The sequence below is a fragment of the Sceloporus occidentalis genome, unplaced genomic scaffold (assembly GCF_023333645.1).
Source record: "Sceloporus occidentalis isolate IW3139 unplaced genomic scaffold, rSceOcc1.0.p SCAF_1, whole genome shotgun sequence".
Taxonomy (NCBI): Eukaryota; Metazoa; Chordata; class Lepidosauria; order Squamata; family Phrynosomatidae; genus Sceloporus; species Sceloporus occidentalis.
The window spans coordinates 136,524,598-136,812,955 of NW_028316981.1; the positions used below are offsets into that span (position 1 = coordinate 136,524,598).

At 43.3% G+C, this 288,358-nt stretch overlaps 7 protein-coding genes and 1 pseudogene across 10 annotated transcripts; 4 read left to right on the forward strand and 4 right to left on the reverse strand.

Moving 5' to 3' along the window:
• Nucleotides 1-537: 537 nt before the first annotated feature.
• On the reverse strand, nt 538-2,434 carry LOC149322254 (14-3-3 protein gamma-A-like; annotated as a pseudogene).
• Nucleotides 2,435-5,619: 3,185 nt separating this feature from the next.
• Nucleotides 5,620-11,908, forward strand: LOC149322255 (D-erythrulose reductase-like). Its single transcript, XM_089538037.1, has 8 exons — nt 5,620-5,733; nt 5,821-5,918; nt 7,555-7,709; nt 8,506-8,548; nt 8,907-9,006; nt 9,201-9,265; nt 10,042-10,159; nt 11,156-11,908. The coding sequence occupies exons 1-8, from the start codon at nt 5,679-5,681 to the stop codon at nt 11,257-11,259; spliced, it is 738 nt and encodes a 245-aa protein (XP_089394163.1). The 5' UTR covers nt 5,620-5,678; the 3' UTR covers nt 11,260-11,908.
• LOC149322256 (ras-related C3 botulinum toxin substrate 3) lies at nt 11,898-21,698 on the reverse strand. Of its 2 annotated transcripts, none has more exons than XM_089538060.1 (6): nt 21,638-21,698; nt 18,206-18,277; nt 14,047-14,164; nt 13,741-13,803; nt 13,231-13,390; nt 11,898-12,432 (listed from the first exon to the last, which is right to left on the reverse strand). In XM_089538060.1, exons 1-6 carry the CDS (start codon nt 21,649-21,651, stop codon nt 12,302-12,304), a joined length of 558 nt encoding a protein of 185 aa, XP_089394186.1. In that variant the 5' UTR covers nt 21,652-21,698; the 3' UTR covers nt 11,898-12,301. The 2 variants fall into 2 exon arrangements, with proteins under 2 accessions (XP_089394186.1, XP_089394176.1); XM_089538050.1 differs by having other exon boundaries at nt 21,617-21,696.
• A 2,618-nt stretch (nt 21,699-24,316) lies between these two features.
• Nucleotides 24,317-55,297, reverse strand: LOC149322257 (leucine-rich repeat-containing protein 45-like). Its single transcript, XM_089538074.1, has 17 exons — nt 54,785-55,297; nt 53,339-53,400; nt 51,776-51,846; nt 51,421-51,599; nt 49,435-49,563; nt 48,655-48,767; nt 41,907-41,965; nt 40,382-40,459; nt 37,999-38,134; nt 37,395-37,472; nt 36,989-37,100; nt 36,799-36,869; nt 36,386-36,478; nt 36,076-36,168; nt 33,488-33,661; nt 32,142-32,289; nt 24,317-28,190 (listed from the first exon to the last, which is right to left on the reverse strand). Exons 1-17 carry the CDS (start codon nt 55,020-55,022, stop codon nt 27,994-27,996), a joined length of 2,031 nt encoding a protein of 676 aa, XP_089394200.1. The 5' UTR covers nt 55,023-55,297; the 3' UTR covers nt 24,317-27,993.
• Nucleotides 55,298-57,450: 2,153 nt separating this feature from the next.
• On the forward strand, nt 57,451-74,520 carry LOC149322258 (centromere protein X-like). 2 transcript variants are annotated; one of them, XM_089538095.1, is made up of 5 exons: nt 62,861-66,204; nt 67,934-67,985; nt 69,962-70,015; nt 71,499-71,587; nt 71,791-74,520. In XM_089538095.1, the coding sequence occupies exons 1-5, from the start codon at nt 66,148-66,150 to the stop codon at nt 71,803-71,805; spliced, it is 267 nt and encodes an 88-aa protein (XP_089394221.1). In that variant the 5' UTR covers nt 62,861-66,147; the 3' UTR covers nt 71,806-74,520. The 2 variants fall into 2 exon arrangements, with proteins under 2 accessions (XP_089394211.1, XP_089394221.1); XM_089538085.1 differs by lacking the exons at nt 62,861-66,204; nt 71,499-71,587; nt 71,791-74,520 and adding exons at nt 57,451-57,583; nt 70,941-71,123.
• Nucleotides 74,521-88,610: 14,090 nt separating this feature from the next.
• On the reverse strand, nt 88,611-219,363 carry LOC149322259 (tether containing UBX domain for GLUT4-like). Of its 2 annotated transcripts, XM_089538108.1 has the most exons (16): nt 219,217-219,363; nt 216,197-216,252; nt 204,937-205,051; nt 188,062-188,162; nt 169,343-169,400; nt 167,435-167,508; nt 165,465-165,909; nt 158,913-159,052; nt 136,038-136,119; nt 134,663-134,729; nt 125,296-125,358; nt 125,011-125,063; nt 95,666-95,717; nt 92,119-92,188; nt 89,986-90,182; nt 88,611-88,770 (listed from the first exon to the last, which is right to left on the reverse strand). In XM_089538108.1, exons 1-16 carry the CDS (start codon nt 219,346-219,348, stop codon nt 88,757-88,759), a joined length of 1,719 nt encoding a protein of 572 aa, XP_089394234.1. In that variant the 5' UTR covers nt 219,349-219,363; the 3' UTR covers nt 88,611-88,756. The 2 variants fall into 2 exon arrangements, with proteins under 2 accessions (XP_089394234.1, XP_089394243.1); XM_089538117.1 differs by lacking the exons at nt 188,062-188,162; nt 204,937-205,051; nt 216,197-216,252; nt 219,217-219,363 and adding an exon at nt 175,681-175,772.
• A 24,959-nt stretch (nt 219,364-244,322) lies between these two features.
• Nucleotides 244,323-267,927, forward strand: LOC149322260 (palmitoleoyl-protein carboxylesterase NOTUM-like). The gene is made up of 11 exons (XM_089507909.1): nt 244,323-244,663; nt 246,628-246,680; nt 248,542-248,637; nt 252,973-253,033; nt 255,859-255,917; nt 259,035-259,137; nt 260,530-260,721; nt 261,200-261,300; nt 261,935-262,082; nt 263,445-263,492; nt 265,837-267,927. Exons 1-11 carry the CDS (start codon nt 244,323-244,325, stop codon nt 266,141-266,143), a joined length of 1,509 nt encoding a protein of 502 aa, XP_089364035.1. The 3' UTR covers nt 266,144-267,927.
• Nucleotides 267,928-285,105: 17,178 nt separating this feature from the next.
• Nucleotides 285,106-288,067, forward strand: LOC149322261 (myeloid-associated differentiation marker-like protein 2). Its single transcript, XM_089507920.1, has one exon. It carries the CDS (start codon nt 285,520-285,522, stop codon nt 286,423-286,425), a length of 906 nt encoding a protein of 301 aa, XP_089364046.1. The 5' UTR covers nt 285,106-285,519; the 3' UTR covers nt 286,426-288,067.
• The last annotated feature ends 291 nt before the right edge of the window (nt 288,068-288,358 follow it).

Sequence of the window (288,358 nt, forward strand, 5' to 3'; positions counted from 1 at the left end):
TTACAGTAATTCTTTTTCCAAATAGTCATTAAACTCCTAAGGTCTGCAAAAGCATTTTGCACTAAAGATAATGCAGTTGTTTTTAGCACTGGCTACTTAAGTTACAGTTAAATTTACAGTTTACCAGTGTTGGAATGCTTTCCGTGGTAGATGCCTAGTGAAAAATGCATACAACAAAGACACTGGCCTGACTACCTGCCAGTTCTAACTATTGCCAAAATGTTATCTGAAGTATGCCTTTCAACTGTCCTGAGGTGTGAAATGACATAAGATTAGGTCAGGATGGTGAGATGTGTTTCTCAACATGCTAGCACTATATGACATTCTGTAAGATTGCAACAGTAGAATTAAAATTGATCAGGAATGGGCTTTTATTTCTAGTGTGAGGTTAGTGATACCTGGGTCTATATTAGTCATGTAAGGAATGGATTTGGTACTTGGGTAGATGTAAAGCAAGTGCTAATGGAATCTGTTTCACTGCTAACTCATTGTTAGATCCTGTGGTTCTCTTCATTGTGCTGCTGTGTGTTCTGGCTCTTAGTCTTCAACCTCTCCCCTTTTGCGCTCCACCTCCTGTTGTTGGTCACCAGTCCACTGCACAACATTGTCCATCAAGTGCTCCATGATGACTGTGGATTCCTTGTAGAACTCCAGGCTGACAGTCTCCAAAGGCAACCTTAGCTATCTTGTTGCTTGCTTGGGAGTTGTTGAGAACCTCATAATAAAGGAGTAAGCCACAGCCATGATGAATCAGTTCCAAGTACCATTGACTGATTTCCTGAGCTTCCCCATAGGCTTGCATTGCAGACTTCACCCACATCTGACAGGGCCACCTCAGCCGAGTGGCAGTAGTTGTCTCATCTTCAGATAAAACGCCTGGCTTTCATAACCTCTCTCCCTGAAATGCTTTAGGAGTACATGATGTAGGAGACTAAGGTGCCATTCCCACTTGGCAGATAAAACGGATTATACTGGTGCGATTCTGATTCGGATTATGTTCCAAAACTAATCCAAATTTTTTCCATCGCTTCCATTACAAAAAGGGGCAAATTACCTCGATTTATTTAGACCGTTTTCGTTCCCATTTATTTTAAATCGCTATATTTTAAAGCAGATTAATTTGCTCCCCGTTCCCATCTGTGTCTGCAAGCTGTCAATCAAGCACGTAGGCTTCAGACGTCACAAGTGTCGTCACCTGATTTGAAACACTTTGACACCGTTTATTTTGCTCCCCATTCCCATTTCTGTTTGTTTGTTGTTGTTTTTTGGGCAGCCAATGAAAATCGGCTGCAAAGACTCTTCTGTGTCTCCCCAGATTCCCTTTGGGAAAGAGAGAAGAGAAGGCTCGATCCCTGCCTCAGATCCCTGGGTGACCAGGCTCTCCCGTGTCTCCCCAGATTCCCTTTGGGAAAGAGAGAAGGCTCGATTCCCCGCCTCAGATCCCTGGGCGTCCAGGCTCTCCTGTGTCTCCCCAGATTCCCTTTGGGAAAGACAGAAGAGAAGGCTCGATCTCCCCCTCAGATCCCTGGGCGTCCAGGCTCTCCTGTGCCTTCCCATAGTTCCTCTGGGAAAGAGAGAAGGAGCCTCCATTCCCCTAAATCCCTTTGCCTGCCCCATTGCTCCCTGGGTTGTCTGGGGGGCGATCAAGCAGGCATGTACTGCAAAGCCCATCTGCTGCTCAGACACTCAGGCAGAAGTGAAAAAAGAAAAAAACAATAGTTAAAATGGTGTTCAATGGCTCTCCTCATCCATCGGTCTATGAATGAGGAGCAGAGGGGAGGTTGCAATCCACTGGGATAAAGGCTATGCGAACGGAAGAAAATGGCGCTGGCGATGCAGAAAGAGAACAAAGAGGGTGACACCCCCAGGCCAGCCCCTTGAGCGCTGCTCCTCCCATCTCCAGGTTCCCAAATCAGACATCCCTTCGTTCCCATTCATTTTCCCCGAATCAGACTCAGGAGGCACAGGAAAACTCATTTTAAAACCACTGTTTTTTAAAACCGATTTATTGACCTATAATTCGGGTTTTCCTAAATAAATCGAATCAGATTTGAATCTCAATGGGAACGATTTCGGAACAATGCAGGTTGGATTCGCGCTCAAATGGAAACGATGCACCCATGATTCGCATCCAGACTCACGTTATAGGCCAGTGGGAATGACCCCTCAGAATTTCCCACCACTGTTTCCAGTTTCTTTTTTATGGTCTTATGATAGGCTTCAGCTTGTTCTTTCCAGCTTCCTACTCCAGAGAGTCCTTTAGATGCTGCCAAGAAGAGCAGAATGCCTATATTAAGAATTTATAGGCCTTAGAAAGCAGAGTCTTCTCTTCATGGGTTAATGGTTCTTTCCCTTCCATTACAAGCTGCCTCATAGCAGTGGCCATGTCCTTGTATCTGACACATTGTTATGCCAGCCGTGTGTGGCTCAACATGGACAGGGAGAGATCAGGAATTGCGCCCTGAGAAGAGATTGCCACATTTCTATAGAGTAATATGCTGCTTTTTATGTGGACATAGGATGGCTGCCGCTTCAAAATGTTCCAGAATTTTCCTGTTCCTCTGACCTTACTTTTCTGCTACACAGATAGATTTTACGCAAAATGAACATCTTGGCCGTTCTGAAGTACTGAAAGCCCACTGTAGCATCTGCACACAGTGCTGTGTTACGAAACAAAAAATGGCAGACCAACAAGGATATAATGCTCAGGTGTGGCCAGAAACTACAGGCAATGAGCATTTCCTGAGGAGACAAATTGCCCACAGTTAGTTCATAAAAGGCTGCTATGCTAACAGATAGTTACCGGTAACTAACAAAATACAAAGCAAGATGGTAGCTTTTACTTAACCACAGGTCACCAAAATGTCTCAAAACAAATAATATTGTATTAAAATATTTTCTATCCTGTTCTTCCTCCCTAGTGTGACGAGTGCTTTACCCAGGGGGGGGGGGGGGGAAACAATATAACAAACAGTAAATCTCACAGCAGCCAAGAAAAACAAACAAACCCTTACCTATCCTTCTAAACAAAAGCACTGAAGGAGGCATATAGATCTCCTAGAAAAGGAACTTTCAGAAGAGGTGGGCTGCTCAGGAGAAAAGTCTTCTCCCACATATTCTTGTTATAAACTTACAGCGCTTTATAAATAAAGGTTAATAATAATAATAATAATAATAATAATAATAATAATAATAAAAAATATCTGGAGGGACAGCAAGAAGGTCTTCAGTGGAAGAGCTAAATTCTCAAGCAAGATTATATGGAGTCCTTTGGGGAAAGTGGTGCAAAAGGATACGGAATAAAATACATTTATTTTTATTTAGAGACTTGTGGCCTGTTTTTCTTTTTTATAAATGTGTAAGGAAAAACCATTAATAAAATAGTATGACATTTGAGCAAGTCAATGACTTAAAAAGTAACAACTTCTCAGGTAAACATGGGAAAGTTGAGCCAGCATTTCACATAAGTAACTATATTCATTAGTACAGGAAATTTCCCCATATAAAACCAGTTGTAACTCCAGCATGCTAACTGGATTGGGGAGGCAGTCACTTGTGTATGGGGCTCACTGCATTATCACCAATAGTGCGTTATCACCAATAGTGCTATGACAATCCATCCAAACAGCTCTTACGGTAAAGAAAGTTTTTCCTAATGTTTCAGTGGCATCTCTTTTCTTGTATTTTAATGCATTGGTTCTTTTTCTAGTGTCTGGAGCAGCAGAAAACAAACTTGTTCCATGATCTATATTAAATATAGATAAACACAGAAAGATATTCAGATATAGAAAAATAGATATAAAATATGACATAAAGATAGCTACCATGTCACTGGCAGAGGCAAATAATGCAATGGCACTACACAGTGCATGTACATAAAGTTTGGTTGGACCTCAGACCTTGCTGGATCTGCTTTGCACAAAATGTAGACCTATGACTCCAATATCATCTTTTTTTCTTTTTCCTGTTTGATTTTTTTAAACATCTTTGCCTGTTGAAGAAGACAGTGGATCTTTGAAAACTTGCATCATGTATTTTGTGCATTTTGACTGGCCAATAAGTATCTTTATTTGTTGGCTTTGGATGTTATTGTACAGTATATAGAATATGCAAAAAGACTAGGTTACTTGTTTGACTGCTGAAGAGGGAATGGCACTGTGTCCCAGATCTCTCCATTGCTTCCAACAGATGGGTGGTCGTATTTAGTCCACAAATGAGAGCCAAGTTGTAGCTGTTGTTACCTGCCCTCAAGTTGACGACAACTCATTGTGACCCTGTGGATGAGGCATCTCCAAGCCCGTCCTCCACTGCTTTGCTTAGGTCTTGCAAATTCAGGATCTTGACCTCCCCAATTGAGTCTATCCATCTGGCCTGCAGTCTTCCTCTCATTCTACTACCGTCTATGTTTCCTAGCATCATTATATTTTCTAATGAGTCATGTCTTCTCATGATGTAAGTTTTGTCATCTTGGCTTCCAGGGAGAGAACAGGCTTGATCTGTTCTAGGATCCATTTATTTGTCTTTTTTGGCCATTCATAGTATCCTCAGCATGCTTCTCCAGCACCGCAATCTCAAACTAATTTATTTTCTTTCTGTCCCCTTTCTTTGCTGTCCATCTCTTGCATCCATACATGGTGATGGGGAATACAATGGCTTGGGCCATTCTGACTTTAGTGATGTTGCATATCTTTGTAGAAGCCAGCATTATTTGAGTGTTGGATTATGACTCTGGTGATCATGATTGCAATCCCCCACTTGACCATGAAAACCCATGGGGTGGCCTTGGACAGGTCACACTCTCTCAACCTCAGAGGATGGCCATGGCCAGCCCTCTCTGAAGAAACCTGCTACAAAATCCCTGTGATAGGGTCGCCTTAGGGTCACCATAAGTCAGAAAAACCTGAAGGCACACAACGCATACTTGTATGTAGAGAGATCTTGTAGCACCTTTGAGACTCCCTGAAAGAAAGGAGGCAGAATTCAAAGGTATAGCTGTGTTAGTCTATGGGATCAGTATGCAGAGAGACCTAGTAGCCCCTTTGAGACTCAAAGAAAGAAAGAAGTTGGCAGAATTCAAAGGTTTAGCAGCCATGTTAGTCTGCAGGATCAGTATGTAGAGAGATCTTATAGTGAAAGTAGGAACCTGACCCCTCCCTCATTACAATCAATAGTGAAAGATATTAATACTTTCTGCCAATCAAACCACTCCCTTCAACACCTAGACAGACTCAAAATAAAACGAGCCGACCAACATCTATGAGACTGAGGGAAGGTAGACTGGGTGCCCTTTGAGGCTCACTGAAAGCAAGAGGGTGGCAGGCAGTGAGTCCCAAAGGGGCTGCTGATCCCAGAGGGACAGGCCATGGCCTTGCATTCTGACCTGGGCCACTTGCATCTCTGGACTCCCCAGGATCTGGGAGACATTAGCGAGAGCGAGGGAAGGAAACAAGGGCCGGGGAAGCCCTTCCTCAGGGAAAGGAGCGGCCACGGGAGCCCTGCCGCTGGGCCCCTCTGTCCGAGGGAAAGAAAGGCAAGGCCAGACTGGAGCAGGGCCGCCATTTTGAGGCAAGAAAGCAGGCAGGGAGCCATTGGGGGCTGGCCTTGGCGCGTGGCGTCGGGGGAGCAGAGGCCACTAGCCCACGGCGCCCTCGAGCTCGGAGCCGCCTGGGCCTGGGGAGATGGAGGGCTGCTTCTTCTCGGGGCGCCGGGCCTTGGTGACGGGGGCGGGCAAAGGTAGGGCTCCCCGGGACTATGGCGCCGCCCGGGCCTTGGCCCTAGTCAGCAGCCTCCTCTGACCAGGCTCTCTCTCCTCCTCCGCAGGGATCGGGCGGGCGGCGGCGGCGAGGCTGAGCCGGGCGGGGGCCCAGGTGGTCGCCCTCAGCCGGACCCAGGAGGACCTGCTCCAGCTGCAGAAGGAGGTAGACACGGACACAGGCACAGCCCGGCTCCCAGGAGGCCTCCGTGCCACACCGCTTGCATACCATTTCCCATGCCTTTCTTTGGAGTGGGAAAGGATTTTGGACTTCAGCTCCCAGAATCCCAGGCTATTGGTCTACATGGCTGAGGCTTCTGGGAGATGGAGTCTCTTAAAGGGCACCGTTTGGAGACCACCTGCACTGCCTAGTCATTCAGAGAATCATAGACTTGGAGGAGGCCGCAGAGGCCATCTAATCCAACCCAGCGCCATGCACCCCCTTTTTTTGGCTGTCTAGAAAAGGGAGTTTCAGGTGACAAGCCACACCTGCTGAAATTCCCCTTCTACACAACCAGTGCTCCCCAAACTGTGCCCTTTAAGAGACTTTGGACTTCAGCTCCCAGAAGCCTCTGCCATGTTGGCCAATAGTCTGGGATTCTGGGAGTTCAAGTCCAAAATCCCTGAAAGGGCACGGTTTGGGGACCACTGCATTAAAGGGACAGGTATGTGTGTGGATCTTCAGTCCTCCTGTCAGCTTATGGCGACCCCATGGATTTCATGAGGTTTTCTCCGGCAAGGAAGACCCAAGAGCTGGTTTTGCCAGCTCCTTCCTCTGCAATATAGCCTATCTGATGGTATTCGTTGGCGGTTTCCCATACAATTACTAAGCAGGGCTGACCCTGCTTAGCTTTCAAGATCAGGCGGGATCTGATTCCTTTATGGCAGTGTTTCCAAACTTTGGTCCTCCAGATGTTTTGGACTTCAGCCCCCAGAATTATTATTATCATCATCATTTATTTGTATAGAGCCATAAATTTACATGGCCCTTTACAGTAACAATCAAGTCAAACTGTTAAAACATGCCAAAGTCGTACAATCTATAGATAATAAAATAAGTATGCAATAATTATAAATAAATTATACAGATAAAAGACAGTATTACAAATGCATCTGACATATCATCAGATATAAAATTCTAACATTCTAAAACCAAATCAATGTGAAGTTCCAAATGCCTTGGCTAACAGAAACAGTTCAGATTTAAAACTAGCAAGAGAAGAGGCTGTCCACAAATGTTCAGGGAGGCTATTCCAGAACTACGGTGCAGAATTCCTTACTGTTGGCCTAACAGGCTGGGGCTTATGGAAACTGATGTCCAAAACATCTGAAGCACCCGAGTTTGGGAATCACTGCCTTAGGACATAGAAATTTTTAATCTGGTGTGTGTCATATAGTGGTTTCAGCATTGGACTATGACTCTGGAGAGCAGGGTTTGAATTCAGGCTCAACCATGGAAACCCACTGGGTGACCTTGGACAAGTTACAGTCTCTCAGCTTCAGAGGATGGCCATGGCAAACCCCCTCTGAAGAAACCTGCCAAGAAAACCCTATGATAGGTTCGCCTTAGGGTCACGATAAGTCTGAAATTACTTGAAGGCAAACACCACTGCTACCACACCAAGCCTAGGGCTACCAGTGGCTACTCTAGTTGTGAAGTCTAAACATGCTACTCCCAGGATCAAAGGCAGTTGGTCTATTATTCACAAGTGGCAGAAGGATGGGAATAACTGTAGGAGAGTTATTTCCGTCATGTTAGCATAGTTTTCGTTTTTCATGCTATTTCTCGATTTTGCTTTTAGTGCCCTGGCATCCAGATACTATGCGTAGACCTTGGGGACTGGGATGCCACCGAGGCAGCGCTGAGCAAAGTGGAAGATATTGACCTGCTGGTGAATAATGCCGGTGTAGCACTGCTGCAGCCATTTCTTGAGGTGACCAAGGAAGCTTTTGACAGGTAATCCCTGACTCAGGTGTAAAAGGACAGGTGGAATCTGTGGTCAGTATTATAGCATGTATTACATTTGTCTACTCCACATCCCATGGACTCATACTTTGTCTGCTGGGCATACAGACACCCATGGTCATTCTGTAGCTTATGGAGCACAGGGAGGTTTCTAGCTTTGTCCCCATAGCCACAGGCAGAATGATTACATCACTGGCTGAAATAAACAGGGGTGCTCTGGAGGTCTCAGCAGATGATGCAGTAATTCTGTGTAGCCAGACATTTCTCTAATTGCCTCCCCCACTCCACCAGTCACAGGGCGAGCTGCAGTGGCTAAACAGTCCTGTGAAAGGGCTTTGGCCACAGAGGGTGGAAGACAATAATACATCCACAATGATGTTAAAAAAAACATACACAGGTGTATGATGCCTTTGTATACCACTAGCAGGATGCTAGTTACTGATTTCCAGCTCCAGAGGACTTTTGGGTCCCATCATAAAAGAGAAAAGTGACAAAAACTACCCTAAATCAGTGTTTAAATTTTAATCTCATTCTGCCAAAGTTGGCTCAGAAGCATAAACCACATGCTCTTCTCCTCCCCTAAGCGTCAGTCAGGGGGATGAATGTTTTATTCTAGCTACTTAATAATTACCATGATGATAGGTAAGTGCTAAGGGTGGTCGGCATGCTCAGGGCTTGGGTTGCACATTTTAGCCATTGTTACTGCATTTGGAGGGCTGTAGTGGCCTCCCAAACTGTTGTTGCTTACATTACTCAACATACTTAATCTGACATTGATTTTATATAGGTCTTTCAATGTCAATCTTCGGGCCGCACTGCAAGTTTCCCAGGTGAGAAGTAATCTGCATGGTGTTGGGAGGGCAGTGCTCACTCTTTAGCCACATGAATTCAAGCAAAAAGTTTCCATCAAGGCAGGTGTGGCCCTCCAGAAGTTGTAGTCCAACAACGTTTGTAGGGCCACACCTTCTTCATCCCTTCTAGGGTCATATTTTAGTGTCTGGGAATACTTACGGATGTAGTATTTACATCTCAATCCTGATAATGTTTACATAGAAGTAAACACTGTGCTCAGTCTAACTGATCCCTGCCTTCATAATACTGCACTTTAGATTTAATGCCTTTAAAATTCCAGTTTAAACTCCAAGGTTTAAGTCCCCCCACCCCCGTTTCTGATGTCATACATTTCAGATAGTTGCTCGGAAGCTGATTGCCAGGGGAGCACCTGGTGCCATCGTGAATGTCTCAAGCCAGGCCTCTCACCGGGCTCTGACTGATCACACCGTTTACTGTGAGTTTTATAAACCAAAAGAATTCCTCAAATAGTGGTGAAGACTGCAAATACTTTCAGATTAGTTTCAGTAGAGGCCTTTTATGAAGCCAGGCTTCTTCAAGATGGTGGCAGATGTGAGGGGGAGATTGGGGTATAGGAAGAGGAGTATGAGGCAGTAACCTAATGCATGAAAATACATTGTTTTATTGAAGGTTCGACCAAGAGTGCTTTGGACATGCTGACAAAGTCAATGGCTCTGGAACTAGGCCCCTATGGGGTAAGAACCCAAGGCTCATGAATCAGAAGGTAGCTACCTGGAGCAGGAAAGGCCTACTTCAGGGGTGGAGAAAGTAGAGCCCCCAAACATCCCAATTTAAAAAAACAAATTGGCTGGTTTTTTGCTTGGAAAGAGCCCCAAACCACATGCAAACACATATCTTTGTTTGCCTGCACCAAGGTCCTCAACACACATAAAATGAGGAAACACAAGGCAAAATAGATTGAAAATTGTATAAAATTGTAGGTAGAGGTGATAATCACTTCTGCATGTGGGAGATGGGAGGGGCAGCCTGCAGTGGGGCATATGGACAAAAAATGCCTCCCCCCAATATGGTTGCCCCCCCCCAGCTGACTACATGGGTGTGGGATGGGCAAAGGAGTAAACAAAATATGACAATATCTGAATCAAGGTACCCAGCTTCTTTTTAGACCAAGGTGGGAAAAATGGCACTCCACATCCTGTTGGACTGTAACTCTCAGCAGTCACAGTGAGATATCCAATCAGAAGTTATGGGGTTTGTAGTGTGTATCTGGATAGTGACACATTCTACAGCTGATGAGAGCCAAAGAAGCAGGTCAAACTGACTTTTTCCTCTGGAGTAGAAAGGTTGAGTAAGTCAGAGCTACATAAATCCCTCCAGGTCTGTTAGAAGGTAAAGTATCTTATCTGGTTTTTAAACTGGGATGGGTAGAATGTTGTAAAGCCAGAGTACAGGATCTCTTGCCATGATTGATAGACCTATATTCATTTTCTACTGCCCTATATTTTTCAAGATTCGTGTAAACAGTGTGAACCCCACTGTTGTCATGACTGACATGGGACGCCTTAACTGGACTGATCCCAAGAAAGCTGGACCGATGATTAACCGCATCCCACTGGGAAAATTTGCAGGTAATTTGGAGATCCTGCTTCCTGCACCACGGGGCAAAAGAGGGTCCCTGTAGACCAGGCTGAGGGAGGCCAAAATTGGCTTCTCTCAAGAGCATGGCAAGACTCAGAGCAAGGCCTATAGAGCTCTGCCTTGGATGTTGGGGGTTGAAGAACCTACATCTCTGCTATACAGAAGGCCTTTCCTTTCTCCTCCACTGAACAGGTGGCAGTCAGGGCAAAAGAGACAAACTAAAAGTTTTCTTCTTTCCTGATAAAGGTTTAATATGTATAGCTGTCTTGTGCACCATATGCACAGTTCTCCTGCAAGTGCTATACAACCTCAGATACTATAAAGGGTATTGGGGAAAGTAGTCAGTTGTGAAAATCACATAAATAATGAAAAACTTGACATTGGAAAAAATAATTTCATGCGAGGTCTTGTGAGAGACCTATTATCACCTCCCTGTCACTACAGGCTGATAGACTCCAGCAATTAGCCATTAAAGGTCCGAAACGCTGCAGAAATAATCCTGTTTGAGATTGCTTTACCTCCCCTGGCTCAGTGCTAGGAAATTCTGGTAACTGTAGCTTTGTGAGACATTTAGCCGCCCCTGTCAGAGGGCTCTAGTTCCATGATAAACTATAATTCCCAGGATTCCCTAGCACTGAGCCAGGGCAGTTAAAGCACTTTTAAACTGGATTCATTTTGGAGTGTGTTTTGGACCAAAGAAAGGTTTTTGGAGGGTTTTAAACAGGCTGGTTGGCCATCAATCAGGAATGCTTTGATTGTGTGTTCTTGCATAGCAGAGTTGAACTGGACGGTCCTTGTGGTCGCTTCCAACTCTGATTATGTGATTCCTGGTCATGGAGAACAGGCCTAGTCAGGGAGAGTAAAAAGGAAAAGTACCATCAGGATTATGGGGGTTTCTTCCCAACTGTAGAAGGCCTGGTGGAGCCAGCTGTTTTATTTGCCTCCAGACACTCTTTCAGCTGCCCTTGATGTGTCTGTCATTACAGAGATGGATGATGTGGTGAACAGCATCCTCTTCCTGCTGAGTGACCAGAGTGCCATGACAACAGGAGCCATGCTGCCCGTTGATGGGGGATTCCTTGCCTGTTGAAATATGATGTTGGCTCCCTGTGGAAGGCTATTCCCCTCAGTATGATTCATCCTTTCTAATCATCCTGAAAGTAGTAGTGAGAAATACTACTTCTAGAAAGTGGTCCATGTAGCAGGCGCTATTCCTTGTAACCATGGAAAGAGAGTATAGATGACAGAGCCTGCCTTCCCTCTCTTACTGATTGTAGACAAGCCACACTGCCTTACTTATGGAGAAATGTTTATTGTATAAAATAAGAGGTGTTCAGCTCATCACGCTACACAATGGTTTAAAAATTCGACCCATCTCCATTCCAACCCCTGCAAAGCTCTCCATGCTCCATTTCCCCAGTCCATTACATTTCACAAATGGAAGGGGTTGGCAATCATCCTCCTACCTGCATCTTCCCCCCCCCCCCCCGCCTTTTCTTTTCAAACATCTTACAGAAAGGCTCCTGCCAGGCAGCTCTGTTATGCCCAAGTTGGACAAGCTTCTCTTCCTCATCTTTGGGAGAGTTGATGGTCAAGTAAAATCAGCTCAGGAGCAGCACATGGGCAGGTGGTGCCCTGAAAAGCATAGGCAGCATTGGATGGCACAGAAGCTGCTCCGACTCAATTGTAGAGCATAAACTAGTGTCTTGTACAATAAAGCACCCATGGCTAGTTCTTCAGCCTGTGTCCAGTTTGTCTTTCCTGCCTCGAGTGGGGTTTCATTCTCTGCTTCCACCACAAAGCTCTAGCACCAATAGAAGTTAAATCAAGAAAGAGCTGGTCTTTCCATTTACGCGTTCCCTCCCCAGCACAGAGTCACAGGGAGCATGCTCCCTTCCCCCAATACAGTGCTCCACCCTGGAGGGTGGGACAGCATCGAGCTCCTTGTTTCTCCCATGCGGCTCTTTTTACATCAACACAGACGTTAAATCAAAGAGACATTTAAAAAAACACTGACTTCGTACATGATGAAGGGCCCCGCCCCACTCCCATTGCAGGACCACCCAGCAAACACTCCTTCCTCATATACCATGAAGAGGGAGACAACCACAATGTGCTTAACTCAGGTGCTCTCAGAAAACAGTGCACTTTTTGCCAGGCTTCTTTACAGGTGGAGGACAGAGCACAGCACGGATGGCTTCATCGAAGACGGTCTTGAGGCCTCGCTGTGTAAGGGCAGAGCATTCTAGGTACTTTACTGAACCTGTGGGAATAAGAGGAGATGGTGTGATTTAGTAAAGAATGGTTGATTCTCTCCACCCTCAGCCATCATCACTACCCAGGCACTTATTGGCCACTTTTTTTTTTAAAGCAAGGTACAGTTGGCCCTTGGTGTCTGCTGGGGTTTTGTTCCAGAACCCTCAACAGATACCAAAATCTGTGGATGTGCAAATCCCATTATATACAATCGTGTCCCGTATATAAAATGGCAAGGACCAGTGTGGTGTAATGGTTTAGGACACTGGGAGACCAGGGTTCAAAGCCTGGCTTAGCCACTGGGTGATCTTGGGTGAGTCGCACTCTCTCAGTCTCAGAGGATGGCTATGGCAAACGCCCTCTGAAGAAAGGCCAAGAAAATGCTATGACAGGTTTGTCTTAGGGTTGCCATAACTATTGACTGCCATAAATGTATGAAAACTATTTGAAGCTTCGCAACAACAACAACATGACAAAAATCAAGGTTTGCTTTCAGGAACTTAATTTCAAGTCATGGATAGTTGAATCGGTGGATAAAGAATCTGGATATGGAGGACCAACTGTACTAGTTGTCATGATAAGAGAAAATTGGAAATCACAGCATTTAATTACTATAGCTGCAGAGCATAGGCAGTGTTCTTTACATGTCCTGTGGGAATCATGCAGCTCTCCAACTGTTGTTCTTGTTGAACTGCAACTCCTATCAGCCCTTGCCAGCACAGCCAATGGTAAGAAATGATGGAAGTTGCATTCCAGCAACATCCAAAGGGCCTTGTGTTGCCTACCTCTTATCTTCAAGACTCACCAATTTCTCTAGCCATAGCTAGGCCTTGAGGGTACGTAATGGGAGCCAGCTTTTTGTCCCGCAGCCTCTCAATAGTGTCCTTGTCATCTCTCAGATCCAGTTTGGTGCCCACCAAGATGATTGGTGTATTGGGGCAGTGATGTCGGACTTCTGGATACCACTGATAATAGGAGAAACATGGAAGTGAATCCCCTTGGCTGTTGCCTTTGGGAGTTAGTACAATAGAGAAAAAAGCACTAGAGCCAAGTGGTCATTATAGGCTCTCTGCCTGACCAAAGCTAAGAGATATACTCAGAAAGGAAGTTTGATCTGGTCCAATTAATGCTCCCCACTGGCTTTTGCTACTCTTAATCCTCTTCAGAAGTTGTCACTCATCAGCTCTGGTGCAGAAGGAAGGACACCCTCTCTTTTTTGTAGCACAGCTTACTAACAGGAGCACCCCAGCATGCTCAAGTTCCTCTACTGATAAGAAATATTATTATATAATATTATATATGAGAGGCATGTTACCTTGGCTCGGACGTTTTCAAAGGAAGCTGGGCTCACCAGTGAGAAGCATATCAGGAACACATCCTGCAAGGAGAGGAGCATTTGCTTTCATATAAATTAAATCGGTATAGCAAACTCTCAGGCAGCTGAAAACTTCCAGCCCCTTCCCCATAATAGTCAAATGGGTTACTGCTCTTTGTATCCCAGTTGCTTTGATTTAGATCTCCTGCATGGCAGCGGGTTGGACTGGATGGCCCTTGTGGTCTCTTCCAACTCTATGATTCTCAATCCAAAAAGGGGAAAGGCACTTCTAATCTCAGCACTTACTGTCTGTGGATAGGAAAGAGGCCGCAGCCTGTCATAGTCTTCTTGTCCTGCTGTGTCCCACAGGCCCAGGTTTACCGGTTTTCCATCTACCATGACGTTGGCAGAATAGTTGTCAAACCTGGAGGGGAAAAAGATTCCTCTCAGCAATAGATCAACCCTCCTTCCATCACATACTAAATTCTCAAAGGTACTTAGTTTCATTCTAGACTAATTATGGCTGCTGTCACATTACAGAAATAAAACTGGTTGATACCACTTTAACTTCCATGGTTTAATGTTGTGAAATTCTCAGATTTGTAGTTTGGTGGGGCACCAGAGTTCTCTGATGGAGAAGACTAAATATCTTACAAAACTACAAATCCTAGAATTCTATCACCAGCCATCAAAGTTCTGTCAAACTGCTTTATTTGCGGTGCAGACATACCCTAGGTTACAGTACAGTCCTCTCTAGTTCTCTGCTCAGCCAGTAACTATTTACTGCTCCACATTTTAAGTGGGTTATCTCTTCAGTGATACACCACACTGACTCTTCAGAAAACCAGTGTGGTGTAGTGGTTAGACTAGGACCTCAAGAGTCCAAAGTTCAAATCCCTGCTCAGCCATTGGAAACCCAGTTGGTGATCTTTTAATAAGTCACACACTCTTGGCCTCACAGGAAGGCGATGGCAAATCCCCCCTGAACAAATCTTGCCAAGAAAACTCTAGGACAGGATCGCCCTAAGTCAGAGTCAGTTTGAAGGCACAGACTGACAATCCTTTAATTTTCTTAGTTTTGGTTATTTAGACCCTGAACATATTTAAATAACTTTTGTTGTATAAACTAAGAGGACTGAAATGTAGTAGAAACAAGCTATCAACCAAATTATTCAAAATATCTTTGTAGTGCTTACACTGCTTCTACAGTACTTCTTTCTGATTTCCTCTCATAATATTTTTCATATATATAATAGTGGAACAGCACTATATTTCACTATATAGAAATTAAGTGTCTTTTTTTAAAAAAGTAGAATGAGTACCCTAGAAAACAAGAACTGGTCAATAAGGGGCAATTAAGAGAGGCTATCCAAGGAGCAATTTACAGGCTGTTATCAGTAATCTTCCTGCCGAATGTATAAAAAGATAGATCCTGCAAGCAGGCGACAGTGGACAAAATCCTGTTGATTTACTACACTGGCAGTGGCACATTTTCTGGGGTAACAGAGCAATGGTGTAGGAAAGCAGATAGGGACCAGAATCCTGTTAGTGATGTCTGTGTGCATAACTGTGACTTATGCACACATGTCTTATTTTGGATAGAGCATAAGGTGCAATTTTGTAGCCATTTGCACAGTGTCCAAAAATCCTCTCCACAAAAAACTGTCAAGCTTTGGGAGGGCCATTGTTGCTGCTGCTGCTGACCACTGAGGAGGAGAGGAAGGCATTTCAGATTATGTAATGCTGAGTGAAAGGGATAGGAGGATGCACTCCTACTGTGAGCATTTCCCTCCCCTCTGAGCCAAGCTGAGACAGCCCTGCTGTCCCAAAAACTGCAACACTTTTTTTTTTTTAAAACCACTTTCAGAGCAGCTATCACTGCATGCCTTCTCAACTGCATGACCAGGGCACTCTCTTCCTGACTCTCTGTTAACCTCACCTTCCTGCCCTATACGCTACCCAGCACGCTTTTTTGTTATTTTATTTTTCACTTTTTTCACACAATTTCGAAGCTCAGTGACTGCAGGTTTGTTGTTGTTGTTTTTTTAAGACAAGAATGGGGGAGATAAAAGGGAACCAGGCCGCCTGGGAATAGCGAGGAGGCAGGGGAACGGGGGAGAGGAGGGAACACTGATGTCACACAACTGGTGATTTTGCAACTGCCCCAACAGTGATGTTTTGGGGACTTGCATGACTGTGAGACCAAAAATGGACACAGCAGTTACAGGTTGGGGCCAGAGCAGCTATGGGTTGGAGGTGTCGTATAATAACTATCACCAAAGCTGCTTTCTTCCTGGTCTAATCACAATTTAAAAGCCGTGTCATCTCCATAGTCTACCTTGCCTCCCTGCTGGTAAGCAGCAACAGAGCTTGACAGATACAGATGGGAGAGATTTAGGACAGGGCATCAAGAACAGCCTATTACACCCTGTCCCCCCCCCCCAAAAAAAAGAAGGATGTGAAAGGTATGCACCAAAATAAGGAGGCCCAGCATATTACATTCTACCTGATTTAATATTACATTTTGTTCCAAACCTGATGATTCCAAGCGGCCTCTTACTGTGATTCCTCACTTTCTTCATTGCCATCATACCTTTTTCGTTCTGCTGCTAGTGCCTGTACTGGCCCAGATAGGCCTCGCTTGTGTAGCATACCAAGACATTTCCAGCCTTTTACTTAATTGTCAGAAAAAAGATTGGCTAAATGTGACTTAATGGGAGTAAATATTACTGAAGGATTTTGGCCACAGGGTCAGGTGTTGCTGGGTGATGCAGTGGTACATTAAGTGCTGTGCGGAATCCTCCCCGCCCTTACTTCTCTTTCCATCTGACTGCAAGAAAGCAGTGCTAAAAAACTAAGCAGGTAGAAACAATTCTAGTTAACTGTACTTTGCATTCCTAGGAGTTATTCAATAACATACACAATAAAATAAACATTTTTTCGCTCCTGGGGCCTTCTAAGTGAAAGGATGATTAAAGCATATAAAATAGTTTGAGTCTTGTGAACATTTTCTAAAATGAAAATCTGTTTTGATACAATCCTGAAGAACATGTGGCCAGAATCCTCTTGGTTATTTATTCTGGTGAAACATTCTAACATAAGGGATAGTGGATCAGTTCACAGTGACAGCACAGTCAGGGGGAAAGGATAGAGGATAAATCCACCTCTGTTGCCATAGAAAGGTATCCTGCTGGCTCCCAAGTACCTCAGGAACAAGGTACTTTTTCCTTGACAGAGAAAAAGTCGTATCAATTTTATCTCTGCTGCCATGACCAACAGTAGCATAAATACAGGCATATCTCAGTCAACAAACCCTCTGACAAAAAAGCTCCTTTTTACAAAGTCTTTTTACAGGAGCCTAGTCTGTATTTACTTTCTATCTAGCTGGGAGTGTTTGTTTTTTGCAGCATTGGCATTGCAAGGACGATAAAGGAGGTCTGGAGAAAGACAGACCCTCAGTGTTGGGTTGTGGCTGTGTGTCTGCAGTAACCAATGCTATAAGGCTTGACCTGGGGAAAAATGAGATTCTTCTCTAGGTAGTCCTACTGCAATTGTGTGTTCTTCCATACAAAAGGCAAGGTAAACAACTGCCTCCAGAATCACATATTGAACAGGTGTGAAGTGCAAAAAGAAAGAAAAAGGAGAAAACAGATGAATCTGCTTCACCAGGTACCTTGGCATATTGAAAAAGCATAGATTTGTAAGTTTCACCACCAAAATGGAAATCGTAAGAAAAGTGGAGTCTATTGAAAGAAAAAATAATAATCCTGGGATGCATTTTGGAAGAAGCTTTCAAGTGGTCTGTAGAACATTTAAAATATTTTTGTTTACTTATGCAAGTCTTATGGACTTGGTTTTTTCATTTCACATGAGCATAATGTTACATTCTGAATAACAGGTTAGCTGAAACATGTTGAACTGCTCTTTTTTGAGGTGGAGGAACTTACCCCTGTTCTTTCTCTGTTATTTCTACCTCTGGTACCAAAATTTCTATTAAAGAAGTAAAGCGCAAGAACACACCTATTTTGTTAACTGAGGTTTATCTGTATAATGGCCACATATGTCTCAGCCATAATTATTCAGCAGTGCCAGGACTAATTAGAGCCACAATATTCCTGCTTCAAAATTCCACATATAAAACAACATGCAGGCTCCATACAGACCATCTCTTGCAGTGATTACATGAATAGTATACTTGCCCCCAAGAACAATGGTTCATCTTGACTTCCCAGCAGATGTATACATATTTGATATGTTTGCACAAAATAACTTTCCACATTGTTGAGTAGACTATTCCCAATGCAGGAATTATTTACATTTGAAGTATACCCCAAGAGTCCAATTCTCTCAATATCCAGAACCTCAACATCCCTATGTGGAAATTGTATAAGCCACAGAGCCCTTGTAGGAATCTTACTCTACATTATGTAACCTCAGACCCCTGCTCTGATCTCCCAATACTCACACAGTGGGAATGTACTCTCCGGGGAAGGCATTTGTTGTGTAGCTGATCAACAGACAGGTCTTCCCCACAGCCCTGAGAAAAAGCAAACAAATCCATTGTCACAACAGGATTCTGGATTGTGACTTGGAGGAGAAAACAAATATGCTCCTGCCCCCTGCATCTGTACTTCTTGATTATTTCTAAGTTTGAACTTTGACTGTGCCCTAGTAGACTACTACATTTTCATTTGGGTTTACAATGATCCTAGATGAAAGAGGTGTTACAAGAAGCTCTATGCTTTCCCAAGTCCTAAGTCACTGATCCAGGCCTACATTTCTGGGCATATTGGGATGCATATCTAGCAGGGATACCTGTCACAGTTGCACCATCCTCTTTAAGGCTGAATATAGAACCAGAAGTGACTTCTGTTTGTACTTTGGGATTTGTATAGGGTTTTAAGGGGCTATTTACTGTAAACCACTACTTTCTACAGCTTCTGTAGGAAGAGTGATTTGCCATTCACTATGACACCGTAGTGGTGAGTGGTTGCTGCTTTTGCCAAAAATGCCCCCCCCCACCATTAGTGTGTATGTGTTGTATACATGAACTGAAGGTTATAAAATGCCCCTAAGCATGCATCCCACACTGCCCACCCCTAATGTGTTGCCAGCACACTGACACCTCTTCCATTAATGACTTTATTTATTGTTCTTGGGCAGTGGTGTAGCAGAGCCAGGGCTCACAGGAGCAAAACATTAGGATTTTGTAATTACCAAAGACTATGATTTCATCTGCCACCCTGCTTCTACTCCGCATTTCCCCATGGGTTTAACATTATTTCCCAGTCTAGCTGAAGGGGAATGCATTTTCCAAACTACAATGTATTTTTATGACCCACACACAGAATTTTGCAGAACTTTGGACTTGAATGGGCAAGCCCCATTTGCCTCTTAGATGCTGTTTTTAGTAGAGGTGAAAACTGCAAGCTATTATCTGTTTTAAATAGACCAACACAGCTGCCTGCATTTTTGGACACTCCTTGGGGGTGTTGCTATAGAGACTGTCATGATCAGGTCTGGGAATTCAATATTTACCACTACCCTGCTGTTCCTGGGAGGGAAGCACACTTTATAGAATTGTGTGGCACCTTCAAAGACTAACAAACTCTATTTGGCATAAGCTTTTGCAGGCTGCAGCCCAGTTTATCAGATGCAAGCAGACTGCAGTCCATAAAAATCTATGCCAAACCAAAAGTGTTGGTCTTTAAGTTCCCACAAGAGTTTCTGTTGTTTCTGCTGCAGCAGACTACAACTATTGCTTCTTCTGGAAACCTTTTGTGGAGCTTCTTCCAACACACCTTTCATCCAGGTTCATCGTAAAGCCAAATTAAAATTTATTGGACTACTAGGGCATATTTTATTGGCAAACCAAAACAAGAGAGCATTGAGGGATCCCAACACTTTATAGTCACCCCCAGCAATATTTTGTGGGAGACAAATGCTGAACCGTTTCTTTGCATCACTCTCATTTCTGATTACTAACCGTTTCCTCATTGCACTGGGCATGGTTTTGACATTAATTTATTCCTTCCTTGGTTAAAGGCTGAAAGAGACTGAATGAGAAGCCAAGACTCACTCTTCTCAGAACCCTTTATGCTATAATAGCACCATAGCTAAGTCTATCTCCATGTTGGGTATGTTTAGCTTGAAGAAGAGATGCTTAAGAGGTGATATGATAGCCCTGTTTAAATATTTGAAGGGATGTCATATTGAGGAGGGATGAAGCTTGTTTTCTGCTGCTCCAGAGACTAGGACCCGGAGCAATGGATGCAAGCTGCAGGAAAAGAGATTCCACCTCAACATTAGGAGGAACTTCCTGACAGTAAGGACTGTTTGACAGTGGAACACACTCCCTCGGAGTGTAGTGAAGTCTCCTTCCTTAGTGGTTTTTAAACAGAGGCTGAATGGCTGTCTCTCGGGGATGCTTTGATTGTGAGTTCCTGCATGGCAGAATGGGGTTGGACTGGAGGGCCCTTGGGGTCTCTTCCAACTCTACGATTCTATGGTTGTGCAGGAAGAGGGTTTTCTCATACCCAGCAATGTTGGAATGAGGTACCTACACACAGAAACCCTAAGAAGTAACAGCCTCTTTAAAGCTGGGCAACCCAGCACCTTTTTATCAGCTAGCATTCATATATTGTTCTTTGAGTAGTCAAATGCCTCATGTACATTTTCTCAGTCGTCCTAGCCACTGTGCCCTCATCATTACCACCAGCTCCATGGTAAGGTAGGTCATAAGGCAGGTCAGTGTTATTGTGGAGCTTGAGAACCTGAAACTGAGGACGGAGGAGTTGGAGAAGGGTTTTCCTGGGGGGGGGGGGAATAAAGGAAAAAGGAGGAGGATGAGTGGATGGATGTAGATAGATAGGGTGGATGGATGGATATGAGGGGATAGATGTGCGTAAGGGGCACAGGCAAAGGAAAGCAGATGCCTATCACATTATGTTGTGTGCAGGAGCATCCGTCTCTTGCTCTGGCTCCAACCTGTTTCATCTCCCATAAAAGAAACAACAGGAGGGTTTCCCAGAAAACCCTAAAAGAAGAGCTGGGGAGCAGAGCAGCTGACAGTAGGTTTTACAGCATTTGGGGGTGGGGGGGGGCATCGTGGCAGCTTCATCGTTCATTCGACTGTCAGCCTCTCCTAGCTCCTAGCCTTTCAGGAGGCTCTCCCACAACCTGCTTCCCTTGACTCCAGAATGGGGCTTCTTTGTGGAGCCTTCCCTTCTCCTCTGCCCAGCCCTGTGCCATCTTGCCAGGCAGTCCTCCTCGAGGCCATGCATCCATCTTTCTTTCTCTCCCTCTTCCCAGGAGACAAGGAGGAGGAGGAGGCCAGAGAGAGAGAGAGAGAGAGAGAGAGAGCCTTCCGAAGGGGGAGCCCTGCCCTCCTCCTTCTGCCCCGATGCCCCCCTCGGGAGGCTCTCTCTCTCTGGGCTCCTTGCTGCAGTTCTGGGGCGGGGGGGGGCATGGTGGAGAAGGCAGCCCCAGGGCAGGCTCTGAGGGAGGGCTGCTGCCGGGAGAGGCAGAGGGCCAGAAGGGCCAGGCAACAATAGGGCTCGCCCCAGGGAGGGACCCCGCCCGCCCGCCCCGTCCTCCATGCCTCCGCCCTGAGCGCCAGGCAGCACTGACCCTGCTCCAGGCACAGCCTTGGCACAGCTCCGATTCCCTCCTCCATCCCCCTTCCGCAGAACGGCCCCCATTTTGAGTCAGGCCCCTTGTCAGAGCTGCCCTTCTCCTCTTCCTCCAGCCAGGGCTGCCTCCCCCCAGAGGTCCTCCATTTTGAGCGGGGCCGGGTTCAGCTCCCCCTCTCCTTGTCCTCCATCCGGGGGCTGCTCCTGGTGCCCCTGCCCCTCTGCCCCTCCCTGCCCCGACTCACCCGTCCCCCACGACCACGCACTTGATGGCCTGCATCTGCCTGGCCTTCTTCCCGGGACACGGATGCCGACCCTGGCCCGCCCCACGCAGCCCCGACCCTCCCAGCCGCAGCCGCAGCCGCAGCCTCCCAGGCGGAGTCCCTCCTGGCTCCCTCCCCGCTCAGCCGGACACCGAGCAGCAGCAGCAGCAGCAGCAGCAGCAGCAGCAGCAGGAGAAGAGCAGGGGACCAGGCAGGCAGACGCCCCGCTCGCTCGCTCGCTCGCCCGCTCGCCAGACCCACGCCCGCCACGCCACGCCCTCAGCTCCAGCTCCAGCTCCAGCTCCAGCAGCAGCCGTCTCTTAGCAACTCAGGCGCCCTTTGGGCACAGATGGGGCGGAGGGCACGCCATGGAGGAAGTCACGCTCCCCCTTCACACACCCTGACTATAGCCATCTAGCTACCCATGCTACCCATGCTATCTATCTATCTATCTATCTATCTATCTATCTATCTATCTATCTATCTATCTATCTTATCTATCCATCCATCCATTTATCAATCTCCATCCATCCATCCATCCTGTCTGTCTGTCTGTCCATCCATCCTATCTATCCACCTAATCTTTCTCCATCCATCCATCTATCCATCCATCCTATCTGTCTATTCAGTCTATCTGTCTGATCTTATCCATCCAATCTGTCTGTCCGTCCATCCATCCATCTCATTCCCCCCAGGAGGGACCCAAGGCAGCTCACAGATTAAAAACAAAATTCAAAACAATTGAAAACAATTAAGAATTCTGTGTGGTTTTACAAACACTGCAAAATCACACACAAAAGCAGATACAAATGTTAAGAGCATGACTCAAACCCATCTGCTCCATAAAGACACAAAACCCTCACCCCGATGGGAATGATCCTATCTTGAACTGCCCTGGCTCCACGCTCTGGGATTTGTAGCTTTGCGATCCATCCATCCACCTTTCTCTGCCAGGGAGCTCTAGTGCCCCAACAAACTACAGTTCGCAGAATAGCACAGCGTTCAGCCATGTCCATGAAAGTGATGTCAAACCAGATTATTTCTCCAGTGCAGAGGCAGCCTTAGTAGGCATGGAAGGCGGCATTTGCGGTCTCTCAGGGGAGGCTGTGCTAGCTGGAGACCTCACCAGGAGAGGGTCCGGGTTGAGGAGGAGCCAGGGCCAACATACCGGTTTACAAAGGGCTACTGGGGGCAGAGGGGTGTTTTCCTAGAAAGGGGATGTTGTTGTAGTTGTGTGCCGCTAAGTCATTTTGGCTTATGGCAACCTTTAGGAAAACCTACCACAGTGTTTTCTTGGCAAGTTTCTTCAGAGGGGGTTTGCCGTTGCCCTCCTCTGAGGCTGAGAGAGTGTGACAAGAAGGTGCTATTACCTCTGCCCTCCAAAGTAAGCTGCCAGCAAATACCAGTATTCCAACCATTAGACTTTTTAAAAAACCCACACATACACGTATTTCTGGAATGGCACAGATGGACTTGGAGGAGCCAACCTGGAAAGCTCCAGGTATATGGTCTGTGCTCTGGCCAGTAAGATCATAACTGGGGCAGTGGTAGCTAAAACCATGGATAACAGAAATCTCAAAAGTCAAAAGATCCTCCTGTGAACAGTCTGGTAGAAGCAGCTGGCAGACAGAGACACCCTTTCCTCACCCCTGAGGCCAATTCGCCTTTTAGACAAGCACACTACTTCACACAGGGAACTGCCAACACAAATTTCCATCTTTGCAATTGGTTCTGCCCACTTGGCTGGAAAATGCTCCAGAACAGGGAGTTGCCGGCCCTTGAAAATGCATTTACCAGCCCTGCTGATTGGGCTTGAGAATCTCCAGGGGAAAAATAAATATATGAGTAGAGAGGGAGGCCAATGACCAGACAAGATTTCTGGCATTTTTTGGGGTGTGATAACATGGGAGCTCTCTGAGGCTTTAGGATTCAAACAGGGCTTGCTAATCATGTTTAGTGTTCCATACTTGGTCCATGAGGTTGTACTTTGTACTCAGCAGTTGGCCCTACCAATAGGCACAAGGAGTCAACTGTCTCAGGCAGATTCCGGAGTGGTGGACAGATGTGTGTTTCCATACAGCCCAATCTATTGGCCTTTAAATTAGCTTGATGCTTTCAGTTGTTGCAGAAGCCACTGCCAGTATTAAATGCCAGTCTGGTCAGTTGGATTTTTGGCTGGCCCAGTTATTCTCCATCAGTCATAATGCAAGAGGTGGATTCTCTTTGAGAAGCTGACATTGTTTTCACCAAACTTGGTTGGGCTGTGACTGCAGAGATGCCCATTCAAAGACAATTTCAACTATGTGACTTTCAGAAAGTAATTATTTCTCATCAGGGTCACCATGCTGGGCAGACTCCTTCCAAGTATTTTAGACCAGTGCATCTCATGCCATCTGATGTGGGAGAAAGGCAATTTTCCCCTTCTAAATGTGCCATTAGCTACAACTTATTTTTTCTTTCTTTCCTGTAACTCTGCAGACCAGCAGCTAATGACTCACAGACCAGACTGGTCCAGGGGGACCACCATTTGAATAGCACTGTTTTAGACAAGACAATCATAGTTCCAGCCAACACTGGTTCTAATAATAATAATAATAATAAATAAAATCTTTATTTTCTATACCGCTTTTCCAATGAGATCAAAGCAGTTCACAAATTCGAGGAGAGAGTATACATCACATCATATCGCAATACAATTACAATTACAGATACATTTCCATAAAACATAATATAAAAACAGTTTAAAATATCACAATCGCAGGTTAAACATCTTGAGGTACACTTCGATTAGGGCATAACTTTTTCTATAAAGAGTCAGGAGGGTATGCTAGGTGGAAAAGATGGGTTTTCAACATCTTCTTGAAAGCATCCAGAGAGGAACTGAGTCGAATCTCTTCAGGGAGTTTATTCCAGCACATCGGAGCTATTGCTGTAAATGCTCGTTGGTGAGTTACAGCCAATCTCACCCTGGAGTACTCAAGTAAGTACTTTCCTGTTGTTCTGAGAGTGCGGGGCGGATTATGTAAGAAGAGGCGTTCCCTCAAGTAACTCGGGCCCAAGCCATATAGGGCTTTATAGATGATAACCAACACTTTGTATTGAGCCCGGAACACAGCAAGCTTGTATTCTGAACAACTAAATGCCCTCCTGTACCAACACTATAATATTATTTTTTAACTATTAAAGGTAACCACATAAATATAAACTTTAAGAAGTGTTTATGTGTGTGTGTAATTTATTCTTGAATGCATCCAAGAGTGCTGCACTCTGAAATTGCTTTGTACTTCTTCCCCCATTTGAAATGGTGCCCCTCTCTCTCGGCTTTAGTTTCCTCTCTGTAAAATTGAAAGAACTAATATACAAGACTGTGTGCCTACTTAAAGTATCTCCTCTCTAAAATTCTTTCAGTTTTCTCTATGCCAATACAAGGCAGGTTTTACTTGTGATTTGTAGACTGGCTCTTCCATTTCCTACACGTGTAATTGTGTACACTTTTCATGTACACATGAAAAAAAAGATAGTTTAAGAAGTATCTTTCATTTAAAAATGGCCTTATTTGCTTACAGTCACACAACAGCAACATTCAGGGTTGTTCTCAAGGTGAGAGAGGGCCTAAAATCACTTGTACCATCATGTAGGGAAATTTTTGAATCACTTTTTCTCAGATGCACATGACAAGACACCTAACTGGCACTGAGATTCCGTAAAATATTTAGTGCAAGCCAGACCTGGTTGCTGAGGTTGAAAAGTGCAGCACTGAAGACGGATGCTGATTTCCTGCCCTTTTCTATTATCTGCCCTAACAGTTGGACAAGCCTAAAAGGGAATAAAATTCTGCTTTCCCATCAAATCAGTCAAATCATATTAAGCTCAAGCACAGGGATGCTTGTTGTTTTAAAGCCCGGTTTAAAAAACCAAAAACTAGAAGCCTGGGGTGTTGTCTGTGTGTGTGGGAAGAAAGGTGTCCTTGCCATTGGGCAGTGGGTTGCAAACCCACTGATTGTTCCAGACAGGCATAAGCAAAGAGCACTCTCCAGAACCACACAAACAAAGCTCAGAACAGGCTGGTGTAGTTTTGTCCTCAACTGACTTTGCAGGACTCTTTTTCATTCCCCTGCTAGGCTGTAAAATTTCTATTACTAACAATGTTTTAATTTTTTTAATGATAACTGAAGCCAGGCTGGTGTAGTGGTTTGAGTGTTGTATTAGGACTCTGGGAGACCAGAGTGAAGATCTCTGGTCAGCCATGGAAACCCACTGGGTGATCTTGGGCAAGCCACACTCAACCTCAGAGGATGGCAATCACAAATCTTCTCTAAAGAGATCTTGGTTATGATAGGGTCAACGTAAGTCACAGCTGACTTGAAGGCACATAACAAGAACTGGGACAGTGCATTACTGAAGACAGACAGAAAAGATGTATACATCTGAAATTCCACCTTATGCATGATGAGATTCTATGAATTGTTGCTCCATGGTGAGAAGTACAACACTTCACAGTTGTGTTCTCACATACGAGAAAGAAGTCTCTCACTGATAACACATAAGTAAGCATGCCCTTGATTTTTGGGAAGCCTCTCTGTTCAACAAGCATTAGGCCAAAGGCTCTTGATACAGGAAGCCCTCCCTCCGCCGCTTCCATTTTCATTAGATGCTCCTTTGAATTTGGAAAGAAAGATGCTCTTTTGTAGATACCCACCTCAAACAAAAGAGAGACTATACAGATCTATTATCTTTCATCTTTTATAGGTACTGACAATGAAATATTTTTCCTTCTAAAGATACAATAACAGTGAGAAAAGTACTACTGCAGCAAGAATGTACTTCTGGCAACCAGACAGCAAGAACCAAACCAGGGAGGAAAACCACTCAGCCCATCTATAGCCACACTGTAACTGGACTGCTATATTTAATGTATTTGTTTTGCATATTTATTTACCTGCTTTCTAGGAGTCTCACTTTGAACTGTAGAATTTAAATTTTTGTTTTGTTTTGTTTTCATTGGGAAGAGTAGTTAGGATTTCTGAAATTGAAATTAGTCCCTGTTTGCTTCCCCATGCAATTTTTTGTGCAAATCTGAAATAGAACAAATGACTGTCTCACAGGTAATGTTGGTGAAACTTTTGGAAAAATTAAAATTAATTATAATTTAATTTTTTTTGACATAGAAATACTCACCCTATTATTTGAGGAAACCAGTGTTCCAAAGTAAAGAAGTGGGACTTTGCCTCCTCCAAATTAAAACACAGGGGAAGGGGGATCAAAATATACACATTTTCCTAATTTGAATGGAAAGGGATTAGACATTTAATATACTGTTGCCATTTTCATGCTCACAGCCTGCAGGGAGATAAGACATCAAAATCAGGATGATCTGTATATTAATCTGGTTCCTAGGCCACAGTGCCCCCCTCCCTCTTTCTACCAACTAAAAACCTGCTGCCAGTGAGAGGAGGTGGCTGTTTTCATTACCAAGATTTAGAAGGCCCCATGGGTGAATTAGCCACTTTTAGGCCAAGGAAATCATGCACTGTTGGCAGAGGCATGCTCACTTTAAAGGCATTTTCCCTCAGTAAACTTCAGCATTAGTGCTGCTTCCAAGGAGGGAAGACAAATGGTTTATTCTGCTTAAAGGGCTGCTAGTACAGGATCATGATATAAAAATGTTCTCCTTGCAGCCTTGTATCTTTATAATAAAGGTGGGCAACTGTTAGCCCTTCAGTCTGCTTTTGGATTGTGATTCCCAGAATTCCATACACTGGCTATTCTGGATAAGGCTGATGGGGGATGTTAGCCAAAAACATTAAGGCCCACATTTGTCTTTGTAATTACATGAGTAGTAGGGAGTAGGGTACTTATTTAATGTCATCTTGTGTAGTCCCGCTAGAGCAGGATCGCTGGCATGAGAAGTAGTGACATCATTTGAGAAAATGACTTTCTTTCACTTGTTATTGAGATGAGAGAGCTGAGCAGACTGAAGCATCCCCCTGCCCAGCCCAAATACACCAGAGATGTTACGTGTACCTAAGATGAAAGCCAATGTCTGTGATGTATAAAAACATTATCTTTGTAGTCCCTGTGAACAAACTTTTTTGTGTACTCCAATATGAAGGGGTAGCTTTACTCTGGGAGCTTGCAACATGGTTTTGGTGCACAACAGTGAAATGGTTTCTAAAACAAATGGGATTTCCTTCAGTGATGCCTCAGGCACAGCCTCAGGTAGCTGACAGTGGGGTATGTAGTGCAAGATCTCCCAGAGTCATAAGGGAATCAGATTCCATGATGCCCATGTGGTTCCACAGTCAGGATACAATTAGCATTCTGTGATTCCATGCCTTAAGATTTCTCAAGATTCCGTCTCAGCTTTTGGGGCCAACAGGGCCCAGTGAGGAACCTTGCACGTAGGCCATAATGGCGTTTTGAAGAAAGCTGACTCGCTGAGCTTCCTCCTCCCTCATTCGGGAGATCTCTGCCTCACGAACTCGCAGCTTCTCCTGCATGCTTGAGATTTCGCCCTCTTTGTCTAGCAGTGCCTCTCGGTGGTTACTGGACAGCACTACAAAGAAAAATTAAATATTATGTCTCTTTCAGACTTTTCTGGTTTCAGCATAGTGAAAAATGGAGAAGAGTGTATTTTACACAACAGTGAGAGAAAACTGTAACTCAATACTGTACACATCCATATGCCTTTCAGTGAAGAAGAAATCTAGGTTCATTCTCAGTCTAAAAGAGGGGTGGGAAATATGCAGCCTTTCAGATGCTTAGTTTTTGTGGGTTTTTCGGGCTATGTGGCAATGTTCTAGAAGAGTTTATTATTCCTGATGTTTCGCCAGCATCTGTGGTTGGCATCTTCAGAGAATGCTGACCTGGTAGAAAGTGGTGTGTGTGTGTATAGATATACATACTATTCTCTGAAGATGCCAGCCACAGATGCTGGCAAAACATTAGGAATAAACTCTTCTAGAGTATCGCCACATAACCTGAAAAACCCACAAAAAAGTAAGGATGCCAGCCATGAAAGCCTTCAACTTTTAGATGCTGTTGGACTGAAACTGCCACCAGCCTTATCCAGCACAACCAGTGGCAAAGGATTATGGGTGTCACAGTTCAACACACTGGAGTGAGCTCATATTCCTCATGCTTAAACCAAGAATGATGAGTGGGTAAACTGGGGAACTGGTTTCTTCTCTTGCTTACAAGGTCAGGGAAGTCTTTTAAAATGTTACTGGCCTCACTACAAATAAAATAAAATAAAATAAAAATCAGTGTAAAATCAATGGAACTTATTTTCAGTAAATGTGTGGGGCCAATTTATGGAAAACTCCAACTAAGTGTCCCACCAACCCAAGAGGCTAGACTGGTTAATACACAAGACAGGACTTTCACTATAGCAACACATCAGATGTGAAACTCTGTCCAAGGGGCTGTTAGACTGGAGTCATCATTGCTGAGCTCCAGCAGGTGATCAAAATTGAATTATTCCATCTGGCTTTTGGTGTTCTATTTTAAATTGAAAATCTGGCTTTTAAGCAATCTGTTTTAAAATAACATAAAAATGTATTTTGGGCCTCAAATTGGGAGAAAGGATATTAATCAATCAATTAAATAAACATTTTATGGTACATCATTTGGGAGGCCCTAATGGCCAGAAACATTATTAATAAATACAAACAATAATAATAATATAATAATAAAATTTTATTTATATACCGCCTTTCCAAAGATCAATGCGGTTTAACAACAAGGTTTAAAAACATCCACAATACAATAAAAAACCACAGTAAAAACAGGGTAAAACACAGTTACATTTTCACCCCAAAAAATAAAAAAATCTCAAGCCAGCTTCCAATGCTGTTGAGAGGGGAGGGGGGGAGTACTTCAGGGGTCAGGGGTGTGCCTGCTGGAACAAGTATGTCTTCAACCCCTTCTTGAATTGGTCCAGCGAGGCGGCCAATTGGAGCTCGCCGGGGAGCGAGTTCCAGAGCTTGGGGGCCGAGGTAGAAAAGGCCCTCTGGGTGGTGGTAATATATCTAGCCGGCTGACCTGAGTGTGCGAGGCAGATTGTATGGAGAGAAGCGGTCCTCCAAGTACCCTGGGCCCAAGCCATTTAGGGCTTTATAGATAATAACCAACACCTTGTATTGCGCCCGGAAGCGAATAGGCAGCCAATGGAGGTCTTTAAGGACCGGTGTTATATGACTGGTCCTGGAAGTACCAGTGACCAGTCTTGCCACCATATTCTGCACCAATTGCAGCTTCCGGGTATGGTACAAGGGTTGCCCCATGTAGAGCGCATTGCAGAAATCCAAACGAGAGGTTACCAGAGCATGTACTACTGTTTCAAGGTCCTCCCAGCCCAGATAGGGACGCAGCTGGCGTATCAACCGAAGCTGATAACATGTGCTCCTGACCGCCGCATCCACCTGTGGTGTAAGGTGGAGCGACGAGTCAAGGAGCACCCCCAGACTGTGAACAGAGTCTTTCACGGGAAGCGTGATCCTGTTCAGGACAGGTGGAAACACTGCCATCCCCGGGTCTGGAGAACCTATCACTAGCACTTCTGTTTTCTCTGGATTCAAAATGAGTCTGTTTTCCCTCACCCAGCCCATTACCGACTCCAGAAAGGCAACGAGAGGAGAGATGCCATCCCTGGTCACTGAATCAGTCGGAGACATAGAGAAGATTATTTGGGTGTCATCAGTGTACTGATAACCCCGCGCCCCATGTCTCCGGATGATCTCTCCCAGTGGTTTCATGTAGATGTTAAAAAGCATGGGGGACAGAATGGCTCCTTGAGGGACACCAGATGTAAGGGCCCTCTTATCGGAGCACACATCCCCCAGCTGCACCATCTGGAACCTTCCCGAGAGGTAGGAGCGGAACCACTGGAATGCAGTGCCCCTGATTCCTAACTCTCTCAGGCGCTCCAGAAGGATACCACGGTCAATGGCATCGAAAGCCGCCGAGATGTCCAAGAGCACTAACAGGGACACGCTACCCCTGTCCATGCCCAGACGAAGATCATCGACCAGGGAGACGATGGCAGTCTCAACCCCGTAGCCTGCCCGAAAGCCGGTTTGAAATGGATCTAGATAATCCGTCTCATCCAAGATCGATTGAAGCTGGATTGCAACCGCCCTCTCGATCACCTTCCCTAAAAATGGCAGTAGCGATACTGGCCGATAATTATTATGCATCAGGGGGTCGAGGGAAGGCTTTTTTAGCAATGGTTTTACAGTGGCCAATTTTAAGCTAGATGGAAATTGCCCGTCCCTCAGTGATGTATTAATTATGCGGTGTAACATAGAAGTTACTACCGTTCCCCCCTGAGCCGCTAGCCACGAGGGACAGGGATCGAGAGAGCAGGTTGTCTTCCTAACACTTCTAAGGATCTTGTCCACTTCCTCGGTACTAACAGACTCAAAATGATCCAGTACAATCAAGTCCATGGACGATCTGGAGACCTCTACTCTGGTATCTGCACTAATACTAGCATCAAGATCAGCCCTTATCCGAGAGATTTTATCCGCGAAGAAGTTGTTAAATTGGTCACAGCAGGCTTTAGATGGTTCTAAAATAGGGTTCGGGGCAGGGGGGAGCTGAGTAAGCTCCCTCACTACCCTGAACAGCTCTGCAATCTGTTTTAAAATAACATAAAAATGTATTTTGGGCCTCAAATTGGGAGAAAGGATATTAATCAATCAATTAAATAAACATTTTATGGTACATCATTTGGGAGGCCCTAATGGCCAGAAACATTATTAATAAATACAAACAAAGGATTGCAGCATTTTTATCATGCTGCTGCTTATGGAAATGGGCTGCAGGGCTCCTTGCATCTAGCTTCCCTCTTCTAAGGAGGCTGGGGAAAAAGAAGGCAGAAAGATGGCATGAGGACAGTCCCAACAAATGAGGCAATGAAAGGGATGCCTGCTGGAAACCATATGGCTCTATGAGCCTCCAGGTTATAGGACACATAAAATGAAACAGAAACACTGATATATGACAAGAGATGAATACTAATGGGTTGACTTGTAGACCAAGGAGTTTATTGCACTTGTTTTGTAATCTGATCTATGCATGGGATGGGTTTGGGCTGGAATGGGAGAGAACAGGTTTTATCATTCACGAAGTTGCTGCTGCACTGCCAGTCAACCATCACCTGTCCTGAGCCACACTTAGCCAGACAATTTTGCAAGGATACATACGCACAGCTTAGAAACCTAACTTTGTGGACTACAACTCTCTACATTCCTCAGCTGGCATGGCCAGTGGCTATACCAGCTGGGGAGTTCTGGGAACTGTCATTCCCAAAAGTGACTTCCCCACAAGCTCTGCACATACAGTGTGGGGCATCAAGTGGAGTATGTTGAGCAAGGATAAGGGTGCTTAATCGAGTCAGAATAAAATAGTAATTGGCACCAGATCTTCTTTGCTACTGGCTGACCAGAATATGGCCTTCAGCTTCTGAGAAAATAAAAAATGATTTCCTCCTCAACAAGTTTACCTTTCAGCTGTCGCTCCAGAGCTGCAATCTTTTCTCTCATTCCTTCTTGTGCTGTCCTCTCAGCCTCCAGGTGCCCAATCTGTTCCTGTAGCTCCACTCGCACTTTATTGACCTCCATTACTTTTTCGTGTTCCTTGCTGCTCAGCTCCTGCCATCCATAGCACATAGGGGAAAAACCATCAGTGGCCTATAGTCTGAAGAGGTAGGCCTACAGGTAGAGTCACAAGGATTATGACATCTACTACACTGGGGAAGGGGGGAGGAATAACTCTTGGTGGGTCAGTAAGCCAATTTTACCCTCTTCCTCTGGACATGTTAAGGGTGGTGCTACTCTCCCCCACCCCCACCCCCCATTACTAAACTGTTTCCAAGAGTGCAATTCTCTATTATTTTTATTAAAAATATTTGGAGGAACAGAAGGTGAGTGTGTCTCCAGAGTTTGAAAAAACAAGTGGTGATTCCATGCCTGTGCTATACTTTCATCAAATAATGGAGTCCCAACATATCTAATGTTTTCCCTATATTTTCTTTAACAGTATAGATATTAGAAGTTTGTGCACAATTAGAACTTATGACCAGAATCTGATGAAACAAAGTTCTCGTTCACCCATAATGCTGATATAGGATAAATTATATATATATATATATATATATATATATATATATATATATATTGCTATTACATGTAGTTTAACAAACTCTGCATTACTAAAAACCTGGATCACCAGGTATATCTTATTTGTTTACAAATATGGGTATGTAGATTTTAGGAAGCTTTTTTTAGCTAGTTCATTTTCATCCCACCTATCCTCAGAGTTGAAGACTTTATGCATTGTCCCTTACTTTTATCCTCAGAGTAACCTTGTGAGATAGTCACAGAAAGAGTTGGTTACTGATTGGTCTAAGGTCATTCAGAGAAATTCATAACTGATTATAGCTTTGAACCTTATTTTCTCAGGCCCAGTCTAACACTCGACCATTTCACCATGCTAGTTGTTGAGAAATTACCAAAAAAACCTTCCAGTAGTTAGAGAAGCTTTGCTGTCTTGCCCTGTCCTGTTTTTTCAAAGTAGTTTACCAGTTCCTGTTGTTGCAGAAATTAACTAACAAAATATTAATTCTGTACTCTTAATCTTTTATATATAGCTGGACTTCTGTATATATGAAAACAGAATTATTCAATCCTAGATATATTTACTCAGAACTAAGCTCCACTAAATTCGATGAGACTTCCTCCTAGCTAATTAGCATAGGACTGGAGCCCTAATCTGAGGGCAAAAATCAGGTGCTCTCGTTCTGGAGTATGCTCTGTTTCTCTCTCCTTTCAAGACAAAGTCTCCCTTTACCTGCTGAACCTCTTCCAACCGCCTTTTGAGTCCTTCCACCTGCAAGCTCAGCTGACTCTCCTTCGCATGGGCCTCAGCCACGGTTTGTTTCTGCTGCAGACAGCAATTGTGAGCCTCATCACGGGACTGCATCATCAGCCGCAGCTTCTCCTCCAGATGCTCCAATCGTTGTTGCTGTGAATTGCCCAAAAGACAGGGGAATGAAATTTAAAAATGTAACAGTGATATGAGCTATTCAGAGCTTTCACCCAGTTCATGAAATTTTAGAACAGTGGTAGGCAACCTTTTTGAGCCAGGGGCCGGGTTGCTGTCCCTCAGACAACTGGGGGGCCGAAGCCAAAAAATAAATAATTAAATAATTTTTTTAAAAAATTAATTAAATAAATAAACCAGGACAAATGTGGGACAAAATTTTCAAATGGAGGACACTTTTTTTTAAAAAAATGGAGGACACGCAAAAAAATTTGCTGATTTTTAAAAAAATGTTAATATAAATGCATGTTTCGGAGGCTTCTATAGACAATTGCCCCCTTGCCCGCCGCTTGCGCCCCTTGCCTGCTGCTTGCCTCCCCTTGCCCGCCTCCTCCTGATAGGCCAAAGGCCCCATGCCCTCACGCGAGAGGCCAAAGGCTCCGGCGGCAATCGGCGGCAGGACCAGGCTGGGGCCAGTCCCAAGGCCTTGCCGGGCCGCATCCGGCCCACGGGCCGCAGGTTGCCTACCCCTGTTTTAGAATCATAGAGTTGGAAGAGACCACAAGGGCCATTCAGTCCAACCCCCTGCCATGCAGGAAGTCTCAATCAAAGCATCCCTGACAGCCAGCCATCCAGCCTCTGTTTAAAGACCTCCAAGGAGGGAGACTCCACCACCCTCCGAGGGAGTGTGTTCCACTGTCGAACAGCCCTTACTGTCAGGAAGTTTCTCCTAATGTTGAGATGGAATCTCTTTTCCTGTAGCTTGAATCCATTGTTCTGGAGTAACAGAAAACAAGCTTGCTCCCTCCTCAATATGACATCCCTTCAAATATTTAAACAGGGCTGTCGTATTACCTCTTAATCTTCTCTTTTCCAGGCTAAACATCCCCAGCTTCCTAAGTCGTTCCTCATAGGACATCACTTCCAGACCCTTCACCATTTATTAAAATATTTATATCTGTCCCTTTATCTGAAGATCTCAGGGCAGCATACAATAAAACTAGAAATCTTAGTAGATTAATTGTATGAGTTTGAATCAATTGATTATTCAACTGATGTTAACTATTTATTTATTTATTCAGATCATGTGACTAGAAACAATACCTCTGAAGAAGAAAATCAGCTTTACATACATACATCAAAACAGAAAGCATTATCTAGGACTACAAGCTAAACATAACAGTGTGATGCAGCAGCCAAAGAGGCCAATGCAATACTAGGTTGCATCAACAGCAATACTGTGTACAGATTGAGGGAAGTAGTAGTGTCACTCTATTCTGCTTTGGCCAGACCTCATCTAGAATACTGTGTTCAGTTCTGAGCACTATAGGTCAAGAAGGATATTGACAAATTGGAACATGTCCAGAGAAGCACAACAAAAATAATCCAAGGTTTCAAAACCAATCTTTCTGAGAAACAACTAAGAAGCTGCGTATATTTAGCTTGGAGAACAGAAGACTGGGAGATAACATGATAACAATCTTTAAATATCTGAGGGGATGTCATGTAGATGATGGAGCAAGCTTATTTTCTTGTGTAACAGAGACTAGAACACAAACCAATGAACACGAACACAAGAAAATACAAGATTTCACCTAAACATTAGGAAGAACTTCTTTACTGTAAGAGCTGTTCAACAATACAGTGTTCTACCTCACAGAAGAGTTTACTCTCCTTCTTTGGAGATCTTTAAACAGAAGTCAGATGGGAGTGTTTACAGAGTGCTTTAGTTGTATATTTCTGCATGCCTAGGTGTTAAGACTAGATAGTAGATGGCCCTAGTAGCCCCTTCCAACTCTAAGATTCTATATATGTATGTGTGTGACCAAGCAAGAAAAATGATGAATGAATGAGAGAAGGGGGAATGCTTCTTTTTAAAATGGTGCACAGTGATTCTTATAAATTCAATTAGTTATTTGTTTATTTTACTCCAAAGAACTCAAGGTAGCATGTGTGATCTCCCCTTATTCTCACAACAACCCTATTAGGGAGGTTCCACTGGGAGAGAAAAATTGGGCCAACATCACCCAATGAGCTTCAGGGCTGTGTGGGGATAATGTCCTGGACTTGCTGCAACCATATAATGTTGACTTCCTTCCCAACTATACCTCTCTGCAAGAGATACACTGCTGTCTTCCATAGGCTACAAGTTAGAAGACAATGTAGGACTGCCAAAGAATTGTTGAGGTTTGTTCTAATGTCACGACACAGTGTATTCCCCCATTCCACATCACTTGGCTGCTACTAGTGTGGGTGAGTAAACATTATGAGGTGACATGAAGCATGTAGGAGAAAGAGGAGACCATGACATTTCCAGCAGCGGCTCTATACTTCTGACAACATGTAGCTCTCTGCCTCAAGAGATAAACTTCTTTGAACTGCCCAGTCATATTTACCTCTTCCAGTCTTGCTTGCTTCTTGGCTTTGATGAGCTCTTCCTCAACTTGGCCTCGCTCTACAAGGGCAGCAGCTTTCGCTCGACTTAGTTCCTAGTTACAAATCAAAATGTCACACAACAGCTTCAGGCCACAAGAAATGTACGGCATAGGCTTCTCCCACTATCTGGTCCAATAGGATGGTCATAACTCTAGAGATAATGAAGGACAGGAATTGCACATGTTCTTCTTGAAAAGGCTAACCTGGGCAAAAAACAGTTAATGATACAGTTCTGGTACTCTAAGACAAAACTGTTTTTGTCTCACTCACCTCCTCTAGCCCTGTGCGGGTGGCCTCCAGCCGCTGGATGCGTTCCTGCAGGGCACACTCACTTGCCTCCATGTGATGTGTCATATGATCTACCTACATGACAAACAACATTGGTCAGGAAAAACCCAACAGACCTCTGGTGTAACTTGCTGCTCACTACAGAAAAATTGAAGGCCTTAGTCCTTCATCTCAAAGTAACAGAATAAACAGAATCCTGTTGCACCAAGGATGGAGAGGCTCAAGCCATGGGGTTCCATCTGGCCCTTCAGCATCCCAGTCTGGTCTCTGGGCTTCCTCGGATGGTCACACTCCTTTCCCCATGACACTATTCTTTGGTGGCTTTTTCATTTTTGTGATAGACTTTCCCATTGTAAATGCTTAAGTCGCTTAAGGCCCTGCAGCCTTCTCCTCACCTCCTTCTGCCGAAGAGCCTCTGCATCCTCAAGAACCTGCTTGAACCTCCTCTTCTCCATCTGCAAGCGCTCTAAGTGAAAACAGAAAAGAAGACTACTCATGAGGGAAAACAGGAAAGAGGACTACCTTCCCCAGGGAATCCAGGCTCTAGCTTGGCAAGAACAGCTTAACATTCACAACCATGCTCACCTTCAGCCTGCACAGCCCTTAATTTCATTTCTGCTGTTGTGTGAGTCAGGTCTTCCTTCACCTGGAACAGCTGCTCCTGCTGGGTTTTGCATCTTCTTTCCAGTTCAGTTACCTAGAAGGAAGTCACTCTCATCACACAAGAGACAAGTGAAGGTTCTGAACACTGTACCTTGGAACAAGGTGGGAGCAGAGACGCCTATTCTACTCTGACGCTCTCCTACATTGTTTTAGTCTACAACTCCCATTATCCCAACCTGCATAACCAATGGGAATTGTAATCTCACACATATGGCTGGTGTGGAAACATTCAGGCAACACTGGTAATAGGGCAAGCTGGACTGTGTGGAGTTCTGAAGAAGAATCTCGAGTGAATTAAACATGAGGGATACTTGAACCATTATCCTACCTGATTCCTGAGCAGGAAATTTTTCTCATTGGCTACTGAAAGTTCACGCTGAAGTTTTGCCTCTCGATCAGCAGAATCCTGTAGATACAGAGAGTGGGAGGAATCAGTTCCTCCCATCCATCCCCCTCCCATTTTTCCATACATTAAGAGTAAGGAACCTATTTCAGTCTGAGGGATGAATTCAGCTGCAGAGAGGTTCAGCTGATTCAGCTGTAAAGGGATTAATTCAGCTGCACATCCCAGTCGTGTGTGGGGCCAAAAAAGTATGACTGAAACATTAGAATGTTCTAATTTAAAATGATCGATGCTTTTGTACAAGTATTTGACCATTTAGAATGGGGGGGATACCATACAGAAGCTGGGGAGCCAGTGAGTGGAGATGTCATAAGGAAGGAGGAGTAACCCTCTGGGGAAGGCTAGAGAGCCAGATTTAGCCTCAAAGCCTGAAGAATCCCTCCTTTCCTTAAGGACTTGGATAGAGTTTGAGCATTGCCTTCCAAACCATCCCCAGAAAAAGGCTCTTATTTTTAGATTTAATGCAGGGCCACAGATATCATACTCAATCACACACAGCCCCAGGCTTGCTGAAATCACTCAAACCTACTTTCTTGTGTTGCTGCATCTCCTTGGCCTGGTTCTCCACCAGCTCTGCCTGCTCCTGCTTGGCTGTGCTCAGCAACTCCCCCAGGTTGCACACCTTCTGTTCTGATAGAGCCAAAGCTGCCTCAGTCATCTGGAGCCTGCAAGGCAGACAGGGTCACCTCAGCCATTCTGAGGAGAGTGCTGAATCTGTGAGCTTTCTGTGTGATAACAGAAGGGGATGTAATACAGTAAGGCAAACCCAGCTCTTGAAGTAATCAGGTGCTGGAATCAGATGCTAATGGAGCCAAAAGTAAAAAACTGCCTTTGAGCTTTCCTTCTGCCTCCTTTCTATTCAGAAGCCACAGGCTGGGGTTACCAGGTTTTTTTTTTTTTTTTTTTTGGGGGGGGGGTATTCTCAAAATGAATCAACCCAGAATTAATACCCATTCCTTGTAGGCTTCGCTCTGTTTCCTAAAACAAGACACAGTTTCAATCTCTCAAAGCAGTATAGGCCAACTTTTTCAGCAAGCGTGCCACAGGTTAAATGCATGAGACTGAGTGAACTACAGTAGCAGTCTTTCACTTTTCCAGACCTACCATTCACTGTTAGCCTAAACACCCTCTTTTGGGAGTCCATTAATTCTTCCTTTAAAAAAAACAAACATCCCTCTGTGTGGTAATATGTGTAGCAATTGCAACCTTCCTGAAGTCAGGTAGCAACCCAAGAAGATCAATCACTATCTATACCTATCTATATAGCTTGGAATGGTTTTGTCTCCAACATGACTGAGGTGAGGAACAGAGAGTAGTGAAACAGAGAACCAACGAGAAGTGCAGAGCTTTGATTACATGCAGATCCACAGGCTCCTCATTAAGAAATGTCACTTATTTCTCTTGTTGAGACCAAGGATGATACTCATGCCATAGGCTGGACGTCTTCAACTTGAAGCAATCTAGTTATTCCTTAGTGGTTTTAGACATACTATATATTCATGTACATGATGTGATAAAATCATACAAAGCAAGACCTCTGCCTAATTTTCAAAAGCAGATAATATGCAATTTTTATATTTGCTTATATAATTGGGGAGGAAAAAAAGGGAGACATGGTATTTAATGGATGAATGATTGCTCTTCTTCTTGTCCATTAAATGGTGTGAAGTGTTTTAGATCTAGAAACTTCTTATGTTACATTTTAAATAGGTATGAACAGACCATGGGCAGTATATAAATGTAATAATGATTTAATACACTGTAAAACTATTCATTGTTTTATTATATATTTACGTACTGTCTCTCTCTTTGGATTTTATACAGTCCCTGAAGAAGGCCCATGGGAACATATACAGATTGAAAAGTGTTGGGCTTCTGAAAAGTGTTGAGCTTTTTAATCAGTAAATCATTCTTTCATTGAACACCTGGAGATATATTTTCATGTTTTTCCTCCTGATTTTATTAGGTGCTCTCCAGCTATTCCTTCCTTATATAATTGGAGAACTATTCCCCAGATATATGCTTTTTCCTTCTGTATGGACAGCAATATTGATTCAGATAGTAAGCCACATTGTTTAATCTGGAAGTAAGGAGCCAGTGGCTTTTCAGGAATTGCTGGATTAGAGCTTGTATCATTCCTGACTACTGGTGTGTTGCCTGGGTCTAATGAAACTTGGAAGCCAAAGCTTTGTTAACTTGATCAGCACATAAGGGAAATAATATTTACCACACTCATCATATGTGTATAATACTCTCTGTACAATCAAGGAATATTTCCCTATTCAAGTGCTGTATTCAGAGGCTGAGATAAACAAGCTACTGTCTTGATGTGAAGTCGAAGGCTTTAATGGCTGGTATCCATAGTTTGTGGTGGGTTTTTTGGGCTATGTGGCTATGTTCTAGAAGAGTTTATTCATGACGTTTCGCCAGCATCTGTGGCTGGCATCTTGACTTTAAATTCTTGCTTACTTCAAAATTGAACTAAAACAGCAGGGACAAATGCTTTAGGTAATACATTTGGGCAATTGTCATGAAGAAGTTGGAGCAACATTGTTTTCACACTAAATGTTAGGAAAAATTTCATTATGACTTGTTTGGCAGTGGAAGAGACTATTTCAAAAGGTGGTGAACTCTCCTTTGCTGGAGATTTTTAAGTAGAGATTGGATGGCTATCAGTCAGGGAAATTTTTTGGATTTTACTGTGGTTGGGGGATAAACATTTTGGACCCCTTCCAACCTTATGATTCACTCCCCTTATTCTATAATTAAACTCTTATTAATTTGAAATGCAAGGCTGAGCAATGCCCACATTTATACTGACTGGGACTCCACTGTTAGATTATACTGAGAATGAGAGTCTGGTTTCTTCAACCCCTTGTCCAGCCTGCTTCCAGAGGCTTGCTCCTCCTTACTTTGCTTTTAGAGAGTTCATCACAGAATGTCGCTCATTCAAAACCTCCTGCAGCTGCCCGACTCGTGCTGCTGATACCCTGCAGAGACAGCAGAAGGCAAAATCCAGGTACAAGATCAACCAGAAAATATCTGTCACGCCAAGAATGGGTAAGCAAGTGGCAAAGCTGTGCCAAAAGAGAAGTTGAGTATTGGTTGAAATGGGACAAATGTGACAAGTGTAGAGAAGATCTTTAAAATAATGGTGTACTTTTATGAACTGTTTTAAGCAGCACAACAGGTATTCCATTTACTACTATGACATACCATCTTGGACTATGGGTTGTCTTTAGCTTCTATGATTCATGATGCCATGAATCTAATTAACATATTTGCTGAGTTGGATTCAATGGCATCAATCCACTGATAAAACTATTTCTCTTTGTGGATCTGGGAGTGCGTGATTCCCCCTTTCCTCTGTGGCTATCATACACCCTCAACATCTGCTCCAGATGACTGAAAAACCCTTCAAAGCAAGGTTTGAGATAGTAAAGAGAACTACAGGGCACAGAAAAGGAGAGAAGATGCAAGTCTAACTGTGCCAAATAGTTTCTAAACCCATTTCTAAATCTATTTCATGTACTAATGCTAGATATGGAGTAGAGTACTGAAAAAATATATTCAGCGGACAAAGCTAGAGACTATGGTGAGAACGGAGAAATAGTTTTGCCTGAAGGTCTTCACATAAAGAGGAAGCACTTTAGAATGACTGGAATGAACTGACCTAATTTAGGCCAGTGGTGGATACTGTGTGGTCCTCTTGACATTTTGGAACTGCAGTTCTCACCATTGGTTATTCCAGCTCCTATCTTGGCTTTAATCCAATTATACTAGTCCCAATTAGAACTTGTTGTTGTGTGCCTTCAAGTCATTTCTAACTGATAGCAATCCTAAAGCGAACTTATGATGGGACTTCCTTGGCAAGATTTATTCAGAAGGGGTTTGCCTTTGTCTTCCTCTGAGGCTGAGAGAGTGTGACTCACCCAAGGTCACTCAGTGGGTTTTCCATGGCTGAGCAGAAATTTCAACTCTGAGCTTCTGAAATCGTAGTCCAACACTCAACCCACTACACCACGCTGGCTTTCCTCAACTAAAATAGGCCCAATGAATAAATTATTATATTATTAATCAACATATATGTCAATTCTGTTGATTCAACAAGTCTACTTCAGTTCGCATTAGTGACTGGATTTAGGTCCTAGAATGGTTAAGAAAAGCATGCACATGAAGTTGCATTGTGTAGCTTGCCCATATTATGACTCAGAGCATAATCTCATGTTTTCTGATATTATCAAATGGTTAGATTAGTGACAGAAAGTAAAAACTCAGCAAAATTTCAGTTTCTGATTTGCACTTTCACACTACACCTCAAACTACTGTTGATTTTACATGTCAAGAGCAAAGATGAGTCAAACTGGAACATATGCAATTATGACACCATTGTCTGGAAATAATCAGGGAGGCAATAGTAGGTTGCCCTTAACTCACCTATTGCTGCGGGTTATCTCTTCTCGCTGCTTGTCAATTGTATCCATCAGATCCAGGAACTGAAAGGTAGAATACAAAATTAACACCACAAACCTGAAATAAATGCACTCTTAGCATTGTGCTGGGACAGCATCACCATTAGCTAAAACAAAACTTTGCAGCTCAGCATAGAAAATGACCTACTGTTCTTCATAATCCTTCGGTTAATGTGTATATTTATATTAGATCTTCATCAGAGCCTTAGTCTAAGCCAGAAATTTTTTGAACTTTGTGAATATGTGAACTTTCCCCTTCATATTAATCTGGCATCAACACTGGAAGGAAGGTTAGATTAAAGTCAACTAGTCAGCTATGTGGTTGAGCAGAGGTTTGAACCTGTGTCTGTCCAGTTCATGTCCATGCTTTATGCACTATCCTACACTTGTTTGCTTGTTAGGGGAATGCTAGTGGCCACAGGGGTAAGCACCAAGGTCTTGAACAACAACCTGCAAGGTCTGTCAAGGCGAGAGGGGGGGGGGATACCTTAGGCAAATTAACTATTAGCAGGAATTAAGAGGAATTAACTTTTTTAGGGTTTCTCCAGAATGGGCAAATATGTTGGAAGGTTATGATATTTGTTACGATAGTTCTGTTTTTTAAACAAACAAACAACATTTCTGTTGTGAAGTCAGAGAAAGATGACAGAAACAGCTACTGGCAAAACATCAGGAATAAACTCTTCTAGAACATGGCTTCATAGCCTGAAAAACCACAAAAAAACTAACATTTCTGTTGGTGCAGACTATCTTCTGGCAAATCCTGACACTAGTAACAACCTTTTATGCTCATAGAATCATAGAATCGGAAGAGACTGCAAGGGCCATCCAGTCCAACCCCCTGCCATGCAGGAAATCCAATCAAAGCATCCCCAACAGATGGCCATCCAGCCTCTGTTTAAAGACCTCCAAGGAAGGAGAATCCACTACACTCCGAGGAAGTTTGTTCCACTGTCGAACAGCCCTTACTGTCAGTAAGTTCCTCCTAATGTTGAGGTGGAATCTCTTTTCCTGTAGCTTGCATCCATTGTTCCGGGTCCTGTTCTCTGGAGCAGCAGAAAACAAGCTTGCTCCCTCCTCAATATGACATCCTTTCACATATTTAAACAGGGCTATCATATCACCTCTTAACCTTCTCTTCTCCAGGCTAAACATCCCCAGCTCCCTGAGTCGTTCCTCATAGGGCAAGGTTTCCAGACCTTTCACCATTTTTGTCGCCCTCCTTTGGACACGCTCCAGTTTCTCAATGTCCTTTTTGAATTGTGGTGCCCAGAACTGGACACAATATTCCAGGTGGGGCCTGACCAGAGCAGAATACAATGGCAAAATTACTTCTCTTGATCTAGACACTATACTTTTATTGATGCAGCCTAAAATTGCATTGGCTTTTTTAGCTGCCACATCGCACTGTTGACTCATGTTCAATTTATTGTCTACTTGGACTCCTAGATCCCTTTCACATGTACTTTCATTCAGCCATGTGTCTCCCATCCTATATCTGTGCATTTCATTTTTCTGCCCTAAGTGCAGTACCTTACATTTCTCTGTGTTGAATTTCATTTTGTTAGCTTTGGCCCAGCTTTCTAGTCTATTCAGATCATTTTGAATATTGATCCTGTCCTCTGGAGTATTAGCTATTCCTCCTAATTTGGTGTCATCTGCAAATTTGATAAGTATGCTCCCAATTCTGTCATCCAGGTTATTGATAAAGATGTTGAATAGCACTGGGCCCAGGACAGAGCCCTGTGGGACCCCACTGGTCACTTCTCTCCAGGCTGAAAAAGAGCCACTGTTGAGCACCCTTTGGGTTCGGCCAGTCAACCAATTACAGATCCATTTAACAGTTTTACAAGCTTGTTTGCAAGTATGTCATGGGAAACCTTGTCAAAGGCCTTACTAAAATCAAGATATACTATATCCACAGCATTCCCTTCATCTACCAAGCTGGTAATTTTATCAATGAAAGAGATCAGATTTGTCTGGCATGACTTGTTTCTCTGAAACCTGTGTTGACTTTTTGTGATTATGGCATTGCCTTCTAGATGTTCACAGACTCTCTGTTTAATGATCTGCTCCAGAATCTTTCCTGGTATTGATGTCAGACTAACTGGACAATAATTGTTGGGATCCTCTTTTTTCCCCTTTTTGAAGATGGGGACAACGTTTGCCCTCCTCCAGTCTGCTGGGATTTCTCCTGTTTTCCAGGAGTTTTCAAATATGATTGCCAATGGCTCCGATATTACATTTGCCAGTTCTTTTAGTACCCTTGGATGTAGTTCATCTGGTCCTGGAGACTTAAATTCATTTAGATTAACAAGGTATTCTTCTACTATCTCTTTACTTATTCTGTGCTGAAATTCCCCTATTCTGTCCTCTGCACCATTATCCTCAGGTTGAGCACCCTTTGCCTTTTCTGAGAAGACTGAGGCAAAGAAGGTGTTGAGTAATTCTGCCTTTTCTCTGTCTTCTGTTAGCATTTTGCTATCTTCTCCACGCAGTGGCCCTACCGTTTCCTTCTTCTTCCTTTTGCTGCAGACATATCCAAAAAAGCCCTTTTTATTGTTCTTAACCTCTCTAGCAAGCCCGAGTTCATTCTGCGCTTTAGCTTTCCAGACTTTACCCCTACACATGCCTGCTATTTCTTTGAATTCCTTTTTTGTGATTTCCCCCTTTTTCCATTTCTTATACATGTTCCGTTTCAAACTTAGCTCGGTTGAAAGTTCCTTAGTTATCCATCCTGTTTTCTTGAGACACCTCCCATTTTTCTTTCTCACTGGAACTGTTTGAAATTGTGCCTTCAGTATCTGTCTTTTGAGAAACTCCCATCCGGCCTGAACTCCCTTCCCTTTTAGTATTTCTGACCACGGGATCACCCTCAATACTTCTCTAAGTTTACTGAAATCCGCTCTCCTAAAGTCTAGAATGCATGTTTGACTATGCCTGGCTTCTCCTTTCCATTGTATAACAAACTCCACGAGAACATGGTCACTTCCACCTAATGATCCCACCACTTGCACTCCATTAACCAAGTCATCCTTGTTGGTTAGGATCAGATCCAAAATAGCTGACCCCCTTGTTGCCTCTTCCACCTTTTGGACCATGAAATAGTCTTCCAGGCAAGTGAGGAATTTGCTAGACCTTGTGGATTTGGCTGAGTCTGACTTCCAGCAAATATCAGGGTAGTTGAAGTCGCCCATCACTACTACATCTCTCTTTTCTGACTGTGTGGTCATCTGTTCTAGAAAGATATCATCCAATTCCTCAGTCTGACTTGGGGGTCTGTAGTACACTCCCACCGTAACATCCTTGTTGTTTCCCTCCCCTTTGATTCTTATCCAGATGCTCTCCACCTGGCTTCCATGATTGATGTCCAGGATCTCTTCACTGGTGTAAAATATCTCTGACATATAGTGCTATTCCTCCTCCTTTCCTGTTTGGCCTATTTCTCTTAAAAAATTTATACCCCTCTATTTCCACATTCCAATCATGAGACTCATCCCACCAGGTTTCAGTGATGCCTATTATATCATATTTGCTTTGCTGTACTAGGAGTTCAAGTTCATCTTGCTTATTTCCCATGCTCTGTGCATTAGTGTAGAGGCATCGCAGACCACAAGTCCCATTTACTTGTTGCTTGTGCAAGTTTATTTGCCTCCCACTGTTGTGTCCTTGCTCTTTTTTTCTTGTTACCTCTATGTCTGTTTGACTATTTTCTCCAGCCCTTTCGCCTTCCTTAATACAGTGGACCCTTGTTATACGCTGGGGTTTGGTTCCAAGATCCCCCGTGTATAACAAAATCAGTGTATGCTCAAGTCCCATCAGATATAATGTCATAGCAAAATGGTGTCCCTTATAAAAAATGGAAAATCAAGGTAAATTTATACTTTTTTGGAACATTTTCAAACCGTGTATGCTTGAATCCGTGTATAAAGAATCCGTGTATAAGAAGGGCCGACTGTATTGTCTCCCTTCCCCACGGAACTCAGTTTAAAGCCCTCCTGATCAAGTTCTTGAGACTGTTGGCAAAGACATTTCTTCCAACTGGCGTGAGATGCAACCCGTCCGTTGCAAGAAGTCCCTCCTTATGGAACCGCAGCCCATGATCGAACAATCCAAACCGTTCTCGGCGGCACCATCTGCGGAGCCAGTTGTTCACATCCGCTATTTTCCTCTCCCTTCCTGGACCGTGCCCTTTGACTGGCAGAAGAGACGAGATGACAACCTGTACATCCATTCCTTTCAGCTTCCTACCAAGCACCTTGTAATCCCTTTTGATGTTCTGCAGGCTGTGTCTTGCAGTATTGTTGGTTCCCACGTGGACCAAAAGGAAGGGGTATTGGTCAGTAGGCTTGACCAGTCTTGTCAGCCTCTCTGTCACATCACGGATCTTTGCACCTGGAAGACAACACACCTCTCGAGACATCTTGTCAGGCCTACAAATCACTGCTTCTGTACCCCTCAGCAAGGAGTCCCCCACTACGACCACACGCCTCCTCCGAGGCTTAGCAGCGACTGTTCCCTCGGGTGGGACTCTCAGGCTCCCCTGCTCTGTCCCTGAAGTCTGTCCATGCTGCTCTTCTTCATCCTCCTTGATAAGGGAAAGAGCTTCGAATCGATTCTCTAGCTGCAAGTTCCCTGAACAATCCCTTCTTGGCCTACTTCTCTGTGTGACATTCCTCCAGCTGTCTGCCTCCTGTGTATGTCAAGTGACCTCCTCGGCTCCAGCATCTTCCTCTGCATGGTATTTGTCCAGGTTTGTTAGTTCTGTTGTATCCAGGAAATCCTCCTGCTCCCTAATATGCTGAAGTGTAGCTACTCTGGATTCCAACTGCTGCACTTTCTCCTCCAAGAGGGCTAACAATTTGCACTTGGGGCATGTGAAGTTCTCCACTTCTGTAGGCAAGAAAAGAAACATCCTACAAGTGTTGCAGGTGACTGCTGTGGTTCAGTCAGTGTCCATACTGGAAAGTCTTAGGAAATTACTAGAACAGGACTGTGGGCTTCCTCCTGAAAAAAAAAAATCCTCCAGAAAACACCAACGCTAAGCCCCTGATGTTTCAACAATTTGTGGCAGTGAGCTCAATCAATTCTGCCTCTGCTGTAGATTTCCTTGGATGAAAAAAAAATGAAATAAAAATAGAAATAAAATTTCTATTTAATGGCGTGCGGCTCTGGGAGAAGAAATAAAGAGCTAGTCTGCTAGCTCCGCCCCTAGTGGCTCACAGATGTGACTCACTGAAGATGTGACTACAAGCACACTCTTTCTAGAGTTTAAAAAACAATTAAACAGTCACCACTTACAATGGCTGCCCAGCTACCTCTCTCCTCCTCCTCTCTGTAGCAGGAACTGCTCACTCTTAAGCAGGTTTCTTTTTAATTTCTTTTTAATTCAAAGACATAACAGAATAAAATGTTCCCTTTACTTTACCTCCCTTTTTAGAATTAAAGTAATTTATTACATCAGCAAAATTTATATTTTATACTATAACTGTATAATGCTTTTTTTTAAAAAATAAACAATTTAGAGAGGAGGAAACTAGCCCTTCAAACCATATGACCATGCCCGGTTAAAAAACAAACAAACAAACTTGATGAGCCTTAGTGTGGGTCCAAGAAATTGCTACAAACATCCTCCCCAAAAGAATGGAATGAATGGATGTGGACGCCACAACAACCAGCAAACCTGGAAAAACCGAAGGAGCTATATTGTGAGAGCCTACTCTTCTTGAGACCAAGCTGAAAAGGCCCTTAAGTGGACTAATCCATGTCTTTTTGGGAGGTGAAGTTGCCCAGATTCTCAGGGGCACAGAGGGCATCTCCTACTTTTTCCCTCATCTCTGCTCCCTGGATGTAAGAGTGGAGACAGCAGGTTTAACAAGAACAGTCCTTCATATAGTAGACAGTACTAATGATTCCAGGCTCTCTCCCTTTTGATAGATTGTTTAAAGTGTAGAATCATAGAATAACAGAGTTGGAAGAGATCGCAAGGGCTCAAAGTACCTCCAACAGATGGCCATCCAGCTGCTGTTTAAAAACCTTCAAAGAAGGAGACTCCACCACTCTCTGAGGGAGTGTGTTCCACTGTCAAACAGCTCTTACTGTCAGGAAATTTTTCCTAATGCTGAGGTATAATCTCAACCTTGCCCCTCAAGGGGGAAGCTTGAGTACATACTATTGGAAAGACTGAAACTGAGCAATTGCCATCTCAGAGCTTTCTCCAACTGGACTATCCTCACATAGCACTGGGCGTTAATGGCCAGTGAGGAGAGGGAAGGACCCCACATAAATAAATAAATAAATGCTAGGCAGGCAAGAAAAGGTTACTGGATGCCCTTGCTCCATTGCTCTGTTCCTCTTGTGTCTCATAGGTCTCTCTATCCTTAACTGACCAGATCCTTAGATGATATTTTAAATAATTTCCATAGCTTCTTTTCCATCTTACTTGGAGACTACTTTTAAAGGATGTACATCTTGAAAGACAGCAAATAAGAAATTTCAATAAATTAAATAATATATCACTCCACCCATGATAAAGCATTACAGGCATTGTTCCTCCACACAGCAGCACTGAAATGAGGAGCCTCAAGAGGCAGTGAAGGCTGGCCAAGTACTTCATCGTGGTCATGTGGATGCCATGGCAACCAAGGATGCTCTGCTGGAGATGCCCTACATTTCCTCACAAATGCTGTTAAGTCAAACTTTAGGTAACCAACCTGTTTCGTTTTCTCCTCCTTCAAGCTCAACACCTCTTTACTGAGCACTTGGGTCATGTTACGACTCTTGTAGAGGATCGTCTGACGCTCTTGGTTATGTTCCATGGCTTGATCTGAGCCAGAAAGAGACAACCAACATTCAAACTCCACCAGATACTTTACATTCCATGGGGCTGTAATTGTACTGAGGTATTGCCACTTTTGACCCACAGCCACAGTCGGAAATTCAGCAATTACTAGCAGTAGTATGTGCTTCAAATGAGAGTATAACATTTAAAAGATGCTGCTGGGTCAAGACAAAATTCTGTTTGTTTCAGCATTCTGCTTACAACAGTGAACAGACAGATTTCTCTCTAGTTAAATCTAATGGCTCCTTTTTTCCCCTTATCACCCTCACCACTTTAATTTGTCTGCCACTTTTCTACATAAATGGTTCCAAAATACACCACAGAGCTAGAACAAAAGGACATTTTAATATGTCATTCCACTATCTAAAATAGCGTACAAACAGGCCATGAAGACAATTCTCCTCTTCCACTGTTGCTCCTCATTGTGCACTTTTCATTTGAGAAAATGTTTCAGCATACCAGTACAAACAAACACTTAGACCCCACAATATATATTCTCGGATTCAGAATCTCTTGGGAAATGCTATTTCCATTTTATTTGGTCTCACACTGGATGGCAACCTCTTGTCCACCCAACTGTACAGAAAAGAAGGTCTAATATAAGAACTAAGTTAAGGACTCAAAACACGTAGGAGCTGCCACAGTTGCTCACCCACAGCCTTCAGGATGTCACTGGGCACATTGTTCCCAGCCAGTTCCAGTTGTCGTAGTGCCCGGTTGCTATGCAGACAATTCAGGAGTGCACGCCCCCCCAGGAGCCCAATGTTATTCCAGCGCAGATCTAAGTGAGAAGCAAAAGCATTGCATGTCATACATGCTGTCAGTATAATACAAGGTCTGATTTCCCCAAGTTTGGGACATCAGCAATTGAAACTGGATTGCCTTTGGAGAGGGGCAGTATAAAAATATTTTAGAGAGGTCCTTTGCTTTACAGTAAGAATGGAACACTAATTTCATGCAAGATTTCCTCTCATGCCAAGTTTCTCATTTAGACTAGACAGAGAGAGAAATTGGTGAATTGTGGCAATTCATCATCTCAGAGTCTCTACGTTTGGGTAAAATTGGAGGTGTTAAAGTCCAATGATTTGGGAGCACAGGTGCAGTTTATACCACAGGATACTGTACTGAGCTAAAAAGCTGACTGATGAAACTGCAAATGAACAAAACCCATTTGGCAACAGGATTAAAGGAATTAAAGACAGAACGATCATCAGGAATCTCCAAAGCATGCAAGTGTGTACAGGTACACCCACTAACTGAACTTCCTCAATGGCTTTGTCCTTACAAATAATTGGAACAGGACAGAAAGGGACCTGTCTCTTCCCAGTTGATTAACAGTAATAGCACAGGAGATGCTTCAGTTACATTTGAGTAAAGCAGGATCATGTACGTGATGCTGACATAATTTATTCCCATGCCAAATTGTTTTCTCAGGGGTGGGAACACACAGCCTATAGGTAGCCCCCCAGTTGTTTATGCAGCCACCCAGTGCTGTTCTGCTGCTGCCATCACAATTGCAATGTCAAAGGTTCCGTTCTATTGTCAGTCAAATCTACAAAAAGCTGTTCCTCTCCCTGATCCAAAGACCTATATCCCTTATGTTGTTCCCCCAGCAAAGCTTCGTTCTGAAGCAGTGGCCACTGCTGTTTTGCTTCCTTCTTGTTTCAGACAGGACATGCTGTGAGAAACTCCGCTCTGTGATGCAGGAAGATATTATGGCATGCTCTTGTACTATAGAGAGTCATTGTAATTACCAAGCAACCACATAGATGGCACAGTGACAGCTGAATTGCACTGGTCAGTGAAATGGCAGCAAGCTTGGCAATGTAGTGCTATCCAGTCAGTGCCAGGGAACTACAACAGCCTCTAAAAACTAGAAAGCTACCCACCCAGGGCAAAACTTGAATTTCTCTGATATACTATCCTAGAGTGTTGCTTCAAGTCTCTTGCCACTCAGTCTGAAAAGCAGATTTGTGTAAAGATACCTCAGAACCAGATTACCATGTGAGAGGAACACTTCCCCAGGCATTCCTTAGGGAAGCAAAGCAGAGCAAGCAATAAAGCTCAGCGGTTAAGGACATCATGGCAAGAACCACAAATCAGCCGCAGATTTTTGTGTTTCACTTGCCCTTACTTTGTTGGGTGATACTGACAGTGAGCAAATGTCAGGAAATATTGCCTTTTTGTGAGCTATAACTCCAGAATCTCTCAGTCAGCAAAGCCACTGTGCTTGGTGGGGCATTCTGGTAGCTGTAGTCCAATAAAATAACTTTTCTAAGTTCTGGGTAAATGTATACTCTTTTGCTACAGTGATACAATGAAGGACAATTGTCCAGTTGTCCCAAAACCATGTCCAGTTCTCCAAGTGCTGCCTAGATGCAACTAATGAGCCAACCACATGAGGATGAAAGTCAGGTTATCTGCAGATCACACACATGCATCAGATACAGATGAGTCCTTAAACTTCAGATAATTTCATCAAACTTTGGAATACAGAGAGTCATAGTTTACTAGGATGATGAAATTTCCAAGACATGCATCACTTCTGAATAAGGTGCACAGAGGAATGGGTGGGGAAAAGATATCTCATTGTGGGGACAAGTGGAGGAAAGGTATCTCATTGCTTGAAAAGTCTTACCCAGTTCCTGTAGACTGGAATTCCTTTTCAGTGCCATGGCTAGCTCTCCTGCCCCCTGGTGGTTGATCTGGTTATTGCGCAAATCCAGGCATTGGAGGTGGCTGTTGGCTGCAATGCCTTCACAGAATATGGCAAAGCTTTCTTCCCATATACCCAAGTTGTTCCACTCCAAAGTGAGACTATCAGACAACAAAGGCAAACAGTTCATGTTAAAGACAGAACCCAGCTATGAAGGAAAATTGGAAACTCATCTATCCTCACAAAAGGATAAAATACAAAGCATCCATACACACACTACCACCGTCATCAACATCCAAAAGCAGCTTCAACCCCTTAACAGATCTGTATTGCTCACCTCCCAATAGACTTGTTTTGCCGGAGAAGTTTCCCCAGAGCTTCTGCCCCCGCAGCTCGCAGGTTGTTTCCCTGAAAGTAATCAGTTTCCAGTCAGTGTCCTGCTCTGAGCCTCAAAAGTTATTTTAGTTATGTAGTTCTGCCCATTTCCAAAGCTCAAATAAGCTATTTTTGGACAATTTCCATAATCCTCCAGACAGCACAACCACTAGCCAAACTAGTTAAGGGATTTTGGGAGCTGTTATCCATAAAATTAATTTTTCCAAACTCTAATTTTGTTGAAAACTGTTTACCCAGGAACACACTACACTATACTACACTACAAACATGAGGTTGCTTTAAACGGGTTTTTATATCAGGCCTTCCTTCTAGGAACCTTGGGAATCAAGAGATTTGTAGATATGATATTGTGATTTTCCTCACAGAATTATATTTCAGGTTAAAACTTCTTTATGCATTTCCACTGTTTTTGAACTATTGTTATTCAGTTGCTTTAATTTCCCCCAATTTATGAACAGAGAGGCAAAATAGATCTTTAAAAATCAATACATAAATTGTCAGGATTCCTTTGGAGAGAAAACCATGGGTCCATCTACACTGTAGAAACTGCCATGGCTACATCCTACAGAACTCTGGGTTTTGTAGTTTTGTGAGACTCCATTCTGGCAGAGAAAGCTAAAGACCTTGTAAAACTACAAATCCCAGGATTTCATAGGCTGGAGCTACAGCACTTGAACTGGTATCAAGCTGCATTATTTCTACTGTAGATGCACCCCATTTCAGGTAAACTGTGGTGCAACTCTGTAACATCACCATGGACATAGATGCATTTCCATTTCCACAAACAAAATGAGAGCTCAGAGCCTTTGCAATGGTGCCTAGTTCCACATCACATACTTAGGACTGATAAACAGGTTAAATATACTGAAATTGTCAGATTTGAAAAACAATTAACTCGGTTTGTTAATTTGGATTTTCCTTTTTTTAAACTCATGTTTTGAATTATGTGGCTGCAAGACCAGAAACATTCCCTGAGCTGAGATTCTCAAAACCAGAGGACTTTTAAAAGTTTAGCTACAGCAGTGGCTCCATGGCTGTTATGTGCCTTCAGGCCCTCCAGAACAACAATAACAAAAAAGATTGCCCCTCAGCCCTCCAACTCTTTATATCTTTTTGTTCCCAAATGCAACCAATCTGTTTCCCAAGGAATGTGGGGGAACAATCACACAACATATTTTTGTCCTCAAACCATTTTAGGCCCAGAAGTAGCCTTTGACTTTCAACAGGAAGTGAACTGTAAACTCAAATTCCCCATAGGGTGAACGCAGAGCCATTTAATACTTGACAGTTGCCTACTTTTGGTCTTCAGGCTCTGACTAGCAGCTCTTGTATTATTATGTATGGTGGTGTTATTTGCCCTGGGAGAGACCTAACATGGTTATGAAGAAAATCACAATGCCCCCTCTGCTGCTCCTCTCCTCAGCCTGCTACCTATTTCCAAAAGCTGAAGTTTCATATTGGAATTTATTGGGCTTTTATGCTTGACGCAGAGCAGCAGACTCACCTTCAGGTCCAAAGATTTCACAACAGTGTTAGAACAAAGTCCATGGAGTAACAGCTTAGCTCCTGCAAGGAAAAAAGGAAGGCTAGCACATTCTTCTACCTGAAAGATTAATACAGTTGTCCCTCCGTATTCGCTAGGGTTAGGGGAACAAGACCCCCGTGAATATGGAAAAACCGCAAATAACAAAAACATTGTTTTAACCTGAGAGGACACCTCTCTAGGAATCTCTAGGTCCTCCAGTGCAACTCTGCGGTCAATGTCCAACATACATTGACCATAGAATGGCACTGGAGTAGTTACAAATGGTCTTTCAGTGCAACTTTTAGTTAAAGTTGACCACAGAGTTGCACTGGAGGACCTAGACAGTCTTAGAGAGAACATATTACTCAAATCTGTGAATAATCAAATCCGCAAATATCAAAGCCGCAAATATGGAGGGATGACTGTACTTTATTCATATTACACAAAGTGATATTCAGCATTACCTTATAACCTAATTTGTTTACTGTTACAGTGGAGCAGTTAACTTTTGAGGTGCTATAATTCTTTTTTGCTGCTTGATGTACTTGAACTAGCAGTGTTATTTCTCTGAAAATTATTTCCAGTGGTGGCCAGGGGCTCTGATTCAGTGGGGCAATAAATTAGTTCCAGGTTTTAATCCAAATTCATGCTAATGAATTCTAGTCCCCAAATAGCTTCAACACCTTAGCTAGCTCCTCAAATGAGTTATTCAGACAGTGAAAATAATCCAGGCAGAATCTGGGTTGAATCTTTTTGTTCATATGCATTTTGAATGAATCCAATTAAGTTTTGTCTTTTTTTTTTTGGGGGGGGGGGAGGGGGGGACTGCCAAAACTTAACCCAGGTTAATTGATGTCGGATTTCCCCCCGGTTTTTCTACAAGATTTGGATTCTTGGCTGTGTGTGGATAACTGATGTGAATAGATCTGGGATAGACCGGGATAAAACTGCATGCCTTGTGTGTGCTTCAAATACATTCACATCATCGACCCCATCTTTATTCAAGTGCTGACACTTGTGAGCAACCAAACTCACAGAGATGTGGTTGTATAGTGTGAACAACAAACCTGGAATGTGTGAGATTAGCTGCATAGTCATGCTTACCACAGCATGTGAATGACCCCTACAATTCAGATTAAAGCCTGGAGCAAATTCACAGCGCCCCCAACATGGGAGCCAAATACTGCCACTATTTATCCCTGATACAATGTCATAAGACTTTGCTCCATTTTAACAAACTGGTTGTATTTTAGAGGAGCCCTTTTGTACAGCCCACTAAAATATACTCTGTATGGTGACAAATTAAAAGTCAGCAACTAAAGGAGGAGTAAGAGGTCTAGAAGATAAGGCCATGAACTTTGGCTTTTGCTGTTTGCAAGGAACAGCACCAAACAAGAATAGCCTCATGAAGAGAGAGAATCCCACCTTCTTCACTCAGCATGCAATCACTCAGGGTTATCTCAGTGAACTGAAGCTCATTCTGCAAAAGCTTGCCCAGGGCGCCACAGGTATCCACAGAAAGGCTCTGCGTGGCAAAATCCAAGCGGCTTCTCCCCGTTGCTTCCTCCAAATGCTTCAGGATGCTTTCCTGAGGCTCAGCACCACTCTCTTTGCACAGCCTGGTGTAGGATCTACGGAAGTCATCCATCTCTATGGCAGGCATCAGCCTTACTCATGCCCCCCAGGTAGATGAGGAATTAAGAGGGATCCCAGCATGGAAAACCAGTAGAGGGTAGCCTGGTGAATAGGAACAGTCAGAGGTTAATGCTATGGCACACTCTCCCTTGTGTTTCCCCTTTGGAAATCGTGCTTCAAAAGTCTAAGAAAGCCCCACAGGAGGGCAGCAGTCAGGACAGCAGCCCACTCAAGTTCAGCCCATAGAAGAGGCCCGAAGGCAAGCAGTCAGCTTTGTTTCTGAGTGCTCACCAAGGTTGCTAGAAATAGAGCCTCACCCTCCAACTGCCGATTCCACCCTATGTTACTAAGGAAAATGGAGCATGACGGGTATTGTATTTCAAGTCTCTCTTAAAACCTATTAACTGGGAAATAAGGCATACTGGGAGCTGTAGTTCAGAGGCAACCGTGGGCATTTATTGGACAGTCCCTCTCTCTACTGAGTTCTCATTTTATACAGAGAAACTGAACAGGTTTGTGAACTTACGGTAAATAACAGACTGATTTAGTTAGTCTGAATTTTTAGAGTGAGAAACAAGACAGAAATCAAGGGCTAGAGTTGATGGATTCATTGCGATTAAAGAACTATTACAGATCTATCTGGTTCTGTTCTATGACATCATCATATTATGCCTTCACTGAAGCTGCGATCTTTAGTGGAATAAGGGACAAGCCTAGAAAATAAACATCTGACCAATCTAATGTGTGCACTTTCCTATCACGCTCTGTGCAGTGGCAAAATGTTCAAGTATAGGACACTGGTTCATCAGGACACAGGACACACCTGACAACAATATCTATTTTGTGTGTAGGTGTCAACAAATTTGTGTGTTAATTTAATTTTAAGTGGAGAGATGGAGCTTTTTTCCTTGGGTCCATGCAGCTGTTTATTAAGCCATTAGGATATCTGTGGTTTATGAAAATCTTGTGCACTTATACCATTTGAGACTATCAGACTTTGTATTTCTGCAGGCAAGAAAGCTATTTTATTTTATTATTAGCTACAATCTAACTATCTGAAAATTAAATAAAAGATGACTAAATCAGTGATTACAGCAAAGATATCAGCCATCACGGATCAGTCACTGTGAGAGTTTTTGTGTATCACCTCGCACCAGCAAACATAATTATTTCCAGTGCTAGGAATACATGCATTTATATAACATATCCAGGGGCGGCTGAGTTGGTCATACACCAAAACATAGTAACATTCAAAATCCACTAATAGAGTGATACCTTCATCAGACAAGGCTGTTGAAGATCATGCAGCGGGGGAAAGAAAATGAAAATGTTAGAGAGTCACAGTCCCACATTTTGTTAAGATGTCGTTTTTGTTTTTTAACATGTACACTTCTCCCTCCACGTTCTCTGGGGCTTGGGCACAGGACCCTGTGAATGTGGATAAGCCACAAATAACCAAAACACTGTGTTTTTACCTGAGAGAACACCTCTCTGCCTGGAATCTCTAGGTCCTCCAGTGCAACTCTGTGGTCAACTTCTGCTAAAGAGACACAGAGCATAGAACTGCACTGGAGGAGCTACAAAGGCCTACTGGAGTGTTCTTTCTAGGAATCTTTTAGATCCTTCTGTGTGACTTTTGGTTAAGGTTGACCATAGAGCTGCACTGGAGGACCTAGATATTCCTAGAGAGAACATATTAATAAAATATGTGAATAATCAAATCTGCAAAAGCCAAAGCTCCAAATATGGAGGGACAAGTGTATTTTATTATTTTAGCAGCTATCTATTTCAACTGTGTAATAATTTAATTCCTTCTTAATACACCTCTTTCCTATGTTTTTAATTGTATCGTCCTTTTAATATTGTGAAACCGCTCTGACTCCCAGTTCTGGGAAAGGAGTGGTATACCAATTAGTATAATAATAATAATAATATTAATAACTGTTGTTGTTAATAAGAGGGTCTGGAGTGGTATCAATGCAGACAGAGGACACTCCTCTCTTTGGCCACAAGGGCTCTGGGAAACAGATGTCCAAAACACACACTGCAGAAATAATCCAGTTTGAGACCGCTTCAACTGTCCTGGCTCAATGCTAGGGAATCCTGGGAACTGTAGTGTTGGGAGACATTGAGCCTTCTTCTCTGTCAGCGAGCTCACAACAAACTACAGTTCCCAGCATTCCCTAGCACTGAGCCAGGGCAGTTAAAGCGGTCTCAAACCGGATTATTTCTGGACGCAGCCAGAGTCATAAAACCCAGGTCGACAACAACGACATCTTGACAAAAGGTAGGCTTTTAGTCTCTAACTTCAGTTACTTACTGAGCCAGAGGAAGCGGGAAGCCAACTACAACTCCCAGAGTGCCCCGCGCGGGGGACAGGTGGAGGAAACCCCGCTCACCACCGGAAGTGACGGAAAATGACGGGCGAGAGCACAAGCGTATGAAAGAGAGAGAGTGAGGGAGGGGAGAGACTACATTTCCCGGCATGCTGTGCGTGAGCCTTCAACTGCGGCGGCGGCCGTTTCAGCGCCTCATCTGAACCAGCCTGACATGGAGGCCAGCGAAGAGAGCGTGAAGGGCTTCAAAAAGGTCGGCGGGGGCGGGAGGCAGAAAGCTCTGAGGGGGAGCGTTAAGAGTGGGGCAGAAGAGAAGGAAAGGACAGCCCTTCAAGCCATTGAGTCCCTGAAAGTCATAACAGGGACATGGGAGGGATGGTTGCAGCAGCTGCTGCGTGCTTTCAAGTCCAAGGACCCAAATGCATCTGAGGAAGTAGATAATAATACTAGATTATTATTATTATTATTATTATTATATTCCTTATATTATATTATTAATAATAATAATCTAGTATTATTATCTACTTCCTGGGATGCATTTGGGTCCTTGGACTTGAAAGCACACAACTACAACAACAACCATCTCTACACAATAATAATAATAATAATAATATCAATATCAAAAGCATCTGAGGAAGTAGACTTAACTTTAGGAAAGCTCATGCTGCCAATTTAATCCTATTTTAATATATTGTTTTTGTATGTTTTTAACTGTATGGCCTTTTTTAATGTTGTAAGCCGCCCTGAGTCCCAGTCTTGGGAGAAGGGCAGGATATGAATGTAATAATAATAATAATAATAATAATAGTATATTCCTTTCCGTCTCAAAGGTGCTAGAAGATTGTTGTGTGCCTTGAAGTCGTTTCTCACTTAGGGCCACCCTGAGGCGAACCTGCCGTGGAGTTTTCTTGCCCTTATCTGAGGCTGAGAGAGTGTGACTGGCCCAAGGTCACCCAGTGGGTTTCCATGGCTGAGCCAGGATTCGAACCCTGCTCTCCAGAGTCCAACGCTCAAACCCCTACCTCACACCGGCACTGTAAAGGGGTGGAGGGGGGACCCCCCTCATTCTAGTAGTGGGTTTGTGTGTGTGGAGAAGGACCATGAACTGGTCTTTGAGAGTGGAGAAGAGGTGGGGGGCTCAGGCAGGGCAAGCCCTAGGGCGGCTCTGCCTGTGGCAGGGTTAAAGGGAGCACCCCTGTGCCTTTTCCTGGGGCTTCAGTATATATGATGGTATGTACAGTATAGTGTATATATAGTATGTATGGGAATATATATATATATATATATATATATATATGAGTAAATATGGCCATAGCAGGGCGTGGAAAGGGCAGGGTCATCAGCTGCTCTCCTCTTCCTGGACATGTCCTCCATTTCAGTCATCTATCCAGGAGGAATTTTAAACTGTCTTCCATTCGGAGCCTGGCCAAGAAGCATGAATTTACATTTATATGAGTGTTATTAGCCTCTGTTTAAAAAATCTTCTCCATTTTTCTTGAATGTCCTACATTTTTGTGGCGCCATGTCTCATGCCCTAACTTCAAAGGACCAGATGTTCTAACTGCAAAGGAGGACAAGGCACTCCACAATGCAGGAAAAAATATAGGGCATTTCTAAATGAAAGTTAAAAACACTCCTAGAAATGTAAATTCATGCTGCTTGGTCAGGCTCAGAATGGAGGACAATTTGGAATTCCTCCTGGACAGAAGGCTGAAATGGAGGACGTAACCTGGGAAAGGATGACATCGGGCCACCCTGCTTATCCTCTTTTGCGGTTATTGTTAGTGTGGTTTGCGCAGCCTGCATAGGTTCACGTTGAAGCTTCATGCCAGGGTAGACACCAAGTAGCGTGTCATGGAGCCGTGTGGCTGTTCATGAATCTCCTTCGTTCCTTCTTGAAGCTGATAAAGCAGACTGAAACAGATATCTCTTCAAAGAGGCTCTTTAATCTTCAGTTGCTATATTTACAGAATGCAAAGCCGCTTTCACTATACATCCACCACCAAGTCTTCTGAGGCTTGTCCCTTATATACACTCATCATGCCATGCGGCCACTAAGCCTCTTCCTGCTGTGTCACCTTATTTCTTGTCCTCCAAGCAAGATGACTATGCATATTTTAATAATTGTATGGATGTCTGCTGTGAACCGCCCTGATGTTTCGAAGGGCGGTATACAAATAAAGTTTATTTATTTATTTTATTTTACAGTAGTTTGCAAGAACTCGACTAAAGGAAATAAAGGCTCTTTAATGAATAGCAATAACCTCCCTTAAAGGGTATAAATCAGGACCTTTTGTTTGAGATGTTGGTGGAGGGAGCACCAAGGAGGTGTACCTTCAAGCCTCCTGTCAATTTATAGCAACCCCATCTAGAGGGTTTTCTTAGGCAAGGAATATTCAGAGGTGGTTTTTGCCAGTTCCTTCTTCTGAAATACAGCCTACAGCACCTGGTATTTATTGGCAACCTCCCATCCAAGTACTCACCAGGGCTGATCCTGCTCAGCTTCCAAGATCAGATGGAAACTGCTTCCTTTAGGATATTTAGGCCTGTACCAAAAAGTACAAGGAGTAAGTGTAGTTCCAATTACAGTGCACCTGCATCATGCATTATACACTGGAAGAAGTGGTGCTGCGCGCCAGAAGAAACAATGACATGCACACCCATGGCAAGTGTGCACTGCCACAAACACTTGTAATGGGGCTCGAGCATATGCACTATTCCTTTTATGTTCAGCATTAAGCCTGCCTTTGCACTTCCACCTTTGACCTACCTTAGTACAGTGCGCCCTTCTTTTACGCGGGGTCCAGAACTGATCCCCCATGTAAAAGAACTGATCCCCTGTGTAAAAGAAGGGCGCACTGTACTAAGGTAGGTCAAAGGTGGAAGTACAAAGGCAGGCTTAATGCTGAACAATGACCACAGAAGAAATACATGAATTCAACCTAAACAATGAGGAAAGAGTTTACGTATCTAGGATCAATGAGGAAATTTAGATAGTTAAAAGAGTTTCCGTACTTAGGATCAAACATGGATCAGAATGGAAACTGCAGTCAAGAAATCAGAAGAAGACTAGGAGTGGGCAATTATGAAGGAACTAGACAAGATCCTAAAGAATAATGATATGTAAATAAACATTAAAGTTAGAATCATCCAAGCCACTGTATTCATCATCACCATGTATAGATACGAAAGCTGGATGGTGAAGAAAACAGATGGAAAGAGTATCATTTGAGATGTGGTGCTGGAGAAGAGTGCTGAGGAGACTATGGACAGCCAAAAAGATAAAGAAATGTGTTCTTGAAGACCAAGCCTGAAATATCCTTGGAAGCCCAGATGGTTGAATTGAGGCTGTCATACTTTGGCCACATCATGAGAAGGCATGAGTCACTAGAAAATACAATAATGCAAGGAAAGGTAGAGGGCAGCAGAAAATGAGGAAGACTGCATGCCAGATGGATAGACTCGATCAGAGGGGCCATGGGCCTGGATTTGCAGGATCTAACCAGAGTAGTGGAGGACAGGGAATTTTGGAGATGTCTCATCCACAGAGTCAACTAACAAAAAGGGAGGAAAACACTGGGTAAACTATACTAACAATTATAATGAATACAACCAAGGCGTATCGTTACTTGCAATATATATATATGTGTGTATGTGTGTAATAAATGTTAACTACAGCAGTGATAAAAAGTCTTGAAACAACAATCCACATAAAGCCGACTGTAGGAAATAACTCTTCTGTATCTTTTTGAATAATATCAATCTGCTATTCCATGCTTCCCAACCATAGGTCAGCTAGAATTAATAATGGTCACCAGGAACTTTGCAATTATTAATTCTAGCTGACCTATGGTTGGGAAGCATGGAATAGCAGATTGATATACTAATCCGGCATAGAATGTTTTTGCAATGCTGATGAAGACTTCTGTGAGTCGAAACGGGCACACATTACTCCGGAGGTAGCCGTCGATGTTAACCATTGAAGGACATTGCTACCATTGAAAAGTACACTGTTTATCTTCATGCTACCTATACTACCAGTGCTACAAATAATTCTTCTCATATGTTTTTGATTGGATATTTTGTGTGAAACAGCAGATTATTACTACTGCTGACACTCTGGAGACTCTACTCATATTTTTGGGACTATTATTCAAAAAGATACAGAAGAGTTATTTCCTACAGTCGGCTTTATGTGGATTGTTATTTCAAGACTTTTTATCACTGTTGTATTTAACATTTATTACACACACACACACACATTTTGCAAGTAATGATATGTCTTGGTTGTATTCATTATAATTGTTAGTATATACTGTAAGCCTTCTGCTTGTTTTGGTTTTCATCCACAGAGTTGCCATTAACTCAAGGGCAGTTAACAACAACAACAACAACAACCAAAGAGGTACCTGACTATATAATCTGGAGGGAGGGGAGAGATGAGGTGGTATTAGTGTTAAACCTACTCCATTGAAGCCAACCCTCTCTTGCCTAAAGGACTGTTAATGTCCTATGGCTGGATTTGTGAACAAGCCAAGGGTGCAGACCTACCATAATATTCTGCCTGCTTGAAGTTCAGTTTGCAGCCAGAAGTCAAAAGTTTTCATTTGCTATAGAAATCTGAGGCCGAGGAATATAGAAACCATGGTAATAATGAGTGTTGTAATAATGGGTGACTTCAGCTACTTTCATATTGCTTGGCTAAATGCTTGTCCATGGGTAGACAAGGAGGAGCATTTCTAGATACTGTATGTTAAATATGTGTTTCACAGATCAGTTGATGGAACTGACTACAGGGCTGTGCAAAATGGATTTGCTGTTGAAGTGATTGGAGATAGGGACCTTAGTAGGAACATGTATGTTGAATCTTGTACTTGAAAACTTCCAGTGTAATTGGGAAAGGAAGAGTCAACTGAGTTTCACATCCTCAGCACTTTATAAGTTTATTAAAGGAGATGAAATGGGTATAATAAATTAGGATTGGTAACAAGTATACAAGTGTAGTTGTTGAAGGCAAGAAGCCTTCATTAAAAAAAAATGGGGAGTCTTTAAAAAATGTGGAGGACACAAAAAAGTAGGAATTCTGGCAAAACAAGTGTAAGTTGTCCACAAGACAAGTAACTGTAAAAATAATCAAAAGAACATAGAAGCATACTGCTAAAAATACTTAGAACAAGTGAAACTTTTCTTTAAATAAATCAAAAGGAGGAACGAGGCAGGAAAGTGATTTATTGTTAAATGGTAAAGGTGTGAAATACTGTATTAGCTAAAGAAAGAGAGGAAGAGTGCACAGTAATTGAATTTCATGTATTAGTCTATATACTGTACTGTGGCAGATTCTGGACAGCAATTCACATGCAAGCCATTTTTGTAGGAGATGGTGCCTGAAGAACCAAGTGACAAGAGACAGTGTTTGAACCAAGAGAGTAAAAATGATTAATTCACTAGGCTCAGATGTTATACACATTTAAGACTTTTTAGAGCACTTAAAGGTGAAACAGTTGTACTTTAATAGTTGTATAAAAATATGTGCTTCCATTAATTTTTACAGTATTGCCATCAATGTACTTTGTGCCTTACAGAGGTACACTGGCAACACAAGTCACAATTTCCAAGGCACTTGCTGTCTAAAATAGTGGGGAAATGACCAAGGATCAGGATGGGTTAAGGGTAGCCAGGGAATAATGCAAGCACAGGTCATTATGTATACTTGATTTTAAAAAAAAGATCCAGGAGGAGAGTAAGGCTAGATGGCCTCACATATACCCTTTGTAAACTGCTAAAAAACATGATTCAGGTGTTGTTATTATTAACCATGTAGAAAAACAAGCTTTGCAGAATTGTTTCTGGGAGTGAAATGATGTCTCGCCAGTTGTTTGAAATTCTTTAGGAGTACTAACAAGTATGTGAATCGGATGATCTGCTAGACATATACAGTACTTGGATTTCCAGAAAAGCATTTGGTAAAGATTCTTGAATAAACTAAGCAGTCCTTGCTTAAGAAAACAGGTCCTTTTATGGCAGAGATAGTCAATCTGTTTCATTCCTGGTGGCTGTTGCAGTATTCGGTGGGATAACTCCCATTTCTGGTATATGGCACTCTAACGTGCTTGTCCCCCTACCCTCACACTCTGTCGTACAGACACATCCACAAGATATATAGTGTATTGTAAGCACAGTTCTTGCAAAGAAGGAAATAAGAGTCTCTCCACCAGGTTCTGAGCTGGGAATGGTGTTATTTGACTTGTTTATACATCATCTGGGATCAGGGTTGAGCAATGCATGAGCTCAGTCTGTAGATGGCATCAGAACATCATGGAAACTAAAGGGATTTCTTCAGTGTTGGTGAATAGGCAGCAAAATGGCAAATGTAATTCACTGCAAAATGATTGTTGTGTTCTTTCAGGTTGTTTCCAACTTATGGTGATGCTGAGGTATAGGGCAAAACAAACCTGGTTTTACATATGTATTGATAGGGTCTGAACTGATGGTGAGAGAGAAGATCTCTATGGTAGATAGTTTAATAAAAGATTAATTTGAGATATGTGATGGTCAGCAGTGAAAAAGGCCACGCCAATGCTAGAGATGATTATTATGAAAAAGGCTGAAAACAAAATAGCCCTGTTTTAATGCCCTTAGTAAAATCAGTGGCACTGCAGCTGCATTTAGAATAAAGCATAGAGTTCAAAAAGAGCATAGTAGGTGCAGAAAATGGTCAAAATGATTTAGGGAGTGAGAGTATTTTTCTTATGGCAAGAGGCTACAGCAGTTGAGGATCTTAGTAACAGAATGACTGGACAGACAAAATAGATAAAATTATGCAGTCTTGGATAAAATGGATAGAGGAAAAAGTTTTCTCCTCTCAGAATACATGATTTTGAGATGCTTCAGTAAAAATTGTTCTAAGGAGATTTGGGACAGCCAAATGAAAATACAGCCGCCCCTCCGTTTTCGTGGACTTGGGATCCACATCCCTCACTTATGTGTGAGCAGCAAATGGAGGGGGACAGAATGGGGTGTACACCTGTGGGTGCATGCTGCCATTCAGGCCAAAGGGGCTTGAATATTGGTGGTTTTTACAGGGGGGGTCCAGAACAGATCCCCTGCGAAAACGGAGGGGCAACTGTACTGCTTCATTTTGTACATAGTTAACATATAGAATTCACTGCCAGAAGATGTAGTGATGTCCACTAGTGTACAAAAATAAGTTAGAGAAATTTAGGATGTGTTTCTCAATGGCCATTGGTCATTATAGCTAAATGGAATTTCCCAGGTTTAGAAGCCACATGACTCTGAGTATTGGTTGGTTGGTAAGTTGGGCAATGAACATGGCAGGCTTTCTGTGTTCATGTTCTGCTTCTGGCAGCATCTGTTTCCCAATATGGGAGATAAGATGTGGGACTAAATGAGCTCATGATCTGATCCAGCAAAGCTCTGTCTTTCTGTATGATGTTTCCCTGTGGCTATTTTGTTATCTTGTTTAACTGTTTAAATGGCATATTTTTTAGCTTTCTTCTCCAAAATGGTTCGTAATTTACTTGAACCAAGCTTAAAGAAATGCATACATATGAATCTCTCATTCTCTCAGTCTTGCTTTTGGAAAGTACAGGTGTACATCAGTTAATAAATAGCAATAGCATTTATATTTCTGTACCACTTAATAGTGAATTCAGCACCCTGTATGTGGTTTACAATCTGTAAGTCAATTGCCCCCAGCAAGCTGGATCTAGGATCCCTTATTGTGGATGCATGGGCAGCAAAACAGAGAGAAAAGTGGACGAGCCTACCTTACCAGTTATCCCTAGCATGTTAAAAAAGCATAGAGCTATACATTTGACCATTAAAATGGAAATCATAAGAAAAGTGGAGGTGAGTGAAAGAGAAAGTAATCACTGGATGAATTTTGGAAGAACCTCTAAAGTGAGCTCGGGAAGGTTCAAAAATTTTTGTTCACTTATGCAAGGCCAACCTGACTTGTTTCATTTCACATGTACATATTGTTATGAATAAAAGGTTTGCTGAGATGTGTTGGTTTTTTTTGTGTGTGTGTGGTGTAGGAACCCATACCTATTCTTTGGAGGTGATCTCTAGCTCTGACCAACATTTCTGTTAAAGAAGTAATGCTTAAGAATTAATCTACTTGCTGAACTGTGGGTATACCTGTAAAATCTCTCTCTCTTTCTTCATGTGGAAGTTGGCTGCTAAATTAGTTATATTCAGCTGACAAAAGAAAAGAGTTTTTCCGGGCACTTCTAAATAGATGCAGTAGGTAGTGTTAGGGTCTAGTTAATTTTTTCCTTTTTTTTTTCTTTTCTTTTAGTATATCTAGAGTTGGGGTGGGCAATGAAATGAGTTATATTCTCAAATTCTACTTTTATTTACCTGTGTGACAAAGATGTAAACATGTAGGATTAGTTCATACATAGCAGCATATTTTTTTGTTTCTAAGTATGCAAAAATGATCTACAGGGTTATTTTCCATCATGCTTTGAGTCCCCATAGACGCCTTAGAATCATAGAATCGTAGAGTTGGAAGAGACCACAAGGGCCATCCAGTCCAACCTGCTGCCATGCAGGAACTCTCAAAGCATACCTGATTTGTTGGCTGACCAAAGAGAGAGCCTCTGTGTAGAAGTCAAGGGCAGCTGTCTTTTGTTCTCCCGGCAAGAAGGGGATGAAAGCAGCCATCTTGTCCCACAAAAACTTGGGACCCATGCAAGTTTGCATGTTACTCATCTTAGCAGAAAGGGCAGCCGAGGAGAAGAAGCGTCATCCAAAAATATCACTGTGTCTACCTCCCTTGTCAACTGGAGCAGAATGTATCTTGCCAGAAGATTTAGATGTAGACTCAACCACCAAGGAGATAGGAGTAGGGTGAGTGAAGAAATAAGCTGCTGTGTCAGGTTGAACCTTGTAAAGACCTTCTAACTTACCAGAATCAAAACAAAATTTTGCAAAAGAAAAAAAAAGAGACAGCTCTAAAATGCCCTCTGGGAGGTCAGGATTGCCCAAAAGCATGTCCCCAGACGTGTATAGGAGATACAGCAGCAGGTACAGGGAGAGTGTGGCCCTTCTAAGGTCTACTGAAGGATTACCGCAGCCCCATAGTCTTCCATGGTTGCCCACCCCTGAGCTAAAGGCTAAAGCCCATAAGCCATGCTGTTGTATGCAAAGGATGTCATTTTAAAAATGAAGATCCTACCTCAGTGTTTTCCAAACTTTAGTCCTCCAGATGTTTTGGACTTCAGCTCCCAGAAACTCTAGCCAGGTTGGCCAACTATCAGGAATTCTGGGAGTCCTAAGTCCTAAATATCTGAGGACTAAAGTTTGGGAAACACTGCAAGCTGAATGCATTTGAGATCAGCCCTGTTCAAGCATTTAAGTTCATAGTATTAGACATATCTAAGCAATATGATTTCAAAGGATTAAGGGGGAAGACTGTAGGTCAGCAGTGGAGCACAGTCTTTACAATAAAAAAGGTCCCATGTTGATCTCTGGCATCTTTGGTCTTCTTTTCTGACACTCTGAATTATATTGTACAATGCCTAATAATTACCCTGTACTCATGACCTACCTGCTAGATTTGCATTTGCCAGACTCCAGTTTTCTGAAGCATTCTCAGTGGTCCAAAACACACTGCAGTAATAATCCAGTTTGAACCTGCTTTACCTGCCCTTGGCTCAGTGCTAGGGAGTTCTAGAAACAGTAGTTTTGTGAGACATTGAGCCTTCTCTGTCAAAGAGTTTTGGTGCCACAATAAACTACAATTCCCAGGATTCTCTAGCACTGAGCCAGGGCAGGTAAAGTGGTCTGAAACTGGATTATTTCTGCAGTGTGTTTTGGACCTTAGATTCAGTTTTGGGAGTTAATCCTCTCTTTAGGTTATGTTGGTTCCGGGTTGCTGAGATTAAGAACAGAAAAACCAATTAAATTCCACATATATAAAAATAATAACGTCTCTGTTTAAAAGCTGTAAATGTAAACCTATAATGAGGTGCTGATCATATGCAAATTTATTTGCACATAATAGATGAGTCAACTAAAATGTTTTAATACACTGAGGTCTTCACTCCCATACATGGGTAATCTTTAGGAATATGGGAAGAGACCTGTTCTGTTGCTGTACCCAAGGAACAGAACTCATTGTTCTGATCCACACAGTCCCTTTTTTGATTGGTTGTTCTTGTTCCCAAAGACTAACAACTGCCATCCCACCATTCCTCAGGGGAATTCTGTCATAAATAGAGGCAAGAGCTGGTCTTTGCTGGAAAGAGTGTAGCTTTCAGAAGATGAGAAGGCTTGTGGATAAGGGTAGCAGTAGGAAAAATAAGGGTGGATGTTGAGGCCAATTATGTGGTCTCTGTGTAGGAATGGAAGATCGGCATCAGTATGTGTTGCCCTCCAGCTCAAAGAGAATGAAATGCAAAATTGGTAAGGTAATATATTTTATTTGACCAGATTCTTTTGATGTATCCCTACACCAACAGAAGTTGATCTCATTAAAGATATTGCTTTACCTATTTTATATCTCTTTGAAATGGAAGGACAGAGAGATTCACTTTTTCTCCATTAACACCCCTTGATGGATTCCCTTTCCGTGCAGGAGACCGTGAACAAAATGCTCCAGCTCCACTTCAAAGATGACAAAACACGAGGTAATTGCTTTCCCTTCTGTCTCAATAAAGAGGCCAATTCTTGCTGGAGATTTTTCCCAAATTTTACTGTAGAGATCAAGCCCTAGAACCTTAGAAGATCCTTCTGAACTGCAAGTGGTTCTAATTCCAGGGCTCCACAAGACTTCAATTGGTACCAAAAAGTGACGCACATTACTGTTCTAAGATAAATATTATTGTAGTAAATGATTCAGCAGAGAAGTTTCATCGTCCTTTTACTGATGGGTCCAGCATCTCCTTGCAGCAAATGCTAGAAGTGGGCCCCTAAACAACTAATTCATAGAATCATAGATTTAGAAGAGAGAATAAGGACCATCCCGTCTAACCTCCTGCTATGCAGGAATACACAAAGCAGTGGCATCACTAGGGGTGTGTTGACTGCATCAGGTGAGACCCTAAGGGGGTGACACCAGTGCTCCTCAGACATCTGCATTTTGGCAGAAATTTTTACCTTTAAATTACAATATCATACACACAGAATAAATGTGTTTACATATACATAGTTTCATATGGTTAAAGTGAAAATTTGATAAACGTGATGGCATTCACCTGTATCTCTTCAAAATGCTGAAGAGCTGGTGTGAGAGGGGTGATACCCGGTGGGAGAAGAAAGGAGAGGCCTCAGTGTTTTTTTCCATTAAAATTTCAAATTTTAATTTTAAATTTTTAAAAAAGTTTTAATTTTTTTAAAAAATCTTTAAAAATATCACATTTTACCAAATTTTCACTTTAACCGCATGAAATATATAAATTTAATTTTGCTAGCTGTTTATGTGACAACTATTACCATTACATTCAGTGATATATGGGAATTACATTTTATAAGTAAATGAGTACCAAAAATTACTAAGGATCCTGTATGGTGTGAGGGAGGAGGTCAATGGTGGGGGGGGGGGGTAACACTATGAGTACTGCTCTGGGTGATATCAACCCTAGTGAATCAGTGCACTTCTGACAGATGGCCAGGCAGCCTCTGTTTAAAAACCTCCAAAGAAGGAGACTCCACCACCCTCTGAAGGAGTGTGTTCCACTGTCAAACAGCTCTTATTATCAGGAAATTCTTCCTAATGTTTAGATGGCATCTCTTTAGCTTGAATCCATTGCTCCACTGTTCTCTGGAGCAGCAGAAACAAGCTTGCTCCATCCTTAATATGATGTCCCTTCAAATATTATTAAAGATGACTATCATGTCACCCCCTTAGCCTTCTCTTCCTCAGGCTAAACATACCCAGCTCCCTAAGCACTTCTCATAGGACATGGTTTCCAGACCTTTCACCATTTTGGTTGCCCTCCTCTAGACATAGTCCAGTTTGTCAATATCCTTCTTGAATTGTGGTGCCCAGAAATGGACACAATATCCCAGGTGAGGTCTAACCAAAGCAGAATAGAGTGGTACTTTTACTTCCCTCCATCTTATTCCTATTGATGCAGACTAGAATTGCATTTGCTTTCTTAGCAATTGCATCACTTTGCATGTTGTCCAGACTATCTCATGGCCAGTGTTCAAGATCCCTTTGGTTGGCTACAAGTTCTCAGCTGAAGTACCTACTCCCTTGACTCAGCAAGGCCAATGAAAGATGGATTCCCAAGGGTTATAGTGCAAAAGTGAACAAAGGAAATTAGTGTGAAGGGCTGACTATCTCTCATCCCTATAGCTGTGAGAACTGTGCAAGCAGGTTGATGGTAGGAAAATATACTCCCCTAGTGAAGCAGCATATCTTTTCCCAGCCTTAAACTGCCAAAAACAAAACTAGCTAGCAGAACATACTAAATACTAATTAACCCTTTCTGTGTCATGTTTGGTCATGATTCTAACAAGCACTTTAAAACCTACATGGCTGATGGCAGAGGACATGCTTACTGTAACTGCTTTCGGCTGTGGGCAGAGATAACTATGCTGTGGAAGAGACATTGTTGATCACTTGGCTCATGATAACTTTCCTCTCCTCTCTTCTCAGTCAGTGGTGATGCTGTCTTGTTGATGGCAGAAATACTTAAAGTATTTGTTCGAGGTAAGTTGTTATGGGATCCATCTTTTTTCCATGGAATGGCAGTCACAGATGGATGGCATGGTCTATGGAAGAGTGAGATTTAATGCACAATTCAGCATTCTATTTAGTTCCATTTTAATTTTTTGTTTAAGCAATGTCAGCCTTTCTGCAAGGTTAGAAACCAGTACCAACTAAAACCAGAACCTGGAATGGTCTAGAAGAGCTTCCAAGCTGCTCTGAGAACATTTCTAAAGAGTGGCGTATAAATACAATCAATCAATCATTGTCATTTGTCTTTACTCTTTTGAAGGAAAAAAATCCCACATTCTGAAACTCAGGGATAGAATCATATTGTTGGACTGCCTCTCCCAGCATTCCTCACCATTGGCTATGACAGCCGAGGTGCTGGTAATGAAAGTCAAGTAATATTTGGAGGACTGTATGATTTCCATTCTTTCTCTAGAACAGTGGTTCCCAACCTTTTCTATGTCCCACACCCCTAGGAAACGTTTGATTAATGTCCCCCCCACAAGTAATATCACATTTGAAGATGAAGTCCTAATTTCTAATTTTTGTACCATATACAGTTGACTCTCGGTATCCACAGATCCCATTGTTCTCGATGGTGGCACGTCCACACCATTAGGGACAATGGGACTTTGCCACCGGGCCACCCAAAGCCTGCCTTGTTGTTCTCACGGTGGGGGCAGCATGGGGCTGCCTCTTTTTCCTCCTCCGCCTCTGCCGCCACTCCCCCCTCCACGCGGGCTTGCCATCCGCCTGCAGATACGGAGGACCTACTGTACAATACTGCAGGTGAACAAATTTCACTTAAAAAAAACAATAAGCTTTTAACTCAATGCATAAAATGCAAATGTAAATTGAACAATTAGATTCTAATTTATTCAGAAAAAAATGAAAGTTGACTTGTGACTTGTCACTCTAGGATACAAGCTACTCTTTGTCACATCCTCTGAAATTCCTTCTTCCACCCCTGGGGGCTTGAGCATTCCAGGTTGGGAACTCCTCCCCTACATTGTTCACAGAATCTTTGTTAGTTGCAGAATTTGATTTCTGGTCCCAATTAAGTTTGCACATGTGTGTTTAATTATGCTTCCACCTGATTTTATGGCACTTAGGACTCATCTGATAGTTTAAATTTAGGATCTATTTCTTGGCAGCTCTGTGGCTCTTCATGCTTGGTTGGTTATGTGTACCATGCCCATACAGAGTTGGGCACACATGTTGTTTGGGATCATTGACTCTGGAGATCTTGTTCAGTCTTGAGTGAACCATACATACCAAGTGATGAGAGTCCAGCACTTCTTCCTAAGCATCAGTCTTAATGCTCTGGATGGGCAAATGTGTTACACATATGTACAAGGCTGATGAGAAGAAGCCCCCAAAATACCTTCCCTTCCTATTTCCTTTAAGACTCCACTCTTTCATAAAGACCTTTCTTGCTGTATCCCTGACAGCTTCTTTTGGTTTTTTGGTGTTGCAGAAGCAGCAGCGCGAGGATCACGACAAGCTCAGACGGAGGACCTGACCCAGGTGGATGTGGAGCATGTGGAAAAAGTGCTGCCACAGCTAGTATGTAAATCCCAACTCAAATTCCACAGCTAACAAGATAAGGTTGTGGGTGAAGGCAACTTAATCCCCTTCCTTCATGGGTATGTTGGCTTTCAATAATACCCTCAACTAGGCAATTCTAACTTAAGTAAGTCAGGTAATTAATGTGGAGATAGTGCCTTGGTGTTCACAATGTAAAAATTCTTTTTTTTTTTTTTTTACAGCTTCTGGACTTCTAGAAACTGCAGATCTTGCATTCCTGTTACCAGAAGAACTTTGGATTGACTGCTGCAGCAAAGTGGACCACAGCCTTTTAAACAGAATCTCTTCCAGAGTGACTGCGCTGACTAGAATGATAGTCTTAATCAGTGTTCCCTCTTCTTAGTTACCGCTATTTTTGCCATCTTTCATCCTAAGTGCCTGCTGGCTAATCGAATGTTGAAAGGGCTGGAATCTTTTCTTTTTTGTGATCAAACTGCCGAAGTCAATGGCACCTAGCCATCTGAGACTTTGCCCCATCCTTCTGCTTCCCATTCACAGCCAGGCAGAGCCTCCACTTTTCCGATGGGAGAAACAGGTGCCTTCCTGTAGGGGTGTGTGGAAAGAGTGAGTCTGCCTGGAAGCTTTCCCTGCCCTGTGGGCTCTCATCACCTCTGCAGGCGCTTTAAAGGCCGGCTTCAGGCTGTGTCTGCTGTCTGAGCTTTTAAACAGGAGCCGAGACCCAGGTCTGTGCCAACAGCAGGTACCTGATCTTTATTTTATAAATAAACAGTGCATGTCCCTCAACCTTTTCCAGCATTCCATTGGGGCCATGACATCAAAGAGTGCTTGGAACCTTTTAACCATTTGATATTCCCCTCAGAAGCTGCTTCCCTCTGCTATAAATTTGTTCTCACAAAGAAACTTCAATAAATCAAAAATAGTCTCTCTCCCTTTTGCAAGCTCCTTGTTGCAATTAATCATAGAAAGTCAAGTAGCTTCAAAGGGTTGTTTGGCCTTACCCCCAACCCACCCCCTCTTTTTAGGACGAAAGAAAAACTTTCAAAAACGGGCAGAATAACAAACAGCATGTGTGAGGATCCCACATCACGCAGGACCCGGCCCTTCTGTCAGCAGGGGAGAGGGAAGCTGTGAAATAGTAAACCTTACACATGGAAGAGGCAAGGCAGAACCCCACAACATGGCTGCATTGCAAAATAAAGGCTAGGCCTGCTGAGGACAAAGGAACAGCATCTTAAGGTACCTGCTCAGCAGTGCAGTACCTGTGTACTCAAAAGTGGAGTTTACTCCTACCTAGAGAGGCAGTATTGCTGTCACTCGGAAGTTAGTATGCAATGGACACCAGTAGTTTGCCAACATTGTTTCTAATGTACCAGTTGCTCCATGTTAATAATAGACAAAAGGACTTTATATGCTTTTTCTGACACACTCAGTGCTGGATATAGCTGTGAAGACACAGGAGGAAGATTAGATGGAATGCTACTGCTCCTCAGAGCAGACATCTGAAATACCATGGTTTGTAAATTGGTAGTTGGCACGAAGCATGTAAATGCTCTTTTTCTTTCCCTTCGTCAGCTTCAACCATAGGTTAGTATTTATTGGCACTAGTGCTAAACAGAGCTCCCATTTTAATGAGCTGAAAGCAGGACCTGAGGTAGCTTTGTAGGAGGGCCAAGGGGAAAACAGTTTAAAAAAATAACACCCTAAAACTGTTTGTTTAAACTTTATTTTTGTTTTGGTTTAAACAAGGTTTTTACCATTAATATGTAGGACTACAACAATATAGAACCAGATCAGAAAATTAAGTAGTTAAATGCAATTTAGAGGCTACGACCACTAGCTTAATTAATAATTGTTCTTTTAAAAAGTGCTCTTTTAAAGCAAGTTGATTTGATTAACTTACATTAACTGAAGAATTTGTTTCTGAATGACATTTTTTGTGTTATAAAATGAAGAGATTAAAAAGAAGCATCTGACACTGGATACTGGTCTAAGAGTGAAGAACTGCCAAAAATCTCTTAAAGTTAAAATGTTCAAATTCAAACAATGTTCAAATTCAAACAATCATTGTTCTTCCAGAAAGAGGGTTAGAAAATAGTAATAACAACCAGGCTTACTTACACACCTGCATACACATATATGGATAATCAATTAAAAAACCTGTTTTTTAACGAATGTCATTTGGTTTAAGCCAACCAGGTTTAAACCAGCCAATAAGCTTTATAGATACCTGTTAGCATCTGTGCAAACTTACAGTTATCCATAGAACACAGGGGCAAAGAAAGGGAAGGAAGAGCATGCATGCTATGGCTAATGGCTTCAATTGCAAAGTTTAGGAGACGGAAAGAAAATGTGGCCTGCAGTTTCCATCACAAAGAGGAAATGAGGCAACTGAACATGTGGTCTCTCAGCCATGCAAGGGATTGCTCTGAAGACAGGTATCACACACCCTTCACCTCTTCCCACCTGAAATACAAACAGAAAAGGACAGGTTGCTTACCTGTAACAGTATTTCTTCGAGTGGTCATCTGCGAATACATACAAACGGGTTTCACTGCGCCTGCGCAGTGCTGTTCGGAAACTTCTGGAATCACTGGGCAAAGTTTACTTTGCAATATATAGAAACTTTTTGGCGGTAACTCCGCCCACCCGTTATAAGGTCCCTGCCTTCCTGCTCTTTTCCCCAGTTCCGCAATTTTTCTGCCAAGCAGGCGATGGAAAGAGCCAATGAGAGCAGGACACTGAGGGGACGGACGGGTGGGATTTGTATGTATTCGCAGATGACCACTCGAAGAAATACTGTTACAGGTAAGCAACCTGTCCTTCTTCTTCGTGGTCTCTGCGAATCATACAAATGGGTTTAGACTGACAAGCTTAGGTATGCGGCGGAGGGAGTGTCCTGAAACCAAAGCTATGGTAAACCAAAGGTATATTTATTAAAACAATAAACACCTTGAACCATAAAGGGAGTCAGTCTTTTTGTTACTGTACGAACCAAACATAGCAACAACATTGCTAAACCTGAGAATGGGAGATAAGGTCGTGCAAGACCATCCCATTGAATTTGTGCAAATCAACCTTCAACAGAATGCAACTCAAAGGCATTATATACATAAATGCTGAAACACAACCATCAGTAGTGCAATCAATGCAACCCTGAAACCAACACAGCCCTCCCGAAAGCTGCTTCTCGGATGGCCCTGGTGTCCAGCCTATAGTGCTTTATAAAAGTCAATGGCTGGGACCAGACAGCAGTCTTACAGACATCCTCCAAGGGGATCCCCGACAGGAATGCAGAGGATGCCGACATTGACCTTGTGGAATGGGACCGAACCCTGCCCGGGAGAGGTTTGCCCAAAAGTTCATAGCAGAGGTGGATGGTACCAGCCACCCATTTAGAAAACCTCTGCGCAGACACAGGCAACCCCTTCTTCGGCTCCGAGTAGCATTGGAAAAGTCTCTCGGACCGACTGGAGGCAGCAGTTCTGTCCAAATAAAACGCCAATGCTCTCCTGACATCAAGAGAGTGCAGGCGTCGCTCCGCATCCGACGTCGGGTTGGATGCGAGGGTAGGCAGTACAATGTCCTGGCACATGTGGAAAGCAGACACTACCTTCGGCAAAAAAGTAATGTCTGTCTGGAGGACCACCTTGTCCTTGTGGAACCTCAAGAATGGTTGGTCCCTCCGTAAGGCACAGAGTTCGCCCACACGGCGGGCAGAGGTGATGGCCACAAGAAAGGCGGTCTTCCAAGTCAATAGTCTCAAGTCCGCTGTGGCCATCGGTTCAAAGGGCTTGGATTGGAGGGCGGACAGTACCGCCTCCAAACTCCAAGCCGGTGCCGGTACCGACACAGGAGGATACAGGTTGGCACATCCTTTAAGGAACCCCTTCACCAAGGGGTCTTTGAAGAAGGAAACCCTCCCCCCGAACTGATATTTGGCACAAATGGCAGACAAAATAGCACTTAATGGATGCGAGAGATAGCCCCTCATCCAAACGTGCCATCAAAAACTCCAGCACCACTGGAGTGGACACTTGAGCAGGAGACAAGCCTCTTTGGTCCAGGAAAAGGCCAAATTTTCTCCACTTGGAGGCATAGGACCGCTGGGTGGAAGGTTTCCTTGCAGCCAGGATCACCGTCCTTACCGCCTCTGGCAGGGCAGTCAGGGCTGTATCCTCCAGGCCACCAGCGGCAGGTTCTCGATGTCCGGGTGGAGGATCCTCCCGTCCTGGATCGACAGCAGGTCTGGACGAGGGTCGAGGCGGAGAAAGCATCTCCTGGAAAGGTGAAGAAGGGATGCAAGCCAGGGCTGTCTCGGCCACCACGGGGTGATCAGGATCGCATTCGAGCGGTCCGTTGTCATCTTGGACACTACCCTGATGATGAGAGGGAACGGAGGGAACGCGTAGAGAAGCTCCCCCGTCCAGAGGAAGGCGAATGCGTCTCCGAGGGATCCGTCCATCCCTTCCTGGAGCAGAACTGGGGACAATGGGTGTTCCACCTGGTCGCAAAGAGGTCGATCCGGGGGGTTCCCCACCGGTTGAAGAGGTCGCTGACCGTCTCGGGATGGAGCCTCCACTCGTGGCACACCGACGGAGATCTGCTGAGGCGGTCTGCCAGGTCGTTGTCCTCTCCCGGAAGGTGAATCGCCTGGAGGAGGATTTGTCTTTGGATGCACCAGTCCCAGATGCGGAGCGTAAGGTCGAGCAGGGTCTTGGATCTGGTGCCTCCTTGCTTGTTGATGTAATACATCACAGTGGTGTTGTCCGTCCTCAGGAGGACCACCTTGCCTGTGACGGCGAACTCGAACGCCCTCAATGCCTTCTCCACTGCCAGCATCTCCAGGGCGTTGATGGGGAGGAGCTTGTCTTGGGCGGACCACTTGTCCTTGACGACCAAGTCGACCAGGTGGGCGCCCCAGCCCTCCAGGGATGCATCGGTTGTGAGAGTCAGCTGCGACTGGGGCTGATGGAAGGGCATCCCGGTGCCGACGTTGTGGAAGTCCAACCACCATCTCAGGGAAGCCGCTACCGGTCTCGGTACCGTGAGCCACTTTGACGGGGGGTCCTCCATCGGAGAGAAGGCGGAGAGGAACCAGGATTGCAACGGTCGGAGGCGAAGCCTTGCCCAAGGCGTGACAAACGTCGTTGATGCCATGTGGCCCAGAGCGACTTGGACATCTCTGGCCCTCACCCTTCTGTAGGAGATGCAAGGCCTGAGCGACGCAGTCAAGGCCTGGAAACGGTCTGGAGGGAGAAAGGCGGAGCATCTTTTGGGGTCGAGAATGGCCCTGATGAACTTGACCTGCCTGGTTGGTGTGAAGTGGGATTTTTCCCTGTTGACAACCAGTCCGAGGGAGTCCAAGAGGTGCAGGGCGAATGAGACTGCCTCTTGCAGTTCGAGTTGTGACTCGGCGGCAAACAGCCAGTCGTCCAGATAAGGGAAGACCATGAAGCCCTTCTGATGAAGGTATGCCACCACCGGTGCCATGCACTTTGTGAAGACCCGAGGAGCCGTGGCCAAGCCGAAGGGAAGGATGTTGTAGCGGTACGAGGTGGAGCCGACCACGAAGGCGAGGAATCTCCGGTGGGACTCCCGGATCCTGACATGGAAATAAGCGTCCTTCAGGTCGACGGTCGCGAACCACAGGCCCTGGCGGAGCAGAGGCAGAATGGAAGCCAAGGTTACCATCCGAAAGCGACGGTATTCAAGGAACATGTTCAATTGTCTCAAGTCCAGGATGGGCCTGATGCCCCCATCCGCTTTCGGTACCGTAAAGTACCTAGAAAAGAAGGCTCTGGGACATTGGTCAGGTGGTGAAGGGGAGATGGCCCCTTTTTCAAGCAAGGTGCGCACTTCGTCGAGAAGGGTGTCCGAGGGGGGAGTGGACATGAAGGCTCCAGTTGGAGGGAGCTCTTGGAACTCGAGGGCATATCCCCTACGGACGATGTTGAGAACCCACGAGTCCGATGTTATTGAGGCCCAGGTGTTAGCGAAGGGCCTCAAAATGTCCAGAAAGAAGGGGGGTGAGAGGGAGACGAAGTGCGCTGCGTCCCTTCAGGCTCTCTTCTTCCCCTGGTCGGTGTCCTGCCGACGGGACTTGCGGTACCGAGGCGGGAAGTTACAGCGGCCAGAGGAGGAGGAAGACTGCGAGGGGTAGCGACGTCTCTGGGAGCCCTGCTGTTGGGACTGTCGATCCCGAGGGAAGGTCCCCTGTGACTGACCTTGCGGCTGCCACGGGCACTGACGCCTTCGAAATGGAGAAGCAGGTGCAGAGGACATGCCATGCTTCTTAGCTGCCGCCTTCATCCTGAACTTCCTGTTCAGGCGGTCGTCGGTCTCCGCATGGAAGAGTCCGGTCCCGTCGAGTGGCATGTCCTTGATGGCCGCCTTGACGGTCGGGTTGAGGTCCGAGGCCCTCAACCAGGCGTGTCGCCTTAGTGCCATGGAAGCAGACATGGCCCTCCCTGCGCAGTCAGCCATATTTCTGGAAGTGGTGATGAGCCAGCTTCCGATGGAGTGAGTCTCGTCCCTGACCTCGACCAGCTGCCTCTGGACGTCATCCGGGATGTCCGGGATGAGAGGGGAGATACGTTCCATGAGGGTTTGAACGTATGCCCCCATGCAGGCGGTGTAATTGCTGGCCTTTACCGCAAGGGCCGCTGCCGAGTAGGCCTTCTTGGCCAGGCCATCCACCTTTTTCGCCTCCCGATCGACGGGGGAGGTAGCCTGTTTCGGCACGAAGCTGTGTTGAGCTCCCTCAACAATAGCCGAATTGGGCCTGGGGTGGTCAGCCAACCAGGGACAGCTCGCCGGGGCGACTCTGTAGAGAGACTCCACCTTGCGGGACGAGGCAGACAGGTTGGCTGGAGAGTCCCAAGACCTTTGAACTATGGTCTGGAGAGATGGCAGCAGAGGAAGGCAGGGTGGTGTGGGCACCCGTCCATGAACCCGGCGTTCCACCGGATCCTGAGCATCATCGTCCGGGAAAGCAAGCTCGATGTCGAGGGCCCTGGCCATCTTCACGACGTGCTCACTAAAGGAACGGACGTCGTCCAATGGGGAAGAAGGTTCAGGATTGTGCATCCTCTGGGGCGACGCCGACACCGAGAGGACATCTTCTTCCTCGGATGGCACCTCGGACGGGGGCACGGGTTCGTCGTCGGAGTCCAAGTCAGAGGAGAGGACATCAACCACTGTGACTTGGGATCTCGGATGGAGCGAGATGGGATCAGCCGAAGAGCGTGGGCGCCGTCGAGGTGGGGATGGAGGCCTCTCGAACTCGGAGACGGCCGGAACCGAGCTGGCCGACGTGCCCTCCTGTGGGTCAGCTGGACGAGGGTTCAGTCTAGTGAACTCTCTGAGTGCCACTTCCTTCGTGACCGACATGAAGTACCGGCCCGACTGGGTGTCAAGGAACAGATCCGGTGCCTCTTGAGCACGGGGCGGCTGCCCGTCGTCCTCGTCCTCGGAATGGGGAAGCGACAGTGCTCCAGAAGGAAGGACAGGAGCGGTATCGTCGGTCTCGTGGACAAAGTCCATGGTGGGCTGAGGCGGTGGCGTGTCCGGTACCGGAGACCGCTGTACCTCCGGCGCAGTTTGCTCTGGATCAAGAGGAGCTGCCGGAGTGGAAGCGCGGGCCTTCTTAGAAGGAGAGCGCCTCTTGTCCTTCGCCTTAGACAAGTCGGTCCCGGCCTGCTCCTTGGAAGGCTTGGACTTTTTAGATCCAGGGTCACGACCTGCCTTGTCGTGATGCCTCTTCTTACCCGATCTCGGGGTCTCCTCCAACGGAAAGAAAGGATTTTCCGGGACGTCCAGGAGGACAGCAGTCGCTCCAGATGAAGAGGGCCTTGGGGACCTTGTCTTGTCCGAGGACGGGACATGGGTCGCTTCCGCAACCGAAGCCGACTCCCTCGGCTTGGAGGCGTGACGAGCTGCCTTGGATGCCTTAGAGGATGAAGGCAAGGCGAGTTGGACCTCCGTCCCGGTCCCTTTGCTTGCCTGCGAACCGTCCGGTTTCTTCGCAGATTTAGGCGCCGGCTCGGTACCCTCAGTCCCCGATGCTTTATGGGGGCGCTTGGAGGGTTTGTCGGTGGCACTGGGCGGTTTGGAGCCACGGGCCACATCGGAGGTGGTGGGAGGGACTGTCCCGGCCGGGACACACACCACGCTGGAAACGGTGGCCCTGGCGGATGTCACGCTGGATACGCTGGCCCTGGAAGATGAAGCCGGGGGCGCGGAGGGCGGGACGGATGAAGCATGAGAACCTCCCTCTTGTACCTTGCCCAGGGCGATCGCCGAGGTGAGCCGGGACTCACGGTTCTTCCGGGCCTGGGAAGAAAGGGACCTGCAGAGCGAGCAGGACTTGGTGTCATGGTCCTTGCCGAGGCAGAGAAGACAAGAAGAGTGCAGGTCCTGGACGGGCACCTTGCCCCCGCAGATGTCACACTTTTTGAAGGGTGCAGGCATCTTGAAAGGACGACACAGCCGAGGGAGAATCCGAGAACGAAGTCAACAGTCCGAAGTTCGAAGTTACCAGGGGCGGGAGACAAAGAATGGTCAAGAATACAGTCCGAGGTCAAAACGAAAGTGATTCCAAGCAAGCAAGAGCAAGCGAAAGTTCCCTGAAGCAGCTAGGGCGGCGGAAAAAAGGAACTGGGGAAAAGAGCGGGAAGGCAGGGGCCTTATAACGGGTGGGTGGAGTTACCGCCAAAAAGTTTCTATATGTTGCAAAGTAAACTTTGCCCAGTGATTCCAGAAGTTTCCGAACAGCACTGCGCAGGCGCAGTGAAACCCATTTGTATGATTCGCAGAGACCACGAAGAAGAATGATAATTATTATTATTATATTTGTATCCCGCTCTTTCCCCAGAATTGGGACTCAAGAGCGGCTTCACAACATTAAAAAAACAGTACAATTAAAAACATAGGAAAAATACATTAAAAATAAGTTAAATTATTACAACATAATAATGATCTTTGCTTTCCAAAAGTATGTACTCTCAAACAAATTCAGATAGTCAAACATTGTATGGCACTACAGAGCAAAAATAATCCAGAAAGAACCCACATTTCAAGAGGAGACCATTGTAAATATACTCTCAGAAATTGGCAGTCAGAAAGGGCTAAGGGATAGCAAAGTGCAAAGGATAGCAAAAAGCCAGTGGGCAAATCTTTTTTGGGGGAAATTTCTTGTCAGCCCCAAGTCTTTATATTCAGATATTGCGTGAATACAAAATCCACTCGGAGTAAGAAGAACAGTAATGCTGTGGTGGAAGTATTTCCTTTCCACCAACAAGTTTCCTTGTAGAAAGGAATTCAGAAAGCATTCACCAGTACCTTTCAGGAACACAATTCTTCCTTGATCCCAACTGGTTTTACAATAACCGACTCTATCCCTGTGCAGAATTGTGCTTGAGCCATAAACCCATGTGCAGAGCATCACACAGGTTCCCTCCTTCCTAGGAAAGGCACTGTTAACAGTAAGTGGCATAAGAGGGTACCTGGCAGCTTCAGCCACTTTGGCACTTTTCCAGATGGGGGCTTCCTTGCTTGTGGCTGGGGAGCTTCAAGCACTGTTGCTGTCTCTGAGTGCCTTGGTAATATATTCTCACCGGCTTCATTTGGCTCAGGTGGGGAATGATGTACAGGTTATGAACTTGGTGCAACAACCTGAGCTGCTACTGTTTTAGACAAGCAGCAGGGGGAAAAGATGTTTTATTGGTCTATCACTATGTCAGGATGACATAGGGTCTTGATGTGTCTGTCTATAAAGGGACAGATTTTGGAGAGCTTCCAGGGAGTGACTCTTAGGGCTAAAGTCCGGAAAGGAAGGACTTAGTTCTTGTGTAAATAAGTTAAAGAATTTTATTAAAGAGATATGGATTTGGTTTCAGACTGAGAAGGTTCTGCTATGTCCAGAGAGGGACATTTATACTTAAGAGTCCAGAAGGGAGGGACTTGGGACACATACAGAACTCTGTGATTAATTCATTCACTAGATTTATATCCTTTCGCCACCTATCTTTCAGGTAATGTATGTTGTTCTATCCCAGCTTTTCCCCCCACAAATGTCATGTAAGAGTTATTAAGGCTGAGCGATGGGTGACTGGCTCAAGATCATCCAGTGATCCTCCTAGCTGAGTGGAGAATTGAACTTTGAGCTCCCTATTCTGAGACCTACTGCAAATCACTAATTTGCCTTATATAGACCTATGGGGCCTAATAACAGTAAAAATATCTCATTACTCAGAACTTTAACAAGCACAGCTCCTAACTTCTCCAGAGTATTTCAGACTTGGTGCTTGATGTGTAGTGTTCATGACAATGATATCCGTAACTACCAGATAATCCAAGAATAAATCATGGGGGATTAATACTTTTAGGCCTAAGGCCAAGTACCACTCCCAATGAGCAGACCTATGGAGTCAGCTGCTGAATCTATGCTTACATTGACTTACTAGTTGATTCAGTGGGGGTGCTCAAAATCTAGAAATTAGATTGAGGCATTGGTCAGCCTGATTTTAAGTAGTTCTGTACAAAGGTACTTGAGAATAAAGTCTCATTAAACTCAGTAGGACTGCACAGGATTGTTAAATCTTGTCCTCTCACTAAGTTCTAATCTAACTGCAAAAAGAAAAATAATTTGGGTGCTGTACAGACCGGTGAAAGTGCCGGCCTGCATACGTACTAGGGTTGCCTTGGGGCGCTGCTTATATATGCCCCGCAACCCTAGTATGTAATCTGTATGTCAAAATGGTGGCGCCCAGTACACATGGGTACCGCCATGGAGCATTGCGGCGTCACAATGGCGCCACATAAAGAACCCAATTTTAAGGGTTTTTTTTGGCTCCACGGCAAGCCCCGCGGTCTGGAGGCTGCGGCTTCCCTGCAGAGCAAACTAGGGTGGCGGGAGACTGCCCGCTTTGGGCAGTCTGTATCCCGCCTTAGTTAATTAAATAAGTCTGGCATTTCAGAAAAAAAGTCCCATCTTTTTATTAGTGCTTGCCTCATAATACAGTGTATTCATCCTGCTGCATAAGCGGATGTCAGGGTGTACAGTGGGCCCTTGTTATATGCTGGGGTTTGGTTCCAGAGCCCACCATGAATAACAAAATCCATGGTTGCTCAAGTCCCATTAAATACAATGGCATAGTAATATGGTGTCCCTTATATAATATGGAAAATCAAGATTTCTTATTTGGAATTCATGCTTTTTGGAATATTTTCAAGCTGTGGATGCTTGAATCCGTGGATAAAAAATCCATGGATAAGGAGGGCTAACTACTTTGTTTTGTAAATTACCATGATTTTCATTATGAATAATTAGTGATGGGCTGTGACGTCTTCTTTTGTTCCCAGATGAAGTTAAACAGAGACTATGACAACATCTTTTAACAGCCTTAGCCTGGGAGTATATCAAAGCTTAAAGCCCTCTTTGAAGCATGAGCCTAATGCCCTGTACAGCTGGACCAGAAGCACGGCTTGCACACAGCAACTATGCTGGTTGCAAGATTTGGGGAACTGAAATCCCTATAAGTAACTTTTCCAAGCAAAGGCCAAAGGTTTACTATTTTCTGTGTAGCTATGAGGTATCAGATCACCTCGTGTATATCTGATGCATCTTTTCTCCTGGAAAAAAAATCTACTAGGTGTTACATATAGCACTATAAAAGCTGGCCACCATTCAGAGGAATTAATTAATTATTAAGAAAGTTAAAAAAGGAGAAGAGGTTGATGCATTGCCTCTGATCAATCAAAGAAATAAGGACCAGGAGAGAGTCTCTTTAACTCTCTTCTGATGCTTAAGAAAATGATACTCCAGCTGAATCAAGCAATCCAGTGTAAACCTAGCATTTGGTCATAAACCAGTGGGTGTGTTAGTGATGATGAAAAAAATACCTCTAAAGCAGGAACAAGTATGGCATGACCTTTCTGTTGATGCTGAACTGCAACTCCTATCAGTCCTACCTAGCACCGCCAGTGATTCAGAACAATGGAAGATGCAGTGCAACACTTTTTGGAGGGCCATATTTTCCCCAGTGCTGCTATTGTATATGCAAGTGATACCAGAGTTCTTCATTCTCCTGCTTCACATTTTTAGAAGTACCACCATCTAATAAACGTGGGTTAAAAACCCCCCTATACTTTAGGAACTTTATGGATGAAACCCAGAAATAAGAGTGAAATTTGGCCTTTATATTATGGAGCTTCTATCTCAAAGGCACGAGCTCTTTGCTGCTTCCCTCCACCACTTGTAATAAAAAATGCAGCAATAAAACAATATTCTGTGTTTTTAAAGAACACACACATGCCCCTTTCAGTTGGTGAAATCCATGTGCTTATGTGCCTAATCCAGCCTAATAGTAGAGTGTGTGTGTATGTTCTGTTTTAACAATTCAGCTAGAATGCCGGCTCCTCAGTTATATGACTGATCTCACAATATAAAGATACAAAGTGCTGATCACAGGGGGACAAACCCCCAGAAAGCACGTTTGGTTTCAACATTAACTATCCCAAAGGAAACAATTACAAACCTCCAGCCTAGAACACTGAAATAAAATGCCTGCCAACCTCCTAGACAGAAATAGGGACTACTGATGATCTATGCAGACTACATTCTTCCAGTTTACAGCAAGACTAGAATCAGCACTGTTGTACCACAGCCTGGAACCCGTTTTCACTTTATCTTCTCTGGCAGTCATGCAGATGGCAGCAATGTGTGTAAAGCAACTACAAGCAAAGTACCAGTCTCTATCTCCTGTTGTCTTCTACATTCTTCTTCCTTGGTGGCGCAGTTTGGGATGACATTAAATATCTGTTCTTTTCCTGTTTTAACTGCTTTCTGCTTCCTATGCTCAGAAGCCTTCCCCCCCTACCTTTACCCTCCCCCCACCCCTTCCAATTTTCTTCAAAGCGGCTGGAAGCATTTGGAAGTAATTAGACCTGAAGGGAAATGTTGGCCAGTCTGGGAGACAATGACAAGTGCCAGGAACCCTTGGTGCCCCATCCAGTCACTTTGAAGTTCATTCAGATGGTACAATGCTTTGTTTTCTTTGTTAGAAAAAGTGGGGGCAGGAGGGAAATGGGCCATGTCAGGGCCACTGAATAGAAAGCAGGTTACTCTGAACTGATAGAGAACCCGAACAGTGGGTGGAGGGAGGAATGCATGGTTCAGAGGGAGACTGACTGAAAGGCTTCTTCGAACCCCTCAGCTTTTAACACATTGCCAAGTTATGTACACTTATGGAAAACTTGTACAGTCAGCACCCATCAATGTGGTTTCACATTAGATAAATGCTAATTATACCATGTAAGTGTTTGATCATCTTGGCTCAGTCACAAAATAAAGGTGTAGCCAAATCAAGAATTGCCAGTTTTCTTCTAAAGCAGACTGATGCCCCTTCTTTTGCTTATTGTGAGAGTGTGTCAAAGACCCCAGGGCCTTTCAGCGCTATAGCTGGGTCTTTAATTAACAAATGGCAATTCATTACTAAGGGTTAATTTCCTCTCCTCTTGCCTGTAGAACTTGAAGGCAACACTAGTTAGGAATGCTGTACATTTATCATGTTCAAATGCACCCATGGATGTTCTCTAAGTATTGGTAGCGAATCAGGCTCTTAAAAACAGAAACAAGCACTGTGGTTTGAATTCAAAAGCTTCAGTATTGTTCTGTATTTAGTAGAGAGCAAGTCTGAGCTCTCTCTCCAAATGCATGTCTCAGTTTAGAGCAGACTGCATGCATCCAAAAGACAGTGCTACATCATTTAACAGTTGGGTGATCAGCCAGCAGATGTACCTTACTTCTAATGGAATGTGTGCAGTGGCATCGAGGCACAAATGAAAACAAGGCTCTAGTGACATGAGGCGAGATGGAATTCTTGGACCAGCACAAGATGAACCAAAGCAGAAGCATTTGCCAAATTGGGGGGCAGCATTTCTTTTTCTATAAATATTTACAGGTTTGACATTTCCTGGCACAGAAACTCGAAGGGAACAATAAACTGAGATTCTAACTGAGCAAAAGAAAAAGAAGCGGAAAGAGTACATGACTGCTATCAAATACTGTTTTAAATATTCTAAAGTGAAGATGGATATCTATTTGAGGTAATTTTATAAAATAAGCCTAAAATTTGATTTTATTAGACCATTGCCTCTTTTGAAATACAAGTAAAATGTATACACATATCCAGTATCTTACCTGAATTAGGCACCATATATTAAAAAAAAAAACCCCAACATGCAAGGGGTGATACTTCAGTGCATTATGTTATGGGAACTTCCCTTGATTAGTCAGTCCTGAGAAAAACATCATTTTAACAATAACAAAAACCTGGTTTAACCTGCAACCTGGTCTGTTTGCAGTACCATTGGCAAAAATACACATGTACACAAGGATTGCTGAAAACTTGTGTTGCTATAAAATCCAAATATCCAGTGCCTAGTTAGGGAAAGCACTTAGGGAGCTGAAGTAAGCATACAAAGTATATTGATACAACTCCAAATGGAAATATCAATTGAGATTAATTGCTGCGCAGATGGGTTGTTTTTGATACACACTGGAATAATGATGTCCTCAATTAGGAACCCATATTTTTCTTGTTTAGTAATGCTTTTTATATAATAAATGTTTTCATTGGTCTGAAAACTATTAGATATTGCCACAGTCCTGGCCTACTTGCAGTCTATGTTTCTCCCTTCCACACTGAAAATTTGACCCATGAGCTGGTTCTGGAATGAAGGAATGACTTTGTTGATATAAGAAAGCTTGCTACTCTTCTGGCAAACCAGTTGTCAGCATGTGGGATTGCTGGACTCTCTCAGGGAAAAGGAACTAGAGCCCTTTGAAACTGCAGCTAAGTAGTGGTTGGTTTGATATAGCTATCCCTCACCTCCTGAGCCAAGTCTGGGAACACAGGTGGCTGCAGCTGCCACTTTTTGTGGACATTACTGTCAGAGATCGGGGCTAAAGGGAGCCACCTTAGTGACAAGGAATAGTAGCAGTGGCTATCACCCAATTGTCACCAGCAATCACTGATGGTGATTGATAGGTGTTGGAGTAACTATGTTGATGTGACCTTTAAAGTCTAAAGGAGTATAGGAAAGCCCAGGAAAAAGATACAGGTAGAATAAAAAAATGAGTTCATATTATGAATACCCCCCCCCTCACTGATCTGAAATGAACAATCCAGGCAGTTAAAAAAAATCTGCTCCAGATTTAAATAAAGCAAAAATAAACCAGTGTGCAAATCAAAATGTAGTATAAAATGGCTGTTCACACTGTGACAAATGGCAAGAATCGGAGGGGGGGGAGCACTACAAAGCACTGTATATAATAGATGGTGGGCTGTTATTTCAGTGGAATCTCACTTTGGATTGGAACCTCAAAAGATGGTCTTTCCCACAGTATACTGCCTTCCTGTCTACATCTTCAATGAGAAGTCCATATTAATAAACTTCGGTAAGTGTATACCACTTACTTCTGTTGAGCATTTTAAAATGTTAAACATAATGAAAACTTTGAGAAGACATGGTTTTGGCTGAGACTGTCTAGAGCAATAAAGTAGAGACATGTGATTCTATTACCACAAACACTGGAAAAGCTAAACGGGAACCTCACAGAGTATTGACAGATTCTAAGTGTTCTATATTCAAATCAATCAGCAGTACATAAAAACTAGATAGTATTTTGAAATCCAGGATATGGAAAATGGAGTGTTAAGGCCTGATATGGAATGGCAGTGACTCATACTGGATGCAGGTGTTCATCTGCCTACATTTCACAGCCATGGGTGGCTAAAATAAAGGCATAGGGGGCTGAGCACACTGGCCATAAAGGCTGGCCTGTGGGTGGAGTCAGGGCATGGCACGCCCTGACTCTGCCCCCAGAGTGATGTGATGGCGTGTGCCACTCCTCATGGTGTCATGGTGCAGTGTCCACACGGCACAGCACCAGAGGAGCACCTTAAAGCCACGGTCCTGATCTGATGCAGCTGGAAGCCTTAGGGGCGGTCTGCACAGCCTCTGAGTAAGTGTGGCCCTAGAGCCATATGCGACAATCCAAAGACTATTTTTACTGACTTTGACCCTCCAGACTCCCTGGACTGCCCTTTTATTGGCACAAAACAAAAAGACGCCTACAAGAATTGCAACTGAACTTTTGAAAAGGTTGCAGGGTTCCCCACATCATTTGATATTTCAAAATCAGATTTCTAGTTATTTCTGGTCTAGAAAATGACATGGATGTGGCCACTAGGAAGAAATGGAACAAAGGAGAATGGGTCTCTACAGTTCAAGTGGCAGCTGCATGAGTCAGCATTTGGTAAGCTGTGCATCATGGGTAGTCTGATGCAAAATGCACAGTGGATGAAGCCTGCCAGCTGTACATCATGGGTAATCTGATGAAACATGCACAAAGGATGAAACCAGCCAGGTTTCAATAGTGCAAATCATGGCTGTCACATGACTCCCAGAGGACCACCTATAAAAGGAAGAGTGACAAAATGTCCATTGCTTGGTTGGTTGTTGAAGCACTTTGTTAGTCTGTATAGCACTGAGTAATCAAGACAGAGATGCCTGATACTCTGTATATCTTTGTAAATAGTTTGTAACAAAGATTAAACCCTCATTGAGTGAATCTTGCTGTCCTGCTATTTTTTTCTCCAAGTTGAAGTAGCAGTCTGTGTGAGAAGATTTTTCCTGTGCAGCTTGGAGTCACTCTTCCCAGAGACCATCTGCTGGGCGTTTCTGCCTAAGTGCTTCAACTCTATGTGTGTGGATGCTAAGACTTCGCGTATCTGCATACCCCAAAAGGTAGATAGGTGGATTTTTTTTGGGGGGGGGGGAGAGGGAGGGTGTAGCCTATGCAGCCCTTGAAGATTTTTGGGGAGAAAAATCAGCTTGCTCACTTCACATATTCTGAAACTATAGGAAAGCTGGGGGGTTGTTGCTTTATTGCACTGCCCAAATTTATAGCCAGAGTATAATTGTTCAGACAAAGCTTTTTTTGTCCATTCCCAATACAGCAGAATTGGCAAGAGGAAATGATGCACTGCAATTTTATTCTGAAAAAACAGTTGGCTTTTTTGGCATATTGTTCTATACAGTTCACAAAGGAAATGAGGCAACTGAACATGTGGCCTCTCAGCCACACAAGGGATTGCTCTGAAGACAGGTATCACACACCCTTCATCTCTTCCCACCTGAAATACAAACAGAAAACAACAATAATTATTATTATATTTGTATCCTGCTCTTTTCCCAGAATTGGAACTCACGAGGGGCTTCATAACATTTAAAAAACAGTACAATTAAAAACAGAGAAAAAAAATACATTAAAAAGAAGTTAAATTATTACCACAGTCACAGCTTTGGTAATCATCTTTGCTTTTCAAAAGTATGTACTCTCAAACAAATTCAGATAGTCAAACATTGTAGGGCACTACAGAGCAAAAATAATCCAGAAAGAACCCACATTTCAAGAGGAGACCATTGTAAATATACTTCCAGAAATTGGCAGTCAGAAAGGAAAAAGGGATAGCAAAGTGCAAAGGATAGCAAAAAGCCAGTGGGCAAATCTGTTGGGGGGGAAATTCTTTCTCACTTCAAGTCTTTATATTCAGATATTGTGTGAAAGCAAACTCCACTTGGAAGAAAAAGAATAGTAATGCTGTGGTGGAAGTATTCCCTTTCCACCAACGAGTTTCCCTGTAGAAAGGAATTCAGAAAGCATCCCCCAGTACCTTTCAGGAACACAATTCTTCCTTGATCCCAACTGGTTTTATATTAACAAACAAACTTCATTTATATACCGCTTCATACCGCTTCATAGGAGCCCTGGTGGCGCAGTGGTTAAATGCCTGTACTGCAGCCATTCACTCAAAACCACAAGGTTGCGAGCTCAAGACCAGCAAAAGGGCCCAAGCTCGACTCAGGCTTGCATCCTTCCGAGGTCGCTAAAATGAGTACCCAGACTGTTGGGGGCAAATTAGCTTACTTGCTAATTAGCTTACTTGCTGTTCACTGCTATGATCTTTGGAATAGCGGTATATAAATAAAACAAATTATTATTATTATTATTATTATTATTATTATTATTCATACCGCCTAAGCAGTGTCTAAGCGGTTTACAACTGTAAGCTAATTTGCCCGCAACAATCTGGGTACTCATTTTTAGCGACCTCCTCGAAAGGATGCAAGCCTGAGTCGAGCTTGAGCCCTTTTTCTGGTCTTGAACTCGCAACCTTATGGTTTTTGAGTAAGTGGCTGCAATACAGGCATTTAACCACTGCGCCACCAGGGCTCCTCTGTCCCTGTGCAGAATTGTGCTTGAGCCATAAACCCATGTGCAGAGCATCACACAGGTTCCTTCATTCCTAGGAAAGGCACTGTTAACAGTAAGTGGCATAAGAGGGTACCTGGCAGCTTCAGCCACTTTGGCACTTTTCCAGATGGGGGCCTCCTTGCTTGTGGCTGGGGAGCTTCAAGCACTGTTGCTGTCTCTGAGTGCCTTGGTAATATATTCTCACCGGCTTCATTAGGCTCAGGTGGGGAATGATGTACAGCTTGTGAACTTGGTGCAACAGCCTGAGCTACTACTGTTTTAGACAAGCGGCTGGGGAAAAGATAAATATGCAGATATTTGTACTGGTCTATCTCACTGCTTCATATTTTGAGCTTCACTGCAAAAGCTAAAGATCTATAGGTTTTACATTAAAAACATAAAACATCATCCAATGAGATGCTGACAGAGATGGGCCAGCATAGTAACAACCAATAGGAAGAGATCTGGTGCCAGCCAATCAGAGTGAAGGCTGGAGAAGATAAATAGGGCGGTTGCTGAAAGGGAAAGATAGACAGGGTCTTGCTGTGGCCAGAAAGGCACAGATTTTGGAGGGGTTCCAGGGAAGGACTCTTAGGGCTGTAGTCCAGAAAGGAAAGATTTAGTTCTTGTGTAAAACTCTAAGTGAAAGAGTTTTATTAAAGAGATAGGGATTTGGTTTCAGACCAAGAAGTTTCTGCTATGTCCAGAGAGGGACATTTATACTTAGAGTGCAGAAGGAAGGTACTCAGGACACATACAGAACTCTGGGAAAGGGAGATGCTGTAGTGTAATGTAATGTAATATAGTTTATTCGGTCTTTGACCAGTATAAGAATGTGTAATATGTGTAAAAGTATAATATCCTGTGGGATATCGGTAGTCTTGGTGGCTGTGGTAGGTTTAGGGAAGGAACCTAAAGATAAAGACAGTGTGAGGGTCCTGGATATAAGTTTGTGAATTGCAGGACAGAGTGTTGGGAAGTTAACTAAATCTGTAACTGAATAAAACTAAAAATAAACAATATCTGAAAATAACAAATATATATATACCATCTCAATAAGCAAAATATTGTTTAAACCTTCTGGTAAATAAAGTTTTATTTCTCTTTCAAATAGAGGCTTGTTTGACACTTGAATACTTACTATGCTACTACAAATTCAAACATACTTTGGGGTTAAAAATACAAGTGCTCATGACATTTATATGACAGCAGTGGGATAAAAAGGCCCAGAGTGCTGTCTTCAAAGAAACTTAGGCAGGTTACAGACCACCTGTTTGGGGCAGCCTGCACTTGCTCCTTTCCCCGCTGTATCGGGGCCTCAGCTGCCAGACCAGCAGCCTCTGAGGCCCCGATCCGCCGCTTTGCAGGCCGCGGGGAAGCGGCAAAAGGCCGCTTCCCCACGGCCTGGAAAGGGGTGTCCTTGGGGCTTCAAGCCCCAAGGACACCCAGCGATGGCAGGGGGAGGAGAAAGGGGCCGCTTGGCCCCTTTCTCCTTTGCGTCGCTGGGCGCAGCCATGTAAAGGCTGCGCCCAGCGACGCAAACCCCAGAAGGAGCTCCGTTTTGGAGCTCCTTCTTGCACCGTGGAAAGGGCGCTCTAGGCGCCCTCGCACAGCGCAAAGACGTCACATCCACGCCGTCATGACATCGTAATAGCAGCGGCCGTGTGGAACGGCCGCCACCATTTTGTACAGACTGGGTCTGTACTAGGGTTGAGGGCGTCAGGAAGTGACGCCCCATTCTAACCCTAATATGGACCTAGTCCGTATTTTCAGGCCCGTCTGTAACGGGCCATGGTGGTGGGAATTTAAGTGGTCATCACAGTTGGGGAGCTTCAAGCACTGTTGCTGTCTCTGAGTGCCTTGGTACTACTTTCTCACCGGCTTCATGTGGCTCGGGTGGGGAATTAAGTACAGGTTGTGATCTTGTCTTGATTTAGACAAGCGCCTGGGGAAAAAGATACTGTAAATATGTAGATCTTTATGTCAGGATGATACACCCCACTGCATCATATTTTGAGTTTCATTGCTAAAGCTAAAGAACTATGGGTTTGATATGAACAAAATACTTTTCAATTCCTATGAGACTGGGCCTTATGGTTGGCCTTCATCATTCAGTTAGGATATACAAAGCTTCAAATGTGCAAGCAAGATTTGGCAACTGCCAGCAGATTCTTCACCATGGAAGACAATCTCCTCCGTAACTTCAAAAAGAATTATGTCTGCTTACCTGGCTACTAGAATGTCAGCTTCAGAAGGGGACACTGCAGATTCCAGCAGATCCAGTCTCAGAAAATAATCTATAAACACACAAGAGTTCATGTTTGATAAATAAACTAACAATTATCCTCATAGGATACCTATAACAAAGTGCTTCAAAACAATGAAGCCTCCAAAGTCACCTCTGTTCTTTTTATGAAACCAATGACTCTTCAAGCAAGATTAATCCCTTGCAGACCATTTTTCCTAAGATGTGAAAGAATTATCTAAACTTCTGATACTATAGGCTTTAAAACCCACAACAGTTCATCCAGAGCCCACTTTGTGTACTGGCAGAGTGAAGATTATAACACTAACAAAAACAGACCTGCCAGACAAACAGAGATGGAGTCTCACCCTGCATGTATACAATTTTCTTATCATTTCGCTTGAGGATTTTATACTGTTGGCCATTTTCTAATAAACTGCACCATTCAATACTGTTAGATTTTATCTTCAACATGCAGCACAATTCTACTCTGATCTCCCCTGTAGACAAATAAAGCCTCCTCAGCTATGGTGGTTTGACTGGCTGTTGCAGTTAACTGTAACAGTATGTATCACACAAACACTTGTCCTCAGCCTGAAAGTGAATTGTGGCTGGAAGCAATTGTAAGTATCTGTATGAGTTTTATTAATGTCTGTTATATAATTGTTTGGTCTCAAACAACTAGATATGAACAGTAAGGGTACTTTTTCTACTTAAAAAAACAACCCTGAATTTTAAATAAAAAACTTAGTGCAAAAGCTTCTGTAATCTTGTACCAGCTGTATCTGATCCAGTTAAAAAGATATCAACCTATTTTTCAACACTAAGAGTCTTACTTATGTTAGCTAACATAATAATAATAAATAATAATATTTATTTGTATCCTGACGCTCCCTTATTGAGGATCAAGGCGGTAACAGCAAACCAAATACAAATATGTAAGTAAATAACAAAAACATTCCCTTTATTCCCCCAACCCTCCCTCCTTCACATATAAAATTAAAACAACAAAAACATATATCCACTGTAACAATTAATTAAATACAAATTAAGTCGCAGTAGCAGTATTGGGGCGGGAGAACTAGTTTGGGCGGGTAAATAGTTCTATTGTATTAGGAGGTCAGTCTGGAAAGGCCCACTGGAAGAGATCTGTTTTTATCGCCTTTTTGAAAGCGTCAGGAAATGTAATATGGCAGGTCATTCCAAATTTTTGGAGCGGCAGCTGAAAAGATCCTCTGGGAAGTCGCCATCAATCTAGTTTTGTTTGGCTGCAGCAGGTTCTTCCCAGAGGACCTGAGTGTGCAGGAAGGATTATATGGGAAGAGGCATTCTCTCAAGTAAACTGGACTCAAGCCATGTAGGGCTTTATAGGTAATAACCAACACCTTGTACTGTGCCCGGAAGCTAACAGGCAACCAATGTAAAGATTTCAAAAGTGGTGTAATGCAGTCGAATCTAGATTTTCCTACCATCAATCTGGCTGCCATATTTTGGACCAGTTGAAGCTTCTGAATGTGACACAAGGGTAGCCCCATATAGAGCGCGTTGCAGAAATCAAGACGAGAGTTTACCAGTGCATATACCACTGTTTCTAGGTCCCCCAATTCCAGGTAGGGTCGCAGCTGGTGTATCAGCCGAAGCTGATAATAGGCACTCCTGGCCGTCACATCTATCTGAGATGTCAGCTGGAGTGACGAGTCCAGGAGCACCTCAAAGATGCGAACACAGTTCTTTAGGGGAAGCGTGACCCTGTCCAGGACTGGTGAACATATCTCCGTGCCCGGAGTAGGGCTACCTATAGCAAGTACATGCGTTTTGTTTGGATTCAGGTCAAGTCTATTTTCCCTCATCCAGTTACTGACCTCAGATAGTCATTCAGGTGGGAGGTGCCATCCTTGGTCACTGAAGCAGTCTGAGACATAGAGAACCAAGTTTGGGTGTCATCGGTATACTAATAACACCCTGCCCCATGTCTCCGGATGATCTCACCCAGTGGCTTCATGTAAATGTTAAACAGAATGGGAGACAGAATGGCACCCTGAGGCATGCCAGATGTTAGCTCTCTTTTACAAGAGCAACTGCCTCCCAGGATCACCATCTGGAACCTACCCAAGAGGTAGGAATGGAGCCACTGGAAAGCAGAGTCCCCGATTCCTAACCCTCTCAGGCATTCCAGAAGGATACCATGGTCAATGGTACTGAAGGCCACTGAGAGGTCCAAGAGCACCACACTTTCCCTGTCAATGCCCAGACGGTGATCAATGACCAACGCAACCATGGCAGTCTCCACTCCGTATCCTGACCTGAGGCCAGTTTGAAATGGCTCAAGATAATCGATTTCATCCAAGACTGCTTGGAGTTGGTTAGCAACTGCCCTCTTGATCACCAAGCAACTTGTCTACGTCATCGGTACTCGTAGACTGAAACTGATCCAAAATTCCCTCATGAATGGAGTCGCCGGACGCCTCTCTTGTCGTTCCTGTACTAATATCGGTGTCTAAGTTGGCCCTTATCTGAGAGATTTTATCTCTCAGATTTAACTCCAGACATGGCTCCATTGGCTGCCAGTTTTTTTCCAGACACAACTGAAAGTGCTGGTTTTGACTTATAAAACCCTACACAGCTCAGGTCCAAGCCATCTGAAGGACTGTATCTTCCCATATAAGCCTGCCTGAGCTTTAAGATCTGCGGGGAAGCATTTCTCTCTATCTCACCTTCCTCACAGGTACAGCTGATGGAAACATGGGAGAAGACCTCTGTGTCTGCTTCTACATTTTGGAACGCCCTATGGTAGTTAGGAAGGCTCCTTCTTTGTTGTTCTTTTGGTGGTGGGTTAAGACCTTTCTTTTCTAATAAGCCTTTGGAAACTTTAACAAATAGGACTTCTATGGTTCTGCATTGTTTTTAATATATTTGAAAGTAAGATTTTAATTGGTTTTAATTTTGTTGTTATTTAATATGGTTTTAATTTTAAGCTTAATTTTGTATGTTTTTAACTACATATTTTTAATTCTATTTTCTGCATTTTGAACAGCCTGGGAGAAAGGCAGGATATAAATAAAGTAAGAGATGGATGGGTGGACGGATACAAACAATAACCAAGAATTAAAGCCTTTCCCATGGGAGGCACAGCTCTTCACCAAATCTTTTCAACTGTTCTTACCAAGCAAGTTGGAATATTTTGTGTATGCGTGTGTGTCATCAAGCCTATCTTTTAAATGGAGCTGTTGATGAACAGAAGTAATATTTCCACTTATTTCATCTTAAACTACAGCAGCTATATTCCTTATAGTCATTTTAAACTGGTTGTATATCAACTGTCTGTATGTCAAGTTGAAAGAATAGAATTTCATGGCATAATCTAAAATTCCTAGGCCATCAACTGTCTGCTAATTTATTCCAAATAAGTAGATCTAGGGCTAGCTGTCTTAGACACTAGGATTGACACCAGGGACATTGCTTCTTTTGATGCTTGTACAGCGGCTATGAAAACTCTTCTGAAAAGAAACCAGAGAAGTTAGCTACTCACCGTTGTGCTTCTCAGATCCAAAGTACACAATAGCAGCAGGGATGAGGTTAGCCTGTAATAGGAAAAATTCCAGGGTTAGAAGGAAACACAGGAAGAGTTGAAAATTGTTGTTGTTAGCTGCCTATGAATTGACCTCAACTCATGGCAACCCTGTGGATAAGACCTGTCTTTTCTAATGAGTCATGTCTTCTCATGATGTGACCAAAGTACAACAGCCTCAATTTAATCATCTTGGCTTCTAGGGAGACTTCAGGCTTGATCTGTTCAAGGATCCATTTGTTTGTCTTTTTGGCTGTCCATGGTATTCTCCAGCATTACATCTCAACAGAGCTGATTTTCTTTTTATCTACTTTTTTCACTGTCCAGCTCTCGCATTCATACATGGTGATAGGGAATACAATGGATTGGATGATTCTGACTTTACTGCTCAGTTTTATATCTTTAGAATCCTGTCCACTTCTTTCATCATTGCCCTTCCCATTCCTAGCCTTCTTCTTATTTCTTGACTACAGTCTCCTTTCTGATCAATGCTTGATCCAAGGTATGGGAAATATTTAACTATTTTGATTTCCTCATTGTTAAGGTTGAATTTAGATCCTCTGTGGTCACTATTTTTGTTTCCTTTATGTTCTGCAATGCCTTTGTATTTTCTTCCTTGGCCTTTCTTAGTAACTGTTCCAAGTTCATGCTGTTTTCCGCTATTAGTATGGTGTCATCTGCATAGCTTAGATTGCTGAGGAAATACATCTTTTCTAATCAGCAGAGGAATACAGAAGCACTGAAGAGAGAAGCTATCTTTTATAGCACAAGCTTCCAGCAGCAAAGGGAAGAAGAAACTAGAGAAAAGGGAAACAGGAACAAACCAAAACCATAAATGCCACTGTCCAATGACTAATGCGCAAGGACAAGAAAAACTACTATAATAATCAATGCAGAGAAAAAGTAGACAATAACAAAAAGGTAGAATGAGAGAACTCTTTCAAAAGGTCTGAGAACACAAAAGAAAGTTCAAGATAAGGGCAAGGATGATCTATGATCAAAAAAAGAACATACTACAAGCTCAAGAAGAAATAAAATGACAATGGAAGCAATACATAGAAGAGCTATATAAGTGAGATGAAAAAAATGAATGATACATGGAATGAAGTACCATACAAAGATGTACTGCAAATTCTAGAAAGCAAGGTGGAATCTGCAAAAGGAAAAATTGGAAAGTGCATTTCACCAGGAACAGGTGACATTCCAGTTGAATTGCTACAATTCATATAGACAGAATCAACTTTAGCATTAACTAAAATATGCCAACAAACATGGAAAACAAAATGGTGGCCAACAGACTGGAAACAATCAATAGACTATACATCCCCATCCACAAGAGGGAGACGTAAAAGACTGCAGCAACTATAGGACCACAGCATTAATTTTCCACCATGTTGAGAGAGAGAAATCATAGAGATACAAGCAGGATTTGGGAAAGGAAGAGGCACTAGGGATCACACTGCAAACATATGATGGTTAATGGAGTGCACCAAAGAATTCTAGAAAAAAATCAGCATGTACGTTAGGGACTACAGCAATGACTTTGACCACATAGACCATAAAAAGCTATGAAACACTCTTATAATATGGGAGGGCCAGTACATTTGATAGTCCTGATGAGAAATCTGTACTTAAAACAAGAGGCTACTGTTAGAACAGAATATAGTTCCCAATTGGCAAAGGGGTCAGACAATGATGAATTTTATATCCCTGCTTGTTCAATTTGTCACAGAAAATATCATACAAAGAGCAGGTTTAGACTCAGAAGGAGGAGGAGTGAAGATACTAGGAAGGAACATCTACAATCTAAGATACACGAATGACACTACTAGCGGAAAACATCATAGACCTGGAATAATTAGCAAGGTCAAAGAAGAAAGTGCAAAGGCAGGCTTACTGCTGAACATAAAGAAAACAAAAATAAGGACCATGGAGGATATACACAAATTCAACCTAGAGAATGAGGAAATCAAAATAGTTAAAGATTTCCTGTACCTTGGGTCAAACACTGATCAGAATCCAGTGATGGCGAACCTATGGCACGCATGCCAGAGGTGGCACTCAGAGCCCTCTCTGTGGGCACACATGCTGTTGCCCTAGCACAGAGTTTGCCAGAGTTTCTTACTAGAAAGCCAGAGGGATGTGGCACTTTGTAATAAATAAGTGGGGTCCGGGTTCAGTTTGGGCACTCGGTCTGTAAAAGGTTCTCCATCACTGGAATAGACTGAGTCAAGAAATAAGACTAGGAATGGGGATGGCAGCCATGAAAGAACTTGACAAATTCCTAAAGTATAAAGCTATACAAGTGAGCACCAAAGTTAGAATCGTCCAGGCCATTGTATTCCCCATCACTATGTATGGATGCTAGAGCTGGATAGCAACGAAAGCAAATGGGAAGAAAATAAACACATTTGAGATGTGGTGCTGGAGAAGAGTACTGAGGATGCTGTGGATGGTCAAAAACAAGCTTGAAATCTCCCAGGAAGCCAAGATGATGAAACTGAGGTTGTCATATTTTGGCTGTATCATGAGAACGATCTCCCATGCTATTTAACATTTACATGAAACCGCTGGGAGAGATCATCCGGAGACATGGGGCGCGGGGTTATCAGTACGCTGATGACACCCAGATCATTTTCTCTATGTCTCCGACTGATGCAGTGACCGAGGATGGCGTCTCTCCTCTCGTGGCCTGTTTGGAGTCAGTAATGGGCTGGATGAGGGAAAACCGACTAAAGCTAAATCCAGAGAAAACGGAGGTACTCGTGATAGGTTCCCCTGGTCCAGGAATGGCGGTGGTTCCACCTGTCCTGAACGGGGTCACGCTCCCCGTGAAGGACTCCGTGCGCAGTCTGGGGGTGCTTCTTGACTCGTCCCTCCACCTGACTGCTCAGGTGAATGCGACGGTCAAGAGCACCTGTTATCAGCTTCGGCTTCTTCGCCAGCTGCGCCCATACCTGACCCAGAGGGACCTTGAAACTGTGGTACATGCCCTGGTAACCTCGAGATTGGATTTCTGCAATGGGCTCTACATGGGACAGCCCTTGTACCTAACCCGGAAGCTTCAACTGGTGCAGAACATGGCTGCAAGGCTGGTCACTGGCACGTCCAGGGCCAGCCATATAACACCGGTTCTAAAAAACCTCCATTGGCTGCCCATTCGCTTCCGGGCGCAATACAAGGTGCTGGTAATGACCTATAAAGTCCTAAATGGCTTGGGCCCAGGTTACCTGAAGGACCGCCTCTCCCCATACATTCCGCCTCGCACCCTCAGAACATCTGGGCAGCAACTCCTTAGGGTTCCCGGGGCGAGGTTATCCTCCACTTCCAGGAGGTCTTTCTCCATCGCCGCCCCGGCCCTTTGGAACACGCTGCCCATAGAGCTCCGCTCAGTCACCTCCCTGGCCCAATTCAAGCGGGAGTTGAAGACCCACCTGTTTGGCATCGCATTCCCCGATTAGTCCTTATAAGCCCCCCCCGCCATATGACCGCACAGACAATGGGTAGCTAACCTGGGGGCATTTGTTGTTGTTTTTCTTTTTGTAGTTTGTATTTTTAATATTGTATATTGAAATTTTTTTTTATGTATCTTTTATCTGATGTGAACCGCCCTGATCTCTGGAAGGGCGGTATATAAATAAACCATTTATTATTATTATTATTATTTATTTATTAGAAAAAAAAATAATGCTAGGAAAGCTAGAAGGTAGTAGAAGAAGAACAAGAACTCATGGTAGATGGCTAAACTCAATCATGGAGCTCATGGGCCTGAATCTCCAGGATCTAAGCAGAGCAGTGGAGCAGAGTGGGGATTGGAGATGTCTCATCCACAGAGTTGCCATAAGTCAGGGTGGACTCGACAGCAGTTAACAACAACAACAACAAGAAAAAGTAGGACACTTTTGCTTGTCAACACATTGCTGCTCAAGAATATCAAGTCAAGCCTCCATACTGGCGACAAAGCCCCTTTCAATAAAACATTTCTTTTTTAGGTCTGTCTTCTATGGTGCTTTTGATAAATAAGTTGTTCCACTGGTCACTTTTCTGACAAAGAAAATTTCTAGATACAATTAACAACCAGGAATAGCTGATCATGGAAACTGACTAGATAGGAGGAGATCCTGGACTTATTCCTAAAATCTGGTGTGAAACAATCAAATTCAACACATACGGAAATGAAAAACTATGCAGAAAGTCCAATACTATACAGCCACATTTTACTTCAAGAGAAATTTGTCAGAAAAACAGTGATCAAGTTAACATTAATTAATTCAATTAATTTCTCTACTTGATGGTGAAAATGCTCATGGTGGCTAACAGCATGTAATTATATGATTATTTGCTATAGCATACTAAAATATATAACAATACAGTACATAAAAATCAACATATACAAAAATAAGGAAAACTGAAAAACAGGAGAAAGGGTAAATGTGTTTTGCACAGCTGGAGAGTAAAACCATAGTTATTACCATTTCAGAGAGAACGTATACCATAGATTAGGAAAGGTATCAAGTCCAAGGAGACGGTGGAGCCAAGGAAAGACAGGGAAGCCTATTTTAAAAGGTTTTGCCCAAATACAAATGAAAAGGAATATAAACCCCTGCAAAACACACATGAAGTGATAAAACACACATGCCCTCCATAACTGACTATACTGCTGAAGCTTAAAAAGTGCTTTTCATTGTCGAAAGCAAGAAACCAGACAGAAAGGCGGTTGAACCTTGAGATGAGAAAGGAGTAGAAGGATTAGATATGATGAAATCCTAGGATTAATTGACAAATTGTATTATTGTTATCTCTGTACATCTATATTATTTTAATTGTTGGAAGCCGCTTTGATTGTTTCTTACAAATAAGCGGAATATAAATAAAAGTTTTATTTTTATTTATTTTTTAAATTTAACTTTCTGGAACTGGTTGGAATATATTTGTGAGGTCTTAAAAAACACAAGTGTCAATCTGCCAATCTGTCCACAAGTATAAGAAACTGTTACTGAAATTGGTTTTGATAGAAGAGTCCTGCAAAGTAACCAGAACTCTACCTATTTTTAAAGAGCTTGGGAGTGAGGACAGTAAAATAACTTAAAATTCTTTCTCGGTAAAACTTGAGAATAAAGTTTGGAGAAAGAACAGCATACATCTTATATAAGGAAAACTTGCTCCAATGAACATTTGGAACTGTAAAAGAAGGTCAGCAGACATATAGATATAGATGATCCAGTAGATACTTTAATGGTTTACACTTGGTTTCAAAAAGGCTTATGATAAAATCCATCCATATTAAATAAAAATCAGCAGTAATTGAATAAGATGATCCATCCTCCCAGTGTTCTTAATTTGACTGCACACTGTCTTATAAAGGATTTATGTTTGGAAAAAGATACATGACATAAATAAAATCTTAAATATTCTGGAGTCAGGTGTGAACACCAAATTTGCCAGACTTGAGGATGATGCCAAATTATTCAGAATGGTGACACCCAAAGCTTCCAAAGAATATCATCAAACTAAATAGTGGGTGACAGCAGGCAAAAAAAATTACTCCAGCTTTTTTTATTTTTTTTAGCCAATCCATTTGCAAAATGACAGATTGTTCCCTGGATTTCACTGCTACATAACAGCCAAACCCAACTTCTTACTACCAAAGTGGAAATCCAACAGCATTTTGCTAAAAAAAATTGCATCAACAGAGTGATTCATGAACAAATGAAATTCAACACAGTAGAAAGCAATCCACACTGAAACAAAAACAAAACACACAATTTTATCCTTTCCATGTAGCTCCACCATCAATGTACTCAAAGGAGAACCTTTTGCTTTAGGTCTGATGCCAGACTGCTGGAATAGAGCAGGAAAGGATATATTATAACTCCTTGCAGGGCAAATACTACTGCTTCCTTTTATTGGAATGAATGATGTGTAACATCAAAAGACTGGAAGTGATCCAAATGTAACAGTAAATATTTGAACATTAAAGAGCAAACCTTACTGACCTATTCCCTATAGACTTGAAATGGGCAGATAACAGTTATAGAGACTGATAGAATGGGCATATATGCACACCAAGTGGCAGACTACATTTAGATCCCAGGAAAAGAAAATACAACCTCACCCCACTCCAATATAGCAGCACCTAGATTCACCTCTTAGATTCTACCAATCAGGTCTTTCATGGTGCCAGCTCAATATCCTAACAGCAGGGGTAAAATTTTATTAGCCTCTTTAAAATACTTCCTTTTTCAAGCAATGGGACTCAAAGTTGCCAGCTCCATCAGAAGCCAGTCACAAAGGCGGCTCTCCCTAAACTTTTTAATTAAAAAAGTACCAGGCACAGTTAAAACCCCCGAGAAACCTTACGAAAGCTTTGATGTCTCCACTGCCTTCATCTGAAGGGATCCTACTATGTAGGGAATGGATTTTTTTAAAAAAAGGAACCCTCCCCACCTCTTTACACACTATCCTTTTCACGCTAGCCATAAAGTTGGAAAATGAGGTTTTTGTAGTGTGTTAGTGTTGGAATTTTTTAATAACCTCCTCTCTCTTTTTTCCTCTCCTGCCCAATTATCGTGATGAATAATTAACATTCTGAAGGAGATAACTAAGCACAGCATCTCAGAGCTCAAAGCCCTTTAGTTCAAAGCCCTGCCCTTTTCTCTCCATTCCTCCAGTTGCTGCCACTAAAACTTCCTTGTCAATCAAGCTCTGGGCACACACATCAAAGCTTCATGTGGGAATGGCCCCAAGGGGTCAGAGAAAATTCATGGCAGGGCCTGTGAGTGAGGCACAAAGAAAGAGGGAGAGACAGAGCAGAGGAACACAGTCCAAGAATGAGACAGAAACATGCAGCACAAACTCTGTGACACACACACAGGGACCATGTCCTGATAAGAGCTGCTATCCTATTCTTACTCACAAGTTGACAAATAAGTCCATCGAGCTCCTCCTCCCCAACCAGTTCCCACCACTGGCAAGACATCAGTCCAAAGCAACTTTAATTGGAAGAGACTTAAAAGAATGAGATAGCAGCTTGTGAGCACACAAAATTCAGCTTCCTCCTCAAAGCCTACCCCCCCCCCAAAAAAAAAAACCTATCCTCATCCTGCCTTTCTGATTTCTACAATCTGGCCAATAAAAATTCTCCTCACAAGAGTTTATCCACCGCTCACCCCTTTTCTTTCAGACTAAGCACAACACATGCTTTTTTAATGTGCCTCTTTTCTATACAGTATATACTTCCCTGGAATCACAAAGATAACATATTAGTAATAGTCAAGGTAAGGAAAAACAAATTGCTCAGTAGGTCCCATAAATCCTCTAGCCCACCATAAAATCTGTGAAAGAAAACTTAATAGACATGTAAGACAGTTTTGGTCTTCTGGGTCAGGACACTTTTCCCCAGATGCAGGCTTTGGAACACATTTCTAGTTTAGAAATGTACAGATAAACCAACTTTCTTCCACTTTTGCTCCCCCATGCTCCCAATCCACCTTGCCAACAAATTCTGCACATCCTTAACATTGCTACGCACAGCATTGCTGGATCACATCATTATATCATTTTCATTCTTATTCCATCAGACATAATATTAAATGAAAAATTGAATATCCTCTGGTAGCAGCTGTTTCCAAGTTGTAAGTCACTTGCTACTGCCTCTCTGCGGTGGATTCCTTTGGCTTTTAAATGCTTGGCCTTGCTCCTTTTTCAGGACAGTGCATATAAGATGAAGAATCCTCTAGAACATTTGAAGATCACATTTGCATGTACCTTATATTTTCAAGTAATAGCCTGAGTCTTGAGCGTATAAAAACATTTCAAAAGTTCTAAAATCAAAGCCCAAGTTAAAGAACAAGCAGCATCAAAATCCATTTAAAAGCTAGATTTCAGAAATAACAGATGGTGCATAATATAGGAACTTGTATTTTTTGACACTTGAGCTGAGTCTGGTCCAGCAGAGTGCACCCCAACCCCATTTGTGAAAAACTAGGAGCAATCCTGCTACCAATAGGAGTTGAATCTCTCAAGCTGTATTCAAATATAAATGAGTATCTGTGAATTATTTTATATTGTTCAGCAAGATTATTTTAATTGTTTTTAATTTTTTATTGTAAAGTTTTTAACTGATTTTATCTGTGAGCCACCTAGGGTCACTTTCTGAGAGAAAGGTGACATCGAAATAAAACAAACAAACAAACAGTTGGGGCCTATTTGAAACAATTATTTATCCCTCTCCTACCCTGAAAAGTAGGGATGCGGTGGCTTAGTGGTAAAAGCCCAAGTGCTGCATGATGGGATGAACTCCTGTAACTAGTCCCAGCTTCTGTCAACCTAGCAGTCTGAAAGTATGCAAATGCAAGTAGATAAATATGTACCACTCTGATGAGAAGGTAACAGGATTCGGGGCAGTCATGCTGGCCACATGACCACCAGATTCGTCTTCGGACAACACTGGCTCTTTAGCTTAGTAATGGAGATGAGCACCACCCCCTACAGTCGGTTATTACTAGACGTTCATGTCAACAGACTACCTTTACCTTTTCCTCTACCCTGAGAAGTATATAGGGTGGGAAATAAATACTTCAATAAAGTATAGCTTACCTGATTAAGGAGGCAAAGGATGGAGAAGCCAGATGTGAAAAGCTGCAAAAGTGGAAGCTAAAAAGATCTAGTGTATTGGCTTGGTTAAAGAGGAAGAATTTGAGATAGCTTTATCATCACAGCGTGACAGCTTTCCCCTCTCTCTTCTCTGAATGGAACAGCAAATTGACAACAAAAGAAATTAACTTGACTTTGCTGGATCAAACTGGGGGTGCAGCCCATTCAAGGCTCTTTTTGAAATAGCAGGCAGCCAGGTGCCTTTGGAAGCTTATAAACCAAGGCATGGAATCAGGCTACCTATTGCAATGTTATTGTGGGCATTTCTGCAAGAAATTTTTGTTGTTGTTAACTGCCTTCAGATCGACCTGAACTCATGGTGACCTTGTGAATGAGACCTTGCTAAGACCCACCTATACTCTACTGCTCTCCTTAGGTCCTGCAGGTTCAGGATCACGAGGCTAGCGATCTGGTGTGCAGTCTTCCTTTCTTTTAACTGATTTCTACCTTTCCTAGCATTATTATCTTTTCTTTCTTTTCTTTTAAATAAAGTAATTTTATCATAGAAGATCAATCAAGACAATATACAAGCATTAAATAAGACCAAACTTGGCTATTCCACCAACAAACAACAATACAACAAAACAAACTAGAAGCTGTTTCAAAGGTCAAAATAAAAGTTAGAAGGAGAAGTTCAAGGTCTTCCATTACTGTCTTAGAGCAGCGGTTTCCAACCTTTGTTGGGCCGCAACCCCCTTTGGGGACGAAAGTCCCGTCCGCGGCCTCCCTGATCGGTTGGGAGGCTGGGAAGGGGCGGGACTTTTGGCCGCCTACAAACCCCAGTGGGCTTTGTGGCCAGAAGTCCCGCCCCTTCCCAGCCTCCCAACCAATTAAGGAGGCTGCCGAGGGAAAGGGGGCGGGACTTCTGGTTGCAAAGCCCGCTGGGGCTTGCAGTCCCGTCCCCTTCTCCCCACGGTTGCCTGGCAGCCCCGGGGAGAAGAGGAGGAGGCAGCCCGCCCATCCCTTCCTCCCCGTGGGTGCTTGCACGCACCCACCCTAAACCCACCCTTCACTATTCCTTTTCTGTTTCTGTTGACGACACTTCTATTCAACCGGTTCATCAAGCCCACAGTCTTGGCTTCATTTTTGACTCTTCTCTATCATTTATTCCCCAGATCCAGGCCACCGCCAAGGCCTGTAGATTCTTTCTCCACAACATTGCCAAGATCTGTCCATTCCTCTCAGCCTCTACTGCCAAGACTCTGGTCCATGCCCTAGTGGTTTCGCGACTAGATTATTGTAATCTCCTTCTGACAGGGCTTCCTCTTTCACACCTCCATCCTTTAATCTCTGTCCAGTATTCAGCTGCCTGTATTGTCACATCCGCTCGCCGCTTTGACCATGTTTCTCCTCTTTTCTCCTCCCTTCATTGGCTCCCCTTTCCCTTCCGCATCCGGTACAAGCTTTTGTTATTGACTTTCAAAGCCCTCCATGGATTGGCCCCTCCTTATTTATCTGACCTTCTTTCTCCTTACATTCCTACTTGCACCTTCCGCTCTGGTAGTCAATGTCTCCTGTCACAGTGTAGGACTACCACTGCCCCCTCCCGAATTCGTCCCTTCTCGCTTGCTGTCCCTTACTCCTGGAACCTTCTTCCCCCACATGCACACCTCATCACTTCTCTACCCAGTTTCAAAACTGAGTTAAAGACTATATTGTTTAGAGAAGCATTCCCAGAGGTGAGCCCCTCTCTGACCCAGGAAGCCTCCTTTTAAGCATCCATTAAGAAGCCAAGCCCCTCCTCCAGTCCATCTGCCTTTGTCCAGGCCTCGAAGGTGGAGAAGAACTGCTGGACCTGATCCCATTCCCCACCACCACTCCCTTCTCCTTTTGTGTCGTGTCTTCTTAGATTGTAAGCCTGAGGGCAGGGAACCGTCTAACTAAAAGATTGTATGTACAGCGCTGTGTAAATTTACAGCGCTATATAAATAAAAGTTAATAATAATAATAATAATAATAATAATAAATACTATTCAAAATGCATCATCCAGAGGGAGAGAAAGGCAAGCCAGCTGCATCAGGCCTTGCCTGGAAAAAAAAAGCCCTCTTTCCATCCATCATCAGAGGGAGAGAAAGGCAAGCCAGCTCCATCAGGCCTTGCCTGAAAAGAAGAGCCCTCCCTCCATCCACCATCATCCAGAAGGAGAGAAGGGCAGGTCAGCTCCATTAGGCCTAATCAGAGTAAGAAGAAGGGCCCTCCCTCCAGTCCATCTGCCGTGGTCTAGGCATCAGAGGGAGAGAAGATCTGCTGGACTTTTCTCCTTTCCCACTGCCATTCCCTTCTCCTTTTATGTCTTGTCTCCTTAGATTGTAAGCCTGAGGGTAGGGAAACGTCTAATTAACAATTTGTAAGCTGTTCTGATAGCCTTTTGGCTGAAGAGTGGGGTATAAGTAAATAAATATTATTATATTAAATGCATGATCCTCTTTCTGAGACCTGATATACTGGTTAAATTGGAAGGATGTCACAAGGCAAGACTAACTGTGCTATCCTGCACAGTTGCAAGGTGTGTGACTACCTTTTAGTCCAGGGAAAAAGAAAACCAGTTCCTAAACAGCAACGTCTGAAAAACATTATTCAGTGGTATAATTCTATGGATGGTCATCAGAAGAAAGTTCCACTGAATTCAATATGACTGCTAGCAAGCGTTGATAAGAATACCACAATATAGACTGAGAAACAAAGAATGGTGTCTAGAATGCTTAACATTTAAGGTAAACAGGAGACTCAAACTGTTGTTGTTGTGTACCACAAGTTGTTTCTGACTTATGGCAACCCTAAGGTGAACCTATAATGAATGGTGTTTTCTTGGCAAAATTTGTTCAGAGAAGGTTTGCCATTGCCTTCCCCTGAGGCTGAGAGTGTGTGATTTGCCCAAGGTTACCCAGTGGGTTTCATGGATGAGCAGGGAATCAAACCCTGATCTCTAGAGTCATAGTCCAGTGCTCAAACCATTATGCCATGCTGGCTTACAAACTACAAAATGGAAAAGTAGGAGTCTTGTTACATTACGACAAGTCTCAAAATTTAAAGATTTTTTAAAGTCTAAAAATAAGCTTAAATATTTTTTTAAAACCCAAGAAAAAAACAAAGCAAATACAAACTTAGGTATTGTGGAAATCAGTAATTTATTTCCAAAATTTATAAAGCAAATAGATAAGGGTGGCATCTTTTTGTTTTGTTTTTCTGGGAGGTGGCAGCATTTTTGAGGAGGGAGCAAGTTTGTTTTCTGCTGCTGCAGAAACTAGGACCCGGAGCAATGGATGCAAGATCCAGGAAAAGAGATTCCATGTCAACATTAGGAGGAACTTCCTGACAGTAAGGGCTGTTCGACAGTGGAACAAACTCCCTCGGAGTGTAGTGGAGTCTCCTTCCTTAGAGGTCTTTAAACAGAGGCTGGATGGCCATCTGTCAGGGATGCTTTGATTTAGATTTCCTGCACTGTAGGGGGTTGGACTGGATGGCCCTTGCAGTCTCTTCCAACTCTATGATTCTATGATTCATTTTGAGTCTCTTCTGTACCTGAAGGTTTGAAGCAGCTGAATACTTTGAGAAACAAATATAGTAGCAAAAGACAAAAGAGGGGAGAACTCCTGCATCTTTTAATAGTCGTGCAGAAGAGGGAATTTCATGGGGGTACCTTGCTGAGTCATGCAAAGTACCTCTACTGAAATTCCCTCATCTGAGCATCTGTTGAAGGTGCAGGAGCCCTTTTTGTTCATCTAACTATTTTAACTATCTGCTTGGGTTTTTTAAAAAAAAGTTTTATCCATTACAAACTTTCAGGTATATGACAGGCTCAAAGAATAATCAATCAAAAAGAACCTTCTGACTATGGATTACATATGGTCTGACAACTCTGTGCTTGCCACAACAGTTCCAGAGTACGTAACAACAACACTTTTAGATTGTAAGCCCGAGGGCAGGGATCCGTCTAACTAAAAAGATTGCATGTACAGCGCTGTGTAAATTTACAGCGCTTCATATATAAAGGTTAATAATAATAATAATAATAACAATAACAACAACAACAACAACACTAATATTGTGCCATTTTTCAAGGAAATTTCAAGCATTTCAGATAGCATTTCATATATAATGCTACTATAGCTGAATTGAGGCTTGCTTCAGACATGTCAAGGTATGCTCTGAACCAACTGTTGGAGAGCTCTGTCTTACGTCATGAAAGAACCAAGTGATGGAGACTTATCCTGTCGCATCTGAAATCATATTGCAGGTTGAATATCCCTTATCTGGAATTCCAAAATTCAAAATACTCCAAAACCCAAAATTGTCCAAATGGGTGGCTGAGATAATGACACCTTTGCTTTCTGATGGGTCAATGTACACAACCTTTGTTTCATGCAGAAAAAATATTTAAAAGATAATATATAAATTACCTTCAGGCTATATGTGTAAGGTATATACGAAACATGAATTAATTTAATTTTTAAACCTGTCCCATCTCCAGGGTATCTCATTATGTAAATAAAAATATTCCAAAATCTGAAAAAAATCCAAAATTCAAAACACTTCTGGTCCCAAGCATTTTGGATAAGGGAGTCTCAATTAATACTGTAGGTTAAAAAAAAAAGATTGAGATAGAGTAATTGCAATTATGAGAGTGAAAAAAGTTTAAAAAATTATGCCATCTAGATAAGCTTTATGTTCTGTCCATGGAGGACTCAAGTTACGATCACAGAATCATAGAAGAGATCACAAGGACTACCCAATCCAATCATAATGATCTCCCCCACCCCACCCCCGCTGATATAAATGGTGGTAACTAGCTGAAGCAATATTTCACTTAGAAATTTTCTTCCCTAACCACCAGGCACACTCCCAACATTAGTGCACACTAGTGCCACAAAAGGATGCTACGAAAGCCTGCAACTGAATGTAGTATTAGCTTGCTATATTTGTTCAGAGGCCCTGGGATCAGGAAGAGGCTGCTGTATTTGCAAGGATGGGCAGAAGAGGGGACTTGCAGCTGCTAAAGGGGGAAGCATTCTTTCCGTTACATGAGCTGAAATGATTAGAGTGCCACAGCTCCCCTGTTAGAGGTTTAAAGATTAGTAAGTAAATGCGTGCTTCAAAGGGGACATGGACATGAATGCAGAAATCCAAGCCACTACCATGAAATACCACACAGTTACCCCCACCACCCTTTCACCAAACATGGAAACCAGCACTTGGAAAATTTAATCGGGAAGCTAGTGGATCAAAAGCTTTTCTGACAAGAGGCAAAGACCATCTCCGGAACGGATATAAACACGAGAGACACGGTCAAAGGGACATTGCCTAAATGGCCTTGGCTCATTTAATACCCAAGAACAAAGCTTCCCAAGATGAGAAGCCTCTGATCAAACACAGAGGGAGCCTGAGGCAGCTGGAAGAGAGAGACTTTAAAGTCTGTTACCTTTATCAGATAAAGTTAGAAAGTGGAACATTTGCTCACAAAACAAAATACAATGAGTTTTGACCACTGAGTAGTAACAGTATTAGTACTGAAAGTGACTGGCATGGTCTGGATTTCCTGGATCACTTTAGGCCATAGGCCCATTTTCTTATCCCACTTTCAGTATTACATTGTATGGACAGCACATATTAGTGCATTAGGATTCATGCCCCTAATTATCTGTGCTAAAAGCATTTCAGACAGGAAACAGGTGAAAACTTTGCTACATGCACAGATACAGCAATCCCCTTGACCAAAGAACCTGCCATTCTCTCCCTTACCAATTAAAAAAATCTTGGTTCAGATATAACAGAAAATTGTGGCCAGGTTCCCATTATCTCTCAGCTGAACCATGTACCCTGTCATTGTGCCTGCTAATGGAAACGTGAATGAAAATCCTGTCCAGAAATATTCTATTTTGCTCCTACCTGCCTATCACTGTTGCTACCAAGTTTGCCCCTGCATTACCAATAGAGCAGCAGCCTTCATTTCATTAAATCTTTGTCAGCCTGGAGTCACAATCAGTTCTGCTTACAGCAAAGATATCAGACAGAAAAGAATATGAACGAGTCCACTATGCTCAGAAACAAATGCTTAGTGCGGTTGCATTTTTCACCCTTAGTGATAGACTGGGGATAGTTTTTGGCAACACTCAGAGAATATTAAAATACAATGGGGGTATATAGTCAGATGGAAGCATGTGGGGCCTCTTCATTTCCTTTGAAGATGGGACCACAGCTGGCTTGTGCCTTTTCCAGACTTTGGGGTCCTTACCTCCACTTGTTGCTGCTTCCATGCACACATTTCAGAGTTTTGTCAACTAGCCATCTCTAAATCCCTGAACTGAATCATGCCAGTGTGGATTCTTGAAGTGGAGGTGGGAGAAGAGGGAGAAAAGCATCTCCAAAAGGGCCAGTGAGCTCAGAAAAAAACACAAACATCTGGAGCTGTAGGACCCTTTGGCTGGAGCACTGCAGCAAAGAAGCCTGCAGTTGATCAGTTCTGCCCTCGAGAACACTTTAAAATAATTCACGGGACATGGGGAGAGTGAAGCCAGCACAAACAGCAATAACAAAATATCAAAGCAATGCCTTGAAGTCTTTATGGGTTCCAAAAACTCCATGTTGCTGCCAGTCTGCACATTTGCCCTCCTGTAAATAACACACACACACAGCTACTGCTTGCTTCACATGCAGCCCCTTCTTTCTAAAGCGGACAAGTTGACAACATTTGTTTTTCTGGCTTTGAGCCTATAGTTTGAGTCTCCCTCCTAACTTCCCTGTGGCTATCAGGTTTAACAGTGTTGTTTTCTAGATACCTTTTCAAATTTCTAAGGGGGAAGAAGCATGGGTAATTTGTTTGTTTAATAAGCCTGTATCCCACCTTTCTGCCAAAAAAGAGCCCTGTAATTCTGGCACTTGTCCACAGAACTCTTTAGAAATCTAGGACCCTGTTATGCCAGTTACTATGACAGAGATATTCCTTCATCCAAAGACAGTGAGCTGTCTCCATCTGAGGGAAAAACAAAATAACCCAAAAGATCCTGATCCACTCAACCTCATGATACAGTGATTCTTTTTTGCTTGCACTCAAAAGAATGGGATGAGTTTGCTGTATCCTCAGAATAAAGAAGTTTGGTTTACAGCCATTGCTGTGTTGTTCCCAAAGGGATAAAAAGACACAATGATAGGATCTATGGGATCACTTTACTTCATCCTAAGAATGCACCAACTTTGGGGCTTCAAAGAATTCTTCATCAGGATGACTAGCCAGGCAGCAAAATCTCAGGCAGAAAGAAAAAGCAAGTAAATGTTTTTGCTTATTTATGATAACATGTATTGTTGATAAGCTTATTTCAAGTATATATGTTGTCCTTAGGTAAATTCATTAGCTCTTTTGGTTTTTCCTACCATCTGTACGCCGATGACACCCAGTTGTATCTTTCCACCCCTGACCTTTCTCCAAGGCTTGAACAGCAAGTTTCGTCTTGTCTCACAGCTGTCTCGCAGTGGATGTGCCATCGGCGTTTGAAGCTCAACATGTCCAAGAAGGAGTTTCTTGTCTTTCCTCCTAAGCCCACCCTTCAACACTCATTTTCTGTCTCTGTGGACAACATTTCTATTCAACCAGTCCAGCAAGCTCGTAGTCTTGGTTTTATCTTTGATTCTTCTCTGTCGTGTATCCCTCAGATCCAGACCACAGCCAAGGCTTGCAGATTCTTTTTATACAATATTGCCAAAATCCGACCTTATCTCTCCACCTCTACTGCCAAGATCCTGGTCCATGCCCTAGTGGTCTCACAACTTGATTTCTGTAACATCCTCTTGGCTGAGTTTCCTCTTTCTCACCTCTGTCCTTTAATTTCTGTCCAGCATTCGGCTGCATGCATTATCACATCCGCCTACCGCTCTGACCATATCTCTTCTTTGTTGCATCCCTTCACTGGCTCCCCCTCCCTTTCCGTATTCAGTATAAGCTTCTGCTGTCGACGTTTAAAGCCCTCCATGGACTGCCCCCTCCTTATTTATCAGACCTTCTTTCTCCTCACCTTCCCACTCCGGCCCTCTGTTCTGGTAGTCAAGGTTGGCTGTCCCAGCCCAGGATTTTCTCTGCCCTATCTAGGATTTGCCACCTTTTACTTGCTGCCCCTCACTCCTGGAACCTTCTTCCCCCACAAGCAAGTGCCATCACTTCTTTAACCAGCTTCACAACAGAGTTGAAGACCATCCTGTTCAGAGGAGCATTCCCAGGCATTGCGTTATTATCATTTACTATTTGATGTTCTTTTTTGTTGCCTATTTTATTGAACCATTTCCTGTATTGCTATGTATTTTATATGTATTATCATATTATTTCTTAGATTGTACGCCAAGACAGGTTTACTCTTTTATATTTATTGTTTTTATGTACAGCGCTGTGCAAATCTACAGCACTATATAAATAAAGAACAACAACAACAACAATTGCAAATCACTTTGAGAACCACATTTACAAATTTCTCAATTCAGTAGGGCTACATTGCTAGATTTTTCAAAAATTAACTCCATATTTTTCTTCTTAAAATCCATCTGTAAGTATGTTTTCAACTTCTGTAAACAATTCAGCACCAGCAACACACATTTTCAGTCACATGCTCTGTGTTGTGTGCATGCACACATACACAATACTGCTAGCTTCCTTTTACTTTTTTGGGGGTGTGTGTGAAAAATACTGTTAACATTCTGAAGTCACTGCAATCCTATAGCAACATACCAGCACATCCTCTGTATTTTTACTTTTGAGTCTTTTACTTTGAGGGGCTATGGTCAGGTAAGCATGCATAGAATTGATCCCTCAAGTTAATTTTTAAAAAATCTTTCTGCATTAAATCTCTTAACTGAAATAAAGATCTTATATTCAGCTTTCTGTAATGAACAAGTGGTCTTGCTTTTGCTGGATCCAGGAAACAGACAGAGATCCTAGTGGAAATAGAGACAATTGCTGGAGGCAGATGACATATTGTGCTTCTGACAAGAATTAAAGTGTAAAGGAATCTGCATCGCCAGAACCTTTTAGTAGTACAGAAGACTGTAAATAAATGTTTATGTATATGAAGAATATGAAATGTATACGAATATGAATAAGTCATTTTATGAAGGCTTAGAATAACTTTAGTAGAAAGAGATGTGTAGACCCATTAAGGGAAGAAGGACATGGAATAATGTCATTTGTAGGGGATGTTAGGCAAGGGTGTTCCATCACCATATTACAGATCTGTCCAAGTAAGATATGCAGGCAGAGAGGAGATTATTATTATTATTATTATTATTATTATTATTATTATTATTATTATTATTGAAGCAGCAGTTCATCTAAATGACATTCCACCACATAGTAGCAGATGACATTTAAAGCAGCCTTCTCCACCTTGGCCAGAAGAGGGTATCTCACCCTCATTCCTGTCCATCAGCTAATGGAATCCTGCACAGATCTTCTGCAGTTTAGTTCTCATTTCATCCTCCTGCAATTATGAGGGCCATAAATGAAAGCATGGATTCTAAGGTTAGTTTCCAACTGCTATATTCTACATAGAAATACTGCTATGTTCTACAGATCTTGAAAAGGATACATTTTGGACTACCAACTCGCAAAATGCACCAGCCAGCATGACTGCTGGAGAATTCTGGAGATTATAGTAAAAACGAACACATTTTCCAAGCCATGGACTGTAAAACTCTTGTGATAATGTTCATATAAAACTATCATGATAATGTCCATATTGGCTTCTAGAGCCCTTACTCATACCGTTGTGCCTAGTCTTATTATTCCCATTTCAGAAACAACTGACACCACTATATTCTCCTCCAGTGTAAGCCAAGATTGAATGCACAGGCTTCCTTAACCTAATGCTCTATAGATATGCCAGAGAACAGAAATCACTAGAAAATACTTGAAAGGCACCAGGTTGAAGAAGGACTGGGTTAGCCATTTCTGTGCCTTGGCCCATGTAATGGCACTGCAGAAATGTCCAATCCCAGGACCAGACCTGAAGATCACATTATTTCAAGGTATAGTCCATTCATTCCAATAGGCATATTTTACCTGTGAGATAACATGTAGTACTTGATGATTCCACATGTTTGATCAGATGTGTTTGAAATATTAAGAATGGCAGAGCATCCCATTCAACAAAGCCAGTGTTTTCTTACCTATCTAGTACAAGGGCCCTTTGGGGAACTTTCAGTTCCAGTTCCTACATTAGTCATACTAAGCCTCCAAAGCAGCACTCCACCAATTACATATTCCACTCTAACATTCATGTATTTACTGCGCAGATGGGGAATACTTGAGAAGGTAAATGCAGAGTTCCCCACCTCACCAGCACTGGCCCTCACAAAGTTCCTGTAGAGACAGCTCTGATAACAAAATGCACAACTACACCTCCCAGCAAGACAGGGGCTTAGGCAAAACAGCTTGATTAGTACTAGCAGCCAATAAAAAGGGCATCCAACAATAAGAGAGTTGCCAAGGACATGAAAGCTGGAGCAACGTCCGTACGCATTTCTTGCCAGAAAAGAAAGCCCCCCTTCAGGCTCTGCCAAGCTGTCAGATCTTCAGTGGCAGGGAAAGGCTATCCAAGCAAAAGTCATTACAGCACAGAGCCTAAATACACTGACTCAAGGCAAAAATAAAAGGACTGGGGAGCAGGGGAAAGATTACAAATAGATGAATTCTAATGATGGAGAGGAAAATATCATCCATGATCAGCCAATCTAAACAGGGAAAGGGCAGATGCTACAGCCTAGAAAGTAATATCAATGTGATCTGGGGGGGGGGGGGGAGAAAAGGAGGAAGCCTTTGGTGGGAGGAATAAGGAAGATTTTGCTCCTTCAGAGGTCCTTCCTGTTTGATGCTCCTGAATAGAGTGCAGGTTAATGACTGCCCCCTTCTAGACGATAGGATGTTGCCTGTGCACCAGCTGTTTTTCTTGGGTTTTATTCCAGGAACAGTTGGTGCAGTCTGTCTCTCATCCTGGGTGGTGATGACTCACTTCGGAAGGAAAGTTGTGAATTTGGGTGTATTCCCAGTACTCCAGCAAAATGCCAGACAACACTGGCATTTGAAGTAAAAGCAGGGTAATTTTCAGGTTCTGTCCACGTGATTCTGCCAGAGAACAAAGGCTAGGTGTATTCACAGGTTAGCAGGGCTCTGTTGAGCAGCTCTAGTGGGGTGTGGACATGCCAGCCAACTACTTCAAATGGAAGGTGGGGCTGTTTAGGAGCATAATCCTCTATGTTTACTGACAAACACATCTAACAGCAAATCTCTGCACTTGGGACTGGCAGGCTGGTGCACATATTTATAATTAATTAATGGCCTATTGTTGCTGAATGTGGGCCACACATTTGTAGTACAAAGAATCACTGGGAGCAGTAAAAATAGATTACCCATCCTTGTACTAAAATGTGAAATATAGGAAACAGAGGAATGTAAAGATAGAGAAATTTTATTTATATGAAACAAGATGTAATCTGTTGTAACATTGTGTAATATAATGCAGCATTGTAATATATCATCACGGGAAAAAAAATAAAAAATAAAAAATACAGTGAAATGTGAGCTGGGGAGCAGATATGGGTACTGTTTTAAAGGGCTCTGTTACTATGAACCTCTAATACTATTTTGGCTTTGCAAAACTAACTACACAGGACTCCTTCCTCCCACTCCCAGCTTCCTTAAGCTTTAAACCTGCTGAGGCACATCTGGATATAAGAAGGTCTACTGTCCCAGACTCATTTATGAAGACCACACCCCAGCTCCTTGAATACCATCCATTTACTATCACTTCCCCATATATCAGCATTAAGCTTCTCCAGTCATTCTGTTTTTCAAGAAAACTGCCTAACTGGAGAAATAAATCCTCAGTGCCAAAAAGTATAGAGGTTTTAGTACTATAAACATCAACTTCAGTGATGTTTCACATTTTAATAAAGCAAAGGAAACATACCAAAACACACAGCTCTCCTTAAAAAGCAGAAGTTAGAGCCCTGGAACTCTGGGGAAAAGAAACAAGGGGGCTCATATCAAAAACCCTTGACTACTGAGACACTTGAAGTGTGGTCACTAACATCTCAGTTCATGCTGCCCACTTTTGGGCTGCCTGGGCTGGTTTCACCTTGTCCCAGGTTTTTGAAACAATCACATACAGCACAGAAATCTCAAAAAGGACATTTAAATGGATTTTTCAAGGAAGCCTTCTTGCTGATTTGGCAAGCAGGATTTCAAAAACTTTTAAGTCACCTTCATCAAAACATCCTACTCACCCATGTCTTGGAACTTAACTCATAGGCTGCATCTGCACTGCAGAAATAATGCAGTTTGACAAGACTTCAACTGCCATGGTTCCAGCCCATGGAATTCTGGGATTTGTAGTTTGTTGTGGTACCAGAGAAAACAGAGAAGGCTACAAAAAAACCTACAAAACCCAGAATTCCATAGCATTGAGCCATGCCAGTTAAAGTGATGTCAAACTGCATTACTTCTGTAGTGCAGATTGGCTCAGTCTGAGAGAAATGGCTCTTTTTCCTGCCCTCTCAACAGCTAAAAGGCTGATATTCCAGTATTAGGGGAAAAAAATACATCCTCACCTATGACCCAATGGATAAAAGATTTAACAACACTTGCAATATTTGAAAGAGTGATGCAACAATGTAATTTACAAAGGGACTCACAATCGGATATTTGGTACGCTTTTACTGACATTTATGAGTAATGATTTATCTTTTTTAAATCTCCTTATTCCTTATTGTTGTAAAGATATATGTAATTGAGAATCTTTCAATGTAATTTTACTTTGCATAATAAAAAAAATAAATTTCAAATCAGAAAATAGAACATTTAGCCAATTAAAAGGCCTGAACAGGTGAGAGAGGGGGGGCAAAGTGATCTGACATTAAGTTTGAAGATTTCAAATTGTCACCTTTAGCAAGTGCACTGAATGGCGGGGGGGGGGGGGCAGACAGAGAAAGAGAGGGAGAAATATGCTTACATATTCTGCTGCCAAACCTCAACTTGTCACGCCAGTACTCTAGCAGATAAAAAAAGCAGTTGCTCGTTTAGCACCAATCAAGTGAATGTGGTTGATTTCAATGTAGAGGTTGTTAAAGGAGACAGAATTTGTCATTTTAAGACACTTTGTAAACTTGAGCAGGGGAAAAGTGCCAAGGACCACCATGGCAGATAGCTGACAATCTACTGTGGATGGGTGAATGAAAAAATTTAACTGGCGTGTTTCTGTCATACAAAATAGCTGGAAACAAACAGAAAGTAACCTGGCAAAGATGCACAGCCATATCAGAGAATAACGAAATGAAAGATCCAGAAATCTTCTACGAATCAGAATTGCTTGGTGAAGGTATAAGTCTCTAGTGATAATTTTTATGGCAGCTTTATTAAAGAATTTTCCTATTAAAAGTTCCATACGAACCAGGAATACCTACAGCAACTGGACAGTACAAAAGGCTCCAGAATACATTTAATTTTGCTGGTCTTCCCTAACAAGAAGCAGTTGATTAGAGCATTTGTTTGTTTCAACACACCAGCATGTTCTCATTTCATGGCAGTGTACAGGTTTATAGTTCCAAGTACAATAAAAATTTTAAAAATCTGCCTCGGTGGAAGAAAAGAGGGCTGAACTAAAAGATAAGAAGACAATAAGGGGGAAGTGCATAGGGGAGTAGGAGGGCTACCTTGGAATTAAATATGTGACATATTTCAAGAACAATTAATTGCATGCAGATTTCTCACATTAATGGAGTGGCAAAGGTGAGGGGAAATGCAAAGCCACCCTAATTTTGATGCCCTAGATCCTATCTCTAGGACCCACAGATTCTTGTCTGTGATTCCAGTCTGTGAATTAATAATTAAAATAGTGAAGATTCTGAATGGATTGTTAGAGGAGCATAACTGTTTTAGAGTGAGACATTCTTACTTGTGTTTTCCAATCCCATAAATGGTTGTTACAGCAATTAATGTTGCAACAACTCTCATCTAACCTTTTGTATGTTCTCTTCATGAAGATAGGCTAATCTGCTTGGAGAATATACATTAATAATACCAGTGAAATCAATCAGTTACCTGAGGTTTCTGCTCACTTACTTCCATGAACTCAATGGGGATTACTTTGAAGTAGACACACACTATAAACACTTTGGTATCCAATCATCCTGGATAAAATCAACTGCAAAAGGGATATTTATATAGAACATAAAAAACTCAGGAATCCAAATGGAGGGTGTGCTTGGTACACCACTGTATGCATTAAATTCCAAATAGGGCAAAAGGGGAGCAACTCAGTGTGCCTCAGTGGGGTGCATGGGTGAGAAGGCCATAAAGCAAATTAGAACATGTTGATCAACACGTTCAAAAAACTACAAAAAGAGGAATTTAATAAGTTAAACAGCTCTCAGTTACATATGAAGTGACAATGGAAAAATCAGTGCTAAAAAAGGCAAGTCCAAAGAACAAGAAACTAAAGGTGCATTTCAAAATGTGCCTCAAGCAAAGATAGCCATGTTCAGGGGTAGCACTTAAAACTAATTTAAAAGGCACACTCTCCTACTGCTAACAAGCCAGGCCGAAAGGATATTTTCTTCTGTTTCAGCTCTCAATTAAATTGTTTATAATTAACTGTGTTGTTATTCGTGCTTTATTGCATATTAGTTATGAAACCATTTTGATTTTACTTCAAAAGGGATGCATTACTAATTTTCTGCCTTGCTTTGTTGTGAACTCCTTTGAACATATTGTTTATGGAAAGGCAGTATACAAATAAAGTGAATGAGAGAGAGATGCTTCAGAAAGTGATGCAGGATCAAGAAAAATGTTTTGCCGCACAACTTGACTGATTCCATGGGTGGTCAGATTCTATAAAAGAAGCCTGCACTAAGAACTTGACACATAAAGCGTATGCACTCAGGCATGGCAAGGACACTGTGTATAAGGTCTGAAGAGAGTTGTCTGTTTTACAGAATTACAGTGTAGAGTAAGTTAGTCTGTTCATCAGATAGTCTCTCTCATGTTTTCCCTCTCACGCAGAATCCTGAAGAAAAATTAACACTTTCCTCACAATTAAATGAAGGTTTTACTGCACCTTGATTAAAACACGGGAAGGCTGGTTAAAACTCCATTACAGATTTTGTTTGTCCTAAAGAGAGCCAAGGAGTTCAAAGAAGCTCTTGCTTTTCAGATATAGATCTTAATCGGTAGTTTAATCAGAACGCCAGATTGGCTTTGCCTCCTCTCTGTAAGCTTCTCAGGGTCCCATGGAAAACTTTATTTCCTCATCTTACCACCATGACAAGTGTGTGGGAATCAGAAATCGCGTTGGGTGGCAGCTGCAGCCAAGATGGCACAAAGCAAGGAAAGATAGGAGGAGCTGCTTTTCCAATGAGTGGGAAAGTTGCCCAGTTCAAAGGCACAGGGGATCTTTCTACCAGCACTTCTGCTATTAATTAAAATATCTTCAGTGGCTTTGAAGACGAATTTGAACAAAAAAATAAATAAAAATAAACGGAAGACACTGAACTAGCTGCTCCTAACAAGATGACACTAAGTGACTCAGAAACAAAAGCACAGATCCTTCTGTTCCGGCACCAAGGGGCCGTATTCGTGTTTGAACAGAGGCCAAGCTCAGGTGTTAAATGGCCTCTGGGGTCTTTCTTCATCATTCATTATTTTCATTTGTTGTGTACAGTCCAACAGCAATGGAAAGTCACATTTCTGTTAGCCATGATCCAAAAAGATGCCTAAGATCACACAAGAGGATCCCACTAGTCAATCAGTACAATTCTTTACTTTTTTTCTCTTCAGATACTGTATCTGATTTACAAACTGTGCTTTAAAACATAGTTTTTTGTGGGTTTTTCGGGCTATGTGGCCATGTTCTAGAAGAGTTTCTTCCTGACGTTTCGCCAGCATCTGTGACTGGCATGTTCAGAGAATGCTTGCCTGGAAAAAGTGGATACACACACACACACTGTGTGTGAGCCTGGGAATGCAGGAGTGATTTGCATGTGTATTGTTCTGTGCTGATGTCAGGCCTCAGGCTGGGAGGCTAATGCAAAAGAGGATTAGTGTCTGCTAATTGATGATCATTATCTGCTGGGAAAGCTCCTGACTCTGAGTGGTTTCCCATTTGCATTTGCTGAGTCCTTATTTTACTATTCCTCAGGACTAGTAGCCAAATTTTGTTCACTTTAAGGGTTTCTTCTTTCCAGTTGAAATTATCCAGATGTTTGTGGATTTCAATGGCTTTCTGGTGCATCCTGACATAGTAGTGGTTGGCATGATCTAGAATTTCAGTGTTTTCAAACAGTATTTTATGCCCAGGATGGTTTGTGGCATGTTCTCCTACTGCCGATTTTTCTGGCTGGCCCAGTCTTCAGTGTCTCTTGTGTTCCTTGCGTTTGGTGGTCCCTATGTAGACTTGTCCACAGCTGCCTGGTATGCGATAAACTCCTGAGGCTGTGAGAGGGTCTCTCTGGTCCTTGGCTGAGTGAAGCATTTGCTGGATTTTCTTCATTGGTTTGTAAACCATTTGAAGGTTGTGCTTCCTCACTACTTTGCCTATTCTGTCTGTGAATTCCTTTGACGTATGGTATAAATACGTTCCCTTTTGGTGGCTACTTGTCTTCACTTCTCTGGGTTTTACTGAGTAGGAAACCACTCAGAGTCAGGGGCTATCCCAGCAGATAATTGGATAATCACCAATTAGCAGACACTAATCCTCTTTTGCATTAGCCTCCCAGCCTGAGGCCTGTCATCAGCACAGAACAATACACATGCAAATCACTCCTGCCAGGCTCACACAGAGTGTGTGTGTGTGCGCGCACACACATGCGTGCGCGCACACACACTTTTTCCAGGCAAGCATTCTCTGAAGATGCCGGCCATATATGCTGGCGAAACGTCAGGAAGAAACTCTTCTAAAACATGGCCACATAGCCCGAAAAACCCACAAAAAACTATGGATGCCAGCCATGAAAGCCTGCGACTCTCATTACAGCAGCATCAGAACAGGGGTAGGAAGGTACAGAAACAGAGAAAAACCCCTGCTGTCTGGGGGGGAAAAACAAGTCTGAAGCAGAGGAGTTGTTTCATATGTCTTTGAATCTTGTATTAAATATATTAATGGAAAATTCTGAAATTTCTGAGTAGAGGCTAAATGAGAGAGTTTAGTGAACCCATGGAGAACCTAAAAGAAGCACCAGCCACCTCTACTCTCTCACCCAGAGCACCACTTCTGACCTCTTTGAATGCTGGGGTGGGAAAATACCAGTGGCAACAGCTCTTTGGTACTTCCCCTCAAAGGGGACTCTTGCCTTTACTTACATTCTTTTTGATATATACACTTTTTCCTAGCCCCGCTGATGCCTGGTTGCTCCCCCATACATTGCATAACCACCATTTGGTATGGTTCCTTTCTTACATTCATCCAACCTTTAAGGTGAGAACAAATAGTTATGCCTGTAGTTCTTTGGCATCCTTTTTCCTTGCTTAATCCTTTACACACTTTGTCACTTGCCCCTAGGCTTTACCCTTGACTTATCCATGGGTCATATCAAAATCCATAATTTTGCCCCCAAACCTGTCCTTGACTTATACATGAGGTCACCTTATACGTGAGTATATATGGTACACAACACTAAAACCTCCCTCCCTCCCTCCTTTATGTTTGTAGGAATGGCCTGGCACCTTTTTGAACTTTTAACTGGAGTTGTAAAAAAAATGCTTTAAAGGCTAAATGCTTTCCCTTCCTTCACTGGAACACTTATCTAATCAGTTTAAAAAAAACATGGAAAAGAGCCATACAAATCCTACCTACCCTGCTTCCTGCCTACTCCTCCCCTTGGTCCCTGGTCTGACACATATTGGTACTGGAAAGAGATTTGCAAAGGCATGCAAAAATTAAAAGTTTAGTTGTTTGTACTTTGATCATACAAAAAGACCCTCAAGACAACAGAAATTCCAGCTGCCCACTACATCATGCTTGGGCTATAGAATCAACTGCCATGAACAATAAAAGCACACCCATAACAAAAGTGCATGGTCCCAGTGAGTCAGGGAGAAAGAGGCCAAGGTAAGCATATTAGTAAATCAAATAGAGACAGGCCTGCAGGGTTTTTTTTAACCTTAATTTCTTGGCTAAGGTTCTTCTGAAAGGGGCAGCTTCAAGTATGAACACAGGTAGCCATGGTATCACTCTTCACACATTTCAGTGCTCTGCAAGCAGCTGCACTTGTGTCTCATCCACATGGCCTAGCCAGGAAGCTATGGAATCTCAAAAGCTCCATTATAAACAATTTCAGCAGAGTATAATCCTTTCCTAATTCAATAGACCGTTTGAAAGACTCTGACATATACTAAGCAAACAGAATCCTGTTGCACTCTGTATGACCTGTCAACCTCTAAATGACCCTGGGTAAAAAAAAACATGATAGGTTCACCTTAGGGTTGCCTTAAGTTGGAAATTACTTGAAGGAACACAACAACAACAAACATTATATCCTACAAATAACATTTTTGGTCCTGTCTAATGATCCTCTGGGCAAAAAAGCTACAGTGTCAGTTCGTTGGCTAAACCTTTTTACTTCCATTCTATATTCATTACACAACACTAACAAGACAACAGCTAGTTCTGGCAAAATATTTTTGTGCAAGGCTCCTTGTCACTCTGATTCATCCTACAAATCAAGAAAACAAATTTTGAAACTTCCCAAGAGACAGACAGACTGTTCACTTGGAAAAGGGTGCACTCTTGTCTGAAGCCTGGGGACAAGGAGATCAAAGGGCGGAAAAGAGGGGGGTAGAACAGGGTTGCACAGACCTATAACAGGGAGAAATTTTAGAGAAGCTGTAAAATTACCCTCAAGAAAGGGGAAATGGAAGAAAGTCATTTCAGTGATCCTCAGCACTGATAATCAGCACAAGCTTTTTTGATTCCATGAACCACAAAGAAGGGACTAGTAACAGGAGACAAAGTTCCTATACATGAAGCACAAATGCTTGTGATACACTTGTTATAAAGAAACTCACATTTCCTTTTGAAACTATCTGTGCCTTTCCAAAAAGTTGATCCATATCACACCATTGAATACCATTTCCATGACTGGCTTTGGATTTGGAAAAGCCTCTAGTCATTCATAGAATCATAGAGTTGAAAGAGACCACAAGGGGCATGTGATTCAACCCAATGTCATGCAGGAACTCACAATCAAAGCACCTCTGACAGACAGCCCTCCAGCCTCAGTTTTAAAACCTCCAAAGGAGATTCCACCACTCCCTGAGGGAGTGTGTTCCACTGTCAAACAGCTCTTACTGTCAGGAAGTTCTTCCTAATGTTGAGGTGCAATCTCCTGTCCCTATAGTTTTCATCCATTGCTCTGCGTCCTATTTTCTGGAGCAGGAGAAAACAAGCTTATTCCATCTTCACTGTGACATCCCTTCAAATATTTAAACAGGGTTGTCATATCACCTTTTAATTGTCTCTTCTCTAGGCTAAACATGCCCAGCTCCCTAGGTTACTGCTCACAGGGTATGGTTTCCAGACATTTCCGTTCATATAAGATATATTTCAAGTTCTTCAGGAATTCAGAAGACAGTTGTTACACTGTCAAAGTTGATCTTTTTCCAAAGAAGGTGATGGTAACTGACTTTTGAAAACTACAGATATTTTAGGTTGACTGGAAGGCAACAACCTAATTCCCTTACATAACCCCTATCCACCTGCAATGAAATCTGTTTATGCGGGCAGCACATAATAATCATAACATTGATAATAATCAATGAGAAGACTGTTAACATTTTTATTTAATGTTCTTTGTGCTTTTTCCAAAGAAATATTAGTAAAAATTATGGGCCCACTTAGCCCCTGCTTCCTCTGCTTTCCTTTTAATTGCCTTGCTTCAAGTGTAAAAAGATCAAAGTTGCAAACTCAGATGTACTACTTACCTGGGAGCAAACCCTGTTGAACAGTGTGGGACTTATTTCTGAGCACACATTCAACTAGATGATATTCATGCTTCAGTTATGTTTTGGAAGTCTCAAACAGATGACGGAGGTAACTCTACCTTACTACATAAATACTAGTTGAAGTCAACTGCTGATTATTACATTTTTATTATCAAATACATGGCATCTATATCCTAGATCTGATTACCTGTTTCACAAAGTTACTTACAAACAAGCCCTATACATCCTATCATATGTATTCAATGATACTAACTCCCAGTTTAGTGTGCGCAGGATTGCAATCCTCATCTTATATTATCACAACAGAGAATATAGCTGCTCATTTAAATCCAACATTCTCCTTTCTGTCATGCAAGTCATGCATCCTGCCACTCTAATCCATATTGCTTTCCCCTGTTCAGACTTAGGTAAGTTTTGGTAGCAGATTTGCATTATGGCCCACTTGCAAAGGAAAGAGTTTTGCCAGAACCTTGTGCAATCCACTATAAGATGGCCGCACAACACCTAACAGCACAAGGAAAGGTAACTAAAGCCACTTATGCTCTGCAGCCAAAGAATCCATCTGTCTTGGGTTTTGCATACAGCTACAAAAATATTATTCATACTCTTAAAAACAAAACTGTATAAGGTACGTTGTAATAAAGACAACAGAACACACAGAATAGTGGACAAAGCCATTACCTGGAAGAGGGTCAAACTGTCGTCAGTCAGAATGGATCTGGGAGGTGTAATGACTACAGTAAAACACAAAACTCTCATTAAGGAGAGAAAACAAACAAACTCTAGAGCTGATTGAGGAAAGGAAGGGAGGGGGGATAAAGAGACAAATGTGCCTGAAACTACCCCAAGACCACTTACATAGCCATTAAAATATGATGTTAGTGAAATTATATCACCTGGTCAAGATAGTGGCAGTGGATCTAGGGATGTTGAGTCTAAAATTATAAAAAGTAAATCTGAACTTACACAGATAAAATGGTATTTCTGGATCTGCAAGGTGGCTTTTCACAAAGACCCTCAGAGCACCAACTGTCAAAAACAACAGGGAAAGGGAGCAAAAATAGCATAGTGAGCAGTATTCTCAGAAGGACAGTAACCACATGAACAGGTTGCTTACTTGTAACTGTGGTTGTTTGAGTGGTCATCTGTTCCTGCCCACGCCAGTGTAATCAGCATGCCCAATCCCGCCAATCTAGCTCCTCCTTCAATTCAACTCCGCTACAAGAAACTTAGCAGGGACCTGACCGAGGGCAGTTAGGATGGGTTTGTGTGAGGGCACAGATGACCACTCGAAGAACCAAGTTACGTGTAAACAACCTCTTCTTCTTTTTCGTGGTCTCTGTGCCTCACACAGTAGGGTGACTAAAAAGCTTACCTGTGGCAGGTGGGAAGGCCACTGCAGAATTGAAGAAAGAACAGCATGGTCAAATCTCGCAGCCCAACGAGACCTGGAATCAAGCCAGTAATGCTGGACAAAGGCACAGAAACGCTTCTATTTCTAAGTGTAAGACCATTACATAAAGTCCTTCCTGGAAGTGGAGGGAACTCGCAGAAGTTCTGGGGCTGTCAAGGCCGGATCCTCCAAGCTGTCGTGCGTAGACTGTGGGAAAGAAGATCTGGCGTGGGAGAGAAGGTCTGGCCAGCTCGGAAGCTCAAGGTATTGCCCCCTGTACAGATGGAGTAGAGGGGCAAACCAAGGTTGTCTTGGCCAATAGAGGGCCACCAGAATGGCATTGGATCTGTCCTTGGTCATCTTGGCCACAATTCTTGCCACTAACAGGAGTGAAGGAAAGGCGTAGAGGAAGCAACGGCTCCAAGTGAGAAGGAAGGTGTCTCCTAGGGAGCCTCTTCCCCAGTCTGCTCTGGTTCAGAACATTGGACACTGCACATTTCCTGGAGTGGCAAAGAGATCTGGAGAGAGTGTACCCCACCGTGAGATGAAAGGATTCTTGTGATAAGGTCCACTAGTGTTGAAGAACCTTGTCCTGGCTGAGAGAATTTGCTAGAACATTGTCCTTGCCAGTTAGATGAACTGCCACTGGGTGGATGGAATGTTGATAGTACCATGTCCAGAGCTGTTGTGCAAGATGAAGAAGGACAGAGGAGTGAGTTCTGTCTTGTTCATTGATATAACAGACAGTGGTAGCATTGTACGTTACAACCTGGACAACCCTGTGACAGAGGTGGTTCTCAAAGGCCCGGAAGGCCTTGATGACAGCCAAGAGTTCCAGGGCACTGATGTGCATCTCCATCTCGGAAGGGGACCAGCAGCCTTGAACCCAGAGGTCACCATAGTGGGACCCCCAGCCTGTCATGGATGCATCTGTGGTGACCATCCTGGAGGGATCCAGAGGTTGGAAGGGCATTCCCCTGAGGATGTTCTTGGGAATCAACCACCACCAAAGAAATTCTTGGGGATCAACCACCACCAAACAGACATGTTGAAAGAGTGTCAGCCTCTTAGACTGCCTGTCATAGAATCATAGAGTCATAGAATTGGAAGAGACCACAAGGACCATCCAGTAAAATCCTCTGGCATGCAGGAAATCACTATCAAAGCATCCCCAACAGATGGCCATCCAGCCTCTGTTTAAAGACCTTTAAGGAAGGAGATTCCACTACACTTCAAGGGAGTGTCTTCCACTGTCGAACAGCCCTTACTGTCAGGAAGTTCCTTCTAATGTTGAGGTGGAATCTCTTTTCCTGTAGCTTGCATCCACTGTTCCAGGTCCTAGTCTCTGGAGCAGCAGAAAACAAGCTTGCTCCCTCCTCAATATGACATCCCTCCAAATATTTAAACAGGGCTATCATATCACCTCTTAATCTTATCTTCTCCAGAGTAAACATATCCAGCTGTCTAAGTCGTTCTTCATAGGGCATGGTTTCCAGACCCTTCATCATTTTGGTTGTCCTCCTTTGGACACGCTCCAGTTTCTCAACATCCTTTTTGAATTGTGGTGCCCAGAACTGGACACAATATTCCAGGTGGAGCCTATTATTTCCCTTGATCTAGACACTATACTTTTATTGATGCAGCCTAAAATTGCATTGGCCTTTTCAGCTGCCGCATCACACTGTTGACTCATGTTCAACTTGTGGTCTACTTGGATTCCTCGATCTCTTTCACATGTAGTCTCGTTCAGCCAGGTGTCCCTCATCCTATATCTGTGTTTCATTTTTCCGCCCTAAGTGCAGTACCTTACATTTCTCTGTGTTGAATTTCATTTTGTTAGCTTTGGCCTTGAGGTGGTCATTGAAGTGGTCAAACAGGCTTTATTATTGAGGTGGTCAATCACCGAAAGAAACTATTCTTGTAGCGGAGGAAATCTTAGGCATGCCAAGTAGGCTATGACTGTGGTCGAGGAAATAAGGCCTAGGAGGCACTGAATGTCTCTTGCTGTAGAATGGTTCATGTGGAGAATGAATTGAAAGTGGGCCTAAAGAGCTTCTGCCTTTCTGGTGGACAAATAGACTCGAGCCATAATAGAGGCCAGATATGTACCTATATACTCTATCACTCTGACCTGTTCTAAGATGGACCTGGACGGATGCACTGTTGTTAACCTTTATTTATAAAGCACTGTAAATTTACACAGCGCTGTACATACAATCTTTTAATTAGACGGTTCCCTGCCCTCAGGCTTACAATCTAAAAAGACACGACACAAAAGGAGAAGAGAATGGTGGTGGGGAAGGGGATTCGGTCCAGCAGTTCATCTCTCCCTCTGCCTGGACCAAGGCAGATGGAATGGAGGGTGGACTTGGGTTCTTGGAGCTCGCCTGCCTCCCTCTCCCTCAAGATGGTGAATGAAGGGAGGGCTTGTCTTCTTCCAGGCAGGCCTGATGGAACTAGCCTGCCTCTCTCTCCCTCAAGATGGTGGATGAAGGGAGGGCTTCATTGAAGGTGAAGTGAAGAAACTTGTGGTGCTGAGGTTGGATGGTGATGTGAAAATAAGCATCTTTAAAGTCGATCGATGCAAATCAATCCCCTTGATGGAGAAAGGGGAGGATGGATTGAAAGATTACTATCTTGAACTTGTGTGGCATGATGTAGTGCAGCGGTTCCCAACCTATGGGTCATGACCCCTTTGGGGATTGAACGACCCTTTCTTGGGGGTCACCAGGTTGGGACTTGCCCCCATCCTCCTCTACGTGGCCAGGCCTCCTCTGGCTTGCCACCGCCGCTGCGATTGCGTGGGGCTGCCACCTCCTCCTCGATGTGGCCGCTGCCAGCACTGCAATTGCTGCGGTGGCAACAGAAGCCCCATGTGATGGTGGTGGTGGCAGCAGTGGCAGCAGGCCAGAGGAGGCCTGGGAATGTGGTGGAGGAAGAGGAGGGGTGCCACCTCCTCCTCCTCCTCCACGCCGCCGCCACTGCAACCGCAGCAGTGGCAACAGAAGCCCACATTATGGCAGCAGTGGCGGCAGGCCAGAGGAGGCCTGAGCACCTGGAGGAGGAGGAAGAGGGGTGCCTCCTCCTCCTCCACACAGCTGCCACTACCCCAATTATGGCAGCGGCGACGACGGAAGCCCCGTGTGATGGTGGCGGCAATGGCAGGCCAGAGGAGGGCTGGCTGTGTGGAGGAGGAGGAGGGGTGAGGAAGAGAAGGTGGCGCTTTCAGTGGTTTTTGCAGCTGGAGGTCCTGTCCTTTCTTCCAGCCGGTGGTCTCTGATTGGTTGGGAGACCAGGAAGAGGTGGGACTTCCAGCCACAAAGGCTACTGGGGCTTGTAGGCAGCCAGAAGTCCCACCCCTTCCTGGCCTCCCAGTCAATCAGGGAGGCTGCCGCGTGGGACTTCTGGCCACAAGAAGGTCGCAGCCCAACAAAGGCTGGGAACTGCTTATGTAGTGGTTGACAGCCCATAGATTGAGTATGGGGTGGAGATTGTCATCTTTTTGACACCATGAAATATTTGGAGAAATAACTGTACATCTTGCATCTGTCTGGGATATGCTGAATGGCGCTTTTCTCAAGCAGGGAGGAGATCTCCTCTTGGAGAAGAGGGGAGGATGGAGTAGAGCAAAAAATGCTGAGAGGTGGAGTACTTGCAAACTCTATGGCTTAATAACACAAGCGTACAATGGTTAGTACCCAGGTGTTTGTTGTGATTTGGCACAAGTTGTTGTAAAAGTGGTGAATTTTAGAAAAGTGAGACTGGTTGAAATAATAATAATAATAATAATAATAATAATAATAATAATAATAATTTATACCCCGCTCTTCAGCCAAAAGGCTATCAGAGCGGCTTACAAACTGTTAATTAGACATGATGGTGTCGTCCCCATAAATCAGTCAAAAGTGGGATTTAGAAGATGAGGACTTTTTGGAGGACTGTTGTTGTTGCTGTCCTTGGGGATAACACTATTTGTAGGGCCTCTGAGAGCCCCTGTATTGAGTAGAGGCTACAGACAGAGATCTGAAGTAGTTGGAAAAGGCAGGCTGGGGGCACCACAGTTGTTTACAGTATTGTTGATTTGACCAGTGACCCCCAATCTCTTGCCCATAAGACGTGCCTTTCCCATTGTGTCCAGAGACTTGTCAGTTTTTGCCACAAAAAGGCTGTCACCTTCAAAGGGCAGATTCTCAATACACTTCTTTGCTTCGTCGGTGAGATCAGTAGATCTGAGCCAAGCATAATGATGGAGTGCCACTGCACCTGACATCACTTTGGCCGCACCGTCCACCAAGTGTCTAGCTGAGTAGATTTCATAGAATCATAGAATTGTAGAGTTGGAAGAGACCACAAGGGCCATCCAGTCCAACCCCCTGCCATGCAGAAACTCTCAAACAAAGCATACCTGATTTGTTGGCTGACCAAATAGAGAGCCTCTGTGTAGAAGTCAAGGGCAGCTGTCTTTTGTTCTCCCGGCAAGAAGGGGATGAAAGCAGCCATCTTGTCCCACAAAAACTTGGGACCCATGCAAGTTTGCATGTTACTCATCTTAGCAGAAAGGGCAGCCGAGGAGAAGAAGCGTCATCCAAAAATATCACTGTGTCTACCCTGTCAACTGGCCAGAAGATTTAGATGTAGACTCAACCACCAAGGAGATAGGAGTAGGGTGGGTGAAGAGATAAGCTGCTGTGTTAGGTTGAACCTTGTAAAGACCTTCTAGCTTCTTTGAAGCAGGTGGCATAGATGAAGGTTTTACCCAAGAAAGGTTCATGATGTCTGACAATAAGGCTAGAAAGAAAAGGACAGCTGGTGAAACTGAAGTAGTATTGATGATCTGGAACACAGGATCTCTCACCGACTTAAGAGCAACCTCAACTTGAAGCCCTATGGCTCAAACCAATCTCTGAATCACATCAGAGAAGAGGTGAACCTTCTCGTTGGGGGATTGAGGTGTGATGTCTTCGATTTCTTCCTGAGGGGATGCAATAACAGGAGAAGATGAAGCTGGTGACAATTCTGTGTTCTAAGCCAACTCCTCAGTAGATTGCTGAGGCATAGAAGGAGTATTGTGATAGCTGGAGGAGGCATTGATTGAAGCATCAACATCGAAGATACAATGAATCAACATCAGAATCAACATCGACAGTGGAATCTGAGCTGCTAACATTGACTGAACAGGAGATGCAGGCGTTCGAGAGGGGATGCGTTGATTGCGATTTCCTGCATGGCAGGGGGTTGGACTGGATGGCCCTTGTGTTCTCTTCCAACTCCATAATTCTATAATTCTATAAGAGACCGTAGCAGTAGTGCGAGGCAAAGGTGAAGGTGCTCTGGTGAAGCCTAGACTCAAATCGGGGTTGATGAACATGGTGTGGAGAGATACTTCATGGTGTTAAGGGACTGATGGTGAGAGTGAGAGCCTGTAAGCCCTAGCTGGAGAGGCAAATATCTGCGATGGCACAGAGACAGGTACCAGTGGCAGTGGAGAGACCATCGGCAGCAGAGATGGAGTGGGCGCCGAAGCCTGTGGTACTGAAGCACTCAGAGATGCTGAGGTCAAGACCCCTGATGTTGAGTCTGTAAGGATGATTGAGATGGGGGCTGAGATGCCGGTGATAGTATCGATGCCGGGAACAAAAAATCCATTGCAGTATCTAAGCCAGTTGCCACGTCGAGACCAGCATAGAGGTGGGAGCAGCCATTGAGGCCGAAGAGGTGGTAGACGGAACAGATAACTTAGCCCCGTGTTTCTTCTTGGCCTTATCAGCATTACAGTCACTAGAGATGTCAGGCCTTTTCTTGGTCTTGTGAGGCTGTTTCTCCTGGGAGGCAGAAGGAACCTCCTACAGAGAAGGAGACTGACCAGCAGATGGCATAGTAATGTCCGGAGACATAGAGGAAACAGGCTCTAAAGTGCTTGATGGCAAGGACCTCAGTGTCAAGGAAGGTGCTGTCCATGTTAACTTTGGGGCTGAAGGACTCGATGTCGAACTCAGTATCGACAGAGAAGATAGTGCCGTTGCCAATGTTTTAGAGAGCTTAGGGATCCGAGGGAGTTTTGAGATGGGCACCAAAGCCAAAGGATCAGATTGAGAAGATGATTTCTCTGCAACAGAAAGGGAATGTTCCCAACAAAAATATTTTAAGTGTTGGGCCCAGCTGCGTACATCACATTGGTAAAATAGTGACAAATATTACAGCGATTGGTAACGTAACCCTCACCCCCAAAAAATGGCATTTAGAATGTCCATCAGTGAGGGACACCGTTCTACTACAAGAAATGCAGAGCTTAAACAAAGAGTTGGAGGCCGTAAGAGACCTAGAAGCAAGGAGCCCAGCCAGGCAAAATTACAAGAAAAAAAAAACCTCCCTTAAAGCTCTGAAGGGCAATGTTGACAAGCACAATGAAGAATCAAAGATTAAACTAACTACTGTACACGAGAGGACTCAGCTAGAGAGCAATCTGAAAGGAGTGTTTCTCTTGCGGCAGACAAAAGTGAACTGAAGGAAGAGCTAGACTGGTGGGATTGGACATGCTCAGTACTCAAGAGTGGGTTGGGGCTTTCTGCCAATCTGCTCAGTTTTCAGCTTCTGAATGGACTCTCTGCGCAGGCACAAACCCTATTGTGTAAAGCACAGAGACCACAAAGAAGAACCACTTCAATGCTGTGATCTCAACACCAATTTAATGAGTGCTTTGATTCATATTGTGGAAGTAGTAAAAGGAGATAGCCCAATTGGTCAGCACCTTTTAAAGGTTTGCTCACTGATAGTCAACTGGCATGTCTCTTCTTCCAGTATTATTAGTGGGTCCTCTGCCTTCATGGTTGGATGTCTCCTTCTGTCACTTGTTAGCCCAAACAAACTTATGTTATTCAATGTCGCAACCTCATTATCTCCAAGTGTTAGCAGAAGTGAATGAGGTATGCAGTCCTTACTGTCTTCCTCTGACATTAAGGTAAGACAAAGAATGCAAAGCAGGCACATCTCAGTTAACCAAAGCCTCTAACAAAGAGACTTTTTTTTTTTTACAAAGTCTTGTTACACCTGTCCAACTCCCTTTTCCCTCCTAATCTTCTGTCTAACTAGAAGTTTTTACTAGCATCAACACTGGGAGGATAGTGAAGGAAGGCTGAAGAAATAAAAAAAAAATCAGCACCAGGATATAGAAAGTTGTCTGTAGTACAGAATTAAATAAAGTTTAAGTTGGAAAGATTGGGATTCTGCTCTAATTGAACCAACTATAGCTGTGTGTACTAATATGCAAGGTTAATAGGAGCTGCTTCCAAAATCCCTTTCTGAGCATGTATGAACAGCAAAACAGAAAAAAAAAGGAAAAGCATGTTAGCCTAACTCACCAGCCACTAGTCAGCATGTTAAAGAAGCACAGATCTAGATATTTGGCCAACAAACTGGAAATTATAAGAAAAGTGGAAGATAGTGGGAGAAAACAAATAATCCCTGGAACATTTCAAGTGGTCTCTTGAAGGTACAAAATATTTTAATTTACCTATGCAAGGCTTATCTGACTAGGGTGTTTCATTTCACATGTGCATATTGTTAATTTTGAATATGAGTTTTGAAAACTCATATAGTTTGCTGAAAGATGTTGAGTTTCTCCTGTTATTTGTGTGTGACGCAGGAGCCTATCCCTATCCTTTCCATGTTATTTATTATGATATTTATACCCCGCCCTTCAGCCCTAAAGGCTATCAGAGCGGCTCTGCCTCTGGTACCAAATTTTCTGTTAAAGAAGTAATTCCCAGGAACACAACTAGTTTGTTAACTGAGGTATACCTGTTCAAAATTGCTGTTGTCTTAGCAGTAGCCAAAGGTTTAGATAAACAGTTTTTTCCAATCAAGTTAATTTTTACTTATGACGATCCTATGGCAGCTATGGTGTCTTAATTTAATATATATGTAAATGCACTCTCTCTCTTTTCCTACTGCGTTCATCTTTACTAAGCATTATCACTTTTTCCAGTGAGTCATGTTGTTTCATGACATGTCCAAAGTATGTTAGCCTCAGCATAGTCATTTGGCCTTCGCAAAGAGAAATTCCTGTTGACACAAGATGTGTGACTGTGAAACAGACTACCTAAGAAGGCTCTAGAATCTCCTTTGCTACAGGTTTTAGCCAGTCAGTAATTGCTACTGGGGATGCATTCAACTAGATGTCTCTAAATAGCAAATGGCTAGAATGGCCTGCTCAGACTTTCTATTTGGGATGTGCTAATTTCCTCAACCCAGCAAACTGGAAATAAGGTAGAAAATATAAACATCACACCAAGGAGCAGAAGTTGCTGAATCCTACCATGGGCAACCTGGCAGAGACAGCTGATGAAAACAGTCACCCAAACTGCTACTCTTGGGTCTCAGAAGGAACAAACATTCACTGGGAGAAATAGACACTTGGTTTCATAGACATGAATTGGTGCCCCCCCCCCCAAAAAAAAAAAAAGGTAGAAAGTTGAGTGTGAGCCTTGCAATGGTGCAGGAAGTTCTAGCCATTTGCTATTTAGAGGTCCAGGAAGCATGGATTTGCTTTTTATTCCTGGCACATTTAAAAGTAGTGGTTGATTCAAATTCTCTCCAACTCATATTTCCAGCTCTGGAGCGCTGGTTGACACCATACTGAACCAACACCCTGTTGTTCAGCAGCCTCATGTGGTGACTAATGTTGCAGTAAAAGGCCTGGAAGAGAACCACTAGGTAGTTTTCAGGAGGAACATACCCTGCTTAGAGAACATTCTCAGCTCTCCTCCATACAACACAATGCCTATGTTCTCAGCTTTGGAAGCACCACGCAAATAAAGCAATGACTTGCATTAAAAAGTAAATTATTTTCAGAGACAAACACTAGGTCCAACAGCAAGGAACTGTTCCTTTGTTTCAATGCCTCTTACATTAGCAGCTGCTGGACAGCAGATAAATTCTTACTTGTTTCACTAGGGTGGAAGAAGCCTTGTAGAATATAACGATCTGGGAAGTAAACTCGCAATACCACCTAGATGAAGACAAAGAGGCATAAATCTACTGAAGTAAACTGTACATTTGTGGATGATGTTCTGTATTTTGGAATAACATCAGCTCATTCTCAAAAATGTGCATCTTTCTATGAATGGAATTTATATTTGAATGTTGACCTCTGACTACAACCAGTCAAGAACAACAGTGGTTAGCTGAGGTAATAAAGTGGGTGAACCTGAACTATCAATCAAAAAGTCCCAGGCTGCATCCACACTGCAAAAACAATCCAGTTTGATACTACTTTAACTGCCATGTCTGAATGCTATGGAATTCTGGGAATTGTAGTTTTGTGAGCCATTTACCCTTTTCTGTCAGAGAGCTCTGGTGCTACAACGAATTACAATTCGCAGAATTACATAGCACTTAACCATAGCAGTTAAAATAATGTCAAACGGGATTATTTCTGCAGTGCAGATGCAGCCCCAATTCAAATCTTGCTTCTGCAACAAACTTACTAGGTGGGTTTACTCAAGGTTTTGTTGCCCTGAGTCTCTCTAACTCAGGCTTCTCAATCGTAATATAGGAATACAGTTGTCCCTCCACATTTGCAGCTTTGACTTGTGGATTTTATTATGTGTGCTTTTGATAAATATGTTTTCCCTATGAACCTCTAGGTCCTCCAACTCAATTCTGCCAGAGGTTGACCATAGAGTTGTGCTGAAAAACCTAAAAGTTCCTAGAGAAAACACTTCTCTAGGCATTTCCAACATGAGTCTATAATCAAACTTTGACAGATGTTGACCACAGAGTTGCACTAGAAGACCTGGAGATTCCCAGAGAGGTGTTAGAATACTGTTTTTTTTTTATTTGCAGTTATTCCACATTCACAGGCATCCTTCACCCCAGTGAATGTGAAGGGACTACTGTACTACAGCCAGCCAGTAGGCATAACATTATATGAAAGTTTTTCATCAGTCTCAAAAACCTAAGTACTAACATATTTTCATGATGGATTCTATCACTATAGTAAGTAGTAGGGAAATCTGGGGGCAGAGAACAAGGGCAGCAGAACTGAATAAACCCTGGCACTTATCCAGCCTTAAGAATCTTACTATGGTGAAAGCTAAAGCCAGCAAAGTATATTTGCCATTTAAGTCATTATCCCTGGTTGGCATATTACCCTGGCAAGTTGAAGGAAAGTTAAAGAAAGAGAAATCAATGGTGGTCACAGTTTGATGAAGGATTATTCTCAAGGCCACAAAGTATTAAGCATCAAAATACAGCCAGCAAATTACTTATTTTTGTACATTCCAATTTTTGTGAAACATTCAAAGCAAAAATTTACCTTTGGATAACGCTCTAACTTCTCCTTCATTTGAGCTTCTCGCTGTGCCTGTGTCATCAAGGGTGCTTCTTCTAGACGCTTCCTAGGAAAACTGGAGACTTAGCAGGCCAACACAATCAATAAAGCAAAACTGCAAGCTGTGTAGCTACTTCACCCAATCTGGTTAACTATCTCATCATCTGAGGAAGTAGACTGAAGTCTACGAAAGTTCATGCTGCCAATTTTTTTCTTTCAGTTAATCTCAAAGGTGCTACAAGATCTCTCTATATACTATTTCATCATCTGTGTACATATATTTTGACACTGTTTACTACCATCCACATCTGTGCAAAAATCTCCCTAACAGGCTAGTTTACTAAAACAGAATGGTAAAAAGTATAAATATGGTCTATTTGTTGAGGATGTTTTATTTATCTTTTAAACTTTTTGTTGTTTTAAAAATGATTTTAATGAACTTGATGAGGTGATTTTAATTGTTTTTAAATGTTATTATAAAGGCTTTTAATTCACTATTTCCGGAAGCTGCCTTGGGTCTCACTCTGGGAGAAAAGTGTCATATAAGTTATATAACATAATATAATATAATATAATATAATATAATATAATATAATATAATATAGGCAGCAAGTCATTTTAGCCAATCCTGTCTGCTAGATTTCATCTGGACTAACAACTCTTTGAAAGCACCCTTCTCTTGTTTGGCTTATATTGTGTCCCAACAAACCTCAGAACTAGTGGTCTGCACCAACAGTGTATGTCTTTACAGCTAATTCAGGTAAGTTTTTGAAATACTCAACTGTACAATTTGTTCTTGATCGAAAGATAAACACTGATTGCTAATAACTTGGTCACACTCTCAGTCCCAGGAAACACCACTGTAGGGCCACCTTAGGGTCACCATAAATTGGAAACTATCTGAAGGCCCGCAACAACAGGTTTTTAAAATGTATTCCTGCCATATTTCCCACTTATATAGAAAACAAATAGTAACAAGCATGTATGTTGAAACCATATTTTGTGTGTGTGTGTGTGTGTGTGAGTGTGTGTGTTCCTTCAAGTCATCTGTAAACTTATGGCAACCACATGAATTTCATAGGGCAGTGGTTCCCAACCTGGGGGTCGCGACCCCTTCTCGGGGGCCGTCAGGTTGGGAATCCCAATTGCCTCCCCCCTCCCCTTCTCCCCACGGGTGTCGGCGCAGGAGCAGGCATCAGCGGGGAAGGGGGCGGGGCTCCCTCCTTTCCCTTTCTCCCTGCGCATGCCCGCGCTGGCACAGGCACGCACAAAAAGGAAGTGGCGGGGGGGGGTCGCCTCCTCCTCTCCCTTCCTTCCTGCGGGTGCAGCCACCCATGGGGAGGAAGGGGCGAGGGGGTCACCTCCTCCTCTCCCTTCTTTCCTGTGGGTGCAGCCACCCGCGAGGGGGAAGGGGCGGGGGTCGCCTCCTCCTCTCCCTTCCTTCCTGTGGGTGCAGCCACCCGCAGGGAGGAAGGGGCGGGGGGCCGCCTCCTCCTCTTCTCCTTGGGGCTGCCAGGCAACTGCGGGGAGAAGGGGACGGGACTGCAAGCCCCAGCGGGCTTTGCAACCGGAAGTCCCGCCCCTTTTCCCTCTGCGGCCTCCCTAATTGGTTGGGAGGCTGGGAAGGGGCGGGACGTCCGGCCACAAAGCCCGCTGGGGCTTGTAGGCGGCCAAAAGTCCAACCCCGTCCCAGCCTCCCAACCAATCAAGGAGGCCGCGGGCGGGACTTTCGTCCCCAATGGGGGTCGCGGCCCAACAAAGGTTGGGAACCACTGTCATAGGGTACTCTTAGACAAGGAATACTTAAGAAGTGGTCTACCAATTCCTTATATGGACAGGTTGCTTACCTGTAACAGTATTTCTTCGAGTGGTCATCTGCGAATACATACAAATGGGTTTTACTGCGCCTGCGCAGTGCTGCTCGGAACCTTCTGGAATCACTGGGCAGAGTTAACTCTGCAACATATTGAAACTTTTTGGCGGTAACTCCGCCCACCCGTTATAAGGCCCCTGCCTTCCCGCTCTTTTCCCCAGTTCCGCAATTTTTCCGCCAAGCAGGCGATGGAAAGAGCCAATAAGAGCAGGACACTGAGGGGATGGACGGGTGGGATTTGTATGTATTCGCAGATGACCACTCGAAGAAATACTGTTACAGGTAAGCAACCTGTCCTTCTTCTTCGTGGTCTCTGCGAATCATACAAATGGGTCTAGACTGACAAGCTTAGGTATGTGGTGGAGGGAGTGTCCTGAGACCATAGTTATGGTGAACCAAAGGTATATTTATTACAATAAACACCTTGAACCATAAAAAGAGTCAGTCATTTGTAGATGCACAAACCAAACATAGCAATAACATTGCTGAACCTGAGAAGTGGACAAAAGGTCATGCAAGACCAGTCCATGGAAATTGTGCAAATCATCATTAAACAGATAAACACAGTAACATATGTACATAAGTGTGTTCAGTAGCAATTAATGCAACCCCGAAACTAACACAGCCCTCCCGAAAGCTGCATCTCGAATGGCCCTGGTGTCCAACCTGTAATGTTTTATAAAAGTCAGAGGTTGGGACCAGACAGCGGCCTTGCAGATATCCTCCAGGGGAATCCCTGACAGGAATGCAGAGGATGCTGCCACTGACCTCGTGGAATGAGCCCGAACCCTGCCAGGGAGAGGCTTGCCTAACAGATCATAGCAGAGGTGGATGGTACCAGCCACCCATTTGGACAACCTCTGCGCAGACACAGGCAACCCCCGCTTCGGTACCGAGTAGCACTGGAAGAGTCTCTCGGACCGACTGAAGGCAGCAGTTCTGTCCAGATAGAATGCCAGTGCTCTCCTGACATCAAGAGAATGCAGACGCCGCTCCTCCTCCGACGTCGGGTTCGACGCGAGGGTAGGCAGTACAATGTCCTGGCACAAGTGGAAGGCGGAAACCACCTTAGGCAAGAAGGTAATGTCCGTACGGAGAACTACCTTGTCCTTGTGGAATCTTAGGAAGGGCTGGTCCCTCCGTAAGGCACAGAGTTCGCCCGCACGGCGGGCAGAAGTGATGGCCACAAGAAAGGCGGTTTTCCAAGTCAATAGTCTCAAGTCCGCTGTGGCCATCGGTTCAAAGGGCTTGGATTGGAGGGCAGACAGTACCGCCTCCAAACTCCAAGCCGGTGTCGGTACCGAAACAGGAGGATAAAGGTTGGCACAACCCTTCAGGAACCCCTTCACCAAAGGGTCCTTGAAAAAAGACACCCTCCCCCCGAACTGATATTTTGCACAGATGGCAGAGAGATAACATTTGATGGATGCGAGGGAAAGCCCCCCATCCAAAAGTGCCATCAAAAACTCCAGCACCACTGGAGTGGACACCTGTGCAAGAGATAAGCCCTTTTGTTCAAGGAAGACACAAAACCTCTTCCATTTAAAGGCATAGGCACGCTGAGTAGAAGGTTTCCTCGCGGCCAGGATCACCGACTTCACGGCATCGGGGAGGGCGGTCAGGGTAGGATTCTCCAGGCCACCAGCGGTAGGCTGTCGATGTTCGGATGGAGGATCCGTCCGTCCCGGATCGACAGCAGGTCCGGGCGAGGATCGAGACGAAGAAAGCACCTCCTGGAGAGATGTAGAAGGGATGCGAACCAGGGCTGTCTCGGCCACCACGGCGTGATCAAGATCGCGTTCGTGTGGTCCAGCATCATCTTGGAGACCACCCTGATGATAAGAGGAAAGGGGGGAAAAGCATAAAGGAATTCCTCCGTCCACAGGAAGGCGAATGCGTCCCCGAGGGATCCAGTCATTGGCCTCCTGGAGCAGAACTGGGGACAATGGCTGTTCCAGGCGGTCGCGAAGATGTCGATCTGGGGGGTTCCCCACCTGTCGAACAAAGCGCTGACCGTTTCCGGATGGAGTCTCCACTCGTGACACACCGAGGACGATCTGCTCAGACGGTCTGCCAAGTCGTTGTCGTCTCCCGGCAGGTGGATTGCTTGAAGAAGAACCTGTCTCCGAATGCACCAGTCCCAGATGCGGAGAGTAATCTCGAGGAGTGTGCTTGACTTGGTGCCACCCTGTTTGTTGATGTAATACATCACGGTGGTGTTGTCCGTCTTCAGGAGTACCACCTTGCCTGTCACAGCGGGTTCGAAGGCCCTCAAAGCCTTCTCGACTGCAAGCATCTCGAGAGCATTGATGTGAAGAAGGCTGTCCGAGTCCGACCACCTGTCCTTTACGACCAAGTCGAGGAGGTGGGCGCCCCAGCCCTGTAGGGATGCATCGGTTGTCAAGGTGACCTCTGACTGTGGCTGGTGGAAGGGCATTCCGGCGCACACGTTGTGTTCGTCCAGCCACCAACCCAGAGAGGCGGCTACCGGTCTCGGTACCGTCAACCATCTGGCCGGGGAATCCTCTATCGGAGAAAAGACGGAGAGAAACCAAGCCTGGAGCGGACGTAGGCGAAGTCTCGACCACGGTGTCACGAAGGTCGTGGACGCCATGTGCCCCAGGGCGATCTGGACGTCCCTGGCTCTGACTCTCCTGTGTGATATGCAGGGGCTGAGTGATGTTACCAGCGCTTGGAACCGGTCTGGTGGAAGAAAGGCGGAGCATCTTACGGAGTCGAGGATGGCTCCGATGAATTTGATCTGTCTGGACGGGGTGAAATGAGATTTCTCTCTGTTGATTACCAGTCCGAGAGAGTCCAGTAGCCGGATTGCGAATGAAATTGCATCCTGAAGGTCCTGTTGGGAGTCGGCGACAAACAGCCAGTCGTCTAAATAAGGGAAGACTCTGTAACCCTTTTGGTGCAGGTAAGCTACCACCGGGGCCATGCACTTTGTGAAGACTCGTGGAGCTGTGGCAAGGCCGAAAGGCAGGACATTGTAATGGAAGGCGTCGGAGCCGACGGCGAAGGCGAGGAATCTCCTGTGGGACTCCCGAATTCCGATGTGGAAGTAGGCGTCCTTCAAATCGATGGTCGCGAACCACAGGCCCTGGTGTAGAAGAGGCAGAATGGAAGCTAAAGTTACCATACGAAAGCGGCGGTAATGGAGGAAGAGGTTCAAATCTCTCAAGTCCAGAATTGGTCTAATGCCCCCATCGGACTTCGGTACCGTGAAGTACCTGGAGAAAAAGGCCGCATGGAAGGAATCGGGGGCTAGGGGGGAAATAGCCCCTTTGTCCAGTAAGGCGCGCACTTCGTCGAGAAGGGTGTCCGAGGGTGGGGTGGAAATGAAAGCTCCGGTGGTCGGGAGCTCTTTGAACTCAAGGGTATAGCCCCTGCGGACGATGTTTAGCACCCAAGAGTCGGAGGAAATGGAGGCCCACACGTTGATAAAGGGCCTAAGAATGTCCAAAAAGGATCTAGGAGAGGCGAAGTGCGCGGGAAGGTCTCATGCCCTCTTTTTAGACTGATCGGGGTCCTGCCGTCGGTTCTTGCGGTACCGAGAAGGCTGGTTGCGGCGACCAGAGGATGACGGAGACTGGGAAGGGTATCTCTGGCGTTGAGGGCCCTGCTGTTGAAACTGTCGGTCCTGGTAGGAGGACCTGCTGAATTGGCCTTGCTGCTGTTGCCAAGGGCGGAACCTCCTACGGAATGGAGCAGGGGTGGGGGCAGACATACCGTGCTTCCTCGCCGCTGCCTTCAGTCTAAACTTCCGGTTTAGCCTGTCATCCGTCTCGGCATGGAAGAGGCCCGAATCGTCTATGGGCATGTCCTCGATCGTAGACCTCACGTTGGCGTTTAGGTCCGAACCCCGCAACCAAGCGTGCCTCCTCAGGGCAAGGGAAGCTGCCATCGCTCTGCCCGAGCACTCCACGACGTTCCTGGAAGCAGTGATGAGCCATGCACCGATGGAATGGGTCTCATCCCTAATCTCAGTGAGGGTTCGCTGGGCTTCATCCGGAACGTCGGGCACGATGGGGGAGATGCCTTCCATAAGGGTCTGAATATATGCACCCATACAGGCGGTGTAGTTTGTTGCCTTCACCGCCAGTGCTGCAGCCGCGTATGCCTTCCTGGCCAAGGCATCGACCTTCTTAGCCTCCTTATCAAACGGCACAGCGGCTTGCCGTTGGGTCGCAGTCTGCTGGGCACCTTCGACAATGGCAGAATTCTGCCGAGGGTGGGAGGTCAGCCACGGAGCCGTTGGGGCAGAAACCTTGTAAAGGGATTCAATCTTGCGCGGCGGTCCCACCAGGGAGGAAGGGCAATCCCACGAGCGTCTGACCAGGGCTTCCAGGGACGGCATGAAGGGAACCAGAGGTGTAGAGTGGGCCCTGCTGCGAACCCTGCGTTCAAGGGGGTCCCTGGCCTCTTCCTCGGGATATTGGAGGTCAATGTCCAGGGCCCTGGACATCTTGATCACATGCTCGAGGAACGACCTGACATCGTCCGTAGGAGAGGCCGTCTCCGGGTGGTGTAAGAGCTGTGGAGAGCTCCGGGCCGGGTCGTCGTCCCCCGAAGAGTATTCCGAATCCACAGGTTCGGGTTCGGAGTCAGAATCTAGCAAGTCCACTGCAGCATGCGGTCTGGGGTGTTGGACAGGCCTGTCCACACGCCGGGAGGAAACCTCTGTCGATGGGCCTGGTCGGTCAGGAAGTTCGCGACGATGGGACACTCGGTCGCGAGGTTGGTCCAAATCCCGGGGACGGTCCCGACCTCGGGAGGATTTGGAAAGAGCCACTTCCTTAGGGACCGGGAGAAAAAATTGGTCCGTCTCCGAGTCGTAATAATACTGCGGATCGGTCGGAGAACGTGGAGCCAGCAAAACTGGAGAAGGAGACCTCGGCGGCTGATCAGCTACCTCCTCGTCGTCCGACAGGAGGAAAGGGAGCGTTGTCGCCGACTGAGTCTGGGTTGGTACGGTCTGGGCAGCGGTGTCCCGAAGGCGACTCGCAGCCGGATGGTGAAGGTTTGGAGAAGGATTATCCACCGTAGGCGTGGCCAGAGGGTCGACCCGTCCCGGGGAGCCGGGACGCGGACGGTCACGGCGGGACTCCCGGTGTGGTTTGCGAGGGAGGGAAGCATCGTCCGAGCGCCTCTTGGAAGGTGAGCCCGTATGGGAGTTAGTCTTGGAGGTCGACTTGGACCTTTTAGCCGAAGAGGATGAGGTCGCCTCCGGGGCCGAAGACTGCCTCTTCTTGGCTGACTTGTGACGAGGCGGTGCATCCGGAGGGAAAAACTGGATCGGAGACTCCGAGATGGTAGCTGTCCGACCAGCTCGCTCTTCGGTACGGGCAACGGAATCCCTCGAGCCCGAGGGTTCCTCGGAGGCGGTGTTCCTCGGAGTGGGGTCCGAACCAGGCTTGGACTTGGACCTCTTCTTCTCCGGGGCCGCCCGGGACGTTCCCGGTGTCTCAGATGGAACTCCCTCCGTACGGCTGGTAGCCGTTTCCTGCCCGACTGACCCCGATGTGCGGGAATGCTTCAGGGGTTTGGGAGCGGCATCTCGGGCCGGCTGGCGAGAAGAGTCCGAGCTCCCCTTGTCCTGCCCCAGAGAAGTAGAAGGAGGAGCGCTGGAGGGGCCGCTACGAGCCTGGGCAGGTGGAGCCGAGGCAGAAGGAGCTGACGCCGGGCGAGGGTCCCCTTCCCTGATCTTGCCCTGGGCAATGGCAGAAGTAAGTCGCGACTCCCGATTTTTGCGGGCTTGGGAGGACATGGACTTACAGAGGCTGCAGACCCTAGGGTCGTGGTCCCGGCCCAGGCAGAAGAGGCAAGAGGAATGGGGATCCTGGACAGGAACCTTTCCGCTGCAGATGTCACATTTTTTAAAAGGAGGAGACATCTTGCGAGTCAAGGAGATCCAAAGCCGAAGTCAAAACAGTCCGAGTGTCCGAGTTACCAGGGGCGGGAGAGAGAGAGTAGTCAAAAAACAGTCCGAAGGTCAAAAAACGAGAGTGATTCAAAGCAGGCGAAAGTTCCTAGGAGCAGCGAGCGCGGCGGAAAAAAGGAACTGGGGAAAAGAGCGGGAAGGCAGGGGCCTTATAACGGGTGGGCGGAGTTACCGCCAAAAAGTTTCAATATGTTGCAGAGTTAACTCTGCCCAGTGATTCCAGAAGGTTCCGAGCAGCACTGCGCAGGCGCAGTAAAACCCATTTGTATGATTCGCAGAGACCACGAAGAAGAAGGGTATTTATATTTTTTTAATTCCTTGCATAACCTCCTCCTAACATGTATGACTCACTTTCTTTTCAAAGGACACAGTAATCTGAAAACATCCTAGTGTTAAGGATGGGATGTGGGTATGGAAGCACTTACAGATCTCAAAAGAAGGCCAAACCCTTTAACTAGAGATACTGCACTGAGCATGGGCTTGGACCTGATGGCCCACGAGGCAACTTCCAGCTCTATGATTCTATGAACTTTAAACAACTCAATTCAACCTGAGTATGGTACAACGAAATGCCATACCACAATACCAAAGGAATGATTGGAAGTTTAAAAGGGAAGTTTGATTCATCTGACATTTAACTGAAATTGTTGATTCACTAAGGCTGGTGAGAGAGAAAAGGTTTATTGTAATCAGAGAACGTACAAAAACAATTTAGAGGTGTTGTTAGAACCTTCTTGTTTAAATCCCAGTTCCACAGTTTAATTTTGTCTGTTCTGAGAAATGATATAACAATCTTTCTTCAAATTATCTTTTTTAGTTCACTATCAATTTTTTAAACTTCTGTTTTTTCAAAGTAGTCTTTAATGGAAGAATAATGCCTGAAAACACTGATATAGTCCCGACATCAGTAAATGTCAGTAGTTCACAAGTTTACAAAAGTACAGTTTGTTAATCTGTAATTCTGGCTTGTCATGTGGTCATTAGTGAATACACAAACAGGTTGTTCAGCACTAGTCTAGAACTGATCAGAATCTTCTAGAGTTAGGAATCCTCCCCAGTGCACATGTCTAGATGAGATTTCTGCTGATGCCTTCAGTTCCTGGTCTACAGGCATGGAAGAATCGAGAAGCAAGTGACCAATCTGTACCAAGGGCCATTATCACATCTCTGGGCATCAACTAAAATTGTTTCTTTCTTTCCTGGAACCTCACTTGTGACGAGCAGCTGATGATCTGTGGACTGGTACCAATCCATGGACCAGCAGTTTAGAACTATTGTAGGTCTCCAAAATTTAGCTTTGCCTTGTTTGGTAATGTTGAGTTTTTGTCCTGACTTGCTCTAATGCCAAGACAGTAATGCTGAATAACAGCTAATCAACAGTAACACTGACTGATGGTTGGACCCAGATAGCTGCTCTGCAATGTCATGGAGGGGAACTCTTGTAAGGAAGGCAATAGAGGCTACCATGGTTCTGGTGAAAAGACTAAAGGGATTCAGAGGGGTCAGCCATTTGAATAGTTCATATGACAGGTGGATAGATGCCATGACTCAGCCAGATGTTGCTTGGACAATGGAACAGCCTTCCAAGGGCCAGACTAGCAGATGAACAGTGTGACAGATGACCAGAAAGGCCTGGCCTAAATATAGAATGCCAGAGCCTTATGAAGGTCTGAGTAGGGACGGATTTGGTAGGAAGACAGGAAAAACAATATTCTGAGAGATGGAAAACTGCAACATAACCTTGGTAGAATGATAATAAGCACTTTTTCATTAGTACTTTTTCACAATGAAACTACAGTTGTTGGGAGTAATCATGCTTGGGGATATGGAGTACAATAGCTCATCTGGCACACATCACTGCTGCTGCAAGGACATTTGTTTTCACTGATAGATTAAAAGCACAGGTAGTCAACAGCTCAAACGGCTTTCTCATTTGAGTAAGTTTAGAGACTATGACACGTTAAGTCCCACACTTGAACAAGACCAGAAATTGAGATGAAAGTTTTCAAAATCTTTAAGAAATGTCTCAAATACAGGATGGGAGTACTGGGATGTCCCAAAAGAGATGGAAAGTAACCTGATATGGCCACCAGAAAGGCACAGGACCAATCCTTTGTCACCAGGAAGAGAAGCACTTCAAGTAGTCTTGCAGTTGTCAGAGGAATGTCTTTCTCTGTAAGATGCGTTTAATTTTAGACAGCATGAATTGCAAGAAGAAGATCTATGATCTCTTTGGGTCACTGTCTACACCTCTGGTAGGAAAGACAAATAAATCTGTTGGTTAATGGTAAACTCTTGAGGTCCAAGTGACGCACCCTGCTTTGTTGCTGTGTTAACAGATCAAAGATCACTGGTAGGAAACAAAATGTGTTCTTGAATAGCAGAAGTGAAAAGATGACCATGGGGTCACTAGGTACTTCTTTGTAAACAAGCAGAGTGTCATCTCCGATTCTGATATGTCCTGTGATAAGAGGAATGATGGGAAGGGACTGAATTGTAGTCCTATACAGTGCTAGAGAAGAATGCCTCTTCTAGTGCATGACCCTGCATTTGGCTCTAGTTGTGGTTACAGAATGCACTGTGTGTTGTCCAAAGAGACAAAAAAGATTACTTTTAGAAAGTCCCAGGAGTTGAACAAGTGGGAAATCACAGCATTTGATTAATTCACCACTCTGTCAGAGATTCCCGAGAGATGAATTGCCAGGGGTATTGTTCTTCTGGAGATGCATCACTTTCATAACTATAGCAAGTATCATACAAAGATACCCAAACAAGTGCCACTCTCCTTGTTCACATAGAAGATCACTGTGGAACTGCTTGCAACAATCTACACTGTGTATGGATCATCTGAATACACATAGTCTTCAAAGACAGCCCTAAGTTCTAGCATGTTGATTTGTGGCTGTTGATCAGCAGTAGTCCACCTGTCATGCACTTTTTTAGGTGTTCCTCCACTTCAGGAAGGTGGCATATGGGTTGATGGACAATGAAAACTGATGGACTGTGAAACTGTCCTATGCTCCAGTCAGCAAGTAACCTATGAATCAGGTGGATGGAATGCAAGAGTTGTCAAGTAATTAATTCAGTCCAGGCCAATCATAGATTATCCAACAAACTGAAGAGAGAAACAAGAGGGTGATTGTCAGCCAGTCCAGAGGTCGCCTCAGCAAGTCAGTAGTACAGATAAATGAAGCAGCAAGTAGTAAAACAGAATCATCAATAGTAGCTAGTCCAACATCAAGAAAACACCAACTCTGAAGAGTACAACCAGTCACCAAGCCAGAACTGCTACAAGCAACAAACATGCCAGGAAGCTGCTGAGAGATATATAGGCAGCCATCTCAAGACACCAGATACTGAATGCATCAGCATCTCCTATTTAATAATACTCTCCTCTTATCTCTTCAACGATAGCAGAACATCCTCAGAGTCTGCTACTTCCTGCCAGAGAGTAGGGTCCCCAACTGCCTGAGCCTCCAGCTCCTCAGCCTCAGAGAGGCCACTGCCATCAGGAGCTTAACAGTCCCAGAAATCTGATTTTTCTGTGTCTGACTCTTCTGGCTTCAGGGGGTAAGGCAGAAACACACTGGTGAGGAGGTTGCTGTGGTCCTTCTCTATGAGGAAAACAGAGGAATTTGAATGAAGGGTCACCTTCAGGGGCATTGAATGAACCTGTTCTGCAGGATTCACAGCCATAGATAAACAAATTAATTTGGTTGCTGCTATCACTCCCCAAGAGGACTTGTATCTATTGAACTATGCACTTAATTCATTGTACTTCCCTAAGGGACATGACCAGTCAGCACTCCAAGATTTGAATCCAAATGGGTAGTGAAGAACTGAAGAGACTGCATGGGTTCGATTCAGCAGACTCTCAAGAGTAAGCTGGATGTCCAATACAAGTTGTATTGTAGAAAAACAAGAAGCCAGTTGCTGGTACATGACTGCAATACATTTTGTGAAAACACTTAATGCTATGGCTAATTCAAAGTGCAACACAAAGTGCAAGAGCCCGAAAAACCCACAAAAAACCATGCAACTTTTATGTTTCACTTAGTATGGAACAGGAACTGTTGCCACTATGGGAAAATGGAAATGTGGCAATAGGCATCCTCGAAACTGGCCATGGCAAACTATGCTCCCTCTTCTCCTTTTGTGTCGTGTCTTTTTAGATTGTAAGCCTGAGGGCAGGGAACCGTCTGACTAAAAGATTGTATGTACAGCGCTGTGCAAACTTACAGCGCTTTATAAATAAAGGTTAATAATAATAATAATAATAACTAGGCAGACATAAGATAAGGTAAGACCAGGTTGCTTATCTGTAACTGTGGTTCTTCGAGTGGTCATCTGTGCCTTCACACAATAGAGTTTGCACCTGCACAGAGACTGCATTCGAAAACTAAAAAGATGAACAGATTGGTGGGAGGCCCTGCCCACTCCAATGTACTCAGCATGCCCAATCCCACCAATGTAGTTCCGCCTTCAAGTCTGCCGCAAACAAACAAACAAACAAAAACAGCAGGGAGCTGACTGAGGGGAGGTAGGATGGGTTTGTGTGAGGGCATAGATGACCACTCGAAGAACCAGTTACAGGTAAGCAACCTATTCTTCTTCTTTGTGGTCTCTGTGCCTCACACAACAGGGTGACTAAAAAGCTTATCTGTGGCAGGTGGGAAGGCCACTGCAGAACAGAAGAAAGAACAGCAGGGTCAAAGTGGACATCCCAACCAGACCTGTAATCAAGCCAGTAATGCCGGAAAAACGTGGAAGGTTGGGACCACATAGCTGCCTTGCAGACATCTGGCAGAGTGATGCGCCTGAAGAAAGTGGCAGATTAGCCCTGGTTGAGTGTGGGTGCACACCAACAGTAGGAGTAGGACCAGCAGAATGGTCTGGGCAATCCACTTTGAAAACCTTTTAGAGGAAACAGGGAGGCCTTTCCTAGGTCCACCATAATAAACAAACAACTTGTTGGTCAACCTGAACTCAGCAGAAAGTTGAACATAAAACACCAAGCACAGCGAACATCGAGTATGTGCATAGTCTTCTCCAGAGGTGTAGAAGGGTCTGGATAGAATATAGGTAGCACAATTTCCTGAGAAAAGTGGAAGGGGGATACCACCGTAGGGAGAAAGGAAATGTCCAGCCTGAGGACAACTTTCTTCTTGTGGAAAATCAGGAAGGGCTCAGCCAAGAGCAATGCAATTTGTTCAGAAGACCGTCTGGCCGACGTGATGGCCACAAGGAATGCCACTTTTAGTGTAAACAACCTTAACTAGTCTGACCCCAAAGGTTCAAAGGGAGGCCTGGTAAGATGTGTAAGCACCAGAGAGAGTGACCATGCAGGAGCCAACCGAGGCAATGGAGGGTAAAGATGGTGTAAACCTTTGAAGAACCTTTTCAAGATCAGAGAGGTGAAGAGCCGAGCAGATGGCGGACCAAAAGGCTGATTGGCTACAACAGCTGACAAGTACACCTTGAGAGATGAGAAGGATAGCCCTTGATCACACAGAAGAAGCAGGAAGTGCAAGGCCATTGACAGTTGTACAGGTGAGCATGGTTTGGCTCTCCCTCAGCAAAGGCACAGAAGCGCTTCCATTTGTAGGAGTAAGACAGCTTAGTAGAGTCCTTCCTGGAAGCTGAATTCTAAGAAGTTCTAGGGCAGTCAGGGCTGGAACCTCCATGCCATCAGGTGGAGGCCGCGCAGGTCGAGGTGAAGGACTGCACCATTGGGAGTGGGAGAGGCGCTCCAGCCAGTTCAGGAATTTGAGATATTGCCCCTGGATAGGTGAAGCAGAGAAGTAAACCAGGGTTGCCTGGGCCAGTAAGGAGCCAGCAGGATTGCATTGGCTCTATCCCTTGTCATTTTGGCAACAACCCTTGCCACGATTGGAAGTGGGGGAAAGGTGTAAAGGAAACTGTGGCTCTAACTGAGAAGAAAAGCATCTCCCAGGGAGCCTGTCCCTCAGCCCTCTCTACTGCAGAACATTGGACACTGTGTATTGTCCATAGTGGCAAACAGCTCCAGGGAAGGAGTTCCCCAATGTGAAGTAATGAGACGAAAAGCCGGTGGAGACAGAGTCCATTTGTGCTGAAGGACCTTGTCTCTGCTGAGGGAGTCTGCTAGGACATTGTCCTTGCCTGCCAAATGTACCACCACTGGGTGGATGGGATGATTATGGCACCACATCCAGAGTTGTTGTGACAGATGAAGAACAGAGGAGTGGATTCCACCTTGTTTGTTGATATAACAGACTGTGGTAGTGATATCTGTTACCACCTGGATGACCCTGTGAAGGAGATGATGCTCGAAAGCCCGAAAGGCTTTGATGACAGCTAACCATTCTAAGACACTGATGTGCATCTCCATTTCTGATGGGGACCATCGACCCTGTACTCAAAGATCCTTGTAGTGAGCTCCCCAACCCATCATGGATGCATCTGTGGTGACCATCCTGGAAGGCTCTAGGATGAAAGGGCATCCCCCTGAGGATGTTCTTGGGAATGGACCACCAGTGCAGAGAGTTGCGGACATGTTGGGGAAGCGTCAACCTCTTGGACTGTTTGTCATTGAGGTGATCGAATACAGAGAGAAACCATTCCTGTAGGGGCCTGAATCTCAGGTGCACCAAGTAGGTTATGGCTGTGGTAGAGGCCATGTAACCTAAAAGACATTGGATGTCCCTTGCTGTGGGACAGTCCATAGAGAGAACAGAGTGAAGATGAGCCCATAGGCTTTCTGCTCTCCTCTGACTGGCTCTAAGATGGACTTGGAGGGATTGACAGTCAGGCCCAAGTCTGTAAGGAGAGAGAGGGTGGTGTGAACATCTCGAGCAACTGCATGTGGGAGGACGACACCAGTAGCCAATCCTCTGGGTAAGGAAAAATCTTGATTCATTGCAGACGAAGATGGGAGATGGCCACCACCATGCATTTTGTGAAAACACGGGGTGAGGGGTGGGAAGGCTGAAAGGAAGGATGGTATATTTATAGAGATTTTTGTCAACAGCAAAACCAAGAAATTTGCGGTGCTGGGGCCTGATGGCAACATGAAAGTAAGCATCTTTCAGATCGATTGATGCAAACCAATCTCCTTGATGAAGAAAAGGAAGAACGGATTGGAGGGTTACCATCTTGAACTTGTGAGGCCTGATGTAATGATTGACGCCCCTTAGGTTGAGTATAGGGCAAAGGCTGCCATCTTTCTTTGGCACTGTGAAGTACCTGGAGACAATAACTGTAGTCTACAGCTGGGTGGAATGCGCTGAATGGCACCTTTGTTGAGAAGGGAAGAAATCTCCTCTTGGAGAGGAGGGGAAGATGGAGTGGATCGAAATACGCCATCAGATGGAATACTGGAATATAAAACTTGATAGAGGTGAAGGGAAACAACCGGTTTGTAACGATAGGATAGAGAAGGATGTTAGAATTGTATAAGAGTTGGTAGAAATAAGAGATAAAGGGGTATTATCTACTGGGGTTTTCCGGGGAATTAGAGAATGGTAGCTAAGAAGTCAGCAACAAAAAAATAATAATAAGGGGATAGGGGAGGGGGGAAAGAAAAGAGGAATAGAAAAAGATCTAAGGATATGATGAATATGTAATGTATGGTTTTAATGTGTAAAATTTAATAAAGATTATTAAAAAAAAGAAATACGCCTAAAGGTGGACTACTTGAGAACTCTATGGCATAGCCTAAATGCACAATGGTGAGTATCCAGGTATCCATGGTGATTCGACATCAGTTGTTGTAGAAGCATCAATGTTTGGGAAACAGATGGGAAAGCAAGAAAGAATCTGGAAGGGTCAGGCAAGACAGTGGTGTTGTCCCAACAGACACATCAACAATGAGATTTAATGGAAGAGGATTTCTTTGAGGACTGTTGTTGTTCTTGCTGGGGATAGCGGTGTCTGTAAGGCCTCCTAGAAGACTGTTGAGAGGAACCTCTGTATTGTGATGAAGCAGCAGAATGAGGTCTAGAATAATTGGAAGGGGCAAACCGAGGATGCCACTGTTGTTTGCGGTATTGTTGTTTCTGGCCTGTTAACACTGAGACTTTTGCCTGTAAGACGTGCCTTAGCCAACGTGTCGAGAGTAATCAGTTTTAGCTGCAAAAAGGCCATCACCTTCAAAGGGAAGGTCTTCAATACACTTTTTTAGCCTCATGAGTGAGATCAGTGGATCTGAGCCAAGCGTAACAGCGAAGCACAACAGCCCCAGAGATGATTTTGGTAGCACAATCAGCAGAACGTTTTGCCAAATGGATCTGCTGATTAACTAAAGAAAGAGCCTTAATGTAAAAATCAAGGGCAGCCACCTTTTGCTCTTCAGGCAAGTATAGGATGAAATCTGCCATCTTGTCCCATAGGAACTTTTGGTAGGCGCCCATGCATGCTTGCATGTTACCCACTTTGGCAGAATGGGCGGCAGAAGAATAAAATCAACGTCTAAATATGTCGAGATGCCTACCTTCTTTATCCACTGGTGCAGAATGAGTTTTGCCAGAGAATTAAGACGTAGATTTGAATTAGGAGTAGGGTGGGTGAACAGATAAGGTGCAATGTCTGGTTGAACCCTGTACAAGCCTTCCAACTTTCTAGATGCAGGTGGTACAGATGAAGGTTTCAGTCAAGAAAAGTTCATGACATCAGATAAAGAAGCCAAGAATGGAAAAACAGCTGGTGAAACTGCAGTGGTATCAACAATCTGAAAAACAGGGTTTGGGAGCCACATCAACCCGGAGACCTATAGCCTGAACCATCCTCTGGACCACATCCGAGAAAAGCTGAACATCTTCATTCAGAGATTGAGGTGTAGTATCTTCAATTTCTTCCTGGGGAGATGCAATGACAGGAGGAGAGACTGGTGACATTTCTGTGTCATAGGCAGATTCCCCAGTAGACTGTTGTCATGGCCAGCCAAGAGCAGGTCTCGGAGGATGGGGCTCCTCCAGAGCAAGAAGTAATTGAGGTTACACCAGGTGCTAATCCTGCTCCAGTGCAAGAGGTAATTGAGGCTACACCAGGTGTTAATACTGCTCTGCCAGAATCCAGCCCTGATCTCCCAGCCCCAGAGGAGGAGGCTCAGCCAGGTCCTAGTGCTGGTGGGATTCCTCTGGTGGTACAGCAGCCTAGTGGTGACTCTGGGGAGGAACCAAGCTTGCTATAGACAACGCAGGGCTGAAAGTGCTGGCAGACGCAGATCCCAGAGAATTGCTGAGAATTAGCAAATCAGCCTCAGGTGGCACGGGGAAGAGTTTCCCTTACTTAATGAGCAGAGAGACACCAACTCAGCACCAGAGTTTATTGCATGATCCTTTGGTGTGACTGCTGCCTGCACTGGCTCCCTGTATCTTGACTTTGGAACGGACTGGACTATTGCTACCCTCTGGCTGACCTGACCCTGGACTGGACTGTCTATCGTGATCCCTGTTATCCTGGCTTTGGCTTTTGGTTTGCTCTTTCTCTCACTCCCTGCAAGGTTTGTGGACTATTTCCAGCTGCATAGCTAATTACCTTGTTGAGCCATCCTTATTGACGTATGTTTGTGTGTGCTGGCTGCAGTCCAGGACAACTGTGGAGGAACAGTAGGTGTGATGAGATATCTGTATAACAGCAGGAGGAGGCATAACTTGGCATGTTGGTATCGAAGACACAAAAGGGATGACAGCAGGGATCGGTACTGTTACCAATGTTGACAACAGAATTTGAGCCTCCAGCATCAAGTGAATAGGTGATGCTGGGGGTCGGAAGACTGTAGCTGTGGTGCAAGGGACAGACAAAAGTACTCTGGTGGCATCATATTCGAGACAAGACTCGTGAGCAAGTTGTGGAGAGCGGGACCAAGACTGAGATCAACATTGAGAGGGAAATTTGTAGCAAGGCTCCCTATAGTGGTAGCGATCCCTGTAAGATGGAGAATAAGACCTATGGGAAGAAGGGCGTTCTCTCCAATGTTCTTCGGCATGATACCATCTGATGTACGGTGCCAAGGTGAATCTCGATAGTAGTGCCAGGAAGATGACGCCAACAACTCAACACGGTCTCTGGATGGTCTTGGAGACCTGTGAGATTTGGCAGGAGACACATCATGGTGTCGAGGGGCTGATGGAGACAGTGAAAGTCTTTAAGCCTGACCCAGCAAGGCAAATTTCTGCGTTGGAACCGATGTAGGAACCGGTGGCAGAAGAGACACCGTTGGTGGCATATATAAGAGTATCGGGCCCGAAGGCAATAGAGCACTCAATGATGAGGAGGTCAAATCAAAACCCCCGATGTTGAGTCTGAAACAGTGATTGAGATGGGGGGGGGGCTGCAAAGCTGGCAACAGTGTCGGCAGAGGAAGCAAGAAAACCATAGTAGTATCTAATGCTGATGTTGCTGTAGAAACCGGTGTTGGGGGCGAAGCAGATATCGAGGCCGAAGAAGCAGTAGGCAGTGTTGAAACCTTAGACTTATGCTATTTTTTAGATCTCTTGACGTCAAAATCACTTGAGACGTCAGGCCTTTTTTTGGCTTTCTGAGGATGCTTGGCCTGCGAGGCAGAGGGAGCCACCTGTAATGGAGGGGACTGGGCAGTAGATAGTGTCTGCGACATCGATGGAAGAAGTTCCAATGCGACCGGTGCCAATGGCCGATGGGGTTGATATCGAGCCTGACATCAATGCCGAGGTCTTAGAAATCAGTGGGATCCTTGGAAGCTTGGAGATAGGGATCAATGCCAAAGGATCAGTTTGAGACAAAGATTTATCAGTCTCTGAGGGAACGTTCCCAACAAAATAATTTCAGTTGCTGGGCTTTATTACAAAGAGTCGTGGAAGTGAAGGAGCAGCAAATTGAACAATGGTCGGTGATATGGCCCTCAACCAAACAAAAAAGGCATTTGGATTTTTTGTGTCGTGTTTTTTAGATTGTAAGCCTGAGGTTAGGGTACCATCTAATTAAAAAGATTGTATGTACAGTGCTGTGTAAATTTACAGCACTTTATAAATAAAGGTTAATAATAATAATAGATTGTCCATTGATGAGGGCAACTTCGCGACTCCAATCAATGCAGAGCTTAAAGAAAGATTTAGGGGCCATAGGAGGCCCCAAAGCAAGGAGCCCGTCTGGGCAAAATTAAGCAACAAAATTACTTGCTTTAAAGCTCTTTTTAATAACTATAACACGGGAGAAATCCAGAGTGTTTCTCTTACGGCAGATGAAAAAGAACTGAAGATGGAGCTAGATTGGCAGGATTGGGCATGCTTATTACACAGGAGTGGGTGGAGCCTCCTGCCAATCTGCTCAGCTTTTCAGCTTCTGAATGGAGTCTCTGCACAGGTGCAACCCCTACTGTGTGAGGCACAGAGACCACAAAAAAGAACCATCTGTAACTTGGAAGGTATGATAAACTGGCTGAGACTCGGCAGGGCCAGAATGGATTGGATTCCACCATTCACCTGCAGAAATTGCTCCTCTTGATTAGAGGTGTGACGAAAGCTTGTTGCTGTTCATTAAACATGGGTTTTGAGGTCTGAAATTTCACATATTCTCCACTGAAGTGTGAAAATTTACGGATACTTCATTTGCAAAAGAAGTAATGGGGAGGGCACTTCAGTGGGAAATTAAAAGTTCCTTTTTTTTGGTTGAAATAACAAAAGTAACAGTGCCTCAACCATTTGTTTTAACTGTGTGAATCTCAAATGACAATTTGAATTACTCCACTGGGCTGCAGAAGGGGAGGGGGAGGAATTCCATTCTAAAGATAAACACAGGCCATCCTTCCTTGTTAGACTCTGTGGAAGGGAAAGACAGCTGAGTGTTTTATGTCCCTATTCAGTCATCACCAAAAGATCCATTATAGCTTCAAATTATAAAAGTATATGTATGCATTTCACATGCACCTTATATAGTACATGAAATATGAAGCTACAGTAGGATTACCAAGATACCTTGATATTCCCCATTTTAATTGTACATAAAGAGATCTTGTAGTATCTTTGAGACTAACTGAAAGAAAGAAGCATGTAGCATGAGCTTTTGTAAACTCTACGGAACCTCATGTTTCCAGCCTTTCAGTTACTCTCAAAAGTGCTACCGGATCCCTTTAAATACTGATTTTCCAGACTAACATAGCTATGTCTTTCAATTCTACCATTTTAATTGTGTTAGTCTTAGTGAAGACAACTTGAATTACTCCACTGGACTGCAGGACGGGAGAGGGAATTCCAGTATAAAGATAAACACAGGCCATTTTTCCTTATTAGACACTGTTAATGGAGTTGCTAATTACAAGATGAGTTAGGGAGGGGAAGGCAGCTGAATGTTTTATAGCCTTCATTTTTCAGGGATTTGTCAGGAATGCTTCAACTTCTTTATGAGGGGTGACTAAGTTGAAATATCTCATTATCCACAGAGGAACAAGAAGAGTAATAAAATTTCTCAGTCCCTTCTGGGATGGAAAGAACAAATGTACAGTGGGCCCTTGTTATTCGCTGAGGTTTGGTTCCAGGATCCCCCATGGATAACAAAATCCATAGATGCTCAAGTCCCATTAAATATAATGGCATAACAAAATGATGTCCCTTGTATAAAATGGAAAATCAAGGTTTGATAGTTGGAATTTATACTTTTTTTAACATTTTCAAGCTGTGGATGATTGAATCAGTGGATAAAAAATCCGTGGATAAGGGCCGACTATACCCTACACTCCTGATGTTGTTTACTGGAACAAGCTCTACTGCTCTCTCTTATTGAGTAAGGATTTGATCACTTTGGACAACAGCAATGGAGGGGGGCATGTAGCGCATGGTACAAAAAAGAAGTTGACTGACAGGAAGTACTCATGAATCTGTGCTGATAATTCTCCAGGTTCAAAGAAAGTGAAGAGCCTGTAGTCAAAGTTATGTTTTACATCCTCTAGCTCAGCTTCCAAACACACTAACCATTCACAATGTGAATTTTGCCTAAACAAATAGGACAGTGGTCGTAACAGTTGGAGTGGAAGATCTTACCCTTGCAGCTGATACACTTCTCAAAGTATTACCTGGAGGCCATAACGCCTCAGGCTCCATGAAGACTGCTTCTTCCAACAACAATGCAATGAGAAGACAATAAAATGCATGATAACAGAAAGTACAAATCCAAGAGAAGAAAAAACAACAAATAGAGGAAAAGATAGTGACAGAGGGAAAGAGAAGAATTATGGAGAAACTGAAAATACTATTAATCACAAGGGCTCATTCAAAGGCACAAATGACCAGACCTTCCTAACTGAGCTGCACCTGCAGTGGTAGACAAAAAGGAACTGAAGGGCTGTGGGAATCTCATCTAGACATGCACATTGAATTGGCAGAATTCCTGCTGAAAATGTTAAACTTAGCTCTAGAGGGTTTTGATCAGTCTTGTGCAGGTGCAAAACAACCCAAACATGAGTCACAGAGACCAGGAAAAATCCTTTCATCTGTTCATTACTCTTTCCACATTTTTTAAAAAGCCCAAACAAAACAAATGAATCAATTATATTGAAATTTATCACAAGTCCAACTGCTTTCCCTTCTGTTAACACTATTTGCCTCCTTTAACGTTTCCATATTGCTGCATGTGCTGTTCACATGGCACTTTCGTTCTGATTTCCAAAACACAATGATATTTATCACGACAGTAAAGTTGGTTTCCTATCTTTGGAATCAAAATTTCCCTTTAAAATAGGACAGAAATGAGATCTAATAACAGTATATCATATAAATAGAAAATACTGCTTTCCAGAATGTTAATATCAAATACAAAGCAAAAAGTGCACATTTATTTTAATCCTGATATTCTTCTACAATTGTAAAACAGAAATCCCTTTTTAAGGATAGGAAACTGTATAACACAAGAGCCTCCTCTGGACCACCCTGGAAGTTTTGGGAGAACCATGCTCATTTATCCTCATGTTTTCATACTCTCTCTGATCTTCAATTGTGTTTCTCCCCTGAGCCTGGGTCCCATTCTGTGAACACGGCCTTTCACCTGTGACTGAGGATTTCGGATTTTCAACTGGATAGTATCACCACTTGGTGGAAAAAGGAGAACAGACACACACACATACACAATACTGACTTAAAAGTGGCAGGGATTTACTTTTTGGCTTAGCACCTGAGACTTACACTGAGATCAAAGGGAACTAAATAGGACTGCCAATAAACAAACAAATCATGAGCTTTGTTGTTCACTCATCTATCTTCTTTTCAGTGTTTATACAAGTGTCATCTAAGCAACTGACAGCTGAGGAAGAATTTCTAGCAACTTTGTGATGCATAGACTAGTTACTGAAAACCTACAGGGCTTAGGAAAAGAAAACATCAGTTAGGATAATTCTATCCTAAAGAATAAACTTCCAGCTTTGCAGGAGGCAAGAAATTGTTGTCCAGTTGTATTTGTGAATCCCTTAGGGACAGAAATGTGTTTGTACTGAAAAATTATTGTAGCCTGCTCTGAGAACAGAACAATTTTTTACATTGAAAATTAAAAAAAATCTAAGACCTGTGATTTGATCATAAAATCTCCACTATCTAGATTGCATATTCAGTGTAAAAACATTTTTCTTCCACTTCTGAGTCTATGTTAAAACTTCAACCCTATGTACAAATACCTGGGGGGTACATACCATTGAAATTAAGTCTTTATTTCTGAGAAAACATTGTGCCTATGTTTTTTATCTTAAAATCTAGATGTGTTGACTAGTTGCTGAAAACCTACAAGATTTAGGAAAACGAAAACACTGCACCTTTGATTTTAAGCCAGATGTTTCAGTTCTTAGGGGATAGAAATGCAATTCTATGTTGAGTATACATTTTCTTAGTTGGAAAGCAACACGCAAGACCCCAAATCTCCAAGAACATGGAGGACACTAAGAACAATAGGAAATGAGATGAATTTTTCTCATTGTAGCTTACTGAAACAATTCTTTCAGAAATCAGGCTGACACAGACCCATACTGTAAAATATGTTGCATCAAGACTTTGAAAAATATGATTTAGGAGGATTAATTTGTTACTAAAAATAAACTTACCTTTCATTCTGGAGTTGGGCCAAACGTTTCCTGACATCATCTACTGTAACCTCAAAAAACTCATCAGGAAGATCTTGTGCAACAGAATCCTTTGGCTGTTGCAGATCTGGATGGCACACAATTGGCTCTCTGTCCAAACACTGCAAGAGAATGCAAACTGAAGCTATGGTGATTGAATCCACAAAGATCTAGATTTCTGGATTTAGAAAATGATGCCTTTCTATGATATCTGGAAAATCCTACAGAGGACTAGCTGATTTATTCACTGTATATTCATATATTCTACAGAAAGATTTTTATCACTGAACACATTAAAATGTAAACATTGCCGAAAGTACAAGGCATACACCTCCAGGAGCTGTTATAATCTCAGAATTCATGTTTGAATCCAGCATCTCCTTCAATATACAAATGAGCATAAGAGAAAGGTTTCCAACCTATGTGTTCTCATGCAAAAAAATGAAAGATCTTTTGGAGAGCACACATATTAACAGCAGTATATAAGATTAAACAAACATGTCTTTTTACACTTTTGATTTGGTTGGTGAAGTACAGAAACAAACATGAAATAAATCTTAAGACATATCAATCAGGCTAACACACACAATGTTGAGATATATAAAAGAAAGCAGGAAGTTAAAATAAATTTAAATGTTAATAATACAGAAATTCTAATAACCAAATGTAGTTTAACCAATGGTATGAAGTGTATTTTGTCATACAGTAGTGATCAGGAAACTAAAAATGGCTCAAAATAATTACCGAACCTTCATGTATAAGTATGCAAACACTGAGAACACAAATGCTCCTTTTGGTTTTAGGATATTTGTCCCCAAAATAAAATAAAACAATGGCCTGTTACAGACTGCCAAAATAAAGCTGCTTCGGGTCTCTTTGGAGGTATGCTATTTAAATGATGCATGGGTCCTAAGAGTCCAGAGGTCGCGCCAAAGCCACACTCCATTCCTAAGCACTGGAGGGCAGCTTTGGTGCAGCTTCCGGATTCTTAGGGTGCATGCATCATTTAAACAGCATACCTCCAAAGAGACCCGAAGCAGCTTTATTTTGGCAGTCTGTAACAGGCCAATATATAGAAATGTGGAACTGATTGGTCCATTACTTATAAATCACTGTTTAATTCAAAATGGAAGCTAAGTCAAGACAGTTTTTAGGCTATGTTTAGTTAGCTAGTCCCTATTGCAATATACACTTTATACAACTCAACAAGATGATGATCAGAAAAATTTTATACTCCTACTGCAGTTTGTACTATAATACTTCAATGTTACAGTTATGTGTGTGTGTTGTGTGACTTTAAGTCATTTCCAACTTATGGTGACTCTAAGGCAAATCTGTCATGTGGTTTTCTTGACTAGATTTATTCAGAGGAAGTTTGCCATTCCTTTTCCTCAGGCTAAGAGCATGTGAAACCTGTCATCCAGTGGGTTTCATGGCCAAGCGGGGAATCGAACCCTGGTCTCCAGAGTTATAGTCCAATACCCAAACTGCTACACCACACTGGCTCTCTCTTACAGTTGTGACAGTATAATTTTTCTATATGCTCTTTATGTTCATTACATTTTTTTTAATATTAAAATTTCTATACTATCAAATCTATTTTCACTTCCTACTTTATTTGTTGTTATGATCCCAGTTTTTAGTATTCATTGGTTTGGTAAGTCGCCATGTCTCTGTATTCACAGTATGAAAGGGGCCACTATTCTTACTACAGGAAAGATGTTGTCAATGGAGGATTGCCAGGTAGACCATCAGAATGGCTATAGATAGCTGCACATTCTGGAGAAACTGAACAACTTAGAAATTCTCCTCCAGAAGCGATAAGCAAGGCTGCTTTCATCACACTCAAAAGCCAATTGACTTTACAGTAGTTTAGCAGATTTTATAGCACAGCCAGATCACTGTTTCTTGTTGTTTTTTGTAAGTAAAATCCAACTTATGGCAATCCTATTGTACAGTTTTCTAGGCAAGATTTATTCAAAGGAGGTTTGCCATTGCCCTCCTCTAAAGTGGAGAGAGTTCTCAAGGTCACTCAGTAGGTTTCAGTGGCTGAGCAGGAATTTAAACCCTGGTCTCCCAGAGTCCTAGTCCAACATTCAAACCACAGTGTTGTGCTGGGCTCTAGATTACATTCCAAGCAAGCATCCTCAGGTTCCTACTCCATCAATGTACAAAATCTTCCTTAGTCTGCAGTGAGATCTTGCTAATTCTAATTAGTAAGATAAGTTGCTATGCTAAGTTGACTGACTAACTCTGTGAATCTAGAGTGAAAGAGTGATGGCACCACTTGGTCTGTATGGTTAATAAGATGCTTTGAAGGGCAGCATCCTCGATCGTCAATGATCTGCCTGGCCAGACCCCAGACTCCATGAACTTGGATGTTCCTATTTATAATCACACCCACATCCCCATGCCTTAATGTCTCTAGCACATCCCTGTCTCTACTCTCTTTCCCACCCACACATCCCCGGACATCTACTGTCCTATCTTACCCTCACTTTGCATCACCACCCCTCCCGCACCCTGAACGAGCCCTCTGGGAATAGAAGGAGTCTCTCTCAATTGTCAGTAGAGACGACACAAATTACAAGGCAATGTCCTCTATTTGTGGGCACGAGACAGTAATTTGGGAAGTTAAAAGAGTGAGGTTGCGTGGGTGGGACCCTCTGCTACTTTTAGAAAGTCGACAAGAGTTGGGCCTAACTAGAGGGTGAAGGAGCCTGATTGTAGCTTTCCCTGGGCAGAAAGCACAGGGAGTACTCATGAGCTGCCAATCTGTCCTGTTGCAAAGACGACTGTCGCCTAACCCTGGATGTTCAGAGACTGGCAGTGGCAACACAGGACACATAACTATCTTGTAGTGACAGCCAGAGACTTTCCCTCTGGATTACCAAGAGGAGTGCCCACCTCACAAAACCTGGGTGCTTTGTTATCTCTCTCTCAGCACAAGAGATATCAAGATACAACTGTTTTCAGTTATTGAAAAATGACTACTGGTAAAAGAAACCAGCCATTAGAGGCAACCTCAGTATAAAGTGATGGTGAATGGGTCAGTAGGTACCATTCTATTTTCTTATCTGTAGAGCGAGTTTCAGGCAAAACTGACATGGGCAGGAATAGTTTCTGCTACAAGACTAAAAATAATATATGGTCAATAATATATGGACTCCTTTTAGTAAAGTTTAGAGGAAAAGATACATCACATACCATATCCAGATGTTCCCCTGACACCCAGGAGAGAAGCTACATCCAAGATCTATTAGCTAACATCCAGCCAGAAAATCTTTATTTATTCTAAGATTGTATTCTACTTCCTTATTTCAGATGCAAGACTACTGAGTTAATCATCAGACAAATGTCATCCTCCAATGGCAGGAGGAAGTCAACTATAGATTAAGATTTTTTGGAACATTTCATTTATTTTATGCAATATATAAAAGCATGACATCCACAACTAATTTGATAAGTATTAAGCAGGATTGCAATACCACTCACGGCTGCAAAATCTAGGGGACAAAGACAACATTACAATAGGAAGCAGTGTAGCCATTTGAGGTCATTAGGTTCTAGGATCTTGAGGTCTTTTCCAGACACTTGTGCAACTGGCTTGGTATGAAATTCATCCAAATTCAGAGCTGTCAACATTCAGCTCCCCTCTTAACAGCACTGACTGCTCCGTAACTGAAGCAAATCCCAGAAGGGCTATGTCTAGAAACAAATAATTGACTTGAAAATAGAAACAATGCAGCACATTCCTTTCCACAGACTGTTAAATAAGCCCAGGACACTGACAACTTCTAATTTTGCTCAGAATGACTGCCAAAAAAATGGAGACAAAACGAATAAGACCTCCTGCATACCAAGCCTTTCCAGCAGATATCATATGATGTCATTTAACAGGTCAGCTCTTGGCTTTGGATAACTGGAGATGAGTTTCTGGGCAGCGTTTCAGTGCCCATCAACATCATACAATTGCTAGAGGTGCTTCAAGATATGATCATATCAGAGTGAGGACAAGAACTAACCATGATGCATATGTGTAGTGTGTGCCACCACATTTTTAAGTAATGGTAACCCATTACAAAAGGCGCTCAAGAGGAAATAACTGTGAGAGGACTAGCCCCTTTCACCCCATTCAGTTTTGATAGCCAAACTTAGCCCAATAAATTCTTCAGTAAACAGAATAATTATAAGCCACCGATAACTATAAGCCCAGTGTTTTGGTCATGACACTGAAAGTTACACATTATACCCTTGTAGTACACACTAAAAAAAAAGTAGTGCACGCTGTGCCTTTAAAACAAGGTGCTGGGTAAAATCAGCGACTCTCTCCCAGTGTGGAATACTCTGATCTCTGGGGGAATTTCGAGTAAAGCTACCTACTAATAATTAATGTTTTGACATCAAAGTCAAAGCGTAGCTTGTCTGTAAACCATCCCAAGCACAGAAATAGAGGGACGCCGGCACAGATTTTATCCAGCCTCCTCCATCAAATCCAAAAAACCACACACAGGCACAACATTAATGGGAAGATTCTTTTGCTAAAATGGACCTTTGATGTTTAAAAATAATTTGTTTTGTTTTGGTTTTTTCTTTCTCTTCTTTCCCTCTCTAGACTGAAAAGGGACAAAAAGCAGATGCCATGTGGCCAGCCCCATTCTGAGGCTGCTGATGAGAATAAGGCGAGGGAATGGAAGGAATGGAGAATGCAGCGAAACATAATCAATCAACGGCAAAGGCACCCAAGATCAAAGGGCCTGAAAGCAGCAGTCAAAGTCGCATGCTGTTTAATATGAGAGAGGGAAGCCTCTGAGAGAACCTGCAGCTTCTCAAGACAGCACTCTGGTACACCCCCTGAGAAGCGGAGCTCCAGGGGGATCTTTTAAGTGTTCTAGGGAGCATAAGGACCCCTCTCAAAGTTGTAGAACAGGTTTCCATAGTGACAGGCACAACAACCTAAGAAGAGTTAGTGTTGGCTTCAGTCCAGCACTGAAGCTAAGCAAACTCAGTGAAAGCCAGCCAATGCTTCATCATCCCTATCTCCCCGGATCAAATGAAGTCTTTCTTCCATACCCAAATATCAACAAGACAGAACAGATCCACAGTGAATTGTATTACATCTAATCAGGTGGCATGTTTATAAAACTGCAGGTAGTGGCAAGGAGTGGACAAATATTAAATTCCAAAAAGTAATATTAAATACAACAAAAGACCACCCAATTCTACATGTTCATGAATATCAATGACAAACATAAAATGTTTGTGACTCATAACGTACATTATTTGGAAGAAGACACCAACGCCTAATTTCATCCTCAAGCATGTCAGAAAGAAAAGTCTAGACATGGGCTGGGGCCAGGGCTGCCATTTTAGTATTAATACAATTCTGCTAGTTTTCACACATTTCTCCTGCAACTACTATTACTTAATCATTGTTGTGACTTTTCTTTTTTGAGCTAGTTCAGTCACAATAAGAACAAAAATGTAAGGAATTCTACAGTAAAAAGTCAATCCTAATTTCTGGAGCAGGGGTAGGCAATCTTTTTGAGCCGGGGGCCGGGTTGCTGTCCCTCAGACAACTGGGGGGGCCGAACCCAAAAAATAAATAATTAAATAAATTTTTTTAAAAAATTAAATATATAAATAAACCAGGACAAATGTAGGACAAAATTTTCAAATGGAAGACACTTTTTTAAAAAAATGGAGGACAGATGAAAAAATTTGCTGATTTTTTTTTAAAAATGTTAATATAAATGCATGTTTCTGAGGCTTCTATAGACAATTGCCCCCCAAAGGCCCCGGCGGCAATCGGCGGCAGGACCGGGCTGGGGCCGGTCCCAAGGCCTCGCCGGGCCGCATCCGGCCTGCGGGCCGCAGGTTACCTACCCCTGTTCTGGAGGATAGTGTCAAGTAAGGCCTCACTGTCATCATCTTCTCCATTGGTTTTTGAGATAGTTCCATGCTGGTAAATTACAGCAGCCAAATTACCACAAGTTAAGAAAATTAAAGAATGTCTCAGCAATGGAAGTCATTCTGAAAACACAGGCAACACTGAAGGAAGTTTTGATTTAAAAAACCAACGTCCATTTCTGTTTTAGCACAAGTATACAGTTAACGCTCTGCCCCTGGTCATGAATGTACAGTTCAGTAGCTGTGCTCAAAACTTGCGATCTGTATGGAAAGTCCAAAAATCTGTGTTGCCAGACCTGTCATTATCACCTACCCCTACAAACTCAGAAATGTTTTAAAATACACTTTGATAAGTGATATTTGTTCCCATTTTCTCCACCATCTTCTTCCTATTCAATCAAAACAGTGAGTGAGTCAAGCAATTCAGAGACCAATTTCTATCCAAGCTATCTCCCATCTATAAATGTCAGAGGCTTCAGGCCAGTAGTTTACCCTAGGATTATGACAGTGGAATCTCTAAATACTAACAAATCTTCTCCACCTCTTCAAAATCAGTCCCAAAGGAGAAGAAGCAAAGAGAAAATCCCTCTACCCTAGAACACTGTAACTAAGCCAAACCACTACCTCTTTTTCCTTTAGTTTTTCTTGGCTGTTCTTTGACTTCTTTGGCTTGGAAGGCCCTCCAGGACTGGACAGGGATGTTGGTAGATTTGACAATGGCACATCTGATGCTGGAGATATCATTGCTACAGGAGAGCTGCCACCACCCAGACGCTGTCCACCACCTACAAATGGGACAAATGAGGAAGGCACGTGTTCTGAGGGAGGCTGACATGCCACTGAGTTGTCCTCGGGTTCTTTATTCCAGTCTTGCTTATCAGTACATTTCTTGGTGAGTGCAGGATCATCACTGAAGCTTGAGCTTGTTGAGAAGACAAGTGTGTGTGGCACAGGTGCACCTACTGGCTCTTTCCTAGAGGATGTACTTCCTGCTAATTCTTTAGAAAGATGTTCTGTGTTCCCTGTTTCTGCATAGCCAGAGGATGTGGCTGTCTTCTTTGTGACTACCCTAGAAAAAGACAAAAAGGAAAGATGTTGAGTAGTTATTGGCACTCCAAATGTTGACTTTTCCCCTTACTCACAAGCAGCCCAGGTTAAATAAATCCCCCAGGTCACTTCCTCAAGAGAAGAACAAACAACAGCTTCTGAAAAGCTGAACACGTCATGCTCCACAAAAGTAATGACTAAAAATAAATGCCACCTTTTACATGAACTAAAGCAAGCATTTTCACTGAATGGCTCCAACTCTTTGACATTCAAAATTGGGCAAGAAAGGTGAAGACTGCAATCCAAGGTCACATCTGATGTCATACAGAAAAAGAGGCAGGCATACTTGTCTAGTATTAAAAATGGAGAACCAAGTCCACCTCTGTTCCCATGTTAGTCAGAGACTGTACCAGAAATGCAAAATAAAGCATATAAAATGATTAACAATAAAACTGGGATTGGAGGGAGGAACATACAAAAATAATGGAGAAAGGAGCATACAAAAAAGGTACAGTATCTTCTGTATATATCAACAGCCAGTAAAAACAATTCTCCAGACAGACATGAATACCTGCTCTGTTCAAAGCAACAGCAGCACACTCAGGGCTCATTCCTTCTTGTATTTAAACCAGTTTGTGATTCGCCTTCACTCCGTGTTGGTAAATCAATTCCAAAAGGTCTGTCATTCCCACTATGAAAGCTGATCTTTTCATTATCTCCTTGTAATTGCACGCCATTACAAACAGCAGATGTCACCCCTCCGTGTATATTCAGGTTGCAAAACCAATGAATCGAATCTTCTATCAATTTTTTTTTTAAAATGATAGAAGAGTCAATTCATTGGTTTTGCAACTACTTGCCTCACTGATGGCATGTAGTTGCAAAATCAATGAATCTAATCAATTTTATTTCTTTTCTTTTTTTTAAATCATGCGCCCATAAGCACAAAGGCAGCACTGGGGGGAAGGGAAATGGTGGATCTACCAAAAACTGAGGAAGGATGGCAAACACCCCTCTGCCATTAGTCCCTCCCCTCCAGAATGATGCAATTCAAATCCGTCATTCCCGCTTGTTGAACACACTTTGGAATCAATTCTTTTCAAAAGAACTGCTAGGAAACTAGTGTCTTGGAAAAAACGTGTGAGGTTTTTTTTAGTGTTTGCCTTGTTTTCTCGTGACAGAAATCGATCAAAGTAGGATCAGAACCGGTTTCAAATGGGAACGATGGTCATCTTAGCAATTCACTTTAAATCATAGTGGGAATGTGCCCCTAAAGGTTCTGGCGAGAGTTTTCTCTGTGCTCCCCTTTAAATAAAACAAATGGGTTATAATGTTCAAATTCCTTCCAGCAGCACTGAAGGTGCCAGCATTGGCAGCAAGCATATCTAAGCAGCAATTGTTGATAAACAAGCAGACACAATTAGCAGTATCTCTGGCCATTTTCTAAAAAGCACCTCTCAACCCCTAACAAATGATAAATTTATTTCTTAAGTGAAAAATAGGGAAGCAAAGTTTACTAATAAGCATAGAAGTTTGGTTTTCCCAACCTGATAATAGCACTGCCTCCTGTCAGGCCAAGTGACTTCAGACTTGTTTTCTCCAAAGCAGTTTTTCCAGTGACCTGCAATACAGATGGATGCAGATATTTTGTTTATAAACTCAACTTTTAAAGGGTACCAAAGATAAATACAAGATCTTATCTCTTATTGTCCCTACTATAAGTGTAAGCACTTCTGTGCCTTTTAAATATCTTGTCATAATTCAGGGTCAGAGGATGTGCCGTTATTTTTTTTTTAAAGGACCCAAATTCAGTTCTTGGCATCTCTTGTTGTAGCATTCTCAGGTAGTAGGGCTAAGAAAGACCACACCCTAAGGTTCTGGAATGCCTGACTATTATTTTCTATTTGACATTTTTAATTTGTTGCCTGTTTTACTGAACCCTTTCCTGTATTGTTATGTATTATGCTATTATTTCTTAGATTGTATGCCATGGGCAGGTTTACTCTTATCTAATTTATTGTTTGTATGTACAGCGCTGTGCAAATCTACAGCGCTATATAAATAAAGCATAATAATAATAATAATAATAATAATAATAATAATACTGTAGTACAGGGCCAGACAAATCATTGCTTCACACTGTCAGGTTTTTCATGTATTCAAGTAGTAATTTAAATGTGCCTAATTGGAGAACCAGCATGGTGTAGCGATTTGGGTGTTGGACTACGACTCTGGAGACCAGGGTTTGGATCCTACCTTAGCCATGTAAATCCCCTGTTTGACCTTGGGCAAGCCACACTTTCTTAGCCTCAGAGGATGGCAATGGTAAACCCCCTCTAAAGAAACTTGCCAAGAAAACCCCATGACAGGTTAGCCTTAGCGTTGTCATTAATTGGAAACAACTTGAAGCCACATAACAACAATAATTCAATATTAGTAACTTAAATATGCTTAATATAGTCGGCCCTCCTTATACACAGATTTTTTATACACGGATTCAAGCACCCATGGTTTGAAAATGTTCAAATAAAGTATACATTTCAAATATCAAACCTTGATTTTTCCATTTTTTATAAGAAACACCATTTTGCTATGTCATTATATTTAATGGGACTTGAGCATACACGGATTCTGTTATACATGGGGGATCTTGGAACCAAACCCCAGCATATAACAAGGGTCCACTGTATTTGCTTACATTTCTTATCCTGGTGGAAAACAAAGAAAAGGAGCACAATGTTTACCAGCCAAGCCTGTAAAGTTACTCCAGTATTTCATTTACAAGATGGCAGAATCAGAGCTTGCTCTCTTATAATCTCTTCCTAAGCCAGGACTTAAACTGTGGAATGTGTGGCCCTCCAGATGTTGTTGTCTGTAGTTTCCATCATCCCTTGTCACTGCTCTGATGAATAGGGCTGATGGGAGCTGCAGCCCAAACACATCTGGAGGTCCACATGTTCTTAAGCCCTGGCAAAATTAGTGATCTGTACAAATCTCAGCAGGAAATACAGGGGAAGTTGGCATTTGTGTGTGTGTGTGTGTGTGTGTGTGTGTGTGTGTGTTTCTAAAACATTGACATATAAAAGTATTAAACAAAAACAAAAATGCTGCAGAGATCAAAACAAGGAAAAAGCAAATATTTATTAAAATGAAACCACTGTTGTGACTGTTGCGCTTTAAAAGAACTTAAACAGACAAACAGGTCATTGAGAATGTTTTATGGGTTTAGAGGCTCGAGCTGAACGACCCATGATTATGTTCCAACAGAGAGGTCTTTTTTTCTCCCCCACACAAACACATCTAGCTTTGAAGAGACCAAAGAGCTTCCATTTCCCTTCTTCAGTGAGCCCAGAGAAGAAACACATTTTCCAGGCTGGAAAGCTGTGCAGGGTATATCTTGTTATTTTCAGTGCCAGATGAAGGGGGATGGCAGAGAACAGGGTTTGTTGACTTACCTCATCTCGCATATAAATACAGACAGGGAAGACTTCACAGTGGTGCTCCACGTATTCCCTGCAAGGGAAAGGAAAAGCAAGCATGCCTCATTAAAAGAGAATCCTGTGTGGCCTCAGGCCCATTAAAAAACTCCTAATCTAAAACCTATATTCCTGTATACATATACATATATAGCTATGTGCAATTTCCCAAGCCTAGCCCAACCAAATAGCCCTTGAAGTAGGTATTCCAAGCTCAACCTACATCTATCAACATTAAGATTTGGTAGAGTTCTTCACATACTATGAACTGTTAAAAAGGCAAATAAATGGCTATTAGAACAACTCAGACTTGCACTCTCCCTAGAAACCAAGACTATTATACTTTGGACAAATTATGAAAATAGCTAACTCACCAGAAAAGACTATAATGCTTAGTAAGATGGAAGGCAGTAGGAAAAGGGGATGGACGCATTTTAGGCTGACTGATTTAATCAAGGAAGCCACCACCCTGAGTCTGCAAGACCTGAGCAGATGTTGGTAATAGGGTGACTGGGGTGTGTGTGTGTGACATTCATGGGCTCACCATAAGCTGAAGCTGACTTGATGGCAGTTAACAACAATGCAAGTCACTACTTTTTCAGTTTTGTGTCTCAGAAAAACAATTCACAATAAAGTAACAGTATTATACAGCATCTGGGAAGCAATTTGAAAATGCTATAAATGATTAGAATACATAAGCATGATGTGCCCCAAGTAGGCTCAATAATAATAATAATAATAATAATAATAATAATAATTATTATTATTATTATTATTATTATTATTTCTATCCCACCCCTCTGTGGAACACAACCGGGGTGGCTTACAACATTAAAAATACACTCCTGTATCCCAAAATCCCACCCACCCCTAAAATACAATTAAATGATTTACAATTTAAAACATAGCATAAAATAAAAACAAGAAAACAAACAATAACTGCAGCAGAAGCCAGGGTATAGTAGGTTAGATCTTTTTGGTGGCCAGAGGATCTATTCAGGAAAGGCCTGTTGTAAGAGATCCGTCTTAACAGCTTTTTAAAATCTGTTCAATGTGGTAATGTGACAGATCTCATCCGGCAGGCCGTTCCATAATCTGGGAGAGATAGCCGAAAAAGTCCTCTGGGCGGTAGCAGACAACCTCGTTTTAACAGGTTGCAGCAAATTCCTCCCAAAGGACCTGAGTGTGCTGGGAGGATTATATGGAAGAAGGCAGTCCCAAAGATAGGTTGGACCCAAGCCATTTAGGACTTTAAGGCCCAGAAACTGATAGGCAGCCAGTGAAGTGATCTCAAAATCGGTGTTATATTGTCTCTTCTAGTTGTACCTGAGACCAGCCTGGCTGCCATGTTCTGTACTATTTGGAGTTTCTGAACCAAGTACAGAGGTAGCCCCATTCAGAGTGCATTACAGAAATCCTGATGGAAAGTTACCAGCGCATGTGCCACAGTTGCAAGGTCCCTAACTTCTAGGAAAGGGCGCAGCTGGCGTATCAGCCAAGGCTTATAACAGGCACTCCTGACCGTCGCATTTACCTGATTAGTCATCTGGTACAACAGATCAAGGAGCACTTCCAGACTGTGAACACAGTCCTTTGAGGGGAGTGTGACCCTGTCCAGGACTGGAGATTGTATCCCTATACCTGGGTTTGAGGCCACTACTGTAAGTACCTCCATTTTGTTTCGATTCAGTTTCAATCTGTTTTTACTGCTTTAAGACAATCACTGAGAGGAGAGACACCATCTGAAGTCAGAGCTGAAGAACAAGGCATGGAGAAATATATCTGGGTGTCATCAGCGTACTGATAACACCCCGCCCCATGTCTCTGGAATCTGCCCGCAAGAGGAGGATTTCTGCGCTGCACATATTGTCTCTCTATAGGAACAAAGAAATTTCCTATGACGAGTCCTGTCAGATAAGAGTCGAGTAGTTGTTGTTGTTGTTGTTATTATTATTATTATTATTATTATACTTTATTTATATAGCATTGTAGATTTACACAGTGCTGTACATACAACAAACAAACAAACAAACAAACAAAGGTTTCTGCCAGATGCACTCTAGTTGTTGTCCAACCCACTTCATCTTCCTCAACTTTTCAGTATACCATGGTTGACAATTTGAAGTGGGTTGGAAAGGAAGCTTGTCGATAGCCTTGGTCAGATGGGTGTTCCAGATATTAAAGCTTCGACAGAGTCACCAGCGGTGCCAACCATTAAACCCGCTAAGGCTTTCTGGAATCCAATTGGTTCCATTAGCTTTCGAGGGTGGACCATTTTAATGGGTCCTTCATCCCCAAAGGGGAGGACAGTGGCTCTTAATTCAGCCTTAATCAGGAAATGATCCATCCATGACAATGCAGTGGGATTGATGATCTCCGCCCACGGATATTCCTGTTCCGTACTAAAGACCTCAACGAGGGTATGACTTGCACAATGCGTGGGCCTGACAACCAATTGTGATAGACCCATGTTTGTCATGGCCTTCATGAACTCCTGAACCACACCTGTAAAATTTAATAGACTGGTCTCGAGTGGAGTGTTGAAGTTGCCCAGATGTAAAAGTCTGGGAGACTCCAACAGCAACTCTGAGACCAGCTGTGTCAGCTCACAGGAGCCTGTTAGATAACTGGGTGGACAACTGGGAGTCCCCAAACTCTCCCTAGTCCTCAGGCTCAGGTACATACACTCGAAGTGGACTTTTTTCTGGACAGGTATCCTGGTCAAGGTAAGATTATTCTTGTGAACCAGAGCCACTCTGCCCCCTCACCCACTTCTTCTTACCTGCTCACTAATAGAGTACCTGGCTGGGGGGGCCTGCACCCAAGTTATAGCGCTATCCTCTCCCAGCCAGGTCTCCGTAAAGCAAGCCATGTTAGCATTCTCATCTAGAAGAAGATCATAGATGATATGGGTCTTATTTTTAACCAACCTGGCATTGCAAAGGAGCAAGATAAGGTTCCTCTATACACATTAACATACCCAGAAAAGCATATTTTCTTGAGAACTGCAAGACAGTTTGAAAGTTGCACTTATAGCCTTTTAGCACAATTGCTAGAGGAAAATATTGCTAAATTCTTTCTCAGTGAGATTTATTGGTAGCAAAAATGGATGACCTTTCCTTTTCAATATGATTCTCCTGCCTACAGTTTGGTGATATAGGTAGCAAGTAAGGTCATGTACAATCTACTTCTTCCAAGTGAAGAAGACATTTTCCTAATTGTGCTAAGAGCTAATTGATTAGAAAATGTTTGCTTGAACAGAAGCAACAGAACAATAACATGAAGCTTTGAATTATACTTAACATAAAATTGGTCCCTATGAGGAAATGTTACATGCCACAACTACAGTCTTCAGAAATTAACACAATTCAGTCAAGTTGTAAATATGTTAATACAGTAAATATCAAGCAGAATCTTGAAAAAGCAACTTGTTAGTGATACCTGTGCATGTAGATAGAAAGTCATAGCCTTGCTCAATCTCATCCCTGAATTTCAGTATAATAATAAACATCATTCTAAAGAGGGAATGCAAGTCAGAAATGCAGAGATGTTTCTTTTTTGTTATAATGTTTTAAACAATGTGTGTCCCTAATAGAATCCTTTAAGCTGTATATTGCTGCAGAGCATCCCACTCTTTAACCATGGGATGTCTAACAAGAATCAGCAGCCTAGCTCTCTATGTAACTTCTTGCTCTCAGAACAACAATCCTAGAGAACAAGTCTCCAGCACTCTCCTGTGGATGGATTGCATTTCCATTCTGCAAATGAAGAATGCCTAAAGGCCTTACTTTGTAAGCTGCTGTGTTGCTTTCCTGTGATTTTGCTCTTATATCCTTACCTTACAATGTACTGGGCCTCTCTAATCACAGAAGAACAATTATGACACAATGGGCACATCCTTAAATTTCACAGATATGTCTGGGCATGCTATAGGAATTTTGCAACCTGACAGGTAAGCTATAAGAGAAAACAAAAGATCCACTAGTCTAAATCTGGATATGCCAGGCATTATTATCCAAGACTGTGTCACCCTGATCAAGCCGCCAACAAAAGATGACACACACAAAGATCCCCAAGAGATGAGATTGTATGCAGTGGTTGGAAGCCAGCAGGCCCCTCCTCCAGCTGCTACTAATCCATTATGGGCATTCTCTGAGGCAACCAGACACATCAAACAGGCTGCCATTTCTTTGATGTGCTGTTCTTAGAAGGGGAACAGCAGGCAGATTAGATTCCCTCATGTAGGGATCTGACAGGGCCTGTAAACATCTTGTGTAAGGACTAGAGCATGCTGGAGGAGGAGCTCACAATAGCTTCCAGACTTTCTTCAGACCCAATTAGGAGAGATGGACATTAGGGACCTAGGGGGAAATTCCAGTGGGTTTACCACACTTGTGCTCCAAGAAGACTTGAACAGCGAAAGAATGATGGAGAGTAATCAGCAGCCAGAAAAATGGCTGTGGCTACCAGGACCAAGCTTGAAGCAGCTGTTAAGCCAGATAGGTTACAAAATATAGAAGCACCCCCAACTTACACAATGGCAAAACGTAAGCTACTGAACAAGATCACATATGGCTTTTTAGTGTTCCTAGAATTAAAAATAAGAAAGCATCCAAATAGCTGCTTTCCTATCCCAGAGGGCAGGAAATCCCAGCTGTGTCTCATGGAGTGGTATTAGTAATAATTAGCACTTCTCTTGTGCTTCTCATCTTCAAAAGAGATGCTTTATTAGCACTATTATACCTTAAGCCTTTATCCCAATCTGGTGCCTTCCAGATGTTTTGGACTTCAGCTCCCATCAGGCCTAAGCAGCATGGCCATTGACCAGGAATGTAGCAATTTACAGTCCAAAACATTTACAGAGCACCTGATTGGGGAAAGCTGTGTTAAAGCAAGTAAAAACAAATCTGTACAAGAAAACAGTTGTTATTCAAGCAAGCAAAAATTATCACCTAATGAACAAGCACTGATTTTGCAGACAGCAAAACCTTTCCTCAAGTAGATACAGGACAGCAATAACTCCCAAACCTATACTTTTCATCTAAAGCTAAGGAAATTGTTCTACTTCTAACCAATGTCTGATATCAGCAATGGGCTGGATGAAGGAGAACGGATTGAATCTCAATTCAGATAAGACAGAAGTTCCCTGGTTACTAGTAAGGCGCATCAAAGGTCATTCCTCTTGTGCTGGATTAGACTGCACCTGAACAGTCAGGTTTGCAGTTTGGGTGAACCTTTGAATTAAGTCCTGCTCCTGGATTCAGTGGTAGCAAGGAGAGTATTTGTGAAATACAACTGTGCCCATTCCTGGAACTATCTGATCCAGCCACGATAACACATATTTTAGTTACAACTAATTTGGATTACTATAATGTGCTCTAATTAGGGTTGCTTTTGAAAAATGCTTGCAAACTTCAGCTGGTCTAAAGACTATGTATAGGAGCCAGTTACAAGGAAGACATGACTCTCTTGTTAAAAACAGCTTTACTGGCTATTTTCTGTTTGTGGACACGATTTGGAAATGCTACTGATAACCTAGAGAGTCCAATTTGGCCACTTGGGCTACCTGCAACCTTAACAATCAATTCTACCATTGTTGGTGTTTCAATCCATTTCCAAATCTGAGCAAACAATAGTCTTGCTATTCTTGTCATATATTGAAGAACTAATTCATATTTACTCTCTGATTCTTTGTCCATAACACCCAACAAAAATATTTCTGGTCACATTACAAAATCCCTCTTTAATTTTTCTTAGACCAGTAACTTTTCTCCTTCTTACAAGTCTACCATATATGAAAAAGAGCCATCCTTATTTTGACTTCCCCAACATTGTTTTGAAACATTCTGAAACCACCCATACCTCATTTTATAAAGGTTTTCTTTTAAACCACTATACAAAGTCAATTTTATATTTTCAGACCACTTCCTTCTGTCTCTAATTTAAAAAGCTATTTATATCGTTTTTAACTGCATGATCATCACCTTTACACTAAATAAAACTAATTTTCTCCAACCTCTACGGTAACATTCTCTTATCTTGATTAAATCTGTCCTTAAGTAATGTATAAGCAAACCAGTTAAGATATTTGCCTTCCTTAAGAATCATCTCTCCTGATTTAAACTTTCAGCTGTCAAGTTCAAAGTAAAAAGACCATCATAAACAATATCCAATTCTTACGTGGTAAACGTTCTTTAAAAAAAGGTTTCCTGTGGTAAGGTGACCAATATTATCATATGAAAAACTCTCTGTTTACACTTACACAAAACTTGTAGGAGACCATTTCTAATACAATGATTTTTAACATCAGCACGTACCTTGACTTTATCATACCAAAAATAGTCATGCCAACCAAATCGTAAACTATGGTCTTCATGTTCCAAGAATCTCCCATCTCTAATCAATATCTGCTCCTTCAATGATACAAAACAACAGGTCTCATAGTACAATTTGATAGCAGAGAGACCCAAACTGCCCCTTTCCTCAGCATCATACAATGTTTTAAATTTCATTCGGGATATCTTTCCCTGCCATACAAATCTAGAGGACAGGTTGCATACCTGTAACGGTATTTCTTTGAGTGGTCATCTGCGAATACGTACAAATGGGTTGTACTGCGCCTGCGCAGTGCTGCTCGGAAAACTTCTAGAATCACTGGGCACAGTTAACTTTGCAACTTTTTGGTGGTAGCTCTGCCCATCCCTTATAAGACCCTTGCGTTCCTGCTCTTTCCCCAGTTCCAAAATTTACACCGTGTGAGTGACATGAGAATGAGCCAATGAAGAGCAGGACACTGAGGGGAGGATGGGCGGGATTTGTATGTATTCGCAGATGACCACTCGAAGAAATACCATTACAGGTATGCAACCTGTCCTTCTTCTTCATGGTCTCTGCGAATCATACAAATGGGTTGAGACTGACAAGCTTAGGTCAGCGGCGGAGGGAGTGTCATGAAACCGAAGTAAGGTTCAAATAAAACTGTGTTTATTAATCACAATAAATTATTTGAACCCAAAAACTGTGTCAGTTGTTTTCAGTACTTCAACAAATAGTACTTTAACCTGTTCAAGTGATAAGGCACATAAACAACACATTAGGTCATGCAAGACCTATGTAAACCATATGAATGCTGTAAACCAAGCCAATTCTGGCAAAAGACATTCATTCAACAACTTGTAAACAAATGGAAACGCAGTGCAATCAATGTAAACCCGAAACCAAAACTGCCCTCCCAAAAGCTGCGTCCTATTTGGCCCTGGTGTCCAGCCTGTAATGTTTGATGAAAGTCAAGGGCTGGGACCAAACCGCAGCTTTACAGACATCCTCCAAGGGGACCCCAGTCAGAAAGGCAGAGGATGTCGCTACCGCCCTTGTTGCATGGGACCGAACCCTGGCCAGGAGAGGTCTGCCCAACAGTTCATAGCAAAGGTGGATGGTACCAGCCACCCATTTCAAAAGCCTCTGAGCAGTCACAGGCAGTCTCTTTTTAGGTTCCGAGTAGCATTAGAAAAGTCTCTCGGAACGGCTTGAACCCACAGTTCTGTCCAAATAGAAGGCCAAAGCCCTCCAAACGTCCAAGGTGTGCAAACTGCATTTGGCATCCATGGTCGGGTTCGAGGCCAGGGTCGGTAGGCAGAAAGGTAATGTCGGTGCGGAGGACAACCTTATCCTTATGAAACCTAAGGAAAGGCTGGGCCCTCCGCAAGGCACAGAATTCACCCGCACGGCGGGCAGAGGTGATGGCCACAAGGAAGACAGTCCTCCAAGTCAAGAGTCTCAAGTCCATTGTAGCCATGGGTTCAAAGGGCTTGGATTGTAGAGCAGACAGCACAAGGTCCAAGCTCCAAGCTGGTGTAGGTACCGAGACCAGTGGGTGAAGGTTGTTATAACCTTTCAGGAAACTCTTCACAAGAAGGTCCCTGAAAAAAGAAGGTTTGGCATCAAACTGGAAGTGGAAACAGATGGCAGAAAGGTAACAATTAATGGAAATGAGGCAAATGGAAGCCACCATCAGCAAATTTTCGATGTCCGGGTGCCGAACCCGGCCACTCTGAAGGGTGAGGAGTTCAGGACGGAACTTGAGACGGAGAAATTCCCTCCTGGAGAGGTGGAGTAGGGACAGAAATCACGGCTGTCTCGGCCACCAGGGAGTGATCAGGATAGCATTCCAGCGGTCCGCTGTCATCTTGGACACCATTCTGGTGATCAGTGGGAATGGAGGGAAGGCGTACAGCATCTCTCCTGACCAAGCGAAGATGACCATGTCTCCGAGGGAGTCCTCGTTGCGTGCTTGGGAGCAGAACCAGGGACAGTGGCTGTTGAGAGCAGTCGCGAAGAGGTCGATTCGGAGAGTTCCCCACCGACTGAAGAGGTCGCAGACCGTCTCAGGATGGAGCCTCTACTCATGACAAACAGTGGAAGACCTGCTGAACTGGTCGGCCAAGTTGTTCTCATCTCCCGTCAAGTAGATTGCTTGGAGGAGAACCCCTCTCGGGATGCACCATTCCCAGATCCGGAGTGTGATGTCCAGTAGGGTCCGAGATCTGGTGCCGCCTTGTTTGTAGAGGTAGTACATGACAGTGGTATTGTCTGTCAACAGCAGCACTACCTTGTTGGAGGCTCATCTCAAACGCTCTCAAGGCCTTTCCACCACCAACATCTCGAGGGCGTTGATGTGGACAGACTGTTCGTCTAAGGACCACTTGTCCTTGATAAGGAGTCCAGACATGTGGGCACCCCATCCCTCCATGGAAGCGTCCATGGTTAGGGTGACCTGCAGCTGAGGAGGCGAAAAAGGTATGCTGATGCAGACGCTCTGGGAGTCGAGCCACCATTGGAGGGAGCGGGTGACTGGCCTCAGAACGGTGAGCCACTTGGATGGCGAGTCCGTCACTGAGTTGAAGGCCGACAGGAACCATGACTGGAAAGGCTGAAACCAAAGCCTCGCCCACGGATTCACGAACGTCGTGGAAGCCATGTGTCCCAGGGCTACCTGGACATCCCTGGCCCACACTTGCCTGTGTGCAAGGCAAGTCCTGACAGAGGAGCAGAGAGCAAGGAAACGGTCCTGAGGGAGATAGGCAACGCAGTCTTCAGAGTCGAAGATGGTGCCTATGAACTTGATCCGTCTGGATGGGGTGAGATGGTACATATCGGGACCGATGGTGAAGGCCAAGAACCTCTGGTGACTTTCTCTAATCCCCACATGAAAGTAAGCATCTTTCAAGTTGATCGTTGTGAACCACTGGCCCTGATGCAGCAAGAGCAAAATAGAGGCAAGGGTTACCGTACGGAACCGATGATAAATCAAAAAGGCGTTGAGGGACCTCAGATCTAGGATTGGTCTAATGCCCCATCGGCCTTGGGAATCATGAAGTATCTAGAGAAGAAACATCTAGGGGCTTCAGAAGGGTTGATGGGCGAGATTGCAACCTTAGACAAAAGAGTGCGTACTTCGTCAAGAAGGGTGTCTGAGGGGGTGGTGGAAAAAAACAGCTCCAGTTGGGGGGAGCTCTTCGAACTTGAGGGTATATCCCCTACACAATGTCCAAGACACACGAGCCGGAAGTCACAGAGGCCCAGGTGTTATAGAAGGGCCTATGGATGTCACGGAAGGAGGAGGGCAGAATGATGGAGCACACGGGAACCCTTCAAGATATCTTCTTTCCCTGGTCGGTATCTTGACGGCAGTTTTTACGGTACCGAGCAGGTGCCTGGCATCGGCCAGAAGAAGAGAAGGACGGGGAAGGGTAGCACTGTCTCTGGTGCTCCTGTTGTTGGTAAGGATGGTCCTGCTGGAAAGACCGCTGACCTTTACCCTGCCACTGTCGTTGGTGCTTTTTAAAGGGAGTTGGAGAGAGGGCAGACATACCGTGCTTTCTGGCCACTGCTTTCATCCGGTATTTGAAATTGAGCCGCTCATCGGTCCTCTTATTAAATAGGCCTGCATCGTCAAACGCCATGTCCTCAATGGTGGACTTCGCACCCAGGTTCAAGTCCGACGAGCAGAGCCAGGCACGTCTCCTAAGAGCAATGGCAGCTGCTATGGACTTCGCCGAGCAATCAGTGGAGTGGGGAGCAGAGGTGATAAGCCAGCCCCCAATGGAGTGAGCCTCGTCCCTAATTTCGGTTAGGACCCGCTGGCAGTCATCACGGACATCAGGGATAATGGGAGAGATCTTCTCCATGAGGCACTGGATGTAGGCTCCCATGCAAGCATTATAGTTGGCAACCTTGAGCCCCAGCATCGAAGCAGAATAGGCCTTCTTGAGCAGGCCGTCCACTTTCTTGGCCTCACAATCTGCAGGCGAAGTTGACATTTTTGGAGTGAAGGATTGCTGAGAACCTTCTGGCCTCACAATCTGCAGGCGATGTTGACATTTTTGGAGTGAAGGATTGCTGAGAACCTTTGACGATTGCAGAGTTCTGTTTCGGGTGCGCCGACAACCAACAACACTGGGAAGGCAAGATCCTGTAAAGGGCCTCAGTCTTCCTGGAGGTAGCAGACAGCGAGGCAGGAGCATCCCAGGAGCGTTTAGCTATTTTCTCCAGCGACAGCAGAAGAGGGAGATGCTGGAATCTTGCCGTGGATCCGTCCTGGGTCCGCGGCCTCATTTTCGTTATGAGAAATCTGCAGATCAAGTGTGTTTGCCATATTGATGACATGCTCCGAAAATGTATGTACATCGTCCGTAGGAGACGAAGCACCTGGTTAGAAGAGTTGCTGGGGAGATTTGAGAGGCCACCTCATCTGAGGAGCAAAGATCAATCTGAGATGCCCGAGGAGAACCATCGACATCTGACTTGGAATCGGTGTCGAGGACAGCCTGTGTAGAGGAATGGCGAGTCTGGGTAGCAGTCGCTACAACCGGGGGAGGCCTGGAAGCCAGCACTGGCGCCAGTACCATTGGTGGAGGAGTGGTTTTGTGCATTGGAGTGGTTGCGTGTGTTGGTGACACAGTGGATTTCATTGGTGGCACCGTGGAGGAGGTAGACTTTGCCACTGATGACAAAGTGGGCCTAGGCATTGGAGGCACAGTGGTTCTCGGTAATAGCCAACTGTGGACCATGTCACGACTGACAGCAAGGAAGTACCTGTCCATCACACTCTCGTAGAAGTAGTCCGAGTCCTCATGGTGATGGACCTCAGCATCGCAAACTTGAACCCGAGGAACCGGCGTCGGCAAACGGCAATGAGGTGACCGAGAGGTGGGGATGTCATCGTCGTCAGAAGGCTGATGAAAGGCTAATGTAGCAGGCAGGGAAGAGGCCGGGACCGATGCTGACATCGAGGAAGCCTGAGGAGAGTTCTGCTCAAATGGTACCGACTCGGCCTGTATGGGTACCAAAGGAGTCTCCAGATGTCTAGAAGAAGACCGAGAGTCTGGGGTCTTGGTACACGACTTCTTGTGAGAGGAGCTATCAGGCGTCTTGGAATGAACCTTCTTATGGGATGAGCCCTGAGTGAAGGAGTCTCCCGAATTCAGCGCCTTCTTCTTCTTCTTCTTCTTCTTCTTCTTCGAGGAGCCCTAAGGAGAACCGTCTCCTGCATCCAAGGGCTGATGTCTCTTTTTAGAGGAAGATTTCAAGCTTGGTTCCACTAGGGAGCTCTTATCCTTAGTATGGGACGAGTCCTTTGTGGAGCTCGAGTCCTTAGGTTTGGTCTTGTCCTTTTTGGAGGACTTAGACCTAGAACTCGCCTTGCGTGCTTCCTCAGTCCCATCGCCCTTCCCAGGGGCCACTACAGTGGCACTAGGCTCAGTGGTGGAGCTCTGGGCCGCAGAACCAGCAGCGCCTGGTACCGACTCCAAGACAGTGGGTGCTGGAGCGGAGAGGCTGGGGCTGAAAAGCCTTCTGGTAGAGAGCGGCCAACAGATGGGAGTTGCGGTTCTTCCTGGCCTGAGGAGTCAACAACTTACACAGAGCACAAGCCTTGGTGTTGTGGGCTTCACCAAGGCAAAGAAGACAAGATGGATGGGGGTTTGTCCGGGAATCTTACCCCTGCAGACGTCGCACTTTTTAAACGGTGCCGGGGACATTGTGAGCCGAATCAAATCCAAAGAGAGGTCAGAAAAACGCGCCAAATGGTCAATGATATACGGGGGGTGGGGGTGGGGGGTGGGTTCCGATTAAGAATGGTCCGAAGTGTAAGTCCAGTGAAACAAGCAAGAGAAGCAGAAGCAAAGTTCCTAAAGCAGCTAACATGGCGGAAAAAAGGAACCGGGGAAAGAGTGGGAATGCAAGGGGCTTATAAGAGATGGGCGGAGCTACTGCCAAAAAGTTGTAAAGTTAACTTTGCCCAGTGATTCTAGAAGTTTTCCAAGCAGCACTGTGCAGGCGCAGTACAACCCATTTGTATGATTCGCAGAGACCACGAAGAAGAAATCTCTTTCTACAATTGCACAAAAGGTATTTCATTTCTTATAATAGGGATAGTTTTTAAATTGCATGGTCATCATATAATTAAAATAAAAAAGTAATAAAAGCCTTGCAAAAAAATTGCTTTTACTACTGCAATTCTACACAAAAGGGATAAATTTAACTTTCCCCATTTTTCTAAGTCTCTTTTAATTTCTTTCCAGACTTGTTCATGATTACTGTGAAACAATAAACTGTTATTCTTTGTGATTGTGACTCCAAATATTTAATCCCTTCGTTTCTCTTTAATATTTAAAAGTAGTTGGTTCATTATTGTCTTCTGAAGTCATATTTTTAGTCATCGATATTTTTTGTCACAACTCACTTTAAACCTAGACTATGTCCCAAATGCTTTAATTCCCCCTCCCCCCTCATAAGAGCCTTCAATGATCCAACGGGTTTTGTGTCATTATCACAAGACTGCTGCATGATGGGATGAGCTCCCATCACTAGTCCCAGTTTCTGCCAACCTAGCAGTTCGAAAGTATGCAAACGCGAGTAGATAAATACATACAACTTCAGTGGGAAGGTAACAGTGTTCGGCGCAGTCATGCTGGCCACATGATCACTGACTGGAGTAGTCCTCAGACAACTTTGGCTGTTCGGTTTACAGTCAGTTACAACTAGACATTAATGACAAGGGACTAGTTTTACCTTTTAAACATTATGAATAAGTAAAGTTAGCTGCCAATTATCCATGTTTCCTGTAATATTTTATATTTTTTTCCTATTACCTCATCAAATGGAGGAAACTAAGTGGGGCAAACAATGGGGAGAGTACCAAATGAAGAAAAACCTGACTACTTTGGGAGAGAGAAAGGTGAACCAAAAGTGTACAATAAATGTTCAAAAATAAACACATCCATTTTCAGCTTCAGTGGCATCATTGTGTAGAAAAAGAAACACATGCCTATGAGACAAATGAGGAGACTATAAATCTCAGTAAATAAGGAGCATCCAAAGAGAGCATTATATAAGAAAGCAACAACATACAACCAGCAACATGATCAGCAACATGAACAGAGTAAACTTGTATACTACCTTATGCTCAGAAGCCAACCCAACTAGATTAAAAAACAAACAAACCAATAAATATTAAACTGATTTAAGTCTGCCAGACTTATGAGGTACATTCAGTGCTTTCTCAAGAGTTGAACAGCACAGAACATGTTGCATGCAACATCAGATTCTCTCCAACATGAGATGTTCTAAGATCACTGTTGCATCAAAATTAACATAATGGCCTAAATGCGATTGTTAGTTCCAACCTAAGCAGTTCCAGTGAATGGGAAATTGGTAAGTCAATATTTATATAAGTTCCAATGATTCAGTGGGGCAACTCTATTGGTACTAGCAGTTGGATTAAGGCCCAGACATTTAAAATTTGGTGAACAGCTGACAATTATCTACCTTGACCATCTATACTAAAGCAGGATTTGCCATAAATAAAGCTCTTTGAAGAAATAAGCACAAGAAAAATAGAGTTCAGCATTCTGCAGACTGAGAGCAGAAAGAAATCTACTGAATGAAGCAAACATTTGCTGAATAAAGCAAACGTGAGTTTCTAATAGAATTCTGGTAGAAACACTGTCTTAAAATGAAGTGCTTTATGTTGTACCAAGATCTGATAGTAAGGTCTCCAGAGAAAGGGGAGCAAAGTACTTTTAAAATGAGATGAAACATTTTAAAGTTGGTATAGGTAATATAGGCAAACATTTCTCAGCTATAGGAGAAAAAGTATGCATACAGGTGTGAAAATTACCCAAGCTGACTTTTAGGATAACAAAATTGAACTGGCACCCAGTTGGATAGACATGGTGAATGCTGGAACACTCCCTAACAGGTATGCCCTGGCCTTTAAGAGAATAAGAATATGTAATGATCAATTGACAGTGTTCTATATCATAAAGCAGACCAAATAAAATAAGGGGTAAAATTCAGAGAGAAATATACATGAGGTCCCAGATCCAATTTCTAGCATTCTCCAAGTCGAGTTGGGGGAAACTCCTATCTCAAACCAAGGTTGTCACAACCTCCCACCCCAATTGTAAACCCACTCTGACAAATCTTCCCAAGAAAACACTATAAAAGATTCACAGTATCACCTCAAATTAGAAGTGACTTGGAGGCACATATCAACAATCAACTATGTTCAAGACCAACTAATGGATGTACTGTGTGACATATCATAGCGTGTTACAAGTTAAATAATCAAAGGCTCTTGTAAATCCAGAGTATCTCCTCATTCAACTAACCACCTATTGCATTTCTGGGATAATCCACTGCTCCATTCTGGTGTAATCCACTGTTCCTGAGGCTTAATTGGAAGGAGACAGGCCTCTATTGGAGGTTGCTAATTTAATTGGATTGTATGCAATGGAAGATTTTCACTTGCCCATGGGCAAAACTATCCTCACTGCTGCTCTAAAGCATGGGTGGAAATCATGCAGTTTTTTGGACTGCAACTCCCAGCATTCTCATCATCGGCTATGCTGGTTAGGGCTGCAAGAGCTGAAATCAAAAATCATTTGTTGAGTTTCATGACTTCCACGCCTGTTCTAAAACTTCCCATGACAACTGTAATAGTCTTCAACATTGATTTCAAAAGATCTTAAAACAAGTGTGTACAGATACAATATTTGGGGGGAAATGCAATAGAAACACCCATGGGGAAGAACTCAGGCAGTGGTTGATGGGCCCATACCTTAAGATGAAAGGTCTTAATGGTCTTATTGTGTTGATGGGTTTAAGTGGCTAGGACTGAACCCTGAAGGAAAAGGTAAAAATAAAGGTAGTCCCTTGACATGAATGTCTATTCATAACCAATTGCGGGGAGAGGGGGGCAGTGTTCATCTCCATTACTAAGCTGAAGAACCAATGTTGTTCAAAGACAAACCTGGTGGTCATGTGGCTAGCACGACTGCACCAAACGCTGTTACCTTCACACCAAAGTGGTACCTATCTACTTGCATTTACCTGCTTTCAAACTGCTAGGTTGGCAGAAGGTTGGAGGGAGCTGACCCCATCATGCAGCACTTGGGCCTCAAACTGCCAACCTTCTGATCTTAGTCGTCAGAACTGACATCTTAACCACTAAGCCACCGCATCCCTGAAGCACCAAGGGTTATTGTGAACTGAGCATCTTTTGAAATTTGAAATCTTTAAAATAAAAAGTGACTAGCAAATGATGGAAAAAAATAAAAATCACTTATAGAAAGGGGATAAGTTTGGGCTATCACTTTCAGAAAACTTTCCTTTTGAGAGGCTGAACCTTCTGGGTTGGGCTTCTGACCCATCACAGTTGTGCCCTTAACTAGCTGAGAAGGATCCTAGGCTACTCTTTCTGGAGTGATAGAGAGACAATAGCCCTCTAAACCTCTCCTGCCTTTTTCTGGATGCACCAAGGTGCTTTAACGCCGTGGGGTGAGGTGGAGGAGACAGCAGAATTGGTCTTGTGTTAAGAACTCTTTTCACACCAGCCCTTAAGTCTAGAGTGGTGGCATTTCCATTTTCTCCTGCCCTGTCTGGAGTGGGAACAGGAAGACAAAGGCAGGGATGGGAAACTGCTAGTAGAAGACAATCCCTTCCTCACTCTCCTTTCATGCTCATGACACCCTATCTTAGATTTCCTAATGAAGACAAATCATTTCATTTAGATATTAAAAAGCACTGGGGACAAAGCTGTACCTACAGAACTGTGTAGCATAATTGTCAAGAGGTAAAAAGAAGAAAAAAAATCCAGTGCCACTGCCTGAAACTAACCCTGAAGGCAGTAGAACAGCCATAGCAATTCAGTGCCCATTCTCTGACAAAACTGGTTGAAGAATACACTATGGTCAGTTGTATCAAAAGCCACTGAGAGATCAAAAAGCAGTAACAAGGTCATACCAAATTTGTTCTCCTGATACAGGTCATCTGTCAGAGGAACCAAGTATTGTATGTTTTTAACCACTGGACACAGCTAATAATACATTGCTAAGGAGACAAAAGGTCCATCTTTTGTAAATGCCTGAATTTAGCATTCTTTGTGGCAGTCACACAATGAGACTAGTGCCCTCGATGTGTTGGAAGAAAAAAGCATACAAGAATAGAAAATCCATTCTTGGCAAACAAAAATAATACTCATCTGCTTGTTGTTATTTGTACAAGAATTCAAGCTGGCCCACCCACCCCTTTCCTGGTAGTTCTATCATCTCAGCTTTGGGAGTCCTAGTATGACAGTAGGTCACTGACTTCTTCAGATGGTTATTGGAATGGTTTCTAAGCCTTAAATAAATAACTGCCAATTACACAATCTTACAAGGCTGTACGTGGATGATGAGAAAAGGCTTTCAAGCAGAACATGAGCCAAGAAAGTCTCATGAACACAGGGAAAACCTGGGGCAAAAATTTGAGGGTGGCCAGGGAAAACATAAAGTGTACTGTGTTGACAACCCCTTCCAAGGCAAATCTCCTACCAAGTATGTGGGGTGGGTTCTGCGTGTGCGTGTGTATTAAAGACTCACCAACAGAATTTTTTGCAACTGACTATGATTCATGAAACTCAGCCCTCTAAACCACAAAAGAAACAAAGTTAAGTAACAAAATTGTCTTTGGAGTACAGATTATTAGTTTGACATTTGTTCTTGAAGAGCAGCTATTGTTCTTGAATCCACTTCAGACAGAAGGAAGCACTAAATATGGGCTGCAGCAAGAGGGAGGCAAACCATCACAGAAGCTTCCTAATCCGTAGACATTACATATGAAACACAGGCTGGTTCTGAGGTAGAACAAGACACAAGACGAGAACAACGAAGTCCCTCTCTTTTGAAACAATACCTCAAAAGGTTTGAAATAGCCCACTCAGCCAATATGCTGAACCACATGCTTGCCTGGAAACCTTCTGCCCACTCTCAGCACACCAAACCTGATTCTAGCCACAGCGTAGTTCTCCTATACATCTCTTTTTGATCTCATCTACAACAAGGAGATTGCCTGTAATATAACCTTTCTTTAAAAAACAGTTTTGAAGAAAAAGAAGTTAGGCTACATGTTGCTTTAATCCAGATGAGGCGAAACACACACCCATTGAAAAGTGAAAAATAAAACCACCTCAGGACACGAAGTGAAGAACTGTGTTGCCCTCATTGGTTGCACCAATGCAATATCAGATGACACTTGTGCAACTATGTTTCACAGAGCACCTAAAAACAGCAAAAACAACCTCCCTTCCAAAAAAGCACTCTCCACTGGAAAAATCATATTGTATTCAGTCAAAGATTTCTAGTGAGTGACTGTGTAGCCACAAATGTATAACACTGAAGGAACCCTACAGACAGGCAAGCTATGTATAATCATTAAGAAGCACATATGCACAACAAAACGGTTTATTTAAATTTTTGTGAAACCTAGGGGCTAAAGCACACATTACAGGCAATCAAATGCAAGTGCAAGTGTGCAGGTATGAGAGTGAGTTGCAGTTTCAGAAAGGTACAACTGATGGCAGCGAAGTTGCACGGGAAAAGGAAAGCTTAATCCTTTTCCTGGCTATTATTTCCTGGCTCTAAAATTTCTCTGCAGCAGTCCTTGTCCTTCAAAGACATTTAAAATGTGTGTTTGGACAAAAACACATTTTAAACCACATGAGGCGGAAGGGGGGAGATCAGCAGTAGGGAAAGAACAGATGAGGAAAGAGTTAAGTGCTGCTTTCTTGTGTGCTCTTCCTACTCACTCCTGCATCCTTGCTTTTATACTGTGACTTTAGACACACAAAATGGCCACTGACTATTGGCTATGTGCATCTGCATGTAACATGTAGTTTAGACCAAACGATGCTTCTTTCCCTCTTTAAGTGTCTGGCCAACAGAAGGTGGATTAAAGCACAATCAGTGGGGTAAGTGAGGAATATTCTGTTCCAGCACCATTCCCTCCAAAGGCAGACAGCAGATGCGCAATCCAAACAAAGCTTATGTCAAGTTGCCATCTGCCTTCCCTGCTTTTTAGCGAGTGATGGTACCCAGATGCTTTAAAGGGAATCAACTGAATGAATCACTATCCCAAGAACATATGGTAGGGTGCCCACACTTGCAGTATAATCTAGTCCTGTCTAAGGTGATAGCCATTACTATATATCTTTTCAACAGAGTTAAAGAGCAAGACAACAACCCAATTAAATAATCCATAAGTCTTTCAGGTCTCCTGGAAATAGCATCACAACCATCTATTCATTCAGCAGCATACACACTGCCTGTGTTTTATGACTTTAGCTTTTTGAAATATTGTTGTTTTCTCTTTGCACTCACCTGGTCTGTGGAAAATGATGGAGAATATACCACAAAGTCTGGCTGGAGGAAAATGTATCTTGGAGCCTAGAACCATCATCCAATTGCAGTGCAATTCGCACCTAGAAGGTAGAACCCAGTGAATTAAAAGAGGAATATCTATGCTTCATATAACTACCAGCAAACTCAGTTATCAAGCACTGTTGTTCAAGGTCACATCTGGCAAGTCAGTCCATTCAGGGTCACATCTGGCAAACAGAACCCTGGCCCCCTGTGCTGGATTTTGACTTAAGCTTTAGACTAAAAGACATCTGTGTCACTTAGAACTTACAAACAGTGACCCCAAAACAAACAACTGACAATGTGAATCAAGTTTTAGTTACTGCCTCAGCAGAGACAAAACTGTAAACATGCAGTTCTTTAAAAAAAGCTGTGTATTCAACAAAATTATGTTGGAGAAACCATTGTGGAATGAATGTAAAGAGCAGGATTACATGCTGAATAATAATAATAATAATATGGATCAAGGCAGGGGGACAACAACAATTAACAAACAACTTCATTAAAACACACATCAGTTTAAAAAGACAAACAAGATAATACTCCTATTAAAACAATCCACATTTAAAATCTATCAAAGAATGCCTCAATGAATGCTTCTCCTGTTGAAATCCAGCTCTTCTTTTACAGCAGCCTGTCTCTAGTTGTGAGATCACTTTTTTTTACTGGGCTTCAAGTGTGTGTGTGTGTGTGTGTGTGTGTGTGTGTGTGTGTGTGTGTACAGAGCTTAATTTTCTAGATATCCTGCCTGGATTTAATCCTTGAAATCCCCCTAAAAACAGCAACCTCAGGGGTTTTTTTTGGTAGTGATAACTCTGGGGTGAAAAAGATGGGCAAAATAATAATATAATAATATAATAATATACTTTCTTTGTATACCGCTCTTCCGAACGATCAAAGCGGTTCACAGAATCTTTAAAAAATACACATCATCATCAAAATAAAGCGGTTTCCAGACACTTTGAAGGTGGGGCATTTAGATGACATATGCCTTGAAAGCTGCTGGAAACCACACCAAAGCCACACTCCAGGGCTAAAAAACGGAACAAAAAGAAGTCCAACTCAAGGCAGAAAATGAGCATCTTCACGCCTGCATATAAATGCCCCAACACAAGTGCAAGGCTGCAACAAAGAAAAATGAAAGTCCAACGATTTCAATGGATGTAACTACAATATACACAAACTATACAGGAGTCCAATGGGGGCATGGGATAAGGGGAAGTGAAGGGGGTATGTATGGGGGACCTCCATGATTGTGCTTTGCCAGTATATCACTCACACAGCAATGTACCAATGCCCTGTACAGGTGGAGTATCGCACATGCAACTTTGTGGCCGATCAAAGGGGCAGCCATCCAATGGGATGGCCTCTGGGTGGACATGGGAGGTACTTGGTGTTCGCAGGTGGTGTGTTTGTGCAACGGTGCGCATGTATGGTGGAGAGGCAACAAAAAAAATTACCCAGCAGCACAGCTTGATGCCATACCATGCTGTCAGGTCATGCATATTCAGCCTGCCTTGACAGTGGACTGGGCAGGCAACCCACTTTTGGAAAAATCAGGATCGAGCAGCTTTTTCCTGCCCTTCTGCTCCGGCCCTCTCAGACTGAGCCCCTAGGAGCCCTTCTACCATTGTTCTCACCAGATGCCATAATTTATTTCATCATAGTCATTTCTAAAGCCAAAAAATTAAAAACATCAAATAATAATAGCATGGATAGCATGAATATTTATGATATGACAAAGTGAAAGTAGATTTTAATACTGTAATAATTTTGTAAAATGTGTCTTTCTAAGATTTTGGAACAGATATAATAAATTAAGGCTTTGTCAGAGAATGCTTTTGTGGGTCTCAGCATATGAAGCTCTTTTTAGAAGAAAAACAACAGGCAAGGGAAGATGGTTAACTTATCAGGAACTTTTAGATTTTTGTCAAGGTAAATATAAAATTAAATCAAAGGAGCAATTACTTAAAGAGAGGTATAGCCTTCAATGTATTTTTTTTTTACTTACAGTTACTTGAAAGATTCAAGATGGTTTTAAAAAAGCTATTACAGTGGTACCCCGGGATACGAAAGCACCGCCTTACGAAATTCCCGGGATACGAAAAAATTCCAAAGAAAAAAACTGTTCCGGGTTACGAAAAAAATTTTTGGTGCTTTTCGGCGCGATTTCACACGAAATCACGGCTTTCGCTATTAGCGCCTATGGGCTATTCGGCTAGCGAAAGTTTCCGGGTTACGAAAGCGGCAGCGGAACCAATTAATTTCGTAACCCGGGGTACCACTGTATTTTGAACACAGTAAATCAGAATTTGAACTGAAACTACATAGAGATGATGAACATAGTAACATGTATAAGCTTTTGGAAAAGTTTGAAATGGAAGAACAAGTGAAATACTATGATAAAATGGGCAAAGAATTTAGGAAATAATATATAGATGGAGCAATGGGAAAGGATGTGGATAAAAGGGTTAAAATTAACATTATGCTATGGTATTAAAGAGACTTTTTATAAAATGTATTAAAATGATATATGACACCTGAAAAATTATTTAGAACGTACAAAGGAGTTTCAAATGCTTGTTGGAAATGTGTACAAAAAGAAGGATAATTTTATCATATGTGGTGGACTTGTGAAGAAGCTAAAAAGATCTGGGTATAGATATATACAGTTAAAATCAGAACTATTTTTGCTCAGCTTGACAGACGAACAAGTAGGAAATAGTATATTATAATAATATATGACTACTGATGTAAAATTAATGTACTCGCAAAGGTGGAAGAACTCAATGTTACCTTCAAAGGAGGACCAGTTGAAAAAAATTGAATGAATTAGCAGAAGTGGATAAATTATCGACACTGATGAGAAAAAAATCAACAGAGACATTTGTAAGACTGGAAACCCCAAGTGATTGTCTCCAGAAAAAACAAACAAACAAGCAAGCAAAAAAACCCAACAACTAGTGACTTGGCAATTGTTGGTTTTTAGAGTTAGAAGGATGGACTTGAACAGAAGAGGTGTATGAAACAGCTGATATAGGGAAATATATATTTGTAAGTTGGAAGTCACTTTCTATTTTTTCTATAGTTATTACTTTATATAATTTTATTCTTTTTTTAATTTGTCTTCTTTATTTTTTATAATTACTTGAAACTTTTATATATTTTACTTTACCTTGAAACATCAGTTTTTTAAAAAAGTAATGACAGCAACAGCTATTACTACAGTTGACCCTTCGGCTCCATTGGCTTTAGATCTATTAATTCAAATACTCCATATTATTAAATGGCAGCAATATGAAACCAGACACCCTGAACCATGCACATCCATGTTGCTGCAATTTAATAATATAGGACATGATTATCAATGGTTTTTTTTTTTTTTTGCATTCTAGGGGGAGTCCCAGAAACAAACCCTCACATATTCAAAGGGCCAACTGCACAGTGATGCTCTTGCAGCTGTTTGAGCAAATAAGATTTCCAGTATGGTAAATGATATTAAACTCCTAGCTCCCAGCCAGGTTTTAGGACCCTCAGCACCACCAACTTCAGTCAAAAAACCAGAGCCAGTAGGACCAGTATGGGTGGTCAAATGACTTCTACAAACATTTAGAAATAACAAACAAGTGATTCCTGCTCAAACAGCCTTGGTATTCTTTTCATCTGCCTCCTGGCTTTTGGTTCTGAGTCACTAGAGGGCTACATTTTCATGCTTTTGAAGAGTAAAGTGTTTGAGACAACACCAAGGAAATCACCCAAGCTGGCAATGCTGCAAGAGCACTGAACCACCACTCTTTATTCCATTCTTGCATCACAAAAGTAATCCAAGGATCTGAAGAAAGGGACTGAGACAGACACAATGAAATCTTCCTAACATTTTAACAAGAGTTTTTAAAGTAAACATCACAAAATCTCTCCGGCATCCGGTGCTTTCATTAGCAAGGAGGAGAGGGGGTCTTTTATGTTATTCTTGCAGCACATTCAAAAATGTGACCTGCTGGGAACACAGAGCTCATCCATAGGAAGTAAAGGTCCCATTCACAAGGGCTGAAGTAGAGTCATCCCTTCACAGAGATGGTTTCCCCAATGTCTCCATTGCCCAAATCAGCCTTCACATTATCCTTGGCTGTGCCGACATCTGACATCACCAAGCTACAAGACTCTTGCTCAGAAACCCACTCTGCCAATTGCATCAGTTTTTTAGGCAACAGTTCAAAGCCAGGCATGTCACGAAAGTCATATTCAGGCAATTAAAACTTCACAGAAATCCCAAGCTACATATAAATATTAATCTTTTATTCAGCAAACAGAGAGCCCATGCCAATTAGTGTCTAAGTTTGCAAACATGTGAGTACAAGACTGATTAATGGGTGAATTGCCATGTTAGTTCTTTGTAATAATGCACATCCCCTGACCACAGTGGACTCTGGTTCCATTGCACTGCATACAGGGATTTCAAAAACCAAAAAATGTTAGGGGAGAAAATCTGTGGGCACAAATCCAAAAATAATTACATCACTTGCTATAGTTGTTAACAAAAAGGGTCTAGAAAAATCTCCTGAAAGTCTTCAGAAAATAATCTGTCTCTTGCCAGGCTATACATATTCCACGATTTAATCATGTAAGCACTGTCTGCATATCTAAGCTATAATCTTATGCACGTTACACAAACAATGTTCAATGATTTGAGGGACTAAAACATACATAATTTTATCCAAGATCACAGCCTCAGACTGGAATTCTGACATGCTGAATACCCAGAAAGTATACAGCCTTTTCAAAACTGCCTCTTCTTCTTGAACATCATATATTATCAAACAATACAATTTTATTATGATTTCCTTCCTCTTGTGTGCATATGTGGCTTCAAGTTATCTGTCAACTTATAGCAATGCCATGCCTAACCAACAAGGATGACTTGGTTAATGGGGTGCAAGTGGTGGGATCATTAGATGGAAGTGACCATGTTCTCCTGGAGTTTGTTATACAATGGAATGTAGAAGCCAGGTGTAGTCAGACACACATTCTAAACTTTAGGAGAGCGGATTTCAGTAAAGATAGAGAAGTATTGAGGGTGATCCCGTGGTCAGAAATACTAAAAGATAAGGGAGTTCAGGATGGATGGGAGTTTCTCAAAGGGGAGATACTGAAGGCACAATTTCAAACAGTTCCAATGAGGAAGAAAAATGGGAGGTGTCTCAAGAAACCAGAATGGATGACTAAGGAACTTTCAACTGAGCTAAGTTTTAAACAGAACATGTATAAGAAACAGAAAAGGGGGGAAATCTCCAAAGAGGAATTCAAACAAATAGCAAACACATGTAGGGGTAAAGTCAGAAAAGCTGAAGCACAGAATGAACTCAGGCATGCTAGAGAAGTTAAGAACAATAAAAGGGCTTTTTTGGATATGTCCGCAGCAAAAGGAAGAAAAACAAAATGGTGGGGCCACTGCATGCAGAATATGGCAACATGCTAACAGGGGACAGAGAAAAGGCAGAATTACTCAACACCTTCTTTGCCTCAGTCTTCTCAGAAAAGGAAAAGGATGCTCAACCTGAGGACAATGGAGCAGAGGACAGATTAGGGGAAATTCAGTACAGAATAAGTAAAGAGACAGTACAGGAATACCTTGTTAGTCTAAATGAATTTAAATCTCCAGGACCAGATGAACTACATCCAAGGGTATTAAAAGAACTGGCAAATGTAATATAGGAGCCATTGGAAATAATCTTTGAAAATGCCTGGAAAACAGGAGAAATCCCAGCAGACTGGAGGAGGGCAAACGTTGTTTCCATCTTCAAAAAGGGGGAAAAAGAGGATCCCAACAATTATCGTCCAGTTAGTCTGACATCAATACCAGGAAAGATTCTAGAGCAGATCATTAAGCAGAGAGTCTTTGAACATCTAGAAGGCAATGCCATCATCACAAAAAGTCAACATGGCTTTCAGAGAAACAGGTCATGCCAGACAAATCTAATCTCTTTCTTTGATAAAATTACTAGCTTGGTAGATGAAGGGAATGCTGTGGATATATTATATCTTGATTTCAATAAGGCCTTTGACAAGGTTTCCCATGACATTCTTGCAAACAAGCTTGTAAAATGTGGGATAGACAAGGTAACTGTTACATGGATTTGTAACTGGTTGACCGGCTGAACCCAAAGGGTGCTCAACAATGGCTCCTTTTCACCCTGGAGAGAAGTGACCAGTGGGGTCCCACAGGGCTCTGTCCTGGGCCCAGTACTGTTCAACACCTTTATAAATTACTTGGAGGAAAAAATTGGGGGAATACTTATCAAATTTGCAGATGACACCAAATTAGGAGGAATAGCTAATACTCCAGAGGACAGGATCAAAATTCAAAATGACCTGAATAGACTAGAAAGCTGGGCCAAAGCTAACAAAATGAATTTCAACACAGAGAAATGTAAGGTACTGCACTTAGGGCGAAAAAATGAAATGCACAGATATAGGATGGGGGACACCTGGCTTAAGGAGACAACATGTGAAAGGGATCTAGGAATCCAAGTAGACCACAAGTTGAACATGAGTCAACAGTGTGACGTGGCAGCTGTATTCTGCTCTGGTCAGGCCCCACCTGGAATATTGTGTCCAGTTGTGTCCAGTGTCCAAAGGCAACCCCCCTTTGAACAAATCTTGCCAAGAAACCCACATAATATCCTTGCTTTAGGGATGCTATACATCGGAAATGATTTGAAGGCTCATCATTTTTTCCTGTGAACTATATTGGGAATATGATGACTGCAGCATAAAAATATCAAATGAATAAGTAAATGTTACAGAAATTAAGCACAAATCCCCTAAAGAATTTATCTGACAGTATCTCAACAATGCAATCTAAAAGATTATTAATAGGTATCTTTTAAATATATGCTTTACAATCATAGCTAACCATACCAACTCAGTCTCTAGAATCACAGAATTACAGAGTGGGGAGACACCACAAGGGCCATCCAGTTCAATCCTCTGCCATGCATGAATACACAACCAAAGCCTAGCCATTCAGACAATGCTTAAAAATCTCCAAAAGAGACTCTATCGCCGTATGAGGCAGTGTATTCCACTGTCAAACAGCTCTTACCATCAAGAAGCTCTTCCTAATGTTTAGGAGAAATCTCTTTTTCTGTATTTTGCATCAGTGCAGCGAAAACAAGCTTGCTCAATCCACAATATGACATCCCTTCAAATACTTAAACAGGGCTATCATGTTACCCCTTAACCTTCTCTTCTCCACACTAAACATACCCAGCTCCCTAAACCACTCCCCACAGGGCAAGGTTTCTAACCTTTCACCATTTTGGTCATTCTCTTCTGGACATATTCCAGTTTGTCAATATTCCTCTTGAATTGTGTTGCCCAGAACTGGACATAGTATTCCAGGTGAGAACTGAAAAAAGCAGAATAGAGTAGTACTAAGACTTCCCTTGAACTACGCATTAGACTCCTACTGATGCAGCGTAGAATTATTATTATTATTATTATTATTATTATTATTAACCTTTATTTATAAAGCGCTGTAAATTTACACAGCGCTGTACATACAATCTTTTTAATTAGACAGTTCCCTGCCCTCAGGCTTACAATCTAAAGAGACACGACATAAAAGGAGAAAGGAAAGGAGGTGGGGCTAGTAGGCTAATACATATACATAGCAATACAGGAAATGGTTTGATAAAACAGGCATCAAAAGAACATCAAATAGCAAGCGACAATTATGCAATGCCTGGGAACGCTTCTCTGAACAGGATGGTCTTCAACTCTGTTTTGAAGCTGGTTAAAGAAGTGATGGCCCTTGCTCGCGGGGGAAGAAGGTTCCAGGAGTGAGGGGCAGCGAGTGAAAAGGGGCGAATCCGAGATGGGGCAGAGGAAACCATGGGCTGGGACAGCAGACCTTGACTACCAGAACAGAGGGCCCGGGTGGGAAGGTGAGGAGAAAGAAGGTCTGATAAGTAAGGAGGGGCCAGCCCATGGAGGGCTTTAAACGTCGACAGCAGGAGCTTATACTGAATACGGAAAGGGAGGGGGAGCCAGTGAAGGGATGCCAACACAGGAGAGATGTGGTCAGAGCAGTGGGCGGATGTGATAATGCGTGCAGCTGAATGCTGGACAGAGATTAAAGGACGGAGGTGAGAAAGAGGAAGCCCAGCCAGGAGGACGTTACAGTAATCGAGTCGTGAGACCACTAGGGCATGAACCAGGATCTTGGCAGTAGAGGCGGAGAGATATGGTCGGATTTTAGCAATATTGTACAAAAAGAATCTACAAGCCTTGGCTGTGGTCTGGATCTGAGGGATACACGACAGAGAAGAATCAAAGATGAAACCAAGACTGCGGGCTTGCTGGACTGGTTGAATAGAAATGTTGTCCACAGAGACAGAAAATGAGTGTTGAAGGGTGGGCTTAGGAGGAAAGACAAGAAGCTCCGTCTTGGACATGTTGAGCTTCAAACGCTGATGGCACATCCACTGCGAGACAGCTGTGAGACATGATGAAACTTGCTGTTCAAGCCTTGGAGAAAGGTTGGGGGTGGAAAGATACAACTGGGTGTCATCAGCATACAGATGGTAGGAAAAACCAAAAGAGCTAATGAGTTTACCTAAGGACAGTGTGTAGAGAGAAAACAGAAGGGGACTCAGAACAGAGCCCTGGGGAACTCCAACAGATAAGGGAACAGGAGAAGAAGTCTGACCGCCAGCAACCACTGCAAAAGATCTGCCAGACAAATAAGATTGAAACCAGTCGAGAACAGAGTCTGAGAACCCAAGGTCAGAAAGTATATTAACTAGAAGAGAGTGATCAACAGTGTCAAAGGCTGCAGACAGATCCAGAAGGATGACAACAGAGTAAAGGCCATTTGCCTTGGCCAGTAAAAGATCGTTTGAGATCTTGGTGAGGGCTGTCTCTGTAGAATGCCGTGGGCGGAAGCCAGACTGAAAGGGATCGAGAATGGAGTTGGCTTCAAGAAACTCAAGACAGCGAGAATAAACAACCCGTTCCAAAACCTTAGAAAGAAAGGGAAGAAGAGAAATCGGACAATAGCTAGACAAAGAGGAGGGGTCAAGAGAAGGTTTTTTCAGAATTGGGGAAATGAGAGCATGTTTGAAGTCCGAAGGGAAAGAGCCTGTAGAGAGAGAGAGACTGAAGATATGGAGAAGCGAGGGCAGAAAAGAAGGAGCTATAGAGATTAGAAGACGAGTAGGAATTGGGTCAAGAGAACAAGTTGCAGGTTTGTAAGAGTTCAGAAGTGTCGAGAGTTCATCCAAAGAAGCAGGAGGAAACGCAGAGAATTTGTTAGGCGAGGGTGATAGAAGATTATGAGCAGAAGAAGAATTGGGAGGGACTATCTCAGAGCGAATAGTGGTGATCTTAGAGATGAAATAATTAGCAAAGTCATTAGGAGAGAATGATGAAGAGACAGGAGGAGAGGGAGGTTTAAGCAAAGAGTTGAATGTGGAGAACAAACGCTGCGGGCACCTCTCATTGGCAGAGATCAATGATTTGTAATAATTCTGTTTTGCCATAGAGAGGGCGTGTGAGAAGGAAGAAAGAACAAATTTGAAATGGATAAAATCAGGCAGCTGTTTGGACTTTCTCCAAAGACGTTCAGCTGCTCTAGAGCAGGACCGGAGAAACCTAACGATGGGAGTAAGCCAGGGCTGAGGCCTAGTCTTAGAGGAAGAAGTGCGTACAGAGACAGGGGCAAAATGGTCAAGAGTCGAGGAAAGAGTGGAGTTAAATAAAGACATTGCTGAATCAGCAGAATCCCCGAGATTTAGGGAAGAGAGAGATGAATCCAGGGTCTGACCAAGATGGTTAGAGTCAACAGATTGAAGGTTACGAAAATGGCGTTGAACAGTATGACGAGGAGGTGGAGTATAAGTGAAAGCAAAGGAGATTAAGTGATGATCAGAATTGCATTGGCTTTTTTAGCTGCTGCCATCACACTACTGACTCATGTTCAGTTTGTGGTCTAGTAAGACCCCTTCACATGTATTTTTGTTCAAGCCAGGTGTCATCCATCCTATATATGTGCATTTCATTTTTTCTGCCAAACTGGAATACCTTACATTTCTCCCAGCTGAGATTCATTTCATTAGTTTTGGTCCAGCAATAACCTGTTTAGGCCATAAGGAATTGTGATTTTGTCTTCTGGGGTATTAGCTGCTCCTCCTAATTTGGTGACATCAGCAAATTTGTTAGCCATGTTCTCTATTCCATCATCCAAGTCATTTACTGTATATACTCATGTATAAGTCTAGAAATTTTAGTCAAATGTTTGACCCCAAAAATCTGAGTCGACTTATCCATGGGTCAATGTAAGTACTGTAACTTAACTCTCATAAAAACCATCCCTTGGTGAAATGCAAGAGTGTAATCTGTCTGGGAAGCACTGACCTTCCTGTATTCTCATCCATCCATCCTTCAGTGTAAACACAGTTGTGCCTCTTGCAATTTTGTAAGTTATTTGGCATTGTTTCCTTTGCTTCATCCTTTAGATCCTTTGTTACATGACCTTTCAGTCATACTCTTGACTTATCCACGGGTCATATCAAAATCCATAATTTTGCCCCCCAAATCTGCCCTCGATCTATACATGACATCGAGTTATAGTCAAGTATATATTGTATAAAGATGTTGAATAACAATGGGCTCAGGATAGAACCCTCTGGCACTCCACTGGTCACTTCTCTTCTGGATGAGGAAGAGCCATTCATTTGAGTTCCATTAGCCAACCAACTACAAATCCACTTAACAGTCACACTGTCTAGCCCACATTTTACTACCGCATGTACTTGTGTACAGGTCGACCTCATGTATACCTCAAGGGAAGGTTTCAGGATCAGAATCATGGATTTTGATATGATCTGTGGATAAGTCGAGGGTAAAACTTAGGGGGCTATAATAAACGATGGAAAGGGGAAAATATCACTTCCATCCCTCCTTCTCCTTCTCTGGACTTCTCCCAACCACCTAACACCGATTCCCAGGTGCTGGAGGAGAAGTCTTAACATCAGATTGAGAAGGGAAGCAAGTGGAGTTAAAAGAGGTGTTTCTTTGATGGGAAGAGAAGGCTTGCAAATTGCATTAGGAAGGGAAGGAAATGGTGTTAAATTAGGTGTTTCTTCCATGGGAAGAGAAGTCCTGCAGATCAGACTGGGAATCTCTACCCCCCTCTCTCTCTCTCGCATGCACGCGCACATACACACACACACACGCAGAGAGAGAAAAACACATGCCCTGAGGTGCATTAGGCTTGCTTGTTACAAGACCTTTCTAAGTAGTATTAGTGTACTGCCCCGTATATAAGTCGACCCAAGATTTTAGGGTCTAGTTTGGGGCATACATTTCTTGATTTGTAGTCGAGTATATACAGTAGCTTGTTTCCATGGTTGAACTTGTCAAAGGCCTTACTGAAATCAAGCTATGCTACATCCACAGCATATTCTTTATCAACCACAGTGGTAATTATATCGAAATAAGAGATCTGGCATAACTTGTTTTTGAGAAATCCACGTTGACTTTTGGTGATCACAGCATTCATCCCTTAAGTGCTTCAGACTGTCTGCTCAATGCTCTCCTCTAGAATCTTTCCTGGCACTGATGTCAGATTGACTGGGTAGTAATTGTTGGAGTCCTCTTTTTTTCTCCTTTTTGAGGATGAGGGTATTTGCTCTCCTCCAATCTGCTAAGACGTCTCCAGGAATTCTGAAAGATTGGCAGTGATTCTGAGATTGCTTCTGCCAGTTCTTTCAACATGCTTGGATGCAGTTCATCTGGTCCTGGAAACCTGCACTCATTTAAAATAGGCTGGTATTCCTGTACAGTGGACCTTTGGTATCTGCTGGAGTTTGGTTCCAGGACCCCCTGTGGATACCAAAATCTGGGGATATTCAAGTCCCATTACATATGATGGCATAGTAAATTGGTGTTCCATATATAAAAGGGCAAAATCAATGTTTGCTTTTGGGAATTTATATATTGTTTGAATATTTTCAAGCTGAGAATGCTTGAATTCACAGATAAACTATCTGTAGGAATGGAGGATCAACTCTACTACCTCTTTCCCTATTCTGTGCTGCATTTCCACTACTGCATCATCAGCTCCATTTTCCTCAACTTGAGTACTGTTTTCTTTTCAGGAAAAGATCAAAGCAAAGAAGGTGTTGAGTACTTCTGCCTTATCTCTGTCTCCTGTTAGCATTTTTGCCATCATCTCCATGCAGTGACTGTACCATTTCCTTGTTCTTCCTTTTGCTACAGACAAACCCAAAAAAGCCCCTTTTATTGTTTTAATCTCTCCAGTAAAGCCAAGGTCATTCTGTGCTTTAGCTTCTCAGGCTTTCTCCCTACACATTCTGGCTTATTTGTTTCAATTCCTCTTTGGTGATCTCCCCTTTTCCCATTTCTTCTACCTATCCCTTTTAAATCTTAGCTCAATTGAAAGTTATTCATCTTGGTTTCTTTAGACACTAGTGCTCAAAGGGGCAGCGGCAAGTCACTCTATTGAGGTGGTCTGTTGCACCCCTTAATGTCCAGAATGTATGTCTGAATGAACCTGACTTCCCCTTTCTGCTGTATATCAAATGCCAGGAGAACATGGTCACTCTCACCCAAGAATCCTGCTACTTCCACCTTTTTAACTATGTCATCTCTGTTGGTTAGGATCAGATCTAAAACAGCTAATTCACTTGTTGCCTCTTCCACCTTCTAGAGAATGAAACTGTATGCAAGGCAAGTGAGGAATTTGTTGGACCTTAAATTTTTTACAGAGTTTGACTTCCAAAAATATCAGGATAACTGAAATCCCCTATTGCTACTATATCTCTCTTTTCTGAATGTGTGGTCATCTACTCCAGGAAGACATTATTCAAGTCCTTGTTTGGCTTAGGGATCTGTAGTACACTCCCCCAATGACATCACTCCTAGCATTATTGTCTTCTCCAATAATCCATGTCTTCTCATTATATGGCCAATGTTCGTCAGCCTCAATTTAATCATTTTGGCTTCTAAGAAGATCTGTAGCTTTATCTGTTCTCAGGACCATCTGTTTGTCTTTTTGGCTGCTAACGATATCCTAAGCCAGTGATGGTGAACCTTTTACAGACTGAGTGCCCAAACTGCAATCCAGGCCCCACTTATTTATTGCAAAGTGCCACGTCCCTCTGGCTTTCTAGTAAGAAACTCTGGCAAACTCTGTGCTAGGACGACAGCATGTGTACCCACAGAGACGGCTCTGAGTGCCACCTCTGGCACGCATGCCATAGGTTCGCCATCACTGTCCTAAGCACTCTTCTCCAGGACCACGTTCCATACGAGGTGGTTTTCCTTCTGTCTGCTTCCTTTACCGTCCAGCTCTCACATCCATACATAGTGATGGGGAATACCACAGCTTGGACGATTCTAACTTTTGTGCTCAGCTGTATATCTTTATTCTTCAGTAGCTTTTCTAGTTCTTTCATAGCTGCTCTTCCTATTCCTAACCATCTTATTTCTTGATTGTAGTCACTACAGCCCTGGTGGCGCAGTGGTTAAATGCCTGTACTGCAGCCATTCACTCAAAACCACAAGGTTGCGAGTTCAAGACCAGCAAAAGGGCCCAAGCTCGACTCAGGCTTGCATCCTTCCGAGGTCGCTAAAATGAGTACCCAGACTGTTGGGGGCAAATTAGCTTACTTGCTGTTCACCGCTATGATCTTTGGAATAGCGGTATATAAATAAAACAAATTATTATTATTATTATTATTCTGATCAATGTTTGATTCTAAGCACAGAAATTCTTTAATTCTATTTCAATATCTTCATCGTTTACACTGAATTTATGTATTTCTTCTGTGGTCATTATTTTTGGGTTTTTTTATGTTCAGCATTAATCCTGCCTTTGCACTTTCAACTTTGACCTTCCTTAGTAACTGTTCCAAATCTGTGCTCTCCTCCACCATTATGTTATCATCTGCATACCTTAGGCTGTTGATATTCCTTCCTCCTATCTTCACTCCTCCTCCTTCTGATTCTAGCTCTGTTTCCCTTATGATATTGTCTGCATATACAGTAGAGTCTCGGTTAACCGACCTTCAGTTATCCGACATTCTGGATTATCCGATGTCCCATGCTTCTTTGTGAGAAGAAGAATGGGACGTCGGATTGGGAACAAAAGTCCCTCACCTCACCTCCCCCCTCCCTCCTTCCTTTCTCCCTTCCCTCCCTCGTTCCCTATATTACCTCCCCTGCTTGGGTCAGGCCTCTCCTTAGCGGCTTCGTTTTCCACTGACTCCCTTCGGCCTGAGGAAAGTGAAGCTGCCAAGGAGAGGCCTGGGGCTGTCCTCCACAGCCGTCAAGTCCTCTCCTTCTCTGCCTCTTTTCCTTTTCCCTTAAAGGGCTCCAAAGAGCCCTTTGGAAGAAAGGGGCGGTCCGGGAAGAGGAGGACCAGGCGCATGCCCAGGCCTTTCCTTCCCTGCCTCCCTTCCCTTCCCCTCAAAGGGCTCCAAAGAGCCCTTTGGAGGAAAGGGGGTCTGGGGAGGACCAGGCACGTGCTCAGGCCTCTTCGTCCCTGCCTCCTTTTCCTCTCCCCCAAAGGACTCCAGGGAGCCCGTTGAGGGAGAGAAAAGGTCCGGGAAGGAGATGCCTGGGCTAATGCCAAAGTCTCTCCCTCCCAGCTTCGCTTTTCTCCCCCCGAACGGACTCTTCAGAGCCCGTTCGGGGGGATGAAATGCCTGGGAAGGAGAGGCCTGGGCCCATGTTGAGGCCTCTCCCTTTGGCTTCACTTTTCAAGGTCAGATAATCCAGAGGATTATCCGACATTTTCAGTTATCCCACTATTGGCCTGCCCGATTATGTCAGATAACCAAGACTCTACTGTAAGCTGAACAAGTATGGTGATAGAATGCAGCCTTGCCTGACCACTTTGCCTATTGGGAAGCACTCTGTTTTTCTAAATTCAGTTCTGGCAGTGGTCTGTTGTCCTTGGTATAGATTTTTCATCAATAATATCAAATGTGATGGCACTCCCATGCCTTTCAAGTGTTTCCATAACTTTCCATGATCTATACAGTTGAATGCTTTGCAGAATTAACTTGTATATGCACACATATTTAACAGGAAAACTGTATACAAATTTACTCAAGAACAAGTTCCAACAAGTCCAATAAAACATACTCTGAGGTAAATGTGCATGGGATTACAGCCTTCTATTTGTTTTGCCATTTTGGAGGGCTACATTGGAAATACTTCCTGTTAAAGTCAATATAATAGGAATGCTTCAAATTAATTCCAACTAACAAAGATGTAAGGAGTCATGTAATACAAATGTTTCTTGTAATAACAACACTGGGCTGGATTGAGGATGAAGCACAAGTAATGGGGCTATCAAATGACAACTTCCCACCTGCTCCACCCCACCACAGTCCCATACCCAACTGAAAATGCTACCCCAAGACTCATGTAACCTTTCTAAATGAGGTGTGATGTGGCACAGAGGCTGTAAGGAAGGCTGGGATCCTGCCTGTAGGCAATACCTCTGCCCCATCCCATTATACATGGATCTTCATCCTCCCTCCAAGGCATACATACCCCATTTAGCACTGCTCCCAACCTTTAGTGGAACTTTTGTTAGGAAGGGGAGGCTGACATAGAGAGGAAGGGCAGGGAAGTTAGATTCGATGAGCATTATGATGTGCACTTAAAATTGGATCCATCTATTTTTTGTCTTAATTTGAATTCCTATTTCCATCCCCTGCTCAAAGTATAACGGAAAGATTAGAAAACCCAGTAGATACAGATGTAGCCATAGAAAATTTAGATGTAAAAGAAACAACTATATAAAAGTACCCAATACTTTGGGAAGCAAAACTTCAAACACAGAGAATAATATTTATATGATCTGAAGAGAAACCAGAGTATTTCTATCATTCTTTTAAATTCTCCTGTAATTCGGCACACGGTAGTGAGTTTTATCCCATTTTAGATTTCTCGTTGATGTGTATGAACATCATGATCAAATTATGTCTATATGAATATTTGGTCATTATTGTAGTCTATCTTTGTATTGGCTGTATGCCGTAATAAATTTTGTATAGAATAATATTTATAGAATAAAATAACTGAATGAGATCAGTAGTGCTTCCTAGGTAACGGAAGGTTAAAATTAGACATAACCCTACTGGATATGTTATGGCCTCCAATGATCACATGCTTTCATAAGTTATAGAGCTCTCCCCTTTTTAAATGCTTTTGGCAAGAAATCAGTCATGGAATAAATTATGTAACTAATTTGCCAAAAAATCTTTATTCCAACAGCTCATTTAGGCTACATTCCTAAACATCACAAGTGGATTCTCCTCCAAGTACTGGTAAGAGCCTAATATTGATGGCCTGGATATCTAAAGTTCTTCCAAACTAACATATGGTAGCAAACAATATTTTAGGCAGCAGTACATGAAACTTTTATGTGCATTTAAATCAGCTGATAATGTCTTGCAGGATATTAGAATGTTACCTTAAAGAACTAAGGTCCAACAACAGAACCCTCTCCATTAATTTTTTTCTTGTTTTCTGAGCCATTCGATTTCATATTATAAAAATAGAGATGGAAGTAGGGTTAGAAGGTGTGGCAATTGCAATATGGCCTGTATCCTGATGGATTTCCTTACACAGTTTTTAAAGAAATAAAATACTTTAACAATTCACATACACACAAACCTCTTCCATTATGTTTCCTATGAAAGAGGAACAATATGACTTTCTCTTCAATAAGCAACTGCAAAGATCTTGGCCAGAATGTGAGCTATAATCATATGATAAAAGTAAAAAAGAACATACTGTGGTTTCAGTTCCTGCTCTATTACGAGAGATCGGCACCATCTCCAGTTTGGCATTGTTGGGCAGGTTGGCAAATCTCCACTGAAGAGAAAGATCCAGCACAGTCCTCTGAAATCTACAAAACAAACACAATAGCAACTTTTTTATCCAGAGGCTGCATCAAATAATTTATCAATGCATTATTTCAAACAAAAATAGATTCTGTCAGTAATGACCATGGAATGCCAGGCTATTCTTCTAAGAAGCAGACTATTAAATAGAAGTTTTGTGTAGTGGTCATAAGTTCATTACAGGCTCTGGTAAGAAAAATGGAAAAGAACTCTGTCCAAGACCTCACAGAGTTGCTATCAGTCCAAGGAGAGAAGGTACTGAGCAAGAAATTTTAATTTTAGGAAAGGAAAGCATCAAGGCCAATCAAGAGCAGAATACAGTGCGTCCTTGGTATACGCGGGGGATCCGTTCCGGACCCCCCCGCGTATACCAAATTCCGCGTATGCTCAAGTCCCGTTGTCCCCAATGGCGGCGCGCGTGCACGCACGCCGCCATTGGGGACAACTTCCCTCCCTCCCCTCTCCTCCCCCCAACTCTTTCCTTCCTTCCCTCCCTCCCTCCTTACTTACCTTTTCGTCGCCGGGGGCCCCGTCGCTGCTGCTGCCGCCGCCGCCGCCTCAGCCGGAGCCGGGGGGAAGGCCGGGTGGGGGTTTTGGAGGCCAAGAAGCCTCCAGCCTGCCACCCGGCCCTTCTGTGGTGGCGGCGGCGGCGGCAGCGGAGCACCAGCGCCAGAGGCCTCTTCGGCCCCCACTCCGCCGCCGCCACCGCCAGCACCTCTCTGCAAGGGCCAGGGGGTGGGCTGGAGGCCTCTTGGTCTCCAGTCCGCCACTCGGCCCCTGCATCGAGGTGCAGGCGCCGGCGGAGTGGGGGCCGAAGAGGCCCCAGGCGCTCGGCCTCCTCCTCCTCCTCCTCGCCGTGGCGCCACTACGGCTGACGGGGGAAAGGCCAGGCGCTGCTCCTGGAGTCCTCCAGGAGCAGAGCCCGGCCTTTCCCCGGTCAGCCGTGGCGACGGAGGGGAGGCCTCTGGCGCTGGTCCTCCAGCGCCAGAGGCCTTCCCTCCGCGGCTACAGCCAGGGGAAAGGCCGGGCTCTGCTCCTGGAGGACTCCAGGAGCAGCGCCCGGCCTTTCCCCCGTCAGCCGTGGCGGCGCCGCGGCGAGGAGCAGGAGGCCGAGCGCCTGGAGGGAGGGAGGGAGGGAAGGAAGGAAAGAGTTGGGGGGAAGAGAGGGGAGGGAGGGAAGTTGTCCCCAATGGCGGCGTGCGTGCACGCGCGCCGCCATTGGGGACAAAATCCCCGGATTTGCCATGCGCGTATGCTTAAATCCGCGCATGGCAAATCCGCATATAAGGAGGACCTACTGTACATGTTTTTTGCTTCACAAAGAATCAGTACAAGAACTAAGATCTGCTTATGGAGAACATAGGCTTTATATGAGCTCAGCCTCCCCAACACTTACTTAACTATTTAAAAACAAGCACACTACCCTCTTCAAGGGTTGATTATGCTGCCTCTGCCTCACCTTCGTCAGGCAATCAGACCTTCCAAAGTTCATTGTAAACTCAAAAATCCCAGTGTCCCCCGGAATTCAGGCAATGAGCAGAGACTTTCTGGGAAAAGGAAGCAATTCCAATGCATCATATAAAGTCAGAGACAAAATCCTGCCTCTCTCCCACACCCTCTGTTTGTGCCAGAGGACTTCTGTGAAAAGGGCAACAGAAACAACCCCATGATACACCATTGACCGTTACTCATTAAAAAAACTTAAAAATATAAAATCGTCTTTAAATGTTATCACTGTATACAGGGGCCTAGTAAAGACTGTGGCTGCATCTGTGCTACAGAAATAATACAGTCTGATGCCACTTTAACTGTCATGGCTCCATGTTATAGAATTCTGGGATTTGTAGTCAGTTGTAGTACCAGAGCGGTCTGAAGGAGAAGTCTAAATATCTCACAAAACTACAGATCCCAGAATCCCACATCATTGAGCCATGACAGTAAAAGTGATGTCAAACTGCATTATTTCTGCAGTGCATACAGCACCTCTGTAGACTGCTTCTAAGCAAGGCTTTCAGTTGTGCATTTGCCCTGCTTAAGACAACCTCTTCCATTTTCAATCTTTCTGTGTTTCTCTCTGCTTGAGCTACTCCCCCCCCCCCCCGCCCCATTAAAACCTTGGCCTCATTCCTACTTAAACATAAATTGCTTTATGATCCAAATCAATGGACCGGTTCTGTAGCAGAGCATGGTTCACACTACATTTGCCCAGATCACATGCTGTAAAACAAAACAAAATCACCCACTTGTAGTTCACATTGCCAAATGAATCGGTTCAATTTGAAGCATTTTCAGGATATTTTTCCACCTGTAATCACTGCAATCGCATTTACATACTTCCGGTGCTGGGCCAAGAGATAGGGGGATGTCTGAAGGGTGGGCGGGCACAGGTTGTTAAATTCTGCTTCCCCACCAGCGACCCTTTACTATGTCATAGTAAATCGATTCCGATCTGCATCTCATTCACACTGACACTGAATCGATTCGTGAATTTAATTTCTGAAATTGATTCTGAGCCACATCTGGTTCACACTTTTGCAGAACTGATTTTTCAAAAAAGACGTGGAAAAAAATCAATGTCAAAAAGGCACGAGTTAAATGGATCTAGCACATGGCCCCCCTCTCTGAATCGCTTCTGCAATTTGGTTCAAGTGTGAACCAGGTCATTTAAAGCGCTTCAAAACGATTTGCAAACCAAATTAAAACGTAGTGGGAATGAGGCCCTTGTTAAAAAGAAAAAGACTGCACAATGTCTCTTAACTGATAGTACTAGAAGCCATCAATGTAGAAGCCCCTAGAAATACAAAGCAAGCAATCAGTGGACATAGAACCAAAGCGTCCAGCAATCAGAGATTTGGAGACAAGTTAGGCATAAAAGTTCATTTCTCCATCACCATGGACATTAGCCATTGATGAACATCTCTTCCTAAAATGTGTTTAACTAGGAATGGAAATTACACTGTTACCATATATGGAACAAGAAATGCCAGCTGTCCAAGTTCAAGAAAAGAAGAGACAGTAGGGATCATATTGCAAACATAGGACTGTTCCGCACGGGCGTAATAGTACGGACTGGGTCCGTATTAGGGTTAGAAAGGGGTGTCCCTTCCGGATGCCCCTAACCCTAGTACAGATCGAGTCCGTACAAAATGGCGGCGCCCATTCCACACAGGGGCCGCCATGACTATGTCACCACCGCGCCGCCTCCAAACGAGGCGGCGCGGTTGTGACGTCGTCGCGCCGCGTGAGGACGCCTAGAGTGCCCTTTCCGCAGTGCAAGAAGGAGCTCCGAAACGGAGCTCCTTGTGCGGTTTGCGTCGCTGGCCCCTTTCTCCTCCTCCCCGCCACCATTGGGTGTCCTTGGGGCATGAAGCCCCAAGGACACCCATTTCCAGGCCGCTGGGAAGCGGCCTTTTGCCACTTCCCCGCAGCCTGGAAAGCAGCGGATCGGGGCCTCAGATGCTGCCGTTCTGGCAGCTGAGGCCCCGATACAGCGGGGAAAGGGCCTGTTACAGGCCGCCCCAAAGGGGTGATCTGTAAAGCACCTTACACTGCATAAAGCCCCAAGGACACCCATTTCCAGGCCGCTAGGAAGCGGCCTTTTGCCACTTCCCCGCAGCCTGGAAAGCAGCGGATCGGGGCCTCAGATGCTGCCGTTCTGGCAGCTGAGGCCCCGATACAGCGGGGAAAGGGCCAGTTACAGGCCGCCCCAAAGGGGTGATCTGTAAAGCACCTTACACTGCATAAAGCCCCAAGGACACCCATTTCCAGGCCGCTGGGAAGCGGCCTTTTGCCACTTCCCCACAGCCTGGAAAGCAGCGGATCGGGGCCTCAGATGCTGCCGTTCTGGCAGCTGAGGCCCCGATACAGCGGGGAAAGGGCCAGTTACAGGCCGCCCCAAAGGGGTGATCTGTAAAGCACCTTACACTGCATAAAGGTGCACACCAAAGAATTTCAAAAGAAAATCCGCCTGTGCTTTATAGACAATAGCAAAACCTTTGACTGTGTAGCAAACTAGCGATATGGGGAACTTTACCTGCCCCAAGTGCAAGTTGGTAGCCCTCTTAGAAGAGAAAGTACAGCAGCTGGAGGCCAGGTCGCTACACTTCAGCAGCATAGGGAGCAAGAGGTTTTCCTGACCAGAACGGACCAGATGGTCCTGGACAGGAAACACACAGAGGAAGTTGCTGGGGAGGAGGAGGTCACTTCACACACAACAGAAGTAGATAGTTGGAGGAATGTCACACACAGAAGTAGGGAAACCAGGGAACATTCTGTAAGCTTACAGCTACAGAATTGATTTCAATCTCTCTCTACTATCAGGGATGATGAGGAACAGCAGCAGGGACAGACGTCAGGGACAGAGCAGGGGACCCAGAGAGCTCCACCAAAGGGAACAGCCACCGCTAAGCTTCGGAGGAGGCGTGTGGTGGTCGTGGGGGACTCCTTGCTCAGAGGCACTGAACCAGTGGTTTGTGGGCCTGACAAGATGTCTCGGGAGGTGTGCTGTCTCCCTGGGGCAAAGATCCGTGATGTGACAGAGAGGCTGACAAGACTTGTCAAGCCTACTGACCATTACCCCTTTCTTTTGGTTCATGTGGGAACCAATGATACTGCAAGGCATAGCCTTCAGAATATCATAAGGGATTATGAGGCTTTGGGTAGGAAGTTAAAAGAGGTGGATGCACAGGTTGTCATCTCCTCTCTTCTCCCAGTGGAAGGGCATGGTCCAGGAAGGGAGAAGAAAACAGCGGATGTAAACAACTGGCTCCGCAGAACGATTTGGATTCTTGGATCATGGGCTGCGGTTCCATGAGGAGGGACTTCTGGCAAGGGATGGGTTGCATCTCACACCAGTTGGCAAAAACGTCTTTGCTAATAGTCTCAAAAATTTGATCAGGAGGGCTTTAAACTGAGATATGTAGGGGAGGGAGACAGTATTCTGGAAGGCAAAAAGGCTGGAGAAAATAGTCAAACTGTCATAGAGGAAACAAGGCAAACAGTGCAAGGACCCAACAGTTGGAGGCAAAAATGTTTGCACAGGCAGCAAGTAAAGGGAACACATGGTCTTAAATGTCTCTACACTAATGCACAGAACATGGGAAATAAGCAAGATGAACTCGAAATCCTAGTGCAACAAAGCAAATATGATATAACTGGCCTCACTGAAACCTGGTGGGATGAGCCTCATAATTAGAATGTAGAAATAGAAGGATATAACCTTTTTAAGAGAAACAGGCCAAACAGAAAAGGAGGAGGAATAGCCCTATATGTCAGGGACATTTACACCAGTGAAGAGATCCAGGACATCAATCCTGGAAGCCAGGTGGAGAGCATCTGGATAAAAATTAAAGGGCAGGGAAACAACAAGGATGTTATGGTGGGAGTCTACAACAGACCCCCAAGTCAGGAGGAATTGGATGATGCCTTTCTAGAACAGATGACCACACACTCAGAAAGGAGAGATGTAGTAGTGATGGATGACTTCAACTACTCTGATATTTGTTGGAAGTCAAACTCAGCCAAATCCTCAAGGTCTAGCAAATTCCTCACTTGCCTGGAAGACAATTTCATTGTCCAAAAGGCGGAAGAGGCAACAAGGGGGTCAGCTATTTTAGATCTGATCCTAACCAACAAGGATGATTTGGTTAATGAAGTGCAAGTGGTGGGATCATTAGGTGGAAGTGACCATGTTCTCCTGGAGTTTGTTATACAGTGGAAAGGAGAAGCCAGGCATAGTCAGACACGCATTCTAGACTTTAGGAAAGCTGATTTCAGTAAACTTAGAGAAATACTGGGGGTGATCCCATGGTCAGGAATACTAAAAGAGAAGGGAGTTCAAGATGGATGGGAGTTTCTCAAAAGGGAGATACTGAAGGCACAAATTAAAACAGTTCCAGTGAGGAAGAAAAATGGGAGGTGTTGCAAGAATCCAGGATGGATGACCAAGGAACTTTCAACTCAGCTAAATTTTAAACGGAACATGTATAAGAAATGGAAAAATGGGGAAATCACGAAAAAGGAATTCAAACAAATAGCTAGCATGTGTAGAGATAAGTTCAGAAAAGCTAAAGCACAGAATGAACTCAGGCTTGCTAGAGAGGTTAAGAACAACAAAAAGGGCTATTATGGATATGTCCGCAGCAAAAGGAAGAAGAAGGAAACAGTAGGGCCACTGCGTGGAGAAGATGGCAAAATGCTAACAGAAGACAGAGAAAAGGCAGAATTACTCAGCACTTTCTTTGCCTCAGTCTTCTCAGAAAAGACAAAAGGTGCTCAACCTGAGGATAATGGAGCAGAGGACAGAATAGGGGAATTTCAGCACAAAGTAAGTAAAGAGATAGTACAGGAATACCTGTTTAACCTAAATGAATTTAAGTCTCCAGGACCATATGAACTACATCCAAGGGTATTAAAAGAACTGGCAAATGTAATATCGGAGCCATTGGCAATAATTTTTGAAAACTCCTGGAGAACAGGAGAAGTCCCAGCAGACTGGAGGAGGGCAAACGTTGTCCCCATCTTCAAAAAGGGAAAAAAAGAGGATCCAAACAATTATCGTCCAGTTAGTCTGACATCAATACCAGGAAAGATTCTGGAGCAGATCATTAAAAAGAGTGTCTGTGAACATCTAGAAAGCAATGCCATAATAACAAAAAGTCAGCACGGGTTTCAGAGAAAGAAGTCATGCCAGACAAATCTAATCTCATTCTTTGATAAAGTTACCACCTTGTTAGATGAAGGGAATGCTGTGGATATAATATATCTTGATTTCAGTAAGGCCTTTGACAAAGTTCCCCATTGTCCGGGATTGCTGCCAGCAATCTCTGACTTATGCTGATACGTGTAGGCAAAACAAACCTTGTGGAGAAGCAGTCAAAGAGCAAGCCGAGGAAACAAGCCGGTGTCGGGGTTGCAGAAAGTCAAGCGTGCCGAAAGACGAGCCGAGGTCAGGAAGCCAGAAAGCAGCGTGGTCAAAACAGTCCGAGGTCACAATAGCCAAGAGATAACAAAGGTCCGGTCCGAGGTCAAGGTAGCAAGGAAGCAAGGTAACAAGATGTCTGGAGCTAGAGCGACAGCAATCACACCAAGGGCTCATGCAATAAACTCTAGCAACAAACTCAAGCCTCTCTTCCACTTAAATCAGGGAAGCTCTCCCTCGAGCCACCTGAGGCTGATTTGCTAACTGTCTTTCTGCAATCCTCCTGGATCTGCGCCTGCAAGCACTCTCGGCCCTTCTCTCTTGATAGGAAGGCACCTGCAGGCAAGCTTCGTCTCCAGACTCACCACTAGGCTGTGGTACCGAAGGAAGCCTCTCTGTGGCACTAGGACCTGGTTGAATCTCCTCCTCTGGGACTGGAGGATCACAGCTGGGACCTGGCAGGGCAGGAACAGCACCTGGCGTTGCCTCAATCAGCCCTTGCTCTGGAGGAGGCTCATCCTCCTCCTCATCCTCCGAGAGCTGATCTTGGCTGGCCATGACACCCATGACATTCTTGCAAACAAGCTTGTAAAATATGGGATAGACAAGGCAACTGTTGCGTGGATTTGTAATTGGTTGACCAGACGAACCCAAAGGGTGCTCAACAATGGCACCTTTTCACCCTGGAGAGAAGTGACCAGTGGGGTCCCACAGGGCTCTGTCCTGGGCCCAGTACTGTTCAACACCTTTATAAATTACTTGGAGGAAAAATTGGGGGAATACTTATCAAATTTGCAGATGACACCAAATTAGGAGGAATAGCTAATACTCCAGAGGACAGGATCAAAATTCAAAATGACCTGAATAGACTAGAAAGCTGGGCCAAAGCTAACAAAATGAATTTCAACACAGAGAAATGTAAGGTACTGCACTTAGGGCGAAAAAATGAAATGCACAGATATAGGATGGGGGACACCTGGCTTAAGGAGACAACATGTGAAAGGGATCTAGGAATCCAAGTAGACCACAAGTTGAACATGAGTCAACAGTGCGATGCGGCAGCTAACAAGGCCAATGCGATTTTAGGCTGCATCAATAGAAGTATAGTGTCTAGATCAAGGGAAGTAATAGTGCTACTATATTCTGCTCTGGTCAGGCCCCACCTGGAATATTGTGTCCAGTTCTGGGTGCCACAATTCAAAAAGGACATTGAGAAACTGGAGCATGTCCAAAGGAGAGCGATTAAAATGGTGAATGGTCTGGAAACCATGCCCTATGAGGAACAACTTAGGGAGCTGGGTATGTTTAGTCTGGAGAAAAGAAGGTTAAGAGGTGATATGATAGCCCTGTTTAAATATTTTAAGGGATGTCATATTGAGGAGGGAACAAGCTTGTTTTCTGCTGCTCCAGAGACTAAGGCCCGGAGCAATGGATGCAAGCTGCAGGAAAAGAGATTTCACCTCAACATTAGGAGGAACTTCCTGACGGTAAGGGCTGTTCGACAGTGGAACACACTTCCTCGAAGTGTAGTGGAGTCTCCCTCCTTGGAGGTCTTCAAACGGAGGCTGGATGGCCATCTGTCGAGGATGCTTTGATCTGGATTTCCTGCATGGCAGGGGGTTGGACTGGATGGCCCTTGCGGTCTCTTCCAACTCTATGATTCTAAACTACAGATCACCCTTTACAAAATGGGTATGCCATAACATTTGATTGTCCTTGTGTGTAACCTGTACTCAGGAGAAGAAGCTACTGTTAGGACACATACAGAATAACAGAATGGTTTCCAATTAGTAAGGGGATCAGGCAAGGTTGCATTTTATCACCCTGTTTAACTCATCTACTATACATATCATACCTAAAGCAGAATTAAATTAGGAGAGAGAAGATGTAAAAACTGGAGGTTTTTCAAGATATGCAAGTAACACCATACTATGAGCAGAAAACAGTGAAGACATGGAACAATTACTGAACAAAATCAAAGAAGAAACTGAAAAGGCCAGGTTACAGTTATTAAGAACACAAAAATAATGACCACAGATGATCTACAAAACTTTGAAGCAGATGATGAGGACACTGAAACAGTTCAAAATTCTTCATACCTTGGACCAATCATTAATTAGAATGGAGACCAAAATCAAGAAATCAGAAGACTAGGACTTGGAAGGGTAGCTATGAAGGAATTAGACAAGATCCTGAAGTGTAAAAATATATCACTGAATAGTAAAGTTAGAATTGTCCATGCCATCATATTTCTCATTTTTAGGTATGGTTGTGAAAGCTGGGCAGTGAAGAAAACTGATGGGAAGAAAATCAACATTTGAAATGTGCTGGAGAAGAGTTCTGAGGGCTGCTGAAGAGGGCTGCTGAAGAGATAAATAAATGGGCCCTGATAGCCAGTGGATTTGAGCATTGGACTTTGACTCTGGAGACCAAGATTTGAATTCCAGCTCAGTCATGAAAACCCACTGGGTGAGCCTGGACAAATCACACTCTCTCAGCCTCAGAGGATGGCAATGGCAAACCCCCTCTGAAGAAACTTGCCAAGAAAACCCTGTGATAGGTTCACCTTAAGGTAATCATAAGTCAGAAATGATTTGAAGGCACGCAACAACAACAACAAAGGGCATATCAAACTGTTGCAATCCACACTGACAGTCAACTATAGTGCTAACTAGTACAGTGGACCCTTGCCTTACGTGAGGGATCCGTTCTGCCCACCCCACGTAAGGCAAATTCCGCCTATGCTCGAGCCCCATCCATTTGAATGGGGCTTGTGCGCACGTGCCATGGGCACATGCCCCATTCATTTGAATGGATCACACCGCGCATACGCTCAAGTCCGCGTATAATGCGGGCGCACTGGATATGTCAACAGATATGGAAAACAAAACTATATCCAACAGATTGGAAACGATCAATATACATCCCCATTCACAAAAAAGGAGACTGCAGCAAGCATATGACCACAGGAGTAATCTCCCAAGCAAGCAAAATTATGTCCAAAATTCTGCAACATAGACTCCAACCAAACACGGAGAGAGAGATCCCACAGAAGAACTAGCAAAGATCCTAAAGTGCAAAGATATACAACTGAGTACAAAAATTAGAATCGTACAAGCCATTGTATTACCTATGTATGAATGTGAGAGCTAGACAGTTAAGAATGAAGACAGGAAGAAAATAAATTCATTTGAAATGTGGTGCTAGAGAAGAGTGATGAGGATTCTATGGCCAGCCAAAAAGACAAATAAACGAGTCCTAGAGAAGATCATGCCAGAAATCTCCCTGGAAGCCAAGATGACAAAATTGAACCTGTCATACTTAGAGCACATCATGAGAAGTCAGAACTCACTGAAAAAATAATAACGCTAGGATAAGTGGAGGGAAGTAGAAAGAGAAGAAGGCCGCATAGTAGATGGAGGGACCCTATTACAGAGGTCTGGGATATGGCTTTGCAGGAACTAACCAGAACAGTGGAGGACAGGGAGTCCTGGAGATGTCCCATCCACAGGGTTGCCATGGGTTGAGATCAACCCGAAGGCAATTAACAAGAAAGAGCAAATCAAGCCTAACACCCCCCGCCCCCCGCAGAAACCAAGATGACTAACTGAGACCGTTGTACTTTGGCCATCTCATGAGAACATACGATTCACTAAAAAAGACAATAATGCTTGTTAAGGTAGAAGACAGGAGGAAAAGAGGAAGACCCCATTACAGATGGATATACTCATTCAAAGAAGCCCACAGCTCTGAGTATGTAAGACTTAGGTGACTTGGAGGACTCTCATTCATAAGGTCGCCATAAATCAAAGTCTACGGCCCCATACAGACAGGCCAAAATAAAGCTGCTTCGGGTCACTTTGGAGGTATGCTGTTTAAATGTTGCATGCGTCGTAAGAGTCTGGAAGCCATGCCAAAGCCACAATCCAGTCCTAAGGAATGGAGTATGGCTTTGGCGCAGCTTCTGGACTCTTAGGACGCATGCATCATTTAAACAGCATACCTCCAAAGTGACCCGAAGCAGCTTTATTTTGGCAGTCTGTATAGGGCCTACTTAACTGCAGTTAAAAACAAAGAAGGAGTGGAAATACTAACACTCCATGACACTCAAGCTACTTAACTAAGATGACTTTTTGAACCTCCCTGTCAAAGATCAATTGGCTAGACTCACAGGATTAAATTTCACACAGCTGAATGCCAAGCTGTAAACAAATTAATAGTCCAGACTCACTTCAAGTCATATTCACTGGGACTGAAATCCTGCTTCCTGCAAACTTCTTCCAGGACCTGAGGAGGGGGGGAAAGAGAGCATGTTAATGGAAATGTAGAGTTGTTACTCATTCTGAAACACAGTATAATCCAGATGCTTCATGAAGATGACTTGTTTACATTAACCACTGGAATATACTCCTCTTTCTATGCAAGTGGAGGCCCTAATCTGTAGTGCCAACTGAAACTACGTGAGGTAGAGAGATCCCTCCTCTGACAACTTTCTCCAACAAAATGACAACTATTTTATAATTTATTTTATAATGTATTTATTAAAATATCCTTATCTTAACTTTTTAACAATAATTTCAGAGTGGCAAACAGATAAAACGGTATAAATATGTGAAGGAAAGTATGCATTCTGCAATCACACCACAAACAAGTCCCTGGATGTTAATACTGTTTTACTGATGTGTTCCTGTATGTATTTTATGGGTTGTAATCCAGCCTCAATCCATTCAGGAGAGACGGGAACATATAAATAAACTATTATTATTATTATATTTCTAGAAAAGCTGGAAAGATTTGCACCAAATAGTGAGTTGGGACTCGAACAAACATTCAGTGGATTATGTTTAATTCTTTTTAAATATTCCATTGTCCCCTGTAGTCCTGTAAATAACTGTGTGAATTAAGAAGTATAATGAAATAATTTACTATGTACGTCCATGGGCCTAAACCCAGTTGTCAGCCCAACTAGACTAGATACACTGAATCAATGGGAACTTGGTAGGTCAACATTTATACAAGTTCCATCAGTTCAGTGGATCTAGTCTAGTTGAATGCTTGATCAAATTTTGTCAAAACCAACAATCTATTTTTTGCAAATATCTTGATTGTACAACCGTAGGGAAGGCTGTAGATGTGGACATCACCAGATGTTCAACACAAAAGCCAAATAGATTAAATAGCTAACGTAAGATGGAGAAGCTCCGTTCTGAAGACAAAAATGAGACCAGGTGCAGACTATGGCACAGACCGCAAACTACAAATATCCAAAATAGAAATAAAGCTGAAGAAGGCCAAATCAAATGACTTAATATTTTTTTCATTCACGACTCCCATCAGAAAGCTTTTGTCTCCTTGCATCTAGTACAGGGGTAATGGGGTGATGGATTACGATTAACTGGCCCATCTCTGGAAGCTTTCCAGTAGATTGGCAAAGGGTTTTGAATGCCAATAGTTTAACAGCAGCAATAAGATAGCTCACCACCTATTTTTGAAATATAGGTCGCTGAGATGGAAGAGAGCACCGGGAGTTGATTTTCTGAGATACTACAGTTGGCCCTCCATATTTGCGGCTTTGACTTTTGCGGATATGATTACAGTCATCCCTCCATATTTGCGGATTTGATTATCCACGGATTTGATTAATATGTTCTCTCTAGGACTGTCTAGGTCCTCCAGTGCAACTCTGTGGTCAACTTTAACTAAAAGTTGCACTGAAAGACCATTTGTAGCTACTCCAGTGCCATTCTATGGTCCGTGTATGTTGGACGTTGACCATAGAGTTGCACTGGAGGACCTAGAGATTCCTAGAGAGGTGTCCTCTCAGGTAAAAACAGTGTTTTTGTTATTTGCGGTTTTTTCATATTCACGGGGGTCTTGTTCCCCTAACCCTAGCGAATACGGAGGGACAACTGTATTTGTGGGTATGATTAATATGTTCTCTCTAGGAATCTCAGAGAGCGCAGTTCTGCTGGACACTGACCATAGAGTTGTGCTGGAGAACCTAGAGGTTCCTAGAAAAAACACTTCTCTAGGCATCTGTAGGATTCCCAGCATGACTCTATGATCAACTTCTGGCAGATGATGGCCATAGTGTTGCACTGGAGGACCTGGAGATTCCTAGAGCGGCGTTCTCTCAGGTATAATGAATAATGTTTTATGTATTTGTGGATTTTCCACATTCATGGGGGTCCTTCATACCCAACCCCAGGGAATGTGGAGAGACCACCTTAAAAGCAAATGCTTGACCTCAGTGGCACCTTATTGGCGAAGCCTACAGATCTGTGTCTCCTCTGAGGCATGCATGGGTCTATACCCTTTTCTGCCCTTAGCAGGCCTTGATATTGTAGTATTCAAAAAGATAGCCGTGGTGTTAGTCTGTAGAATCAGTAGGTAGAGGGATCTTGTGGCACCTTTGAGGCTCACTGAAAGAAAGAAGGTGGCAGCTTGAGCTCTCGGATCTGCCTCTGAGGAGGTAGGCTGAAGCCCAGGAAAGCTCCTGCTGCCACCTTCTTTCTTTCGGTGAGCCTCAAAGGTGCCACAAGATCCCTCTACAGACTGATAGTGTAGTGAAAAGGAAAGTAGTCCACACTGGAGAAATAACCCGGTTTGGCACCGCTTTAATACCATGTGGCTCTCTGCTATGGAATTCTGGGAGTTGCAGTTTGTTGTGGGGCTCTGGGCCCACAACAAACGCTAACTCCCAGAATTCCATAGCCCTGAGCCAGAAAACAGTTAAAGCGGTGCCAAACCGGGTTATTTCTCCAGTGTGGCTGCAGCCCTGGAAACCTTGCGTCTGCCCACCCCTGCTGCCCCCCGGGGACATGAAGTATATACAGTGGGAAGGGTTGCAGGCCCCGACTCAGCAGTGAAGAAGAAGGAAGGCCCTTTCCTTTTCCGCAAGGAAAGGCGGAATATAAAGGACGACTCGCATTAAAAAGGGCGGATGGGCGGGCGGGCGAGCGCTCTCCCCTCAGTGGCCCCACAAAATGGAGGCCGAGGCTGCATCCGCACGCAGTTCGGGAAATAAATCCCGAGCGAGACCCCTTGTCAACTGCCGCAGCCCCTGTCGGCGCCACAAAGTGCCCTCCTCCCCAGGAGCCCCTGCGCCCCGATCGAGAGGGGCCTCTCTTTCGGCGCTGCTCTTCCGCCCCCCAACCAAGGGCCCCCTCAAGGCCCCGCCAGCCCTCCCCAGAGGAGGGACTCATCCGCGCTCTTCTTCTTCTTCGCCGTCTCCTGGGGCCACAGACCCACCTGGAGCAAGGCGGTGCTGGGGCCGACGCGCACCGTCACGCGACGCCCGTTCGGGGCCAGCACCGACACCGAGGAGGAGGAGGAGCAGGAGGAGCCCCCGCCGCCCCCGCCGACGCCGACGGCGCCCGCCATCTTCCCTGCGCCGCCCAGCCACCGCCACCCGCAGGCCCCACGCCGCCCCCACGCCGCCTCCCTGGCCGTGCGAGTGAGTCCCTGGGAAGCAAGCGGCCGGCGGATTCGCTCTCTGCGGAGGGAGGGAGGGAGGGAGCCCCACGGCCCAGGCGAGAGGCGTGGCTGCCGCTCAGGATACCGCCCCTGTCGCCTCAGCCCCAGAGAGAGAGAGAGAGAGCCCCGGCGGCCGGCAGGGACTGTTCCATTCCATCCTGGCTCCTCGCAGGGAAGAAGGAGAGTGGCCTCCGCGGAGGCAGAGGGAGCGCGCGCGCACACACACACACACACACACACACACAGTCTCTCTCTCTCTCTCTCTCTCTCTCTCTCTCCTGTAGGCTTTTCGTTGAAGACTGTGTGTGTGTTCATAATATATACATATATATTCCTTCCAGTAGACCTTTCAGTGAAGAAAGTGTGTAAGTGTGTGTGTGTGTATATATAAATATATATATAGTATATATTGCTTCTAATACACCTTTCATTTAAGATTGTGTTTGTGTGTGTGTGTGTGTGTGTATTCCTTCCAGTGGATCTTTCACTGAAGAAATATAGTGGACCTTTCATGATGGATAGATATTTCATTTAAGATCCACACACACACATATTTACAAGTTTATATATATTTGTGTACATACAAATATCTGAAATGAAATATCTATAATGAAACGTCCACTAATTTCACTACATTTCTTCAATAAAAGGTCTGCTAAGAGATTGTGTGTGTGTGTGTGTGTGTGTGTGTGTTTATATATAAAACACACGCACGTATACACACACACATACATGCACACCCCTCTTCGCATTTGGGTTGGGGAAGGAACCCATGTGGTGTACTATGGTTTGAGCGTTACCACTTTGGATGGAGACCAGGGTTCAAATTCCCATTTGGCCATGGAAACCCACTGGGTGACCTTTATGCAAGTCACACACTCTCAGCCTCCTGGGAGGGAGGCCAATGCAAACCTCTCTGAACAATGCTTGCGAGAAAACCCCATTATAGGGTCACCTGTCAGAAATGACTTTAAGGCACATAAACTGGGTGAATCCCCTCTGATGGCTAACAGAATAGCTAACAGAAGTCTTTGTTTTTGCCTTTCACAGAGGGAGCTCTTCCCTCTCAGTATGGTATGTTTCCTCAGGTTGCCCCCCCCCCCCAATAAACAAATTAATTAAACTTTCTCCCCTGCACAGCATTTAGTCTTAAATGACTTACGACTTGTGCATCCCTGCAGATGACCAAGCACTGCAGCCTTCTGGAGGGGAACTTCTGTGCTTTTACCAAGCCCACCCTGTTGAACATCTACCTGACAGGTAATACAGATGCAGAAACCGTTAGGAGAGGTAAGACTGGCACCCTTTGTTGTTAACTGCCCTCGAGTGGATCTCAACCCACGGCGACTCTGCTGATGAGACATCTCCAAAAAACCCTGTCCTCCACTCCTCTGTTCAACTCCTGTAAACCCATACTTGTGACCTCTTTAATGGAGTCCATCCATCTTACCAGCGGCCTTCCCCTCTTTCTACTTCCCTCTGCCTTTCCTAGCATTACTGTTTTTCCCAATGATTCATGCCTTCTCAAGATGTGTCCAAAGTACGACAATCTGAGTTTTGTCATCTTGGCTTCTAGTGAGATTTCTGGCTTGATCTGCTTCAGGACTCATTTGCTGGTCTTTTTGGCTGTTCATGAATCCTTAGCACTCTTCTCCAGCACCACATTTCGAATCAGTTGATTTTCCTCCTATTCTCCTTCTTAACTGTCCATCTGTCAGATCCATACATGGCAACAGGGAATACAATGGCTTGTATGATTCTAACTTTTGTGCTCAGTTGTATATCCTTGCATTTTAGGATCTTCTCTAGTTCTTTCATACCTGCCCTTCCCATTCTTAATCCTCCTATGATTTCCTGGCTGCAGTCTCCATTTCTATGAATGTTTGATTCCAGATATGAGGATTCTTTTACTATTTTTATTCATTGTCTAATTCAAATTTATGTAGGTTCTCTGTGGTCATTATTTTTGTTTTCTTTATGTTCAACAATAGGCCTACCTTTGCACTTTCATCCTTGATGTTTCTTAGTAGTTGTTCCAGGTCTTTGAGGTTTTCTGCTAGTATTATGGTGTCATCTGCATATCTCAGATTGTTGATATTTCTTCCTCCTATTTTCACTCCTCATTCTTCTGTGTCCAAACCTGCTTTTCTTACAATATGTTCTGCATATAAGTTGAACAAGTAGGGTGATAAGATGCAGCCTTGTCTGGCTCCTTTGCCAATTGGAAACCATTCTGTTTCTTCATGTTTTGTTCTGACAGTAGCCTCTCATCCTGAGTACAGATTCATCATCAGGACTATCAGATGTGTTGGCACTCCCATGTCTTTAAGGGTGTTCCATAGCCTTTCATGAGCTATGCAGTCAAAGGTTTTGCTATAGACTATAAAGCACATGCTTATTTTCTTTTGGAACTCCCTGGTGCGCTCCATTATCCATCGTATGTTTGCAGTGGGGTCCCTAGTGCCTCTTCCTTTCCTGAACTCCACTTGGACCTCTGAGATTTCTCTCTCTGTGTATAGTTGGAGTCTATATTGTAGATTTTTGAGCACAATATTGCTTGCACCCTTTAGCCTCTATAAAAAACCAAATACACTCGCTGTCTTAGAGAGCTAGTGAAGAAAGTTGAACTGATCTAGGAGCCTTGACATTCCATTCAAGAAGGTTAATCTTCATAACCTTGGACAAGCCACTCTCTTTCTCAGCTTTCTTTTGCCATCCATCTGTAGCATGGTATTCATAGAAATCACTTCACAAGGTGGTTGCAATAATGTGACACTCTGCACAGAAGTACTGTAAAACAGTAGTAGTACAAGTCATGCAAGACATGCATATAAACAATGTTCTCTTCCTCCATTTTCATGTCAAGATTTTGGTCCAGTTCCTTTTGAGCATAAATTAATCCTTAATGTTTTTAAGGTCTTTTTGGGAAGAGATCACTTCCATATAAAATCCAAAGTACTTTAGGAGAATAGCCATGTAAAATCCAGTTCAAATGTCAGTACATAATTAGCAAGCTTTCACATTCTCAAAAAAATTGTTTGATACTTAACACCATCAGTTTGACACAAATGCATGCATGTCCATTTTGCCATAGGTATATAATACATGATAGACTACTCTAATATTGTCAAAGTGCCTATAGCATGGATATACTTCAGAGGAGATATGTGTATCGCATGAGATGGATTTACACATGGATAACCTGCAATTTCTGACAGAAGATAGTCTGTTAGTAAATTTGTCATGAGTGAAGGTGCCCTCAGAGTTCATTGTTACTAACCTTCTCCCTAAATTCTATATATCATGACAGTGCTCCAACACTTACAAAAGCTAGAGAGCCAAGCATCAACAGACAGCAGTTACAAATTGGCCCTCTGTATCCATGGATTTTTTTATCCATGGATTCAACCATGCACAGCTTTAGAATAAGAAAAATATATAAATTCCATGAAGCAAACCTTGATTTTGCCATTTTATATAAAACTGGCATTATAATTAATGAAATTTGATCATCCACAGATTTTGGTATCCATGGGAGGTCCTGGACTAGCAGATACCAAAGGCCCACTGTATAACTTTTTTTGGATTACTAGTGGGAAAATACTCAGAAAAGGTATTTCACACTGCCAGTGATAGACATTCAGATAAACAACAGATCTTCTTTATACTACCAGTGTTATTCCACTTGTGACTCATGGAACTCTAGCATAACTCTTACGATACCAGCTACTGAAGTGGAAAATAACTACTTGGTATTTATGTGATCAACAGAATAAAACACAGTACCAGCACTATTTTAGCTATTTTTTTCTGAACTTCCTTCTTTCCTCGGTGTTCTCTCAGATCAGGCCACATCACTTCCACACAACTGATTCAACATGTCCCCAGTGTTTTTTTCTAAGTTGTGTCTTGCTCCCTTGTGCCTCATTCTTTTTCAGCAGAAGCCAACTCACACAGAAGGAATCTCATCCTTCCTGGTTTATTAGACAAGGTTCTAGGGATTCCATGTACATAAAACACTTGAACATTCAAATATAAAGGCAAAACATTATGATCCACCAATTGTCAGAAAATGCAAAACAATGATTTGGTAATACAGGAGTGTGGTTAACAAGGAAATCCTATCTATGTCTACTCAGAAGTATGTTTTAGTTCACTGGCATTTGACATAGTAACACTTTCCATTCCCAACTACAGTGGTCCCTTCTTTTACGTGGGGGATCTGTCCCCCCCCCCAGTGTAAAAGAAATTCCATGTATGCTTGAGCCCCATTAGAAGTAATGGGGCTCATGCTCTTGGTGGTGTGATGGCACGTGTGCACCATGGTTCCTTCCAGTACACGGCGCCACTTCTTCCATCGCTGTTTTCAGCGTATGCTGAAAGCAGTGTATAATGCGCCCACGCATGATGCATGCACACTGTATGTGTTTTAACCATGCTGACATGAACTACTTTTTAAAGTGTTCTGTGATAATAGATTTTATTTCTGAGTCTTACACTGCATTTCCCCTATGTGCTTCTATTGGTATAGATCTCAATATGGAAACTGTTTGATGTTTAATACCAAGGCAACGGGAAGTTATATGAAAAATTGTTGCATATTAAAAAAATAACTAATTAAAAACAGTAGTCAAATCTAACACAGACATATATACACTTATAAATGAAAGAGCTTCTTCAAAGCATTGGATTGCAGCCAGTAACTATGTGTGCTTAAATCTAAGTGCTAAGTAGCAGTTTTAAAAATATATAATTGCCATTGGTCACAGAGAGTCAAAATAGGTAATATAGTCTAGTAAGCAAGTTTTTGTTGGCAAATTTTCAAAATGCCATTACTTAATAGAATTTTTCACTAGCAAAGAGCATATATAGTTAAAAGACATAGAACTTATTCCCCTTCTCCCCACCACGGGATAACAGCCTTGGGGAGTGATGAATGGGCAGAAACTTGGGTAAAGTAAAACAGTCTCTTTGAAGAATGGAAAAAGAAAGGGGCAATTAAAAGGCAAAGGTCTACTGAACTTATAACACCCTTCTCTAGCTGTGCTGCTGTTTTTACCAAGTTCAACAGAATGTTTATCACCTTAGGTGTCATACTTCAGGTGTTCATCATCTTAGGAGTCATGCTGTCATACTTCTGAAGAGGTCAGCTGGTAAAGACTTGAGATGGCGCAGTGTATAGCAGCCCCTGGGTTGTGGAATTTCCTTCCCAAGGACATCAGGCTGGCTTTTTGACAATTGGTAAAGACTATACTGTTCTGCCAAGTTTTTACTGATAATTCAGGGTTTTCTTTTTAAAAATAAAGGTGTTTGGTTTATTGCAGTGTATCTATTTCCCCATAATTGATTGAAACTTAGATTTTTGTTGTTTTTTTATTGTGGGTTGTCTCGGAGTTGTTGAGTAGGAGTCAATTCAGATAAATAAAGAGATGACTTGATGCAAGCTCAGAACCCACTCTGCCATCTTTCTTGGGATCTTAATATTGTCCTTCAGAGCCACCACAGCTCAGCAGCTAGTTCAGTTACATGTATGTATTTTGAAATATTTAGTACATGAGAGGTGACTTAATATGCAACTCCTTAGACCTAAGGAGTCAGGCACTAAGTCAGGCAGATAAAATTTCTCTCTGACTTGATACAGACTATTTTAGAATTTGATTACCGTAATATCACTAACTGTTTTAGAAAAGAACTTTGGAAAAATAATCTCCCTGAACCCTTTTAACAATCTTTAAGCTCACTGAAAAGAAAGAAACATCTCTGGAAGTATTGAGAAGTTCCAGTTCTTTTTGTTTTGATTTTAACTGCATATTCTCAGGTTTGCATCCAAGGTCTTTATTGAAATAACCCTGAGTTTCCCTCATAGCCTTTGTGTTCCTCCTCCTCCCTATACCACTGATCACATTTCACATAGTAGAGTTTATCGGACTGGCCCTGGAACAGGCCCAGTGCGTTTTAAACATGCATGGGCATGCACGGAACAGGATGGGGCCAAGAACCCCATTTTACTGCACACTAAAAATGGGGTTCATGGCCCCATCCCGTTCTGTGCATGCCCACATGTGCGCACGTTTAAAACGCACTGGGCCCGTTCCAGGCTCAGTCAGATAAACTCCCTAGATTCTCATGCAACACTTCAGAAATTGGTTTTCACCAATTTCCACTAAGCCTTCTTTATTCTTCTTCTTCAGGAGTTATATTGAAAGTGCTAAAGTGCTTTAGCAGTATTGCACCAATTAAAATTAGAATCATTTTGTTTTGGTGCAAACAGTCCCCTCTCCATCACATGTTTTCTGTTGAATCTATGTCCTGCAAACAATATCTGCGCTTACTGATGGCAGCCATCTTAACTAAATACGGGATAATAGTGTACAAATGGACAGCCAAGTAAAGATACATTTCATTTCAGGAAATACAGGGTTAATTTAAGATGACCTGGGAAGTAGGAATGAAAAGTCCTTGATAATGCTGGATGTTCTCAGAAAATACTCTGGAATGAAGAAGACCATGCAGATCTCCAAAATTAAATTTATTTGGACAGAAACAAAACCTGGGATTTTCTGATGTTTTTGTTCTTATCTGAGGGGACTCTCCAATGCCCACGTTGTTCCTTGTCCTGCCCTTCACCCTTCATTACATGTTCCTGGCACTTCTCCTCCCCCCACCCCCGGTATGAGCAAAAGATGAGGATAAGTTCCACAGATGTACTGCAACTAAACTCTCTAGGAACATCCTAGCATTTATCTCACATCACCATTACCACAATCTCTGGTCTAGATTTTTTAAAGAAGCTGTTGGAGAGGATGCAGAAAAACTTTAATTTGCCCAATACTGCAAAAGTGTAGAGTCAGTACTCACTGTATACATGAGAACTGGATAATTCTGTATAAATTGACCATGCTTTGTAAACAGTTTTATAATACTGATGTTTCACTTAAAGTCCCTGAATGGTATTGGAGGGAAATTATTAATTGATATAGATGAGACTGAGGGTAATTCTGATATGTGTCCTATTCTATTGTTTCTCTGGCTGTACAAGATCAGGGTGTCAACATAACACATAGATGTTAATCAATTCTAAGTAAATGGATAATATCTATTTTGTGAAACATTGAAGGTCATTGGTTAAATGTCCACTTTAATTAGAGAGAAGTGGATTTAGTGCAAGAAAGGTATTGAAAAATTCCACAGAAAACTACTCGTATTTTTTCATCCCCAGTAGCAGAACAAGAGAACTAGCATGGTGTAATGGTTTGAGTGCTGGACTACAACTCGAGAACAGGGTTTGATTCCCAGCTTGGCCATAAAACCTACTGGGTGACCTTGGGTGAGTTACACTCTCTTAGCCTTAGGAGAAGGCAATGGCAAGCATCCTCTGAACAAATCTTGCAAAAAAAAAAAAAAAAAAAAATGATAGGAGCCGCCATAAGTTGTAAATGACTTGAAGGCGCACAACAATAACAACAACAACAGAACATTACCAGCTATAATTGATTTTAACTTGATAAAAAGTAGGTTTTTAAAAAAGAACCCAATATTTCACTGTTCAGCCTTCCTTAGTGAAGAGAGGGTCTAATCTCATAAAGCTAAAAAGATCTAATAATTAATGTAGGCATATGAATAGTAGGTTTAAGATAATACATTGTTTAATAAATGTAATGTCAAACCCCATATTGTTTTTGGTAAATATATTACACTGTTGTTATTGTTATGTGCCTTCAAGCTGTTTCTGACACATAGCTACCTTAAGGTAGGATTTTCCTGGCAAGATTTGTTCAGAGAGGGTTTACCTTTGCCCTTCTCTGAGGTGAGAGTATGGCCCGGTACATACCGGCCCTTTGCAGCGTCATGGTAACGTGCTAGGGTTGTCTCGGGGTGGCGCATGCACATGCCCCGTAACCCTAGCATGTGACGAGGACATTGCAGCTGCGCAGCACCATCCACATGGCACGGACAGCTATGACATCGCAGCAGCGCAGTGTCCAAACAGTGCTGCACAGCTGCGATGCCATCGCGCCATCTCTGGTGGTTTGCAGGGCACCGTCTCTGGTGGTTTTCTTGCTGCACAGCAGCATCGCTGTTGCGGAGCAAGGAGAGGCGCCTCCCTGGCACCTCTTTTTGGTGCTCTGTAACCCGCCTATGTGACTTGTCGAGCCCTGTCCTTCAGAATCATAGCTCAAGGCTCAAACACTACTCTGGCTCTATATCACATTTTAATACTACTGTGCAACAAGGCATTTGTCAGTCACTGGAACTGTACAGATAAACAAACGTTGCAGTCAAAAATACACTTCCTAGTGCAAGCATTCCGAACAGTTCTCACATGAGCTTAGCAGACTCCATTTGTTCATAGTGTAACACCCATCTACATTTTTCTGAACCATCTATTAACAATAATAATAATAATAATAATAATAATAATAATAAATATTTATTTATATCCCGCCTCTTCCGCTTTGAGGATCGAGGCGGGTAACAACAAAGTTCATACAATACACAATAATAAAAACAACGGCGGGTTACAGATGGGCAAAAAGGGGTGTGCTCATGACATCATGAAGGTATAGCCTTTAGACGGCCCTTACCTGAATGCCGCCATGAACGCGCCGCCTGCACACCCCAAGCGGGAAGAAGCGGCATTAAAAAGGTGCTGCTTTTCCCCGCTTCTTTTCTATATACTGCGCAACTGCGCATCTCCGTCTGTAAGCTGCTGCACCTGTACGCCACAATTGTCACGCCGCAAATTTAAGTTGCCCATTTAAAGGCTCCGAGTCAGCTGCGTCGCATAATGAGTCGAGGTCCTGGAACATGCGCAGTTTGCACCGAGGCTCTAATTAGAGCGTCAGATGCCATGCAGATGTGGAAGCTGCAGCACAGCTGCACTCTATTTTAATGCTCGTAACCCTAACCCTAGAGCAACATGTACGCATGCGCTGCTAGAATTGTGGAAAGTTTGGAATTTAAAGTGAACCCCTACACACATTCCTGCGCCATTTTCACCTAACAATAAAAAAACGCTAAAACTTTAACTATTTACATATGTACAAGGGAGGTGATGGGGGATGGCATGGGGACAGCGGTGGCAGCGGCGACAGCTGTGGCTGTGCATTGCAGATTCAGCAAGAGTGCGGGGACCAAAGGAGAGGAGGCATCCATGATGCTGGTGACACTGGCAACGTTCAAGCGGACAAGGATGCCAACACCAGCTGATCACCAGCTGGCAGGAGGCCACCTTTGTTCTTGGGTAGGGCGGGGGAAAAAGTTTAAAGGGGCCTGGGCGCTTTAAATGTGCACATACGCTTTCTGCCGCTGGTGCTGACCACCGCAGCTGCGCATCCGCCAGCCGGCAAAAGAAAAAAAGCCGCGTTTTTGGCCGCCCGTGCGGAAGCTGCCTCTCTCTTTGCAGCGTCCTGCGAGGCGGCGGTATGGAAGCTGCGGGTAAGAAACGGCCCCAGGTGAGGCGTCTTCACTACCCCCAGTGTGGAAGCCCCATCCACCTTAGCCATGCCCCCGGGGCGGTCGGTCTGGAGGCTCTGTATTCAGGGGAAGACACCTTCAAGACGTCTTTCCCTGCCCGTCTGTAACCCGCCAACAAGCCCCACAAGACCCCGGCCTAACCCTCCCTCCCATCTCACCCAGCAGCTTCATGTAAATGTTAAACAGCATGGGGGACAGAATGGCACCCTGAGGGATACCAGATGTCAGCTCTCTCATAGAGGAGCAGCTGTCTCCCAGCATCACCATCTGGAATCTGCCCGAGATGTAGGAACATAGCCACTGCAAGGCAGAGCCAGCGAATCCCAACTCTCTCAGGTGTTCCAGAAGGATACCATGGTCTATGGTATCGAAGGCTGCTGAGATGTCCAAGAGCACCAACAGGGCCACACTTCCCCTGTCAATGCAGAGACGGAGATCATCAACCAAGGCGACCAGGGTAGTCTCCACTCCGTATCCCGACCTGAAGCCAGTTTGAAATGGATTGAGATAATTGGTGTCATCCAAGACTGCTTGGAGCTGGTTTGCAACCGCCCTCTCGATCACCTTACCCAAAAAGGGAAGAAGAGATACTGGCCAGTAATTGTTTTTGTCCAGGGGATCAAGGGAAGGTTTCTTTAGAATGGGTTTCACCACTGCCAATTTCAGGCTCGATGGAAAACAACCTTCCCTGAGGGAGGCATTGATTATGGATTGTAGTAACTTCAAAGTTGCCTCACCTCCCTGGATGGCCAGCCACGATGGACAGGGATCGAGAGGGCAGGTGGTCTTTTTATATATTTAGCCGATGGAATGTGTTTGTTTCCTCCCCTACATTTCTTGTTTTGTTTCATCCTCTCTACCCTGTGCATTAAATTCCCCATATTTCACCCTAGTCTGGAATAATTTCAATAGGGTCTCTTTTCAAATGTGGATAGTTTCCTTAAAAGTCAAAAAGTGTACAACAGAAACCCCTATGGATGCAGAAGGGCAATATAAGAAAACCAAAAGCATTTTTTAAAAAATGGGGTGGTGAGAAAATGGGTTGAAAGTTAGGATGCAAAATAAGTGTCAGGAAGTCAGGAGATAGATTTCTGAAATAATGTGAGTAGTACTTTAAGATTACTGGAAAAGGCCTACCAGTGCTATTACCCAGGATAACTGAATGGAACCAGCATGTACAGAAGCAGGACCTCTACACTGGAGAGAAAATACAACAGGGTGTTTGTGCCTTACTTGTAGATTTACTGGTAATTTCTGTCTGGTTACAATTGGAAGCAGGATCTTGAGCTAGTCTTAATTCACTGTAGCAAATCTCTTTGTAATGTGACTTTGATACTGTAACTGGAATAAATAATATGATGTTGTATAAACATACTTTGGATGACTCAAAGGAATTGTGTGAATTGACATAAATAGTCAATAAACCATATTGTGGGTTTAGTGGGTTTTAAAGTCTGAACGTTTTAATATGGTCTTAATAGTTTTGATGTTTTGATGCTGTTTTTATGGTTTTATTTTTGTGACTCTTGCATAACCAAATATTTACAAATAAATAAATCCTGTAAGTTACACTGGCTAACAGGAAACAGCAGAACCAAATAATTTGGCCTATGATCAAGAAATGAAACAGAGCGACTGATTGAATTTTGCGAGGCCAACAACTTCAAACATTGAAAGAGGTGACTGTAAACATGAACATCACTTGACGGGTAATGTAGAAATCAAATAGACTACATAATTGGAAGCAGAAGATGGAGAAGTTCCACTCTCTCTGCAAAAACAAGACTAGGAACAGACTGTGGCACAGACCACACACTGCTAATATAAAAATGAAAGTAAAGCTAAAGAAGAACACTAAACCAATTGTGCCAAAATATAACCTGGAGAACATCCTCATAGAATTTAATGATAATGTAAAAAACAGATTTGCATTATTAAGCCTATTTATCATCTGTGCTTAACTGCTTTAAGAGTTTTTATCTGTTGTCCATTGAAAGTTCTCTTTCTTTTTGGCTACAGATAGTGTCTTTTTGCATTTCTCCCTTTTAGCATTCTCTCAGCTTCAGGGGAAGGGAATGGCAAACGTCCTCTGAACAAATCTTGTCAAGAAAACCCTATAATAGGTTTGTTTTAGGGTCACTGTAAATCAGAAATGACTTGAAGGCACACAATAACAACAACAACAAACAACTATTAAGCCTAATTGACTGGGACCCAGAAGAACTTTGGACTCATGACAGAGACATTGTATTTCAGAGAGAAATGCTAAAAGGGAAAAATGCAAAAAACACTATCTGTAGCCAAAAAGAAAGAGAACTTTCAATGGACAACAGATAAAACTCTTCAAGCAGTTAAACACAGATGATAAATCGGGTGAGAACCTTGAATGTTCAGTGACTTGTCTGCAGGGACAAAGAGAACTATTATGTATATGCAGAGAAATAGTAGATGGCAACAAAAAAGGAAAAAGAGACCTCTTTCACAAAATCAGAGAAATTAAAGGGAAATTTAAACCAAGAGTGAGGATGCTCTACAACCAGCAGGGGAACACATTGCATGCACAAGTAGAAATAAAAAGACAGTAGAAACAACATACTTGAGAACTATGTAAAAGAGATTGAAAGATAACATTGATTCAAGGAAGAATCATTTGATGATGATCTTAACAATTTTAGAAAATGTAGTAGAAGCTGCACTCAGAGTATTTGCTATAAATAAATCATTAGGAACAGATGGCATACCAATAGGGCTGTTTTAGAGCACAGAGACAATCTACTCAAGTTCTAATTAAAGTCTGTCAGCAAATATGGATAACATATGAAAGGAGACACCAGGGATTGTAGTAACCACAGGACCATTGCATTAATTTCCAATTCAAGCAAAGTGATGCTCAAAATTGTACAATAATGACTCTTACCACATATGGAGGAAGACGTGCCAGATGTCCAAGCTGGGTTCAGAAAAAGAAGAGGCAGTAGGGATCATATTGCAAACATACGTTGGATAATGGAGTGCACCAAAAATTTAACAAGAAAAGCCTGTATTTTATAGATTATAGCAAACTCTTTGATTGTGTAGATCAGTATTTCCCAAACTGGTCCTCTAGATGACTTTGAACTCAGCTCCCAGAATTCCTGATTGTTGGCCAAATTAGCTCATTAAAAGCTTTGGATTGCTCTTAAAGAAATTGGTGTGTCACAACATTTTATTACCCTGATGTGCAATCTGTACTCAGGACAAAAGGTTTACTATCAGGACAGAATATGGAGAAAATGAATGGTTTTCAATTGGCAAGGCAGTCAAGCAAGGTTGCATTTTATCACCTTACCTGTTGAACTTGTATGCTGAACATATCATATGTAAAACAGGATTATACTAGGAGGAAGGAGGCATGAAAATTGGAGTAAGGAATATCAACCATTTAAGATATGCAGATGACATCATACTACAGTGGATCCTTGCTTTACATGGGGGATCCGTTCCAGACCACCACCACCCCGCGTAAAGCAAAACGTGTGTATGCTCAGGCCCCATTGGTTAGAATGTGGCTTGGGCTTGGTGCACGCACCATTGTTTGTATAGCCAGGCGGCTTCAGCGTAAGCTGAAAGCCACCTATAATGAGCCCGCGTATGGTGCGGGCTCACTGTACTAGCAGAAAATTTGGAACAACTACTGAAGAAAGTCAAAAAAGAAAGTACAAAGGCAGGCTTCCAGTTTACCATTAAGAAAACAAAGGTAATAGCCACAGGTTACTTATATAACTTTAAAGTAGACAATGAAGACATAGAGATAGTGAAAGATTTCCTGTGTCTCTGTCATTGATCAAATTACTGACTACAGTCAAGAAATCAGAAGAAGACTAGGACTTGGAAGGGCAGCTATGAAGGAATTACACAAGACCCTGCAGTGTAAAGATATATAATTGAATACTACAGTTAGGATTGCCATCATATTTCTAATTGTATAGTTGTGAAAGCCAGACAGTGAAGAAAGCTGACAGGAAGAAAATCCACTACTAAAAAGATAAATAAATGGGTATTAGAGCAAATCAAGCCAGGACTCTCCCTAGAAGACAAAATGACTAAACAGACTGTCTTAGTTTGTCCATATCCTGAGAAGACAAGACTCACTAAGACAATAATGCCATGTAAGATAGAAGGCATTAGGAAAAGAGGAAGGCTGCATTCCAGATAAATGGACTCAATCAAGGAAACCAACCAAGGCCCTGAGCAGAGCTATTGATTATGGGGTCACTTGGATGTCTCTCATTCATGGGGTCACCATAGTCAACTTGATGGCAGTTAACAACAAGAATACAGTGCCCATACACAGGGTCACTGAATCAGATGTAAGAGGCCTAGTATAGCCTGAGTGAAAAGAAGTGCAAATTTAGGAACAGATTATTTTCAGTGTAATTTCCTCATATACCTCTAGGAACAGAATATGGGAGGAGGGAGCAGGCTAATACATAGCATCTTGCATGGGAGCATACATCATGTTTCCACTGGAGAACAATGTACAAGAAAGACCAGGTTTAGGGAAACAAGCCTGGTTGTACTCTGTTCTGTCTGTGACAGTGGCCTCAATTACAACTGGAAGCAGCATCTTAATAACTACCACGAGCTTGTGTCAGCTCTTTGGCTAATTCTAGTTAACGCAATTTAGATTACAGAATGAGAATTCCAGACCATATGAATACACTAAGATAAGCTAACAGTACAGTGAGAAGTGTTTGATAATAATAATAATAATAATAATAATAATAATAATAATAATAATGTTTTATTTATATTATTCTGTCTCTCCCGATGGATCGAAGCAGGATTACAGTCAAGTTATGCAGTCAACAATAATTCTAATAACAATTATTTACAATCACAATATAAACCATACGCTATCTAAAAACACTTAATACAATATAATATCTCATTGACAACAGACTCCTGATCGGGAGATAGTATTTTTATGAGGTCTATAAAAGATCAGGGGGGGATGCTTGCCGAAAGAGGTAAGTTTTCAATGCCTTTTTGAAGGCATTCAGGGTAGAAATAAGTCGGAGCTCTTCCGGAAGATCATTCCAAAGCGTTGGGGCCATAGCCGAGAATGCTCTGGTGAGTAGATGTTAACCTCACCTTGGGATGCTTAAGTAAGTTCTTCCCAGATGTTCGGAGAGTGCGGGGCGGATTATGTCGGGAGAGGCGTTCCCTCAAGTAACTCGGGCCCAAGCCATGTAGGGCTTTAAAGGTAATAACCAACACTTTGTATTGGGCCCGGAAGCTAACTGGCAGCCAGTGTAAAGATTTTAGTACAGGTGTTATGTTGTCTGACCTTGAGGTCCCAGTGACCACTCTGCCTTCTGCATTTTGAACTAGTTGGCACTTCTGAACTTGGTACAAAAGTAGCCCCATGTAGAGCACGTTACAGAAATCTAAGCAAGAGGTTACCAGTGTGTGTACTACAGTTTCAAGGTCCTTTCAGTCCAGACAGGTATGCAGTTGGTGTATCAGCCGAAGCTGTACTTAGCTAGCTGTAAAAATTATGCATTTATGCATAATTTTACTTTTATAAATGCATAATTTTACAGCTAGCTAAAGTAAAATAAATAAATTTTATTTATTTTACTTTAGCTAGCTGTAAAAATTATGCATTTATGCATAAATAAATAAATGCGGGGGGGGGGGCTATAAGGTCATTAAATTACTTTTCCCGCTTAGTAGCTCTTTCAGAATGAAAACATCTATGTTATCTGCACTAACAAATAGCAGTCGTTCTTCACAGCAAGATAATGTAAGTGTTAAGTGTAGCAAAGTGCATAGCAAAAATGTAAATCTCATTAGATTCCTGGTATGTGTGGTTAAGATTTTAGTTTGCTGCACTGTCCTCAAGAATGAAAACAAAAGCTATGTACAGTTGGCCCTTGTTATTCACGAGGGAATCTGTTCTGGACCCCCGCGGATACCAAAATCCATGGATGTTCGAGTTCCCTTGCTCCCAGTAGTGGCGTGTGCACACAGCCACACTGTCATTAGTCTCTGTTGACCTCAGTGGTGGCGTATGCACATGGCTGTGTCGCCAATAGGGGCAACAGGACTTGTTCCTAATGGTGGCATGGCTGTGTGCATGCGCCACCACTGGGGACAATGCGGGCTGTCCCTAATGGCAATGTGGCCACATGCATGCACCGCCACTGGGGACAATGCGGGCTTGCTGTCCATGGTTGCTTGAATCTGCCGAAGGCAAATTTACAGATACTGATGGCCAACTATAGAATCATAGTTGTAAGAGACCACAAGGGCCATCCAGCCCAACCCCCTGCCATGCAATCAAATCACCCCTGACAGATGGCCATCCAGCCTGTGTTTAAAAACCTCCAAAAAAGACCCCACCTCCCTCCGAGGGAGTGTGTTCCACTGTCAAACAGCTCTGTCAGGAAGTTCTTGGTAATGTTGAGATGGAATCTCTTTTCCTCTAGTTTGAATCCACTGCTTACTTGATATCTTTGATAAACCTTCAGACTATATGCAATTTAAGTTTGTTGATACTGTTGCTGTGAGTTTTCAAATAGTTTCTGACTTATGGTGACCCTATAATAGGGCATTTTTTGTTCAGAGGGATTTTGTGTTTGTCTTCCTGTGAGGCTGAGAGAGTGTGACTTGCCCAAGGTCACCCATTGGGTATCCATGGCTGAGCAGGCATTTCAACCCTGCTCAGCCATGGAAACCCCACTGTACTATTACACAACCTTTTCATTCCTGGTGATCGCTTTATCTTAGATTTAGAATATCTGCCAGACTTTAGTAAAATATTTTTACATTAAATTTAATATAACATGCAGGTGGATAGTCCCCATCATTTTTTACAGCTGCATTATATGATAGAAAACAAGGTGGCTTTTGGGACACTTTCATCTAACCTCTTCAGGCAAAAGGAATTCTGTTCAAAATTGCTAGTAAGAACTGATCAACTCTTGAAACATTTGAGATAGAAGTTATAGCTGTCTGCTTTTAAAGGAATCACACATATGTTTTACAGAGTGTGTAATACACATTACAGATATAAAAAAATTAATTAGAAGCAATGTAACAATATATTCTTGATACATCCAAAGAAAACATCAAATTAATATATTGGTTATACTATACCTTAATTACAGCAGAAATAGTACTGACAGTATTTAGATTTCTTATTGTGCTTTTTATCAAACATCTCAAGGCATTTTATCATTATATAAAAAAAATAAAAGTTACATATAGTAGATTACTATGGTAAATACGCAAGATGCTTTTGAGCAAGTGTCGCTCAAGACTAATGTACTATGATTCTGTCTGTATTTGCCTTGCTGAAAAAATATTTAAATAAAAAAGTTAAGTGGATTTTCCTCTGATGTGCTACAGATGTTTTCAAATCATTTTCATATGCTTTAAAATATTATGTATTGTTCCTTCCATATTGTAGTGGATTCTGAATAAAATCCCAGCATAAAAACATTAACATTTGGCCTTCCACAGACTTTAAACTTCAACTCTCAAAAACATCTGCCAGCATGACTGATGGTAGGGGATTGTGGGAATTATAGTCCAAAATATCTGGATGACCAAAGATTTCCACACATATTTTAGAGTAAAATCTCAGTGTGAATTCATCTTCAAAAAGGATAGCCAAAGGGAGATATTATAGGTCTCAAGCAATTAATTTCTTATTTGGACCTTTGCCCACTATTAGTACCAGCCTTCATCCTATGGCTCAGTTACAAATGCAAACTTTCTATTTTTCATGCTGATGGATGGCTGCAGTTTTTCACACCCATGTGTAATGAAATTAAGTCTCGCTTTCCCATACCTAAATTCAGTGCTCAGACTGAGGCTGCATCCACACTGCAGCAATAATCCAGTTTGGAGCACCAGAGCTCTCTGACAAAGAAGGCTAAATGTCTCACAAAAAATACAGTTCCCAGAATTCCATAGCACTGAACCATGGCAATTAAAGTGGACTGTTTCTGGATTATTTCTGTTTTGTTTGTTTTATTTAATTTTAAAATTTTCATACATAGCTTAAATAGTATTTTATATTATACGTATTTACAGTGTACTATATGTCCCTCCTCCCTCTCTCCCTATTCCCTCCCCATTATTCTACTATAGTTAAATTAGATTATTTCACTTTGCAAAAGATTAACTTATCTTCATATTGTCTGCTTGATGTGCATTTTTTATTTTGACTTCACCTTATTTTATTGTTTATGTTTTTTCTCTATCTTTATTGTTTTTTGCATATTTGGCTTAGGAGGTTGATTTTAAATTCTTAGTACTAATTCATACTTCTACTCTTAATTTCCTTTTACAACTCCACTTTTCTTTACAAAATATTAAGAAAATGTCCCATTCTTTCCCTTCTGAGTTAACTCCTTCTATTGCTCTTGTAAATTTATCCATTTCTATGGCTTCTAACATTTTGATCAGCCAGTCATCAATAGTCAGTATCTCAGGAGATTACCATTTGCTTTGTTTGTTCATAGGTTCACAGCATAAGAAATTAGATTTAATATTTAACTAAAGCAGCACTCTATAGACCCATATATGACTGTGGAGGAGGTATAAACTCCCCACTGTCACTAATGACATTAATGAAAGAACAACCACATTGCAAAGAAGCATAATTCTAGCTGGTAATTTCTATGTGCTTATACTGTACATAGGCTTCAGTTGAGAGTGCTATCACTTTGGCCAGCTCTGAGCTAATACGAATCTTGCAGCAAATAAAAAAAAAATGAAATCAGTTCTTTATGACTTAATGCCTCACAGTTGTCACAAAACCAGACAAGGAAGAGACCATAAGGGTCATCCAGTCCAATCTCCTGCCATGCATGAATACACAATCAATGCACTCCCAACAGATGGCCATCAAGCCTCTGTTTAAAAACCTCCAAAGGAGACTTTACCACTTGGCAGTAAAAATGATTCCACCACTTTCTGAGGCAACTTGTTCCACTGTCAAACAGCTCTTACCCTCAAGAAGTTCTTCCTAATTTTTAAGTGGAATTTCTTTTCATGTAGCCTGAATCCTCTGCTTTGTGTCCTAGTCTCTGGAGCAGCAAAAAATAAGCTTGCTCCATCCTTATACCATCCCTTCAAATATTTAAACAGGATTATCAGGTTATCCCTTAACCATCTCTTCTCCAGGCTAAACATCAGCCCGGTGCATACCTGCTTGAAGGTTCGGCGCGGCGGTGGCGTTTTTTTCTCTGCAGGGAAGCTGCAGCCGCCAAACCGCACAGCTTCCCTGTGGAGGAAAAAGAATCTGCAAAAAGTGGGTTCTTTTTCTGGCACACTCATGACATAACTGGCGCAACATGATGTGTGGATGCTATGCGTCCGTTATGTCATAATGGCGGCGCCCGTGTACACAGGGTGCCGCCGTGCCGCTGCCGGTATGTGTTAGGGAACGTGCGGTTGCTGTGTGGTCCTGTAACCCTAGCATGGCGTGAGCATGGCGCTTTTGCGCCGTCTGTACTGCATCATACTCTCAGTTCCCTAATATGGCATGGTTTCCAGATCTTTCACCATTCTGGTTGCCCTCCTCTGGACATACTCCAGCTTATCCACATCTTTCTTCAATTGTGATACCTAGAAAAGGACACAGTATTCCAGGTGAGGTCTGACCAAAGCAGAATAGAGTGGCATTGTTACTTCATCAGTCTAGAGACTATACCTCTAGTGATGCAGACTAGAATCGCATTGGCTTTCTTAACTGTTATATCACATTGTTGACTCATGTGCAGCCTGTGGTCCGCTGAGATTCCTAATCCCTTGTGTATGTACTGCCATCAAATCAGGCATCACCCGTCCTATATCTGTGCATTTCATTTTTAGTGGTCAGGTGTAATATCTTACATCTCTTCCTGTTGAAATTAATTTTGTTAGTTTTGGCCAGCTCTCTAACCTGTTACTGTCATTTTGAATTGTTACCTTGTCCTTTGGGATATTAGCTATCTCTTCTAATTTGGTGTCATCTACAAATTTGATAAGCATGTCGTCTATTCCTTCATCCAAGTCATTGATAAAGATGTTGAATAGTTGTGGGCCCAAGTCACCTCTTTCCAGGATGAGGAGGAGCCATTAGTAAGCCTTTGGGCTCAGCTGGTCAGCCAATTACAAATCCATATAATACAGTCACATTGTCTAGCCCACATTTTCCTAGTTGGTTTCCATGGGGGACCTTGTCAGACACCTTACTGAAATCAAGATATGCTACATGCTTGCCTTTTTTTACAGCTAAATAAAAGATCATGCCTTTAAACTTGCTGGAATAACCAAGACATGTGTTATTATATTTTACAATTACAGTGAAAAAGGAAACAGTTGGTTCTTGCAATAAACTGGAAGAATTGTTCACTTCATAACAACTGATCTGCTTGTATATTTTTTTAAAAAGACATAACCAGAACTTGTTTCCTACTCCACTTTGAATCTGGGATGGCCCCCATTTTCTCTGTCTGAAGCATACAGCTGTTTTCTATTTTGCATCTGAAACTGGCACATCCTTATAAGAACTGTATTACTTCTGTTAGAACAGCACTCTTTGAAGTAACTTGAGCTGAATTATCCAAGTTGCAGGATTCAAGCAATGCCTCCAATTTCCAAAGGCATATAACAATCAGAACTGTTGTAAAGAGGTTAAAGGTCACATTTCATATCCCGCACCACTTCTAATTTGAAATAGTTGTATAAAATTAGAAGCATCGGGGAACAGAGGAGGGGGAAGGGAGTACAACCTGGAGCTCATTAGAGCTCTGCAAAGAGGGATGAATTCATCAGGGAAGAGGTGAATATATCCCAAGCAGTTCCGTCCTTCCCTCTGCCCTGTGTTGATGGGTTTTGTTTTCCTCCCCATTTACATTACAGTCTAAGGAAAACTCCCCTCCTCCCCATGTAATATAGTTTTTGTGAGGGCTAACCCCACTCCCATCAGACATCTTCAGCTTAAAATGTATAAGACCTGAGGCGGCCCATAGCTTGGTGGAAAAAACATGCTGTACTAGTACAGGATCCACTTCCAGTTCTTTGCATTTCTCACTGGATGGCTTAGTTAGCAGGTGATACGATGGGACGCATCTTTGGCCTAACTCCTCCTGGGACAGCCAATGCTGGCTGGGGGGGGGCAGTTCAACCTACGGACCCTGTACCGTGCCTCACTGGCCTATTTTGCCCCCAGGACTCTGACAACCCTCCGTGTCCCAAAATGTGAGGCCAGGTTTTCCCTCCCCACTTGAGGGCCTTCAAGAGGAGTGAGGTTTGGTCTTATCAAGTGTGGTGCAGGTGCATGAACCCAACCACCAAAAACCAAAACCAGAAGTTGATTATCTAGATCCAGTTTTGACAGTTTTCCCCTTATTTTTACTTTTGGGTTTTTTTGTTTGTTTGTTTGTTTTTTGCATAGGTCTCCCCATGATGGGTACTAGGTGGAAATATAGCCCCCAGTCCAGCCAAAGTTGCCCACCCTGCAGTAGACAACAGCAGCGTAGCTTGGGGGTGAGAAACCTGTGGACTCACAAAGGTGACTGGATTGTAATTGGGCATGCTGGCTGGGGCTGATAGGAACTGGAATCCAACAGTCATCTAAAGCAGTGGTCCCTAAAGGGTGCCCTTTAAGAGATTTTGGACTTCAGCTCCCTGAAGCCCCATGTTAGCTAATAGTCTGGATTTGGGGAGTATAAGTCCAAAATCCTTTAAAGAGCACAATTTGGGGACCACTAATCTAGAGTGGTTGTTGTTTTTGTTATTGTGTGCCTTCAAGTTGTTTCTGACTTATGGTGACCCTAAGGTGTTGACCCCATCATGGGGTTTTCTTGGCAAGATTTCTTCAGAGAGGGTTTTCCATTTCCATCCTCTGAGGCTGAAAGAGTGTGACTTGCCCAAAGTCACCCCAGTGGGTTTCCATAGTTGGAGGCGAGATTGGAAACGTTGTCTCCATAGACATAGTCCAACGCTCAAACCACAACACCATGCTGTCTCTCAGAATTGTTTTCAGAGGAGGGTGACCAAAATGGGGAAAGGTCTGGAAACCATACCTTATGAGGAGATACTTAGGGAATTGGCTATATTTAGCCTGATGAAAAGAAGGTTAAGAGGTTATTTTTCCACTTACCTTTTAACCCAGTGAAAATACTTATACAGGGCTACAAAAATTGTCACAGCAGAGCCAATAAGCATCAGCTGGGAGCCCCTCTTCTTGATCTGCGCTTTCAAGTTGTTCTTGGCAAGATTTGTTCAGAGGTTTGCCATGGCCTTACCCTGAGGAGGCTGAGAGAGTGTGACTTGCCCAAGGTCACCGAGTGTGCTTTCATGGCCAAGCTAGGAATTGAACCCTGGTCTCCAGAGTCCTAGTCCCACGCCCTTGCATACATCCAAACTCTGCTTGAGGGGACCCAGTCATGAGGCTGGTTTTCCTGTTTGTCCCTGGCACCTGCTGTTGGGAGGCCATGTCCCTGGGATTCAGAAGCATCAGCCACTGAAGGTGTGAGTAAAGCATCCTGCTCTGCCATTCAACATAATAAGGTGCTTAGTTGACTCAGGTGTCAGATGCTGGGAGGTGGCACCAAAGGGTCAGAGCTGTGCATTCCTGAACATGCCACAAACCCACTTGAAGCTTAGCAGGCTTTCAGGTGAGGTGGAGAATGTCCCATCATCTGAGTCAAAAAGAAAGGTTCAGCTGTCAACCAAACTGACTTTTCTGTGTGGCTTGGAGGAAAGGGCAGCACCAACTTCCTACCCTCCGACAGCAAAAATATCTGTTAAGTCTTGGATGGAGAATTCATTTAATTAGCATTTTAATAATTAATGATCGGTCATCAGTACCAGCATCATGGCCCTTCTCCTGACCACATGGGATGCAGGATAAAAGAGATTCCTAAATCCATGTTGTGGTAAATACCTTGAGAAGGCCCATCAAAAAGGAACAAAAATCTCTGCAAGTTTTCAAGAGCATAAGGCTCTTCATCACAGATATTTTAAAAAGCACCCACAGGGATGGGTGGATGAGGGAATTATGACCTTTACACTCATCCGATCTCCATATTGATTTGAATTTTCTTAGGAAGAAGGCTCCATGGACTTATCAAACTAGGCTCATCAAGATCATCAGATCCTAGGCATCTTAGGAACAAGAAAGGCAGTAAAAGTGGTAAAATTAAATTCTCCACTTTGAAAATACATAAAATGTGAAAACTCAAAGCTCTTTCTCTTTTGAACATGGAAAGCCAGACCATGGCTTGGGTACTGACCAGCCTTGAGGAATGCTTACACGACAAGGAACTCCCTTATACCAATTCAGAATATTTGTCCATTCACCCCAAAGATGGGCAACTTGTTGTTTTCTAGATCAGGGGGGTTCTCAATCTTTGGTTCCCCAGAGGCTAAAACTTCAGCTCTTAGAAACCCAGGCCACTGATCATGCTGACAGGAATTTCAGGGAACTGGAGTTAAAAACTTTTGTAGGGCCAAATATTAAATGCTGGACTATGGAAACCCACTGGGGTGACCTTGGGCAAGTCACATTCTCTCAGCCTCAAAGGATGGAAATGGAAAACCTTCTCTGAAGAAAACTTCCTAAGAAAATTCCATGATATAGTTGTTGCCTTAGGGCCACCATAAGTCAGAAATGACTTGAAGGCACACAACAACAAACACTCTAGATGACTGTTGGATTCCAGTTCCCATCAGCCCCAGTGCCAGCATACCCAATTACAACCCAATCACCTTTGAGAGCCCCTAGGTTTCTCATCCCCAATCTACCCTGCTACTGTCTACTGCAGGGTGCTAGACTAGGGGCTATATTTCTGTCTAGCACCCACCATGGAGAGACCTATGCAGAAAACCCTCAAATGTCAAAATAAGGGGGAGACTGTCAAAACTGAATCTAGACATCAACTTCTGGTTTTGGTTTTTGGTGGTGGGGTTCATGCACCTGCACCACACTTGGTAAGACCAAACCCCACTCCTCCTGGAGGCCCTCAAGTGGGGAGGGAAAACCTGGCCTGACATTTTTGAACACAGAGGGTTGCTGGAGTGTCCTGGGGGCAAAATATGGAGCCCTGGTGGTGCAGCAGTTAAATGCCTGTACTGCAGCCACTCGCCCACAAACCATGTTTGTGAGTTCAATCCCAGCCAGGGGCTCAGGGTTGACTCAGCCTGGCATCCTTCCATAGGTTGCTAAAATGAGTACCCAGCTTATTGGGGGCAATTAGCATACACTTTGTAAACTGTTTACTACATTGGTAAGCAGTATACATATATACTTGCTATTGCTGTTGCTAAAACAGCCTGGGGCCCATAGGCTGCCTTGCAGTGGCAGGAGGAGTCAGGCCAAAGAGGCCTCTCATCCACTGCCTGCTATTGTCCAAGCCATATGATGAGGAAGGCAAAGGAGAGGGAGTTCAGAAAACTTGAGTCCCAGTTCTGGGGAAAGAGAGGGATACAAATGAACGTAAGGAATAAAATAAAATACCAGGACAGGTTGTTGTTGTTTCTTTTCCCCACCAACCTATAGCTGCCCCCCTTCAGGGTGAGAGAAAGGAGAGGAAAAGCCATAATACGGGAAAGGTTCAAAGTGGACCTATGCAAACGCAAGAAGAAGAAGAGGAGGAGGAGGAGGAGGGAGAAAAAGAAGAGGGAGAAGAGGAGGATGGGGAAGGAGAAGGAGGAGGAAGGAGAAGAAGAGGAAGAAGGAAGAGAAGAATAAGAGGAGGGAGAGGGAGAAGAAAAGGAGGAAGAGAAGGGAGAAGAAGAGGAAAAGGAAGAAGAAGAGGAAGAAGAGAGGGAGGGGCAGAGGAGGTGGCGGGGAGAGGGGGCGTCCGGCAGGGCTGTGTGTGTGTGTGTGGGGGGAGCTCCATCTCTCTGGGGAGTGTTTGGGGCTGGAGGGGGTCCTCCTGCTGCCCGTGGCGCCCCTCCTCCCTCCCTCTCTCCCTCCCTGCCGGGTGCCTGCCGGGGCTGGCGTGGGGCGGGTGTCCCTGCCTGCCTGTCTGCCTGTCGGGGGTGTCCCTGGCCCCGGGTGCCCTGGCTCTCCTGCCTGCCTGCCTGCCTGCCTGCCTGTCTGTCATGCTTGTGGTTAGGAGCGAGGCGAGGCCAGGCGAGGCGGCGAGTCCGCGCGCCAAGAAAAAGCCCTCGTGCCCTCCTCCCGCCCGGACCCACGAGGAGGAGAAGCAGCAGCAGCAGCAGCAGCATCAGGACCAGCAGCAGCAGCACCTCAGCAGCCCCCTGGACGGCTGCCCCGGAGCCCCGCCGCCCTCGCCCTCTCTCCCCGGACGCCCGGCCAGGCCAGGCGCCCTCCGGCTGGCCCCCCTCGGAGGCAGGCACCCAGGCCAGAGGCCCCTCGGCCGCAGCCAGCCCAGAGCAGCCCCGCAGGGGCCATGGCCCGGGGGACGGTGCAGGTGCTGCTGCTGCTGCTGGGGCTGGGGCTGCTGCAATGGGGGCCCCCCGGCGGAGAGGGCAGGAAGAGCTGGAGGCGCCGCGGAGGAGCCGCGCAGCAGAGCCCCCAGCCCCAGGCGCCCCCCTCGGCCCCGGCGGCGCCCGTGGAGAGCTTCCCCCTGGACTTCACCGCCGTGGAGGGCAACATGGACAGCTTCATGGCCCAGATCAAGAGCCTGGCCCAGTCCCTCTACCCCTGCTCCGCCCAGAACCTGCACCAGGAGCTCCGACGCCACTGGCTCCGCAACGCCTCCGCCGCCTGCAACGACGGCAGCCCCGCCGGGTGAGTCCCGCCGGCCCCGGCCCAAGACGCCGGCGCCCTCCCGCTCCAGCCTCCTGGCTTCTTCCTTTGGCTTCCCTCTGCCTCGCCTCCTCCTGCCCTCCGAGGGCCCTCCAAAGGGCCCTTCTTCCCTTCTTTCTCCGAGTTTGTTGCTGCACTCGGCCTCCAAGGCTTTTCCAAGGCAGGCTGATCTGAAGGCACAGCTGAGGCTCCCAACCAGCAGCCTTCCCTCCCTCCCTCCTTCCCTCCTGTGCCCCTTGATGAACAAGGACTGCTGCCTTTTCATCCTCTTTCTTCCATGGGTCTTCCTTTCTCTCTTTGTCTCTCCTCCTAATACTTTTCAATGTGTGGTCCTATGCCCTCCAAAGTAGCATCAAGGCTTCTCTCTCTCTCTCTCTCTCTCTCTCTCTCTCTTTCTCCAAGTTTGTTGTTACATGCCTTCCAGTCTTTCCCAACACACACCTTGGTCTCCCAACAGCCCACCTCCCTCTTGTTCCTCTCACAAACAGAAGGGGCCTTCTGTCAGCATCCACTGCGCCGCCTTCTGCATCCTCCTTACTGCCTTTCTTTGCTTCCTCTGTTTGTCTCTCCTCCTGATACTTTTCAGTCTGTGGTCCTCTGCCTCCCAATGTGCCAGCTTTCTTTCTTTCTTTCTTTCTTTCTTTCTTTCTTTCTTTCTTTATTGTTGTTGTTGTTGTTGTGCGCCTTCAAGTCATTGCCAATTTAGGGCGACCCTAAGGCACACGTTAGGCTCCCAACAGCCCAGCTCTTCTTAGAAAGAGAAGGACCTTTTATGAGCATCCACTGTGGCTTCTTCATCCTCCTTGGCTCTTCCTTTCTTTGCTTCCCCTGTTTGTCTCTCCTCCTCACACTTTTCAATGTATGGTCCTGTTTCCTCTAACATACAAGCAAGGGCTCTTTTCCCCCTTCTTCCTTCCTTGCTACTTTGCTTTCTTCCTTCCTCCAAGTTTGTTGTTGCCTTCAAGTCATTTCTGACATGGTGACCCTAAGGCGAACCCATCATGGGGTTTTCTTGGCATGATTTATTCAGAGGGGGCACGTAATCCTTGGAGACGCATGAAGCCAGAGTGATCTACAAACCTCTTCCCTGTGGACAGAGTCCTGGGGAAGGGGGAGAGAGGGCACTTCTGAATGTAGCTGTACTTCATTGGTATTGTGCCCCATCCCCTCAGACTAGAGCTCCCTGTGTTCACTACTGTACTGTCTCCACACAGTCACTTTCATTGCTCTCCCCTTTGATTGCCCTTCCCTCCCTAAAATCAAGACTTTTGTAGAAAGTAGTGGATTTGAATAGTCACGAAAGCTTCACGGTTGTGTGGGAATTTGTTGTGATTTGGATTCAGCTACCGTGGCTGCACTGCCAACATGATGAGTGTTCCTTTGGCCAAACACTCTGAGGGATTCAGTGATCCTTGGCCATGTGCTGAATCAACAGGGATAACATCTTCCCCTTCTTTGTAAAGCACCATTCTTGAGAAAGCACCAGAGCTGTTTACTATTAATCTCATTTGTTACCCCCCCCCTCTCTCTTCTCTCTTTCTTCTGTTGTAAGCATACTTCGGACTTCAAAAGCGCTGCAAGGATCCTTCCCGTTCAAGCTCTGCTTCCACCATGTGGCCATGGCTAAGAGCACAGTCAGTAACAGGTGGAATAACTCTTTCCTGCCTGGAAATACTTAGGAATGCGTGGAATTCGTTTAATGCATTTAGTTTGGAGCAAGATGAAAGCCAGCTCAGCCTGGCTCATGGTCCCCGAGAAGGCCCTTTGATCAGACTCTGTTTGGAGCTCTTCTGACAGCCGTCCTGTTTCTTTCTCTTGTTCTTTAACCAAGTATTTTATGTAACTCTCTTGATATTATAATGAGTTGGTGTATCAAAGAGCTTGTGGCTGAGTGAGCCAGTCTCCCTAATTAAGTTCATGCAGCCTTCTATTTGTTTTTATTTTAGCTACTACCTCAAAGAATCGAAAGGCAGTAGAAGATGGCTGCTATTCCTGGAAGGTGAGCTTGAGTTTTCTTTATATTTTATTTAAAAAAATTATTTAAGCAAAGTTCAATCATTTTATGCTCTTTTTGAAAAAGAGAGAGAGATGGCGGAAGGGCTTCTCAGCTGCTTTCTTCAAAGACCCGAAGCCTCTGTGTGTGTGTAAGTGGGGCTGGTAATGACGCCATCCTTCCTCTCCATTCACTATGGGTGTCTGCCACCCGGAGATTTGCTGGCAGGCTGATTATTCACCTAACTCTGATCAAAACTACTTCCAATGCTATCCTTTGCTCAGATGTGTACTACTGAGAAGGACGTTCTGCTGTTTTTAATGGGACTTATGGGTAAGCAAGTGTGTGTGTGTGCCAGCTTAGCCTTTCCCCATGTTGGTTCAGAATAACAGGACTTGTCTTCAGACATATGGGAAGGACACCAAATTGGGGAAGACTGTTGTGTAGGATTTCTACTGTAAACAACATTTCTTCCAATGGTTTACTTGTGTTCTGTAGTCTACTCAGCCTTGTATTTCCTAGGTTTCATTCCAAACATGCAATAAGTTTCCAGACAGATTTTGGCCTACTTACATCTGTTTGTTTTCTCCTCTCTGTGACATGAAAGTAGCTCAGAGGCATTTCAATCCGAACCCTAAAGTCAAACAAGTAATTTAAATGGAACACATTTTCAAATAAAAGCACTTAGTAGTACTACGGTATCAGAATTATTTGGAAGTGACTGTAGTCAATCTGACTAAGATTTATTGTTATTATCATAAAAAGGAAAGGTGGTGGGGAGAAGGAATTTGGTGGCACCTTTGAAACTAACTTGAAAAGACTGGTGGATTTCTACTCCATCCAACTAAATCTGGTGCCTATGATTATTATAATTATTTCTCTGTTTAGCAATTCCAAGCATCTCAGGTATAGATCCAAGCATATTTTTGTTGGCTTTATGAATTCTCAAAAGAAGAAGCTTTTTCTTAGTCTGTTCATTTCAGTCCTGAACACATGTGTGACTGCAGCAGATCTATATGGACAATAGACATCTGAGTGAGATGAAAAGTTGCTCAGAATCTAGCCAGAATTAGGACCATAACCTAGAAGCAAATCATATTGAATCCAGTTGGAGTTACATCTGAGTAATGGCCACACTCCAGAGGAATGTGAATGTTATACCGACATGTGCAAAACAGGCACTTCTTTGTTGGCACAACAGTGGCACACAGTGAGGCATGGAGTCAGCTGCTGTTTGAAAAAGAAGAAAACAGCCTTACTCATCTAGATCACTTCCACAGTGGCAAGATCAGGATAGACATTTGGCTTAGGATAAACCTGAAGGCATTAGATTGATTCTTTGGAAAACTAGATCTGAGTGAAAATCTTATGAAAATCAATGAGGTTTGCAATAGAATTTCATTCAAGGCAAATTTTGCCTTGGAAATTGTGTCGCCTATGCTCTGAGGTCAGCACTGTGCCATTAGTTACTTGTATTTTACAATGAATATAGTGGGGTTTTTTTAATTTGTTACATTCTGAGATCATATTGTGCAATGCAATTATATACTGTAGATGTTTGCTTATCAATCCAGCTGTTTTTAGCTGTAAGTACTTCTAGGTAGGTGTGCATAGTGTCAATCTGAGCCTCAATCAGATTAGGTCCCATTACTGCCCTTTGCTGGATATTGTGTTAGGTATTCGGCATAAAATGCATCATAATCTGCAGGCTGATGATGCTTAATAAAATGAGAATCACTGTAAAAAAGAAAATAATAATTAATACCATTTAGGACTGTTCTTCAGATTGTACCTATAGTAGCAGGGTAGGAGAGAAAGACAAAACTGACATTTTCTGGTTTTTGTTTTGTTTTGTTTTGTGGCTCAGGAGGCTGGTACTGCTTTAACAGAGAGAACTGCAACACTCGGTATGAAACAATGAGGAGACTTATGAGCTCCAAGGATTGGCCCACCACAAGAACTGGTAAATATTTTATTCCTGTCAGCCTGGAATGCAAACTGTTCCTACTTTCTGCCTAAAATATATAGTTGCCAAATATATTGCTATTGTATGACTTCTCTGTTACAGTACCTTAACATTAAAACTGCAATAATTAAAGCAACACATGCAGTCAGCAACAAAAATCAACGGAAAGGAAGTCTGATGCATTTTTATTAAGAAAGCATTTCATTATGTGGTTATTGTTATCGAGGAACACAGTTCGGTATCTTTGCAGTTCTTACTTCTATAAAAGAAGGAATGTAGAGGAGAACTTCCTCTTAACACCTGCAGACCCAAGGGCTACCTATGGGCAAAGGTATTTGAGGTATACATGTCCTGCCCAGACATGCCATAGCAAGGATGGGCAAAGTGTGTTGCCCTCCAGATGCTCTGGACCACAAATCCCATCAGCCCCAACTAGCATAGCCAGTGTTCTATACAGCTAACACACTGAGGTTTTTGCAGCTCTGATCCAAAGCCACTGCAGGTCCAACAATGTGAATCCACGTGATAACGTGACATATTATCTCACATGATTGCTTTCTATTGGGGGTCGTTCCAAGGCGCATCCACAGTGAATCCAAAGTGACTCCTCATTTTGGTGAATTCAGTAATAAGCGAATTCACAAAAATTGCTTCTAAGCTCACTTCGATTTCACTCCAAATTGGTCTGGTGTGGAATACAACTTTGCTTCCGTCCCTGTACACCGCCCCAAAACTCCAAGGTCCCACATTTCCCATGATGCTGCACTGCAATTTTGCCCCATTTGCTTCCGGTGCTCCTTCAAGAAGGGAGGTGGATGTAGCTGACAGGGATGAAGGGAATGAAACTGGAGGCTGGGTGGAGAGATGGGAGCAACGGAGGGGGCCATCAGAGGCTGGGGGAGCAACAAACTCCCAGAATTCCATACCCTCGAGCCAAGGACCCCACAACAAACTCCAACTCCCAGAATTCCATAGCACTGAGCCAGGACAGTTAAAGTGGATTATTTTCCCAGTGCAGATGCAACCTAAGAGAAGGCAATTGTTACAAAGGGAAGGAGAGCATGGAGAATAATTATAATAATTATAATTTAAAAAACCAAAAAAGTTTTTAAAATAATAATAATTTATTTTTAAAATAATAATAATAATAATAATAATAATAATAATAATAATAATAAGTTATTAGTTTGCTGAGGCACCAGAGCTCTCTGGCAGAGAAGGCTCAATGTCTCATGACACTACAGTTCCCAGAATTCCATAGCCCTGAGCCATGACAGTTAAAGTAGAGTCAAACCGGATTATTTCCCCAGTGCGGATGCAACATAAGAGAAGGCAACTGTTACAAAGGAAAGGCGAGTGGACTGGATTCAGGGAGGTGGTATTTTAGGGAGCATGGAGAATAAGGGAAACTAGATCATTTCTGCACTCCTCCAAAATGGGTCTCCTTCAGATCCAAAGGATTTACTTCCAAGTAAACTTGCAGCTTCTACACTGATTATTTTGCAGTGAAAGAATGTTTTATTATTAATAATAATAATTCCTAAATAATAATAATAAATGGATGGGGGCTCTAACTCAGAGGATAGATGTAGATGTGGCTGAAATGGATGGGGGCTCTGACATGGAGGAGCTGTTTGAATCTGGCTGCCAGGGATGGGAAAATAGAAGGGAGGAAGAAACGTGAAGCAATCATTCACATGAGGCTAGCATTCACGTGAAAGTGGAACCAGGCTCCCTTCTTCACCCCGGAAGTGCAAAGGTTCATGATGCATTCAGAGCCCCACTGAGCATGCACAAGGGTGCCAATTCGAATCGTTGAATCCGCATGGTATGTACCGGTGTGATAATTTAATGTGCACTCATTCCACTTTGACTCGGGAATCACCACAATTTCGTTCTTCACGTGTGATAATTCATCATGCGAATTGCCTTGGATTCGAATTGACTCTGCTTCCCCTTCAGTTCGAATTGGCTCTGGATTTGAGTTCCAGTCTCACATGTGATAAGGGCCATTGAGAAATGCTAGGCATTGGAGTCAAATGGTATTTTGGTAACTGCACTTCTGCCTACCCTTATGCTATAGTGAGGTGTGTTACAGTACATCAGAAATGCTTTTAGGAATGTGTGTTAGTATTTTTAGAGCAATCTTCTGGTAGTGCTGGATGGAGTTAGGAATGGTGAAGCATCACTACAGAATTCTCCCATTATGCCTGCAGAGAGCTCACTGTACAGATCTACTGCTGGTGGTGTTCCTTTAGGAGAAATTATGAGCTGTCTTGTAAGAGAAGGACTAGTGTGTAGTTTTGGAGAGACTGGATAGTACCAAAGAAAAGTTGTAAATGGGCACTTTAGAGGGGGACATCCCCCCCTTTAAAACACTGCATTAATGAAAACAAATGAAGAAACTTGTTCTTCCTTCTGATTGGCATGGATTGGTAAGTGGAAGCAGTAAATCGGTCACCTTGCCACCCCTCTCTGACCCCACATTGGATAGCACAGATAAAAACAAACTGAATTGCTGTGCTGTGTTTTTAAAAGAGCTGCTAGTATTCTGGATGCATCTTTGTGGGAAAACAACATATGAATTAGAGATCGCAATGGTGATGATAATACCATACAATTACCAGGAGATAAAGTTGCCTCTTATTGGTCGAGCAGTATATGTCAACAGTGTTAATAAAAATGGAAAATAACACAATGCTTATTTCAAAAAGAAGAATCCAATGTGAATTTTCTTCCCCTTTTGAATTTTGGTTTTTTTCCTTTTGTTGTTCTTTGTGATATCATTTAAAACCTTTAAATTTAAGAAATACACAATGTGGCATCATCTCCTGAAAGTACTGAGATTTTTTTTTATCACATTTGATCGCAGGAGGAAGTGGCTGAGGAGTGGCTTCCCAACTAGCCTTTTTAATGTTTGTGCTTTTATTAAATTGGACTATAGCCTTGTTAGCATCTTCCCTCTATCAGTGGATTATAGGTATTGTTGTTGAGTTTTAAGAAAGAGACTGTCCAGGAAGGCCTAGGAAGCAAATGATACGAGATGTTCATTCACAATGGCACCAATTTCTGTGGTTCCAGTGATTTATGTTGTGTTCAGGGGCACTGAAGGGAACACTGCTTTGTGAGGAGACCCATAGCACAGCTGAAAGGATCACTTACTCACGCTGCTTAATATTTTTATATCACAACAAAAGTAAGAACTACTGTAGTTCAAAACCACAGAGAGCTACTTTGGGAGATGGGGTCAGGTTTTCATAGCAGGCCAAATCTATCACCTCTTACTGTCTAATTTAACAAACCGTTTTGTCTTAAGAACTTAGAATGTGATTGTAGGCTTTCTGCATTCCTTCTGGAGTAGCCCTGTGAAAGAAACGACAGGGCTTCTGTACTTTTAATAGCTGTATAGGATTTTTGGCACTTGGTGCTTGCATGACAAGCTCCACCTTCAGAGGTTTCTTTTTCCGTATTATTCTGTTGTGCGGATTTATTCCCTGGTCTTGCACAACTGTCGTTATCTGGTTTTTCATATGGTTACTCCAGTTCCTTCACTTCCTTTAACTGAACCTATATTTCCTAATTTTGCTCCAGAAGTTTCTAATAATATTTTAGTGTAGTGGTTTGAGTGCTAGACTAGGACTCTGGGAGACCAAGGTTCAAATCCCTGTTCAGCTGCAGAAACCCAGTGAGTGATCTCAGGCAAGTCACACTCTCTCAGCCTTAGGAGAAGGCAATGGCAAACTTCATCTGAATAAAATTTGCTAGGAAAATCTTTAATTGGGTTACCGTAAGTCAGAATTGTTTGTGCTTTTTATGTTTGTGCTTTTATTAAATTAGATTATAGCCAATTTATAGCCATAGCCATATAACAGTGCTTCTCTGGGAGTAAGCCCCACTGGAGCTGTTCATATTGAAAACTCCAGGGGAATGATATACATGAATATTTTTATCTTCCCAGAGTAGAAAAATATGAATTAAATATTATATTACAATTTTCCAAACTAGGATTTTTTTACAAAGTAATTCATATCACTGGATTCCAGTGTACTTTTAATTTACATTTAAATTAAATACCTTAGCAAATAATTTATTGTACACAGTGTATTTTTTTCAAATTTCCAGAATCATAAATCTAATATTTAGATGTATGTCCTGTTTCTATTAAGACACAAAAACTTTTCCCCATTAGGTGTTACATTGAATGTTGCCATTATGTTAGTGTTGAATGTTCTCCACATGTTGCTAGAGATTTATTTTACTATGTGAAGTATGGATGGTTGTTTTTTTGTTTGTTCTATCTCTTTTAGTAATTTTTGAATTTTTGATTTATAGGAACTGGCATTCTGTCATCACAACCAGAGGAAAATCCACACTGGTGGAATGCAAATATGGTGTAAGTAGGAGGAATGGTTGTGGTAGCTGGGAGGAATATGACTGTGAGAAAGTAAACAAGGACAGGAACTAGAAGGGAAAAGAGAATTTAGTTTACACATGAAATAAACAAGGGTGGGTTTTGCAAGTTGTAAAAAGTAAATCATAAGAGCATGAATGGAATTTGAGTATGAAAATAATACACTTAATAGTAAGATGTTTCTGGTTATGATTTTAGCACCCTGAGTGAAACCAACTGATTAACATAAGCAAAAGGACCTCCCCCCACATCCAGTTTTTCTTTCTGAATTTTTAATAAAGGGCAAAAAGATATTAGACCATGGTTGGGTAGCCTTTGGTCCTCCAGATATTTTGGACTATAGCTTCCACAGTCCTTAATCATTGGCCATGTGAGCTGGGGCTTTTGGGAGCTGATTTTCAACAACATCTGTAAAGCTGAAGTTTCCCACTCTTGGACTAGATAGATTAATATAAAATGGGTATTATTTGTTAATTAAGATTGTCAAGGCAGTGCAAAATAGGGTGTATTGCAGTAGTTGATCGAGGCATGTATCACCTTGGCAAGATTCATCATTTCCAAGAATGGGTGCAAATTGGTACACTAGCCTAAACTGCAAATGCATTCTTGGCCACTGACTAAGGCTGAGCATGCAGGCTCAGAGCATTATCCAAATTGTATATATATATCTTTGGTCTAATCTGCACTGCAGAAATAGTGCAGTGCTACATTAGTTCAGTGTTATAGAATTCTAGGATTTTTTGCTTTGTGAGGCACCAGAGCTTTCTGACAAAAAAGGCTAAAATATTTCACAAAAGTACAAATCCCTGAATTCCATGTTAATTAAAGCAGTGTCAAACTGCATGTAGTGCAGATTAGACTTTCATGGAGAGTGTAATCCCATCCTAGACAGGATGAATCCCAGTTCCCTTACTGACCTTCCAAATGACCAGGAGGACCTCTGTCTAGCATGAACTAAGCTTCAGTTTGTTTACATTCATCCAGTTCATTACCAAGATGAGACACTGATCTTGAAATGAACAACTTCATTATATTTTGATAGAAAGGAGATATAAGAGTTGGCTGTCATCCTTCATCAGCATACTAATGCTGTACTCCAAACAACCACTCCCAGTGGTATCAGTGTTAGGGCGTAGAGAGACGAGCTGTACCCCTTACGACCATACACAGAGTTGATGCACATAGGCAGGACATCTAGAAGAAGGTCTGTGAAGAGCGAAGGTTCTGCGAAGCCTCTGAGCTGCACAGCAAATTTCCTCCCACACACAGGCAGCCGCTTTGAGCTCCCAGCCTGAGGAAATGAATCTCCGGACACCGAGACTTCACTCAACACAAGGGCTTTTAATCTTTGTTGCAAACTATTTACAAAGATTACACTGAGTATCAGACAGCCGTCTTGAATACTCACTACCATACAGACAAAGTTCTTTGCCAACCACCGACCACAACAACCCAACAATGGAGATAATCACCGTCTCCTATATATAGGTGGTCTGCTTGGTAGTCATGTGATAGTCATGCCACCAGTGAAACCTGGCTGCTTTCATACCCAGTAACTATTGCATCAGAATATTGCCCATGATGCACTGCTGGCTGACTTCACCTACTGTGCATGTTGCATCAGACTTCCCATCATGCACAGCTCACTAAATGCTGACTTATGCACCTGCCACTTGAATGGTAGTAATCTCTGCTCCAGTTCCTCCTAGTTGCCACATCCATGTCATTTTCAGACCAGTGTGCCACATGGTCCTGACAATCAGACATGTAATGAACATGGAGGAAAAGTTGGAACTCTGAGAGATATCATAAGCCAGCGACCATGATGTTGAACAGCAGTTCCCACCATCATCTTTTGAAATACGTGAAAGATCAAATGGTGTCTTCATGTTCCATCCCAGACCAGCTGTCCAAAATTGTACCATGATCAGTGGCATTGAAAGCCAGCCAAAGGTGGAATATATCAACAGGGATATACGCTTCCTGTCCTATCCCCATTATTGATTGTCTGTCAGGGTTATCAAAGTTTCCATTGTGTTTTTTTACGGGAAAAGAAACTAGACAGGAAAAGGAAGAGACGAGAAAGTTGCTCTTTTCATATATAATAACATGAGGCATGTGGCAGAGAGACAGACTGGGGCTGCATCTGAACTGCAGATTTAATGCAGTCTGACACTGCTTTAACTGTCATGGCTCAATGCTGTGGAATTCTGGGATTTGTAGCTTTGTGATATATTTTGCTTTCTCTATCAAAAGAGATCTGGTGCCTCTATCTGGTGCCTCACAAAACTACAAATCCCAGGATTCCATAAGACGGCACCATAACAGTTAAAGCAGTATCAAACTGCATTAATCTTGCAGTGTGGTAGCAGCCTGGGGGTTTAGAAGTGCTTAACATTTCATATGATTGTCAGGAGAAACACAAGTAGAATGAAAAAATACTGACATGTATATTTTCATGCCAGCCTTTTCCATAACATTAGTGTTTATTTGGAAAATTGTAGTTCCCTGCCATGTGACCCAAAATTGTTAAGGGATGTATTTAAACTCTTTCACATGTGTTACATGGTGGGAGATCTAGTGGCTGTGAAAATAGGAAGTAGATCTTAACAGGAGAATTATAGTTCAGTAAAAGAAAATTGAATGAGTTTTTCTGAGAGTATCTGGATGGTGCCATCAGATCCAGAGTGTATACGATACTGGACTTTTCCCATCTCCCTTGGACTTTATTTTTGCCTGACCCCTCTCTCACCTCTCCATGCATGTCAGAGAAATATTGGTGCTTATGTATTTCTTGTTTCTTTCAGTTTCATCCCATATTGCTCAAGTGACGTCTGGAGTGGAGCCTCTGCCAAGACTGAAAAAAGTGAGTCCTTCTGACAGGCTCTTGTTGCCAGACAGACATTATGCATTAAGGGGAATATGGCCTGACTTCTCCACAGTTGTGCAAATGAAGAAATGGTTCTTGCCAATGGGCAGGAAGGAATAATAAATATCTGCTAGATAAAACATCCGCTTGCAAACCCTGCTTTGTCATAGTTCAGAGCCCCATCACGCAGGGTGTTACAGCACTAGCCCAAGGGGGAATAGCTGCATCCTGATGAGTGTCTGAGGCAGCCATTCCATTTAACTAAACATCCTCTGCTCCCTGCAGCTACTACCAAGAATAGTGCTTGAATTTTGCATTTGGTAAGGAAGGACTGAACAGTGCCACTATTCACAAACTGAATCAAGAATGCTCTTGATAGCCAGGCCTGAACTTGATGGACTTCACCATCCCTAGATCTATCACAGAAATCTACTTTGGGGAGGCCTGGTGTGACTCATAGAAAAGTGCTTCTTGATGATGTTGCCCTAAACTACCATGAAGCATTTTGTCTTATCTCTACCTAAGGAGGGGGTTCCTCTGTGTAGTTTGAAAGTGGGGAAATACTGGGATAACTCACTGAGTAGTCATGGACCCTCATAAAAACATAGAGATGGATGAAACCACAATGGTCATCCAGTCCAACCTCCTACCATGCAGGAATACACAATCAAGGCACTCCTTCTTGAATTGTGGTGCCCAGAAATGGACACAATAATACAGGTGAGGTCTGACCAAAGCAGAATAGAGTAATACTGTTACTTCCCTCAGTCTAGACAATATAGTCTTATTGGTGCAACCTAGAATTGAATTTGCTTTCTTAGCTGCCACATCACATTGCTGGTCCACTAAGATTCTTAGATCCCTTTCACATGCATGGCTGTTAAGCCAGGTGTCACCTATCCTATATCTCTGCATTTTATTTTTACTGCCCAATGTAGTACATGGTGCCCTTCCCTTATGCGGGGAACCATTCCGCCCGCTCCCACCATGTAAGGGAAATTCTGCGAATGCTCAAGCCCCATTTAAAACAATGGGCTTGTGCACACGGCACGGCATGGTGCGTGTGCCACAGGCACGCATGCCATTACCCTTTATGGTGAGCAGCTTTCAGCATAAGCTGAAAGCGGCTTAAAGCGCGGCCACGTATGACGTGGGCGCACTGTATCCTACATTTCTCCCTGTTGAAATTCGTTTTGTTAGTTTGGGCCTAGCTTTCTAACCTCTTATGGTCATTTCGAATTCTAATCCTCTCCTCTGGAATATTAGATGGGACAGTAGATCTCTTGTAATCCTTTTTCCAGATTAATGGTGACTCTTCCATATGTTTCTTTTCCATTTGGTGACATCTTGGATTGTTGCTCACCAAGTAATCACACATCACATGTAGCAACTTGGCATTCAGATACTTGAATATGCACAGTCAGTTCATAAGATTGTCATTTGGTTAATCAGTTTCCTAGTCTAAGAAGGTCAGCTACATGTGGAAAAACCAGATTATTTCAGTCAGCATTTTTGAGGTGGATTGAGCAGATCTTTGGAGACATCAATAGAGGAAAATTTGGGGCACCAAAATTGAGAAGGCAAGCCGATTCAGCTCCCTTATCGGTATTCCCTTGGAACAGAGTTTATCTCAAAATCCATATGTAACAGATTTTGTTCCCCTCTGCTCCTTCTCCAAACAGCTGTTCTTGGTTTTCCCCCCAAGAGTACCAGAATGGCTGCAGGACCAGCTGGTAAAATACTGCCTTTGGCTTCATGCATAGCTCAAGAGCTGGAATTGGCCTCCATTGGCTGGTATGTAGGGGTAGGAAAAGTGTTATCTTGGGGCTGCACATGACTTCCTGGCTCTTTTTGCAAAATCATAAAATCACCAAATCTTAGAAAACCATTACAGCACTTACAAGAGTGTGGTGGAGTCTCCCTCCTTGGAGGTCTTTAAACAGAGGCTGGATGGCCACCTGCTTTGAATGAGAGTTCCTGCATGGCAGGGGGTTGGACTGGGTGGCCCTTGTGGTATCTTCCAACTCTATGATTCTAAGGAGTTTATCAAATGGCAGGAATTTCTCTTAAATTTGAATGAAAAGAAAGTGGGGCTAGTTTCGCGCAATTACGTGAATACGCACTGCATTCGAACTGGCTCCTCATTGCCCGAAAATAGTATGCCATTGCCTGAATTTGCATGTGGCAGTCTATCATGCAATAATGTGAAACCCCATGATTACATTCAGACTGACTTCCCATTGCCCAAATTTGTGTGTAGTGGGTTATCACGCAATAGCATTAAACCCCATGATTGCGTTCAGATTGCCATTGGATTATACTTCCAATTCCCCTTGTCTGATAAACTCCTATGATATGTCCATTCAATCTCTGCTTAAAGACCTCTAAAGGTGAAATATGATGCTGGAGAAGAGTTCTACAGATACCATGAACAGCTAAAAAGAGAAATAAATGGATAGAAGCACAAATCAAGCTTGAACTCTCCCTAAAAGCCAAGATGACTAAACTGAAGCTGTTGTACTTTGGCCATATAATTAGAAGATATGACTCACTGGAAAAGACAATAATGCTTGGTAAGGTAGCAGGCAGCAGGAAAAGAGGAAGACATTCCAGATAGATAGACTTGGTCAAGGAAGCCAGAACTCAATCGGCAAGGCCTGAACAGGGTGGTTGAAGATGGGGGGACTTAGAGGTCTCTCATTCATATGGTTATGCAGTTAACAACAAAAACACTGGATCATTGGACTACTTATTCCATATTCAACTACAGGTGGTAGTATTTCTCAAATTAAAGACATCAGTTTTCTATTTTGTAGTTAAAGATGTAAACACAAAATCCAGTCTTCCAGTGTGATTTATTTTTTCAATCAGGGCATCAGGTAATGAACAAATGCTAATGAGAGTTATACTACCAGACCAGCAATATTTTCTGGGTTGCTCATTTTTATTTCCCATAATTTATCAGTTTGTAACTTACCATATGTAATGTGTGTTTTCCAGTGTGTACATCCCCATACTTTCTGTGGAGAAGAAGGGAGCGGGATTTGTTATTTGAATGGTTTACCTTAATGTGAACATTTTCTTTCTCTCCCTGCTGCCCCCCCCTCTAAACAGATGAATTTGTCTTCATGGGTGCCCTCATAATACAAGAGGTTGTGAAAGAACTGGTGGGAAAAGGTCTTGGGAATGCCAAGGTGTTGCTGCTGGCAGGAAGCAGGTATGTGCCAGTTTATAAGGACTGCCTAGGAGGCATTGCAGGGGATAGTATTACAAAAATGAAGCAACAGGAACAGCAGTAATAAATCTTTGTGTAATTTATACAGATAGAATAAAGCTCATATATTTTACATACAAAATTGCCCAGGCAAATAAAAATACCCCTTCAGACACATAGACCCATGCAGAATACTGACATGAAAATTGTCCATAGGTGTCACACTTTGGGGAGTGCATTCCACAGATGGGGGACCATCTCTATTAAAGTTCCTTGCCACCTCCCACCCCAATTTCAGTTAGGAAAACACGGAGAAGAGCTTTGGATGACAGACTCAAAGTTCAGGGCACATCCAGTTTGTTTGAAAAGTCTCAGATTTTGTTTCTGTTCTTTCCAATTTTGCAAGCTGGTATAAAAAAGTATCTGATCATACCAACAGTTGACAGAAAATACTACATTCTGGAATAAATGAAATATGTATGGATCTCCAAAATAAAATTGAAAAGAACAGAAACAAAATCTGGGAACTTCTGGTCTTTTTCATCATTTGGGATGTGCCCTTAGACAAGCATATGAGATAGAAGGCAGTTCTTCAGTTACCTGAGACCCAGGCCATTTGAGACTTGATAGGTAAACACCAACACTGGGAAGCAGTATTGTTGTTTTGAGAAAAAAGGGAAAAAATCTGCAAATTTGACAGTAGAATTCACCCCGGCTGCTGACATTAAACTGTGTGTGTGTGTGTGTGTGTGTGTGTGTACAGTAGTGATGGTTCCTAGAAAAGGAGGCTTCCATGCGAGGGGCCACAGATGTCTAAAGTTAAAGCTATGATATCAAGCAGGATTTAACTGTTTTTTACATTTTGAAATGACAAAGCTTTGGTGTGAAGTTTTCTCCCCTCACCCTTTGTCCAGCAGGTGGCACAGGTGCTTAGTTTAAAGCATGATCTTTTGATGACCATTGGTTTTTCCTTCAAGCATCTAGAGTAGAAGGTTTTACCTTTCCTTGAATGGAATTCTAGAGTTGGAATGGATGCAAGAACCATGAAGCTCTCAAGAACTGGAGTCATTAACATACTTTCAATTCCTTAACATTGTGGCACTCTCTCATGTCATATCATTTAACAAATGAATGTGCTTGAGTGTCTTGTGTGGAACTTCACATACCTGGAATATTTTTAGAGTAGACAATATGTGTTTAATCAGGAATTTGGATAAAAAAGAATGCTGTCCACCAAAATCTGGTAGCACAGGACAGTATAGAATGCTCCATGAATTCAGATTTTCATAACAGTATGTCAGACATTTAGAGCTTCATAGTCCTACTGTAAGTAGTATTGAATAGTACGGCAGTTATGTTGTCCATGTCATTGAAAAACTGATGTTATCCTTGCAGTGCTGGTGGAACAGGGGTGCTCTTGAATGTGGACCGAGTGGCTGAACAGCTGGAACAGATGGGATATCCTGGGATTCAGGTCCGTGGCCTTGCAGACTCTGGCTGGTTCTTGGATAATAAACAATACCGTAGAACAGACTGCATTGATACCATAACCTGCGCCCCCACAGAAGCCATCAGGAGAGGAATTAGGTACTGAAGTATTCTGAGGTCTCCTTTCCCAGAAAGTCTGAAGCCGAGACATCCAGTCTTTCTTCTTTTTATAACAATCAGGTATCTACTGTCTTTAGGTCAAGGGAGGGTCCTGCAGACCTTCAGATGTTGTTGGATTATAAATTCCAGCAGTTCTAGCAATCACAGTCTGTGGTGAAGAATGCTGGAAGTCGTAGTCTGGAAGACTACATGAATTCCACTCCTGTTTTAGCTGATAAAATTCTACTTAGAAAAGAAATCAAATGTGTGAAACATCGTCATGCAGATGGTACACATAAACAACCATAAATATTTTAATATAGCAGAATGAGAATTTCCTTCAAGCTAGGTTTTTTCCCTGCCATCATGTAGCTTGGCTGCCCTCTGCTGCCCATAAGTTTTAGAACTTGCACATTCTCCTGTCAATCCCAGTTGTATATTTCCAGCACTAAACTCTTGGTATGATTTCATCTTTCAGGTATTGGAATGGGCTTGTTCCGGAACGATGCAGAAAGCAGTTTAAAGAGGGAGAGGAATGGAATTGTTTCTTTGGCTATAAAATTTATCCTACTCTCCGATGTAAGTACACAGAGGAGGGTTTTCTGTTGTCTTTTGATCAGAAATGTGTTCCACAAAGTTTCTTCTTATAGGTTTTAATAACAGCTGACATTTTTCTAGCTGCTTAATCATTTACTTTTTATCTGATTAGCTAAGCAGATGAATTTGAATGAATGTGCCTGTTGTCATAACCTCAGTATAAATGTTTTTTGAGATAACAAATTACACTTACAGTATAAGGAACAAAAGCTGCCTCACTGTTAGAAGATGCCTTCACTATTTCCTTTTCCATGTCCTATTTTAGAATCAAAATAACTTTAAAAATAAACAAATGTGCCCTTACCTTTCTGCTTCACAGATTAAAATGGTCTTGGAGTAATTGATCAATTAAAGCAGTGGTACATAATCATTTTGGCCCCAAAGGCCAGATGAGGTACCAGGCTAGAAGGTCACACATGCATTCAAATGTACATTTGTGCACACACACACATGTATATCTATCTGCATGTGTGCACACACATGTATACATTCCAGCACTCCTCTTTCCATTCCCTTTCCTCCACAGTCCTCCACTGCAAGAGGAAAAAACAATAAACCAATAAAAGCTTACAGGTCAAACAAGGATGAAACCTGTTGCCATTTCTTCTCTGTGTAGGTCCTGTTTTTGTGGTTCAGTGGCTCTTTGATGAAGCCCAGCTTACTGTGGACAATGTACATTTGACTGGCCAGCCAGTACAGGAAGGACAATGGCTTTACATTCAGAACCTGGGCCGTGAACTGAGGAACACCCTCAAGGATGTGACGTGAGTCTTACTTCATTAGCTATATATATCCTAAAGTATTTCCTGTGAAGAGATTGTTTAGGAGTCTGCTCTTTTAAAAATCTTCCAAATTCTTATGCCTGTGTTTATTGTTTCTATGTTGTTTGTTTGTGCCATATGCCTATTTATGTAATATTCATTTCTCTTTATGCATAATAAACTAATTTAAAAAATCTTCCAAATTCCAAATAAACTACATTTAAAGAAATCCTAAACTTCTATCAATATCTAATCATAAACATCTGTCAACAGGAATATTGTTTGTATCACCTTTGAAAAAAACTTTTCCTGGGAGCATGACCCTTAGACCAGTGCCATTCCAAGTGGTGGTCCCTGGTCCTGTTGAATTTCCAGACAAGAAAAAGAATCAATCCCTGGTGCACTGGGGAAAAAATAAGTGGCCAGTCCTCCACATCAGATAACTTGAGAAGTACTGCCATAGCGGACATGCAGGACTTTAATAAATTGTTTCTTTTAAAATAAATTAATTGTACAGGGAGGGATGGCATACTCTAGAGCTTGGTGAACTCTATGTGTGGCCTCTGAACCTTTGGTAAATGTCTACTTCTGTTCTGTGAAATGTAATGCTAAGGATTTTATACTAATTTACTAGTAAGCCTCTCCATCTTTCTCTGCTATTATCCTAATAGTGGTCACTAAAAAAACCTCTTGAAAATGTAAACCTTCAGGGTTGGTGTTTCCGTTTTTTCCCCCTTTTCTAATGTCATAGCCAACTGATAATAGTCCCTCAGAGCAGCTCAGATGTGAACTGGTTCTTTTTCAGCCACAATTTCAGAGTGCTGGTTATGACCTATAAAGCCCTGTATGGATTATGTCCAGACCATCTGAAAGCTTGTATCTCACCATACAATTCTGTCCAAGTTTTATAATTTTGGGGGGAGGGCTTTCTTTCCATCCTATTACCTCCTCATGCTCATGTGGTGAAGAAACAGGAGAGATTCTTCTTGGTGCTGCTTCTAGGTTATGGACCTCCTTCCCATGGGAGAATCTTAAAATAATGTTTTAATTGGGTTGATGGTCTAATGCTTTTTTAAAAAATATTTCCATCACATATTGTTTTAGCTATTTTGTTTTAACTGCTGTTGTAAAGTGCTTGGAGTCCCATCTTGTGAGAAAGGTGGGGTATAAATCATATAAATAAATAAACTCCATGTCTTCTGCCAGCCTCTCCAACCCTAGTTTCTTATACTCACAAAACATCTACATACCTTGTCCTTCTGTGAGGAATGGCCAAACACTGGTTTCTTATCAAGAAAATATAAAAATATTTTACTCTCTTGTCACATATTTTTTATGACGACATGGTGTTTTTTCTCACTTCAGAGCCAGCTTTGCTCCAGCATGTTTGTCTCATGAGATCATCACACGCAAGTAAGTATTTATAGTGAGAGCTGTTCTTTGTATCATCTCTGCGTAATGAGGCTCAGCACCTAAGAGAGCACTAGGGAAGACTATGAGTCAAATGTACATTTTGAAAGCCATTCCCCCCTTGCCTAGAACATGGGTGGGCAGAAGGTAAATAGCAGTCTGCTGGTAGATCTCAGATTGATTTGGAGTAGACCTCCAAGCGTTTCCCATTACCAGTTGTTTAGCAATGGCAATAACAAGTTGCACCTTCAGTGAGGCAGCTGAAATGAAGGAAGCATGGCCAGGGGAGAGGAATTAGAATGTTGTTTGTTTGTTGCATTTATACACTGCTTTTCAGCCACCAAGGCTCTCAGAGAGGCTTTTTGCAAGACTGGGCTAAATTCTGATATTGAAAACAAACCCTTGATCTGAACACTATCCACAGAGGCAGCCTGTTAACTTCATTCTGCTAATATGTCTGTTTTCACACTGCTTTGCAACTGATTTCAGTTGGTGCACTTTCAATTTTTATCTTAAAACAACAAAATAGATGTCAGAAAGCAAAATTCTACCCACCCAGAGCCTGGTAAATTACTTTGAAAAAATAATTTGATATATGACCTGTTGCAAAATCCACAAAAGTAATCTGTTACTGCTCCCTCCACACTGTTTCAATTTCCAGTAATTAACTACAATATTTTTAAAAATCCCCTCAAATTCCACCATCATTTTTAGCTTCTAAAAAGTAACAAATAACAATGAAGAATAATTATTACAGTAAAAAGTAATCAAGCTATGGCCAATTCTGTTTTTTAAAAGCATTACAGTATATGCATTACATTGCCAGGATTCATTTATCAGAAAATTTTCTTCTGAAATGGCCTATTTTTGCTAAATAGCTAAATGTCATTTTTGCTAAAAAGATGATTTTGGATATTTAAGCTTAGGACAATTTTCTGTTGGTTAATTTGCACAGGACAATATAACTCTGCTTTTTAAAATTCTGACTTCATTAACATAAACTTGAGTGTTTTCCAACAAAAATTTATAAACTAGACTGGTTGATCATAGTTTCTCCGAGGATGTGATTGTTCCCAACACACCAGGTGTGGCTGAGGCATCCAGAGCTGATGGTCTATGTATGCAAAAGATGTTGCAAGTTGTAAATTACTGCCACAATGCATGCATGGTGCACTGATAAGTAAACTGTACTACTGAAAATGACAAAATGGGGTTACAGACTGCCAAAATAAAGCTGTTTCGGGTCTCTTTGGAGGTATGCTATTTAAATGATGCATGGGTCCTAAGAGTCCGGAGGTCGCACCAAAGCCACACTCCATTCCTAAGCACTGGAGTGCAGCTTTGGTGCAACTTCTGGATTCTTAGGATGCATGCATCATTTAAACAGCATACCTCCAAAGAGACCTGAAGCAGCTTTATTTTGGCAGTCTGTAACAGGCCTTAAGATTCTTTATCTGGACCAATCAGTGGATCTAAGTTATAAATTGCACAGTCAATTGGATTCTTCCATCAAGAGGGTATTCTCATAATCTTCAAATTAGGATCATCCAATTGAGTTAGTTTAGCATGACAATATAGATTGAATTGTAATTTGCAGGATACTATGGGCCAAGACATCCTGGTAGCAGGGATTGCAGGGGGCATTGTCCCAAGTTTTCTGAAATGAACAGAAGCAAAAGCAGTCATTTTTAAAAGAGTGACAAGTGACTTGATTCCAAAATGCCCAAGGAGTGTCTGAATTAGGCCGTGTTTGCCAGGAGATAATATGCTTTACAGTACAAACTCAAGTCTGCATTAAATCCACCTTCTGACAATAACATTTTCATCTATTTCAGTACTTCCAAGCTCTTCACACCTCTGTCCTTGGTATATTGCTGGAGGTCTTATTGACTTTGATACTCAGAGAACTCACTTAATAGGGCATTTCATAAATATAAACATTAAGCATGAGTCACCAGTCTTTTGGAACTTCTTAGCCATTTAGCCAATGTAAACTAGCTTCTCTGTATTAATTGGTTTGATTCTGGAAAGACTGATACATAGTCTTCAGAAGAGCTGTAAAATTTCCAGGTCACTATTTTTTGTGTTGCATCCTTGTCTCCCGTGTCTTCCTGTTTGCATCCAGCAGCCTCTTTAATTGTAGCACACAACTGTAGACACACCGTCATGTCACCATGCCTGCAAGTGACTCAGGCCCATGATTTCAGCGGGCTCTGTATTGAGCAGCTGTTCTGCCCAATCATAGTGTTTCTATATTGGTCCACAGGAAAGGCTATCTGTTAATTAGCATTAAAAATTGCAGTGATTCTTCTTGCACTGAGGTAATTTGTATGGTTTGCTTTTGCAGTCATTGGACAGACATTCAAGTAAAAGGGACCTCTTTACCTCGTGCTCTGCACTGCTGGGATCGCAGCCTCCATGACAGCAACAAGAATGGGAAAGCCCCGTTGAAAGGATGCCCAATTCATCTGATTGACAGCTGTCCCTGGCCACATTGTAATCCCTCATGTCCTACTATCCGGGACCAGTACACAGGACAAGAGATGAATGTGATCCAGTTCCTCATGCATATGGGCTTTGATGTGCAGAAGATGGCCCAGCAGCAAGGTCTGGAGCCCAGCAAACTTCTGGGTATGCTGAGCAGTGGTAGCTAGGGGAGTTTTCCATTGTGGAGGACTGTGTGTGACTGCATAAGAGGTGGGAGCCTTTTAGCTCCACACACAAACTTTTCTGCCCTTCATGCTCACTTTCATCACATAAGCATCTACTCAGACATGCAGGCAAAGTCATGCATGCACACTTCTTGCGCAGTTAATATGTTAGGATGAAAAGAACAGGATCTTGTCAACACCATTTCATTGAAATATTACCTCTACTTCAGGGGACGATCTCAACCCAAACAGAACCTCTGTCTGCAATATTTCACTATTGGTTTACAGAGAGCAGTAAGTGCATAGAAATGTCAGCAGCAAGAACCTTCTCCAGGGCTTAAAAGGACTTCATAATTTGACCTTTTCCAATATGTTTTCACATCAGAGAGGGAGGAGGGGAGGAAGGGAAGCACTGGATTGTTTGTCCAATTAGGAGTTCAGGTATGGTTACACAACTTCCTGAAGGCTGGCATCTTGCAGTGTAACATAACATACAATCCAAGCATACAGGCTAGAAAACGGACTTAATCTTATACTCAATTTACTTTTGTATTATTTTATAAAATGATTTTTATTACTTAATTTTTAAAGAAATAAGCAAGAAATATAAGAATAATGATATTGTTTTGTAACATATTTTTTTAAATAATGAAAAGAAAAACACCTTGTGCTGTTTAGGCAATGTGAAAATATTTATTTTTAATATGTAAAAGCTATTTATAAGGGCTGACCCAAGATATGCTCACATGTTGTTGTAAAGTTGTAAATACTTCTCCTTTGGAAAAGTTTTCCTTGTGATCACATGTGTGTGAGAGAGGGCAAGGGTCAGCATTGGCATTGTTATTATAATTTCTATTAGATCCCCATGACTCTGTTGCAGTATGCTTTTTGTTATTTGTGAAGCAAGGAAGACAGAAAAGACATCGCACCCTTCTTGTTCAGCTACCTCCTTGCTAAAATATGACTTTATGCAGTGAGTGAGTAACCAAAACAAACAAAACCTCAGATGTGAAATCAAAGGCTTCATTAGTTTATCATTGTGTAGCTAACTTGGGATGGTTTTGTGATGTATGAACGTATTGAAAATTCTGAGACTTGGATGTTACAGTTCTCTTCAGAGGGATGTTAGATGTAGCAGAAGCCCTATGCAAGGGTTCACCTTCAATATGATTACATAGAATGAAACAGAAATGACGTATACATCAAGCACTGCCTCCATCCCCTGACCACAACGTAGTTCTTTACTCATTCAGTCCATTTTTCTTATTTTATTTTACTTTTTAAAAGTTGCTTGGGGTCTGTATCAGCTGGGGGCGCTTTGGGGGTGGAGTATATGCCCTCCCCCCTTTAGGCTTACTTTTATTGCATGCAAGTGCTTGCATAGGACTATGATATTCTGAAGAACGTTTCAGACATGCAAAGTCAACAGTAAATAGTCAGTGAGGATTATTCCAAAACCCAGACTTCTGGACACAGCCCAAGTATTTCCCATGTATTCTGCCTTCCCCATGCTTTCAAGATGTTGTGTTTATTGTGCAGTCACCTTGCCTCACTCACAGAAATTTGGATTGTGGATAAAGCCCACTTGAAATTGTAATCTGTCTTTTTCCACCACATCTTCTACCGTTCTTCTTTTCACAGACAAAAATACTGTTATGGTGAAAAATACAATGTGTGAAGACACACCCAACTAAAGGTGGTGGCAGGTTTGGGTGTGCAACGCCGGTACCCTGGTGAGATCAAACTCTTTACCCAAAAAAGGCTCTGAAGCTGAATGTAAAGTTCAAAAGGGGTGAAATTTAATTTAAAGGACAAAATAAAGAGTTTTCTCCTCCCCAGCTCTAAACAAAAGGTACTTTACAGTTTCAGCAATCTTCCGGATGTCATCTTTCTGGGTCTGATGTTAGTTTGCTCTCCTCACTCAATGAAGCTGGTGCAGGGTCTTTCAGCTCCTGATTTCCTCTATTTTCTTGCTGATGGTAACTAATTTGGCTAAAACCTGGTAACTGAAATGGCTAACTTGGTAACTAAAATGGCTAAGGTGTAAGAAATGCCCTTTCCGGCTGTCTGGGGCTGTTTGCTACCAAAAGACAGCTCTCTGCCTGCTCACAGCAAAGACTGCTCCCAACTAAAAACTTCCAGCTACAGCAGAGCATGCTGGGAAAGGGCAAACCAAACCTGGAAATAATGCAGGGGAATCCTACAGCTCCTCCCACAACTAATACAAAGAACTTTTCTACACTAAACATACTATGGCCTGAACCAATGTGAAAGAAAATGCAGGGGAAAGTTTCAATCAGTCCTGGCAGGACATCACACAATGGCTGAACAATTATTTCCCATTAAATACTAGGAACTGTCTGTTAGAGACCATCCCAACTTTAGCTTGATTTCTTTAATCAGCAGTTTCAAGAACCAACTCACAGCTCACTCAGACCTTTTGATTTCAGCGACTTGTCATAGTAAAGAAAGAGACAGAAAGATCCCTATGTGCTTTTAAAATTACCAGATCCTTTGCATGAAGTAAGCCCCCTTTTGCCAACACCCGCCAAATTCAGCTAGCACAAAGTATGTGTTTCACCAAGGGTAGTTTCTGTGTGTTTTCAAATTGACTCTGACTGATGGGAGACCCTATCATTGCAAGATTTATTCAGAGGTTTGCCATTGCCTTCCTCTGAGGCTGAGAGAAGGTGACTACACCACATGGGCTCTTCCTTAGAGCAGGGGCACTTACATATTATAGTAAAAGAGCATAACAGTTGCCCAGCAGTTCACAAATAAGACTTGCAAGTTCTCCCATCACTAGAAAGCGGGGGGTGGGGGGGGGAGACCCAGCAAAGGTGAAGGTAGAGAGGGGGAAAGGAACTTGGGTAATTTTCTGTGCATTGTTTCAAAGTCATGAAGAAAAAAAACCCAAGTTGGTTTGGCATGTATCTTCCACATGTGCTACCTCTTGAAAGGAATTTCTCTGTTACTAAAGGTGAGAAATCACTGGCATAGCCCAGAAGTTGAGAGCTGGCAGGGATAGGTGGCATCAAAAGACAAAGGAACAAAGGAGTATTTAAAATGCAAAGTTTACACCTTTATGTTTGAATGTGACAGGGCTAAACGGTAGTGTTAATCGCAAGTAATGTAGACCCATTGAACTATGAAACTTGTTAAATCAACTCATATGTAATTTCCATTGATTCAATGGGTCTTTGCTATTTGGCACAAATGATTGTATTTAATCTATAGCACTCCAGGGTTCCAATTTTTAAAAGCTGTTCTTTACCTTTTCTCAAAAATAATCAAATAGTTGACAAAATCTGAATACTACAAGCTACCAGTTTGTGGTACAAAACACACTGTTCCCCCATACACACCTCTTTGTCAGCTCCTCAAAATCCAAGATAGAGCATAAAGTACAGCACAACCAGTACCTGAACCGTGGGATGTTCATCCTCCACCATTCAAGGAAGGGCACTCCCCATAAATATAAAACTAAGTGAAAGTTCCCCCATAAGAGAGGGATGTCCTCTAATACATTATAGTGGCAGTGTAATGTAGGAATGCTATACATTTCTTATTGGGAGAAAAAAATTATTACAGATAGCCAGTAATTTTATAACTGGTTGCTTCCAACAGACATAGGTCCTTAGATGAATGTATCACTGAAGGATAGAGCAGCTGAATTGGTGCACCAGGAGAAGTGACACTGAATAATTTCCTCCAGGAACTGGCGTCACATCAGGATGGAGGGACTGATACTGGGAGACAGAAATGGCAAGATCAACAGCTGCACTAAACGGATGGATTCTCTAAGCAGGGGGCTCCTTAGGAACAATTAGTAGTTTGGCTTAGCCTTTCTATGAAGCTGAGGATTCACTAATAGCATTATGCCCTGCTTTCCCTCGATTTCAATCTGAACCCCATCCCTCTCAGTCCCGCTTCTTCTCTTCCTTAATTTCTAGAAACACACCTCAGTTAGTCAAGGCTTTTGCTCTTGACACAATTCACAGACTGGAATTCTTGGGGCAGGTGGTCCACAATTTAACTGTGATTCTATGAAATGTGTGCCCCACACTATGTTCATTTGTTGTTGCTGCGTGTCATCAAGTAATTACCAACTTATGGTGACTCTTAAGGCAAAACTATACTGGGGTTTTCTTGGCAAGGTTTCTTCAGAGGGGGTGTGCCATTGGCATCCTGAGGCTTAGGGTGTGACTTGCCAAAGGTCACTCAGTGGGTTTACATGGCTGAGCCAGGATTCAAATCCTGGTTTCCAATGTCTTAGTCCAATGCTCAAAGCACTACACCAGAACAGTGAAAGATGTTATGGAACTCCCTTTATTTTCTCAGGGAGGCAGTTTTTAGTTGGGGAACACTTGATTCTGACAGGTGTCTGAGGGCAGAGAGTTTTCAGTCTTTGTGGCTCCTGTGTGGAGCATCGTGGCTCTTCAGGGACCTCAGGAACCTGGCCCCCATTCTTCGTCCCACTGCCTTGGCAATCTCTTCTCTCTTCTCTTTTGGCTTTACTTCACAAACGAAGATTCAGGAAGGATTCATCCGTGCTTTCTACAAGCACGTTGATGACGTTGGATGTATCCTTCGAGCCTGTGCAATGGATTTTTCTGGTGGAGCGCAGCGTGCACAGAACTGGCCTCACCCTTTAAACCAGAGGTTCGACTGCTGGGGCCTTGACAAACATGGACGGTGGCAGCAAGGTCCTCGGGTCGTGGGTTTGATTAGAGTTTCCTTCTCTTAGATGGTTGACCTTACAGGGTTAGATGAGCACCATGTGCCCAGGTTTGGGATTAGAGTTTTCCTTCTCCTAGGATGGTTGCCATAAGGCTAGAGAGCCCATCCTGCCCTTTGGCACTCTTAGTCAGACCCTTCGGTTGTGACCTGTCTGGCATGGGAGGCCCTGCCGGTGACTATTATACCACCGCCAGCATAGCTCACAACTTCATTAGGGTACGCAAGCCTCTCCCCCACACAGTCAGAGCACAGCTGGAGGGGAATAGGAGGCCAGAAGATGACAGTTAAGGAGGGAGGAGCCTCTTTCTTCAGGCTAGCCCTGATGGAGCTCGGTCTGCCTGGTCAACTCCCTCTCAGGCCGGAAGATGACAGGCCTTGGCAATAACAGGGCTCCAAAGGGAGTTTCCACTGCAACTCCTCTTGGGCCATTTTCCATCCAAATAAGTCTCATTAGAAGTACCTCTCAACAGAGAGTAGTTCCACATAAATTTTGGAACAGTCTGTAAGGAGCTCCGTCACCAGCAATGGCAGCAAAATGTCAAAACAACAAACCTCTGTCCAGATGCTTACCAATGGTGAGTATCTCCAAAATCACTAGTAAATTTTCCCACTTCTTTCAATATGCCCCCCCCTCCAACACCACCATTAAACTGAGAAAAACAGAGAGAGAAAATGCCACCTCCAGTCACTCTCCTGAATCCAGGAACCAGAGAAGCAATGTGGTAGTCACAAGATTAGCATTCTTACTCCCAACTTCCCCCTTGACATTAATGTCACACTGACACAAACTCAATTATAAGAAGAATAAAAAGCAAACAAAATGATATATGGGAGCTAGTCATTCAGATTTTGGGCTATGGGCTAGCCTGGTGTAGTGGTCTGCATGCTGGACTCAAACTCTGGAAGATGAGGCAAGTCACACTCACAGGAACACATGTCCCTTCTGACTATCTTGCCAAGGAAGCTCCATAATAGGGCTGCCTTGGGGTCACTGTAAGTCAGAAACTATGTAAAGGCACACAATAACAACAACAACAGTGTCCCAAAAACCAGTGGAACAGACACCAATGATAAATCAAATTCCCTCTCCTGCATCCTCCCATGCCACCTCAAATCGGTTATAGACAGAGTGAAAACTGGAGAGGGCTCCTGTGCCTTTAATGGTTGTGTAGAAGAGGGCATTTCAGCATGTGTTGTTTGTCACACCACTAGTTGACAAATAGTACCTGCTGAAATACAGGAGCCATCTCCAATTTTCACTCTGGTAACTAGCTGTGGCTGGTTAAGGGACTCTCTGTAATAAATTTTCAGGGCTGAAGGAGATAGAAGGATGAGCACTGCTATTTGTCCAAGTGGAGGTATGTGCTCATTGTCTAACACTGGATTTAGACCATTCAGTCCAATTTTGAATTTGTTTAGATAGGTATGAGATTTTCCTACAAAGAAGTGATCAGAGCCACAAACAATGGATATTTGGGATTCCCTCAGAAGGCCACAAAAATATTCACAATCACAACATACAGTCTTAAATTGTGCATCTTAAACACTTTAATGCAAAAGATTATCCTAAATATAACCACCTCTCACTTTGATAGAACCAGTGTGACTGGATAAGTATGCTGAGGTCAGACAGGGAGATTTGTAAAAACAAAAGTGGGGTGACAATTTCTGTATGGGGCCAGTCCTTTGCTAATGAGTACCACTCCAAAGGGATTTGTGGAGGTTAAAGAGACATTTTATTTTCAGAGAACAATTCCTGACATGTTCTGAAGTACAGCATGTTCTTCTTTCAATGGAAGAGATGGCTAAATTCAGTGACAAACAAAACCTGGCATGTCTTGTTAACCTCAAAAGTTTCAGAATCATGAGTCAGCCCTTCACAAACAGAGGATGAGCTTAAAAATAGTGGATTTGAGAATATGTTTGAAGTTTTTAAATATATATATATTTGGATCTGTGAACGTTTAAGGAATATTACTGTCACACACATAAAGTCCCAGACATTTTGGTGCCTGAGTTAGAAAATACAGATAACAGCCCTTACAATGGCAAACATGTAATAAAGTTCCAAATAATTGACAGTGTTCTGCTTTTTAATGGTACCACAAATATGCCAGCTGGAGTGGGTTGCCTCACCTTAATATAGGAAGTGGAGAACTATTCAGATTGTGAGCTGCACACAGTCCACACCAGCCCTCTGAAGGCTGTACACACTTGCTGTGCCTTCATCTATATTTTTAATATATTTATTTGTTCAAAGCACTTCATTGCACCCTCTAGAGTGTATAGGGACAGTTTGCCTTTATTTATTTATTTATTTATTTATTTATTTATTTATGAATGAATGAATGAATGAATGAATGAGTTGGTTTGAACCTAGGAGAAGTCTTTTTCAAACCAGAAAATAAACTGGAAGCACATTCAGATTTGGTAAGAGGGGGGAGTTCCTTCAGGTCTAAAACTGTTAGTGAATTGTAAAGCTGTGTATTTGGAAACCATCAAAAGTACCTGGTGTGGATTGGGATTGCACATCAGTGTGAGATATGTATGTACATCAGTGTGTGATGTGTGTTGGTGTACAATGCACATCAGGCACTTTGCTGGCTCTGCTATGCATTAATGTAATAGCAGTCCTCTACTGATACAGACGTTATGAAATTGACCAATTGTGTTTCCTAATCGAAACAGATGACCTTCACCTATTCCACTTATAAAGATGTAACTCTTATACACGATTCTGGACATGGTTCAAGGACCAGTGTCAGTATCCAAGTCATCGACTAATGGGCACACATATGTTACCTATCACTGACACACTGGCGAAAAAAGGTGCCAGTCTCCTACACCAGCTTGGAAAGGCATAACCCTAGAGAACACAGGGGACAACTTTATTCCCCCAACCCCCCAGAATTGTGAATGAGGCCCTGGCAGGACTCAGAAATGGCACTGGGGCCACATACAGCTCATAGACTGCAACTTCTCCACACTGATCCTAACAGAAGGAAGCATTTGCAAACTTACCGTGAATTTTAGAATGCTGCCTTCAAAAAATGTGTGCACAAATGGAACTCCAATAAAAGTTTGTGAGCTAAGTTATTGAAAGGCTCAGGCAAGCCATGAGTAGTTTGTTTGTTTTTTGGTGACTTGAATCAATAAAGGAGATACAAGTGGTAACTGGAACAAAATATTATAGCAGAGAGCCATAGTGTTGGCTTTCAGTATCGCTAAGCTTTCTTCAAATTAAAAACATAGGCCCGTTACAGACGGGCATTAAGTACACGCTCTGTGCGTACTAGGGTTAGGAAGGGGCGTCACTTCCTGATGCCCCTAACCCTAATACACACGGAATGTGTTAAAAATGGCAGCGCCCTATACATACAGGCGCTGCCATGACTATGTCACAACCGTGCCACCTCCAAATGGGGCAGTGCGGAAGTGATATAGTGGGGCCGTGCAAGGGCCCTGGAAGGAGCTCCGTTTCAGAGCTCCTTCCACCTTTGCGTCACTGGGCGCAGCCTTTACATGGCTGTGCCAGCGACGCAGAGCAGAAAGGGGCCAAGCGGCCCCTTTCTCCTCCTCCCCGCCATTGCCAGGTGTCCTTGGGGCTTCAAGCCCCAAGGACACCCCTTTCCAGGCCATGGGGAAGCAGCCTTTTGCTGCTTCCCCGCAGCCTGAAAAGCGGCGGATTGGGGCCTCAGAGGCTTGCCGCTGTGGCAGCTGAGGCCCCAATCTGGCAGGGAAAGGGTCAGTTACAGGCCGCCCCAAACGGGCGGTCTGTAACACGACAAAATCCTCATTGTTGTCATCATCATTGTCATTCTTTCCTCCATGCCACAGCTTCTGAATCTGAGACAACATGAACATCCTTGCTTTTACCTTTTGTGATTAGAAGATGTAACACATACAAATAATACAGTAGTAATCCATTGGCTTTCTAACCTGGCTCCTAGAAGCAACTGTGCTTGTTACTGCTCTAATGATAAATAGACAAGGTTTAAAAAATAACCAGGAAACTGAGTTTGCAGCCAAAAGAACAAATGCTTTATTTATTTTCTCTGTGCACCACTGCTATGTCAAGGTTGTGAAGAGAAATGAGGGGAGAGTGCCCTGCTTGATTGCTGTGCAAGATTATCTCTTGGTCTTATGGCTCAGAGTGCCATTCCAAAGACCTTACATGTTTGCCTGGGCAGAACTAAACTGGTATTGTCATCAGTTCACCCCCACTCCAAGCAGAATGCCACTGTACTGGCATTCTATACTGCATTTCTTGTACTGTACCTTGGAGCAGTAGTACCTACAGGGCACAATCTTATACCATCACAGTTACGCCATGATATTTGGAAGGCAGAAGTTTCCTTCCACCAGCTACACACCAGCCACACACCAGCCATGTGATGCTAGTAGAGTGGCTAAAAATAGGGAATGTTATGGGTGGGACAGGGGCAAGGCATAGCTATGCTTAGATCCTGAGCATTCCCCCTTTTTCACATATAATTTTACATCAGGTCTGGAGCTGGTATAAGTAATGGCCCTCCTATTGAAGTGGGGGGGGGCACAAATATGCCTTCCATCTCCTTCTGCACTGCTTAGGTACTGGTTTAACTCAATATCTAATAAGAGGACATCTCAAATCAAGCCCACACTGACTGAGTACACCAAACAACATGGAGTTCTCTCTGGCCTCATGTCACACACTTCTATAGTTCACAAGGAAGAATTGTGATAATGATGATGGGATACTACAGGGAAAGGCACTTTGCACAATAGGGGGTCACTCTGTGTCACAAGATTATTTCCCTCGTGAGCACCCATTAAAATCTGTATACAATAGTAACATTTCTTTTCCCACACCATGGATGAGTGAAGTGTAGCCTTCAGGATCTTTTTGAAGCAAAATTTCCATTACTCCTAGTATGCATGCCATTCAATAAAAATGGGAAGGCCACACATCACCCACCCCTATGCAAGACCCTGAATAGGAGACTTGTCTTGGTGCTCCTAACACCTGACTATTCCCAAGTGCCAGGATGTTATGGAGCAGAAAAGGATGTCACCACACTCGCGACATTATCACACAAGAAAAATGTCTCCCAATTTCGAAAGAAAAGAAAGTGGGGCCAATTCAGAATTTTATGCAATTACGTGGATGGCTATAAAACCACAGAAGAACACAGCATCCAATATCAAAATAGTGTGAATGCAAAAGAAATTATCATATGAGTACATACCCTTTGTAGTCTAGAATTCGAATTAGCGTCCCTGCACATGTGCAGTGAGGGCAGAATTGGATTGTGATCTTTTTACACAATCCATGGATCCTGGTCCATGCCCTAGTGGTCTCACAACTTGATTACTGTAACGTCCTCCTGGCTGGGCTTCCTCTTTCCCACCTCTGTCCCTTAATTTCTGTCCAGCACTCAGCTGCATGCATTATCACATCTGCCCACCGCTCTGACCACATCTCTCCTGTGTTGGCATCCCTTTACTGGCTCCCCCTCCCTTTCCGTATTCAGTATAAGCTTCTGCTGTCGACATTTAAAGCCTTCCATGGGCTGCCCCCTCCTTACTTATCAGACCTTCTTTCTCCTCACTTTTCCCCTCAGGCCCTCCGTTCTGGTAGTCAAGGTCTGCTGTCCCAGCCCAGGATTTCCTCTGCCCCATCTCGGATTCGCCCCTTTTCACTCGCTGCCCCTCACTCCTGGAACCTTCTTCTCCTGTGAGCAAGAGCCATCACTTCCTTAACCAGCTTCAAAACGGAGTTGAAGACCATCTTGTTCAGAGAAGCTTTCCCAGGCACTGCATAATTGTCACTTGCTATTTGATGTTCTTTTGTTGCCTGTTTTATTGAATCATTTCCTGTATTGCTATGTATTTTATATGTATTATCCTACTAGAGAGGCAGGCTAGCTCCAACAGGCCTCCCTGGTAAAAGATTAACCATCCATTATGAAGCCAAGCACTCCCTCCAGTCCATCTGCCTTGGTCCAGGCCTTGGAGGTAGAGAGGAACTGCTGGACCTCATCCCCTTCCTCACCACCTTTCCCTTCTCCTTTTGTGTCATATCTTTTTAGATTGTAAGCCTGAGGGCAGGGAACCGTCTAATTAAAAGACTGTATGTACAGCACTGTGTAAATTTACAGCGCTTTATAAATAAAGGTTAATAATACACTTCCGGTGGGGCTTGCCTCTGGTTCCCGTGGTTTTGCCTTGTTTCATGTTATTTGTTGATTCATTACCCTTTATTTCATGTTATTTAGGCAATTCACGTTATTTGTTCATTCACTACCCTTTATTTCATGTTATTATGCAATTCACATTATTTGTTCATTCATTACCCTCATTTCACATTATTTAGAATCATAGAATCGTAGAGTTGTAAGAGACAGCTAGGGCCAACCAGTCCAACCCCTTGCCATGTAGGAAATCTAAATCAAAGTATCCTCGACAGATGGCCATCCAGCCTCTGTTTGAAGACCTCCAAGGAAGGAGACTCCACTACACTCTGGGGGAGTTTGTTCCACTGTCAAACAACCCTTACTGTCAGGAAGTTCCTCCTAATATTGAGGTGGAATCTCTTTTCCTGCAGTTTGCATCCATTGTTCCGCGTTCTAGTCTTTGGAGCAGCAGAAAACAAGCTTGCTCCCTCCTCAATATGACATCACTTCAAATATTTAAACAGGGCTATCATATCTCCTCTTAACCTTCTCTTCTCCAGGCTAAACATCCCCAGTTCCCTAAGTCATTCCTCATAGGACATGGTTTCCAGACCCTTCACCATTTTAGTCACCCTCCTTTGGACATGCTCCAGTTTCTCAATGTCCTTTTTGAACTGTGGTGCCCAGAACTGGACACAGTTCTGACCAAAGCAGAATAGAGTAGCACTATTACTTCCCTTGATCTAGACACTATACTGTCCGGGAAAGCAGCCAAAGGGCTGATAAGGCAGCTAGTTCCCAAACAAACAAACCCCCTCCCAGCACAGCAAAGTCAGTGTAAGCTACACAGTCCTGGAGATTCACAGTAGTTCTACCAAAAGGGATTACCAAGAGAATTGTCAGACGGTCCGAGGTTCAGGGCAACAGATAGGCAGGTCGATAAAGCAGTCCAAGGTCAAGGTTTCCGGGTAGTCAAGACAAGAAGCCAAAAGAGCCAGAGACAGAGTCTTTCCTCTAAAAGAGTCAGATATCCACTGGCAAAGAACCACACATGCTCTAGGTGCTTAAGAAGGCAAGGAGCTGGCCTTCAGCTGTGTCTGATTACGAAGACGCTTCTGATAAAGCCTCCGAGATCTTCGAAGGCCCTCTCTTTCTGCTCGACGCTCATTGAAGGTAGGCACACTGCCCAGATCCTCCTCCGTGTCCACAGCCTCGGCACCAGGCAAACTTGACTGCTGAACCTCTGGAGGGGCCATAGACTCTGCTCCAGCAGAACTAGGGCCAGCCTCTGGCTCCTCCATTACAGGTTCAAGCCCCAGGGGCTCTGGCTCCTCCATTACAGGTTCAGGTCCCAGGGGCTCTAGCTCATCCTCTGAGTCCTCCAAGCCATCCTCCAGGCTGGGCATGACATATACTTCTATTGATGCAGCCTAAAATCGCACTGGCCTTGTTAGCTGCTGCATCACACTGTTGACTCATGTTCAACGTGTGGTCTACTTGGACTCCTAGATCCCTTTCACACGTAGTCTCGTTCAGCCAGGTGTCCCCATCCTACATTTCATTTCTTCTGCCTAAGTGCACTACCTTACAATTCTCCCTGCTGAACTTCATTTTCTAAATTTTGGACCAGCTTTGTTGTTGTTGTTGTTAACTGCCTTCAAGCTGATCTCAACCCATGGCAACCCTGCGGATGAGACATCCCAAGAACCCCTGTCTTCCACTCCTCTGCTTATTCCTCCAAACACATACCTGTGACAGCCTTAATAGAGTCCATCCATCTAGTAGTTTCATTCAGCCAGGTGTCCCCCATCCTATATCTGTGCATTTCATTTTTCCGCCCTAAGTGCAGTACTTACATTTCTCCCTGTTGAATTTCATTTTGGTAGCTTTGGCCCAGTTTTCTAGTCTATTCAAGTCATTTCGAATTTTGATCCTGTCCTCTGGGGTATTAGCTACTCCTCCTAATTTGGTGTCATCTGCAAATTTGATAAGTATGCCCCCAATTTTGTCCTCCAAGTCATTGATAAAGATGTTGAATAGCACTGGGCCCAGGACAGACCCCTGTGCGACCCCACTGGTCACTTCTCTCCAGGATGAAAAGGAGCCATTGCTGAGCACCCTTTAGGTTCGGATGGTCAACCAATTACAAATCCATGTAACAGTTGCCTTCACCAATTCAAAACCTGTCCAAAGCAACCTTGTACTTGGTTTGAGCATTGGACTATGACTGTCTAGAAGGCACGGATCGAATCCCTCTGGGTGACCTGGTGCAAGTCACACTCTCTCAGCCTCCTTAGAAAATGGCAATGGCAAACCCCATCTGAATAAAAACCCAAAAAGCAGGGTGGGGGGTCTCCAGATGGTTTTGTGTGTGTGTATGTGTGTGTGTGTGTGTGTGTGTGTGTGTGAGAGAGAGAGAGAGAGAGAGAGAGAGAGAGAGAGACTGTGCCTTTAAGTCTCCAGTTATGGGGGGGGATGGGGGAGAGAAGGAGTCCCTCTCATTTGGGAGAGCTTTGCTACAGTGAGGTTGTGGGGGGCCTGGGTCCTCTCTGGTTCTAACCTGGCCCATTGGAGGTCTCACTGAAGGCAATGGCACTGCCTCCTCGCCATGAGTCAGAGGAGGTGGAAAGGGGAGGGTAAGCTGTGCCAGAACCAGAGCTGGCGACTGGCTACATCCACACTGGAGAAATAACCCAGTTTGGCACCGCTTTAACTCTTTGTGGCTCAAGGCTATGGAATTCTGGGAGTTGGAGCCCAGCCCACTCCATCCTTCTCCAAAGGAGGAGGAATGAGGTAAGAAGAAGAACTCTTTGGGGCTAATCAAAGGGGGGGGGGGAGTTTTCTCTCTTTTTGAAGCCCCCTGGCCCTGGAGGAAGGAAGGCAATAAGGTCCCTGAGGGGCACAAGGGGCCAGCCAGGAGCAGGGCAAGCCCCAAGCCCACCATTTTGGGCAGAGAGAGAGCTTGCAGGGCACCTCCTGGAGAACCTCCCCCTCCACGCACACACTCTCTTTCCTGGCAAAAACAGCTGCTTTTTCTCCCGGCTGCTGGGGAAGACCTAGGAGCCCCGGAAGTCAAAACAAAATGGAGGATCATGGGAATTGATGCGGGGGAAATACCAGGGCCAAAGCAGACATGCATATCACAACAAATACGATTTGAGAATTCGCTAGTTCACTGAATTTACTTAATTTTGGATTGATGTGGAATTGTGTTTGGAATTCATTCCCATTGCCAGTGATTGCGTGAGATAAAATATCATGCAATAACGTGAATACCCATGATTGCATTCGGGATGACATTGGATTATACTTCCAATTTCCCTCTTATGATAACAACCTCAGAGTTTCACAAATGCCCTCAAGTAGAGGGGGAAATAAGTCACAGTGATTTTCCTTTCCCAATCTTCATCAATGGTGGGGGAGAAACTAATCAAATGACGAGCAACAGTAGTGAACAGAAAATTTCTCTGTCCACTCTTCTGCTTGCTCCATGCAGACTCCTGTATCTTTTCCTGCTCCATAAAAGTCATGTAACAATTCAGGTTTCCTGATTGTATCATCAGGGACACTATAGTTGCTTTCCTGACACCTGTTGTTGTTGAGCCACTGTCCAGTGTACAGACTGACCCAGTTTGGCAGATATAGTCCTGATTAAACCTTTGATGTACCACATTTTCAATTGCTTTTTAAGATGTCCCAGCTTCTTCTACTTTCCCCCTATATCCTTGGCTTACTTCAGTTACTGTAAACAGAGTTCAAAGTGCAAAAGTAGTTTGCAATAATCAACTCAATGAAGGGAGGAGATTGCAGAAACTTGCCCTTCCAAGTAGGGTCAGGAAAAAGCAAACTGCTGCAGCCTTTCCTGGCTTGTGTGTTCTTCCTCATTAATAACTTTTGCCCTCTTGACTACACTCTGATGTTCTTATCCATATGTGTCCCAGCTTTCACCTGTGAAATGTGAGAGACTATCTGGCTGCTAACTTTCACCTGTGTCTTTCCTTTCCAGGATCATCTCCATCCCAGATGCTGTGATTTCCCAGAAGGTATTGCTTCTTCATTGCTATGGAGCAATGGATAGGACCCTTCACCCATACTCTAGTATGATCTGGTTTCAGTTGGCGGAGAAAAAGACTGTGAAGGGCAAGAGGGATGAGAGGAGGATGAACTCAGTGACAATGGCTTCCCCTTTCTCTGCTCATTCAAGCTCCTTGGAACTGTGAGAATATTAGCCTCTCAGAATGTGTAAGGTAAGAGATGAGGAGAGAGACAATGGAAGAAAGAAGGGGGAAAGAAGAGAGGGATGCTGAGGGATAAAGAGTGAGCAGGATGGGTATACTTTGTATAAGGCCCTTCTGTTAAATCTCTGGCTTCCCTATGTAGGGCTAAATAAGTTTCTGCTCTGAAACCTTGGAGAACAGCTGTTGGTCAATATGGAGTCCATCCTTTGTGGAGTTCTTCTGGGATGAAACCAGGCAGGAAGGCCAAGAGATGAGCCCTTGGGATCCCACAGGGAGGAGTGAGCAGAAAGGGGTGGTTGTTCATCTGATGAGCAATCCTCCTGATTTGCTCAGGTGGGTAGGGAGGGATCTCCCTGCTTTCCCAATATGGGGTTGTATTTGGATTCAAAGCAGGAGCAACCAGCAAGTAAAACATAAGTTGTTCCACCTATGTAAGCCTCTTCTTGCACCCCTTGTGATTCATATAGCATATGAATAATTTATCTTATATGCAAGATTTTATATCATAATCATACAGTTTGAGTGTGCATTACCCAAAATGCTTCAGATCAGAACTGTTTGGTACAGTATTCTGGATTTTGGATTATGTGTGCTTGCATATACATAATGAGACATAGTGAGTCTGGAGAGACACTGAGGATCTGTGAAATGGCAGGAATCCAAGTGCAGTGCTTGGCATGAATTCACACCTCCCACTATTTCATAGATTCTTCCATCTCCCTCCAGCCACATCTTTCTTCAGCCACATCGCTCTTCAGCCTTGCAAATACAGCACAGGTACGTAGTTCAAACAGTTTGGGATTTTGAAGTATTTCCGTTTTCTGAATTCCAATAAGGGATACTCAACCTATACAAGATTTAACCTTATATATGAACTAGGATTGCTTGGTAAGTCAGGTGGGGAAAGTGGTGGGGAGGCTAAGATGAATGCCTCATCCTGTGTTTCTCTGTTCCTGTGACCATGTGATTAGGGGGCCACACTTCCCCTAAAGGATGAAGTTCGCAGTTTGGGAGTACTCCTGGACTTGTCCCTGCAGTTGTCATCTCGAGTAGATGTGACAGCCAGGAGTGCTTGGTATCAACTTCGATTGATACGCCAACTGCTTCCTTACCTGGACCGAAAGGACCTTGAAGCAGTGGTACATGCACTGGTAATTTCTTGTCTAGATTTCTGTAATGCGCTTTACATGGGACTACCCTTGTACCAAGTTCGGAAGCTTCAATTAGTTCAAAATATGGCAGCCAGGTTGGTCACAGGTTCCTCAAGGGTCAACCATATTACACCAGTCCTAAAAGAACTTCACTGGCTGTCGATTAGCTTTCAGGTGCAATACAAGGTGTTGGTTATTATCTTTAAAGCCCTACATGGTTTGGACCCAAGTTACTTGCGGGAATGCCACTCCCTACATAATCTGCCCTGCACTCTCAGAATAACTGGGAAGAACCAGCTAGAACTACAAACAACTAGATTAGTTTCAACTTCCCAAAGGACCTTCACCGTAGCAGCTCCAAAATTATAGAACAGCCTCCCGGAAGAGATCCTTCTTATTACCTCCTTGGGTGCTTTTAAAAAGGCAGTTAAGAAGGATCTCTTCTGGCGAGCTTACCCACCTGGCCTCATATAAGAAATATTGTTCCTTCTTTCTTTGAATCTGTATATTTCCATTCAACCATCGATTTTTGATAGAACTTGTTTTACGAAATTATTAGATAATTTTATTGTAATTTATTGTTATGCATTGTATATTTTATTGGGGTGTAATCCTGCCTCGATCCACTTGGGAGAGGTGGGAAAATATAAATAAAATTATTATTATTATTATTATTATTATTAAGAAGTTGTTCTGTGGGTTTGCATCTTAGATGCTATTCTACTTTACTTTGTGGTCTTTCCTCCCTCCTGTCATGCATTTTTTGTGCATGCATATGCGTGTGTGTGTGTGCACATGCATGCATGTGCATGTGTTTTGCATCCATTCTTCTGGTTTAGTCATTCCAGTCATTGGCTTCCCAGCTCTATGTGTTTTGTACTGCAGAGCACATACCAGAAGTGCCCCCAGATTTTCACAACCTCATTGGCTGTGCCTGTGTCCATTTGTCATATAATTGACAACACCATTTCTGATTGGTGGACTGCGGTGGAAGCATATATGCAGTTTGCTTCCCCTCGTGAGATGCACAGGCATTGGACTTGGTGGATGTTTCACTGGTATAGCAGTGATGGTATATCTGCAACCCAGAGCAACTGTGTGTGTAAGCTCACTCTGTCTATGGACATCTTCTAAGGAGCTGCCCTTGGAGGTACTGCTGCATGTTGCATGAACAGTGGTGGTAGAAGGGAGGCTGTCTTTCTGCTTTCCAGCCTTCTAATCTTCAAGCATATGAGGGGCTGCAGTTCAATGGTGGAGCACATGGTTCACATGCAGAATGTCCCAGGTTTGTTTTCCAGCATCTCCTGGAGGACCCACCAAAGCAAACAAAAGGAATCCAAGCAGTAGTTGAGAAAAACTGCTACTCAAAGCCATAGAGAACTGCTGCTGGTCAAGAGTAAACAGCATACCCTCCAACATTTCTCAGATGAAAGTCAGGACATGTGTGACCAAGCAATACTACAGTGTGGTCAGGAGGACAAAACCTACTAAGGAGAAAGAACACACAAACTAGGAGAGGCTGAAGTAATTTGCTTTTGCCTGAGGGGTTATTCAGACATTGTTTTTGTTAGCGTGACTATGTGAATAATCTCATTTATGCAATTCAGTTTTGTTGTTCACACTTTTTTTGAACTGCATCTCTGCGCATCTCTGTAAGTTCTGTGCTCACAAGTGTTAGCACTTGAATAAAGATGGAGTTGATGATGTAGATGTATTCAAAACATGTTCAAGGCATGCAGAGTATTATCCTGGTTTATCCCGTGTCTATTTGCATCAGTTATTCACACAGCTGACAATGCAAATCTTTTAGGAAAACTTAGGGAAAAAAACAAGATTGATTATCCTGGGATTTGTGTGTGTGGGGGGGGGTGTTTGGCAGCCATTCCCAACTTAATCAGGCACATTTTAAATGCATGTGAACAACAAAGATTCAATCCACATGCTACCGGGATTATTTTCACTTTCTGAATAACCCCTGAATAATCCCTTGAGCCTCCTAGCAAGGGCAAGATTCCATCTCCTCTCCTCGTATCTCCATTGCTCAGTTGCACTTTGAGCTTAGTTTGCAGTAAAGAAAGTAAGCTGAGGGAAAAGGGGGAAGTAGGAAGAGGAGGGAGAAATCATAACATTTTAAAGTAACGTGAAAAGTGGGATGACAGAAGAATATCTGGGACTGTCCTTGCCATATCAGGATAGTTGGACAGTATGAGACAATGCTGAACTGAATAAACAAATATCTAGCCTGATACCTTCTTTGGCATCTGGTGGAAACAGTAGGGACTAGTTCTTTTGAGTTTGCTTTTCTAGTTGTATGTGCAGTCTCTAGTTGCATGTACAGCATCATGGCTCCTTCATCCATCAACCATGCTAAACCATATTATGTACATACATAATCAGTTTGACAAGAGACAAATATAAACACTGTCTGTGTATTTGAGAAGCACATCTTCCCCCACTCCTTCGCCCTTATTTTTTTTTCCTGGGACTCTAATCTTACATAGTTTAAATTGGTTTTTATAATTTAAATTGGTTTTCTAAACCAGAAATTAATGAAACAACCCTGAGTGAAACTAAAGCCAGCACACCATTATTGCTCAGACTACGCAGTTCATTCCATTCCAGATAAGTCTATTAATACAGCTTCCTATTTATATATACTGGCTCCTTGCAGCAATGTAGCGGAGGGTTACAGCTGCCTAGCTGAGACAAAATAAATGGCCTGTTAGTCGTCATTTGGGAGAAAGTGATCACTTGAAGTGGAGTGAGAGAAGAGACAGTGACAGGAATGCATAAGGAGCACTCAGCACGCAGACCCCAGCAAAGCTGCCCAATTGATGGATCATAACTGCAGTGTACAAGAAAGGCAGGTCAATAATCTTACTGCGGAAGCAAGTCTCTCTTAAAAACCTACCAGAAATGCATGCTCTGCGGCATACGTAGCCAGCCAGCAAAGAGACTAGTGGAGGAATATGGAACTTACTCATGCAACAGCTCCTGCTTAGTCATCCAGCATCAGGTTGGTTGTTGTTGGTGGCACTTCAAAATCAGGAAGACCACATCCAACCACAAAAGGAACACGAGGTGGTTCTGAACCAATGATGGAGAGCTCAGGAGGGACACACCTTAATATGGGTGCAGTGACCTCGAAGGTGGGAATTGCTCGGTTGTTGCAGGCAGCATTTGGATGTACAACGTTCAGCCTTGTGGCCCACCGAGGAGAATTCACCATGGCCTATGGCACCTTCTGCATGTCTGTCTGGTGTTTCTGCTTTGCTGTCACAATCTTCATCATCATCTGTGAGTTCACCCGCCTTCACAGTTGTCTGAGTATCTCCTGGGGGAATTTCACAGCTGCTTTTGCCATGTTGGCTACTCTCATGTCCATTACAGCTGCAGTGATCTACCCACTGTATGTCCCATTCAGCTGCTATTCCAATGGATGTGAGGTGAGAGACTTCCGCATATCTGCCAGTGTCTTTGCGGGGCTTCTGTTTTTTGCATATGCCACAGAGGTATTTCTCACTAGGGCCAAACCAGGACAAGTAACCAGCTACATGGCCACAGTATCTGGCCTCCTGAAAATTGTCCAGGCTTTTGTAGCTTGCATTATCTTTGGAGCTCTGGTGAATGGCAGCCAGTACAATATGTATGTGGCTACCCAGTGGTGTGTGGCCGTTTACAGCTTCTGTTTTGTTGTGACTGTAGTGGTGGTGGTGCTCAGCGTCACAGGAAGAACAGCGATGGTGAAGTGCCCCTTTGAGCGCTTTGTGGTCATTTACACATTTGGAGCTGTCCTGATGTATGTAAGTGCTGCAGTGATCTGGCCAGTGTTCTGCTTTGACCCTAAGTATGGCACTCCACATCGTCCATATCAATGCTCCAGAGGCTCCTGCCCCTGGGACAGCCAAGTGGTCATTGCAGTGTTCACATATGTAAACCTAGTGCTTTATATTGTAGATTTAGCGTACTCGCAGCGTATCCGCTTTGTCTCACACCCTTAATACCCAGCCCTGATGCCACAAAAATCATAATGGATTACAATGTCATTGACGGAAAATGTTGACAATAAATAATGCTCGAAAAAAGAATAGTTGTGAACAGGCCAGTCCATGGGGGGTGGGGGGTGGGAGGACTTGAGATGGTTTGGTAAGGAAAAAAGAAAAGAAGAAAAGACTTTTTCTCGCCCACAACTGCAATACATATAGGTGTACTACGACAATAGCTGCATAGGCAAACAAGTTCTCTGAAGCCTAGGATTGGTGTGGAAATAGGTTTTGGATCCTTAATGTGTATCTAAGAATTGGTAGTTTAGAGTTGCAGCAGATATAGAAAAGCATCCCAGCTAGGAAGAACATATATGAAAAATAACTGGGTTTTTATTAAAGTTGATTTGCAAACCTGATAGATTCTGCCAGAAGCTTCTTCCACCTTCAGTCTCATTCAAGGAGAAAGATGGGATAATAAATAAATAAATAATTTCTGAAGAAAGGGAAGGGGAAAATATTATAAGAATAATGGAAATATGGAGATTGAGAACCTCCTCCAGACCATGAGAATAGTAACAATTTCTTTATGCATGTACAGTCTGAGAAGTGAAAAAAATACAGTGGGCCCTTGGTATCAGCTGAGTTTAGTTCCAGGATTCCCACCCCCAGTTGATACCAAAATCCATGGATGCGCAAGTCCCATTATATACAATGGCACAGTAAAATGGTATCCCTTATATAAAATTCCGAAATCCTTTTGGAATTTTTTCAAGTCGTGGATGGTTGAATCCATGGATATAGAATCTGTGGATATGAAGAGCTGACTGTACCACCAAGCTTGTAACTAAGAATGGTGTAGGAAAGGTTGCCCTAGCCTGTGGAACAACTACAGCAGGCCATTGATATCTGCTAGGGTTTGGTTACAGGACCAGCCCAAGATACTAAAATCCATGGGTGTTCAAGTCCCATTAAATACAGTGGGTAGTAAAATGGTGTCCCTTCTATAAAATGGCAAAATCAAGGTTTGCTTTTTGGAATTTATATATTTTCTGAATATTTTCAAGCTGTGGATTCTTTAATCTGTGGATAAGGTGGGCAGACTGTATTTCCAGGTTGGTTTCCTCAGTGGTCCTTCAAGTGTCTGGGATGCCTCACTGCCTGTAGAAACTTGACTACATGCAAGACATTCGCCTTTTCAACCAAAGCCAAACTTCTGAACCAAAGCCACACTTTTGAACCAAAGCCACATTTTTGAACCAAAGTGTATTAATTTAGACAAATTGCTGTGGTTGTTGTGTTTTCAAGAATTAGGCAATAGACATCATTTAGTTCTTTAAGAACTTTGGCATCATGTAAGTTGCACATTATTTCATAATTCAGAACATGGCTTGGGTTGTCTTGGTCTTCTGTAATGCAAAGAAAACATGTGTAACTTTTTAATAAATCTAGCCAAGTGCTTCTTGGCAGACCTGACTCCAGAATATATTGATTCTGGGTTCCCAGAAGAGAAGAAAGCTGCCTAATTCATTGTGTTGTTAAAAAAGAAAAGAAAAGAAAAAAGGGGGGAGCTTGTTGGTTTCTTACACTATGGACCATGATTTTCACCTTTTTATCTCAAGCCATGTATAAGCAAAAGCATGTTGTTGATTCAAAAATGTTATATTAAATGTTTGCATAGTGAATAGAAAGGTTTGATTCCAATTCTAAATAAAAATGGCTGATCAGCAAATGTATCCAGAGTTTTCTTTAACAGTTCTAAACTACATACAGTAGGCTCTTGATATTCACTGGGGTTTGATTCCAAGACCCACCCATCCCATGGTTACCAAAATCCATGGATCAAGTCTCACAATATACAATGGGGTAGTAAAATGGCATCTCTTATGAGAAACAGAAAAACTGAGATTTGCTTTTTGGATGTGTGTGTGTGTGTGTGTGTATGACAGGA

Coding starts and splice junctions, on each gene's coding strand:
- LOC149322256 (XM_089538050.1), bottom strand. CDS start 21,651: ATGCAGGCCATCAAGTGCGTGGTCGTGGGGGACGG. Junction 18,278..21,616: donor TGCGTGGTCGTGGGGGACGG/GTGAGTCGGGGC, acceptor GCTTTTTCTCAG/GGCTGTGGGGAAGACCTGTC. Junction 13,391..13,740: donor TTGAAAACGTCCGAGCCAAG/GTAACATGCCTC, acceptor TCCTATTATCAG/TGGTATCCAGAAGTCCGACA.
- LOC149322261 (XM_089507920.1), top strand. CDS start 285,520: ATGATGGAGAGCTCAGGAGGGACACACCTTAATATGGGTGCAGTGACC.
- LOC149322255 (XM_089538037.1), top strand. CDS start 5,679: ATGGAGGGCTGCTTCTTCTCGGGGCGCCGGGCCTTGGTGACGGGGGCG. Junction 5,734..5,820: donor GGTGACGGGGGCGGGCAAAG/GTAGGGCTCCCC, acceptor CCTCCTCCGCAG/GGATCGGGCGGGCGGCGGCG. Junction 9,007..9,200: donor GACTGATCACACCGTTTACT/GTGAGTTTTATA, acceptor GTTTTATTGAAG/GTTCGACCAAGAGTGCTTTG.
- LOC149322257 (XM_089538074.1), bottom strand. CDS start 55,022: ATGCCTGCCATAGAGATGGATGACTTCCGTAGATCCTACACCAGGCTG. Junction 41,966..48,654: donor AGGAGGAGAAAACGAAACAG/GTTGGTTACCTA, acceptor TCTACCTTTCAG/TTCCTGGATCTGATGGATAC. Junction 36,169..36,385: donor CCCGCACAGGGCTAGAGGAG/GTGAGTGAGACA, acceptor ATTTGTAACTAG/GAACTAAGTCGAGCGAAAGC.
- LOC149322258 (XM_089538085.1), top strand. CDS start 57,545: ATGGAGGCCAGCGAAGAGAGCGTGAAGGGCTTCAAAAAG. Junction 57,584..67,933: donor GCGTGAAGGGCTTCAAAAAG/GTCGGCGGGGGC, acceptor CTTTCCGTGCAG/GAGACCGTGAACAAAATGCT. Junction 67,986..69,961: donor CAAAGATGACAAAACACGAG/GTAATTGCTTTC, acceptor CTCTCTTCTCAG/TCAGTGGTGATGCTGTCTTG.
- LOC149322259 (XM_089538108.1), bottom strand. CDS start 219,348: ATGGCGGGCGCCGTCGGCGTCGGCGGGGGCGGCGGGGGCTCCTCCTGC. Junction 216,253..219,216: donor CCAGCACCGCCTTGCTCCAG/GTGGGTCTGTGG, acceptor CCCCCTCCTCAG/GTCCTGGAAGAAGTTTGCAG. Junction 90,183..92,118: donor GCTGACATTCTAGTAGCCAG/GTAAGCAGACAT, acceptor TCTTTTCCCCAG/CCGCTTGTCTAAAACAGTAG.
- LOC149322260 (XM_089507909.1), top strand. CDS start 244,323: ATGGCCCGGGGGACGGTGCAGGTGCTGCTGCTGCTGCTGGGGCTGGGG. Junction 244,664..246,627: donor AACGACGGCAGCCCCGCCGG/GTGAGTCCCGCC, acceptor TTTTTATTTTAG/CTACTACCTCAAAGAATCGA. Junction 261,301..261,934: donor AATTTATCCTACTCTCCGAT/GTAAGTACACAG, acceptor TTCTCTGTGTAG/GTCCTGTTTTTGTGGTTCAG.